General features: G+C 41.6%; 7 protein-coding genes and 1 long non-coding RNA gene across 14 annotated transcripts; 2 read left to right on the forward strand and 6 right to left on the reverse strand.

The window, feature by feature from the left end:
- Positions 1–470: 470 nt before the first annotated feature.
- Positions 471–10,416, reverse strand: LOC147210271 (solute carrier family 35 member E2A). Its single transcript, XM_086107737.1, has 9 exons — positions 10,072–10,416; positions 8,050–8,504; positions 7,354–7,489; positions 6,837–6,964; positions 6,217–6,337; positions 6,077–6,130; positions 5,928–6,000; positions 5,300–5,445; positions 471–3,616 (listed from the first exon to the last, which is right to left on the reverse strand). The coding sequence occupies exons 2-9, from the start codon at positions 8,330–8,332 to the stop codon at positions 3,382–3,384; spliced, it is 1,176 nt and encodes a 391-aa protein (XP_085963863.1). The 5' UTR covers positions 8,333–8,504; positions 10,072–10,416; the 3' UTR covers positions 471–3,381.
- Positions 10,417–15,305: 4,889 nt separating this feature from the next.
- On the reverse strand, positions 15,306–36,027 carry nadka (NAD kinase a). 3 transcript variants are annotated; one of them, XM_086107749.1, is made up of 12 exons: positions 35,891–36,027; positions 34,843–35,002; positions 30,897–30,980; positions 23,956–24,085; positions 23,755–23,863; positions 22,253–22,338; positions 22,068–22,170; positions 21,868–21,986; positions 20,866–20,965; positions 17,923–18,080; positions 16,630–16,712; positions 15,306–16,376 (listed from the first exon to the last, which is right to left on the reverse strand). In XM_086107749.1, exons 2-12 carry the CDS (start codon positions 34,992–34,994, stop codon positions 16,229–16,231), a joined length of 1,272 nt encoding a protein of 423 aa, XP_085963875.1. In that variant the 5' UTR covers positions 34,995–35,002; positions 35,891–36,027; the 3' UTR covers positions 15,306–16,228. The 3 variants fall into 3 exon arrangements, with proteins under 3 accessions (XP_085963875.1, XP_085963893.1, XP_085963884.1); XM_086107767.1 differs by lacking the exons at positions 30,897–30,980; positions 34,843–35,002; positions 35,891–36,027 and adding exons at positions 27,475–27,644; positions 28,300–28,612; XM_086107758.1 differs by lacking the exons at positions 30,897–30,980; positions 34,843–35,002; positions 35,891–36,027 and adding an exon at positions 28,300–28,612.
- A 967-nt stretch (positions 36,028–36,994) lies between these two features.
- LOC147210273 (guanine nucleotide-binding protein G(I)/G(S)/G(T) subunit beta-1) lies at positions 36,995–65,061 on the reverse strand. 4 transcript variants are annotated; one of them, XM_086107788.1, is made up of 11 exons: positions 64,704–65,061; positions 49,671–49,777; positions 48,588–48,626; positions 48,293–48,399; positions 45,091–45,154; positions 43,870–44,032; positions 43,104–43,170; positions 42,610–42,811; positions 41,256–41,472; positions 39,993–40,108; positions 36,995–38,902 (listed from the first exon to the last, which is right to left on the reverse strand). In XM_086107788.1, the coding sequence occupies exons 2-10, from the start codon at positions 49,725–49,727 to the stop codon at positions 40,002–40,004; spliced, it is 1,023 nt and encodes a 340-aa protein (XP_085963914.1). In that variant the 5' UTR covers positions 49,728–49,777; positions 64,704–65,061; the 3' UTR covers positions 36,995–38,902; positions 39,993–40,001. The 4 variants fall into 4 exon arrangements, with proteins under 4 accessions (XP_085963914.1, XP_085963924.1, XP_085963932.1 ...); XM_086107798.1 differs by having other exon boundaries at positions 64,893–65,059; XM_086107806.1 differs by lacking the exon at positions 64,704–65,061 and adding an exon at positions 64,441–64,546.
- Positions 65,062–71,290: 6,229 nt separating this feature from the next.
- cfap74 (cilia and flagella associated protein 74) lies at positions 71,291–109,717 on the reverse strand. Of its 2 annotated transcripts, XM_086107820.1 has the most exons (40): positions 109,623–109,717; positions 109,250–109,362; positions 108,775–108,865; positions 108,134–108,286; positions 106,317–106,415; positions 106,026–106,130; positions 104,750–104,923; positions 104,205–104,315; positions 103,855–103,957; positions 103,043–103,200; positions 102,422–102,629; positions 102,205–102,345; positions 100,756–100,911; positions 100,555–100,673; positions 96,572–96,638; positions 96,308–96,397; positions 95,801–95,983; positions 95,544–95,655; positions 95,242–95,348; positions 93,533–93,655; positions 93,322–93,443; positions 88,313–88,441; positions 82,912–82,999; positions 81,548–81,721; positions 80,108–80,241; positions 79,785–80,034; positions 78,982–79,107; positions 78,731–78,852; positions 77,943–78,077; positions 76,957–77,069; positions 76,786–76,841; positions 76,359–76,478; positions 76,064–76,219; positions 75,798–75,936; positions 74,921–75,075; positions 73,833–73,965; positions 73,049–73,167; positions 72,668–72,802; positions 71,444–72,463; positions 71,291–71,349 (listed from the first exon to the last, which is right to left on the reverse strand). In XM_086107820.1, exons 2-39 carry the CDS (start codon positions 109,341–109,343, stop codon positions 72,359–72,361), a joined length of 4,905 nt encoding a protein of 1,634 aa, XP_085963946.1. In that variant the 5' UTR covers positions 109,344–109,362; positions 109,623–109,717; the 3' UTR covers positions 71,291–71,349; positions 71,444–72,358. The 2 variants fall into 2 exon arrangements, with proteins under 2 accessions (XP_085963946.1, XP_085963955.1); XM_086107829.1 differs by lacking the exons at positions 71,291–71,349; positions 71,444–72,463; positions 72,668–72,802 and having other exon boundaries at positions 75,798–75,953.
- Positions 109,718–111,892: 2,175 nt separating this feature from the next.
- On the forward strand, positions 111,893–139,480 carry gabrd (gamma-aminobutyric acid type A receptor subunit delta). Its single transcript, XM_086107837.1, has 9 exons — positions 111,893–112,316; positions 124,159–124,274; positions 127,090–127,157; positions 130,953–131,173; positions 131,670–131,752; positions 132,260–132,397; positions 132,829–132,984; positions 136,329–136,540; positions 138,002–139,480. Exons 1-9 carry the CDS (start codon positions 112,249–112,251, stop codon positions 138,323–138,325), a joined length of 1,386 nt encoding a protein of 461 aa, XP_085963963.1. The 5' UTR covers positions 111,893–112,248; the 3' UTR covers positions 138,326–139,480.
- On the reverse strand, positions 121,407–122,640 carry LOC147210276 (uncharacterized). The gene is made up of 2 exons (XM_086130208.1): positions 122,547–122,640; positions 121,407–122,476 (listed from the first exon to the last, which is right to left on the reverse strand). Exon 2 carries the CDS (start codon positions 122,089–122,091, stop codon positions 121,543–121,545), a length of 549 nt encoding a protein of 182 aa, XP_085986334.1. The 5' UTR covers positions 122,092–122,476; positions 122,547–122,640; the 3' UTR covers positions 121,407–121,542.
- Positions 139,481–139,618: 138 nt separating the features above from the next.
- On the forward strand, positions 139,619–146,405 carry LOC147210277 (transmembrane protein 26). Its single transcript, XM_086107849.1, has 3 exons — positions 139,619–142,226; positions 144,556–144,694; positions 145,310–146,405. Exons 1-3 carry the CDS (start codon positions 142,036–142,038, stop codon positions 146,009–146,011), a joined length of 1,032 nt encoding a protein of 343 aa, XP_085963975.1. The 5' UTR covers positions 139,619–142,035; the 3' UTR covers positions 146,012–146,405.
- A 76,301-nt stretch (positions 146,406–222,706) lies between these two features.
- Positions 222,707–225,074, reverse strand: LOC147210278 (uncharacterized). Its single transcript, XR_015100738.1, has 3 exons — positions 224,805–225,074; positions 224,458–224,605; positions 222,707–222,765 (listed from the first exon to the last, which is right to left on the reverse strand). It is a non-coding gene; the product is annotated as an uncharacterized LOC147210278 (long non-coding RNA).
- Between the last annotated feature and the right edge of the window lie 13,122 nt (positions 225,075–238,196).

Consider the following 238,196-nt stretch of genomic DNA (forward strand, 5'->3'; position numbering starts at 1 on the left):
CTCTGCACTGTGAAGCCGACGTGCGAACCACTGGACTACCGGGCCGCCTGCTCTCGTTGTCGCAGAAGACATTTCTACAAAAAAAGGGGGAACATATTGTCTTCGACATCCAGGTTTGCATTTAAAAGAGCTCAGAGCCCTTGTTTTGTATACGGTTGCTACGATAGAGCCCAGAGCACAACTATGTCTGTCTGGAAGATGTTCTCATGAACTGAAAATATGTGGTATTGGGGCTCGGTTCCAGCAACTGACATTTATTTGGGGTTAAACGCGGGTCTGTCTTGGTGGGCGTGATCAAGCAGAAACTGTTGCCTCTCGGTTTCCACTGCATCCTGCATTGGAACGCACGGGAACAAGGACGTGACACCGAAAGTAACCCGTTTCAGTTTTGTCCAGTTTTAGGTCTAAAACTGCAAAACTCCATAGATTTTTTTTTAGGGGGCGTGGTGTGATGCATTGCCAACCAGAACCTGAATCAGAATAGCTTTATTGTCATGGTACCAAAAGTGCAACAAAATTGAACAGAGACAAACTGTTCAAGTGACATAGAACAACATCGCGGGGGGGGGGGGGGGGTGTACAGAACGGGAATCAGCCGGGTCACCTTTACGGGATCTTGTTTTCACAGATTACATTAAAAAACACACACACACACATATATGGAAGGTGGAGGAGAAAATGGGAGGAAAAAAAACAACCCTGACGTTCTTGTAAAGGGAGCACACTATGGATTTGGAAAAAAATACCCTCAGCAAACAGGCACACGTACAGAACACGCAGACTAGCACATGCGGAAGTGTGCTCAAACGTGTTGTGAGCACACTTGTTATGGTAGTCTGTTGTGTTAAGGATTACCAAGTGACATGTTTACCCAAGCCGCCCTTGAACGCATCATGACCGGTGGCGACGGCGTGGACGATAAATCACAGCCAGACGTCGTCAGAAAAAAATAAAAATGATGGCCAAACCCGCATCCTTCAAGAGGCAAACAAAACTGCACAGATTTTGCCAAACGTGAGTTAACATGTTAATGTTGACAATTTTAGACGTACAGTAAACTTGAAAATAGGGCCGACAGTGTGGAATGAGTCTCATGATGAGCCACATACCCATTCGGATCAAAAGCTACGGCCATTCAAATACACGGTGGGTCATATAGTAAAAAGTGTCATCTGTGAGGCTTCTAGCAAACTTTTTATTAAAAAAAATCTTGTGGCGTATGATAGGCAGCTTCGTTACTATATTTTAATGCTAAAGACAAACAAAGTACTTCGTTTCGGCTTGAAATTTGTGCTCGATGCTTTGCACACAGAACGTTTTTATTTTATTATTATTTTTTAAACAATGATGTGAATTGAAGGAAAAACTGATAATCGGCAGTTCAAAACAGGCCTCTTGGCCAAGAGTCCTTGGCAAGAAGACTACACTTCCTCCCTGTCGAATTTCCACACACACTAAGATTTCATTAAAAAACAGACTCACGCGCGCACGCGCACGCGCGCACGCGCACGCGCGCGCGCACACACACACACACACACACACACACACACACACACACACACACACACACCACTTTGGAACCTTTAACAATTGAAAGGAAAAAGACCACATTGGGAACCATCACCAATGCTCCCATTTAAGACTCAAACTATTACAGGATTATTGGGCGGGGTGGAAACACCTGAGAAGGTTTCATGTCAGGGATGAAACAGACAAACATGTTTTGTTAAAAACAAACAAATCAACCAACCAAAAAAACAATTCTGCTTGTGGAGGCACTGCAATTCTGAAATGTAAAACTAAAACGAGAAACCCGCCACCAGACATTTCCCTTTCAGAGATGCGGTTACCTTTGTTGGCAGCAGCATTTTAAAAAATGAGGAAAGCCGGTTCGCGAGAGTCGAGCTTGGCGTAATCGAAATGCTTTAAATGGAGGCTCACCATGTGAGGCATTTCTGAAAGGGGGGAAAAAAAGAGAGAGAGAAAAAAAGAAGACAGCACATGCACAGGATGTTCTTGGTGGCTTGATGCCCCCCACCCCCCTTGACATCCAACATCACAAGCGTTTTGAATCACCTAACTCGTGTTACATCTAATCTCTACGACAACTCAAGTATTGGCAGAGTAGTTTACCTTTTGTTCACTTGCACCCTTTGAACTTGGTGAGAACAGCTTGAGGAGGGACATTTTTGGTTTCGGTATAACGCAAGCTCCATCGAGGTACGGTTGGATGAATTTGGCGGGGAAATACCGGTAGTGTTCCGTTTTCTATGCATACAATCCATCTCTGATAATTACAGGCGCTATTTCGGGTATCCGTATCGTTTATGATCACTTGCGTTTGCTCTTCAAACGACGTAGGGAGACGACCCAGCATCAATGAAATAAGAAATGTAACATCGGATGAAAGTACATATAAAGCAAATCCTAACAGACACTCCAAAATCCTCCAACATGTTTTCCGAGAAGAGCGGCGGCCGTTTCATCGGCAAATTGAAAACTCGTCGGCAATTTTTAAGAAAGTGGAATTGTTAACTAGTGATACCCAGCAAGTTGACTGACCAGGTGTGCTGCTACTTTTGCCAAAGTAGACGTATTTTGATGCTTGAGACGGCTGTAAAATATGGGACAGGAAGACTTTTTTTTTTTTTTTTACCAAAAGCTTTTGACTAATTTGGGAGGTTATTCAAATACATGGATCCTTTTTTTTTTTTCAAGCATCTTTAAGCCGTTTCGTCTCTTCTCGTCGCTTCAATCTCAGCATGCACTGGGAATGAATTTGATGGCAACTGAGGACGGCGCATTCCCGGAATGCAGTAATCTGACTGTCATATTTTTAAGACGCATCTTAACTCATTCAGTACCAGCCAATTCTGGACCAAGTCTGAAAAGACGTTTAAAAACGTCTTTGGGAGTGAATGAGTTAAAAATGTGTCGAGTGGCCTAAAAATCGACACTTGGGCAGAGGAATCTTTCAGAGCGCCTCTGATCGCATTGTGTATTTGCCACAGCGTAGCAAAGCCGAGGTGCCCCCCCACCCCACCCCCCTCAAAGCCGCGGCGTACCACAGATGAGATTCACGGGCACAGCCGAGAATCCAGACGCAAGACAAAATTGCTTCTAAAAAACTGACTTCCTCCAAAAACGCTGAAGGACACCCTGAGCTTCTCGTTTTTGTCAAATGCTTGCGTGTTGCGAACTGCCAAGAAATGTTCCACAGGAATATTAAAGGCGTTGTTTCACCTTTCAACAACAGTCACTTTCCCAACGCCTGAAATTTGTTATTATTCATATTCTTATTATGGTCCTCCATGACTGGAATGTGTGCAAGGCGACGAACGTGTCCGGCCAGTTTGGAAGAAAAAAAAAATCGTGGAGACTTTAGTGAGGCTGCGGCGGGCCTTGTTGGATGTTCTGCTCCTTTGGCGATAGTTTGTAGTTCTGCTGTGCAGCCATGGCCAGCATGCGCTGCCGCTGGGCCTGCCTGGCTTTGTTGTACAAGAAAACCCCCACAAACACGAGGACTGTGCCGGTGGCACTGAGCATGGTGATCTGATTGCTGAACACGATGACGCTCAGCCACACGGACAAGGCGTGCTTCACGGTGCTCGCGACGCTGAAGGAGAGACGAGGGAGTTAGTGCGCTCGGAGGAACGCTCGCTCCTCGGGTGCTACAGGTAGAAACGTGACGGCTGCTTTTGCACAAAACCAAAGCGGACGTCACCGGAGCTCAACTCAGTCAGCGCCGACGTTTGAGTGAGCGATAGTCAAGAAACGTGGCAGTAAAACACAAGAAGGTTGGCTCGAAGTCTTCAGGGTTCCTACAGCTTCAGCCAAATCAAATTCAAAATGCTTTAAGAGTGATTTTAATTCCATTTGAAATGAATTTTTAGAACAACTTCCCAATGTCGCACGTTGTCCAAAGTTGCTACAAAACATACCGGATGTGGCACCTGCTCGGTTTTGTTTGTTCCACTGTCGCGCTTGTGCGATTTTTCTACTAAAGTCCATCCGTCCATCAATTTTCCGATCCGCTTATCCTCACAAGGGTCGCGGTGGGTGCTGGAGCCTATCCCAGCTGTCTTCGGGCAGTAGGCGGGGGACACCCTGAACCGGTTGCCAGCCAATCGCAGGGCACACAGAGACGCACAACCATGTGCGGTCACACTCACACCGAGCGACAATTTAGAGTGTTCAATCAGCCTGACCTACATGTTTTTGGAATGTGGGATGAAACCGGAGTACCCGGAGAAAACCCACGCAGGCACGGGGAGAACATACAAACTCCACACAGGGAGGGGGAAGCCGGGATCGAACCCACGACCTCTGCACTGTGAGGTCGACGCGCTAACCACTCGACCAAGTCATTCGATCAATTATTTTTTTCAAGAATGGGAATTTACGTTGAGATTTAAGAATATTTACAATCCGAAATATTACTCGGCCCGGTCGTCCAGTGGTTAGCGCGTTGACCTCACAGTGGAGAGGTTCAATCCCAGCTCCGGCCTCCCCGTGTGGAGTTTGCATGTTCTCCCTGGGCCTGCGTGGGTTTTCTCCGGGTGCTCCGGTTTCCTCCCACATTCCAAAAACATGCATGGCAGGCTGATTGAACTCAACTCAACTGTATTTATAGAGCACTTTCACACTCTAAATTGTCTCTAGATGCGAGTGTGAGCGTGGATGGTCGTTTGTCTCTGTGTGCCCTGCAATTGGCTGGCAACCGGTTCAGGGTGTCCCCCACCAACTGCCCAAAGACGGCTAGGATGGGCTCCAGCACCCCCCGCGACCCTTGTGAGGATAAAGCGGAACAGAAAATGGATGGATGGACGAATATTACTTGTGTATTCGAAAGAAAGTTAAGCCTTTTGGAAGATGGATTTAAGTCCCTTTAATTCCAATTACTGCATTGTTTTTAGATTTGTGGATTGAATGCCTTTCAAAAACCTAAAAGGGATGAAAAAAAAATGGTTCAATCTGCTGTGAAACATAAACATGTCAAATGTCTCTAGTTGTCTTCCAAACGCTGACATGACGCAAAGACATCAAAAACGGTGGTTTTAAATGGCAGTCCAGGAGGCATTTTGGGTCACAGAGCTCAAGTTGTTGAAGTGCGTGAAGGGAGTGTGGGGGCGAAGCAGAAAACATTTTGACGTGTGATGACTTCAAAGCAATTTGCTTGTGCATGTCGATTCCCCCCCACAGAAGTGTTCAAGGGTAGTACATTTGAGAAAGGCGGGGAAGGTTCAACAACGCAACCCGAGTGTATCAAGTGTTGAAAAGCCAAAGGAAAGCACTGCACCTGAAAGTAACCGGAGAAATGCGTCCCATCAGCGCGTAGGCAGTGACACTCTGCAGGTGAAACAGGCCGCCGTTGAAGAGCAACAACAAGACGATGTCCCGACTGAAGGTGAACGTCTGTCCGCTCTTCTCGGTTGCGGGAGTTTCCTGGAAAACACAAACAAGCGTCAGACAAATCCATTCCATGAGCACGGCACCGATATTTCTTCTTTTTTGACCATCATTGATTATCGGCAAGCATTTGAAATCATGTTTTTTTTTTTTGCAAACACCATTTTGAAACAATGATGGCATGAATAATTTCAGCAAGTTTCACAGCGTCCAATTTCGGCCCAACTGGTAGCAGCCCAACGCTGCAGTTGTTTGTTTCATGTCTTATAAAATCATTTTTTCTTCCTACTTAATGCACGTCTTTGTAATGGACATGTTTATACTGGATCGCATGTTCATGTTTTTACATCTATAAATGCTCATATGGTATGATACATGGTAGGTGGTGGCCATTTTTATTGGAAACGGTTACAATGAACTACCGTTATAAGGTCGTTATGTCCCTCGATCTACGTTGTCATGAGTTTCGATTGTACCTGTATATCACATTTTATAAAACGATTCACTCGGTGACCTACCAAGAGGAAAATCCAGGCTGGGATGAGCATAATGATCGCTGCTGCACTGGTGTAAAATTGTAGTTCTGGAGGGCTTAAAAAATAAAATTAAATTAAAAAAAGTATCATTTCACTTGTACGACTCCTGTTTTTATTCCTGGTCTTTTTACCTGAATTTATAAGTGTCACCGCTCAACAGTTTCTTGGAGAAGACATTCTGTAAACTGAGACGGGAGGGAACGGGTTAAGCGAAGCGCGCCGCTGCGGCCGTGGTGCGGCTCGGCGGATCGGCAGTCGTGGTTTACCGTACCAGTCCATGATGTTGGTGGAGAGCGCGGCGGAGAAGCCGAGCAAGTTGAAGCTGAGCTCTGTGGCCGTGCAGAGAGCCAAGCCCGCCATGACGGGGAACAGCGACAGGTTCACCCACAAGCCTGCGTGACGAGGAGGGTTGGCCCGTGTTCAATGAAGAAGCGTATGGGGGCAGTCCTTCCAGAGAGTTACATTTTCAAAATTATACCGACCAAATTTGTCAATATAAATTTGGGTTTTTTATCCCTGTCTCAATGATCTTGAAGTTTGTTCTGTTCAGGCATTGCGTTTCAAATTTTTGTAATTTAAAATTTCATGGAAAACTAACGCAAATGACAGGAGAACATCCAATACACCCCCCCTCCCAAAAAAATAAATGTCAAAAGCAACAACATTAAACATGTTACAAATGATGACATTTTGTTTTGGAGTTATAATGGTAAAACATTTTTGCATGAAAAATATTACTTTAAAATTTTTGTTGGATAAACAATGACCATTTCAATGATATTTTCAAAATTAATCGACCGTTAGTAAAATGACTTGCTTTTCCAGAAGAAATTCAGTGGGACACGTCTTCACCGCGATTGATGAAATCACCTGAAACGGAAAATGACCCACCTGTGTACTCTCCAAGAATCAACCTGGACATGATGACAGTAAAAATGGGCGCAGAGCTCTTCACCGTCTCGGCAAAAGACACGGCCACATTCTTCAGGCTCACCAAGCCCAAGACCACCGTGGTGAACCTGGAAATCAAGCAAAGAGATTCTAAGGACACTTAAGAACGAGTGACTTGGGAGGCTTGTTCTGTGATATTACTTCCACCCTATCAGAATGACTTTTACCTATCTTTGCCTTCTGCTAATTCAGGCCTGCCAGTGTGAAGATTGCGCCGAAGACAAAATCTGACACCTCTCCGGGGGGGAGGGATTATTTCAGTATTCCTACTTTTTTTTGTAACATTTTTATTTGGTCGTGTGCCACAACATTTTTCTCATGTAAAATGACGGCTTCACTCAATAAGGCAGTTCGTGTTTTCACTTGACAGAAAAATCATGCTTCATGGTTTGACAAATATTTTCAGCTTTGGAGGAGCTCTGTGCTTTCGATGCACGGCATGCTTTCGGGAAGTCACCTCATCAGTCCAACGAAGAGCATGATCATGATGAAGTTGGGAGGATACTCGTTCCTGGATTTGTGCTGGTAAAGGCAGCAGGGCACGAACATCTTCAGGAAGCCAATTATGGTGGTGGAGAGCATCTGAACCGCACCTGCCCACAAAAAGGAAACAGCCACGAGGAAACAATTAAATACAGATTAGAATTATACTCAATCGGGCTGAACATGGATTTCAAATCGACACTGTTATGTTCTATATATACAGTCAAACCTCGGTTTTCGTCCATAATCCGTTCCAGAAGGCTGTTCGAAAACCGAAACCACGCTCTTTTAAAAATAAAAACGTTTACCGAACACATCTGCTCACAATGGAAAGCAACACGAGGAAGCGTCGCTTCCTTGTGTAAGGAAGGTGAGAGGAGTCAAATGGTGCATTCAAGTAGAGAACCGAAATTTGTTCGTCATCCAAGGCATAAAAAAATTGAAATTTTTGGTCGAAAACTGAGGTTTGACTATATATATATATATATATATTTATACACACTGTATTTTACTGTTGCAATCTGATTTGTGACTTACAAATGTTTATATCACACCTGTTTGGTAGAATTTTCTGAAACTGTTGTAGTGAACGCTTAAAAGACGTTTGGTAAGTTGGTCCACAGTAAAAACAAATGCAAAGTGGAGCAGTTCCCTAGTCGTCCGTCCTTACCCAGCATGCTCGGCTGCCCCTCCAACAGCGACAGGATGTATTTGTTGAGGAACAGGTTACAGAAGCTGAAGAAGAACCAGAGGGCCAGGTAGGTGAGGGAGCGGCGGTTCCAGACCCCAGAGCCGGCCTTGATCACCGTGGTCTCCGTGACGATGATCTTCAGCACCTGGTCACTGGGCAGGCTCTCGCTGCGGGCCAACACCACTCGCTCCTCACGGACGCGAGGCGGGAGCAGAAAGCGCCACAGCGATTGCCTGTTGCTTTTTGGCCTGGTGCCCGCCATGGCCCCCTGTTGCCCAGGCCCCCTCGGGAGTTTGGGGCGGGGCTCGGGGGTAACTGGGAGCTAAGCGGTCTGAAACAGTAGCTTGTACGACTAAGGCATCTTCTGATCAGTCACGTGATGTTTTTTGCTCCATCTTGCCTTGAGGACATTTTGGTATTGATGCTTCGAAGACCTGCAACACACAGCAGAGAAAAGAGTGACCGCCTGCTATATCACAGATTTGATGTTTGTTTATTTTGGGTTTTTAAAGTGTCGAGGAAAGTCTGAATTTAAGAATTGGCACCTTGTGCCATTACACTGCTGACAAGAGCGCAGTGGGCAAGTGGCCAGGCATGTTGCAATTGGGGCTTCCACGACTTCATTGATGTTTCTGATTAGAAGGAGACTGTCAGAGATTCTCACTCGGACAGTTGAACACAGACTCGACCCAGGAACAGGTCGTCTTTGACTGCCAGGCAGGAGGAACGATCCTTTGAAGCCGCACTAACTCGTGCTCGCTTCTCAAACAGAAACCCGAACCCTCGCAGCTCCTGCTGGCCTTTTTTGACAGTACATGCAAATGAGTAGCCTTCCCATGAACTGAGACATCTGTAACTTTGCTCAAGGACACATGCGCTCGAGGTCAATCAAGCATGGAACAAAGTCAAACGTTTAAACATGATAACATTGTTTGTCTATTCTCCATCAGAGACCCAAACAAATTTCAATGAGTCCTTGTACGTGTGAGTTTTTTTTAAAAAAAATTAATTTAGTTGTGGATCGTTCTAGTTATTTGACTTTATCAAGAAACATAAGGGCAAATATTATTTCAAACGCAAAGAGGTTTCTGTCGTTTTCTTATGCCAAGTACATGTCAAAATTAAGCATGAGTAACCAGAGGCGTGGTGGACAAAGTAGGGGAGAGTGTCTCAACAATGGTGGATTTTCCCAACAGCAATAATGAGCGTGCTAACAAGTTTAAGTAGTCCTAAAACAGGCTGGTCAACTGTAATGCATAGCGCAAGATAATATTAGTTCGCTACACATACATTGTATGAACAACATATTAAGGTTATTGTAACTGTCTTAACAATGGTGTAGACCGAGTATCCTCCACACATTTTGCCATTTGTGGCACAGCTTGAGCCAGAAGCATGAATGGAAACTACAGTTGCACATTAGACTGCATTACAAGGTAAACAAAAATGTGTACATTCCTAGAAATTTGTTTTACGACCGGATATTTGGAATGGTATTTTTTTTGTTCTATGCATAGTTGTGTTTTATTGTACTGTTTTTCTTATTTCGATTACGTTAAAAAAAATCTAAATAAATGGATCGCGGTTGGTGTGAACTCAACTGTTTATATTGGGATGCTGATACACTTTGCAGCCTTACCTTTCAATTCTTGGTTTAAGCGTGTTTTAACAAGCGAACGCGTGGGGGCGGCATGCCCCGCGATAAAAGGAGCAGTATAAAGCGCAGCTCTTCATATGACATGACTACATCTATATCAAATCTCTTCATGTACCAAATACATGATAATATAATATAATTTTATGGCCATAAAGGTTCTGCTTCACCACATATTTACTGTTCTTCGACCCTGCTCATTCATTGCAACACGATAGATGCTGCAGTCTGACCATTGCAAAATTTGAGTGCAAGCCAAATGAGTTCGGAGTGCACCGAGGCCAATAACCTCAGGTGGACACAAGGCACCACATGCCCGTTGTGAAATAAGAAGGAAGGAACAGTACCTGACCACGAGCACGAACCACTCCGTGACGATGTTCACCCAACGGACCAGCAACACAATCGGGACGACAACAGAAGCAGGAAGTTGCACGTTGACGTTAGCAAGCGGCTGCTCGCGGCAACGTGGAGAGTAAAGGTGCGAAGGCTAAAGGCCAGCCGAGCTGACAGGTCAGCATTCAAGCCATGAGAGAGAATCGCGTGAGGCAATACTTAATGGAGGCAAATATTTTGTAATCTGCCAGAGAGACTCTTATCAGCGCTCTTGACTTTTGGACGTGGCGGCTAACTCCGTCAACCTCATGTGTTGAAGCCGCAGTGGCTTGCCTTCAAAATAAAACTCGTCCTACAACCTTGCCTGTTTTAATTTCAAAAGAAATTACGAAAATAATTAACTGAGAATTATATTTTATACAGTGAATTGATGTAATACTCCCCTTTTTTGTGGTGGAGATTCTTTTGATAGACATGGCTTCACCAACAATAAGTTTTATTTTCTTAATAAAGTCGTATAGTTCTGGAGTGAGTTAACTTGACCAAGTTTGGGCCATCTTCAGCAATTCCCGCGAGTGGACTTAATTTCATAAAGCACACACAAAGTTGACGCATTTCCATTTTCGAATCTTCTTATCCTCACGAGGATCGCGGGCGTGCTGCAGCTTATGACAGTTGACTTCGAGCAGAAGCGGGACGACAACCTAAACTGGTCGCCAGCCAGTCGCAGGGCAAGTGGAGAGACGAACAACCATTTTCACCCACGTCCACACCGTCACCGAGTGGGAACCGATCCCAGGCTACCCGAACAAAAGTCAGGCGTTTACCACTACACTACCAGCAACGCTAAGCTATTATTAATAAATGATATTCATTTAAGCAGCAGGTGAGCACATCCGCCTTGCAGTTTAGAGATGCAGGGTTAGATTCCGGCTCTGCGTGGTTTTCCCCCGGGTACTCCGGTTCCTCCCACATTCCAAAAACATTCATGTCAGGTTAAATGGAACACTCTAAATTGTCCCAAGGTGCGATTGTGAGTGCGAATTGTTGTTCTCCTATGTGCGCCCTGCGGTCGGCTGGCAACCAGTTGAGGGCATTCATAAAATGGGCCAAATGAAAATGCTCCTGTGGCAAATCGGTTTCCGTATGCAAGAACTTCTTGATGAGTCTGATTTTCCCCAGCAAATTCTATATCCGATATTGTTTGAGTGTGTAAAAATGGGTCTTCCGATTGTTGTTGGAACATTTCAGGTCTTGTTTAAGCTTTACGATTCGCCAGTTATTTGTATATATTTTTTGCAATTCTTGAAATATCTGTTTAGTTAATCAAGGACTTGACTTGGCAATGCTCAATAAAGTAAAATAAAAGTTATGAAAGTGGATAGCAGAAATAATTTTGTCCTTTTTTTATTAGTTTCAAAATCCAGTGTGACATCAGATGAAATGCCAGCGTTGTATATTATAAACCGTAATTACTTCATGTTTTCCTAACTGGTTCTCATTTGAAAACTGGGAAAAACTCAACCTAATTTTGATGTTGTGGAAATTGGCGCAAGTCATATAGTATATGCCTTCCAAGTTTTTTTTTTTTTAACTGAACCCAATGACAAAAACAGCGTCTTTCCCCATGGAAAACTGTGGAAAACATCGCCATCTACAGACGAAAGAAAGCGCATCTGCGGAGCTCACCCATCATAAACTGCACGGAAAATGGACAAAGCGTCCGTGCATTTTGTGTGCGTGTTTGTGTCTGTGCCCCCTCCCTACAGTCGTGCGCATGTACTCTGTAAGACAACAAATTCGAGCCGCTTCGGTTTCTGGTAATGTGCGGAAGGTCATTGTTCCGAGTTCGACTCGTGATCAACGTGAAAACGAGAAGAACCTGCTGGCTCAGTACGACGACCTCATACGTGGCTAGTTTGAGATGCGCCTAGCGTGCAGGGGCGGTTCTGGATCAATTTCACTGAGGGGGCCGGGCTAGGGCCAGGGGTTTTGATGGGGGGGCACATTCAACCTAGGGCTAAAAAGACAGATTCGAAATCTTATTTGACTTTTTATTTCTTCAGACTTTGAAATTGTAGTCATAACATTACAGTGATGAGAAAAAAACAGTATTGGGAGGGCTAAAATGTCTGCAAGCGTAACAATACGCCGTGTCCATCTGTTGAGAACATTCAAGCCAGGGGATGATATGGTACCAGCCTGCCAGGGACAAAAATTGCAAATACACTGAAGCTAGATGTTTTACATGCATATAATTATCCAAATTTTAAAAGGCAATGTCTTATATATTGATCCTGTTAAATAAAAATAAAAATAAAAAGGGAGACTAAAAAAGTTACACACACACACGCGCACACACACACACACACGCGCACGCACACACACACACACGCGCGCGCACACGCACACACAAGCAAATAGCACTCGTGTCGTGGTAATTTCCTTCTCTGCGGACTGCTTCTCATTTTCCCGCTCATTTTTAAGTGGCGCAGCGCACTAAAGGGTCCGACTAGAATGTTAAATCACGCACTTTGGTTCCACCTTTCGCGTCGGCGACTCGGCACGACTGCGTAATCTGCGCTCGGAGGGGGGCCACAGGGGGGGGGGGGGGGGCAGAATCGGTATAAAAACTTGTCCGAGATAAAATAATCAAGTTCAACATTTTATATTTATCAGTTAGTACTAGGTAATAAATAAATACAATAAAAACAACTCTAATAATAATTTAGGGCAAGCCCCGCCTATCCGAGTCAGCTGGTGCACAGAAAAAAAGAATCCTCTGTACAGTATTTACTTAATTCGAACATGTCGGTTGCATGTGATTAAAATGTGGTAAACGGATGTAATTTTCACGTGTTCTCAAAAATAATCAAATGATATATGTTGGCTTAACACATTATGATATGCAAAAGAAAACAAGATCTTTTTTTTTCTTTCAGTGTATCGGGTTCAGCTCACCTGTGACTCTCAAAAGGCCAATTGGTAAAAAAAAATGGATGGATGTTGCTTTAACATGTTCATGTGCTGCCCAGACACCTTGAGAACTTGAGCGACACACATGACAAGGAAGATGGCGTCTTCCATGTTTGTTATTGTCGAAGTGAGAGTTTCAACCGTGCGTGAACCGCAAACTGGACACACAAGTTACTCAGGGTGTCTTTATTCGCTGGCCAAGGGTTTCACTGGCTGATGGTTAGAATTGTTCTTCAAGTTAGGGGGGAGTCACCTGTTCAATGCCACAAAATAAAATAATCAAAGGTACAAAAACTTAAGTGAGAGCCAAGTCAGCAGCGTCACTGTGTGTGTCACTGTTATAACCTTTTCACCCTGCTGTTTCTTTGCAAAGTCAACACGGCGTCCGTTTCGACCTGCAGAACAGGGTATTGCAACAACAAAAATTATGACAATAATAATAATAATAATGAACTATGCAGAAAAAAATGGATTTGGCCTCTGTGAAATTTCAGAAGAAACCTAAAATACATCTTTATTTATATAATGCTTTCACAACAGCTCCATGTGTAAAATCTAGCGCTTTACAAACATTTAATGTAAATTCACAAAAATGCATTCTAGCTCTTGCAGGTTAACTTACTTGAACCTTCCCTAAACTTTTGAAGACACATATTAAACCTTTCAGTATTTCAGTACATTTTACAACTTTCTGTTCTGTATCAAGGAGCTGAATGCCCACCTTACGGGGCCCTGTCCTCCAGCAACTGAGCTCTGTGAGGCTACAAATGTTGCACATGCCAAATACTGCTACTGAATTTATGCATTCTAGTTCCATCCTGAAATTTCACCTGAAAGACCAATATCCTTAATTGTTAGTGTATTAATCCCCTTTCCAGGGACCCAAGTAGGCTTAACAGTACCTCATGGGGGGGGTAATTATAATGTTGGGTTGTTATATTAGCTAATAAGTAGCTAGCGTTGACCACCAACTGATAGCTTTACAACAATCGACAGGCGAGGCCCCTTGTGGGGTTGACGGTGGAGACAGCAGGGACATAGTTTAAGTTGACGCAGAGAAACGTCTGGATCGCTATTGGCAGTGGTGAAAGTTATCATCTCATTAGCTGTTAGGCTAACTGCTCAACATTATGTATAGTGAGCGCCCACATAAAGATAAAGGCTTGGCAATATGTGTTTTAAATATGATAGTGTCTTCAGTAACCCTATTACTTAGTCAAAAGTGTCATACAATGGCTGATAGGAAAGTAGTAATTGAGGCATATCTAGAGACGCATTTTCCATGTAAACTAGTTTTAAAATCAGAAGTCAAGAATAATGACTGTTATTGTGGATTACATATGACAATTTGAAATTTTGGTTCAGACTTTAGCAAGCATCATGGAACTTGACATGCTTGATTTGCTTTCACGGGACACATGAAATGATGTGGCGGGCCAGATCTGGCCCCCGGGCCTTGACTTTGACACCTGTGTTGTAGACCATTGAAATATGTTGGATTAAAAAAACGTTTTTGTTTCCTTTTCATCTTTTGTTTTTAATAGTGACGTTCACACAGACATCTTAATTAGCTATCTTGCCAAATGGCAGCTATGTTGTATACTGCTCAAGGGTGTAGCTGCATGCAGCTGCTCATCGAGGAGTGTTCAACATAAAACAAGAGACACCTAACAAAGGAATGCAATTTGTAAAAGGTGAAACTAAAAAAAAAAAAAAAACACCATTTCTTGGACACATACAGTACATTAGGAGCTACCGCCACACCTATTTGTTTTTAAATGCATTCAATGCTTCCTTGAGGAAAGTTTGAGGGAACTCATTTCACTACACAGCTTCCACCAGTAGTCAATGTTTGTGTTTTCCCTGAGATGTAATCTTAACCCTAATGGTTGACCATTAATGACGGGACCATACGCGGCCCTACAAATGGAATGAACCAATGTCTTATGACATTTTGGCAACAGAATATGTTTAAAATATATTCATTTTCAACATTTGTAACAAGCCCTGGAGGATCTTGTTGAATTATAGTTTTCAGGTGGAGAACCAACCGCTCCCCACCGAGACCACGGGTCACCAACACTGTGCCCTGTGGGAACCAAGTAGCCCCCAAAGGACAACATGACTTGTCCTTGGGCCAGTTCTTAAAATATCAGCAGTGACGAGACATTGTGATTTCCTAGAATTTGGTCTTTTTTTTCTTTGTTCTGGAAAAAAAAAAAGAAACAAAAATGCTGCCAAGTTTGAGATAAAACCACTTCATAAACAATTAATGTAGCACAAAAGTACCAAAAAGATTTATTTCCCCCTTTGATACATTGTAAACAAGTGAATAAAAACATTTGACAAAATACATCTTATTAAAGCGGCACATATATACAGTACGTACTTCTGAGTTTAAGAGCTCCGTTGGTCCTCTTTGCTCATCTTTTCATTCCAATGCAACATTCACATGGAATGTTGCCTCGGTGACAAGATATAGGTTAGGCCACATGGTTGCTTTCACGATGGCTTACAAGTCTAAAAAAGCAAAAAAACAAAAAACAACCTGACTGTATTTATCGTAAAACCCCCCCAAAATAAAACAAAAAACAGGCTGCATGTGATGTGCACAATAAGCAACAAACTACATTAGTGAATGGCTACTGAGACAATAGATTGGTGTGATTGTTTTTAACCCCCCCACCCAAAAAAAAAAAAGTTATGGTATAAACCTGGAAAGATTTTGTTCTCACACATTCAATTGTTAATGGTCAATGTAAGGCACAGTTTGCAATGTTGGCTCATGTTCTAACATCAAATTCATAAAGATGTGACAACATGAGATTTGGCCACTAAAGTGCAAAACTTTCACGGAGAAAGAACGAAAGAAAATATTTTTTAAAAAATCGGAAAACACACATTCTGAGAGGTATTATTATAACCTTTGAAGTTGAGCACATTAGCACAAGAACATCCCTAAATCTGAATTTGGTGCCTTGAGGCAGAAAAAAAAGGGATGACCCGCGCCAACAGGGAGCCATTCGAGTCCACTCTAAAAATCCTCTTTAGAATTGAACAGCTTTGCATTTCTCAAAATTCTGTCGTCCCATTTTAAAGTGGTACAAAACTGGTGCTGGTGGAGAACTACTACAGTTACAAAAAGGGAACGTTACCCAAGATCAAGGTGACTGTTAAAGAAAAAACTGGGTCTCAGAACTCATCGTCCTCTGAGCTGAGGTGATTCTGCTTCTTCCTCACGTTCCAGTGTAAACACTGGGCTAGGCTCTCGAACCAGTCGTTGACCGGGTTGCGAAAGCAGATACAAGGAACGGGGAAGCAGGAAGTTGTGATGGAAATACTGCAACAAAGAGAAAGACAAAGAGATGCCTGAGCTCATGTGAGCCTGCCCCGAGTTCCTTGTGAAGCAACACTGGGAATTTCTACACTGATCGTTCAGTGAAAGCGGCTGGCAGCTAACTGACGTCGTAGGTGTTACATAAAAGAAGAGGTGCCACTCTTTCAAGTCTCAGATTAGATTACACAAAAAAACGCATTGAGTGCAGAGCAAGTTCCTTCTTCCGATTCTGAATTGTGTCTGTGTTTAGACCAACCTGTCTCCGTGACAGATCTCCTGACGGCGTCTCCCGTCGAATGACACCCATGCCGTGTTTCTGGCATCACGTGACAGCATTATCTAGGGGAGGAGACACGTGACCACTGAAAGTTAATGGTGTACAACAGTTGTTCTGCCACATAAGCAGAGATATTACCGTATTTTCTGCACTATAAGGCGATTCGGATTATAATGGGCGCCTTCAATGAATGGCCCATTTTAAAACTGTTTTCATATATAGGGCGCGGCGCATTATAAGGCACATAGAATAGAAGCTACAATAGTGGTGTTAGGCATCCACTAAATGGACCTACACTAAAGGGAATACAATACAATACAGCTTTATTTATATAGAGCCCTGGCTGCGGTTCGGTTATGCATCCACTATATGAAGCTACGCTAAAGGGAATACAATACAGCTTTATTTAGATAAGAGCCTTTACAACCGCTGCAGCTTTCACAAAGCGCTTTACAGAACATTTAAAATACTGCATCCAAGAAATCAGAATATTGATCCGTACATAAGGTGCAACAGATTATAAGGCGCACTGACGGCTTTTGGGAAAATTGAATGCTTTTCGGTGCGCATGATAGTGCCGAAAATACGGTACGTCAATAGAGTCTGTAGGTAGGGGCAAATCTGCTACACTGGAGCCAAAAAGCTTTGAGAATGTGCTATTTCATCACATACATGTCAGGTAAAAAAATGGACAAACACATGAGGAGAAAATTTTCCTTTTGGTGGTGTGCCATGAGAAGAGTTGGGAAACAATCTTTCCGATGTCAAACAGCATAGTAAGCAGCGCGGTGTGAGTGGTGAGCATCTCTGCCTCACTTATGAGGGAATGAATGAAGAGGCACAGAAACTGCTGGCATAGTTCATTTCAGAGTCCAGCTAAATTCATGACACACTGAATTTCTTTTGTTTTTCCGTTTGAATTGATTACACCTTACGTGACACAAAAACCTCATATTAACATCACGAATTTCAATATCACAAAAAAAATAAAAAACATTTTGGGAATTTGGTAAAAAGCAGGATTGAGTGCAAGGAGTCAACATGTCTGCCTCGCGGTTTTGAGGGTCAAATCTCAGCTCTGGCCTTCCTACTTGTTGGGTTCAAAATTGTCCTTACGTATGAACGTGAGTGAGTAGCTGTACTTTTGCTGGTATGTGGCATGTTGTTTTGTCGTCATATTAAAAAACGTTGAACAATCTAGTGTTTTAATGTTCACTTAAAACCGAACGGAAAAAAAAAATAGCAATTGGCTTGAGTCTAGTGTGTATGTACCTTCAACTCCACTCCGGCTGGCACCACGATGGGTCTGAAAGAGAGGGAGTGGGGGCAGATGGGAGTGATCATGATAGCCGGCACGTTGGGGTGGATCATGGAGGCTCCGGCGGCCACTGCATATGCTGTGCTGCCTGTAGGCGTGGAAACAATCACGCCTGCGGGAACAAGGAAGGACTTTCATTCAGTGTTCATTTCAGAAGACATCGAGCCACTTTGATCAAATGTCAGCACTCAGTGGTTCAAAGATGACCATTCGGAGAGTTGGCAATGCAGGTGTTAGCTTTTAAGAACTGGTGTGATATCATTTTAAATTTAACAGCAGTTCCTCTACTTACGAATGTCACTTCATACGAAATCTTCAAGTTACGAAACGCTTCATATTGCCTCTTGTTACGAAAGAAATTTCAAGATACGAAAGGTTGCAGCTCTGAGTTTCCTGAACGCAACATACTTATAGCTGCTCTGCCATTGGCTATTACCAAGCATCATCCAGGCATCCCATTTGTTAAGGGCCATGCGGTGTTCCGATAATTTTTTGTCAATGACCCAGAAAATGTTTTCACCATTCGGGTGATCGCTCACTTTGCTGTTTGCCTTGGACATTTTCGAGGATTGTTAAAAGCTGACAAAAGCAAACATCCTTGGATCAGTTCTTGACAAAACGCCAGGCAAAAACCACTTCTGAGAGAGATAATGAACTAAAGAGGGCAAAAAAAAATCATGAGGACGCTGTTAAAAGTTAAATGACCATTATTTTCATTCTTTATTCTTTGTTTTTTTTTTACATTACGCACAACTCTTATTTATTGTGCAATAATCTAATTGTAACATGTATTTGTGACATATTTTGATGCATTTTTATGCATTCGAAAACATTTCTATCTGAATTTTGGGGGGTCTTGGAACGGATTAGGACATTTACATGGAAAACGTGTTTCTACTTACAACATTTTCTAGTTCAGAAATTTCTTCCAGAACCAGTTCATTTCGTAGGTTGAGGTACCACTGTATTTTCAATTTATTTGTTGACAGGAAGGCACGATTATGGTGGTGGATACATTCCAGGCCCAAAAGCAGGAGATGAAAATCCACATGAAACAAGACACCCCTCACATACCCATGAAACACACTTAAATTTATTAAAACACATATTATAAACATATTTGAACACACACACGCACCCACACCCACACACAAAACACTCCTCTTACCATCCTGTTATTATTTGGTGTCTCTAATTTAAAAGCATGATTTTTCTTTTGCAGTTTTGTAAAATTGTCCTGGCTTTATCTTATCATTTCATTTTGTTTTTCAATCATGATATCGTCACCTTAGTAAAGCACGATGGATTTGCATCGAGAATGAATCAACTTTGCTTTGTCTTCCGCAGGAATTTTTGGGGATTAATTAACAACCACATTTAATCACACGTTCCTATTTTTGATGACGTTTAATTTTCCTGACCTAATTCCAGTGTGACGTGAGCGAGGGCGTGGCACAGTGAGTGCGTGGCAACACTCATTGTGAAAGACGTTTCGCCGATGTGTGCATGTTGCATGTTCACAAAACGGAACTTTGGTTCCAAGAAGAAAAAACACATGTAGAGTCTGCGAACTCAGTGGAGTGAAATCAGCAAATTAGCCTTGAAGTGCGGGCATACCACCCCCACAAAAATCTATGAACCATCCAAACTGACTTGTATTGAAAACATTATTCGTGTTAAATGATTCAGATCCCCCCGCGACCCTTATGAGGATAAGCGCATCAGAAAATGGATGGATGGATGATTCATATATTTCATTTAGTTGACTTAAAAAGCCATTAGATATATATTTTTTTATGAGTCTCACTTCAAAATGGAAATTCATCAAAGTCTTTGCACAGATTTCAAGATAGCAGTGTTGTCGGTGACGTGTGATGAGAGGCTCGTGACCGAGGCACTATTCTAGAGTCAGATATAAAAATATGAATTCAAAAATAGAGTGGCAGTCTACTGTTCAAATTTTGACCTTCACCGAAACATGTTTTCAAAATGTCATTTTTCAATGTTTGATTTCAAAGGTTTTAATTATTTCCCCAATGTTCAATGTGATGGCATGAAAAACGAAAGAATATTCAATATAAGTTCATTTTTATTTGCTTTTATATCGAATATGAATATGAAAGCACCGTTTCTAAAATTACCTGAGTTTTTGATCTCACGTATGTATGATGTTTCGAACAACCTAATCCGCAAAACTGGCCATTCTGTCAGCTCGTGACAGACTGACGGACCTTCCAACTGAAGGAAGGTCCGTCAGTCCGTCACTGATGACAAACGGGGACAGACGACTGACGGAAGTACACGTGTCTTACATGTTTTTTTCGTGAGGGTGTCTCCCCCAGGGTTGCTCCTTTTTTTTTTTTTTTTTTTTTTTAACTATATTTGTCTGTTTTTGCTGCGCCTACATGTGACATAGTACGCAGTGGTGGCAAATGCACCGAAAGAAGGTCCGTCAGTTCGCCACTGATGGACTCCCGTTTGGCTGTCAAATGACGAATGACCGGTGAAATTTACTCACACCACAGCTGTTACCCTCGTAACCTGATTTACCTAAAATAGCGGTGACGAACTGTCAATGAACGATGACTGAAACGCGGTTTTGTCTGTGATGTGATTACGTGTTGTTTTCAAGAAATAAAGAGCCTCAATTTTGGGAAAACAACAAGATTCCACAGACATCCCGTCTCTCATGCAGGCGCCAGGGACAATGTGTCAACACACGGTGTTGCAGCTCTGATGCGTTTTGAAATACCGGTGTCTCAAGATGAAAAGACACACCTTCTAGCAGGTTTTATGACATCACGGAAAAACAGTTCCTTGCCAAGCCTCACCCAAACGCAAAAGGTTTGAACGTAGGCCAATTTTTTTTGCCGGAGACAAATAACGTGCTCGCTCACCGTCTCCCTGCACGGTGGTGATAAGGTGTCCGTCCAAGAAGAGGTCCACATTGGAGAGGTACGAGGAGGGGCCTCTGTCCACCACCACTTCATTCAGCACCTGAAACATGAAAAGGGATAATATACCGTGACATTCTATCTGCACCTCATGTTAGCGTCGGCAAGCTCAAAATGATGGCCGGTGAGGTTGCCACATATGTGGATTCATTCCAAAAGTCACACTTTCACTGGAACTCAGATCTACTCGGCAGCTTTCTACTTGGAAAAAACCCCCCAAAACGGTACCTCGGGAATCTATGACAACCAAGGGTGGAATGAGTGCAACAAGAAAACTGATCTCTGGAGCAAAATGGAGGCTGATTCTCAGTTTCACATTTTATTAGTTATAATTTGTGGGACGAAAATAAATATGTTCAATTTATTTTGTTGCTCTTGGGCAGCAATCTTTGTTTGTCCTAATATGGTCAAGTTCAGATTTTGTTTTTCCCACAAATTGATAGTATTGGTCTGCCAATGCTTTGTCCATTATTTCTTACAGCATATTTACCAATTTAAAGCATTGAAATAGTTTGAGAACAAATCGGGAAGCGTCTATTAAGGTGCGGTCTAATAGTCGCCCATACCGAAAGTTACAATGACAATCCAAGTTTCATCATGCTCTTATGCAGATTATATTTAGCCACCATTTGCACAATCTGGAAAATCCCATAACGTGTTCCGACACAACCGCTTGTCAGATCTCAGACCATGTTGTAATCGGTTTTGCGGACGTAGAATCTAATCGTTTAGCCGACCCTGTGTGCAGATCAACTTCACTTCATTTGAAATTTGTCTCCATTTTCACCGATCACTCTCAAAGGCGCACGTCTGTCATTGCTCTTGATTAGTATCATTTTAAATCAACCCAAAATTTGCTGCCGGTTCATAAGCTTTGAGCTACTCTGCTCAAACCCGCAGGTGTCAGGCACGGGAGCGATGTGCAATGAGCGGTGCTGACATTACCTGATAGTTTGCGGCTTTGCGGCTACCGTCGACTTCGCCGTTGGTCAGAATGATGCCCTTTTCCTTCTCCCGGTGCACGCGAACTTTCAAACGACTTCGCAGCACTATGGCTGCATTACCTACAACAAACGGTGATTGTTTAAAAAAAAAAAAAAATTTTAAGCCTGTCTTAAAACACGTTTGTTGGAGGAATATAATACCTTCAATAATTTGGGTGACCTGAGATTGATAGGTGTCAAACTTGAAAGGTGTCAGAAAGCCAAGAGAGCCCAGATGGAAGGCCATCACTGGTGGAACGCTGTCCTGCATGGCCATGATTATTAACAAGCAATTGAAGAATAGCGCTTTCACAACATTGATTGTGACAACACACGTTAAGACATGCCTGAAAGAGCGAAGACGCATAGAGCAAAGTTCCGTCCCCGCCAAGACAGATGATGAAGTCCACACGGTTGGATATGTCGTCGAGATCTACGAAGCACAGAGGTACGCTGTTATCATCACAAAAGTGGGAAATATTAAGTGAAATTTAGTTTTTCAATGTTTTGTATACATATTCGGGCTGCCTAAATGAGTCGACCAGTCACGACTACATCGAGGACCAAATCCACCGACAGCTAATTTAATAGTCGACGTATCATTAGTAAACCCGCCTTGTGTTGCTGCTGGCCCATCTGCCTGTCTGTGATGCACAATATTGGTCGTCCGCGATGTAAACAAATGGCACTGTGGCAATGTCATGGCGAACCGGCGTGAGCCAAAGTTAGGGCGCATTTCCTCAAAAAATATTTCATTGATGCAAACCTGCCTACCTGGCAGCATCGCGGTGAAAGAACAGGTAGGCATGTTATGTGGCTGATGCCTTGAGTATCTAAGTTTAGCGCACACGGGTTTCATGCGTTTGATGTCATGTTGTGACACGATGCCATGTGTTTGAAGTTGTGACACGATGTTTGGTTACGCTAGCATATCGTTGTGTTTGCTATGAATTACAGAAGCATTAGTCAGCAAACTACCATTTAGTACGAACCAAAACACAGCTATTAGTAGGCCAAATGACGATGAAAAACAAAAATCATACATGCTCTCTTGCTCATTCCCACACGCACGAACAGTGAGAGAACTTGGCAAAATAAGAACTACAAGTAACAGAACTTAACGTGTTTGTTAGCTCAGTGGCAACAAATGATGAAACACACATTAGCCAATTCATTACACTATACAGTCAAACCTCGGTTTTCAAATTGTGATTTACGCAAGTCTGACTGTTTTTATGTTATTTCTGCATCGTGTATTAGCCGATAATCATGTGATAATAAAATAGTTTTGGATTTCGAACAGACTTCTGGAATGGATTATGGTCAAACACCGAGGTATGACTATTACATTACAGAGCCAAAACGTATCTTCCTCCTAATCCTAAACAGTTCGACCACTCGCTTCTCCTTTCACACTTCTCCGAGGTCACAGTTGGATTTGAGTTCATTGTATTTGTCTCTGGCGGACCTCGTTATATTTATATGATATATGAGTGTTGAAATTGAAGCCATCTTTGAATGGGAATTTGTATGACCACCATTTATTTATTTTTGGGTACTAGAGCTGTGGGTCATTTCTATATGCATTTGAAAATTAAAATATATTAATTAAGATGCCCTTCCGTACAGCAGTTAATAAAAAACAACAAATGCTCATATTTTGTCCTTGTTAAAGGGGCAATTTTGTCAAATATCTGGTCAGGATGTGCATAGTCCTATTTGGCCCTCCAGCCATGCCGGCGAAAAATTAAGGGCCACGCCCATTCGTTTCGATTGCGTAGTTATTGACAGCACAAGGCAATGGCTCCTCAACATTTGATTGCACCTCTTTACGACTGCACATTCATACCTTCTCTGAAAGTGCAGAATTTCTTTGCAAGGGTCCCAAAGTTGTCATCACCAGAAATAGCCGGGTCTTCCAAAACCTTCTTTTCCACATACACAATCATATTTTTGACCTAAAACACAAACTGGGAAACATAAGTAAGCCACCAAACACACTTGCATGACATCATCGCCAACTATTCAAGTGTCCCTCTGTCTGCCGTACCTGCGTGAGGAAGATGCAGAGATCCTTGAAAGGCTGAAGCAGGGCGGCATCTCGGATCTTCTTGATGACGAGGACACTCTTGGGGGGCGTGTTCCACGTCAGCCGCTGGGTGGCGGGGTCCTGAATGTGCCTGGAAAAACACGTAAACAACACATGAGCCCGGGGCTCTTAGGCTGAATGTAAGGCCACTTAAGCAGCTAAAGCGTAAGGAAGCAGCAGTGTGTGGCCGTTATCCTATTAAAGCCGTTGGCTTAAAGGTCTGCTGTAGAATCCCCGTGTGCCGTCTGCTTCTAACTCTTAACAACAACTGGTGGATATTTTTTGGGCGAAATACAACCACGGACATGGCAGTCGGAAGTAAGATTTGTGAGAATGCACTGCGTTTCAAAATGATGACGCAAATGATGTTTTTTTTCTCCGATTTTTATACGCAGCCGATGGCACTCAGCATAATTTAAGTCATCAACTGTTCGAGAAAAATGTCAATGTTCTTCAACAACCCTCCCAATGGTAACGGCGTTTTTTTTCCCCCACCCCAAAAGTGAAAACATACTTTTTTTTCTTAAAAATACACTCTTCCAAATTAATTTGCACAGGAGTGTTTGAAGACATTTTCTCTGACGTAAAGAAATGAAACTGGACATTTGTTGAACTTACTGGAATAAAACGCTGTTTCAAAAACCGAAACATCTCAAGTTAGATTTTAAACATTGGACCTCTTTATTTCATTGAAGCGTTGCAGTTCTTGCATCCATTGAAATTGTGGCTTTTTGCTTGTGGCTTCTGCTTGATTTTCTTCGCAGGATGTCTGAATAGCCACCCAGAGCTACTGTTTGGATTAAAACTGCATCCAACATCATTGATCTTTTTGCTACTGCTTCTTCCCCTCATGGACCTTTTGCTTAAGGATCTGTCAAAGGTTCTCAGTAGGTTTGATGGTTGGGGGGGGGGGGGGGGGGGGTTGGAGCCACACACAAGCTTCTCTACTTTGATAATGCCCAGACTGTAACAGGCCATGATGAAGAGTAATTTCTTGCGGCATAAGATAAGTCATAAATAAGGATGATTTTGTTTCGCAAAGCTCTGTTCTTAATTTTGTACCATCGGAGAAAGTATGAGTCAGTCAGAAACACGACAGGCTTTTCGGAGGATATTTTAACAACTTTAGGGAAATGAAAGGGACCGACCATCTTTCTCTGTCTCTCTCGATGACTCCATTACGTCCCTGCTGACATTACAACCTTATTGGGACACGGTAGGCATCCACCAACCAAATACCATTCCATCCATCTTGACCATCCAGGGTTGCGCAAGCACTTATCGGTGAAGAAGCTCGTGCTGCAAGGAAGCCATATTCCTTGCATCATTTGCTGCTTTGGGCATAAAAAGGGAGAAAGTTGTGGTGTGGTCAACATCTTTCCCTGACCTCAACATTGTTGAGAACCTTTGAAGGACTCTGAAGCAAAACGATCCATAAGGGTGAGATGCAGTTTACATCCAAACAGCGGCTTCAGGAGGTTACTCTCATGTCCTCATATCCAAACTCACAAGTTCAGTGCCTTCCAACACATGCATTTGAACAAAAACATTTTGATTTTCTGAAAAAGAAATGGTGTTCTCATTGAGAGGCTTGTATAAAAATGGTGACATTATTCTCTTACAATGGATGGCTTGAAAATTATGCCGAGTGCTCTTTGCATATACTATTTATAAAAATCAGAGGGAAAAACATAATTTGCATAAGAAGGATCGCAGTGTGCCGAGAAGCAGACAATGGCATTTGCAAAGTAAAAGGTATGCTGATTTACCAGTACGCAGAGCTGGAAATTAGTGACTGAAGGAGTTGGCCACGTCATTACACCTAATACGTGGGTTGGCTGTCGCGTCATCATGCAAACACTTAGCATGTGCAGATCATAGGACATGAAGAGAGAATTCTTAGTTTATTTTAAGATTTTGCTATTGGGCGAGTATTATTACCTTGACTGGAAATCAAGCTAAATATTATATATACAGTATATATAAACTCAACTTGGCTTTATGTGATTCATATCCATTTTAAAACATAAGTTACACAGACCTAATCCTTACACCCAACACATGCTTTTTTTTTAACCTCAGGCCATTTGAGATGCTGCACATTAACTTTGGTATCCCACTGTGACATTTGAGCTGGTCACATGTGGAAGCCGGTGGAACCATAATCAAATCTAATTAGAATAATCAATGTCCTGTTCAAAGGAGTTTTTTAAAAAATCTTGTGTCCATCAACAAAAGGTGTGCTGTGATTGGCTCTTGACCAGTCCTGGATGTACCCCTCAGACCCAAAGTCAACTGGGACAGGCTCCAGCTCACCCGTCACCCCAATGGGAACAAGCGCGGTAGAAAATGGATGAATAAACAAGAGGAAACATTTCTCGGACTGCAGGATAACCATATACTGTTTTTTTTTTTTTAAATGTTGAACATCTGTTCACATATTGAGAATTGTATTATAGCAACTGTTGCTGTTTCCTAACTGAGTGGGCCTGGAGTGAAGCACCCAGTTCAATCCTAGCTCCGAAGACTCCTCATTTTGTCATGTCATCTCAGAAGTGTGAAAAGAATGTTCGCTTGGGGCTCAATACAGAAGCATTAAAAAAGGGATCGCAAGAGCTGCGGGAAAGCATGCGTGCAAACCGAGGTGGTCAGGAATCAGGATGGTTTAGTGGAGTCAAGCATTCAGTTTCTCAACTCTGTTTGGCTGAGAGTCAAATCGACCCATTTCAAAGTTTAAAGAGTTGGAAACTTTTTTTCAAATATAAGAAGCAGGATAAACTACTTTTGCCAGCATTCCACCCCGATTTAACTCAACGAAAAAATGTGAAACGGCAAACATTTAGTCAATAACAAATGTTTTTAAAACACATTGATTTTGTTTGTGGCGTTCAAAAAAAAAAAAACACATTTTCATGGAAATGTGTATTCTTTGCATGCAGTCGCGCACCTTTAACCGTGAAAAATTTGGGGGCACTCAAGAAACAAACAAAGAGAATGCATAAGACAACATGAACTCCCAGAACGATTGGACATTTTCAAACACCGTATTTTCAAAAAAGAAGAAATGATTTCTCTCCAGCTCAACATCCTCCAGAGTCATGTGCAGGTAATTCCAAATGCAGAAGTTCAACAACTACAAAACTTGAGCGGGGAACTTAATTTGCATATCGCCGTTGCTGTCCAACACATCTGTCCATTTTTGTCCTTTTGACCTGTATACAGTATCAGTCACTTTAATTGACAATGTGGAAAACAATCAATGTAAAATGGATTTTTGTCTTCTAAAATTTTAATTTCATATGTTTCATGTTAATACATCTCATACTCATTCTGACCCTTTGCCAAATTGCTATATAAAAACCTATATAGAGTGTAACTGAAGCCAACTGAAATTACACACACACACGCACGCACACACACACAGTATATAGGATGGCTGCTATTAGAGATTAGCTCAGTCAATGGAAATTCATGCATTACCGATATCCACGAAGCATTGGCAATCATGGTGGGGAATGGTGCATATGTCAAGGGCGACACCATGAATTTTTTTCCTTCAGGATCTGGATAAAGTGAATATGGCATCCATCCTTCAACATGTTGGTGGAATTGCCCTTCTGTTAGTCATCCTTCACGAAGGAGGAAGTAACCTGCTTACAAACAAACATGTGGCTAAACAAACATGACACTAAGATTTGCTAACATATAACGGAATTGGAAAAAAAAGAAAGTCATCTACTTCTGGAGACTTTAGTACTGTAGTGCGTATTTGGTCGATACAACATTAACAATCATTTCCCCTGCTCCCCACAACAATTGGTTTGTAATTAAACATTAGAGGCGATGCAAATAAACAAATAATCAAATCACACGAGTATAGTTATGTTGTTGCGACTGAATCAACAGCGACTCTGCTGGTTGCCACCAAAGTAGCGCAATCATTCTTCAACCATCAAGCCAGCAACCAAATGATTATTCTACCAATGCTTCAATGCAATTCAGCAACAGTTGCGAGTACACTTGCACATGAATTAAAACAGCCCGTTTACACAGACACTCAATCAAACACTGACATCTATGAACTGCCATGATTTCAAACAACATTTTGATTTCAAACAGAGACAACCTGTGATCCATTCACATAGCGCTTTAACACCTCAATATTCGCCTCCCTTCAGCCGTCTCAAACTAGACAGCAACTTCAGCACTGGGTTGGAAATTCCTCACACACTGCAGCAAGGGTTGAATATTTAACCATAGCCTGCGTATTCTGACACGGCAAAGATGCTTAGTTAGTCCTCTCACCATTTCCAGACTTTGTTCTCCTTATTGCCCGGTGCATCTTGAAGTACCACCTTCATGGCTGTACACATGTGACACGGTTGGATGCGGCTTCAGGCGACAGACAAAGCTGGAGACTGATGATCTGTCAGGAAGCCAACAACATCCTCGAAGTCGAGAGAGGAGCCTCTGTCCACTTGTGAGGAAACTCTTGCGTTATGTGAGGGCCGCGGGGAGCAGCTTACAAACCTTACAAGCTAGACTCACAACTGCTATATTTGTCCCGGTGAGGACTTAACACTAAACCCTCCTCGGTGCGTTCTGCTGCTGAATTGAACTTCTCGCTTGTTTTAAGCTTCCTCTCAGTCACGCCCACTCAGCTCTCTGTTGAGCACACCCATTTCAGGGAAATGCTTGCCTATTGGCTACACTCCTTCATTTTTCAACAGGTGTGTTTATCAGAGCGCAGTTGAAGAAGCTGCTTTGCCCAGAAGCACTTTACCCGCTACCCGCTGTAAAAGTTGTTCAAAAAGGAACAACAGAGGTCAAATGTGTGCAAGGGGATTTCAAAATAAACGGGAAGAGGCAAAAGACACGACTTTATGATGTATTTAAAGACGAAAACAACAACAACAACAAAGCAATACATTTCAAATGCAATTCAAACGGTTAAGACAACCTCCAGACAGGAGGAAGTAAATTACGTACACTAAATTATGTCATAAGGTATTTATATGTCTGAGCTTGCCCACTTTGTATTTTGTCATGATTTGACGTGGTTATGGAACATTTAAATGTCATGGAAAATGTGCCTTCCACATTTTTACATTTGACATTTGTGGAATAAAATGCCAAAAGTTAGTGTTGGAAATGCTTGTCACTAGCCGGCTATCACAACAAATGTTGTGCGCCTCTTGCTGTCGTCAAAGCAGGTCAGGTGAAACTGTGGCAAAGCTTGCTTGTGTGTGTGTGTGTGTGTGTGTGCGTGTGTGTGTGTGTGTTCGACTGAAGGCTTTATGCTTTTAGAAGAGCACTGAATTATGTTCCCAGTTTTCAGAAGAGACAACAGCTGTTACTAAATATTGGGGTGAGGGGGAGAGAGAAAAATTATCACGAATATAAAAGTTTCCCTGGTTGTGGGAAACGATGTAGTTTCATTCCAATATGACATTTGACGTCTAATGTCCATATAATAATGAAATGGGGTTAACATAATGCCTCAGGGAAATCAAGACTGATTAATATGTCCCACACATGCTGGAATGGTTACGGTACTTCCTTGTTGGGAACCACCTATATATTATTTTTTGAGGCAGGTGCCGTTTCCAATATTTGGAAGAAGGAAAAGAAAAAATTAGCATTTCCGGCCAATTTAACTTGTTGAATCGGATCAGGCTGTCATGAAAATTGATCACTGACTGGCTGTGAGCTTGCAAATCAGTACACAAGAAGCGACCGAGAGATAATAGTTACATTTTTGAACATGGATCCCAGCAAATTGGAGGAAAACCTTATACATGAGTAGAGAAAAAAAAAACCAAATGCTATTGAAGGGTGATTTCGGGGTTATTATATTTGAATGTGTATTATACTCAATAAATTACGGTAAGCTGTCAGACCTGAAAATGGTTTGTATGGGAAACAGGTGAGGTCATGTTAACAGCCATTGTGGAGCTTGGCATCATTTGGCTTATAAAGCAGGGGCAAAGGGAACAAAAAAAGTCAAAGGCTTTCACATCATAATGGCCTCATTATTGCGATTCACTTGAGGATGTGGGCAGGAGGTCAAAACAACCAAGCTGAATGCTGGAGCACAAAGTGACGGTAAAAAAGAAAAAGAGGTTACCCCTTTTTTTTTTTTTTACCAGTACACAACCACACCCCTTCCACAGAGAGTCAAGTGGGGGTTAGCGTTTGTAGTTTCACCAAAAGAGAACAAAGCCTCATGAGCCAGACTGGCACAACTTTGTTTGGAGGTGAAACGATTCACAACATTGCACTGAATGATAGTTCAAACACACACATGCACAGACACTTTTTATATATTACCGTAGAATTCTTGTACAATCACAATAAGTGTACCGGTACTCTTTTTTTTTTTTTAAACTGAGAAAATACTCATAATCCCAGACCAGAACAACGAGTGAAACAAGTGACAATAAAAATCGCCACATAAACAGTTTGAAACCTGACAGACTGACATATTTTCCACTGGACAATGTTCATAAATGTATATATTTTTAATTTAGATGTGTAAACCCCAAACATAAATAGGTGATTTTAGCATATTGTAATTCTTTCTCAGCGACAGACACATTGACAAAACCACATGAAAATGTTCCTGCTGTTGAGAGTGCTGATGTGCACAAACATGAGCTGTTCCATTGCTTGATGAGGGTGCGTATTTGCACTATACTGATAACACCCCCGCACCCCCCCCCCAAAAAAACACCTAATTTTTGTCTCGCAGTACTATGCAACATTATCAGATTTTTGCTCTCGTGTGGCCCAAGAAGACTCTTAATAATGAACATCAAACACCTGCTGCCATAGCTTAAGGTTAGGTTTAGAGTTAGGGTTAGCTATATTCAAATGAAACAATTTTGCCCTGCTGCACTTACATTACTGTGTGTGGATTCTGCAGCATGCAGGCCTTCGGACCAAATGTAGTTACGGGGCTTGGTCCGTGTAGAGACTGGGTCCTCCTGAAGATAAACAAAACGGCATCAGACAAGACGGTAAGGTTGAGAGGATCAATTGTTTACACTTTATTGGATTTGCATCATGTCACACGGAAAAACGAGGCAACCTATCCATCTTTTATTGAAAGTCAAAGGAGCATGATTTAAAAAAAAAAAAACAACAACAAACAAACAAAAAAACATGACAGTGATGACCAGAATAATGCATCACAAATAACAGTCCAATTAGTTATGTTACTGTGAGGAAGAAGAAGCATACAACTACAGACACAGTGATATATGGTGGATTTTTTTAGCAAGACATATTTCCGCCAAGTGGAAGAGACGGTTCAATCATTTTGAATTAAGTTAGGCACTACCCTCATTTAATCGATCTAAAATCTACACGACCAAATGGTTGAGAAGGTAGTGAAAAGGATTAAAGGAGTAAGAAGGAAGAATCTGACTGGTGGATTCAGGCATATTTTACAAGATATATTTATTTTACTACATGTTTACAATCGTGGAAAGAATTTGAGTTGAATTGGATATGAGAAAATGTTTACACCGCATTCAATTAAAAAACAAAACAAAAACAATCCATTTCAAGTTCAGTGGATTTAAAAACAGACTATACAACAGCCAGTTGCAAAATATAATAATGACATCCGATACAAGAGCTGTCTGAAATATTCATCTTTTTGAAAGATAATGTTCATTTTTGGTATTATCAGACCTGCGTGTGTTTTCTCCGGGTACTCCGGTTTCCTCCCACATTCCAAAAACATGCATGGCAGGCTGATTGAAACTCTAAATTGTGCCTAGGTGTGAGTGTGAGTGCGGATGGTTGTTCGTCTCTGTGTGCCCTGCGATTGGCTGGCAACCAGTTCAGGGTGTCCCCCGCCTACTGCCCGAAGACAGCTGGGATTGGCTCCAGCACCCCCTGCAACCCTTGTGAGAATAAAGCGGATCGGAAAACGATTGGATGGATGGATGATCAGATATATCCATCCATTTTCTAATCCACGTATTTCCACAAGGGTCGCAGGGCGTGCTGGAGCCGATCGCAGCCGTCTTCGGGCATTAGGCAGCGTCCACCTCGAACTGGTTGCCAGCCAATCACAGGGCACACAAAGACAAACAACCATCTGCACTCACGCTCACCCCGAGGGACAATTTTGTGTGTTCCGTGAACCTGCCAAGCATGTTTTTGGAATGTGGGAGGAAACCGCAGTACCCGGAAAAAAATCCACGCAGGTACAGGGAGAACATGCAAACTCCACACAGGAAGGCTGGAGCCGGCATCGAACCCTGCACCTCTGCACTGTGAAGCCGACGCGCTAAATAGTCGACCAATGTCAGATATATTTCATTATTTTTAAAAAAATATATATAGATACACACACACACGCACGCACGCACACACTTGTGTCTTGAGAGCAGAAAAATCATAACAACCTCCTTCGTTATCAGTTCTACAAACACATTCTCATCATCTGTCACAGATGAGTGTCACTGAGAAGTGGGCGTGTATTGTTAACATTTAACATTACGTTACTGAGAAGTGGGCGTGTATTGTTAACATTTAACATTACGTTCCTGAAGTATCCTCATCAAAAACGGAAAAGTTCAACTGGAGACGGCCAGCATGGGAGGAAAAGTTCTGAATGTTTCACTTCCCGCACAGAGGGAAAAACCCCTAGTGCAGTTGCTACAGCACGCCATTGGAGATTTTGCAACACTGATGCTGAACAAATGTTGGACGCTTGATGACTACATGGGAATTTATGCAACATGTGGGGGTGCCGCAACTGAGCTTGGTCACGATGCACACTGACGTGCTTTTGAAAATACCCCCAAATGCAAGACAACACGAGCTCGCAGTGAAGTTGATGCTGTCATACTGCCATCATCATTAAATGCCCTACCTTCGGACAACAGAAGCAGTTAAAACCAGACGTTTACATATGCCCAAAAAACCCAAACAAAAAACCAATTTATTTTCGCCCCCCTTGTCTGACATGAAAATCAGACTAAACCCGAACATTAAATCTGACCAAAATTCTTGTTCTACGTCCAGTCAGATGACCAAAAATGTCTTTTTGCCATTTGCCAGAACACTGAGAAAATGATCCCCCCCCCATTACTTTCTTCAATGTTAAAAGTTTGAATATATTTCATTAGGGTACCACTGACTTTCAATCGCATTACTTGGGTCATTTTTTTTGGATAGCCTTCCATAAACTTCTCACAATAAATGGCAGTATTTTTTATTTTTATTTTTTTTGTCGGCCACCATGCACATACATACATGCCTTTTGAGATCTGTTCATACATTGAGATTAGGGCTTTATGATGGCCACTCCAAAACAGTGACTTTGTTACTCCTTGCAGCCAGCTTGGCAGGATGCTTTATCTGTCAATTTGGAAGAACCATTTGTGGTCAAGCTTTAACTTCCTGGTTGATGTCTTGAAAAGTTGCTTCAGTATTTCCACATAATGTACTTTCCTCATGATGTCTACAGTGCCGTGAAGTAGTATTTGCCCTCTTCTCAAATTGTTGCTTCCCCCCCCCCCCACAATTTCTCCACTTTAATGTTGAATATAAATTACAAAAATATACACCAGGCAAAGATAATCTAAGTATACACAATACGGAGTTTTTAAACATTTTTATTGATTAAAGAAAAAAAACAACAACAACCATTCAATGCTACCTGATCCTGTGTGAAAAAGTACTTGCCCCTCTTGCTTAATCATGAATTTGACTGTGGCTAATCACATTTTTTGGAAAGTCGAGTTCATTTTTCGGCAACCACACCCAAGTCTGATGATCTCAAGATCTGTTCAATCAAGAAATCACTTACTGCAAACAGAATACGCCTGACAAAACGAAGTCGACCAAAAGATCTCAAAAAGCTGAAACAAAATGCCACGTCCAAAGAAATTCAGGAACAGATGAGAAAGAATGTAGTTGACACTGATCAGTCTGGAAAGGGTTACAAAGACATACCTAAAGCTATAGGACTCCTACAAATGAAAGAGAGCCATTATCCACAAATGGAAAAAACATGAAACAGTGGTGAGCCTCAGAGTGGCCGTCCATAAAAATTCCCCCAAGAGCATGGCGACGATTCAACAAGGAATTCACAAAGGAATCCAGGACAAGAACTCAAGAACTGCAGGCCACCGTCGCTTCAGTTAAGTTCAGTGTTCATGACTCAACAATAAGGAAGAGACTGGACAAAAACAACATCCATCTCAAGAGTTCTGCTCTGAAGACGACTGCTCACCAAAAAGAAGATAAAGATGTGCAATCTTACGTTTGAGATGACCCCCGCAAAAAATTATACATATAAATTAAGTGAATTATTCCCATGCCTGACGAGATAAAAGCTGAACTTTTTGGAGGGTGTGCAGCTCGCTGGATCTGGCGTAAACGTAACAGCATTTTAGAAAAATCACACATCATACCAGAGTCGAAAATGGTGGTTTTGTGAGGGTCTGGGGCTGCTGAACTTATTAAGGACCTGGAAAATTTACTGTGATTGATAAAACCAATAATTCTGCTCTTTAGCAGAAAATCCTGAGACAGAATGTTTGTCAATCAGTTTGAGGCCAAATTGTCATTGATCATTTAGGGGCATGTTCAAGCAGCATTGTGTTGTGGTTGATTGGTATTAAGGTTGGAAAATCACCCCGACCCCAATCCGCATCCAACCCCCACCTGAGCAATTATTCTAAGCGAGCATCTACTGTGCTATGCACGCGACTGGATACAAAATGAGCAAATGAAGTGTTGGTTGTGCGCCGTTCTATTTAAACATGGATGAAAAGTACAGGAAAGATCACGATGTCGGTGTAAAGTCCTTTGAGAGGCAAGTACCTGTACTCAGACGAGCTGCTGGCTGAGGAAGGGCTCAGGCTCCGGGTTTTCTTGCAGCGCTTGGCCAGGCGGGGCCCAGTGACGTTCCCTCCATCATGGGTAGACCAGCAGTAACGGGACGCTTTCACTCGTACCTCTTCTGCACCGTCCATCTCAATATCTAACGGGATACATATCACATATCACTATTCAGAAGATTGTCCACTTTACACCGAAGCATCAATTGTATAGTAATTGTATTGAAATATATATATATATATTTCAAATCCAGCGCCTCAAAACACATCTGTTTAGACAAGCTTATTCACTCTGACCATAAATCCATTATCGCTATTTTGTTTTTATCTAATTTTATTTGATGCTGTTTTTAACATTGTATTTGTGTTTCTAACTGCTTGTTGTAAGGTGTCCTTGAGTGCTTAGAAAGGCACCCACAAATAAAATGTATTATTATTATTATTATTATAGGATAAAGGGCTAAATTGGAATAACTTGCAACACATCACCAGTGCTTTATCTGGGAGTGCAATGTCGACCCATTTTTATTTTAGCGGTGTTTCACAAAAGACTGGCTTTATAAAAACAGCACATAAAAATAATAGCAAGCAGTGTGCAGACAGAGATTTGCGTTTAACACACGAGTGAGCAAAATTCGTTGCCACGCGATTATAAATTAGGTAGCTAGTTTCACATAATAGGATCATGTTGGATTAATACTGAAATTACGGCTGCCTCCGGATCTACTTCATTATGTAAGTGCGGCTTTGGCAGCTGTGTTGTTAGTACGCGAGTTACCTTGGTTAAAATTTGTACATTGCTCAAGCGTCTGCTTGCGAGAAAAAACCCGCAGTTTTGAAAAAAACAAACAAACCCAAAACGAACTGTTAAGCATGAGACCGTCGACTTGAGCGATGAGCAACAAGTGAATGATGACGGATCCAACTGCTATTCATTGTATTGCTAACGAAGCTAACAAAGCTACTTTGCAAGACAACGTGCCATATGCGGCGCGAAACGTAATAGCAGGCATTCAAATTGAAAAACGTACCTTGTCCTCACAATGTTACAGTCGGCGACACAAATGCAGGTTTTGATTCACTCTTCGACTACGACCCTCGCTCACCAAGTCACCATCTTCACTTCAACTACCAACAACCAACATTTCCGGGTAGGCACTGGCCAATCAGACCGCGTACACTCGTGACACAAGGAGGCGTTACAGTTGGGAATATAAATGGACTCCATAATGTGGTCAAAGTACGTTACCCTATTCTCACTCGAACACTGTCAGACGGGTCTAATTCATAATTCAGATAATGAATTTAAGATTAGTAGCAACCCCTTGATACTTGTCACTGTGTTTGTCTTGTCTTCGTCAACCCAACATTACAGAACCGTGCAAGCATTTTCTGGCTCTGATCTCATTTAAATTTGCAAGATCATCACGTGACTGCGGTACAGTACTGTACTGTTAATCCAATTTGTGAAGACTTTCAAAATCTATCATGTATTGGCAGAATCGGTTGCGCGTCAAGTCGTTTCGGAGTCTGTCCAACAGATGGCGACCGAGATCCGAAGTCAGCAGGTTCAACAGGGGCAAGTAGCCGATAAACGAGGCGACTCATACTCTGGAACTTGAACAAAGTATTTGACACCAGGTAGCAATAATCAGCCTAATCAGCCAGGTCTTACATTTCCACATCTGAACACAATCAACAAACAATAGGTTTGTAGTTATCCCCCCGCCACCCCCGAAAAAAAAACTAATTGCAGCCGAGAGAATTCTCTCCACTTGACTTTTAGACATGTTCCAAGATGTGTCAGCTCTGAGTCTGAAGTGACAGCTGAAACCGTCAACAATCGAAGAATTGACTCTCCACTGGAAAAAAGTCAAAAAACTTCAAAACGATTTCAAAAAAGACAAGATGAGGGCCATAGCAGTACAATCAACACAGACCGTATGTGCTCAAATGCTACATACAAATCACCACGTGTAAAAATGACTGGACGCAAGACGGGCGACTGGAACAATGAGTAAGAAATAGTTAATCCTTTAACCTCTTATCTTCAATATAATTACAAGGTAAACCAACCTGCCGCTTAACATTGTAGCTTCAAGTGGGAACCACGAAGTGAATCACACTCAACACAGTTATGTCATCTCAAACTGCTTTTTATTACATCTTAAATAACAGTACATTTTAATATAGTTTCTATCTTGCATCCAGCTTTCGGTTGTACACTGACTCACTTGAAAATTAAATACAAAAGGTGAAAAGGGAATAGAGGGGGTGCAGAGCTCTATGGTTATTTGATGGAGAAAGAGAAAAGGAAAGGGAATTTAATTAATTTTGACTTTTTTTATTCTTTTTTTGCCAACTCCAGGCCTAACACACAGTTACAGCACATCTTTTTGTACAGACTGTTGCAGAGAAAAAACAATGGCACTACTGCTAAAAGGAAGAGCATCTTGTTTACAAGGAGAAGGGAACAAAAAAGTCTGCCATCCAGATGCTGCAAGATATTTTTTAATTAAAAGGACAGAAAAAAAGTGTTATAAAATGTTTTTCTTTGAAAGTGGAATTTTGTTTGCTACAGAAGGAATGAAAATGTGTCCTATCGGTGTGTTTAGGTGATTAACTGTATATGCGAGCGTGTACGATTTACATTTACGTCTAAATTTGTGTAATCCCTCCCCAAGTATGGACCAAGCAACCTTTGTAATGCAGGGTTTGCTTCTCATGTGCATAGGTTTGCTATTTTAGTTGTATTATGGTATGCACGGAGTAGCAAAAAACAAAGGAAGTCAAAACTGGGGGGGGGGGGGGTAAAAATAAATACCATTGTATTGATACTGTATATTCAACAGGTTCTTTTCTTAAAGAAAACATCAAAGGACTTATTTCCATATGCACCTTTAAGCAATTCTACAGCATGCGATTCTAAGAGATAACCCACCCATAGCAGACAACCGATTTTTTTTGTTTTGTTTTTTTGTTTTTAACTTAAAAAGTTTCAATATTATTTTCAAACATTGATTTATACAACGTGTCATTCACAGAGTAGTAACTGCGTTTCCAAGCACGGAATGGGCACCCGTTTGAGAAAGCTCTGGAACACAGTCTGACTAAAATGGAGCGACTCCCAACCCAACCAACCAGTCGCATCCCTCGGTCCCAACCGCAGCAACACAAAAACTACAGGAGGAAAATAAGTCAAATAAAATATAGAAAGGGTTGGGTGGATTATGATCCAATAGATTAATCTTCATGTCATTAGTCTAGACTGGTGCCAGACAAAAAGGTTTAAGAATGGTTAAATGTTTTTTTTTTTTTTTAGGTTTTTGCATTTTAAAAACGAGTATTCATTTATAACAGCATGTGCTTGGTTAGTTAACTGTTTTTCTTTAGACAATATTCTATATATGCAAAGTTTACATTTTTGTGCAAACAAAGATTTGTGGACTACACTGGGGGCGGGGGGAAGAAGTTTCATGGGTCTAAATATACAGCAGGGCCAAAAGTGGCTTGAGGACTCCCCGTTGAAGCAAAATTCTCTCGCTTTGTTCTCCTGTGGGATAAAGCCTAATTCCCAAGGATATTTTCAAATGAAAACATGTAAAGATTAGCAAATAATACAAAGATTTGATCCTCATTTTAACAGACAACCGACATTTGGACTTTGACGGAGGTGATGAAAGAAAAAAAAAAACAAAAAAAAAACAACTGAAATATGCCCAAGAACTATAAAGAGTTAGATCGCTGTCATGCAATAATCTTCACTCAAACTGTGGTCATGAGAGGAACGCACAATTTTTTCCACCCGTCCATTCTGAGACAACCAAATACCTTGACCTGTAACTGTTGGAACTGAATGAGTGACAGACAATTGTGCTCTTTTGAGGAGGAGGAGGAGGAGAGAGAGTGAGAGATTTTTGCCCTTAATAGTTTGTTGGGTGTTTTGAGTCAGTATCATGTTTTGAAAAGATTGGATATGCAATACAATTAAACATTGTGATGTTGGAATGGTCGTCCATGCCACTTTGGCGTCCGGATACCATCTGCAAATGAACAAACCACTGTTAGTTGACAGAGTTACTGAACAACAGGCTTGATGATCAAATACAAATGAATGATACAACTAATGTTGTGCTCTGCGACTGCTGCCCGTTACAATGCAACCACAATCAGTGTCGGACTTTTTGAGAGAGAGGCCACCACAGATGAGATTCTCCAGATCATCAATGACAGCCTTTCCCAAACATTAGAAGCTATGAAACCCCTTCGGCATCAGGCAGTCACCCTTTTTCCACACCGCACAAAACCCGTTTGGCATAATTGTATGAAATTAGCTCCCAAAAGCTCCATGTATTAGGACTAACATTTCAGGGCGTTAAAGTTCATCATACCCGCACCACTGCTTGCAAATTCCTCATCCATGTACTGTACATACTAGGGCTAAGGAATACAGTCTCTCTTTATCATATCGAAATATGAACATTCAAGATATTGACATTGAAATGATATCAGTGATTTTTACAATGCTTGTGTTGCATTGTGAAGCTCAGTTCAACCAACCATATTTCTTACTTTGAGTTTGATGTTGACCGACAGCTAAAACCAGCCCATGGCACTCATCTTGTGGAGGGTGAGGCAGGATGTAGTAAATTAAGCTCAGCAAAAACCTTGCTTTTTCCTTGGACTTGGTCCTGTGTGTGTGTTGGTTCTGGATACGTGTGAATTTTGTTTTATGGAACCATGAGTGAGCGTGGCATTGAGAAAAATGATCTCTTAGTGGGGCGGTTTGGGAATAGAAAAACTGCTTATTGACATAAAATGCATTTTCATTTTTAATGGAATCATCATTAATTAACCTGGTTAATTAAAAGCATTGGTCGTGGTTTGTTTTACCAATATTTTGTTATTTACACTAAATTCCCTTAACCAATCATTTACATGACAAATGAATTTTTTGGGGGGGGGGGTCGACATTTCGATAAAAAAGGTAAACCAATACAACAAATATGATTGGACTCAAATGTAAAGCGTCACTGGGCCAGATTGCAGATTGGAGTGATCATGAGAGTCATCCTTTGCCCACCCTTGCCATACATAAGGCCACAGTGTGAAAATCCTGAGGCCTTTTCATACCTTCAGATTCTAGTTCCAGATCTTGAGGAAGCTATCCCAGGACCCTGTTGCCACTGCCATGCCATCGTCAGTCACACCCAAGCAGCTCACCCGGTTATCATGACCAGCCAGGACGCCTATGAACACAGTGAAGACTCAAGAAAAGCACAGCAGACTCATCTGCATAGATGTCAATAATTGTGGGGGTCCCGATCAGTTTTTTTTTACTTGTATATATAAAATTTTTGTATTTTCATGTAATTGTGTGCCGCATTTTACATTTTATTGGGAACCCAAACGACAGCAATTCAGTGGAATGGCCCATATAAGCTTGAACATAGAATGAGGGATTCCTCTGCTTGAGCACATTTATGTAATTGTATTTACAAAACATTTACCATAAATCATTTATTGGCGCCTGCATGCTTAAATGAGGCCACGTAGATACCTAGTTGGTGAGTACATACGTGTCTTCTCTCATCTATATGCGACTCCACTGATTTTTTTAAACCTCATTAACCGCAATCATTGGGGAACAAGCTTGCTCATCGGCTTGTTAAACTTCTACAGTATTTAAGTTAAACTTCTACAGTGTTTAAAGCTACGCAAGTCGTTAGGACGTGTCACAACGATAACCTGTCTGCCACACTGTCAACTCTACGATGACATCCTTCAGCGAGGTGGTTTTATAATCAGGATTTTCAGACTTATTTAGAAGTACTTTAAGATAAGATATCCTTTATTTGTCCCACACTGGGGAAATTTACAGCCTCCAGCAGCAAGAATGTAGGCAGAAAGAAGAAAAAACAAACACCGTTCAATTAAGTGCAATATAAATACAAAATGGATAAATCGCAGTGCTATTTACAGTTGTTTTCCACATCATTTAATTATCATTAATATTATTGTTGCTATTTTTTATTCAGCAGCCTGACAGCTGTTGGTAGGAACGAGCATCGGTATCTCTCCTTCTTGCAGCGCGGGTGTAACAGTCTCTGGCTGAAGGAGCTACCTAGTGCTGTCAGGGCGGGCTGGAGAGGGTGGGAGGGACTGTCCATCATAGCTTTTAGCTTAGTTAGCATCCTTCTGTTGCCCACCTCCTCCAGAGTGTCAAGGGAGCAGCCCAGGACAGAACTGGCCTTCCTGACCAGTCGCTCCAGGCGTGCATTGAGTGTTTTATGTTATGTTTTCCATGGTTATGAGACACTTCTTGCTCCAAACAAGCATATGGGGACAGCAGTGACATAGTGACAGTGACATCCACCATAATCAAGCAAAGTTTACCTGCACGATCGGCTTTCAAAGTGTCCCAGACATTGCAATTGAAGTCGTCATAGCCAGCCAGCAGTAGACGGCCACTCTTGGAGAATGCCACAGAGGTGATACCACAGATGATGTTGTCATGTGAGTACACCATCAGCTCCTGGTCAGCACGCAGGTCAAACAGCCGGCAGGTGGCATCGTCTGAGCCCGTGGCAAAGGCATTGCCATTGGGGAAGAACTGTAGATTTAAAAAAATTGTAAATTATTATATTTAGTAGTTTTAAAAGAAATAAAATACATTTTCAGCCAAGATAATTTGTATGCAAAGGTGTTGATTTCTATGCAATATGGATGACTGGAGTAACTGAGGTGAATGATGATTCAGCGGGCAAAAAATTTTGATTTCCAACAACAAATTAGGGCCGCCGCACACTACGGAATCAGACTCTGACCCGACCGACCGATCATTCCTGCACATTGGGCCATGTTAATGAATGGACTGCGATGTGAAATGTGCGAAGCGCCTCATACAGTATGTTGTATTCTATCACTTTTATTAATCCATAAAAAGATAAGCGTGTCAGTCTAGGAAGACACAGCCCTGCTAAGGAGAAAAAAAAACGCAGCAGAGACCAGCATGGTTTCATCCATCCATCTTCGGAAATACATATTGTCACTATTGGTATTTAGCTGAGCAATATAGCTCGGGTCAGCTGGGCCGCTTTTATTTACGTTGCCTCCGCCGACTACGACGTCTGCCAGACTTGAGAACTATCCACGGAGGTCCCGTTTTGCTCTTGCTGGTGACACCAGAACTAAAAAACAAAACCAAAAAAACCCCCAACTATGCTGGTCTATGCTGTGGTTTTTTTCAACAGGGAGTTTGCTACAGAAAGAGGGTCTGGGTGACAAATACAAAAAAATGGAGATATAGTGAAAGGTGGGGCTGGTGTTTTTTTTAAGCGATTAATTGATTTATAATTTGCAACGTTGTCACAATGCGCAACTGCGATTCAAATATTGAATCATCGCAAAGCAAGTGGTCAAGAATGCGCGGGTGTTCAGTGGAGTTCTGCTATATCACTCTGTGTGCAGCGGCCCTTGTATTATAACAATTAAATATTAACTAGTAACTAGTTTGTTTTTAATAGTTAAAATAGCAGTTGAAAGGGACCAAAATAAACCTCTCATCATGTTAACATTTCTGGGGTAGCTAACTAATTAACTTATCTCCATCCTTTGCTGGTTGCTGCAAAGTTGCAAATGACTCAACAACTACGCATAACACAATTCAAATACATTTCACAAAAGGCAAAATCAACTTATCATGGCAATCTTTAGTATTTGACTTATATACAAGTGTCAGAAGCCTTACGCAAATGGCATTGATGTCCGACTCATGGCCGGTGAAAGTCTGCCGGCACATTCCTTCTCTGATGTCCCAGAGTTTGGCTGAGGCATCACAGGCCCCAGACACAAACAGCCTCGTGTCAGGTGCCAGAGAGAGACTCATGACATCACCAGTGTGGCCAGCAAACGTAGTTGTCTGCTGCCCAGTCTCAATGTCCCACAGAGCACTGAAATGAAGCGAGTGGGACAAAATTCAAATAAAGTGATGTAGAGGAAAACGAGCGAGTCCATCTCATCAGCTGCAAAAAGGCAAAAGAAAGCTTGCTAATAAGGTTTAGGAATGTATATTCTGAGTGCAACATTAACCTATACATTTAGATCTTTATGCCTTGACAATAATATTGGTTTATTGAAAAAATATATTCTGAAATTAGCAAAGACGGTGAGTCAACACGTCATACCATATTTGAGGCAGAAGATACTAAGGTGAACTGCATTGGGTGCAGTGCAACAACTCACCAGGTGGTGTCTCCAGAGCTGGTGACAATCTGGTTGTCATCCAGGAAGCGACAGCAGGACAGGTAGCCTGTTAGCAACAGCATCAATATCAAATATTTATTTCTGATAGTGTCTTGAAAATATTCTCATTAAAAATGTATTAATAATCCTGTTCCGTGACATCACCATTCCAGGAAGATGGCATTATCATCAAAACCAAAACCCCATAAAAGATGCGGAATTAATCTGACAAATGTCATTATATTCATAACGATTCAACAACAAAAATGTTCACTTTATTAGTTGAATCCTTTATTCGTCTCATGTTAGTCAATGGTGTGCGCCCCTCCCTATGGTGAAGGAACAAGAACTTAAATGCTGACACACTTCCTGTGCCATGTGACACAGATCAGATGAATACTTGCCTTAAAAGAACAAAACTTTCATTTGTTAAAAGAAAGGCTATAATACAACAATATATTATACTTTTGGAAAACACACTCACAGACCTTGTGACGGGAATATCTGACAGGAAAATCATCTAACCGAGCTTAATTACGACTGAAAGCTTGGTCAAAATGCAAATAAAGACAAAAGGTACACAGGATGTGTCAGGCATAGTACTTCTTTCCTCTCTACCCTTGACTTCTTTTAATTAAGTGGGTCTACGGATCCCTCAAAAGTATTTAAGAGGAATTCTGACTATGTAAACAACAGTAAATCTTTTCTCGTTTTTCAAGGTTGTGGGGAGTGGAGATTAAGCAAATGAATGTGCTGTCCAGCCTACCTGTGTGTCCAGCCAGCTCACGGCTAACACGCACATTTCCCTCACGGGTCTTCAGATTGTAGATGGAGCAGATGTTGTCCAAGCCGCCACATGCGACATAGTTACCGGAAGGGGCATAAGCGCACGTCATCACCCAAGAGGAGCGCAGCGGGATGGCATGGACCTGAAGAGGAGGAAAATATTGAATATAATAAAGAGCATTCAGTGACATATCTTTATAGCTTTGAGGGGACAATACAATTTTTTTTCTTCTCGTGGACAAAGAATAAATGCAGACAACCATAGCTTGGGCGTATGCCTTACATTACAGTCATTCTAAATTGGTGGCTGACTGGTAGATATGAGTCCCAAATGTTTAATGGGCATCCAATATCTTATCAATGACTGTCGCCGTCATGTTCCCCATCAGTTTGCGCTTCACACAGAGATGCGTATTCCCTTAAAATTTGAATACCCTCTGTAACGCCTTTTACACAGGTAAATTTATGTTAAAAATGTGACAAACACGCCTTTTCAAAATTTGTTATGGAAAAAGACCTCTTCTCTATAGGGGTGTTCACACGGCAACTTTTACTCTGGTGTAGCACCGGGACCGTAGGGCGTTCACACAGGCGTCGCCCCTGAAAACAGCTTAAACCGGAGCAAATTTAACCGTGCTCAGGAGGTGGTTTAAAAATTTACTCTGGAGTAAATGCTAGTTTGCGGGGCAGCACCGATATAAATTGGGCCGTGAGAACGCTACAGGGGTAGACTCACTACGCGTGAGAAGAGTTGATTACATACGGGTATTGCATAACTTGCATCCTCGGTATCTTTCCTTTCTCTCTCTCATCCTTTTACGGTGTCTGATAGACAACATAGTTGATTGGTCTGGAGAAGTATAAACCATGATTTTTCGATATGTCACAAACAAGGCATGAAAAAGGAAGTACACTTTACGGATGCGCATGTTTTATTTCCGTACTATTACTAACGTATTGCACGGCTGCAGAAACTGCCGTGTGAACCCAAGTGGGGCCGCACCGGGGTTAACGCTTCTCTTTAGTAAGGAGCTTTATACGTGTGAGCGCCCCACAAAATTTACACCGGTGTAAGATATATCGCAACAAAATACATCGGTGCAGCACCGATGCAAATGTGTGCCGTGTGAACACCCCTTATGGCTAATTGATTCCGACAGAACGTAGGCCATGGTCATGGATATACTGTTAATGTAATTACCTTGTTCGTGGTGTAGCTGTCCCAAATAATAAGTTTTCCATCCTGGGAGGCGCTGACCAAAAGCCTAATGATGTAAAAAAAGAAAATCAAGAGTTTAAATGATTTTTTTCATGAATTAAAAATAATAATTTAACTATAAACCAGAATTCTTTATAGTAGGCGATGATAAAGCAGATTTCATTAATTTAATTTTTTTTTTCAACAAAAATAAAAAGCTCATGGTCACTGGAGCTGAGCTTGGCTATGCATGCAATGCAGGTGAATCCAACAAGTAACTACAGCGACAGCTCCAACACACAAAGGAGCAGGGAGAGCAGTGAGCAAAGCACAGTGAGGCCCACTGGGAGCCTGCTAATCTTAACTACTATGACACACACAGAGCAGCACACTCAAACAGGAACATGGCTCAACAATTGGCGGGTTTACATTTTTTACATTCCGGTTGAAATCATTCCAACTGAAGAGCTTTGGTCAATTGTTTAACATCTGACGTGATCTTTTCCAATCTGCCATTTACATACGTCACAATATTAATCAAAACTGCAGTTTTATAGATGTGTGACACACACAAGTCGATGTAAACATCACGATTTATCAAGATGGATTTCGTTCGGCAATTTAGCACAATAGTTGGGATTATTTGAACACGATTACAAATGCAGCCAATTGATTAAAAAAATTAATAAAAAGTTACAAGTAGTTTAAAACAAGTTCTCCTGTCCCAGACAAGCTCTGGTAGGATGCTACCATTCTTCAAGTGCATAAACGACGGCATCACGACGCATTTATGTCAAGACAGTTTACACAGACTGGGCGCAGCCTGACACAATGATGCCACTACGTGTTTACGTCAAGACAGAGCTTGCACAGACCGGATGCAGCCTGGCAATTCCGATTGAACGGTTTACATGAAAAAAAGTTAACCACTCAACCATGATAATGGTTGTGTAGCGAGTGATGCATTACAAGGCGATGTGATTTGTAGACTACCACCAATATTAACTACTAAGCAGCCAGGGTCAAGTTTTGTGGCTCCCCATACATTGTATGACTTTTTATTAATACAGAAAAAGATGGCGGCAGTCAACGAAGACACATGTTGCTTCAAAGGCCAATTGGGGAAGAACATCAGAATTAAAAAATATATGTACTGTATATGTTTAGCATTTTTAAAAGAAATAAATTCAACCAAGATGTTGATTGGTATGCAATGGTTTAGATTTTTATGCAATATGGATGACTGGAGCAACGGAGTGGGCAAAAATTTATATTTTGCATTAATTTGGGCCACCCCACACAATCGAATTTGACATGGACCCTACCGACCAATTATTCCCGCACATTGGGCGACTTTAATGAATGGACTTGCGATGTGAAATGTGTTAGGTTGTATCACGTTGTGAGGTGCCCAATACAGGATTTTGCGCTCCATCACTTTTATTAATCCGCTTTTATTAATCCATAAAAAGACTGTCAGTCTTGGAAGAAACAGCTCTGCAAAAGCAAAACCACAGCAGCCAAGATTCAAGCAGTCAGGCCTTCGGTCACATGTCAACCCACTCTCCCAACTGAGTCAAATCCACCCAGCCTTGTTGTTGCCTGGTAGCTGGTGACAACAGCAGGTCATCAGCTGTCACCAGCTCCTGGCTGGGCCTCAGCAACATACTGGTCCTGCTTGGCGGCTGTGGCTCATTTCAGATAGCAGGTTGCCCAGTAGCTGAAGGTTCAATTTAGTGATGCACGATTTGAGAAATTTCAACCGATAATTTCCTGCGTTGTTTGAATACTGGAAACATATCCGTTGTTGCAGATCCCGCCACTTTAATGTCGTGGAGTCCGAGGATGACATAAAAAAGTGGTCAATGTACACTTTCATGTTTTGCTACTTTCTGAACTCTTGTCACTTCAGACGGTGAGGCAATGAGCAATCTCAAAAGCTCTTATGCGCATAGTACCTATTAATAAAGTTATCACCCCACTCATGTTTTACATACATATTTTGTATGTAAAAACAACAGCATTGAATTAGTACAAAAGGAGCATCGCAGACGTGTGTAAGTGCGCGCTTATGATTGCCGACTCCTGCGAACAAATGAGTTAACAGACGGAGTGGGGAAGCATCACCAGTAAATATTGATGAATGTAACCAAACACGCATGCAAATTAAGTTATTGAGTGCCACAAAAAGAAATAACTAAATAAATTGCGTCGACTTTTTCTATTTGATGATAAATTGAAATACTGAGAGGCCTAGGTGAAGACATTTTCACGGAGCAAAATATTTAAAAATATGACTCACCATAGCTGCACTTCAACAAGCCGTGGCTATGTGTATTACAGCAAGTACAGTAGTACACTGCAGTGTCATAGCATTTGCCAACCATCCACATTGTACTGCAACTGCGCTTTAATGATGAACAACACGTTTATGCCAATTTTGACGTTTGTAGGGTTAACATTAGCGGAAAATTTGTTTGACGTTTGTAGGGTTAACATTAGCGGACAGCCGAGTTCATCATCTTGTGTCAATGGGACTTAAAAGGAGGAGACACAGCCGAGATGCTGGGTCAAAACATGTGACCCCTTTTTCTGCGAGGCTAAATCTCAGCTGGTTGTCTAAATACATACCAAAGCCCAATGGCAAATCAAACAGAAGGTTAAATAAGAAAGCTTGGTAGGAAGTTGCACACTTTTTGTGGGATTTTGACTGCTGCAGTGGTGGGGCAGCAGTCTTGAGTTCATTTGCTGAATTGGGGACGTGAAACAACCGTGCAAGTTTTTTAAAAGTAAGAAATACTGCTCAACCACCTCGCTGCCATATTGAATATTTTCCCAACCCACATGGCTCAACAACAGAAGACACACTTTATAGAAGGGCGTGATTTATGGATGTCCAATAAATGTTCAACAAAAACGCCATTGATTCTACTGTCAAAATATACGACAGTTGACGTATTAGAACACTAGGTTTATGTTAATCTAATCGACAATGGCTTTAGGCAGATGTTAAAAATAGAGGAGCTTCTGCTTGCAAGATAGAACTATTGTGTAATCCCAGGACTCGACAAGGGCCCTGCGGAGAAACACCCAGCACAAAGACACTCGAGCAAGCTTTTATATCCATTTCCTGCATTTACTAAAGGGGGTGGGTCGATGGCATGAAATATTTAGTTAATGGACTGACTGCAGCTGAATGGAGTACCTTGAATCAGTGCCCCAGTGCATGGCATAGATTTTAGCCAGATGCCCCCTCAGTGTCCGGCGAGTGCGCATCTGAATTCGGCCAACGGGGTCAATGTTCGCTGTAATCTAAACGGGATTAAGAGGACAGAATGCAGTAAGAAGCAACATATGACCATAACCGCAAAAAACAAACAAAAAAAATCTGTTTCAGTGGTAAAATCATGTAAATGGAATTTAGTACAATGAATAAATATGGGAATCTGGACTCCAGTTGTACACAGCAATTTGAGAAAGAGAAAGAAAAATTTAATTACCTGGGACAGGGTGGCATCAGCACAGGCTTTCCTGGCATCCTGAAACACAACAGTCCAATTAGATTTGAATTAAGTCGGAAAGTTGTTTCTATAATTGTAACCGATGCTCCAAGTTTTTGTGTACTGTAATTTCCGAACTATTGAGCGCACCTGAATATAAGATGCAGTCAATCAATTGGGGGAAAAATATATATATATTTTTAAAAAATACAGTGTTCAGGCCACACTTTGCAATAAATCCAGGGTGTCCATGTTACACACGAATAAAATAATGTAAAAAAACTTGTTTTTTTCCTTTTAAAAAACATGCATCGTGTATGTTACACTCCTCTCAAAATCGCCCTTCAAAAGCTCAGTATTTACGTGTTATGCACTCCATAGATTTGCTGGTTGTCCAATGCTTAAAAAATGAAGAATTATCCACATAGTAGATAGATGTAGACTTGACGTGTTCTTAAATTGATTTTTTGGGATGTGTAAAGACGGGTATTCTCACTTGGACAACAGTTTCAGCTGTCGTAATTTTCGCTGCTCATCAAAATCGTAACGTCCCAGTGGGTCAGGGCAAAGAACAAGGAAATGACTCCAAATAAAACCCAATGTCATGACATATATAAAAGTGGATTTCCAAGAGGACAAATATTTTCCAAAGCAAGTCTTTCTGTAACAGCGCTATTTCCCAATTGTTTTGCCTCGGGCACCGTCAGTAAACATTGGATATGGTCAACTCATATCTGGGACTTTTTCTTTTCGCTTTTGTGACGTGACATGGAGGGCTTGGGCTCACATCAGGCGGCACCTTGCTCACCCTCGGGCTATATCTCGGAGCTGTCGACACTTCCGGATGTGAGACCAAGCCTTCTGAGGATTGGGACACCTTTGGTCTTGTGAACGCGCATTACCAAGGGCTTGGCGGTTGTTTAAGACGTAGAGTTCCAAGCGCGTGAAAAAGTCAGTCTGGAAATTACGGCAACGTAAATTCAACAGTTTTAAATTCTACTTTGAAGAGTGAAAAACATCAAAAGGCAAAAGCTTTTGAAAAATAAACTGAAAACAAAAACTTGAGGGCAGAAGCTGACTTACTCGGATCTGGTTCTTGAGCTGCTCAGCCTCCTGGCGTAGCTGATCCAGTTCACTCATTTTTCTCTGCTAATAGTGAGCTTCGCTCCGCCGCCTCGACTCTTTCTGATCTGAGGGTGACAAAATAGCATTCGTTGTTATCGAAAAGTTAGGAACTTCTTTAAGTAAGTTGCAGCATGGATGTAGAGTAACACTACTGGAATAATAAATAAAAACGTCCTGCAATTTCATGGGAGGATGAAAGGGGCCAAAGTTGCAGAGACTCACAATAAGCAAACAACTTCAAGACGGCTCAACATTTCTCTTTCCATCTTGAATCTGTTACCTAGCAACAAGCAGTTGGCAAACACTCCCAGCTTAACAATTTTGAGAATTACATTGAATGCGTTTGTCCTTTTAACAGCAAAACACAAAACAGTTAGGAGCCATTAATACTAAGACAATCAGAAGTAATTCAAAAAAAGACAACAAAAAAGGGGACAAAACTTTACCCAAGCCAAAGTCACCAAAACCAGAGTAGGTTCCAGCTATTCAGAAAGCAGATGGCTAGACCACAACACTTTGTGTTGGCAGCACTACAGGTAAAACACAGGTGCCCGATGGGTGAGAGGCAGCTGATGAAAATGTTGCCGCTCTGGCCTCGAGACTCTCAACTCTCCTCCAATGTCATTCCTGTAATCCTGGGACACAGTTGATTCAGCTCCTCGAGCCAAATCCGTTTAAGACAAAACCTGCTGATGATCTGAAAATCATTGGTTATCCAGCTGACCCCAATCCTCGGGTTGAAGCTCTTAGCATCGATACTTTCCCTTTCCATACATACAAGTCATATTAAAAAGTACAATACAAACTCAGTGGCAACTCCGATAAAACTATGGTTTTCAGTCGTGGCAAGGGCAACTGGTGCAGAACAAACTGTGAATTCACTTTGCTCATTGAAGTTGGACCAGGTTGGCAATTAACTCAGGGATAACATGATAAAAAAAAAAGTACATTTTTTAAAGCAGCTTAGTCCACTCAAGACACCCACAAAAACATGAAGCTCTTTGGAGAACACCCCACCCTCACCCCTCCAAAAAAAAATAGTATCTTATCTTAACTCTATTTTTCTCTGTACTGTTTTCCAGGGTAGCGTTTATGCATTCTAAAGGAACACGGTATCCTGGCGGGAACAACCCGGTGCGATGGCAGCACAAAAACATCTGTGGAGTGAACAAGATTGTGTTGGCTGTAACGTCTTATTTTGCAGAGCCAATCAATGACATCATTGATGGTCTGGCAAATTATGACCCATCACCAATTTTGCATAAAATGCAAAATACTGTATCTGCGGATGCAATTCAGGCAATCACATCGGTGTAAAGTCTAATGTGTATTATTCTCGTCTCAAAATGATGAAATGGTTCATTGTGAAATGATTAATATCAGCATCACAGCATGACTGAGGGAGGACGTGTGGTGTTGAGGCCAATACTGTAGCAGCCCAATAGAAAGAGCATTGACTTCAGTGCCTTCTCTCTCTGCCGGCTATTTTTAGAGGTAGAGGGGGAGGGTGGGGGTGGGGGGCAGAAAGAGGCGAGGGAGGGAAGCAGACTTCACATTTTCCAGCCACTCCTATCAGTAACGACATCTCGTGCACTGCGTAGTAACGAACAGGGAGTAAGTGCAAGGAACATAGGCGAATGTTGGTATTTCTCATTACTACAAAACACACCATCTAAATATCATTATGATTAGAGATAAATGTAAACCGTGCAGTTTGAAGGCAAGTTCAGCTTTGTAGTTCGTAGATAAGCTATGGGTGCAAAGACAGGCTGCGTATATTGGATATGGAATCATCATGACTTGGGGTGGGCAATCTGGGCGAAACATATTTTTAAAGAAAACACGACGATATTCTACCAAAAAATGAAATACTGTAAATGTGCACTTGCTTCACAGAACAATTACGGATTGACAGTATTTTTGAATGACAGTTCGTTTAAATCGCTTCATGCTTTTTCTGCAGAACATTGTACGATATTCTGCAGCAACATTTAACAATGCAGAAATTCTAATTAAGCCCAGGCTATAAAGCGTGTTTTCATTCATTTTGTTAATATTTGTCACTTAAATGTCTTCTATTACTCCATAATGACACATCATATTCTGAGCAGCCAATATATCGTAGTTTACCACTGCCAACTACTACAGCTATTGGAATTTAAAAAAAATTGATAAAAAGGTCATTTGTGCCAGATGGCGCCCATATATAATTTTGTGAACAGGACTAAACAAAGACGGTAAGAGACATACAGCTGTTAACGCCGTTATTGCATACATTTGAAGTGACATCAAAAGCCGTCATCTTTTAACAGTTTCAGAAATATTCCCACACATACAATATTGATGCTGATGTAGCTATGATGCAGAGTATGTGCGTCTAGGAACTGAATGTTCTGGGAATATCAAACATACGACAAACGTAAAGTAATCTATGTAATTGTGGGGTGAGTGATGTCTCGCCAATGTTTACATGCTTCGTCAATGGTTTACTGCGTGTTTGTCAACTTTGCGAGGTTTGCGTGAGTGTTACTCAGCCTGACTTATCTTTGCTATCGTGGTGGTCTTGGTTGTGGAATTGCGAAAGTCATGTATTGGGATATTTGAAACAAAAAAAATGGCGCCTCCCTTGGCTGATTTGCAGAATCAAGACTACATGCTGATTCGCCGAATGATTTCATCACTTTTTCCTCACATTTCTCAAGTCATGCCCAATGTCGATGTTTCCGAATGCAGCAACTTTCGCCACAAAAAAACATTCCCGTAATTGTAGAGTCAACTTCATCTGAGCTTCTAGTCGAGTTATCTAAAAAGTGAAGTGTTTTCTTGTCAAACCTGCAGCTTGTGTCCCCTTCTGCCTGCCAATCAGATGAATTGTAATCGAAAGACATTACGTAGATTCACTTTACACTTCCCACAGCGCCTACAAAATAAAAGATTCCACATATTCCAGCTCTGAGGACAGTATTATTCTGACCAAGTACGATAACAGCGTGTGTAACTGCGCGAATATGACATGACAATTTGACAAAAATTAATGGACTTCACAATCAAAGCGTGTGCGGGTGTTTTCGAATGATGGAATTCCGTCATGGCGACGGATGTCTTTAATCCCTGTAGAAGCAAACAAAGGTATCTGAGGTGTAAGGCTCAGAATCCTCACACTCTAGAAGCAGTAGTAACGACAATGTTTTCCAGATGTATTTTCTCAAACGGGTGGTGTGCAGGCATACATTTGAGGTTGCACCAGAGCCTAAACAATGATGACATAAGGCGTATGCAATAACCGGCTCTGATGCAAAAGAGGATCGGGCCAGAACACTCAAGAAGGACAGGGCCAGATTAAATTAATGCAAGGGAACAAGCAGAGTCGGAACCTCAACCTAAGCCTTTGGTCACAAGGAGAAAAAACACTGACCTAAAGTTACTCCAGTTTTTTTTTTTTGGGGGGGGGGGCTATTTTATTCTGCCATTGCTGCACAACTAACAGTAATGCATTGTACATATTGTTAGTGGATTCAAAATGGGGAAGCAAAATAATAGTTGGTCGTAGTTGAGTAAATAGAAGAAAAGAAATTCCAAATGACGGCTGACTCACAAACAATCCCAACACAGCTTTATCAAGATGCTCTTATGTCCTCGCGGAGGTCTAACAGTTAATCGATTACTTGTCAATTTATTAGTAAATATTAAACTGTATAATTGACTCACATTGAAATGCAATTTTGCTCAACCAGGGAAACACATTCGATATTAGAATATTTGAAAAATGGGAGAAACCCCCTCCCCATCCCATAAAAACAATTGTCAAATAAATTCTGCAAATCTGTGGGTGCAGAATCACGAGTATGCAAAGGTGCACTGTTGACGTTGACAGGCTTGGCGCTGCGTCATGAAATCTTTTAGCCAATATGGCTAAGCAGAATAGAAGTCTAATAGCCACATGTGAGTGTAGTTAGCCACGTCATGTCGTAGTGCCGCCTGTCTCGCTGCCATCTTGCTCATGCACATGGCCAAGACATTGTAGCCCAGACACCACAAAACACAACACTCTAGGGAAGAGATTTTGTTTTTTTTTTGGTTATGAGCATAGCTTAATGGCTAACTGCATGTTGTAGTGGTAGTTTGTGTTCCAATCATGCTCGAGATACAGAAACATGGTAAAATTTAGACAAAGCATGGAGCCACATTTTTGGAGCGAGGAAAAAAACCCCCCGACTGCTTTATGAATGTGCTGAATGACATGAATAAAATGTGTTTTATTGACGGTATGAAGTGAGAAGCGGAATCGACGGCTTACTTGCATCACAATGTTTAGATCGAGATATTCCAACTGCCATAAGATAAGATATCCTTTATTTGTCCCACACTAGGGAAATTTACAGCCTCCAGCAGCAAGAATGTAGGCAGAAAGAAGAAAAAACAAACAAACACCGTTCAATATGTGTATGGAAGTAACTATGTCCACTCACACATATAAACGGGCAATCCCAAATGTTTGAGAAACCAGAATTCTGACCTTAAACCGGATATTGACGGCATGGAAACATAGCCATTGTCAACCAGTTTGAGAAAAATGAATGTACACTACACCTTTTATCCCAAATCCTTACACCACTCTGGTTGCTGATTGCAGCTGATCTTTGGCATAAATCTGTCAGCGGCTAATGGCAAATTCTGCCTGTAATGATGTGTTTGTACAAGGTGCCTCAGTCTTGATGAGGATGGAGTATCGCGAAGCAGGCATTTCCTTTTTAGAAAGGCGGTTCCCGTTTCTCTTTTTCGTTTGTCAAAACATTCAGCGGATGTGGCGATAAGAGTACAAAATACACATGAAGTGGCTTCACTTATGACAAACACACTTGCCTGTGCTCATCCGGGCCTCAGACAATATTACCGTATGACATTACCAGGTCACAGGGTACATCCTGACAGGAGAACTGATGCCAACAGCCAAACATTGAACTGAAAACATGACACAGGGATGGGTTACATGCAGGAGGGGCACTGCGAGTTTGACGTGAGCATAGGCGGAGCAGTCACCTAAATTAGGTCAGTCTGATGTAGATTAGGCCAAAAGGCCCGTGTCACCAGAATCCTCTTCATTGGCCAAATATGTTAAGTAGTAGTAGGAGTCAAACGATTACTGCAGTAACACGCAATTATAACTAACACAAGATTTCGGACATGACACACAAGCACAGATATTCTTGACGTAACGTAAGGGTATCCTTTGTGCTACAGTACTGAACAATGGGAGCGGTGCAAATGAAGCGGACAGTCAAACGAAAATAAAAATGACTAGTTGTGTAAAAATTACAATGACATCGGGGCAGGTGATGCAGAGAATCGTGGCACAATTTGAAGTGCTCGATACAATGTCGAGTGTCAAACAACAGCTGATAGCAAGATTCTGGACATAAACCAAAGCACCTCTTCGTCCGCCTGGTTGTTGGGTGAAAGTCTGTGTAAGTGCTTTTAGGAAGTGATGCATGTCAAATGTGGCCGAAATGCAACCCAGTCACGAAGAGTGCTGCTACAAGGGATTGGGTTATAGAGGAAAAATACAGAAGGATACTGCCCCTGGCCATTTTCTAAAAGCCCCATCAAGCTGCAGTCTCACATCCTCCCCGACAACACACAGCTCATTGCAGATGGAACTTTAACAATGGACACAAGAGTTTCAATTCAACTGACATATCGACATGAAAAAACTCAAAACTGTTATCGTGGCCTACTATAATTTATTTCTGCAGTTTGTTGTAATGTAAAGGTTGAAATGTCACAGGAATGGACGGGGGGCTTATACTCTAAACTTTGAATGATAGACAATATCCGATACATGACTAGTCAAATGTTTGGACACACTTTTGTCATGATACCAAGTCAGAAAACGTCTAATCTTTTGACAATTTTTGGTGTATGAGCTATGGGTGGTTAGTGATCGCTGGCACTAAACTAACCCAGAGGTTTGAATTTTTAAAGACTGTGGTATTGATAAGTTCCGAGCTTCAAACCTCTGTTTGTGGAGAAATTACTTACATTAATTTTGGGTTGATTTAGTCTGTGAACGTTATTTTGCACTCTCCACTTCAGATTTCATTTCTAACAAAAAATGAAATTAACACGTCCATCTTAGATGCATGTTCACAATCGGAGACAAGGAATCTCGCCCCGTGTGAGAGGCACCTTAGCAGCTTTTAAATTCGTTCCATCCTAGGCGACATCTTCAACTTCCCTTTCACAGCGAGAGGCATGGCAACTGTCCATAAAATACGGCCAAACTAGAACATTTGGCATCCCTGTGGATGTCATATTATGCAAGTGGCCATCATGTCGTGGGTCACCACTGTACAATAGTGAAATAAAAAAGCAGACCTAAGTATCTCTTGATCCCTGTTTGAGTATAGGTACATTTTAAATGTTAGTAAGAGTCAAGAAGAATAGTGAGGCCAAAAATAAAAGGCCTGAGGGCATGTAACCCATTTTGTTTTACAAAAACTAGAGCAGAATCCTGGCGGTACAAACGAGCATAGATAAAGTGACACAGTTCTGATCAGAACGTTCCAACAGATGCTTCATGATTTCTCTGATAGAAAATGCAATCTCTTTTTTCTCCCACTTTCTAAATGTTCTTGAGCAAATGACAAGCGTTGAATTTTGCACGCTATTGCGTTACTGGAGTACAATCCACCACAAGTCAGCATTCAGCCATCACATTACTTAAGTTGGTACGAATCGGAAGAGGACGTTTCAGCCTTTTTATGCTTTGAATTAAATATAAGAGTGTCATGTTCAGTTGCAGCATTGTGTGATTGAACAGCAAAGGAAAAAAAATAAAACCATGTTAAAGGACTTGTGGTGAGTCAGTCCATCATTGTGGTCAAATAATGCTGAAAATGTCAGATGATTGCAGACAAAGTTAAAAAAAAAAAAAAAAAAAAACTTTCTGCCTACATGCTGTGCTTCAAACTTCCACCATAATCCGGCTGCTAAAAGAAGAGATTAGTTTCACTCCATTACCATCAGTGTTGCATACTACCACTTTATTTTGCCTGTCATCGCTACTACTTGGTTCACTTCAGCGACATCTTTGTCACTTCCTGTGTGAAGGGAGATTTAGATTACGGTCTGGCCATTCATTTTCCAAAGCCCCCATGTAATAAATTGATTTACTGTTCTTGTAATAAAAAAAATAAAAACAAAATTATGACTAGTCATGTATATGCATGTTAACATATTACTCATCTACATTCACAAAAACATCTGCACAGGACATGAATTTTTCTACAGTTTTAAAGAAAGTTGGCAACAATCGCAAACTCATTTTTGCTGTTTCTCACAAATCATTATCACAGCGAATACCCTTCTTCCATCCACCATGCAGGAAATAATTTTGCTAAATGAGGATAGCCTTTGACAAAAAAACAAATTGTTTAGGATAATATATTTGCCCAGAACCTATCACAATAAACCCTAAATAAAAGCTCAAGTTATTAAATAAGGCTTATGTGATGCACATACACTGACGTAGCACTGGGCAATTCATTAAAATGTTGTCATGATTTAGATTTTGGCTTCTCTTGACATTTTGAATTATACAATCAAAGAAAAACGACGAATGTGCAGAACAGCATGTGGTATTTGCAAAATCTCAATGCATTGTAGCGATACAGACTCTGTATGCTGGTCTTCCGGTAAATTTGTGTACCCGAAATGTATCTGGTGCCGGGTACCATTCTCTTCAAGTTCCTGGTAGGCGAAATGAATGTTTGCAGAACTGAAACTGCATAAACAAACAGCCAAATAGGACAAAAAAGAGCACAGAATAGGATAACTGTTAGCCAATAAGGATAGCTGCTAATGCTATAACGCTACTTGGCTACCAATAGCGATACTGTAAAGCTACGCCTCATTAATGACAACAGCAGTCGTGCGTGTCTATGAATCGACAAGACACAAGCGAACCAAACTGAAAAGGTCAAAACAGTTTTCAAAAGTCCTTCCATTCCAAGTGTGCATGTGCGCGCGTCAACTTGGCACAGCGGCGAGCATGGTGACAAACAGGAGAGGGAACAAAGCCGTGCGACTGACTGCTGAGGACGTATGTGAAAAAACATGCATGTCAATGACCAATTATCGAGACCAGAAAAAATACATTGTGTCCCATTTTGTTCACATAAGTCAAATTATATATTATATCGTTATCATAATTATTGTGATGGGCCCACATGAGGTCCATCGGCATTGTCATGAGTCTTTTTTTAAGTCGCTTAATGCAGCAACAAACTGTCTCATTTGTATCACCCTTAAATGTTAAACATAAAACTGCCACTTTCTAAATCAAAGCTGAGCAAAATTTACATTTTTTTTCCTTTATTACAAATTTGCAAGGTCTCACCCCTGCCTGCCTGAAACCTAAGATGGTCAGTAGACAAACTCTGCGGTATCTGCTTTTGCTAATGACAATGCTTCAAAAGCAAACGCTAAGCCGTGTCTGATTTAAGGAGGTACCTTGCAAAGTGCCATAAGATAATGTCAAGCATTAGGGTGGGGGGGGGGGGGGGCCCAAGCAATTTTCCCTTACCATGCTTTCAGGCAGTTAATCATGCGCCTCTGTTCTAATAGTACACACAGCACTGAGTTCAACTTCCTTTACGGACCATTTCAAGCCTTGATGGTTATTTCCATTGTGCAAGGTGGTAGTTTTTAGAACCAAAGTAAGTGGACATACAAGTCCAGGTTTGGCAACCACGTGAGGGCTTTGACTTTGTGGATTACTTTGGACTTCTGTTGTAGTTATTTCTTACTGTACAAAGAAATAGTTACCATTTGTAACTGGCTGGGGGAATTAATAATAAGACCACATATTTTATACACAAATTGCAACTACAAGAGCAAGTCAGTCAAGGCAAGGCGCAGTCCGATTTCCTTGGCTTGGAAATATCAAACACACAGCACCGTCAATGCAAAATAAAAACAAATAAAAAGTCTATAAAGTTGGAGGGACAGAGGAAACAGAACATGTCAAGAATTAAATTCAACCATGAGCCAAAGTCAAACGGCCAAGTACACGTTAATGATGCTGTTTTTGTCCCTTCCTGACCAATGACGACAAACACCCGACCTCTTACCTCTTATAAGATTGTCCTATAAGGTAATCGTTTGGTCTGGTGAGTGTTAAGAGTGGATTTGTCCCGATAATGGGATCCAAAACAGGTCAAATCCAACAATGTGACCAAAATTCTTCATGTTAATGGGGGCAAGCCGCATCTTCTCAGATAATTTGAGGCTGTGAACTGTAGCCAATGAAAGAAGCCTGCTGATGAACAAGGAAGCAGCAGTAAGTAAAAGTAAATATGTCTTAACCGATTACGTAATTTTTTTAATATAGTGGGTGTCTTCCCCCCCCCCCCCCCCCCCCCGACAGCAGGAAGCGTTTTCCAAAGCCTTTTTTGCCAAGTCGCCCTTTTACAATGCTCCTGCCTCCGGTCCTCTTCGTAAACACTCGACAACCATCGATTGGCGCATACTCAGAAGGGTCAGCTTGTCTTCGTGTTTGTGAGATTATGTGTGATCGTCCAAAGACTTTGCCTCACAGGACTAGATTGTAGACCAGTGATTGAACGTAATCTTTAGGGTGTCTAGTGGTATGTGTTGAGATTATCTGAACAGACGACATACTCAAAAATGTGAATGGTTGATTTGTTTTTATCTTTAAGTTATCTGTCACGGATAAAGTTTCTTAATTTCGAAATATCCACGTTTGTTCCAGGCTGAATGCACATGCAGAGGAAGTCACAAAATGAAACCGCCACATAACAATTCGACCACAACAGGATGATGCAATCAAATTAATTTAGTATAAAATCTATTCCCCCCCAAAAATAAATGGATCATTAAAATTAGCTAAAAACATACTGAATCATGGGGGCGGGGCTGTCTGAACGATTAACTGGCTAAAACCATATAATCCCACAGAGTGAAACACAGACTAAGAATATAATCCCATTTCTATGTACCATTTGGAGATTAAAAATACGCATCATCATAATGAAAATCCTACCCTGAAAACAATAGACACCCTCTTAGTTCAAATGGCTTATATTGAGACAAGTTAGCCAAAAAGAAAAAGTAATCTTGTAATGACCCCTAATAATATGTCAGTGGGAGTGAATCAATCCTGCAAGTGACGGGTGATCTTTCCAGGTGGGACAGCAACCAACGCTACTAAGATATACTGTATATAGAAAATGGATGGAAAGTGGCAATATTTCGTACAAACCAAATTCCAATGAGGTTGGGAAATTGTGCTACATACATAAACAACAGAATACAATGATTTTCAATGGAAGACAGGTTTGGGCTGCAGGCAGGTCAGTCTTATAACCACATCCTTTCAACAAAACATGCTTGAAATGTCATCATAATTAAAAATGAAGACAATATGCAATTTTGGCATATTAGCAAGAAATGAAGTTGATGCATATAAATTGATTTTGTGGGCAACCTATAATGATGTGACGGGCCAGATATGGCCCCTTGGCCTTGAGTTTGACTTGTGTAGTAGTTTTAAATTGCATTTAGGAATATAGTGCCAAACAGTATTTACCAACAGAGGTTTTCTGAAGTGTTCCTAAGGCCATGCTGTGATATCCTTTACTTATTCGGGAGATGTCGGTTTATGATGTTGTGCCGCCCGAGGGATCGAAGTCAACGGGCATTCAATGTTGGATTTTGGCCTTGCCTTTTACTTGCAGTGATGTATCCAGATTCTCTGAATCTTTTGATATTATGGGCCGTAGATGATGAAATCCTGAAATGCCTCACAATTCTACATTGTCCTTGAACTGTTCGACTATTTTCTCTGGTAGTTGTTCACAAAGAGGTGAACTTTGCTTGTGAAGCTCCATTTATACCCAATCATGGCACCCACCTGTTCCCAGCTAGCTTGTTCACCTGTGGGATGTTCTAAACAGGTGTTTGATGAGCATTCCTCAACTTTCTCTGTCTTTTTTGCCACCTGTCCCAGCTTTTTGGGAATGTCTTGGAGCCATAAATTGCGGATTTTCTTTAACCTCAAAGATAATCAGTCTCCTTGCATGGAGGACTACAGTAATGGGAGAATATTTAATTATTAAAAGCTGAAGATGGAGATTTTGCCAATTTGACATGAAAAGGGTATCTAAATGATAATCATTTAATTGTATATTCAAATAGTTGTCAGTTAATCATTTAATCTTTTTCACTTATTGCACAGGCGTTCTGGAACGTAACCCCTGCAATAAAATGGGAATGAATGAAAGTTAACACATGGACAAACAAGCACTAGGACCATGCAGAAATGTAAATGGGGTGTCACTTATATCGTGCTTTTCTACCTTGGGTACTCAAAGCGCTGTACACTGTTACTATATTCACCTACTGATGACACAGCATCAGGGGCAACTGGGGGCTCAGTATCTTGCTCAAGGACACTTTGACATGGTCACAATGGTCAGGGATCGAACCACCAACCTCTGGGTTGGGAAATGACCATTCTACCACTGATCCATAGCATCAGTAGTGCCCGCGCACAACAGGTGACCCTCAAGGACCACATGAGTAGCCCACGGTCCTGTTCTAAATACAGCTAATCAGTGGGACATTGGGATTTTCTAGAAACATTGTAGAGACAATCGTTCGAAAATGTTGCAATGTACTGTATATTTCCTATATAGAGTGAGAAATCATTAATAAGGTCAATGTCTTCACATAAACCAAGATTATTAATATCGTAATAAATGTTTACGGTACTTTGAGCGAATATGTTATTTCATAGGTGTGTATAAGAATGGTAGCCCATGGCATTAATCAGTATCCAAGAAACACACAATTGCTTTAGGGGACCCCTGGGCTGTACTGTAAATGGCACTTGGCCCTCCTAATCACATTACTTAGACAATTTAACACATTGAATTTGGATGATCCATTTTCCCCTCACCAAGTTAGCAGTGCACTGTGCAACGAGTCTCAAGGAAGCACAACAGTGTGTGCGTGTGTCAGTGCAATGCACCTCCTATGGAAATCAAATATCACAGTCATTGTCGAGAAAAATCCCCGACATGTTTGTGAGACAGCCGCCAGCCACTACTAAGTCGTAACGTTCCTCGAAATCATGATTGGCTGTGACTGGAAAGCATGTGCAGTGACAGTGAACATGTACAAAGAAAAAAAAATTCCCCACGGTTACGCCACTGTGTTACTGACGATTGGTATTTTTTACAGGCTGAAAAAACAATGCACATACGCACACTACCACTTGGGGATGGGCATCAAAATTTGAGAGAAACTGCAACTATTTCGATGTTTTCGATTTCAATGGCTAGTTTGCCTCTTGGAAGAAGCCGTTGAACACGAACAAAGAACTACCATTAGGAAGTGTGCGAGCAGAGCACTGGACATGAATGAAGAAGAACCAGCAGAAAGTGTATGCTTGATGGTTGCAAGATGCGATAATGAATAGTTCGCAACCAATATCAAGTGAAGCCGAAATTTGTTGAATAAAAAGCCTGTCTTCTTCTTAGTGTAACATACACATCATAGTGGAGGAGGTTGCCCTTCAAATATGATAAAACACCTATACATGGCCCATCCTTGATATTTCTGTGCTGACTCTTGCTTCAGCTTTGACCATCAGCCTGGTACCACGTGCAAATCAGAATCAAGGAAATACAGGCAAGTCAGAATCAGGGAACTATATCTCATGCAGTGCTTCTCAATTATTTTTAGATGAAAATTATTTTGCACCAATCCAAACTCTCCATCTCACCTTTAAATAGTATCATTTTTCTATAAAACTCTTAAGTACACCTCTGCAGAGGTGTTATACTCCTTGCGGACTCTGACAATGAGAAGGCCGCTGCCACCTACTGGAGAGGATGTGCGATTATATTTTATTATAGGATGAAAAAATAAAAATAAAACAGGAATGCATCTTATTTTGTTCACAAACTTAATCACATCTGAGGTTGGATAAAACAAGACTGCTGAGGTTCGAATATAATGACAAAAGGCCACATACTACAAACGGTTATGTTGACATACATACGTTGAATGTGATCAGAAATTGATTTGCAGTTCTTACTGTTCATTCATGCACTAACAGTCAATTCCGTATCTTGTTGCCTTACATCTAACTGCACTCGCCTGACCAGGAAACAAATGGCCTTTAAACATCACTTGGACATTTTTAACAACAGGGAAATGAAGGCTAGCGGCCCAAAGCTCGAAGTCAGCCGGCGCCAGGCAGCTGTCTACGAGTGGGAGAAAAGGCGCTGATGAGGAAGGCTTTGAACGCCATCTTGTTGAGTGCAGCTACTCGGGCCCACAATACAGGAACCCATTCATTGGAGGCGCTGCGGGGTGGGGACACACCGGCCAAACGAAACCCGAGCGAGTAAATTATAACGATTCTTTAGAAGAGAAGTTAAAAAAAGGAAATCCACACGACAGCGAAAACTGACTGCACCCATTCGCGAGTTGTCCAGCTCGACGCGAAGTTGCTAAAAGCGGCATCTTGTTGCCCCTTGGTTGGGGGGAGGCGCACGACGATCAACACGTCCGACGAGCCGCTTGCTCGACATATTAACCTTATCATGCCACGCACAGGAGGTCATATTGCCGTTTTAGCACAACCGACCCGAGAAATACCATTTCAACTCGTTTTATTTTCACGAGGGACGAGCGAGCGTGCGAGGCGACCGGGTATGGGACATGGCCGGTGTAGCTGCTAACAGCTCGCTCGCCCTGCAACACACCCCAGGCTCGAGATAACAGGATTGCATCGAGCCAATTAGACTCATTTTCTCTACATTACATTGAGAAGTTCACCCATGATCCAAAAGTGTGTAAATTATTTTCCATCTTAGAGCGAGGGGCTAAAATACCATTTAACACATTTGTTTGATACAAGTCAACAATGGTGCCATGGGCTAATTAGGATGGTATGAAGTTGTATCCCCGTGCAGCCTGATTGTTGTTACTGTTAAAAAGTTAAAAGTGATTCAACACCGGACTCGGCTCGCTTTTGTAGATCCACTTGTATTGTTTTAAAGCGGCGAATTCGACGAAAACCCTCCAGCTCCGACACTCTCGGCAAATAACGCGTTACGCAAATAATCTGCGCAGAACAAATAGTAACACCCTCCGGGTGAAAACATCATTCGCAAACTTCCACCAACATCTGACCGAATTATATCACGATCGGGCGAAACACACCCATGAGAGCCACGCCAGGCTGCGGCCACTGCTGGGCTAACTTGCTTGGACTCGCGACAGAAAGCAGGGGGTGGTGTCGGCGGCGCTTCGGGTTGGCGAAGAAGCCATTTTTAGACTCGCTTCGTTGTCAGCTGTATGATGCTACGATTTGCACCACGACAGGAAGGATTTTTTAAGAAGTGTTTCGCAGAGGCCAGAAGTTTTTTCGGTAATTTCAGAGTCTGTAAGTTTGAAGGCTAAGACCATTAGCAGATGAGATTTATACCACCTTAGGATGTAGGAAAGACATGGAAAATATGGGCCGACATGTCGACTTACTGGCAACAAACAGGATAGGAATTTGTGGTTAAAACAAACCCTTATTTTGCAAAGGAAAATTGCCAAAAAGGTTAAATTAGTTGGAAACTGGAGGAGCTAGTTAACGTAGAAAACTTTCCTAAATAATCGGTTATAATAGTACAACAGTACTCACGTAAAATGGGAACATTTGATGGAAAATCTAGACAAATGTCCCAGTACCAATCTACTGTGCCTTCGAAACTGACCTCCATTCTACTAGTGAGAGTGGCGTGCTAACGACACAACCAACCAACTAACAAGCCAGCAAGGTAACCAACTAACGGAGGCACTCAAATCAGTTAACCCCTTGGTTCATCTCCGCAGCTTTAGCTATCCACATACAGAATTCATGATGTATGGCAAAAATTGAAGACAAAAAAAAACGTAGATCCTTACCTGCTTTCAAATGAAATCAGCGCTTAAAATCACATCGGCTGGAAACAAGTAAAAGCTCGTCTCTCCTCTCTCCAGCCAGGCGCTCAGTGTAGCTAGCGAAGAGCGGCACTCCCCGAACACAGTTTTGAAACCCGCCAAGGAGGGGGGGACACACCGGCACAGGCGAGCAAATATGAGGCAGTTATTCACCCCAAGATAGGCGTTCACAGTTCCGCGTGAGCACTCTCCGCAGGCGCCACAAATTCCACCTTGACGGCAAAAACACTCTGGTCCTACGACGTCGTCGTCCCTCTTCCCTTCCTCGGCGTCAGGATCTCAGCAGCGTCTTCCGGCGGCCATCAAACAGCAGAGATGGGCGCGGTAACCCTGCACTCAGCTCCGGGAAACCCCACGCTCGGGAGGCGTCACAACGCACGGCCAAGGGTCGGCGACCACTTCAAGAAATCAGGAAATACTGCCATCTTTGGTTACTCCGGTCATATATACTATACATACACAGGGTGGGCGAAAGTAGTTTAATTACAAATACACTTATTTATTAGAGTTACATTAATTCAACATTGTTTAACTGTGTATAATCAAAGCAGGGTTTCGAGCCAAGGTTCAGGTTTCTTGCTTGGGTCAGGGTCTCGAGTGGTTCGGGTTTTAAACAAGGGTTATCATTACAAATTAAGGTTTCAAGGCCAGTGTTATTTTTTGTGTTAGGTTCAATACGTGTGTTGGCATGGGGGAGACCCTAAATTTCTTTGTTCTTTCATTCTTCATTCCTTCCTAAAATGTCCCCTTCCTTTCATACGATCCTTCCTTACTATACTTGTTTCCTTAATTCCTTTAACTCCTTTGTTTCCTTCCTTCAAGAGGTTAAGGCCTACTTTTTGCCCACCCTGTGTAACTGCAATAGTACATTTTAAACACAATTACCCCAGGAATAAGTACAATTAAATCGCAATTTATCAAAATTTCCCCTAATGGTTATTTAACATGTGCTGCTTACTGTGCCATGTTCCGTTGTGTCGTTTCACTAAAATCAAAGGTGTCAAAATTAATCGATTTAACAACAACTAATTGATCATCAAATTAATTGACAACTATTCTCATCTTCGAGTAAGCGTTTAGCTGCATTGTTTCAAGGGGAATGGGTTTGCAATTTTTAAACTGCCACCAAGATTTGAATGTATCCTCACTGACCAAAGCATGTTTACATGCATGTAAACAAGCCATTCTTAGACAAGGCTGTCACATTGCTAACATGACTTAGTCACAATGGAGTGTTGTGTTGCTATCCCCGTTTTGCCTCGAGAGCTGTTTGATTAATTTGTACTTTTATCACTAACCAGAGATAAATTATGGAGCCAAGGAAACCAATAAGGCTGCTGTATGTCCCAACAAGACGGCAAGGATGCACGTGCATCCGCGTGTGCAAGAAAACGGTCCTCGATCACACTTTTTATGTCTATGGATATTGTTGACCAAAGCAGATACTGAATCAAGATGATCACTTTATGGAAAAATAGTTGCATCAGGTGTAGAGCGCATAACCTGCAATTGACATGTCGTCGAACCTGCAACAGCCTCAGAAGTGCATGTCAAACTAGTATGGACTGTATTCAGCTCAATAACAGTGTCTCTCACCATTCACATGTACACTTACCATGCCAGGGGTTTTGCTACATGCTCGAGTAGTTAGCACTGTTGTACTAGGATTACTCGAAACATATTCACAAATCGGTGTCAACTGGCCATTCTTGTGCAATTTACATGTTGTCCTTGTGCTTGTAGGTGTAACTTGTTTCCTCTCAAAATTTGTGTTTGTCAATGTGATATTGAGAAGAAGAAGGATGGCTATCTGATTTACATGACCGCAACAACCGCTACTTCCAGTACTGTGTCATTTGCAAGCCAAAACACAGTGTCGAATATCATTAAACGGTAGGTGGAAGGTTTTGCTGAACAATTTAGACTTTTAATTGCAGTATGACAATTGCGAACAAAGTTTATATATATACATACATACATATATATATATATATATATATATCGATTAATTCCGCTCAAAGGCAGGGCAGCACACTTTCACATGAGGCATGTGCACTCACATACGTTGCATATAGTGAGACTTGAGCGTTGCATTAAAAGATTCCTCTGTGACAATATACGTGACAATATGCTATGATTTGTTGTGATTGAATCCGAAAATTCAGATTTGGCGTTTTTTTTTTTTTTTTTTTTTTTTTACACTTTGTTTTTACTCCCTTGCATGTTTGTGGATAGGAGACACAGAGCCTTAGTCATTATGACCTGTGGTCTAGGTGGAATGCTACCAGGAGAGTTTACACTGGATACTGAGTTAAAGCATTACTTGGGGACATGGAACTTGTCTTTCGGGAGCGTCTTAGTCCAGTGGGGGACGACAACACAAGTATTATCTGCTCTGGTTTGGGTGTTTAATAAGTTGTTCTTCTAAAGCCCAGCGCTTGAAAATGTTTGCGAGAACGGCAGTCTCGATTCTTTTTCCCTATTCTGTTTGGTCAAAAAGTATTTGGAGTTTTTATGAGTTGACTGGGGAAGCATACTGAATAAGTGACGAGCATGTGTGCCCCACAGTTCTGAGATTCAAGGGTCAAAATCTCAATTCGGGCCTTCCTTTGTGGCGTTTCCATGCTCTCCCCATGTTCTGTGGGTTTTGTCCGGGTACTCCGGTTTCCTCCCATGTTCCAAAAACATGTATGTTAGGTTAACTGAAAACTCAAAATCGAGCATTAGTATGATTGGCTGTTTGTTTATATGTGCTCTGCTAATAACTGGCAACCAGTTCAGGGGGTAGATAACACATCTTTTAGACATTCCTTTCAACAATATGTATTTGTATCCATCGATGGAACTCTTGAAGCACAATCAGCAAAACCCTGAAATGTGCAAGGTTAATGGAAAAGCTGAATTAACTTGTCATGATTTGAATGTATGCCCATACAGTTTTTTTTTTGTGCTATCCACTAATTTATGGCACATTGTGTGTACATAACCATCTGATAATCAAGGCCCTAATCAAACCATGAGTTGGAAACACTAACCCAGTGTGTGTTTGCTTGTCATTCAGAGTCTCTGGGTGTGAGTTTCCATCAGGACTCATCTGGGCTAGGTTACAGCTGCTGAGATTTAGTTGCCCCTGGATACGCTCCCGCCTGCCTGCATGCATGTGTTGTGAAGCTTCTTAAGCAGGGCTTCAGGCCACCCCGGGGGAGAAGGTTTTCGTCTGAATTTAAGTTTTTGACGTGACCAGTCCAAAAGAAGGAAAAAAAAAATAGTTGCGACTGTTTGACAGCGTAACAAATTAAAAAAAAAAATACATGACTGAATTACTTCTAAAGCAGGACTTAAACCTATTACAGTGTCCAAAGAAAATGGCGCTAATTTGAAAATCCTTCCCTCACGGATAGATTCCACTTTTCTATACAGCGCTGAGCACAGCCTTGACATTGTACTGATGAGACACAAAAGTAGCTACCTCAATCATCAGGAGAGCCAAAGGAAAAGTGTTTAAAAAAACACAAAACCTCACACTGCGGTTTTATTGTTTGCTTCAATGGGCAATTTGCTTTGTTGATGGCTTAAGAAAGTGGATCTTTTATACATGCATTAAGAAAAGTATGATGAAAAATATTATACTATATTAAGAGCATGTGTTTTGCATGCATGCACATATTTTGTCCATATTTAAAAAGGTATTTTAGTCATACATCTGATTAGGTCATGCCCGGTAGCTCTGATGAAAAATTGTGGCCCCCACCAGCATTAAATTGCCCATCCCTGACATACAGTATAGGTACAAGCACACCACAGTCAGAGTTAGTCAGTAGCATCTTCACTCCGAATTAGCGATAAAGATTAGAAAAAGTGGCAAAATAACGGCAATATTTGTCTAATACGATGTAGCACACGCTTTGTAAAAGCCAGTGACATTACACGAGCCTAAGCTCATAATGACCTTGCTTTTTATAGGCTGGTTGAAGTGCTATAATCTGATTTCGAATAATCTCCTACAATCTGTGATAAATGCTTACTGCATGTATCTGAGGAGAGAGAGAGGTCAGTTGGACTACATTGAGCCATTACTGACATCTGCTGTTCACATGTACAAATCATAGGAGCGCTTGGTTGTTCTGGTTTAGTGGTAAACCAAGGCTTTCATTGGGGCGCCATACTATTTATGTTTTAGATTGGGAACTACCTGCTCGTGATAAATTCTAATAGGTCACAGTAAATATGAACTATGCAATCTTCTTTATTGTATTGGCAGATTGTATTTTTAAAAGGAGAGACAAATATCCACCTATCCATCCATTTTCCGACCCGCTTTATTCTCACAAGGGTTGCAGGGGGTGCTGGAGCCAATCCCAGCTGTCTTCGGGCAGGAGGCGGGGCACACCCTGAACCGGTTGTCAGCCAATCACAGGGCGCACATAGACGAACAACCATCCGCGCTCACACCCACACCTAGGGACAATTTAGAGCAAGGGTGTCCAAACTCGGTCCTCAAGGGCCGCTGTCCTGCCTGTTTTCCAGCTCTGCAGGGAGCAGAACCCTAACCTTAAATTAATGCAACGACCAGTGATGGTGTGTATCGCCTCACACAAATAAGCATTTACAGCACTGCTTGAGGAGCATTCATGTACAGTAAATGACATTGCACAACAAAATGTACACAACAATAGTGTAAATTCCTTGAAAATGAGTTTTGCTACCAGCTATTTTAAATGGTATTTTTCCTCTGGATAGTTGTTTTTTTCTTGTCTGCATTTCATAGTTTTCCTGATTGTTTTGGTGAAAAAAAACATCAGCAGTTATCGATATCGAATGATCTGACATTTGTATATCGTGCTACACCTTTCAGCTCTATTGCCCAGCACAACTTGAGGTAATTGCCATTTTTAAAGTCTCTTTTGCACCCAAGCTTTAACTTCCCGGCTTACGTCTTGAGATGTTGCTTCAGAATTTCGACATAACGTTCTTTCCTCATGATGCCATCTATTTTGTTAAGTGCACCATTCCCTCCTGTAGCAGAACATCATGATGCTGGTACCCCCATTTTACGGTTGGGATGGTGTTCTCAGGCTTGTGGTCTTCCCCTTTTTTTCCCCCTCCAACGCAGTGATGCTCATTATCGGGCCAAACGATTCAATTTTAGTTTCGGCAGTACATTTCGGACCAAAACACATTCATTTTTGAGACACAGAACCTTCCTAAGTGGCCAAGTGGTAAGGATCATAACCTGCCACCATGGAGAAACTGTTTCAAGACCATTAAGTCCCCCCCCCCCCCCCCCCCCACACACACACAAAGCTGTTGTCCAAGACACAGATACCCTAGTAATGGTAATGGTTATGGAAAATGGGCTGTCACTTCTCTGACGCTTTTTTACTTTGAGTACACAGTACCAGGAGCAACCAAGGGGGGTGCTCGGTATCTTGCTCAAGGACACTTCGACATGGTCACAATGGCCGGGGATCGGACCACCAACCTCTGGGTTGAGAAACGACCACTGTACCACTGAGCCCGCTACACTACAGTCTGCGTCACATTTTATGTACATGTGTGCACATGACAAATAACAAGAATTCTTCCACGTATAAATGTTTGAACGGAAGAACGTGGCACCTTCAGGCATCCAGAAATTGCAGCCAAGGATGCCACTTGGAAGGACTATTTTCATAACATATTGGAACAATATAAAAAAGTCATACATGGGGCACATGGAAAGTTCTCAGTACAGTACTGTGATTAAATAGGCAAGGGGAAAATCTGGAAAGATCACCTGTCACTGGCAGGACTGATTCAGTCCAACTGACATATATAAAATAAATCATACACTGATGGACAATCTAGAGCATAGGTGTCAAACTCAGGTCGTGGAGGGCCGCTGTCCTGCATGTTTTCCAAGTCTCCCTGTTGCAACACACCTGATTCAAATGATGAGATCATCAGCAAGCTCTGCGGAAGCCTGACATCGAACCTGTTCATTTGAATCAGGTGTGTTGCAACAGGGAGACTTGGAAAACATGCAGGACAGCGGCCCTCCAGGACCTGAGTTTGACACCTATGATCTAGAGCAGGGGTGGGCAAACTTTTTGGCTCGGGGGCCGCATTGACTTTTAAAATTTGACAGAAGGGCCAGGTCAGCACGAGCAATGGTACATTAAAAAAAATAAACTGCATTTGTTGACAGTCCATATCAAACATCAACAGAACAAAAGCATGAAAGTACTGTATTAATATACTTTTTTAAAATGACGACAGTGTTGTTGATGACCTATTTTAGCTTGTGCATTGCTGCAGATGGGTTGTGATCAGACCAGTAGAAGTAGAGCGATACAGAGGTCCTAGGTGGTCGAAAAGATCCCGCCCCCCCCTCCCTGTGTTCTGCAACTTCAAGTCAATGCACCACCTGGCGGTGAAATGCCTGTCATTACAAGTCCAATTGAAATGAATGCAATCATTCACATCGAACCTTAATTGTGGACTGACCTTCGGCGGGCCGGATTAAAAGGACCAACGGGCTGGATTCGGCCCGCGGGCCGTAGTTTTTTTTTCCGTTGCAAGGCACAGTCTTCAGCACTCAATAACCGTGCTGTTGTCACAATTTCCTTTACTGCTGAAAAGGAAGGCAGTTTAGAGGCAGCTTTACAGATGTCTTGTATGGCTCAGTAAAACAAAATGCAACAAGCGTTGAGTCACCTTATTACCTCAGACAAGTTTTCCGGAATAAAGATGAGTACTACAGAGAGTACTTAACTGATTTCCAAGAAGCCATTGCTCGGTACAAAGGAATTGCGTACACTTATTAATCGATTAATGCAGATGTCGATAAAGGTAGGGAGTTAAGGAATCTCTTGCACAATTGGAAAACATTGTGAGGTTTACCTGCCCGTAAATAATGCATGGTCATTTTGGTCCTATAGTCCTGTAAATAATTATAAATAATAAAAATAATAAGGGCGTCATGGTGGTCGACTGGTTACCGCGTCAGCCTCACAGTGCAGAAGTGCAGGGTTGGATTCCAGCTCCGGCCTTCCTGTGGGCTTTGTATGTTCTCCCCGTGCCTGTGTGGGTTTTCTCCGGGTACTCTGATTTACTCCCAGATTCCAAAAACATGCATGGCAGGTTAATGGAACACTCTAAATTGTCCCGAAGTGTGAGTGTGAGCACGAATGGTTGTTCATCTATGTTTGCCCTGCGACTGGCTGGCAAGCAATCAGTGTACCCCGCCTACTGCCTGATGATGGCTGCGATAGACTCCAGCACGTCCGAGGATTGGAAAATGGATGGATAATAATAATAGTAACGTGTGATGTTTCCTGTTACTAAGTTGTTCGGAAAGTAGTACTCAACAGCCACTTCATGAGGTACACCTACATGACATGATTCCAATCGAAGAGCTGCTTCAACATTTATAAAGATAATAATAGACAGTTTCTGTTCAAATGTTTATTTTGGTTGTAGTCTGCAATTGTGGAGGATACCACCACATTACATTGAGAGTTTGTCTTAATTTTAGTATTATCTACATGAGTAGGGCAAAACATTGTGGTTTCCAATTGTTCAGTCTCGCTCTCAAATACAGCACAATTTTTTCGAAAAAGAATCCACGAAAAAAGGAATCAGTCGACATGAGTGGAGACCAAAGCCATGAGGGTGACGCTGTACACCCTCGTTTCATCACCTTTTAACGTGAGAGGGGCACACGTCTGCACCACTTCATTGGGCTGAAACACAAATCATTTGTATCATTGCTACACAGTTTCACCAAGTGTGCAGAAAATTTTTGGAATTGAATTAAAATGCAACATCACTTGCTGTTGCATGACTGGATATGTTGCTCTTTAAAACGTGTATCCTTTTGTAGCCACCCGCCCAAGCGCCCTTTTATTTTTTGGTAAGGCAATTCCAAAGTAAAAAGTGCTCCTCACCTTATGTCCACTCTGTGGGATCCACGTGAGCTTGATGGTGCGTCTGTTACCTGCTTCTACGTTGCCTTTGCTGGGCTCCACATTGAAGCCCATTTGCTGCAGAGATGCCATGTTGTCCCAGTTAAAGTCATTCCCCTGAATGGGTTGGTCCAAACAAAGCAGTCAGGGTGCAATCAATGCATTGCCTTACATTACGTATACAATTATTTAACCATCGAAAGCATCCGACAGTTGAATGTATCAATGCCTTAATGCTGCTCCATCAAGCTAATAAGACACATTTACAACTACGGTAGGACAACTACAACAGAGATTAAACTGTAAGCACCCTTTAAAAAAAAGAGTCTTCTTTGTTTAAAAGTTTCATATCTGCCTCAGCACCTTCTTACTGGCCCGTATGCAGCCGACTTGCAGCTTTCTGACGGCGGGTCTGATGGTCCCCAAGCTGTAGCTGGCTCGCAGGGTGACCAGCACTTGGATTTCCATCTCATCTGATTGTCCTGGTGGGGAAGAGTATAAAATGTTAACTCAGTCCCCCCCAAATATATAAATGCTGTTTTCACTGAACCTAGAGTAACCCCGTTATCATGTTGTTGTCAAAGATATCTGGAAAAATATTGAGATATGAAATTTTGGCCATATCGCATTGCCCAATTAAATGTGAATGCAGAAACACGCTCTCCTTCAAAGTACCGTAGTCCGTAGATGAACTGTACATCACTGCCGAAGATCAGTATAACTTCCGGATTCACTACGCAAGCTAATTTCACTTTTAAGGGTTGGCATATGATCCAAATTGAGCTCTATGGAGTTCACGTCTCTTAAAGGTACTCCATGATCCAGAAATGCGGGCCATACTTCACCGAACCATGCCTCTTTGATGGTTGTGCACATAATATTTTCAAGTTACGCTTGGCTGGTGAAGCTTGGACGGCAGAATCGCGGCAACCCTTGAGGCACCAGAGTTTTTCAGATTTTATTTCACCATTTTTAAAGGCTGTAGTTTAAACATGGTTGGAGATAAAGGCATAGTGTAAATGTTGCTTGGCGGAATTTTGCTACTTTCCCACATAAAGAGTTAAGCGCAAACAGGCGAATATGCCCTCGAATGTAGAGTACAACTACTGGCTGAGAAAAGCAGAGATGAAGGCAGAAGATGATGTACCTGCGAGCTGAGTCTGGCTGGTTATTAGTGGAGGAAGAAGGGATTCAATCGGAACTGTCAGTGGCTCCCCTCCAAGTAGATACATATTGTGTGAAGATGCTGCACCTCGCAGATCCAGCACACACAATTTACTCTAGCACACAGAAACAGAACCACACTTAGATTGATTTATTTGATGCAAGCAGGATGGTCAAAATGCAAGCGTTCTTAAACTGCCAGAGCATTTTTAAAACAGTGCATAACCATATCTGGGACCGGCATGCCAATAAAACCTACAAAATATTTTTTTCTACCCTATGCTTAGGGCCAATTACAAGCGCGAATATGACTGTGATGTTTCATGTAAATTTATCATCCCAGCACTCATCACTTTACTCACGAATCACTTGGCACACATATTTTCCAGCTACTGAGGACCAGGCCCGACCACGAATAGCAAAAATCTGTGAATAATTGATCGACTTAAAAAAAAGAATTGGAAAAACAACACAAGGAAGTGGGCGGCTCGGTGGGCCAATTGTTCGCACGTTGACTTCACAGTGCAGAAGTACCGGGTTCAATTCCAGCTGCGGCCTTCCAGTGTGGAGTTTGCATATTCTCCCCGGGCCTGCGTGGGTTTTCTCTAGGTACTCCGGTTTCCTCCCACATTAACATCCTGGCTGATTGGACACTCTAAATTGTCCTTCGGTGCGAGTGTGAGCGTGGATGGTTGTTCGTCTCTGTGTGCCCTGCGATTGGCTGACAACCAGTTCAGGGTGTCACCCGCCTTCTGCCCAAAGGCAGCTGAGAAATGCTCCAGATCCCCCCGCGACCCTTGTGAGATAAGCGGATCGGAAAATGGATGGATGGACACAAGTAAGTAGGGTATCGAGTAAAAAAAAAATAATAATAAGCGGGGGATCGGACAAACAAAACAAACAAACAAAAAAAACCCCCATAATTAAGTGTGGATGTTAAGCAGGTGATAGGTGCCAAAAATATACAAATAGGTGAGTTAGCAAATACCGAGTCACTAATCTAGTATGAAATATAAAAAAAATAAATAAAATTCTCCTTTCAAACTGGCGAAGTGTGTTGCTTTTAGAGACCTTATTGACAAGTTCAATGGTGAGTTGATCAGAATAGTTGGCGGAGGGGTGATCAGGATGAAATGTGACGACGACGTCCTGGCTTTGCCTTGCGGCAATGCTTCCCTCCACAGGCAGAACACTGAAAACACTAAGTCCATTGTAGTTCTGCGTCCCTGCACATGACACAACATGTTCAATGCATATTTATATTAACTGCTACATCTGCTTGTTCGACTGCTACATAAGGTTGATTGTAAAACACATTGATCATGATTCTCATGATTTGCAGTTGTGAGAATGACATTTCTTTGCCATCAAAAGTCATTGAAGATCGATGTCGAGTGAGTATTCCAGTTTGCATGCACAAACTTTAGCTTCTTGAACAGTGGATATAAAAAGTCTACTCAGTCCTATCTGAATGCCAGGTTTTCTTCCCATCTTTTGTGTAGCCTATAACCTAAACTAGTTAATTGTTTAAAAAAAAAGATTTTAGAGAGAAGTAAAACTGAACGGATAGAACTGAGATGAAATTTAGTTGCACAAGTGATCACGGCCTCTTATGACTGCGTGTGTGGCTGTGTTCAGAATTAACCAATCATGCAAAACGCATTAAAAGGGAGTCAGCACATAAGTACGTGCCACCATTTAAAACTATGATTAACCCCAAATAAAGTTCAGCTATTCTAGTAGACTATTTGGCTGTTTTTGCTCCTAGCTGAAAACTAAAGATTTTGTGCTGATGCTGACTCCTACAATGGGGTAAAAAAAAAGGATTTCGTCGACCACCAATTGCCCCTGTTGCCCCATTTAAAAAGATGCCAGTGGCCTGTAGTACTTCAACTATGCAAGATAAAATGAGGAAAAAAAATCCAAACCAAACCATCCATCTACTTACCGACCACAGGCTGGATTTTGGAGTTTGTGTAACCACCCAAGAGCAGGGCCACCCTCTCATCAGCTCCCTTAGTCTTGGAGGGAGAGAGACTGTACAACATCGCCTTGAAACCCACTGCAACAGCCGAGCTGTTCTGGAGCTGCAAGCGTCGTAAGGCTTGTCATGACAACAAACACAAAACCAGACAGGTAGAGGTATTTGAAGATCGAGACACTTCAAAGCAATTTGCAAACTTGAAGGGCACCAACAAAATATGATGGTTTTACCTTCAGGACATATGAGGTGCTCTCCTTCTCCAGCACGTAACCAAAGTCCAGGAGACCTCCAGAGTGGGAGGAGGTGATGGCAGGTACCACTCCCTCACCACGCAGAGTCACGGCCAGGGTCATCTTCTGACAACGCACCTCCAAAGTCTCACAGTACTAATGATCAGAGGACCTGGTTAGATTTAGCTCAAAATGCAATTCATTCCATCGAGTGACAACTGTGCTTGATTCATACGTCAATTACTGTGCAAAGGAAATGACCCAGCAATGAGCAGTTGTAATTTAAAGATGGCACCTTTTTTTCCAATGTAGGACAGAAGGCCAACACCAGAGTGTGTTGCTCTCCGGGTCCTACACCTCTGAGAGAGTTCAGAAGTGAAAAGGGTCCATATATATCCAGCAATGATGACCTCATCTTGCAAACAAGCACAAAATAGTGGCGGTATGTTAGTACTTGATTTGAGTCCCAATAGCAGGAGGAATTAAAGACTGAAGATATTACTGAAAATATGCATATTTAACCAATAGACAGTAATTAAAAAAAAAAAAAAGAAGAAAAAAAGTATAATTTTGAGGGACAACGGTTCTTACAGTGGACAGCTGATCATGTTATCAGCTTCCAGGTTATTATTATTGGTGCATGAAAGGGTCATGCACTGTATTATACAGTATACATAAATTACACCCTGTTAAATAATCATTATTTGATGGTGAAATAATACCTCTAATGATTCTTCTGAAATGTTTTTGACGGAAAACCTTTTCGTCACCCGCTCTCCTAAAAATCAGAGAGGTCAAAATGGAGAAAATTCAAAGCACAACTGGATGAAATACGTTTGGAGGAGTGACACGTGGATGGGAATTGTGTCCTCACTGTACAGGACTGTGCTCACCTACTGCCACTTGCTGGAAATCCAAGGCATAATTTCTGATATTGCTGGAGACCACCACTAGAGGAGGCTGTATGGCAGGACATTGAAGCTTCAAGTAGACTGTATTGAGAGGACTGTGGATAGATTCGATGTAAACATTAAACCTGTACACCCCAATGGTATTTTCTGCATTTCATTCACATGTACGTTTTTGGACAATTTAGTCTTCAATTCATCGAATAAAGATGATTTTGGCAAGTGGGAGGAAGCCTGTACCCAGGGAAATTCCACACAAGCAACCAAACCATGAAACTCAGAACTGCGAGAGGCAGACATGCTAACAACCACTAGGCCATAGATTAAAATCAGAATAATAAAAATACTAAAGGGTTCTATGGATCAGGGAGCTCGTTTTGGGGGGGGGGGCTTTAGGAACCTTTTACAGGTAGTGCTTTTTATCCAACACCAATTAAACATAACTACCATTTTAACGTTGTTTCAAACGTTCAAAGTACATATTCATGACTTGTTAAAAAGAAACAGCTGAACATAATTTAACTGAATCAAATTCATTATTTATCCATCGTCCCTAGCTGACATGCACTGCTTTCACTAACAGCAAGGCTGAAAACAGACAGGAGCTACTGTAGTTTACAAAAAGCAAACTTAGTGCTTTGCTACATTCGTAAGGCATTTGGCAGACAGTGACGGTCCCCGAGAGATTTATGTCACAATTGAATCGAGTTTTTAACTTGCCCTTTTTTATAATGCTCGCCAAGAAACATCAATCCAACAATTATTAATTCTAGCAAAAACACCATGTGGTGACTGTACTATATGTGTCTTTTAGGTGCCTTCAAATGTTGGGTAGTTTTACTTTATTTTAGTTTTATTTCATAGTGGTTGACTTTAAATTGGCAGTTAAGAATGTTTCAGCATTACTTGTAAAATGCCTGGGGACAGGATAAAACGAGATTATCCTTTAGAGTTTTTTTTTTTTTTTTTACCTCCATGTTGGCTGGGCTTGCCTGTCTTCCTCAGGAGGGTCACCGTCTGACACGAAACAAGGGATAGTGTACTCACTGTAGCGTGAGGTGAAGGAGTGCAGCAGAGATGCCCTCGCCTCCTCAAACCTCTGACCTCTAGGAACAAAATTCAGCACAATTGATTTGAAATTAAACATCCAAGATGAAACATTCATTCTGAGCTACCATTAATGAGTTACAGCCAGTTGAGACTCTCAAATTGTAGAGCCTCGAAAGTACTTTGACAAAGGGATCAAGTTGTAGATTTCACCATCATTTCAAATATTTGGATGAGATTCCTTTGAGTGCCCGTTAGGTGTTTTGCAAGGCTTTCACTGCAAACTTCCCTTCCTGCTTGTTTGTGAGTCGTGCTACCTCCAGTTTTGTCTTCGGTAAGTGAATTACAACAAGACAAAAGCCACTTGTAATATATAACCAGATGTCTAAAAAACAAAAAATACATTTTTTGTAAGCACTTTAGAGAGAACAAAACAAAGGAATGATAACTGGAGAACGAAGGGAATGGCTGATGTTCCAAAGCATACCACATCAGTCAAACTTGGGAGGTAGTGTGCTAGCGTGGGCTTGAGTATGAGTAGGCCTGACATTACCTTGGAGAATAATTCAATGTTGTTGGATCTTTGACTTTAAATTGGAGTGTTAATTGAGTTAAGCCTACCAATCCAACTTGCAACATACTTTGGAAAGTGTAAGATGCCTCTTCTAAAAACAATTTTTTCAACATATGCAAGGTTAGATCACACTCTTACCCCGCCTCTATGTTGTCAGGTGGTGGTGTCTCGACTGGGGTTGATGTTTTGGAGGAGAAATCTGACAGTTTACTGCCCTTGGACAATTTCTTCCCTTTGCTGGGCTCCGCGTCCCTTTTAGCCTTTTGAAACATCAGTCATGTAAATACCATCATTGACATGAAAGTGAAGACAATATCAGAGAGGTCTGAGTAGCATATACAAGAGTTTGAAAGCTGTTCATATAATGGATGGATGGATGGAAGCTGCACCTCCTCTTCAAGGAGCTTTTTAGAGTCCTCCTTGGTCTGCTTGGCTTTGAGAAGGAGACGCAGGGCCTCTTCCTTGATATCCCGGTCTTCCAATTTGGGATTAAAAGTGACCAGGACCAAACACCTCTGGAGTGCAGCAACAAGCAAGAAGGGAAAAAGTGGTTAATGGTATTGAATTATTACAACTCATAAAAAATAATGGTTGTGTTTTAGGGCAACATTCACAAATCTCTTCTAAATAGGAAATCAATAAGTTCGACTAACCGTAGAATAATACAAAACTGAAATTTATACTTTATGCTGTATGGAAATTTATTTTGAAGATCCATTTGCAACATTATGTGTCTTCATTCGGGAGCTGAGATTCAAAAACTCAGAACGTTGAAGCCTGCCACCACTATTCCAACGTGTTGGGCGTATTTTTGGGGGGGGGGGGGGGGCATTCACTTCTGTCAGATTTCCAGCAGAGGGAGTACTAACACCATAGTAGCGACATGGCCAGTGAGTCAACAGCAGATTCGTGTTAAACTGTACTAAATAGAGCATGAGTTGGAAGATCAGTTAGCTGTTTAGATTATCTATATTAGATTTTATGTGTATTCAAATTATATTACATTATTTCGATGTTATAAAAAAACACAATGCAAAATATTGGGTGCAATGATAACAAATGAAAGTAAAAACTTCAGTTGGCCTTGACTATACACACACAAAAGTATAAGTAGTTTCTTTAAAGACATCAATGACGTGCCCGTTAGAGGTCAGCCTGAACTTGAAAGATGTCCTCCTCCTCGTCGTCTCACCTTCCCAGGCAGCAGGCGTCCTGCCGCGGGAGTGATTCTGATGCTGGAGTCTTGAGGTGGGGTGAAAGAAAATAGTCTGGCCCCAGCAGAGGGTCGTTGTTTGGACTGGTTTCGCACGGTTTGGTTATAGGTGAGGTAAAGGAGAGCAGTGGAGTGGTCGCCGACTGCCGTGGGTCCAAACTGCACCAGGGAATGGGAGAGCGCCAACGTCGGGCAGACACCCATGGCACGGCAAGCCAGGGGAAAAACTCTTGAGACAAATTTGAATGGCTATAATTTAAGTGTCCTTGAAGTGACAGTATAAGAGAGGGCTGGAAATTCACCTATTAATTCCGGATTTACAGCTGAGATGGAAACGGTACTCTTTTGCTTTGTTAGCGCTGAAAATCACATCAATCTCCAGTGTTTCTTGCGGGAGAAGAGTGCCGAAGCCATCGTTAGGTTGGACGTCGACGAACTGTGGTTTGAGCAAAACATAACAGTATACATAATTACCTAAATGTTACAATAAGCAAAGGGTATATCACATTTATTCTCTCTAACTATTAGTGCTTGTAGTGCTGCGAAATAGAATTTGCCCCCTTCCTGATTTCTGCGTTCTTTGCACATTTATCACATACAAAGGTTTCAGTTCATCAAACCAACTTTAAAATCATGCAGAGATTACCCAAGGAAATATCAAATGCGGTTTCTAAATGCCAATTTGACTTATGAAAGCACGAAAAAAATATCACAAATTAACTGTAACTAATAACAGTTTTTGGAAATCTGAGTTCAATTTCACAGGCAAAACCCCAGAACCACAAGTGGTAAATCAAGAAATCACATCAATTAAATTTGCCAAACAAATTCAAGTAAGTGACAAGAGCTCAAGAAACAAACGTATCATGTCACGATCCGAAGAAATTCAATGAGAAATTAGAAAAAAACAATTCTTGAAATCTACCAGTCTGGAAAAGGTTACAAAGCCATTTCCAAGACTCTGGCGCTTCTGCAAACTGCTCTCAGAGCCATTATCCACAAATAGATGAAACCGGGGAAAGTGGCGAACATTTCCAGGAGTGGTCGACCAGCTAAAATGACTCTAAGAGTGCGATAATGTCATCCGGGAGGTTGCAAAAGAACATAAAAAAACACCCCAAGAACTCCTGCCCTTGCCTGCCTCAGTTCAGGTCAGTGTTCACGAGTCTATAATGCTATATCTGCATTTACACATCCCGAACCCAAGGTTTATGAGGTAGTGCAGTATTTTCTTACATATTTTACATTCAAAAAACCTCACAGCACCCTTCCTAACAATAATGTCCAAAAAGTCAATGCACAGGTTGAATCTGCCTTCTGCCATTCAGTGGAAGAGCAGTTCATCATTCTGCCTGTCACTATACATTGCTGGCATTGATAGATAAACCAAGACGCATTCATAATAATTAAACAGAAATCCCGACTATTCCGGAATGGAGCCCCACTGCCAATTGTGAAAACAGGTGAATCATTGAAACCTGACCAAAACCGTTTAAAAATCACACATAAGAGCCAAAAGATGGAGGAAAAGAACATTTCTCTACTAGACAGGGCTTACGTGTACAGTACAATTAAAGCTCCTCCCCTCACATCGACATAAATTAGAAATAGAAAATAGAAGTTAATTTCGGCATGATCACAAATGCTGAATTTTCGAGTAGAACATTTTGTACGAATTGACAATTTTCCACAGCACATAATCACTCTCATGGCACATATGGTTTGCGCATCACTCCGCTCACCTCTGGAAGGCCAACAAAACCAAACTCTTGAGGGAGCAGCGACATGTTGGTCAGGCGTACGCTGCTTTTGACTGACTGGTAAATAGAACAATAGCCAAAGTCCACCTCGCTCTGGCCAAACTTCAAGTCGGACGAAGTCACAATTGCTTGGACTGTGTAAATGACAGGCTGCACCTGAAAACATGAAGATTATTTTTTTTTAATTCAGCTGCAAACGGCAAGATCCAGTATCGAAAGTATTCTATATATATATTCTGTATGTCTTTTTTTTTCAACTGCAGAGGGCTCTATTCGTTTTTATGGGAGTGGAGAGCACCTTGTATAAATAATACATTAAACACTATTCCAATAAACATGTATTATTCTATAAGGTACTACTGTCTCAGTCACTCACGGAAGGTGAGATATCCGCTACATATATTATTTTTCTGCAAACTACGTGGTTGTACGAATGCTCCTCCCCTCCTCTAGCGTTAACAAATTTACCCCTCAGATCATTTACGAAATCTGTAGATGTCTCTTCTTTTGCTTTTGCACTGTGCTGCATACAGGAGCACTTTCTATTTAAACTCCAGCATAAACTTCACGGAGGCTACATATGCTCCACAAGTAGCGTGTGCTCTGGGAAGGATGCTGAGGAGGCGCCCCACTTGAGGTGTGGCATTTAGACATTCAAGTGGACGTCGTCGATTTAAGTGGAGGCAGATCAGTAAGGCAATTCATCCTGGCATGTTGTCACTATCGTGTCTCTCAAGCCTTGGCATATAAATCAGATCTCACCAATCCCAATTTCCATATTATTCTGCAAATATCAGATCTCAAATGCTGGAAGCTATCCTGGATCTTGACCTTAGAACAATGTACATGCGCTTGCTTGTGTGTGCACTTGCTTTAATGCCAGGAGCTCAGGGCTTATCGGCAACACATTTGGTGCTCCACAGGAACATCCTGGCCCTGTCTTTGGCTTCTTGTCAGGGCTTTACCTCCCCTTCCTTGTCCGTGCAGGGACAGGCAATAGGGTCTTGGAGAGGGAGGAACTGGGACGGCGACAATTTGGCAAGAAGATACGACTGGTCTGAGTGCTATAACCATGTTTCAGCAGCTTCTCAGTATTTGAGATTTGAGGCTTCAAATGAGACACACGTTCCTTGACTGAATGCAGAGCAACCTTTATGCTTGGCTTGTTAACACCCATGGAGCAACTGGGCCTTAGGGGTATGAGATAATTTTAGATAATGAGCTAAATAGGTTACAACCTCCAGTGGCTCAGTTTGTGTTCGAGATAAAGATGACAAACAAGTTTCCAGAATCACATGGAGAATGAAAATGGACAGTGTATAACGCAGCTAAAGTATAATACAAACCTGCCCTGCAACTTGCACTGTCATTGGAACCTCCAGGACACCAGTAGCACTGTCAAAATACTTGTTAGCATCTTGGGGTAAGGTGTTCCTGGGAGACAAGAAAGTAAATATATTGTCCAAAAGCCTGTTGTAACTCAAGAGGTTAACGTTTTACACGTGGATGATAAAATGCTTTAGCTGCACTTTCTTGCACAGCACACTTGTTTAGTTTTATGATTTGGTAGATAACTTATTTTTACACTTGCATGACAGTTAAATATGTCAAAATGGATTTTATCATTGCCTTTGAGAATCAGTGAACATTTCAAGATGGCGACAGTTTGACACCGACAGGGATGGTTGACATTATTTCCTATGCGCATTTTTTTAAACTAAAGGCAGGGGAGCCATTTGCGGCAGACAGCTTGATTTTGTTTTGCCGCCAGCATATTGCACAAATAAGATAAAACATGAAGGGCCAGATGATGAGGCACACACTGAAGACGAATAAACTAAAAATAGTAACCTATAACACAATGCCGAGTTGCAGGCCATTTTTCTTTTATGTATTTATTTAGGAAGCATTGTTGACCTACATTGGATTGTTTTTAGAATTTTTTTTTTCATGGAAGGGGAATGTTGCCCCTGCATTCTTACACTTTTCTGTATGTGGCCTATATTGGAAAATGTTCGGGCACCCCCCTGACAGATTTTGGTTCTACTGTATAATGTTACCATATAATAGTGTTTTAGTAATGCTATTTAAAAAAGAGTAGAACAAACACAATCAACAATTTAGATCATGTCGATACCGAAAGTCAAAAGCCACAAGCTACCACTTTCAAAGAAAAGGATTCAGACCCAGAAGACCCATTATTTTACTTTAACCCACAGTTGGCTCGCCAGGGAAGAGAGAGAGAGAGAGAGAGAGAGAGAGAGAGAGAGAGAGAGAGAGAGAGAGAGAGAGAGAGAGAGAGAGAGAGACGCAGAGCACGCCTCCACACTGCTGTAGGTTGTAGCCATGGTGATGGGAGACATAAGTATGATTCAAAGAGGCCCACTAGTTAAGCACATGTAAAACTCAAGTCCCTCAATATCCCTCACGGCCAAGAGCTACCGCTTGATAAATGTATAAGTGGTCAAATGTCAAATCCACTTTCAATTATCGATCTATGTACCACCTCGCACATTTTCTTTCATGAAGCCAGTTGCTCTTTCTACAATCCGCCTTCTCTCGCTTTTCACCCGTTTTCTTAATGTTGGATGAGGGTTTGCGAGCAAATGCTGCAGACTGTGGTTTGAAGGCTTTTAAGATGTCAGCGGGTTTCTTCCCAAAATGCATGTCACAGAGAAATCGGTCATATTCAGGGTTTGAAGACAAGCGTGTATTTCACATACTAATATAAGAATCTATGGCTGGGAGTATGGAAAAAAATAACTTCCTAAATTGTCAAAGTGAAATCTCGACATTAACAAAGGGGTGTGATGAAAATGAGTAGCTGTAGCCTAACCGATGAGTGCAGAGGGTGTATTTAAGGAAGCACTCTGGTGCTGCTTGCTAATAGAATCGCTGCTGGAGAGTCATTCTTGAATTAGTTTGGCAGGCCAGAGTGGAAAAGCCTGGCGGGATGTCGCCAGGCCCATATGCTCTGGAGAATTTTGTGGGTGGATGAAGTTTCAGATTTGTCAACATCCTGCACAGATTGGTTGGTTCTGTTTCCATGCGGCCAGATTATCCACAGCGTCATGCATAAGTACTGTCGTGCTCTACGACGGTCTCGAATGACTTAACGGCTGAAGTCGTGATTTTGTAACGCGGGTTCACTAAATAGTCGGTGCTGTATGTACTCTTGTTGGTCAGCGGTCAGTGAACACGTCATTTGTTGGCAAGTGTCTGGTCCGTTTCATGCAAGTCATCAGGCAATCTGCTTGAAGCTATTTCTAGCAACATCTCCTTTGTAAAATAAATATGTGCATGTCACTGGTAAATTGTCATGCTCATATAGCGCGGATTTGCCAGACGTTAGACGTTTTAGTTTACCTTCTTTGATGCAGGCAACACACACACACGCACACGCACACACACGCACACACACGCACACACACGCACGCACACACACACACACACGCACGCACACACGCACACACATACATACACACACACACACACACACACACACACACACACAAAATATGCCTTAAAAGAAGGAAAACAGACGTAAGACACTTTGTGTGATCCTACCCTGCAGTAAGTGAATTTTGGCCAAGTAGAGGTTGACATTTTTTATTACTTTTTTATTTTTATTTATATTTGATTTTTTTTGGGCGGGGGGGGGGGGTGTTACATCCCTTTTAAACCATTATATTTACTAGAATAAATGCCAAGCTGCTGATCATAGGTGACGAGCTGTCTAATTTTCATGATCTTGGATTTTTGTTAACCCCCCCTCCCCCGAAAAACAAAAAACAACAACAACAAAAAAAATTGACATCTTTTGACTGGTCCGTAGTGTTTTGGGCCACATTCAGAGTCAGTGGGCCACTAGGGGCACACCACCCCCTGCTTTCAAAGTTCCCACCACATACCATCACATACGCTTTCACACCCCTTATTTATGCATATAAGTACCCATGTAGTGGTATGTATTTATTAGTCTGAGTACGGTTGCCCTTTTAGCTGAGCACTGTGCCTCCCCATGTACAACTAAATGTACCGAACAAACCACATATATATTTTCTTGATCAACAATTACATCCCACTGCAGCATGGATCCCTGCTTGGATTTTTGCCTTCACTGTTAAAAAGTGATTATAAAAAGGATTACAACATGGATTAAGAGGTTTAGTGATATTCTACTATGTACGGATGAATAAACCAACCCCCCCCCCCCAAAAAAAATACAATGACCTCTCAAGATATCTACCAAATAACAATAGGCGAGAAAGTTTGTTGACTTTTGTTTCCTCAACATAATTAAAAATGCTCCTAATGGTGCACACAGCGGCGGGCTCTGCGGTGGCAACGTTGGCTGTGCCGTTGCACGTAATCTGTTGCAAGTCTGCAGGAAATCATCCTTGTAATCTCCCTTTTATCAGATGAAACCGCAGCTGTAGGACACTCTTGCGAGATTAAGCCTAAAACCGCTGATTCAAGGGGTTACTTTTCGAATGACTCTGCCATCAGGTTAGCCACAGCATGCACTCATCATGTGTCTTTGTATCACCAACAATTGGTTAAGTAGTGATAGTTCTCTGCTCAAATGGTCAATTTGTTTAACCGTTTTAACAGATCTCTTGGCCGCTTGTTCAATTACGGACTTCCTGCTGAGCGAAACCATTACAAATGTTCTTCATTCTGTGTGCATTTAAATGACTCGCATTCCAATAAAATGACCAGGGTCATGAGCAAATTAACCACTGACCTTGATATTATGGGAAGGGGATTATGAACAATGCTATGGATTTACAGTATGGGGTGGGAGCGGGGGGTCGGGGGTGGGGGACGACGCGGGCCGGATGGTGACAAATACAAGTGGAAGAAGAGAGGGATGCAGTGAAGAAAAGCTGGTGGGCAGGCTGAAGTAAGACTGTGGACAGGAAGCAGAGCAAGAACCTGCAGGAACGCTATGAGTCATTCTAGGCTCTCGATTTAACAGCACACTGGACACGTGAGCGTGCGTGCATGTGTGTGTGTGTGTGAATAAGACGATGACTGAAAGCAATAAGGGGCAATAAGGGTTTAGAAATTCAAACATGCCGATGGGTAGGAAACCATGGCAGTTTAATTTTGAAATGAATGATCACAAAAGCAACCTTCCAAAATATGTACAGAAGCATGCCAGAGACGAGACATGCTGGTATACTGTCAATGCTAGCCTTTTTTTCCTCGCCATAATGTGTGCTGTGTGACCTATCGTGGGGTCTGGGGTGGGACTGATGGTGCACATGCGAGTGCCCATCATGACAGCCATGACTGTACATGTCCTGTAATTGACTGGTGACAAGTCAATGGTGAAGTAGGCCTTCCACTTGAAGTAACCTGGCATAGGCTCCAGCTCCTTGTGACTATACCCTAAACGGGTGCATGAGCTTGGTGTCTGCAGATAGTCATGAAAATACAGATTATTATAATGGCCTGACCAGTGTGAGTGCAGTTATGTGTAGGTCCATTAGTATTTGGACAATGACTTAAGTAACAAGATGAAAGACTGACAACGACTCAAAACATGCTGCCAAAGCAACTGATCCCCCTCCCCCCAAAAGCAAAAACAAGGACTATTTTTCAATGACCAAGTCAGTGGCCAAATCAAAAGGGAACTGAACATTTCTTTCACTTGTGAACAGCAAGACACACAAATAAGCAGCAACTCAATTCTGCTGCAGTGTCGGAAGAGCAAAAACATCTGGTGATGTCCCTGGTTACTGCTTGCAAATTATTTTGTTGGATTAAAAATGATTGGATTTAACCCTTTCTTGCAACCTGTAAACTTATAAACTGCCCACTGTCCCTGAAAAAAAAAACCCACCTCATGTTATTATACAAAAGTTTCTGGAGCAAACTGTATTTTGTTTTTTGTCATAAACAGTGGTCGAAACAATGATACTCTTTGCCAATAAAAAAAGAACAGATTTGACAGAGGGGTGTAAAAGGAAGCGCTGAGTGAGCTGTGAGGAAGAGCTATTGTCAAGAAGAAGAAAAACAAATTAAGGGGGGAGGGAAGGAAAGAATTGTTAGCACAGTGGTGCAAGGCTAAGAAAATACAAGTCTTTGTCAGAGAGTGGGAGCAGCCAGAGCCAGCAGTTTAGAAGCAAATAGCGGATAGCGGCAGCACGTCGGGGGTGGAGGCTAAGGCTTGTGCTCGGCTTCGCGGATGCGGCACCAGCAGCACGACTCACACTGTAATCCTCACATTAAAACCTCGACTGATTCACTCAAGCAGATTACTGCCATTTTCCCCATTTTCCCCTCCCATCTCGCTGCTCTGGGAGAACCCCGAACTTTGCCATTTGAGTATAATTTGGCATATTTTCATCATAATCTGTAACGTTTCAGCTATCAATACATTAAGGAAGCTAAGATATGAAGGAAAAGTGGGCGGAAGAAGAATACCAGCGCCCACGTAGTGCATGCATCTTGTGTTTGCCCTCAAGTTCTCCTGGTTGACCCCCGGCATTCACTACTGCACTAAAATCTTGTGTGTGTGTGTGTGTGTGTGTGTGTGTGATTAGTCGTACTGAGTGCGCTTTTGATGTATGAGCTTCTCTGAAATCACAGCCGATTGAGACTGGGGTACAAAGCCTGTGCAAGTTCTTTCCTTTAAATATTCACAGAAGGTTAATATTAACACGCCAAGAGTATACAAATAATTGTGACTGCTCCAGTGATTCGATTATAGCTGCATCTTTTGCATGAGTTCTATACCTTGGCACAAACTTGAGGTGAGCGGTGAAACTTGACTGAGCCTGGAGAAAGCCCGTCCTCGGTATGATCTCTATGTGTTTCCTCATCTCCGGCCACAGGTCAAAAGTAAGCTTCAAGGCTGTGCTGGTGCTGACAGAGAAAACGTGAAAAATTAATATAAGACAGAAAAGTTATGCGTTACATATGCGTTGTATGTGATATTCAAGAAAAAAAATACATCTCAGCAGTTTACATGGTCACAAAATTATTTTGAGGTAAATTATGATTTATGCACCAGTTATAGAGATGGCAAATAGAGCTCATGATCCAAAGCATACCACATCACATGTCAAACATGATGGGAGTGTTATGAAATGGACATGCATGGCTGTTAATGGATAGATTCACTGATGTTTATTGAAGGTATGTTCCAATATTTCTGCTATTATTATTATTATTACTATTTTTATTATTATTATGATGATTTAGCCACAAGGCTAGAGTGAGACAGCAGTAATACAATGCAGTCAGACATGCAGACAGTGAATGGAAATTGTGATGTCGTATAAAATGCACTGTCACACATGCTTATGAAATTATATTGTTTGAATATTACCAAAAAATAATTAATAATGTCTTACAGAATTGTGTTGCAACAAAGAGGAATACTTACTGTAATTGCATGACTTTTATTCCCAACACTGCGTACAATGCAGTAAGGAAGCTGACATATTTTTTGAGATGCCAGACTTCATTTTGTTTAAAGTTTGTGTGCTGGAAAAGTAACCTTTAAGGCAAACTGAACTTTGGTTTGGTAGACTCCTACACACTTACACTGCAGATATGGTTTACCTGGTGGCATTTCAATGTATTTTTATTTTTTTTTTAACAACAGGAACAAAAACACATTCAGTAGATTTAAGGTGCTTTGGCCAATGGAACTGAATGTCAAATCTCTTTTCATGTACGAGGAGGGGTGAAAACCTTTCGGGTGTACATCTCAGAATGAGGCAAGTTTCCTTTCAGTTTCTTTTTTCTTTTTGATGAATGTGTCTCCAGCAGAAATTACCTGATAATGAGACGTGCCCTGTAGGTCCATATCAATTAGGTTACCTAGTTTTCAGAAGTTCCAACAGATGGTTATGCCTGTGGCTACAAGCCCCAGTGAGAGCTTGTGATATAAATGGCTTTCCATCATGGGAATTTTCAAACCCATGCAGCCCCCTGGTCACATGCAAAAAAATCCCCCCCCAAAAACATCATTCATTGGGTGAACTATGACCCTTTAGAGCAAAGGGGTTCTTGCCATGACAGCTGCCCACACAAAATGGCCCACATCGCGAAAGAGGACTCTCAGTGCAACACTTGAGGATTATTACATTTCTCTCATCTATCATTACTGGAGCAAAATTCTAATGGTCACATTCAAAGGTGCCAACAACGGTATTAATGCGGCTGCATATTCAATTCATGATTCTATGATGACTTTACAGCTGATGTCCGACAACATATTTGTGTCAAGATTTGAAGTAAATATAAAATTGTTCCACATTGGAAACTGTACTCAAAATCCTACACACTGGAAACTGTACTCAAAATCCTTATGTACTAATGTTCTATGCGCATCAGATACAAATTACCGTATTTTCCGCATTCTAAGGCGCTACGGAGTATAAGGTGCATCTTCAGTGAGTGGCGTATTTTAAAACAGTTTTCATATACAGGGCGCACCACATTATAAGGCGCATAGAATAGAAGCGACAATAGTGGCTGCGGTTGCCTCATGCATCCACTAGATGGAGCTATGCTAAAGGGACTACAATATAATGACGCTACGGTCTGCGGCTGGATGGATGTAAGTCTTGAGGAGCCGACGATGAGAAGAAAGGAGCGTTAGCGCGGAGCGCCGATGCGGATTTGGAACTGGGAGTCGCGGCTTGGAGTTTGAAGCGGATTACGTGGGACAGGAGAAGTGAACGAATCTCTTTTCGTCAATGGACGCTACAGCTTCGTGTTTGCTTTCAAAACTTAGCTTGTAGCAGACGTGTGCACATTTTCAGCATGACGTCTCTGATCCACTGGTGAAAGGACACTTTGATCCTCTCCTCTTTCATCTATAACTGCTTCAGACAACAAAATGTATGCAGAAAAGTGGTGAAGATTGCACGACTGTCTGTGTCCTATGTGTTGTGTTGTGTTATTTTTGTTATTTTGACTTCAAAATGGCGCCGCGAGAGTGGCTGCCTTTCCAGCAGCTCCTGTATTTTGTTGTTCTACTTCTTCCTTTCATAACTTTGCTGCTGTGAATTGGGAATTTCTCCATTGCGAGACTAATAAAGGTTTTCTTATCTTATCTTATTTACACAGAGCTTTCACAACCGCTGCAGCTACAACAAAGCACTTTACAGAACACTTAAAATACTACGTACAAGAAATCAGAATAGTGACCCATTTGTAAAATGCTTTGGATTATAAGGTGCACTGTCAGCTTTTGAGAAAATTGAAAGCTTCGAGGTGCATCTTACAGTGCGGTAAGTACGGTAATAGTAAGTGACAATATGACAACCGTTTATCTGAATTTGTTTTTTTCAAAGAAAAAAAAGCTATTTCGCGCCAAATGGGTGATCTTCCGGGCTGTGTCCCTCTTGTAATGTGGCAAGGGTTTAAAAATGTGCAGCTGTGCTTCTATTGGATGCACTTGTTTCATTTTCATGCCCTATTGGAGAAGTGTCAAAACGATGGCCTTCTGCATACTGTATATGTTCAAAACATAACATTGGACACGGCCTGCAACACTATCTGGTGTGGGTCTTGAACAAGGTCAGGGGTTGCGAGAACTGCATCCATGGAAATGATGAGAAAGGAATCAAAGAACATTTTGTCTTTTGTCTACCAGGAATTCACTGGCAAGTAACGCATGGCCATGCTGCAATGATGTCAAAGTGGTATTCAACCTCATATCATCTACACATCCACTGAGGAAAATGCTCACTAAATCAGGCAAATCATACCAGCTGGTGAAATTGTGGCTATACCCATGCTAATTACAGCTACCTAGTGGCACCAAATGTTATACTATATTTTCCCGAGGGGGTGGGGGGGCATATTTGTTTGCGTGGACGATATACTGCAGTAATTGCAGCACAGCGTCTATTAAGCCGCTATTAGAAATGATTCATGAACAGTTCTGCGTGATATGTACTTGTCATCTCCACAGACATGATGGCAAATGTTGAGATACCAGCAGACAGCTCTCTCCACTCCCCCAAAAACTGTCAAGCCATTTTATTTCCGCCAAACTGCTAGAATTTGAGTGACATATTTCATGGCTTGCTTTGAGATCTGCAGTCCATAGTGAGGGTGTTGTCATTGTTGTGTTTGTCACATGTCATACCAGATGGCACTTATCATAAAACAATCCCCAGTGCACACATGTGCTTATTCCCCCCACATGAGGTGTCACAATGACTGTACAGGAGCAGTGGACCACACGCCTACTCATACCATTCCTGCTGTGCTCCTAACCTGTTTCATATATAATCTATGATATTAGTCGAAGTTAAAATATTTCTAATTAATGACATGTTATTTGTCTAGACAATTCTTCAATTTGAGAGTCAACATTATTTTATGTTGGTCTGTTGGAAAAGAAAGCTTGCTTTATCCCTAACACAGTCAATCCATCCATCCTTTTGCTTTATCCTCACAAGGCTCACGGGGGGTGCTGGAGCCTATCCCAGCTGTCCTCGGGCAGTAAGCGGGGGACACCCTGAACTGGTTGCCAGCCAATCGCAGGGCACAAAGAGACGAACAACCATCCGCGCTCACACTCACACCTAGAGACAATTTGGAGTGTTCAATCAGCCTGCCATACATGTTTTTGGAATGTGGGAGGAAACAGGACTACCCGGAGAAAACCCACACAGGCATGGGGAGAACATGCAAACTCCACACTGGTAGGCCGGCGTTGGAATTGAACCCGGTTCCTCTGCACTGTGAGGTCGACACGCTAACCGCTTGATCACCGGGCCGCCCTGTTCATAGTCCACTCCATTAAAAACATCCATCCATCTATCTTCTGAATGGCTCATGCTCACTTGGGTTTTGGGTTTGCTGGAGCCTACCACAGGCGACTTTTGTGTGAGAGGTGGGGTATCCCCTGAACTAGTCGCCAGCCAATTGCACGGCACAAATAGATAAACAACCATTCACACACACATTCACACATAACCAGGGATGTACTCGGGACCAAAATTCGGTCCGGGAATGTTCATCATCATGTTGGTGGGGGTTTATAACTTTGGGGAACCGGCCTGATGCGTGGCAATTTCAACAGGGAATGGACCGTGTGTTCAGGAATTTCACAAAATTCCCAATGACCACCATCTTAATCATAATGTAATAAATAGTTTTAGCTTTCTAATGTGGTCATATATGCACTATTTCTAATAAACACAGCAAAGGGTTGCGATAAGGATTTGATTGACCAGAGTTTATGCAGGACAAAAGCAAGCCACAGATGATTACTTTTCATTTCACCAAAAGAACAAATAATTAGCTAAATTAATGACATTCTGGCAGAGGGTGTCTGTAAATGTCAGCAGAGATGACTAAAAATGACACGGTGCTGCAATAATTACCTTGACATATATGCATGTGCTCCCTTTTCAACCAAGGTAATGTCGGACTAAATTAATATTTACATGTATCTGGACTATAAATCAATAAAAAATCAAGACGATCTGTTATATTCCTGAAGCATACTTTCTGTCTGATGCATTTATGGCTTGAGCTACAGCTCTTGTGTCGGTTGAACATTAATGAGACATTACAAGATAGAAATGTTTGATTCTCTTTCCGAATCGCAATTTGTTCGAAGCTTCTCTTTTGATTATTAATCATGAACATATGACACTATTCTGGGAGCAAAGTTCAGCACTCTACGACTGTATAGCCACTAGTGAGGCATATGCGCTTTGTTATATAAGTAGAATTTGAGACCAAAGTGCCACCAAACTTTGAGGACGTACCTGCTTTGGAGTGTGACAACCTCTTGATAAAGGCGGTCAAACATGCAGATCTTCATGTCAATATTAGGCTCTACTACCCACACTGGGAGGCCCGCTCCCTCACCTTTCACCAGTATGGCTATCTGTTGAAGCCAGCGTGTGTTCGGTTACCATTTTGAACAAAACACGTACCACGCTATACCGGATTCTGATAAGCATTTTTTTCTCTTACAGGGCAGCTGGTCGGATCCGAAAATTTGATGTAGAGGTCCAATTTGACTTCTCCGGGAACAGTCGGAGAGAATATTATCTCTAGTTTGACACTTTCAAAAGGTCCAATATCCCCTTCTCTTACCTGAAAAACAAACAAACATTCATTTGTTAATTGTTCTATGTAACCATGGTAATTTAACTTAAAATAGAACACACAATGATGAATGCAGGACAGTTTCACCATTTTACCTTTGGAAACAGAACTTTATCCACCATTACCATAGCCACCAAAAATCACTCAGCTGAGCAACTAAAAATGACGCCAAGACAACAGCAACAAAGCATAAAGGTGCTGAAAAAAAAAGAGACTAGTGAAACAGAGATGTGAGCCATTCGCGCCACAATCGAGCCAGTCCTGTCGGGCCAGGATAGCATGATGTACTATCTGCCGTTATAGTATACAGCTCAGCCTTCAAACCAGGCCATGTACAAGTATCAGTCAAGATGACAATTACGGACGGGCTGGCATGCAAGCACATTCAGTAATGCCCAGCCATAACAAGCGCAGAGTGACAGGTGATGCACCATGAGAACGTCACAGAGGCTACAAGGTACACAAGTGCTAAAAGCAAGACTTGGACAGGATCAGGAGGATCATCGAGTAGTCCAACAGGGATGATCCCTCAGTGACTAACAGACCATTCATCAATCGAATATTAAAGTGAAGGTCAATTAACAAGGCAGCGCAACTCTCTGATTTAAATTCCATACAGAACATTATTCAATTGTGAAATATAGTGTTGACAAGCTCATTGGCATTTTATACGATTTTCAAGTCAAAACGGAAGGATTTTCAACTCGGGGTCATTTATACTTGTCTTGACTCCCGCAGAGGGATCGTGGGTTCAGTTCCATTTCTGTGTCGATTTAAGAAGGAACGTATTGAATGGCATTTAATGACACGTGTACATGGCAACATACATAGTTAAAACCTGCTCAAATCCAAAGAGCACTTGACTTTTGTTGTAAAGACGTTGTCAGTTATACCACTTTTTTTAAAAATGAAAATGCTTTTGTACGTGAATCAGAGTAGGTAGTTTGAATTTCAATTATGAGAGCATCTACCCCACAGACAAAATGATCCTGGGTTGAATCTCGGCTCTGGCCTTTCTGTTTGGAGTTTGTGTGTTCTTCCCAAGACTCAAAATTCTCCGCAGCGCATGTGTATAGTTTTCTATCTCTATTTGATGGACCCATAATTAGTCAATCTTTTGGTTAAAATCGCCTAGGATATGCATTCAGCTCCCCAAAACTCAGAAAAGAAGATGCGCTTCAGAAAATGTATGGATCATTGAATATAATTCTTCTCACGTGTCCCATTTACTCCATTTACTACCTCTAATTTTAATCATCCCAATCGAAATTCTCTTTAGACCATGTGGTCATTTGCATAAGGACATACAAACAAATGTTAATGACAATACTAATATATAATTACTGTTTCGAGCTTCCCATTAACAACCATCCATTTTCCACAGTGCTTGTTCTCATTTGGGTCGCGGGAAAGTTGGAGCCAATCACAGCTGATTTTGGGTGAGAGGCCGAGTACACCAACGACTGGTGGCCAGCCAATCGCAAGGCTATTTACAAACCTAACATGAGCTGCCTAAGAAAATAATTTAACCCATACGCTGCCAATGACATACATAACACACTTATAATACTTACATTCCCAATACGTATGTCACAGGTATCAGACAGGGCCTCAGGGATCTGGGAATGCATGCTGGAAGACACAGAAGCAGCTCTTGGATCTGGAGTTGAAACCCGTGATTCTGCCGACACATACAGTAAGGTTACCAATTTTCTTTTCTTGGGAGTACTAAACCTATAGAAGTATCAATATGTTAGAGTGTTTTTCCAACAAAAATGCATGCATGTGATTTATGTCTCACATTTCCCTGTAGGAAAATGATCATCTTCAGAAAATGATCATGATAATCACTTGTTGGTTTGTGCATCTAATTTACCTCGTTGACTCTTCCGGGATACGGTCGACCTGTCCAAAATATGATCCATACTGTGTACTTCTCTGGTGGATGCCGTGCTCTGGGTTTGATCAGTGTTGAGCGTGGATGTGTCCTGTCGGCCATCAGCACCAGCAAATTCATTAGTTTTACATTGACTGTTTTGTAAATTGATTTATTTGCACTTTGAAACTGACTTCAGAACAATTTGCTTCTTTTCCAACATTAATGAAATTAAAAACCAGATTTCACTGTCCGACCTGCTGTGTGTTGGCCGAGCGATGGGATGGCATCTGGACCTGGTGAATTTCTGGAACGGGCTTTGTAGTATCCAGGCTAAAGCGAGTTGCGAGGGCGCCCTTGTTGGTCAAGGTGATAGTCCGTGAAATAGTTTGGCCCACTACATGCGAACCAAAGTCAATAAACTGGTTGTCGACCTCCAACTAGAAACAAAAGTGAAAAGCACCGATCTGTCAGAATACAACTGGAGCACAGGATAGCACAGCATAGCTAAGATAAGCCTACATCTGCAGTATCATTGCTACTGCTGTGCCAAAGTTGTTTAAAATTTGATTTTAAACCATAGTTATGTTAAACATCATCTTTTATGTGTGAGACAAATGAGAAAGTGGGTAGCATAAATCTGTATTGTATTTTTAAATGATTTCTTTCTGTTGTACAGGAATGACTGAAGAACAGACAATTCAAAGTTAGCACTCAGAAGCAACAGCCAGCCTCTGGGGGTCTTGACCCGGCACACTACTTACATCACATCTCTTGATGGTGCACCTGACAGGCACAGAGAAGCGACCTGCTGCTGAGGCAAAGTCAACCTCTCCTTCCAGGTCTTCATTGATCTATAGGGGGTCAGATAGCGAGACGGTGTTGCTTTTGGACATGACATCCTAGCTCTGAATTGGGTTATTGTGAATAAGTTGTACATCATGCATGGCGTTATACTGTTATACAATTTTAAAGAAGTAAATAAATAAATAAATAAACCAACAAAAAGTATAATGACTGTTACTGACCGAAGGATGGAAAGTAATGTGCATTTCACAGGACATCCCAGTCGATAACGGACCAGGAGGTTGAAAGCTGTATAACAATATTAAAGTTCGTGAACGATGAAGAGTTTCCTCATTTATAAATGAAAAAAAAAAACAACATTTAAAGTGTGATGTGTTTTCAGTGGATTACATTGGCGTGTATTGTTTAAAGCAATGGTGTCAAACTCAAGGCCCGGAGGCCAGATCTGGTCCGCCACCTCATTTTATGTGGCCCGCGAAAGCAAATCGAAGATGGCAACTTTCATGATGCTTGCTACAATTTCTACCAGTATTTCAAATTCTCCTTTGTAATAAATAAGAATGATACTGTAAGCTTTTTCGTGTTACCAAACCTCTCATGACAGTAACTTAAACAATACATGAATAAGCCGTTTTTCTTGACTTCTTTATGTGGTTTCAGTCACAGCAGCCCTCCAAGGAAAACGGTAACTAAAATGTGGCCCATGACAAAGATAAGATTGCCTCGCCTAGTTTAGGGGATAGTTGACACACTGATAGTTGTCACTGTTCCGCAGTGCAAATTAAGAAAAAAAAAATCTGAACAAAAAATGCCTTTGTTTTCAAATCAAAAGAACAGAAGCCAAAATATCTCATATGCAATGGATCTTCTCAGAATATGTAGTGTCTGTGAGCTTAACTCAGAGCGGAGGTTATAAGTCAACCCGCTTCTCAGTTTGTGCTGCACAGAGAAAAAAAATAGTCAAGTATTGTTGTTATTTTTATACATTGTAGATCAAACAACATTTGAGATAAGGAAGGAAAAGGTCCAGTAGGCAACATATACATTTCTTAGCACATTTACAGCAAACTGACAGCTGCCCGAAGGACACCGAAACCTTTTACACCCTCACACATAGCAAGGATCAATATGAAAATAAAAGATTTGCCTGCCGAGAGAGATGGCAAGATTCTAACTCCAATTATTTAGAATTGCAAGTATAATAAGCAAAGGGTACACATTATAATGGATGCTAAGCCATTACACTTATCTGGTTGTTTTTATTCTGTGAAAAATAACTGATTGCATTCTTTTTGCAGCTGATTTTCATTTTTTGCAGACTATGAGAAACGAAACAAAAAGGCTTGATTTAAGCCTTTTTGATGTTGCTGGCCCAATTGTAGGGTGAGGAACTTGGAGCTGCCATCCAGTTTACCACTGTGACCTGAAAGTGTATGAAAGTATTCCACCTGGCGGGAGCACTATGATGCTAACTTGAAATGACACAGTTTCATCAGAATTTTTCTCTCTCATTGTCTATTTGGACAATTCTCATCTTTCGAGTGTCATTCTTCGGTTCTAGTTCCAAGACGCGGAGGCATACAAAGTAAAATAGAACAGTTCACTAGGGATTAAACGCTGAATGATACAAAGTTGGAGAAAGCCTATGACAGCGCTATATAAAGCGCTGCAAATGAGGCCATACAGCAGAGCGTCCACATTGCAAAAGTAAGATGCTAGCAGTTTCACGTGTCTCTCAGCAGTGCAGGAGCCGGTAGGAGATAACAGGTGACAGCCAGCGGTTTTTAAATATATTATTATCGCCGTATTTATGTTCCACTCAATAAAGATTTTCATGTTAGCACTTTAATCATGATCTGGGACATGTGACTCAATTTTCCTTTTCATTTTTGAGCAGTGTATTATCTACACATCAAACAGTATTTTAAAATTAAAATTCAATTATTTTAAAATATGACTGAGCTTGTCTTCACACTAACTTTTTTATGATTCTTTTAAACTAAAATGACCGAACTAGAGGGCCTTTTATGTTTTTTGGCTGGAAAAGAGGAATATGACTGTTTGATAACCTAAAATTCTCCAAGATATGAACTGATTGAGTATTAAAATAGTCAAGTACAATACTGTGTTTGTGGCATATGAATTAAAACAAACAAACAACATACAAAAAGAACCCATTTTTATCCATCTGAGGGGCGGCCATTTTAACACTTGCTGTCGATTGAAAATGACATCACAGTAGCTCAGGGGACAACCAATCATGGCTCAGCTTCTGACAAGTTAATCTGGATGTATATAAAATGAAAACAAAACAGACTCATTGCATCCTACACCCTCTTGAACTGAGCCGCACCATATCAAATCGAACTGTCATCGAATCATGCCATTTTAAAATCAAACCATCCTTGACTCATATCGTACCTAATGCATCAAGATACGTATCGGATCATCGAATTGTCTTTTATTAGTCTAGGTTTGGAACATTTCCAGTAGTAAAAACTAAAAGACGAGCCGATCCTGGCATGGTGGCACAAACGCACCCACGCTGGCCAATGAGTGGGGTGCAGTTGGTTAATTTTTAGAAACTCTGGGGGTGTACAGGGAGCATGGGCGGGTTGGTCTCTCTCTCTCTCTCTCTCTCTCTCTGTCTGTTTCTGTGTGTCGTCCCCCCCAGGCTCTCTCATTGTGGAAAGGCTTCTATATTGTTTGTCAAGTTTAATGAAAATGTCAACAAGCAGCATGGTTCCTATGCAACACCTGTTCTCAACTTTGGCAGGATGGCTGCCAACTTAGTTGGCTCGAGCAAATGGGAGAAATAGCCGTGACAGACATAAGGGTACAGTGTTGGGAGTAATACGCAAAAAAGAAAAGAAAAAACAAGAAAAAAAGAGTATTGTTTTTTTGATGTAATGTAATGTAACATAGGCCAACTATTATTATTTTTATTATTGTTACTGTTATTATTAGCATTTATTGTTATTGCACCTACAGGTATGTTGTCATTGTATTAGGTAGGTAATGGGCATACTATAAATTATCACAGGTGTTTTGGTTAAAGTAGCTCTAAACTTGAAGTAGTGTAATGCATTACAGACAGCAATGCGGTAATAATAACTACCGGTAATTATGTTCAAATGACAGTCACAACTTAATATGTATGATATCCAGTTTGTTAGTAACTTGACCAACACTGGAGCTAATACAACATCTATTTAAAAAAAAATCTATTTCCTGCTATTTATTTATTATTATTATTATTATTTTTATCTGAGGGATTGAGTGCTTGTATGCGCAGGATACTTGGTGATGCCCTTCAGCCAATGAGAAACATAACTCCGTGAAGGAGCCACATGTGAGTTAAGAGAACAGTGCAAGGGCTTATATGTCCAGACGTTGTTTACAGAAGATCATTTGTAGCTTGGCAGATCCTGTGCAATGAGGCAAAAAGAAATGAAATCAACATTTGGGGGGGTGTACGCTGATTGGAAAGTCACATGCAGTGAGAATCCTGGTGAAGAATGCATTCCTGGTGCACCCTAACAGGCTGTGAGAGTGAAGTGGACTTGACTCACAGCAGTTGAGGGGCTTTAAGCGTCGTGACGCGCGCTGCTGTCCGTACGTGGGAGGACAGGCTTGCCTCGCACGTCCGCCGTGTTGTTAAAATGACAAGTGCTTGTGGAAATAGTGGTACATAAGCAGATGTTTCCAGGTAATAATCAACACTCTTGGGGCCAAAAAGATGTTTGGAAGATGCTTTGACTACATTGCATTGACTTATGGGAAGGAGTTTGTAGCAAGTCTGCAGCTAAGCATTAAAATATATGTAAGCCAGAATGTTTAATTGATCTTCAATTGTGCCTGTGTACCTAAAGTTATTCCTTGTGGGGTTGTATAATTTGTAAATTGAACACAATCCTGAGGACCAAATACAAAATGAAGCATGCAATGTGAGCGATGCATCAAATGTCTTCAACACGCCAAAAACTTTCAAAACAAAAAAACCCAAACCAAAAACGTTTACAAATATACGACAGTGAATAATGTAAAATGTTATTTATATGAAATTTTAAAAAAATGAAGTCAAGCAGCTGCCCAGAACCGATTGTGATTTGTAATGTGTGCATTCTTTTAAATGAATAAAATAAAACCAGCACCGAGTCATGGACTGTCAATGGACTCATTGAATTCTGCCCCAATCACTTACTTGATCATAATAAAATCCTGCAGTTGAGCAGAGATCCCAAGAAACTTGCAGTGATTAGTGATGTAGCTGATGTTTGTCAGGACTACTTTCTTTTTATAGGTTTCTCCCACTTCAAAGTCCTACAACAGACATTAAATGATAAAAACATAAATATCAGACTGGCAAAGATTTCAAAAATACCCATCGTGATTTGTGTCACACCTTAAATAGAATGACTTCTGGTTTACTAGTGAATGAAGGCCCTTTTATCTGTTTTCCGCCAACTTTCTTGGGGGTTGTGCTGAGCTTTGGGCAGACCACTGCATGTTCTCGTTTCACATCTGTTGGTGTCAACGTTGTCTTCTCATTCATGGGCGGCTGCAAGCACACAAGGATGGAATTGGTGATGAAATGATGCGTACTGTATAATCCCTGTCATATTCTAATATCGTAACAGAATGAAATTGGCATTTTAAAAAAACTACTTAATATAGAGCTAAGCACTCTGTGGATGAAAAGCAGGTTATTACTCAAATACAGACATATGGTCGTGGAGGCACGGCAGTCTCCAACTGCCCACATCACATGCGTGCTGACTAAATCATCCACAAGGGGAGATCTTGCAGCTCATCAATAGAAATGCACACTGCGCGCCCCAATGTCATGCACAGACCTCACCGACTCTATTTCTGCTTTCACCCTCTTCAAACATTTCACTTATTTTCATTTGAGTTGTACAGGTTATAGGTCACATTATTGGTGGAAAACGTTTTGGAATTCATACTGGTTTCATATGTTTTATATGACAAACACCTGACATTTGAAGAGGGGTGTGTAGACTTTTTAGTATCCATTGTAAGTGGATCCTCTATTTTCTAACCTTCTAACTAAAAAGTGTCATTCGATCATTTGCCTGGCAGCAATGCATCAATTCACAAGCATGCTCCCATTGTTGCGCTCATCTATTACCGGTCATTAACTATACCGAGACGGAGCTTTGATGAGGGCACGAGTCGGGTCCGTTAGATCACTTACACTCCACTTGTCACATGCTCAGGCCTCGGAGCTGCACTGTGGCTCGCTCCGAGGCATCAAAGGGCACCAGCACAATGAGAAGTGATGCCTGTCGCCCTACATTTCATGTGTGGGTTGCTGGATGAGCTCGAGAGCCAACGCACCTCCGTGGCAGTGAGCTAGAAGACACACCGCAGTTAGTGCCACGGAGCTGTCTTTGAGCGAAGAAGCATTTTACACTGCAGCACTCTCTCGTTCAATTTCATTATACGCTAACCAGCCACAAGATTAGAACCACTCTAAGAACAGGAATAGACGAAGATCCTCTGATGTAAATACACGCTGCGTTATTGCATACTTAACAATACTTACGCTATCATGTATTTCCACCCAAATGTCCGAATGTGAGTGTTGAACATTGTGAACTGTCGAATCCTATGAGTCTGAGACTTGTGTAATTAAGGACAACAGAAATGAACTTGTAATGCACTTACTGTACTGTACACCATCCTAATTAAATGAGTGGAATGTGCATTAGGTACGTTTTGTGTGATTTGCGTAATAAACACGACGCAGCTATTCAGGAAATGATTTATGGGGTTTTCCTGTTTGAATCTTGCAGGGATTGGCTCGAGCCAGCACTGGCTTTCGTTTCACCTTGAAGTTTTGGTCCCACAGCCCACAGAACTCGGGCTCTTCCAGGCTGTCGGGAAGGCTCAGGTGCTGCATTTCCTTTTGAATGATGTCTTCCTGGTACTCCGAGTCTGACGATGAGCCGCTAGCGCTTAAGTTTCTTAACTGCTGAGAAACACGTGATCAGTCACCTTCAGTTCATTTCATACAAATAGTAGCGCGCACGATGACATCCACCCACTGTTGTCTCTCTCTCTGTGCCTGACGGGTGCACAGAATCCAGGTAACGCAGGAGCTTCTCTCGTATCCTGCCTGGTGAAAGGATCTTGTGACCGGTTTTGGTTTTTGGTAACGGTGCCTCTTGTGCTTTCCTACTCTTCACCAACTGCTCCTCGAGGAGCTTGTCCACAATCTCTACTCTCCTCGCCTGCTGTCTCTCCTTGAATTCCCTGAGAGCACATCAACAGCACACGATTATCTAGAAATGGGGTCATGTATACTTCGGCACACAGCGAGAGAAAACACCTACACACTGCTCCATGGAGTGGGAGTGGAGGACATGCATGCGGGAAAGCGGCGTAGAGCAGAGGGGAGGAGAGGAGATGGAGCCTGTTCTTTTTGCTAATTTCGTTGGATTTTTAGCAACACATTTGCTGTTACGAGTGTGAAATCAACATTTCATGAAAACAATCCTCGCCACTTGGCATTTTTAGCCGAGTGTCATGTCGAGGGTTCACACATCCAAAGCGAGACTGCTCAGGCGGAACTTGGCTGGAAAAAAAAAAGTCCAGCTCGAATGCAACACTGCAACTTTTCATGAAATTTCCATCGCAATTCTCGAGGGGATAAAGGGAGGACGTACTCTTGCTTTTGTTTCATCTCCTCGTCTCGTTTCTGTTGGTATATGTGCCTGGTGCTGTTGATGCCTTGGGCCTGCAGGGTTTCTTTCAGACGCTTCTCATGTCGTTCTTTCTTCAGGGCGTTTGCTTTGGCTCGGCTCTGTCTGACCCGTAAGTTTTCCTTAAGAAAAAAGAAAACACGAGCTTAATGAGGCACCACCACAACAACCCGGTACACCCATGCAAGACTTAATCATATAGGTGACACAAATACTGACAATATATCCCAGAAAAGAAATGTAAGGAGAAATAATCATGATGCTATTTCATCAGGGCGGCCCGGTGGTCGACTCGTTAGCGCGTCGACCTCACAGTGCAGAGGTCATGGGTTCGATCCTGGCTCCGGCCTTCCTGCGTGGAGTTTGCATGTTCTCCCCGTGCCTGTGTGGGTTTTCTCCAGGTACTCCGGTTTCTTCCCACATTTCCAAAACCATGCGTGGCAGGTTAAATGAACACTCTAAATTGTCCCTAGTTGTGAGTGTGAGCGTGGATGGTTGTTCGTCTCTGTGTGCCCCACGATTGGACACGCCTGAAAATGGACACGCTTCAATCGGCATGGTTACCATGGTTGCGGTAATTCAAATTCCAATTGATGGACGCTGATGCATATTACAGAGAGAGTTCAGAATGATCAACAGCATCTTGACTGCGCAGCAAGTCCTGTTTATTTACTCAGAGTATGTTCAACCCTTGAAGATTGTCAGAGGATATTGACGTAAGATCAATTCCGCAAAAGAATATGCTGTAGGGTGTGGAGGGCTTTCTTGCTGCTTACTTGGGTCGCTTCAATGTTGGATTTGAGTAACTTGACAGCCTCTATTCTCTTTTGCATTGACTCTCTCTTCCTCTGCTCTCTCTCAGCCTCCTGCTGTTGCATTCTACAAGAAAAGAAGATAGTTACAAGCGTAATACAATTACAAAACTACCCATATCCTTGGTTAACGGAAGGCAGCAAGCAAGTGGGACTAAAACTTTCAATCATGTTCATTCTGATCTTGGTAAGAATTAAGAATCGGGGATGAAATCACTTATCAAGTCAACATGGAATTATCTGATTTGTCAATATATCCATTATCACGTGAGTCAATCGAACTTTTGTCATTGAGTAGCATCACTTGTTCTTACCTTCTGACCGTTTCCCTCAAGTATTTAGCTCCGACTTTGCGGTTTGCCTGGCCATCTTCATTTTTCTTCTGGCTCAGAGTCCCCGTTTTCTCCAACACGTCTAAATTTTTCCTTTCGGCACATGGGATCACATGCATACAACACAGCAGTTGTAAGTGAAATTTGAGTGTTCATAATGATTATCATTTTTGCCTAGCACTGCACACCAAAATTTGAAATATTTTTAAGGTTCAGGTACATCGCCACTTGAGTGGAGTGGAAAAAAAAATGCACATTCTCTCAATACAGTCTCAAAAATGTGTGCTTTGGGGGACTGGAACGAATAACTGCTATTTCAATTGATTCCAATACAAAAAACATATTTGCTATAAGAGTAATTTGAGTTACAAGTTTGATCACAGAACAAATGAAACTTGCAAGTCAAGGTAGCGCTGGATGGTAAAGAGTCACACAGTTCTAGACCGAGATCACAATTTCTAACGTCTGTATGCATACAAATAAACTCCACTCAAATTTATCAAGCCAAAATGAAAAAAGATTCCAACTTTTTGAGATGTTGAATCTTTCGCTGCAGGGTACGACTGTTGTTCTTCTCCTGCTGCAGCCTTTTCACTGCATTCTGGGCTTTGAAGACCTTGAAGACCCGCTCTTCTTCTTGCACCTCCTGCCGCAACACGGAGAACTTGCCAACCTCCAGCTCAACCTCACTCAGCTCTAATCTAAATTTGAAAAAATAAAAAGTCTCACTGAACCACACAATATCCAGAAAGAGCCCAGTGACCAGATCATGAAATGAGGTTTACAAGAAATGGATCCATGCCTATTTGTGGATCATAATTGCTAACTAGAATGGTTGGAAAAATCATGAAATACCGTAGGGCTGCATCTTTTGTCTGAATAATCAGTTCATCAGTCAATTATTTTGTCGATTCATCTATGTTTTAATTCCCATCCCTTTCAAAAAAATAGGGCATTATTTCAAAGTTACAATGCAGAATCTTCACAGACAGAAATGCATTGTGATTCAGTGACTAGTGTGGTCCGAAACATGTCAAAAAAATATGCAGGACGGAGGACTAGAAAAATTTGAGAATACTTTCTGGTGAGAGGATCAAATTCCAAAGATTTGAACTATTAGAAATGAAAGGTCTCGAAGCAACTAATACATTCTCAGTTCCAAGTATGTATTAATTTAATCATCTTAGTCGTCAATTACCCGATTAATCATTGCCCCGCTAAAATACAATGGCAATATCTCAAAGTTGGCAACTCCAAAAAAAGTCACTGCTTTTGTTCGCTGGCACTGCACATTCAAACATAAGCAGCGCATATATTTTATATTTTGTGTTGTCTTCATAACAGCTGTGAACACTGCGGACGGCTCAGATGTGACACCCGGACCCTATATTGCCCGGGCGTGCTGTAAAAGCATTTTGGAGCTTTTGCTAGTGAGTCATGTTGAGCAGAACGGTTCGACTGTTTAGCCAAATGATCTGTTAGTTTTAAGAATGTCCTTTCTGTTTCAAGAAATCAGCCAAACTAATGAAGAAAAACTGGAAAAAAACATGAAATAAACAACCACCTCTGGTGTTCGTTTGGGTTTATCTCACACAGCTCTACTGCAAAGTAGAAGGTGGTCTACGAGAAGACGTACATGTACATGAGGGTAACTTCCACAGTGTGGTCCGACGATATCAAACTGCATTTCGCCAGGTTCCTCTATTTTTATTGCTCCATCTGTGGTCGCGCCCGCCTACTGTGCGGAACAGTGGTTCAGCCGAGTTACCCCCTGCCAAAACACTTCTCCCCAAGGATACTCACTCTTGTTGCCTCAGCTCATTGTTGGTATGGGTCTCAATCTCTTCTTCCCTCTGCAGCTCATAACACAGATTTCTATGCTGAGCCCGCAAACGAATAACTGCCACGCTGTGGAGTGACATAAACAGAGTGGGCAAGTAGATACCGGAGTGAAAATGACTCCAAAATTCTGTGAAATTATGACCAGAGTGGCAAGTAGATACTGGAGTGAAAATGACTCAAAAATTCTGTGATATTATTACCAACTCTATGATCATTAAAGCACACAGATCTTATCATTCACGATGAACAGACCTGTTCTCTGCTGCTTCTTGATGTTCTATTTCTTGCTCCAAGACATCCCGCTGCTCCAGTAAACTCTCAATACTCTGACGTAAGAGGTTAAGGTCTTCTCTTGAAATGGAAACAAAACACGAGACGAGATCGACAGCTTGTAAGTGTTGACAGAGAGAAAACAATCCCAAACCAAATGCAATCAGAGGCATCAGTTTCAAGTGTGGCCATCACCATTAAAAGGGCAGCAAAAAAACAAAACAAAAAAACATTGTGACGGGGGATTGTCATGAAATGAAAACGATGACACATGGCATGTGTCACAAGCTGCAGATGGGTTAAAAGCTGGGCGCGCTCGACTCCCTTAAATCATGTTTGATCAGAGTACAGCGCTGCGCCGTGACGACTGAAAGGTTTTGGCGCAAAAGAAAATGACTAGATGCATTGGCTGGCAACCGCATCACGCAACATTGGGCGCTTCATCACTCGGCACAGCAGACTTGTGGACAAAAAGGAAGAAAATTGACATCAAATGACCGACATTCTGGAAAGTGCTTACTTGCAAACTGAAAAATCCAATGCTTGGGAAATTAACTGATTGGGGGCGAGAGCAACATTTCATATACACACAGATTGTACCGGGAGATACACCAATAGTCACATTTCAGGCCGTTGTGGACAAAACGTGGATGGATGTGACACAATGCAGGTAAACGTGATGGGAAAATACGACAGGCAAGTGATTGTCATGCATTGTCACATTTGACCATCCGTGGACATATTTTTAAATTTGGAGAAAAAAAATTGCCACTGCACTCCTGGTGCGGATGAGAAAACTAGTTGGCTGTAGTAAAACGTAGTGAATGCAACCTAATGTGACAAAACGTAATAGGTTGAAAGAAACCTGGCAGGTGGTCAGTGGGATGGCAACCATGTTTTTGCCCAGCATCTCTCGGACCTCTCAAATCACATGGAGTGATTGGCACACGTCATGTCCCGTTTTGCCACATTTTGCCACAATTCTCGCACAAAGCTAGATCGATGATAATCGTTCTGTTGCGTTCAATCACAGCGCATCCTACCATGTGACTAATTACCGGTGTGGCGCCATGTCCCACGTGCACAACTCTCTTAATGATATCGTAGGTAGTATTATAGCGTTAGTAATTGTGCTCTACTGCAGTCTGATACAGTGCATGTGGTTTGAAAGCGGGTATGTAGCTGGATCCAGCAGCTTAGCTTTATTCAAATCTGCCATGGCCACAAACGTGCTGCCTGGGATCTCAGTTTCATCCGTAGAAAGTAAGGAATGCAACGAGATCAAAATCTCATGGTACGATATCTTCATCGTATTCAGCTCATGGCGCTCATGGCCCCTGTTGCCAATTCTGGTCATTTTCACGTGTAAAAAAAGCAAACACATTTCAACCACTTAACACATCCTGAATATTTCCAAACTCATGACATGACCTTCCCTCTCCTATCAACAATTTCTTCTTGTGCTTTTGGTTTCGGTGCACGGCGTTGTCTTTAAAAAGTTCTGTGACACGAAAATGAAACATTAAAGCGCTACTGTGCATGTTACTCGGCAGGTGATCATTGTGCACCTTTGAGTCTCCAAGACTCTGGAGGCTGTCCCCCATCCACCCCACCCCCCAGGGTCGATCACAAATTCCGGAATAGACTGTGAAAAAACTTCGCAAGACCTGAATACAAGGGGGAAAAAAAATTTGGGGAAAAAAAATCCCACAGCACACTGTGTTTAGGGCAAATGAGGGTACCATGGCTGCAGGGAACATAGTGTAGAATAGCATTAGGCATTGTTGTGTGCACCGAACCTGGCTTTCAGTAGAGCGCACTCCTTCTGCCTGTGGAAGTTGTCCAGCTGGTCTAGGTTCCGTCTCAGCTTGAACATCCGTGCTGTCGCTGAAAAAGTCCTCTGCTTCTCATCACCACTCTCACAGGCAAGGTCATCATCACTCTCGCTCTCACTTTTGGGGGCAGGGATGGTGGGTGTCAGCAGAATGAAATTGCAACTGTTGCAGTGTGATGTGAATTGAAATATGATTTACAAATAATTTTTGTTCGTCCAAAATACTCCACAGAATAACCGCAACTTCAAATATTGAGCTACTGTGATTTTTGAGAAATTAAGACAACACAGCTTGGCTTTGGAATGCGGTTCGAGCCTTGCAAATGTGAAATGTCAACTAGCTGTGGAGAGATGCTGGTCTGCTGCTGGACTACTGTCCAGGTGCCCCATGGCCAGCTCGAAAGAAGCAGCACTGTTTGTTTATGTACAGCTTTTACTCTTACGTCTCTCTTTAAATGCCCACGTGTGCACTCGAGTTCCCTGTGTGGTGTGCAACACCAACATATGGCAGAGCAATAATTGAATTTCCACTCAAGGCATTACAATGAATGATTATGAATAAACAAGATAAAGTTTCATGATTATCGTGAATCAAAAATCACCCACTTGTACAATTCTTCTAACCACTCCAGATCAGGAAGCTCCTCTGCTTCTTCATCCTTCAAGTCATCCATCTTCAACTCATCCTCTTCCTTGCCTACAAAAACAAACACATCAAAATTGAATGAAAATATACTATCAAAGCTACAACAGGCCGTAAAAATGGCTGGGAAGTAACATAGGGTACACATCCATAGATCCATTTTCTAATCTGCTTCTCCTCACGAGGGTCATGGGCGTGCTGGAGCCTATCCTAGCAGTCTCGGGCAGTGAGCGGGACACACCCTGAACTGGTTACCAGGAATAGAATCCGATGCTCACTTTTGAATGTTCGAGATGTGTTCATCATTCATCAGTGTTTATTACAGTGGTTCACTAAAGTTTGCAGTGTAAATTTACAGCTGTTTCCCGTGAGTTCTTTTTTTTTCTACGAGATGATTGCATCTCCAGTCCATGATATATGTATCTAAGTAACACTCACCATCCGTGTCCTCATCAGAGCTAAGCTGGTCGGTTGTCTGTTCACATGTGTCAGACGCCACGTCCCATTCACATCCATTGTCCGCCTCTTCCATATTATTTTGAAGGAAGAACCTGCGAACATTTAACGTGGCTGACCTTTCGTAAAACTTTTTACAGTGTGTTACAGTATATTCAATTGTTCGCGCATATTGAAATACATTCCCATACTTGCCTAGCGAGAGTTAGCCGAGGAGGCGAATTCGTTGCTGTGTTGTCACAAAGCTAACCCCGACATGACGTTCGAGGGAACGTTAACGTTTACGTTCTTCGTTACAACGTTACTAATGTACCTGAAGTGACATAAAAACACGATATACCCAACTCTCACTTACCTCACTCAACCTCTCCGTTCTTTCGTCTTAACGTCGCTCTCTCGACTTTACTTTTTTTGTTTGTTTTTCCTTTGAATAGTCAGCCATGTTTGGCGGTTTCCTAGGAAACAGGGGAAGCCGGAAGTAAACACTTCTCCCGTCCTTGACACAAAGCTGACAATGACAGGAACTTAATGATGCTAATGACATCTATTTTAGAACGTATGTCACTTTCATTTGATGGTGGCCAACATTGTCTTCATTTTCATGCTAGTCTGTCTTGTTATTAAGCAAATTCTCATACATTCAATGTTTTGTAAAACCAATGGAGATAGATAAAGATTTCGTTTTGTAGTTTTGTATTTCCTCGTGAGTTCAACCACAGTACATAACTATTTCTTCTGAATTGTGTATTTTGAAATGAAGAAGGCAGCAAGGTGAATTAGTGGTTATTCAGGGTGTGCTTGTATGCCGCCTTTCGCCCAAAAGTTGTGGGATATGCTTCTGAACAGGTATGGCTCTCGGATTTTTTTTTCTCCCGGGCCTAAAGGAGATACAAAGGAGGTCCGACAAAATAATTTATAAATATATATTAGAAAATGAAATAAAATGCGGGACTTAACGGTGACTACAGAGATTTCTGATGGAGCTACAGCCGCCCTTGTAGCCTTGGTGCAGAGCAAGCTCTGCTCCAGAACACCAACCACCCCAATGAGGACATGTGGTATCAAAGGTGGATGGATGAGTGTATTATTCAAGTATTTAACAAAGCAATGCTGGACAACACGGATATAGCAGAAGATTCAGACATTTTTCAACACCTGTCTGAGGCGCATCGACAAAATCAGATGGCAGGACATGATCTGGAATGAAAGAATTGAGGGACCGAGTAACCAGTGGCCAAGCAGGAAGTGCGGATGAATTGGGGGTGGATCGGACACACCCTAAGGAGGCCAGCGTCCGGCATCACACGCCAAGCCCTGACCTGGAACCTGCAGGAGAGGAAGAAGAGAGGCCGGCCTTGCAACAGCTAGAAGTGTGACACAGAGACAGAGCTAAAACAACAAGGAACTGGAATGAGGTGGCCCAAAAAGCTCTGAACACAGTGCGATGGCCTATGCTCACTGGGGCTAAGAGAGTAAGACAATATCAAAATCATTCAAGCCATTCAAAATCAGGATAGAAATAAGGACCATCATTTGGTTCAGTCACTTCTCATTGCATAACATAAATGGTCCTATCTAAAATACATTCTAATTTTTAATAGAGCAATGAGACTCTTTACTAACACTCAATGTCATACCGCAGTGTTATTGCTGATATTTCTAAAGCCACATTCAGCAGAAAATGTCTGGACTGCTTGAGAAAGAAGGATAATTCTGTGAGCTATGCAAAATCTTTTGTTCCACATGCCAGATACTGTCCCTATCTGATGAAGCTCCACTGGAAAAAAGACATTGACAGTGCATTCTAGCCGATCGGTATCGAAGCCGTTCAGTTTTCTGCATTTGACAGCGCCCCTGTCATCCATCCGTCCATTTTCTATACTGTACTCATTAGGGTCGCGGGTGAGTTGAGCGCACCCCAGCTGACATTGGGTGATACAATGCCATTGAAAAAGTACTTGCCGCCTTTCTGATTTCTGCGTCCTTTGTATATTCATCACACAGTTCATCAAACCAATTTGTATATCACACAGAGACAACCCAAAGAAAAACAAATGCAATTTCTGAATTCCAACTTAATTTATTTAGACACACACACACACACATACACACACACACACAAAAACACACACACACAAATCCAAACCTACCTGTCCCTACGTGAAAAAGTAATTGCCCCCTGAACCTGACAATGGGTTGTGCCCCCTTTGGAAGTAATAACTGAAATCAAGCATTTGCGATAATTGGTGATGAGTCTTTATCATCACAATTTTTAGCCCACTATATATAGAGGCTTTATGCGATCAGAATGCTGTCCGGATAAAATTCAAATCGTCCCGTCGGCTTGGCTATATCTTGTCTAGTCATATATGAACATCCAGCCAACTACAGCATTAAATTGTAATGGTGCAAAACCAGACACCATATGACAAAATGGGAATGTTTTGTGTATTTACCCGGATATTACATCATGCTTTATGATAATACTGTATCCTAAAGTCCCATATTCGTGTCCATGAGACCAGATTGAATGTGGTGTTAAGATGCCAAGTCAGGCAGGGGAGAACAACAGATTAGTGAGTCTCTCTCTCTCTCTCTCTCTCTCTCTGCCTTGTGTCTCTCAGTCGGGTGCTACAGAACAGGAGGAGGAGGCTGCACTGCACTGCTGTCTGATCGGTTCGTTGTGGTTTGGAGCGGGACTTTTGTGCTTTTCCTCCAGTGCGCCTTTCCCTTGTGCGCCCTCGGACAACATGGTGTCATCGTCATCATCATCATCATCATCATCATCATCATCACCATCAAAATCAAGACTATTGCTATCCTTTTCATCGGCATCAGACACGCACTTTTACTTTGTTGTCCCTCGCGTCACCGGATCAGAAGAAGATCTCCTTTAAATAACATTTAAAAAAGCTCCGGCGTCTTTTTCCACAGAGGAGAAACTTAGATTTCATTGGTTGTTATTTCGAACACGTGTGAAGATGGATCTGTCAAATTTCCTGCTAAGCACTCTGGCTCTGCTCCTTGTCGGAAGGGATCTTTTCACCAGGTGAGATCAGCAGTGATTTGACTTCTTACAGGTGTCCAGTTATATTTGAGCTGATGTGCGAATTGTTTGCTGCTAGTATGGATGGCATCAATGATACAAAAGGGGTGAAAAGTTGGACACAGCCCTGTAGAAAAAATAGGAACAGCAGCAATATTAGTCAGCACCACTGTATGGGGGGGGGGGGGGGATGCAGATGAATAAACTATAATCACGCATGCACACACATGAAGATAAGATAAGATATCCTTTATTTGTCCCACACTGGGGAAATTTACAGTCAGATTTCAGAAAGGAAACCACAAGGGAGGGAGAGGGGAAAAAACCCACGCTCGAACTATACTATGCACATAATGTGAATATGCACATAATGTTGAATGTGAGCAAAGAATAAACATAGGCAGCAGCATTGTAATAGCTTTTATAAAATATCTACATAAAAACATCGCATTGAAAATCAACATTGGACAGAATATTAACTGAGATTACATGGCTGTCTCTGATAACTGGCTATGTGACTGTTCATCACTAACCAGCTACATTCACACAAATCTCAACGAGACAACTCACACCTGCCACAGTTCAAAGTGCCTCTGATTAAACCCAAATACACTTCAGATGCTCTAGTAGGCTTTTCATGACAGAAGAAGTGCAGAAGTCTGTGGTTAAATGGTTGGCACAGTGCAGAGGGATCTAGAGTTCGATGCCGGCTCTGGCCTTCCTCTGTGGAGTTTGCATGTTCACCCCATGCCTGAGAAGGTTTTCTGTATCCCTCCACATTCCCAAAAGATGCATGGTCGGTTCGTTGAACACTCTAAATTGTCCCTAGGTGTGATTGTGAGTGTGAATGTTTTTTGTCCATGAAGTCTATGTCTATAAAGTCTAAATGTGAACAAAACGCAAGACTAGGCAGCGATACTGTACACACACAAATGCAGGCATGCACACACATATGTAATTTTAGTTCCATTTGACATACTTTGTATCGTATTTTATAATAACTGCAATTTGTATATTTAATTTAAGTCACTTGCCCAAAAGCACCAGCAGACTGCTTTACTTCTGTGCTCATGGACTCAATGACACTATTTGCATAATACATATGCATAGGAGGAGGTGACTTGTTTGTTATGGAGATGAATGCCGAATGAGGTGGGCAGGTGCACACGTATGTTGTGGCTCACAATGTCACTTACGCTCACATATCCGGGCCTGGTCAATAGGGGTCAAACATTATGTGATGGAAGAGGAAAAAGCCTCTCTTCTGTAAATAGCCCAGTGGAGGTTTCACAACTTTACCGGACTCAACAGTGTGCTCAATTTTGAAATAACCTGAAGCTACCTTGGCCACCAAAATAAAAATCCCACCAAAGTGTACTGTTTATAATGTATGTCTAGCTATGTAACATATTTGCAGCTGTTAGCCTGAAAGCTCTGAATGTGACCTAAGTGATATATGGTTGCTGCAAATGCGTTATAGTGATCGAAATAGTACACCTTGTTATAAGGTGTCTCATAGTTTTTTTTTAAAAGTGGTTTTAAAATATACCTTATCTCGTCTCATTGGATGAGAAAGCGTGTCACAGTGTTTTATCAAAAGTGTGCTATTGGTCTCCAGCTATATAATTCAATTCAGTTTCTCCATTGGAATAGGTAGGTGCCATTAATCTGTTCAAACCCCCCTTCCCAAAAAATAAGAAAACAGCATCTCTTTGGAGGGAGTTGCTTAGGCTGCAATTTCTCCAAATGGTCGAATCGTGTATTGTGTTAAGGCATGATGATGTCAAATTCAAGGCCCGGGGGCCAAATCCGGCCCGCCACATCATTTTATGTGGCCCGTGAAAGCAAATTATGTGTGTCAATTTGCACGATCCTTGCTAAAATCTATCGAAATGTCAAATTGTCATGTGTCATAAATAACGTTGAGATTTTGCAATACTATATTTTCCCAGTTTACACTCATTTGAACAATAATCGAACAAACTATTACAGTTGACTTGACTGATTTCAAAACTAGTAATCCATTATTGGGCGGCCCGGTAGTCCAGTGGTTAGCACGTCGGCTTCACAGTGCAGAGGTACCGGGTTCGATTCCAGCTCCGGCCTCCCTGTGTGGAGTTTGCATGTTCTCCCCGGGCCTGCGTGGGTTTTCTCCGGGTACTCCGGTTTCCTCCCACATTCCAAAAAAAACATGCATGGCAGGCTGATTGGACGCTCTAAATTGTCCCTAGGTGTGAGTGTGGGCGTGGATGGTTGTTCGTCTCTGTGTGCCCTGCGATTGGCTGGCAACTGATTCAGGGTGTCCCCCGCCTACTGCCCGAAGACGGCTGGGATAGGCTCCAGCACCCCCCGCGACCCTAGTGAGGATCAAGCGGTTCGGAAAATGGATGGATGGATAATCCATTATTTATTTATTTTCTTTTGTGTATGTGTGTGTGTGTGTGTGTGTGTGTGTGTGTTCAAGTAATAATGTGAAGACGATGAAATGTTTTTGTGGTTTCACTGTCATAATGGCCCTCCAAGGGAAGATGTAACTCCAAAGTGGCCTGCGACAAAAATTGGATTGGATTGGATTAACTTTATTGTCAAATGTACTGTATGTGTAACATACAGCAAAAATGAGTTTGACACCTCTGTGTTAAGGTGACCTCAAACCTGAAGCTGAAAGCTAGCTCAGGTTTTTTTTTTTTTTTTTTTTTGGATCAAAACGCTGTTTTTGGCTCCTTGGCTGTTAACCGTCAGTTAGTTTTTTTTCCCCTCTCACTCTCTCTGTATCTCGTCACTGTATTATTTTCTTATCAGTACAATGCAAAGTGTAGGCTGTGCTTTTTCCACCCCGCTGTGTGTCAGCTCTCTTGCTCTCGGACACTCACGCTTAAAGTTGCAGCCTGCCCGCATCACTAAAACCGCCCACCCATCTGAGAAAATAATGACTCTTACTCCATTTCACCAAAGTTGCTTGCGGGTAAAGTCAGGACTTTGGCACCTATTGCTATGCCTGTTGTTTTTTAACGTCTGAGCTGCCAGTCACCTTTCAATTCACCACCCCAAGTCTGCATCTAATAATATTTTTTTCCCCGGATATTAAAGGAAGAGTGCAGTTGAGGACATCATATGGAGAGATTATTCAGAGCACTTCATCCACATTAAATCAGTAAATTTCATCATCATGAGTAATAGCGGTAGACAGGCAAGGACGTGTGATTTCTTTGATCGATGTCAGTTCGAGATGAGCATATGATGGCACTTTTTCTCATCGTAATGGCAGCGTTGACAACTTGACAACTTGCAGAGCCAAGAGATGCCTTGGTACACCGGAATTGCCAAATTACGAGACAGCAAAGAGCATAACATCGGATTAAACATCAATTTAACAGTGACGATAACAATCACTGGCAGGGGGTGACCTCACAGAGAGAACCATGAAATGATCACTTGGAGTAAACTGCTGTCAGCTATTCCACTGATCATAAAGTTGATACGCAATATTTTTTGGCAAAGAGCTTTTTGATTCATGTTTGTTGGAGTCAATTTGTGTCGTCTGTGTTCTTCATGAAATAATTTATCTATCGTACAGGTATGTGGCAAAGTTATGGCAATAGGTGATCGTTTAAGTTTGGGTATCAGGGAAGAACCCAATTGCTAATCATAGTCTAGAGCGGAAAAAAGTGAAACCCTGATATGAAGGAACTCAGGTCCTAAGCCCTTTATATCCCTAAAATGCATAAATTTAAAAAAAAAGCTGGTGTCACCAATAAACTGGCAGAATTTCAATGCAGCAATACTGTTTCATCGAGTTCCACGTTGTCCATAATGTGACAATACGTTGGCAGAAAAAAAAATATGTTATGCGTGCTACCTTCTGTGTCCACGATTTACTTCAACACGATTCACGACTGTAATGCACTGTACACCTCTATCAGAACGACTTTAGTAAGTTGAACCGGAAGTTCAATGGTTCACTACAAAATACCACGCGTAACACTTTTTGGGAAAACTCTTTCTGTTTATTCTATGACAACCGAGTAAGATACGTGTCAAGCATATTGTCCACTTTTATTAGTAACATGCGGACAATGATCATTGTAGCTCCAGCTCTCTACATACTTGAACAATTTCCGTTGATCAATATTCCGCAGCAGCAGATTTAATTAAAGCGCTCAATGACTTCCTGTATGTTTGCAAACCTAAAGTTGGACTACAATTACTGCTACTGGTCATTTCAAAAATGGTGCGATGATTATCTGCACAACCGTCATAGTATTGGATTGCACCACTGATCACTTTATCTCTGTTTGAAGACTCTGCACATTGTCGCACAGCTGTCATTGGGTGGTACTACTGCACAATGGTACCCTTACATTACGGAAAGTCTTTCAATACTTCAATGTCACGTCTTTGTTTATCGTAGTTGCTTGTTATTGCAATACGAGCGTAGCCTGTATTATCGGAGACAAGTTCCTTGTGTGTTCTACATACTTGGCCAATAAAGCTGATTCTGATTCTGATAAAATAGATCAATCTATTTATTCATACTAGTTTCATGCAATGTTTGTTGCTGCACGTCAGTCAGCCAGATTTGAAAGGCGCACAATTCAGCTGCAGACACTTCATATTTTGTGAAACGAACAGCTAATAAGTTGCAGCATCCTTGTGAGCCTCAAATGTAACATGACAGCACAGTTCGCTATTCGGAGGTCATTTTCCACTTAAAATCGATCATTCGTACCAGTTTTTCAACTTTTTTTTCTCATTTTCAATCAAGAGTCCAATTTTCCACTTAGACATTCTTAATTAGCCCAAGATTCATTGTATTGGCTGTCGACCATTCCAGGGTGAACTCTGCTTCACGCCCTAATGAGGACAAGCTATATCAAAAATGCATGGCTGGATGGAGTTTCCCTGCAACCAGACTGAAACTTTTTTTTTTGTCATTGTAGATGTAGTAACTTAGATTTAAACCTAAAAACACTCCAGGGGAAAGTTTGAAGACTCTAATTTTATGCTTTTCATGTGAGCTTTTCATACATTTCCCTCTTGCAGAAGCAAACAAATATCCTACCGTCAACAAATCCAGTACTTGTAAAAGATAAATTTGAGTGCAAAAATGTTATTTGTATGTGCTGATTTTATTGAGCTAGTTGTAAAATGTAATGCCAACATCTGAAATGTTATAAGAGCACTTATTTAGTGTACAGATTGAAATTCAAGCCATTGTTCTTTTGTCAATAAATTCATAGAAGAACATTCTAATCCACATGAACACCTTATTAAGGCTTTATCTGGATTTATAGAATTGGATCATTTATTCATTTGCATATTACTGAACTTAAAAACCAATTAAATTTAAAGGCTGTTTCCGAATGAGGATCAGGGGCCTGCTTCTGTGTTACTAGACGTGCCACCGTCTAAATCTAATTAGGTCTCAAAGCTTTTGCTGCGCATCAAATTCATCCAAAGATGTTGGCTGACACACAGACATGGGTGAAGATCCAGGCCTTGAGAGAGAGGAAGAGAGGAAGAGAGGAAATCAACTCTCTGAATTGTTTGTCATGGATGGAGGGGTTCAAATGTTTAATGCACCTCCCCTGGGGAGCAATCAAATGTGCAGCCCTGCACGTGTCTTTGAAGAGCATCCACATATATTCCATTTTAGACAGCTGCACAGTACTAATCAAAAACTTTGAATGCACTTTCTCATGCTATTAAATGGTAAGTTGTCTCCAATGTTTGGATGGATACACTGTAGCTGGTGTACTGTATACAACTGTATCACAGTACCTTTCAGTGTAAATTTGGGGCCGTTGGGTAACACTTTTTTCCCATTGCATTAGGCACTCAGGGGTAGGGGTGGCTTAGATCCTGAAAATTGTGCTGTTCTCCTTTTTGTTTTCACATTTTTATACACTATTTTGTTTATTTGTGACAAATTAATCTATTGGAGAGTTTAATGTGTTTTGTTCATGTTTAATTCTGAAATTCTATCTATCTATCTATCTATCTATCTATCTATCTATCTATCTATCTATCTATCTATCTATCTATCTATCTATCTATCTATCTATCTATCTATCTATCTATCTATCTATCTATCTATCTATCTATCGTCTGCCTAGCTAGCTAGCTAGCTAGCTAGTTTATGCGATGAAAACACCTTGTGCTGTACTGATGTTCATGTTTGTGTGATGTATTTCAAAGTTAGCAGTTTTAACAAACTGCAAAAAACATGCCCAGCCATGACTTCATTTTTGCCAGAGGTTGAACTGCACTATATTTGTTTACAAAGTTGTGTGAGTTTGGCCAGACTGCCAGGCAGTTCAACTTCCTTTTCCCTGATTGCAGATGAGTTGTGCAGAAAATTTTGTATTTACTGAAAAAAAAGAAGTAGAGTTAGAAAAGCCCATTGTCAAACCTGATTCCTATTCTTTACTCAACTCAACTGTATGTATAGAGCACTTTCAACCAACCACTTTCAAACAGCCATCGCTGCATACAAAGTGCTGTACATGGAGCAATTAACATATACAACAAACAGTAAAGCAAATCGGTAACAAAGACGGTAGAAAGCACCGAACAGCAAAATCAAGAACAAATCTAAGTCATGCTGAGTCAAATGCCAAAGAATACAAGTGAGTTTTGAGACGGGTTTTAAAGATGGGCAGCGATTATCACATTAATTAATAATTATTGTTGCAACTGTTTAATGTCCAAACATCCAAATGCTCATAATTTCACCTTCTCAATAGTAAATATTATGTTATTTCTGCAGTCCTCCATGAAAGTGGACTGTTTATCTTTGTGTTGAATCTAAATAAAACTTCTTTATTTTTAACTTTGGTAAAAAATGATCAACATGTTTGCCATTTTTCTGGCATGTTCCCTACCAAATCAGGAAATGAATCATAATTAATTCACGTTCCTGCATTTTCTACACTGCCAATATGATATTCGCTTTTAAACGAAGAAATGGAAATGTTACAGAGTTTTTTAAAATCCAATTCATCGATTAATCGAGATTAATCAATGATTAAAATCATCGCTATTTGTAGTCCATGTATCAATAATGATGAGCTAAAGTAATGATACAAATGAAATAGCTGCCGAAGGTAAACTACGTGGCTTATCGAGGCAATAAATACATTGCTAACCTAATATCATAATTGCCTTGGTTATTTCTGACTTACTGTAACAATATTAAGGAAAATTACCAATCAGTTTGTTACAAAGTGTATTTTCTTTACGTCTCTGTAGACTCTCAGTCACCCAAGTCATTGTAATCATCCATCCATGCATCCATTCATCATCTGAGCGATTTAAAGGTTACATCAAGACAACTGGACTCTTTTTGTTTGTTGAAGTTGTTGTGGTTTTTTTTTCTTGCTTTAAAAACGACATTTGAATATTGCCAAGGCAACTATGCTCTTCGGCTAAAGAGTTGCAGTTTGAAAGACTGGGATGTTTTTGCTCATTGCAAGCTCATCTTGGCACGCGAGGGCTGACTGAAGCCTGTTTGACCTTGTTGTTTTAAAAAATTCCTGTCAAGGAAAAAGAACACGCTTCACTTCCACATTTAGAACTGACCGTTTTGCGAACACAATCCAGGAGTGACGCAGCCATTTAATTAATTTTCACAATGATCCCATTTAATTCAGACATGGCAGTGATTGCCTAGCTAAAAATACCGCAACTGCTCAATGTGGGAATGATGGGATGAGTACCGTGGAGCTGGTTCATGTGGATGAATGGTATCAAATATGCTCTAATAACAGTTGAACGTCACGCTTCTGCGTAGCTGCAGGTGCAATGTTGGGAAGGTGACTTTCATCAAATGTTATGAACAGAGGTCACTGTAATGTTTTGTCTTCAATCAATGTCTCATGCGTCCATTTCCCTGCCAATGCTGCCACGGGATGCTGTGCCCATGATCAATGTCAGCCTCATGTTCGATTCCATTTATTTTCTGCAAGTTGTCCTGGATCAAAGTCAGGCTTGTTGTGAAAGGTCGTCGTATTGAGTGAAAACTCATTATTGAATATGTGCCTGTCATGACAGGGTGGAGGAGACTTGACATACTGTCAAGTGCAAGAAGATGCAGAGTGTGCTGTTTATTTGCAGCAGACATGGCGCCCCTCATCGCAGGTTTACCGTTTTAAAATGCAAAACTGCCACCTAGTGGTTTTAGGGCTGTAATGCTGCAACAATCCCTGCACTCAGTGATGCTGTGTTCGGGCTCCAATTGCACACCGATGGTGCGCCAGGGCCTCAGGGCAGCCCCTTTGAGAATCCCCCCCAAACTCCTGTCACAATTCTCTGAGTGCCAGACAGGATTTTTTTTAATTTTTTTAAAATGGGCAGAGGGGACTCTTCCGCACTCTGAGATGGCTGTGTAAAAATTTGCAAAGAAAAACAGTAAAATGGGACTGAGAATTATCACGAGAAATGATTTGAGCAAACAAATAAAAAAAGACAACGCAGAAAGCACAACAGCTGAAACAAAAATCGACCCCCTGGTGGACATTTTAATGCTTTGTTTATAAAATAAGAAGAAAATTAACTGGATTTAAAATTTTCTTGGATTTTTTTTTTTTGAAGATGAAGAACGAGACTCTACAATACTGTACTGATAATCTAATCTTTGAGCGCATATCTCATTCAGCAAATGCTTAGCTTCCAGAATAAATAATTCATCATCATACAATAAAAGAACAACAAATGCTTGGAAAGAATGTGTTTTAAAAAGCAGAGAAAGAAACTATTATTATTATTATTATTATTAATAATAATAATTAATAATAATAATAATTATTATTATTATTAATAATAATAATGATAAAATAATATGCATATTATTTCACTCCAAGATTTATGGATTCAAAACATGTTCAACGGACACAACATCTTTAATGACAGGTACATACAGCAATTACAGTAAATTTAATGAAACAAAATGATGCATTGTGGTCTTAGAGTATGATAATAAGGACAGACAATCCAAGAAAAAAAATATGAATGTAAAAGGAAAAATTGTAGATTCATACAAAGAATCAGAATCAGAATCAGAATCAGAATCATCAGAATCAGAATCATCTTTATTGGCCAAGTATGTAGAACACACAAGGAATTTGTCTCCGGTATAACACGCTGCATTAGTATCATCGTAAACAACAAATCATTGAACCATTTTAGAGTAACCAGTAGCAGTATTTGTAGTACAAGAAGAGTGACTACGTCAGTGACTGTTTAAGGAGTTAATGGCTAGAGGGAAGAAGCTGTTTAAGTGTCTACTGGATTTGGTGCGCATGGATCTGTAGCGTCTGCCTGAGGGGAGTAGCTGGAAAAGGTGGTGGGCAGGGTGCGGGGGATCCAGGAGGATTTTCCGTGCCCTTGTCTTGATTCTTGCAGTGTGCAAGTCCTCAAGAGTGGGTAGGGCGGTGCCAACGATTTTTTCCGCCGTCCTAACTGTCCGTTGAAGTCGGATTTTGTCCTTTTTTGTGGCGGCCCCAAACCAAACCGTGATGGAAGAACACAGGATTGATTCGATGACTGCCGTGTAGAACTGTCGTAGCACCTCCTGTGGCAGGCCATGCTTCCTCAGCAGCCTCAGGAAGTACATCCTCTGCCGGGCCCTTTTCAGGATGGAGATGGTGTTGACTTCCCACTTCATGTCCTGGGAGACTGTGATTCCCAGGAACTTGAAGGTCTCGACGGTTGACACGGGGCAGTTGGATAGTGTGAGGGGCAACTGTGGAGAAGAATGTTTCCTGAAGTCCACGATCATCTCTACAGTCTTGAGCGTGTTCAGCCCGAGGTTGTGTCGGCTGCACCAGAGCTCCAGCTGCTCCACTTGTTGGCGGTACGCAGACTCGTCGCCGTCTTTGATGAGACCGATGACCGTGGTGTCGTCTGCGAACTTGATGAGTTTGACAGCTGGATCTGTTGAGGTGCAATCGTTTGTGTAGAGAGAGAAGAGCAGTGGAGAGAGGACACATCCCTGTGGGGCTCCAGTGCTGGTGGTGCGTATTGATGATGTTGTTGCTCCCAGTCTCACCTGTTGTGTCCGTCCCGTCAGGAAGCTGAGGATCCACTGGCAGATCGTAGGGGACACACCGAGGTGGAGAAGTTTGGGGGTGAGGAGTTCCGGGATGATGGTGTTGAACGCAGAGCTGGAATCCACAAACAGAATCCTTGCATAGGTCCCTGTGCTGTCGAGGTGCTCGAGGATGTAGTGCAGACCTATGTTGACCGCGTCTTCCACAGACCTGTTTGCCCGGTAGGCAAACTGGAGAGGGTCCAGCAGGGGTCCGGTGACGTTCTTTAGGTGGTTCAGCACAAGGCGTTCAAAGGACTTCATGACCACAGACGTCAGGGCGACAGGCCTATAGTCGTTCAGTTCCGATGTTGCCGATTTCTTGGGAACTGGGATGATGGTAGACTGTTTGAAGCAGGATGGGACCTCACACAGCTCCAGAGATCTGTTGAAGATTTGTGTGAAGACCGGAGCCAGCTGGTCAGCGCAGACTTTCAGGCAGGAGGGGGACACTTTGTCGGGCCCCGCAGCTTTCTTGATCTTCTGCTGCTTGAAGAGCCGTCTCACGTCCTGTTCGTGGATCTGTAGTGGAGAAAAAGAGGGTGGAGGGGTAGATAGAGTAGTTTCTGGTAGAGGTGGGTGTGTGTGGGAAATGGGGGTGTCCTTTTCAAATCGGCAGAAAAACATGTTTAGTTCATTAGCAAGACCCTTATTGTTCACTGTTTGGGGGGATGGCATTCTATAGTTAGTGATTGCTTTCAGGCCATTCCATACAGATGCAGAGTCGTTAGCAGAGAACTGGTTTTTCAGCCTCTCTGCATAGCTTCTCTTAGCGATGTTAATTTCCTTTGTCAATTGGTTTCGGGCGTGTTTGTACAGTGCCCGATCTCCACTTCTAAATGCGGCCTCTTTCTCTTTCCTGAGTTGCCTGAGTTTGGGAGTAAACCATGGCTTGTTATTGTTGAAGGAGCGGAAGGACTTCGTTGGTACACACATGTCCTCACAGAAACTGATGTATGATGTTACAGTGTCTGTGTATTCATCCAGTGTGCCCGTTGAAGTTTCAAAGACGCCCCAATCAGTGCAATCTTAGCATTCTTGTAGAGCTAGCTTTGCTTCATCTGTCCATTTTTTCACAGTCTTAACAACCGGTTTAGCACATTTGAGTTTCTGTCTGTATGTAGGTATTAACTGGATTAAATTGTGGTCAGAAAGACCCAATGCTGCACGGGCGACCGATCGGTATGAATTTTTGATTGTTGTATAGCAGTGGTCTAGAATGTTGCCTTCTCTGGTGAAACAGTCGATGTGCTGCTTATATCTGGGAAGTTCACGGTTAAGATGTGCTCTATTAAAATCGCCCAAAATTATCAGGGGTGACTCTGGGTATTTTAGTTCGAATTTTATATGGAACAAATTATAAATGTTCAATAAAAGCTCTATAACATGTAAAGTTAAATATTTAAATATTTAAATTCAAAGGCATTTTTGAAAAATTCAATGAGGAAAACAACTGCTATTTGAAATATATACAAATGTACAGTATATGCATATATGTATCTATTAACTACGGAAGCATTAGAAAAGCATTAGAAAAACATACTGTGTCGTATGCATAGTTCTGACACAGATCCTGAAAGGAGCAAAGTCCAAAAAAAGTGTAATGCTAAAAATAACTAACAAAACCTCAGCTTTATTTTATTTTACTCTTGCAAGCAACGTTTAAATTTGTGGCTGTATTTGACTCCTATTTCACAGACGACTGAACAACTATTAAACTGCTGTGTTTGCTCTTTTTTTTTTTTTTGTCACCTTCAGGGCCATGCTGAGTGACATTGGGGACTATGTAGGTACAGACATTGAAATATCCTGGTTACCTAACCTGGATGAGCTCATGAAGGGCTATGCCAGAAACTTTCGCCCTGGGATAGGAGGTGAGTATGAGATCTACTGCTTGTGGCATTGGCTCACATTTCATCCCCTGACATTTACAGCCATCCTTAGCATAATTTAACCTTAGCTACACGAAAATGCATTTCAAAAAATGCTATGTCTTTGGGTCATTATTTAGTGAGAATTTGTAAACCTACAGTATTTACTGGACGTAAAAAACAAAAAGAATAAGCTCGACACGGTGTTGTTGATTTTGGAAAAACGCACTTTGCTAAGAACGGCTGCAAGATGTGACCCATCCAATGACCACATGGATAGATTTCTCAATCTCACAGCTTAACTCAGTTGTGCAAAGGTGAACATGCAGAGCGTGTAATGCACAATGACCATCATCATGCAGCATCCGGTTCTCAATGCAGATTGGTGGATGGAACATCAAATACTGTATATGTCAAAAATCAAACAAAAAAAACCCCCACATAAAATCACCATGCTTTGTATCATGATACTGAAATAATATTCATGCTACCAAGAATGGAATGTAAACAAGCGAAACAAGGATGCGTTATTAGGATGGTCTATGTCATCTCGTGTCATTCATATTGTAGTATTTCTACATTTGTGAGTGTCATATTTATCCTGCGAGTGACTTCAAGATTGATGCAGTTTATTGAAGGCTCACCGCTTCGTCGGACTAGAAAACATTTTCAAACCGCGGAACCTCTGCCGTTCCCATAGGAACTGCTTCACCTTCTTCTTCCTCGCTTTTCCCAAGTGGGGGTTGCCTTCTCTAATTGAGCCACTGCCAAAGTGAACAGGGGTAGCTCCATTTTTCTCATTTTTCAGGAGAGAGAGATTTAAAGTTTTATGACTGCAGCAAAATCTGGGGGATTTATAGCTCGTCTATTTATATGGCAATGATCATTTCTTCTTGATTCTTGTTTTGTTTTTGTTTTTTAATTTTTTTTAATGAAATTTGAGTTTTCCTTTGATTTGGGCATTCTGCAACAAAAAAAATCTTTAAAAAAATCATGATTTTAGACATGGATCATAATGGACCTTCAAAAACGGTTTTGTGCCACAGTAGGTTCATCTGAACATCTGTGAAATCTGTCAAAAATTCATAAAAGATGAATAACATAAACTTATGCTAACATACGAATATACTCTACTAGTACCCTTGCTAAGGCATTACTGTACTTGTTTTCTTCCATCAATCTCTTTGCCTCACTTACTTTCTGGAATGTTTTTGTAGCGGTGAAGTTCATGCACTGGCAAAAAAACAAAAAACAACAAAAGAGTGCTTCGTTTTTCAATTGCACCTGATTAAAATGTGTCCAACTAACACCTCATTCTTTATTTTTGAGGGAAACCACATTTCATTCACGTGCAACCGATGCACATGGTCGAATTGAGTAAATCCAAAAGATCTTTGTTTCTTCAGTGTGGGCGGAGCTATAACGGAAAGGGGAGTTAGCACATTGTTGCACTCAAGAAAGTACTAGCCCCTATACGTCAACACTGGAACAATAATAATAATAATGATAATTATTATTATTATTATCATTATTATTATTGTGATAATTATTATTATTATTATCATGATTATTATTGTTATAATAATAATAATAATAATTATTGGGCGGCCCGGTAGTCCAGTGGTTAGCACGTCGGCTTCACAGTGCAGAGGTACCGGGTTCGATTCCAGCTCCGGCCTCCCTGTGTTGTGTTTGCATGTTCTCCCCGGGCCTGCGTGGGTTTTCTCCGGGTACTCCGGTTTCCTCCCACATTCCAAAAAACATGCATGGCAGGCTGATTGGACGCTCTAAATTGTCCCTAGGTGTGAGTGTGGGCGTGGATGGTTGTTCGTCTCTGTGTGCCCTGCGATTGGCTGGCAACTGATTCAGGGTGTCCCCCGCCTACTGCCCGAAGACGGCTGGGATAGGCTCCAGCACCCCCCGCGACCCTAGTGAGGATCAAGCGGTTCAGAAAATGGATGGATGGATGGATTATTATTGTTATAAGGATGCATTATATATATTTGCTTCTGCACTTGACAAAAGTTACATTCGCCCAATCTAATTGTTGGTGGCTCAATTTGAAGGCTCATTTCCATAGAAGTATTGGCTTCTATACTATATGCACTTTGTACTCGAACTACTGTATATCCCTGCACATGTTCAGCAATTATCTTCAAACATATATAATGTATTTCACTTTACAAGGTCTTTGAAATCCGGCATAAGCATGAATCCACATTGCGACCGTAAAGCTTGCATGCATCACAACACCATAAGCTCCTCTGATGACCTTGACAAGCACAGTTTAGTAAACACGGCATTATAAATAACCGCAAAGCGAACATCCAATATCTGGCCAATTGAGTTTGACTTGCCATAAACAATTTCCAGAAGGAAGGTGTTGAATGGTGGGGAAAGGGCCATGTATGATTCCATATAATGTTCAGTCTAAATGGCCTCGATGTTTATGCATCACTGAACTCCCCCGCTAGTTTGTGCCCTCGAGGCTTGCAGGCGCACACCATGCTAATCATATGGCAAACTGCAGAGTGAGAACCATGTATGTTTGTGCGCGTGTGTTTGTGTGTGTCGCTATACTGTATGTGTGGGTGTACATGAATGCCAGCAGAAGCTTGCCCCGTGTGAGCCCATGAAAGCTCAGTGGTGTTTATGATGGCTCGTGGTGTGATGCGCCACTTAGCATGGTTCAACTGGATAATGCCTAATCTCTCTGCACCGTAGGAGTGTGGGAGATGTGGGAGGAAAATAGACGATGTGATGTAGCCATGCGTGTCGATGTGTGTGTGCCTTTCTCTTCTCACGTCTCCCACTGCAGGTCCGCCCGTGAACGTGGCCATGGCGATCGAAGTGACAAGTATTGATCACATCTCCGAAGCCAACATGGTAAATTTGAGCCTTTCCCTCATACGCACAGCAAAAAATAAAAAATAAAAATCAACCGTCCCAAAAGATCACAGATTTGCTATTCTCATAATCCTGATTTATCCCTCTGAGGGGTTGGAAGCAGTTTGCGTGAACACGTTGGACACATTGCCACACTGATTTGTTTCATCACTTACAGTGTTGTGTGGCCAAAAAAAAGAAAAAAGAAATCACATCTGTTTCAAGGACTGCACCCACACTGGGTTTTTATTTTATGGTAAATGTGTTTACATGTGCAAATTCCTCTTTGAACAATGATTTAAACCCTTTCAATGCACCCTGTAACCCAGGGGTGTCAAACTCATTTTTTGTCGCGGGCCACATTGTATTAACAGTTTTCCTTGGAGAGCTGTTATGAATTTTGGGAACCCATATAAATGTTTAATCACCTCCACATATTACATATACAGCACACAACAAATTGATGGATAATTAGTTTTAAAACCAGAAGTCAAGAATAATGACTGTTATTGTGAATTACATTTGACAATTTGAAATTTTGGTTCAGACTTTAGCAAGCATCATGGAACTTGACATGCCTGATTTGCTTTTGCGGGCCACATAAAATGATGTGGTGGGCCAGATCTGGTCCCCGGGCCTTGACTTTGACACCGATGCTGTAACCTGAGAAGCTGTCCACTGGAGTAACCGCTGAACCTGAAAGGGTCAAACACTGTGGAAAGATATGATGAAACTGGTTGCAAAAATCTGTGCAATATACAGCGTCGCTTTATTTGTCTTTGAAACCTATTTTGTGAACGTAACCCTCCTGAAAACTTGATAAACTACCAGAAATTTTAAGGAGCACTTGTTACAGACTTAGAGTATCGTCAAATAGCGGCTTACATAGAAAGTCCATGTTTTTGCTTGGCTGTTTGAAGCCTTTATTCTTATTCTTACAGAAAGTTCATCTAATCATAAATGTGCTTTGTAAATTGTGTTTTTGCTGCTGTCAGTTTGTCTTCAAAGTGTTTCTTAATCGCTATGGGACCAGTTTAATAAATGTTAAATAACATGTTAGACATTGTCATGAGGAAATATAGAGCAAGGATCACCAACTCCGGTCCTCCACCTTTCCACAACGTTTTAGATCAGTGGTCCTCAACTAGAAAGGCTGTAGGTCCAACAGCAGTTGTCTTTCTTTCCCTTAATTTAACAAAAGCAAAACAAAATACTCATTTTACCAAAATAAATACTCAACATGAAAACAAAAATATTATTTTCATTTGTACAATTCCCCTTTTCACATCACCTCTGAAATCACTGAAAAATATATCAGAAGAGGAGTTAAGAACCATTTTAAATACTGACACAAGGGAGCACAGGAATGTGCAGTGCTGTTCTTCCACTAAAGGTGAATGCAATGTCTGAGGCATGCAAATATTATTTGAGGACGCCATTGGGATGTTCATTTACCATGTTGCGGTGTTCTGCTGTTAAACAGCTGCAAAGATCCCCGGGTAGACGGGAGCAAAACTGCACACAATCGAAACCTTCCGCGATTCGTCTTGTCTAATTGTCCGTGTGCGGCTCTCCTGTGCTGAAGCTGTGAGCACACTGTGGTGTCGCGCATGCGTCTGTTTCCTGACACAATCATCCATTTTGAATGCGTGGCGCTTATGTATGGGCACACCTTAAGTTCAGAGGAGCCAATCAGCGCATCGTTATCGCCGACATGCCCTGCTCAGCCAGGGTCTCCAGTTCATCAAACATTATACACACACAGTCGCGCTGCTGTGTCCTCTGCAATACATCTGTTCGTGCACGCAAATAATAAAACGGATAATTTTAACAAGCGATCGCGGTAATGCGCACATTATAGTCCAAAAATGTATAACGTAAAAATCACTTTATAATTTATTATTTTATACAATTTGCCGAGGGTCCGGACAGAGGAGGTCGGCGGTCCGGACAGAGGAGGTCGGCGGTCCGGTCGTAGATCGCGGTCCGCCAATTGAGGAAGACGGTTTTAGATGTTTCCCTCCTCCATCACACCTGATTCAAATGATCAGGATCATTTTCATGCTTCTGCAGAGCTTGCTGATGATCCGATGGTTGAGCCACTGCTTTAGAATAATCAGACTCCTGTAAAAGTCAGAAGTAGTCCTCCCAATAGTAACCTAACCAAGAGTAGGTTTTCGATGAAAAAACAAAAACAAAACTCAATTCCTGAATGAGTAACTCGCGAGTATCTTCAATTTTTTTTGTTGTTTTTTAATCAAAGCATGACCGTCAACTCGGCAAAAATATAAAAAGGGGAATTGTCCAAATTCAGATTTCGCCCAACAATATCACTTCATAATACATTTTTATATAACATAGATGAAGACACATTCTGCCAGAAGAAATTGTCGTAAACAAACTTTATTTGCTCACAATCGCATGTGCCGCACACTCAGCTCATTCGGCAAAAATTACGTCGTCCTAACCAGTTTTCTTGAAAGTGTGCTTCTGTGTGTGCCGACATGTGACTGCCTGCGTCTATTTGATTGTTCAACTTGAGTGAAACCTTCCTGATAGCTCCGTTGGATTGGTAAAACAGTCATGCGACATCAGCCAAGGTGGAATTCTCACTGATGCGCAAGCAATCATAGATGAATAAAAATCTCAGTAATGAGTGGAATGTGGATCCATGTGGCCCAACAGAATGTTTCTTTTTAAACAAAAGTAAACGAGTAAAACGTGTATTGCCTTAAAACTACTCAGATGAATAGCATTTACTATACAGTGATCCCTCGCTACTTTGCGGTTCACTTTTCGAAAATGCCGCAAAAGGTCCGCGAGAGGCAGTGAAAGTCAGCAAAACAACGAGATGAAGTGATGTCTCTTGCAAATGATTCTTTTATGGATGTTCGCTTTCCTCTTTAGACTGTGGGCTGCTTGAGAGGAGCGGGCCAGTGGCTGTCTGCCTCGTCGCAATGCCTCACCCGTCACAATCGTATAAAAAACAGACCCCGAAAGCAAAACAAACCAAAAAAAACATATTTGATCCTGACTGAACTGATTCGTGAGGTGACAAAGTGCAGTGGCTAAATCACAGGTGTCAAACACAAGGCCCGAGGGCCAGATCTGGCCCACCACATGATTTTATACCCGTGAAAGCAGCTCAAACATGTCAACTTCCATGATCCTTTCTAAAATGTCTACCAAAATTTTAAATTCTCATATGTAATAAATAAGAGATATATTCTAATTTTCTTGTTACCAAAACCGTCATTACAGTAACTTAAACAATAGGTGGATAAACCGTTATTCTTGACTTCTTTATATGTAGTAACAGCCCTCCAAGGGAAACTGGAACTAAAATCAGGCAAGAGACAAAAATGAGTTTGACACCCCTTAAATGATCCATCCATCCATTTTCTGATGGATTCTCTCCACAAGGGTCGCAGGGCGTGCTGGAGCTTATCCCAGCTGTCTTCAGGCAGCAGGCAGGGGGACGCCCTGATCTGGTTGCCAGCCAATCGGAGTTGCCTAAATGAAGCTTTTCAATTCACATGCTATCAGATGGCACCGAAGCAACACTTTTATTGCCTTGGCTTGAGCACAAAAATGACAAACAGATGAATTTTGAAGCAAATTCCTGTCCTTATTGTACTCCAATAACTGTATAGCAAAGACATTGGTCATTTACATACATTTCAACGAGTGCCCTTCAATAAATGGTTAAATCGCATCTCTTAAATTAATCTTCCTTATGGTCTGTTTGTGCGTCTGTGGCTGAGCTTCCATGTTTGTGTGTGTGGTTCTTGGCAGGAATACACCATGACCGTGTTCCTGCGGCAGAGCTGGCACGATGACCGCCTGTCCTACAACCACACCAACAAGACGCTGGGATTGGACAGTCGCTTCGTCGACAAGCTTTGGCTGCCCGACACCTTCATCGTGAATGCCAAATCGGCTTGGTTCCACGACGTTACTGTGGAGAACAAACTGATACGCCTGCAGCCCAACGGTGTCATTCTATACAGCAGCCGGTACGAGCAGAATGTTGATCATGAAACTAACCAAATAAAGGAGGCTTTTTTTTTTGCAGCCTTCAAATGTTTACACTTGAGGAAATGTGAGCGCACCGATGCCTCCTACTTACTGCGCCTCATTATTCATGCCACGAGAGGCGAATAAACACAGTTTCTATGGTAACCTCTGAAGTTTGAACTTGTTTGTCTTGAACCGCCAGCAGCTTCTGCAGCAGCACCACACAACCTCACTATTGTCATCAGAGATGCATACAGTTTCATAATATTTTTACTACAACCTGCAGAAGAAGTTGGGAAAAGCAAATTTTATATTATATAAAATTATACATAATATTTTGACGTTGGACTAACTTCTTTTTTTTTAAACTAGAAATGTAAGGCTGTGTGGCAGTATTCGGTATTTTTGGTGCAAAATAGTGAATAATTTCAAGAAAATGATAAGGAATATGAAAATACTACAAGGTTGACTAATGAATTTGTTCCACCCCGCCAGAATCACCTCGACGGTGGCATGTGACATGGACCTGACAAAGTATCCCATGGATGAACAGGAGTGCATGCTTGACCTGGAAAGCTGTAAGCTGCGCATTCATTGCTTTTCGTGATTCTTAATCATTTCAAACGTGGTGTACTGTACTGGAAAAAAAAATGTCATTGATTAATTGACTTTGCACTGACATTTATCACATTATAGTAAAATAAATTAAAATATTTCGGGTTTTTTTTTAAACCCAAGAAGGTGCCTGATCTAGATTATTGTTCGATAAAAACAACAGCGTGCTTTCTTAAAAATCAAATATTTACATCCTATTGGTATGTTAAAATATGATGGCCTTTATTTTCTTCTCATGGGTGGTGTGGGGAGGAATGGGGTATACCATACACCAACTCTGACAGGTTGTTGAAGGATGTGTGAGACTTAGTTGTGACACTCATTTAAAGACAATTCCGAAAAAAAAGACTGGATTCGTAGACCCAGGGACACATACGCACGTCTGGGGGCCCAAGTACAGTATTTGTAATAGATGCTGGGCCATTGGTCGAACATACAGTTTACAATATTTATCTTTTGTTCTGTTTTAGACGGTTACTCCTCAGAGGATATTGTGTACCATTGGTCGGAAAGTCAGAGTCACATTCACGGGCTGGACAAACTGGAACTGTCACAGTTCACCATCACAGACTATCGGTTTGTCACGGAGATTATGAATTTCAAATCTGGTGAGTCTTCATTTTAGTCGAAGCTTGATTAAAAAAAAAAGTGTTTTACGCAATATTGTTCTGCTTTGACTCCCCGCCTTTTGAAGTGAGGTGTTCTTTTAATTGAGCTTGCTTTGTGGTTATAGTTTTTACGCCGAAGGAATGCATGACGGCTCTCCTGGTGTAGAGCCACATCGGATGGAATAGGAGACAATAGCAGCTACATTGTATAGCACGGGTGGAATAGTCTACAACACCTCTGAATATCTTACAGTTTAAAGCTGTGACTCTGCTAGCACACACAAACCACAAGCCTGAAAATTCCCCTCCATCAGCATGTCTGACGAACAGCTGAATTTTAACTCACAAGACATTTTCATAATTGATAATTACATTGTTAAAAAAAAAAGCAATTAGCCACTGGTTGTCCTTTTTTTTTTTTTTTTTCTCAGCGGGAAGATTTCCAAGGCTCAGCCTTCGCTTCCAGCTGAGACGGAACCGAGGAGTGTACATCATCCAGTCATACATGCCTTCCATATTGCTGGTTGCCATGTCCTGGGTGTCCTTTTGGATCAGCCAATCAGCAGTCCCTGCTCGTGTGTCCTTAGGTTGGTATTGTACAAGGCAAGAAAAAACAAAAACAAAGCGATTGATTCAATAATTTATTGACAGGTTAAAGGACAAGCTGCACAGTAAAGATGATTATTATTATTTGTTTTTTTAATTTAATAACTGTAAGTAACGAGAGGTAAGTGTTATGTCCAAAGAACTTAATAGGGTAGGCGACACTCGTAAGGATAAGCGGCTCGGATAACGGATGGATGGACAGTTTAGTGTTTATAGTGCCCTTCGTTTTCATCTTTGTTAATTAATTTCCTACATGACCTTTTAGGGTTTATTTCAAATTGATTTATTTTGGTATTACTGTTTGGTACAGAAGAAAGAATGTTCAATGGCTTTCAGGATATTGTAGCGTAGTTTACTTTATTACCCAATATTTGTTTGACAATTTTTTAAAATCTTGCATTGGACAAACACAGTACTTCATATATTTAAAAAAAATTAAAACTAACAAAAAAATAAAGTAAAAATCTTTGTCAAATAAAATGAAAAAAAGCAAAAAAAAAAAAAAAAAGGAAAAAAAAAATTGAATTTAAAAAACAAAAGTTAAAACGAAATCTGTCACGTTGCAAGGTGGTGGTGGACCCCAAAAAGTAGGCAGGAGGGAGGAGCAGGGTGTACTTGAAGAAGTTGATAAAACACAGAAAACTTAATCCAAAACAAAGTCCTAAAAACAAAACAAATCCAAAGTAGCAAACAAAAACCATGACTGAAGCAAAAAACTATCAATAACAGAAACATGACCAAAAACATCACCTAAACATGACAAACATACATGACAGCAAGAAAGAAACAAACAATGACCCGACACCGAGTGGTCGTGCTGGGAGTTCTTTTAAAGCGATAATTAGATAACAACCAACAGGTGTGCAGCTGCAGGGAGAGCCCTACAGTGCCACCTGTTGGTCACAAACCAAAACATGACAAGATCAAAGCAAACTATAGTGAGAAAGTTCAAAACTATTACAACCTCGCTCAGGAGCAATCCCTTTCCAACTGATCCCACTTTAATAATAATAATAATAATAATACATTTTATTTATAAGCGCCTTTCAAGACACCCAAGGACACTTTACAATAACAAAAAACACAAAACAATACGGGTTGAGCAGCGGCAGCCAAAACGCGCCAGCGTTCACTCAACCCGAAGGTCAGAAAGAAACCACAGGGGAGGGAGAGAGGGAGAAAAAAAACACACGCTCGATGTTGATATTGATATGTCAATAGTAAAACAGATCATAGAATTTGTAGTGCGACCCTTTACATACATATGCAACCTGTCATTTAAAGACGGTATTTTTCCATCAAAAATGAAAACAGCCAAAGTCATTCCAATTTTTAAAAGTGGGGAAAGACAATTCTTTACAAAATATAGACCAATATCACTGTTACCACAATTTTCAAAAATATTAGAAAAATTATTTTCTCGCAGACTTGACAACTTCATATGTAAATACATGCTACTAAGTGAAAATCAATATGGCTTCAGAGAAAAACGGACCACCTTAATGGCAGCAATGGAGCTTGTGGAAGCAATAGCTACTAATATAGATAATAAAGAATATACAGTCGGGATTTTTCTTGATCTAAAAAAAGCTTTTGATACTATAGACCATACTATATTATTGAATAAATTAGAGAGATATGGCATCAGAGGCACAGCATATAAATGGATTGAAAGTTATTTAGAAAACAGATATCAGTATGTGCAGTTCAAAAACAAAAAATCCAATCTACTGAAGATTAGCCATGGAGTGCCTCAGGGGTCAGTGATTGGACCAAAACTATTCATTTTATATATAAACGATATTTGTAGGGTATCAAATCAACTCAAATCCGTCCTATTCGCCGATGACACAACCTTTTACTGCTCTGGAAAAAATATGAAACAACTCCTGAAAATTGTGGAAAATGAATTGACAAAATTAAAAAACTGGTTCGACAGAAATAAACTATCTTTAAATTTAACAAAAACAAAGTTAGTGGTCTTTGGCACAAGACCAATCAAAGACCAAGTTAAAATAAAGATAAATTCAATTGAAATAGAACAAGTCTATGAAAATAAGTTTCTTGGACTAGTAATAGATACAAAACTATCCTGGAAGCCACACATAGATAACATTATAAAAAAAAATATCCAAAACTATCGGGATACTCTACAAAACGAAGGATGTGTTGAGTAAGAGCTCCTTGTATACACTATATTACTCATTATTACTCCCATATATGACCTACTGTGTAGAAATATGGGGAAAAGCTTGTAAAACAAACACACTCCCAGTTTTAAAACTACAAAAAAAAAAGCAATCAGAATAATCAATAGGTCTAAATATATAGAACTCACAAATCCAATATTCATCAAATTAAACACAATGAAATTCTACGACTTGGTTGACTTCAAGATTACCCAATTAATGTACAAAGTACATAACAATCTCCTCTGCCAAAATATCCAACAGCTTTTTGAAATTAGAGAGAGCTGTTATCATCTAAGGGGTACAAAACAATACAAAAAATCCAGAACAAGAACAAACATCAAACAAAGGTGTGTATCAGTAATAGGTGTCAACTTGTGGAACAAGCTTGAAACGGACCTGAAAATGAGCAAATCGTTGGAGGAGTTCAAAAACAAATTCAAAAGATTAGTACAAAAAAACTACATGAATCAGAACTAAAAAGATAAATTTGATATACATGTAAAATATAGTAAGACAACCGTTTGTTCTTGTTTTGAATTTGATCAACTTATCAATTGTATTCAAGAAATGAAAACTATAATGAATATCAGAAAATTGGAATACAAAAGGAGAAAGAACTATATAAACACTATTTATACATTTATACTATTTTTATTATTTTATACTATTTATACTATTTATCTATTTATACACCAAAAGGTGTATAAATAGAATAGTATAGTATACATAAGGGTAAAAGCATTTGATGATACGTAGATTTTCTTTTCTTCTTTGTTTTGAAAAATGATCAAATCAAATTGTTACAAAATAAGGGGTAGGACTAGATAAGTTACTTACTTCTTCCTACTCCCTTGAGCATACAACCGTGATGATGATGATGTGTGTAGCTTCGCGTTTTCCCACATTAACACCCATTCGCAGTTGTATGTTTCAATGTGTTTGGCTGAGGCACCAAATGTGACAAATGACACGTGCTATGCATATTCATATACTTTTTTTCCCCAGCACATCACAGTTTAGATGTTAGCAGCAGAAATTAACAACTTAGCAGATGCACATGTGACACAAGTCTGATATCTAGAGCCTTACCGCCACAGCTGTAATCATTGACATATCATGTTTTATCCCGACAGGCATCACTACCGTTCTGACCATGACCACCCTGATGGTGAGCGCCCGCTCGTCCCTGCCTCGCGCATCAGCCATCAAGGCCCTGGACGTCTACTTCTGGATCTGCTACGTCTTTGTGTTCGCTGCACTCATCGAGTACGCCTTCGCTCATTACAATGCCGACTACAGACTGAAAGAGAAAGCCAAGGTGAAGGCGAGCAAGCTCGGCTCTGAGGTGAGGACTCCATTCCTGTTCCGTTTTGGCCTCTCGGCTGATAACTGCTATGGGCGACCTTGGGTGTAATGACCAACACAGAACCTGCACTGGCTTTTAAACCACAGAGCTGACAAGCATCGATGCCACTGACCTTGAGCGATGCTATGGAATTCCAAAGCATATGAAGGGAATTTAAAATTATTTCCATGTAGGGCGCAATAGAAATGGTGTCATTCTTTGCTAGAAATAAAGTCCTATGCAAATGTAGCCCACTCGGATTAAAACAAACAACAGGAAAGCTAAATATAAATCTCAGTGTGAATAATTCATGTTATTTATCTTTTTGTATGACTGCTTTTTAAATATTGGTCACAATGCAATTGTGAGTGAGTATTCTTTAGGTGATACGTGGTGTAAAACGTTTGAGAAGCACTGATGTACATGATTAAGTGTACCTGTTGTGGTCAGAAGAAAAAAAAAAGATTTATCAAGAAAAAAACTGCATCCAAATGCGTTTTTGGTCCCACTGGTTGTATTAAAGCAGGCTTATATTAATTTATGGTCACAATTTGAGGAAACGTACCGTACTGCCGTACTCACCTGCAAGAAGCGGAGCCGTGATGTAGTGGCTTTGAAAACCGTCTCGGCCCGACCGTCTCCCCACTTCAAAGCAGCATTTTCTTGATTAGTTTCTGCAGAATCTTAGTACAGTAAATCTGGAAATTTTCCAGAGTCAATATGTTACTGACAATGTGCGTCTTACTGACTCTGTGTCAGACGAGGCCGCTGCTGCAGCGCATAATGAATAATCATCCACCGAAAGCCAAGGTGAAAGCCCGTCTAGGATGCCGGTCAGATGACTTTCGGTTGAAATAAATATATACAGTACATTAATTAATTACTTTATTAATTAGTGTAGACAGATAGATAGATAGATAGATAGATAGATAGATAGATAGATAGATAGATAGATAGATAGATAGATAGATAGATAGATAGATAGATAGATAGATCTGAGGAAGCGAGCATCTCTTCTTTTTTTGTTATGTTCACCAAGCGAGGAAAAAAATAATAAGGAAAGACACATACATCTCTAGGTAAAGTGATCTGCCGAAAGAAACTGGTGGCTGCGAGGGACGGCCGAGTCAACGACTTGATGTCACATTTGTTCCTAACATTATGTTGTGCATTTAAAGTAACCACGATGATTATTTTAGAAAATACAAGATATTCAACTAATTTTCCGACATTGTGCTGTTTCTACATCAATTCTTCAAAATGGGAGGTGCCCTTTACTGTAGCGGCAATTAAAACAGCAACAGCAAAAGCAAAGACAGTTTGAGAAAAAAAACAATCTAATTGGTATCAGTTCCAGCCAGGGTTGCCTTGATCACCTGCAATGTTTTCACTTACAAGCATTATCAATAATTCAGATTCAGACTATTTTGTGCTTTCAAATGTCTCCTTGTGTCCTTGCAGTCCATTGTGAAGAACGGCAAACAGGCCATGGTTCTGTTCTCCCTGTCTGTCACCGGTATGAACCAAGGGGTGGTCATTTCCAACCGCCATAACCGTGCACAGCGTTCCAGCAGCGAGATCCCCGGGGAGGCTGTCTCAGAGGAATCCGAGTCCAGTAGGCGGTCCAGACAGATGAGAGAGAGCGAGGAGGAGAAGAAGAAGTGTTGCTCCAAGTGCGTTTGTAAGCCCATCGACGCCGACACCATTGACATCTACGCCAGGGCCGTGTTTCCTTTCACCTTCGCCGTGGTGAATGTCATCTACTGGGTGGCGTATACCATGTAAAAGGGAAGAAAAAGAACACGGATGCCCGATGGCTTTCATCCAGGAAGGACTGTGTATATACGATACTGCTGGAACTGCGCCACATCACTGTTGGCAAGTCATATGCAGCTGAAACACTCTGCGGGAAACACAAAAATAACTTTTGAGGGAATGACGTGTTTCAGCCTGTGAAAATGGAAAATGTGGCTTAAGGAACAGATGGGACCTTCAAATCTTAACGCGGAATGCAAGTGTGCATCTTCACCCTGCTCGTCCACCTGCAGTAGTGACCCCAGACACACATAGATGATATCCAAGGAACTGTCGCTCGCTTCGACCTGCAAGTGGGCCGTGTGTCATCGTAGCACCACTCGATCAAGGACAACAAGACGAGGTGTTCTCACTACTCTGCATGGCTCTCACTCTCTTCCTGCGCCATAGCCGTCCTGCCCTTTTGCGCCTTATCCCCGTCGTGGTCCACCACCTGTTTCCTTCCAAATTTATTTTATTATTTTATTTTTTTGGGCGGGGGAGGGGACTTTTTGGAACATCTTGTCTCCTTCTAGTTCTGCCAATTTCCTCGCCATTAAAGGACTTCTTTCACCACTGGCCTCAGTCTGCATGCATGTGCAAAATAGTCACCCAAAAAAAAAAAAAACGGTTTCAAACTAAATCCACGGGTGTTCCGAAAATGTGTTTTAGATACTGTATATTGCAGTGTTATATAACCCATAGATGTAATCAATAGAATTAATTTCACAATTACATAGAGTTCAGTGAAGCAAATACATATTATTATAATAATAAAATGATCCAGAAAAAAATCTGACTTTAGATGCCCCGTGACTGACTGACGATCATTTTGTACCTCGCATTTCATCCAAAGTCGGCTTGGGATTGGCTCCAAGTTGGGCTGTAGAAAGGAAATGAACGGATTGATCGACTCGGTGCAATTAAGTTTATATATCCCAGAACCTTCGTTTATTTTATAGTGACGGGTATTTATTGGAAATGCAGTTGGACAGAACAAGGTTTGACAAGGGACAGAAGGAGAACAGATGTGATCACCGTTACATTCCATACAAAATGTCCTTTTTATTCAAAGCAACAAAAATACAAAGTAAAACAAAATGTCATTTCCATATTGACATATATTAAAGCAATTATTTGAAATAACGTTAAGAGTGGGATTTGTTTAATTTTAGCTGTCAATTTTTTTTTCTTTTCTATTTGCCTTCAAACATTGAGTCCACCACTTCCGTCACGCACTGTTTTATTTCTGCATCTGAGGCTGGCTTCTTGTGCTTATCCGAAAGCCACGCTCCAACCCCCATGTGAGCATTTTGGTGCTTTTTGTTATCATGTCATGTGACAAGACTCCTGCTTTCATTTTAATATGACAATGACAGTGCATTTATTCTTGCTCTTATTTCTGACTTGAGGAAAGCTTTCCTGTACTTCAGCCCATAATGCCATTTCCAAATTGCACAGCTATGGTCTCCCGGCATGGGTCTTGAATGTAAATTTTACAGTTCACCCTTTTGTGAATTGCAGATTTTCACAGTCCACTTCATTTTTTTTTGGGAACCAGCAAACTTTAAACATCATTTTCGTGCAATCTCGGCTCCTGCGGCTGGCAAAGTCTCAATATGTCAACTGCTGTAAAATCAAAAGTCAAAGTGCAGTGAACTGCGCAAGACCCAAAAACAGGCTGACTGTGTAACGTTGGCATGGAGACAAGCCCTGTGATTGACTCATGACCAATCCAAGGTAGTCATCCTTCCCCCCCTGAGCTCTCTTGTTTACAGTAGTCTGCAGCTCCCTGTTAAACCTCAAACAGGATGTGCGGTACAGAAAAGAGATGGATGGAAGTTTGGGTCTTGACCGGTCTTCCGAATAAACACGGAAGCCCCCTGTGTCCCAGGCTTCGCAGAGTTTCGAGGCCAATGAGTAGCCGAGACCTGGCAATGTAAACACTGGTAGGAACAGCGGCGTTCTGACTGCGAGCTGCTGAGCAACACTCCCCCAACTGCTCCAGCTCATGACATCATGACAGATCAGAATGAAGAGGTGAGACAATTTTTTTTTTTTTTAAAACGAGGCTGGAGACACGCAGATTCTTGACATACAGTAAGTAGCCTTTTCAATACTTTCAGCACATGGATAGTGTGCATAGGATATTTTTTATTTTTGTCATTCCAGTGCCACATCAGATTTGAAACAATCAAAATGTTTAAATTAAAATTTTAAGAAGGTTGTCGTGACAAGCTAACGTTTGACCTCATCTTCCTGAAAAAATTATTTCAGAACCCTCGAGGAGTCCCCCCCCGTCCCCCTTCCCGCATTTTGCTTCCGTGTTCTTGAATGTTACCAGTGGTTTGTATCTTATTGTAACCCCCACTACATTTACATTCAATGTACGAATGACCTTTTACTTCTCAGAGAAGCAAAATAATCCATTTTGAAGACAAAGATCTGCAATATATGTTCATGGTTGGCCCCAAAAAGTATTTTGAATCAGTGACCTGATAGCAAGCAGGAAATACTTTTCATGGACTCAGAGACGCACGTGAAAGCAGAACGACCCTCAAACAAGCAGCAACTGGACCAACCCATCTTATGGATTTCTTCCAAGATTCTTGTCCATGGCAAGTACCCCCCAAAAATGTTAGTCGACATGATTCATTCATTCATCGAAGTTCAGAAAGAAACCTGGACGTTTTCAATTCTGCACATTATGCATATCTGATATATGAATTGCTCTGACTTCATAATGATAACTCAACTCAACTGTATTTACAGAGCACTTTCAAACAGCCATCGCTGCAACAAAGTGTTGTACATGGAGAAACTAACATATATACAACAATAAAGCAATAAATCAGTAACAAAGATGGTAGAAAGCACCAAACAGCAAAACTAAGATCAGGTCTGAGTCATGCTGAGCCAAATGCCAAAAAATACAGGTGAGTTTTGAGGCGGGTTTTAAAGATGGGCAGCGAGGGGGCTTGCCAAATGTTCAGTAGGAGGTCATTCCAAGGAGAGGGACCAGCAACGCAAAAGGCTTGATCCCCTCTGAGCCGCTGTTTAGTTCTCGGTACTTCTAATAATGCCTGGTCCGCAGACCTGACACCGACAATATAAGCATTGGGTCTTCATTTTTGTTGGGAAACTGACTGGGATAACTAAAACGCCCAAATTGGATTGTTGGATTGGTTAGTATTACGATCAGATGTGGGGGATTTTCAAAAGCCTGAATTAAAGTAAATGAAAGTATTGATTAATAGACCTCAGGACAAGGGCCATTCCTGATCATTTTGAGTGATACAAAGGGTGACATATCCGATGTCATCATGAAGTCACCATCATGAATCCCGCTCACCGCATTCTTTCCGCGCCCTCGGAGCTCCGACCCGATAATCCTTTTGGTTAATTAATAGTGGATATGTTTCTGCACCGCTACAGTGCAGTATGAATGGTTAAGGACAGCCTCTTGAGCACAAGGCTTCATGAGCATGCGTTTTTTTTTTTTTTTTGGTTGCCATTTTTTGTTTCCTCTCACACGTGCAAGTCTGACACTGACCGCTCTGCGTAAGTCTTAACGAATCCCATCAAACTGCAAGAAACCTTTTGCTGCAGTTTCAATCTTACCCGTACAGGAATTATGTTATCTATTGTGTAACATATGACATGTTCTGTGCAGGTTCTTTTTTTTTTTTTTTTTTTAAACCATGTGCCATCTATTTAACATCCTTCTGGCTGTCCTGAGCCGCGTCCTATTTTTTGTCCATGGCAGCGTGACAGTGTGGCGGGTGGTGGCAATAAAAGGACCAGCGTATTGGGTCCTCCTAGTAGGAGTGTCTCTACTGGCAGTTGAGATTGCCATCACCCTGAAGTTCACCAAAAACGCAGAATGGAAATGGTAACACACATCAATATTGACCGGGATATTTATGACACATTTGACAAGATGGGGAAAAATAATTGATATTAGATGGAGCGGGGGGGGGGGGGGGGGGCGCAATTTTTTTTGGAGCAAGTGGTAAATGCCAAATTTTTAATTGAATGAAAGGTTTGAACAATATTCCGGTTGTGATAATGACAATGTCAGCAAACAAATTACAAACAAAAAGATACCCATCAGTTGTGGCCTTTGATATTTGACATTTTTACCAAAGCGTGACTTCCACCTCCACACAACTCCAATCTTCTACATCAGTGATTCTCAACATGATTGTGCCATGAGCGCTCTCAAGTTGTGCCGCCCTAAATAATCAAATTTCACTTTATTATTCCAATTTTAAAAAATATATATAACAAGCACTGCATCTTTCTATTTGTGCCAGCGATTTATAGAGCGAACTGTTGCGCTCGTATATGCATCCTGCTCCCGATAGCACCCAAAGAATTCATTACCGGGGTTGAAACAAGACAGCCAGCCAGAGCGTTAGTTGACCTAGCCTTATAAAGTCCAATTTTTCTTGAAAAGTGCACCTAAAGAATTATACTGTATTTTTTTTAATTGTGTCAACCTACCCTGTAAATCGATTTTCTGCTTTTTATTAAGCTCAATCATTAACATCTCCACCAATCATTGGACGGAAAAATACCAGCAGGCCTCATTTGTTGAATCTGAAATAAGATGGGTGAGAAAGAAAAAAAAAATCTCAATGTTGTCTTAATCTAAGTTTGCAATTTTAAGCACTTCCTGTATTTCAAAAGCATTTGATAAGATATCCTACCCAGATTTGTTTAATTTTCATCAGTTGTTGTCCAAATTGTATTTATTCATACCTCATTTAATACCCCTCCCCTTGATAAAAAGTCCAAGGGAGTGATACTGTCATGATTCTGCTTGTGACCAGCAGGTGGCACTGTAGGGCTCCCTCTGCAGCTGCACACCTGTTGGTCGTTATGTAATTAGGACTGTCATGATTCTGTCTGACCACGACCAACAGGTGTTCAGCTGCAGGGGGAGCCCTTCACTGCCACCTGCTGGCCACAAGCAAAATCACGACAGATACGTCGTGAAGTGAATTGTAAATTGGCCTAGCCCTTCCAGTCACCGGTCTGGAAATGTTTGAGGCACCGATGACTATGTAGTCCCCAATGTGATGGTGCCTGATCCCAAACTGAGCGGACTCATTACAACAACCCATATTTAAATTAGACCAGATGGGGAAATGCAGCCTGTTGAGGTTCCGGCAAAAAAATAAAATAAAAAAGACATCACTTGAAAAGTTTTTCTCCTCATGATAGCGCATCAGTATTTGGACAGTGTACAGTTGTGGTACTTTTAAGAGGCAGCTTGCGATAGACCCATAAAACTCCCTGCCACTAACTGTTGTGTTATCCCTTGCAGCTTGCGTTGCGTTGCACTGTCTGGGGGGGAAAAAAAAATCCCCTGTGCGGTTTTTGCTCGATCCTTCACAGCAACGTGAAGGACCCAGCATTTTTTTCTTTCTGTATTTGTTTGTGTGTGTGTGTGTGATGGGAACATATAACGAGGATTTCTCTTGTGTTCAAATAAACTGCGGCCGACCTCCATTTTGCTAGCTTCGAAAGGACATGAGTGTTTAGCGTCACACCTGCTCACATAGGAAAGCTGACGGAACGTTCCCCAACAGCCCTCTCACTTTTTCTCCGAGTATTCCTTTGAGGTTCTCTTGTCATGCACGAGGCTATGCGCTGTCAAGTGGGATTTGCATTTATGATGAGAATAATTGCCCCTCTGAAAGAAGATACTTTCAGAGGGAAGAAATGGACCTCTTTATTCTGTAGTGCCTGGCTCTAAAAATAATCTACCACTCTTTTAGTCCCCCCCCCATCCCACACACACACACACGCTCCACTCAATAGTTTTAAGTCTACAGTGCTGCGGCCAATCAGTTTTGTTGGATTTGTGAGTAGAGCACACAGTTACTTCTGCCTTAGCATACGTGAACGTGTCGATTGACACATGATGCGGTATGCTTTGGATCATGAGATGTTTCTCTCCATATGTTTATCTTCTAATTTTGATACAAGTTGATCATGATCTTAGATTCATCCGTCCAAAGAATGTGATGACAGACACGTTTTCTTTTGTCTTTTTTAACTGTTAAATGTAACCGGGGGTTTGTACTTTCTATTTAACATGCAAAAAAAATCTCTTGGGTTTACAATTTTTAGAATGACACATTTGCTTTTCCAAAGTATTCTTGTCCAGTGTTGAAAGCATACAATAAATACAAATCAACCTCTTGTTTTAGGTTCTCCCCGATGGTTTTTCTCTACCTTTGCACTGTCGTTCCGTCCATTTGGGTCTTGGAGCTGAGCCTGTTGAAAGGGCACATACACGCCAATACATCACATGCCGAAAAACTTTTGGGAAAGATGCAGTTATCAGCGGTAGGTGTCCTATCTTAAACCTCCGCTTTCACTCAGCCACACTGGGCCTAACTTTAGCAAGCCGATTCATTGCAGGAAAAGTTATCATTACCCTTTGGGGCACAGGTGTCAAAGTTAAGGGCCAGGGGCCGGATCCAGCCCACCATGTAATTTTATGTGGCTCGCAGGAGCAAATCATGTGTGTCAACTATCATGATTCTTGCTGAAATCTGTACTGAAATGTTAAATTGTAATGGCTAATAAATAACATTGAGATTGTGCACTGGCCTTCCAAGGGAAGCCGTAACTGCGACGTGGCCTGCGACAAAAAATTAGTTTCTTGGGAGGTAAAAAAAAATCTTCATTCTTCTGCGATGGTTTTATTAGGGTTTTTTTCTTGCAGAATTTGTGCAGGATTAAAAAAAAAAAATCATGTATCTAGCTAAAGTACCTATGCAAACTCTTTCGAGTATTCAGATTAAGCGCAGCAATCTAGATTTGCATGGGTCAATTTTCGATCATAGTTACACTTAAACTTAGACTTGAACAAGTGAACAATGTCTATCATTCCTGTTCATCTATGATATTTGACTTCGATGCATTATGGACAATGCTGTGCTTTTGTTCTGGACCTAGAAAATGATTTATCTCGAACCAGACGAATGGGTGACTGGTCTGGAGCAGACCATGCTCATTGTGTTGGTGATCGGCCGCTGGCTCATGCCCATGGGGCACATGTCTCGAGAGCAGCTCTCCCAGCTCCTCATGGTCTACGTGGGACTGGGCGCCGACATCCTGGACATCTTTGATACCTTCAGGTTAGAGGAGATCATGATCAAGAAAAAGTTGGTCATCATTGGTTTATTTCTCTTCACGTGGGCGCTGATGCAGTTCCCTCTGGTGCTCACTCATAAGAGTGGGCAGGAACGGAGGACCGCGGGGCGCTTTGTCGGTGGCCGTATTAACAACATTACCAATAACATGAAGACGTGCTGCCCGAGTGAAGTGTGGATCTTGCTTCTAACGGTGGGACTCCAAGATGGCCCCTTCATGTGCTACCGCGTCTATCTCATGCTGCACGAAAAGGTGCTCAACCAGCTGATGATCTTCTTCACCTGCAAGAACATACTCGTCGTTCTCATCGAGTTCTATCGGATATTTGTGGTGAAATGGGAGCATCAGAAGAACAGGAAGTTTGGAGATTTAGCCACCAGGGTGACATTATGTGACATCTGCTGTCGGAAGCAGCAGGCGGACTTGCAGGTCGCCGACATTGAATTGACAACTTCAGGACAGGATTGCGAGACGCAACGCATGGTCACACAGAGGGAGGAGTGAGATCAGATCGGGGACCCACTACGCTTACTTTTAAACACTTCATTGAGATACTTTTATTGCACTTTTGAAATGAGAAAAAGACTTACCAAAAATACCCATCTTTTGAAAAACAAGAACTTTGACTTTATTATTAGAAAAAATAACTCTGCACAAACGTTTTTTGAGCCTGAATGAATATTAGTGTGTTTGTATTTTGTACTTTGTAAAAGAAGAAAATGAAAAAAAGACAACAAAAGCTCATTATTACATGTATATACAGTTTGAATAAATGTACGTTTTTGTGTTATGAAGTTGAAAATGAATACTAGTGATTGAGATTTTATCTTTGTACTATTCTTATTTACGCTTGTATGCTAGTTCAGTCAAAACATGCAAACAAGAGTTTATTTACAGATTTTTGCCCACATGTACATAAAGAATGAGAATGTTAAAAGATTTAAGAAATAAAAGTAATAAATGCAACATGCTTTTTTTTGGGTGTTATTTGGTCAGAAGTCACTGATGGTGTCATGGTACACTGGCCTGACTTGTGTGCGGGCGGCGTGGGGACCATTTCCCACTCATGATGTGGGTGTCAGTGAGTGTCTATACGTGCACTGTGACTGGCGACCAGGTTTGTGTGTTGTCGGCCTTCCTCCCGAAATCAGCTGGGATAGCCTCCAGCACACATCCCTTCCCAACTCTGTATCGGATAAGCCATGTTGAAAATGGACGGATGAATTATTGGTCAGGTAAATATGGTTTGCAAGCAGGATTGGAATGGTTCATTGTACAAAGAGGGCTTTGTTTCCCACCCAAAAATAAATAAAGTAAATACACGCACTTTATGGGGGGGGGTCTATCAAATGTCACATCTAATACATTATTATTAAAAACCATGCAAAGAACAAATGACATCGTAATACAAAAAATGGCCATATATGTCATGTTCTGCGTGATGGTAGTTGTAGGACCCCAAAAATCAGGGAGGCAGGGAGGAGCAGGGTGGATTGACCAAAATGTATTTAACAAAAAAATACACACAGCAGTACAATGGATATTGTTTTTATTGTAGTTTTGAACTTTTTTTAAAATTATTATTATTATTTTTAACATGCAAGTGATTCACACCTTTTTATGTCAGTTCCAAAAATGATTCCAGAAATGAACACCTCTTAACAGAAACACAGCTTTGCTTAACTCATTCACTCCCAAAGACGTTTTTAAACGTCTTTTCAGACTTGGTCCAGAATTGGCTGGTACTGAGTGAGTTAATGTTCTTGTTTTGGACTTTTTGGAGAGACTCGCACCCCTTACGTCATGACGACTCTCTAATTTTGAATAGATCCTGAGTATTGTGGCACAGCAGGTTATTGTGTACTTGTTACATTTTTTGTGCTATTTTATACTCAACCCGGGTAAAAATATCAGTGATTAATTCTTTAAGGAGTGGATTTGTCGGTTCAGCATATTTTTATCGATAATTCTAATTGCTCCTTTTGTAGTTTGAAAACAGGGACAGTATTTGTTTTATTTCCCCCTATTTCATCTCACAGTCGACTGGGCAAGAGGCGGGTTACAGTACTACTGCTGCTAAACATTTTCCTGCATTTTTCAGTGAATAATGCACAGGTTGTGTACAGTACAATACAACGTGGCACTTATCTATCGGGTTATTTTCCCCGGTTGGCACTCTACTCTGCAGAGTGGTATTCCCCAGGATTCTCATTGAGCATACGAGAAGGATGGTGGAGGAGAGCGCAGGTTGTTTTTCCCATCACCACCAGATGGCAATACTGCCAAGAAAAAAAAACAAACATGACAGGCGCACGAAGTTGGAAAGAAGAGAGCCAAACTGTTTAAAACCTGCAGTGCCTCTTACATGACGCTACACAGAGCGGAAGATGCTGGTGATGTGACAACTTTAGCTGAAAGATTTAACCACCTTGAGGCAATGAGTTTTTGTAATCAACAGCCTGGAGACACTTTCTAGAGCAACTAGTGGGAGAATGAAGAAGTTTGCTTCATTTTGAAAAGATGATCTTTCCTCTTGAGCTGAAGCCCCATTTGAATGCTCATTTTTATGATGTCTGAAAAGGCCCACTTCTGTGTGTGGGGGAGTCGTTCAAATTTGCAGTGATTTTCTCTCGTTTTTGGTGGGATGGAATGTGCTTTGGAAGAATTCCTCTGTGGCTCGTAAAAGAGCTGGATGTGATCTCTGAGAGCCTACAAGGACACAGATAAGTGTTGGAGGTCTCAAGGTTTTGAGCCACTCCAGCACGGGGATAAACGGTTGCAGCGCAAACTCCTGCCTCCTCTTAGCAGACAATACCTCTCCTCTCAAATGAGGGGCCTGGATGCAGCCCTCCTACGTTTATGGATGACACTCTCGCCTGTCTTCTCTCGCACTGCGGGGTGGGAATGAAATGAAGAACAGCACCAGCCGTGAGTGGCAATTCAGTTCTCACGTGGCCTTTCTGTTGCTGCCGCCCCGCATTCCCTTGATCAAATTGCTGCATTTCACACAAGCGCGCAAAATGATGAAGCAAAGTGATGTTCTCAGTGAAGGGGAGGACGCAACTTTCGGGACGCCGTGGATGAAATCAAGAGGCAGATAGAAAGGATGCAATTTTCTGGTTCAAAAATGAAATAGCCAGTGAGCAACATTCTCGAAATCTGCTACATGGCTTCTTCAAGAAGAGTACAAATATGCTTCCCAATCTACTGGCGGCAAATTCAACAACTTTAGTTACCTCATCAGGCTAGTACAGAATAGCTATTGTTAATTTGTTGCACCAACGCAATGCCCAGACCGAATCATGTTTTAACTAGCATACCACAGAGACCCCTGCGTGCATTCTTGTGATGAAAACTCACATTCAATTCAACAATCACACAATCAATTTAACTTTAGGTCAGTTAAAATTATTTTGCAAACTTATTATGGAGATAAACATGAGTTATCTTGCTGATTTTCTTGCTCTACTCAAATTGTGATCTTGGATAAAATTGAATTTGAATATATATAAAATAATATGGCGGCCCAGTGCTCCAGTGGTTATTGCGTCGACCTCACAGTGCAGAGGTCGTGGGTTCGATCCCGGCTCTGGCCTTCATGTGTGGAGTTTGCATGTTATACCCAGGCCTGTGCGGGTTTTCTCCGGGTACTCCGGTTTCCTCCCACATTCCAAAAACATGCATGGCAGGCTGATTGAACACTCTAAAATTGTCCTTCATTGTGAGTGTGCCCGCGGATGGTTGTTCGTCGTTGTGTGCCATGCGATTGGCTAGCAGGCGGTTCAGGGTGTCCCCCGCCTACTGCCCGAAGACAGCTGGGATAGACACCAGGAACCCCTTCGACCCTCATGAGGATAAAGCGGATCAGAAAATGAATGAATGAATGAATAAAATAATACTTAATCAATATCGTTCTAAATTATACCATTTACTATTATGAAACATCAATCCATCCATTTTCTATTCCATTATATCATATATCATTAGGCTCACAGGTGACACTCAACTGGCATGTAGCTGTGGGTGAAAATCCTCTCAAGCGCAGAGAGAACATGCAAACTCCACACGGGAAGGACGGATCCAAACATGAAACTTGAGAACTGTAATGATGACGGACGAACAATTACTCCACTGGGCTGTCCAGAACAACAATCCACCCCAACCTGTTTTTATTTCAATCATTAGGATTGTCTGGCAATAGGTCCAGGATGTAGTACGCGTGTTCCTAGCCAGGATCCAGACAAGAGCATCCAGAGAAATCCATATCAGACATGGCAAGACTACACAAACCTCTCACCAAAAGCCCCCAAAGTTGTGTGCCTCCCAAGCTGTAATTGAACCACCAATAGAGTTCTTGCAAGCTTATTTTGTGTAAAGTTTTGAATGGCAACTTATACTGGTACATTTCGATGTAAAAATGTGCACCTGCTGCGCAATATCCTGATCCCAAGTGACACTCCCAGTGGGGGGAAAAAGTGGCATCATAGGGAACCATGATGAAGGGAAAAGTCATCCCCAGCACCTGGGTTTAGGACAAATATGAAATCTTTTGTGACACTATGATGAAGGAAACACAATGGCATGATGAAAGAAGGACTTGCTAGCAAAGAGAGCCCCTTTCCTCCTTCAGATTAACTGCATGCTTTAACAAGATTGTGTGGGCATGTGGGAGGATGGGGATGTCAGCGGATCCGCGGGCTGCCCTACATAGATAGAGTGGGAGGAGGAGAGCGTGGAAACCGAAACCCCGCGACTCCAGTACACATGGGTTCAAAAAAAAAAAAAAGTTAAAAACAAATGAATAAATAAATCAAGGATCACAAGCCCTCTTTCTGATCACATGAAGAGAGTGATGCTGCCTTCAAGTACTTCCTCGGTGTTCCTCTGTGCCCATCTCTCATTACATACATGAATAAAGCCCTCCAGAAAGCTTTTTTTCTCCATATGATCAGGAATAATTCTATGAAACAAACTGTACATTTAAGACTGCTGTGAGCATGTCAGCTACACTGACAATAATATTCTGGTCTGAGGAATTGAAAATGATGTGACAGTTGGCACTTGTGCGTCACAGTTGAGAGGTTCTGAGCTTGAATATCAGCTGCGTGAGGTTTTCCACAGTTACCCCAGCATCCTCCTACAGTCCCACAACATTGCACGTTCGGTTCATGGAAGACGTGATGTGCATTGTGAGCGACGTGAGAGATCTTGGCTAGGCGAAAGGTTCTCCTTAATTGCTGCGTGCTTTGATGGATAGATGACGTTGATGTCATCAATAAAGGCGAATCAAAGCAGGGGATAACAAGATGAGATTCCAGTCCTATATCCCCACCCACGACCATTGAATTCAAACCTCCCGAATGCCAACAAACGCCCCCACGAGGCGTTTTATCACAGACTACCATCACAAATTGGGAGTCGAAGAAGGACCAACGTTACCATGTTGTCTGAGGATGGTAATGCCATCTCACAGCAGTGTGTTACTGGGTTGTCATACCGCAGGCTACTGATGCTCCTGACCGTTTGTTAAGAGAATACAATGTGCAGTCAAATACAGTAACATTGCCAATACAAAGTGCATGTCATGCTTCTTCTGCGTCACTTATCATCCAATCCGCCACAGACCACCAAACAGCAGTGACAATGTGGCACATTTTCAGTGCTGGCAATAGATTTAGAAATTGTAGCGAGCTAAGCTACAAGCTACTCGATGTTGCCTATAAGGTATAGGCAACATCTGATACATGACAAACATGACACTGAAACTAAACCCTGGAGAAAATGACTACAGTTGCTAACCGATATGAACGCTACTTTTTGAATTCTATCCATGTTTTTAATGAATATGTGTATGTCTGCAAGGTTAATATTAATTGCTTGCAGTGCATTATTGGTGTGTTGCTTCCAAATGTTATATGGGAAATCAGTTTGGGTGGTATGATGACTTTCTGGCTGGTTAACAACAGCGACCGTGTCAATCCCGGGAAGAGACAACAATGAAGTAAAAATGAAAATAAACAACAACAACGACAACAAATGCAGTAAATGTTACTTACGCGTTTAGTTGGCCTGAACTGAATGATTGAATGAAATCAGGATAACCAAGTCAACTCACTGTCAGCAGTTATTTTTATTACCGTATTGGCCCGAATATAAGATGGCCCTGATTATAAGACGACCCCCTCTTTTTCAAGACTGCAGTTTGAAAAAATACGTTTTGAAACCACATTAATTTTTATACAGAAAATAATTACATCTGAAACAAATGATTATAACAATATATTTGAGAGAGAAAAGCATGTTATTTTGCCTCATTCAAATATTAATATCTGAACATTTAAATATGTAAACGAAAGTGTAAATTACATCATAACTTCTGATTAAGCTGACGGTTGACCTGGTCGATCTTCGACCCACTTTTCTCCAGATTGTCGCTACGTTTCTCCATTTTCTGTTATCTCCTTCTATTATTTTTTCTCTTTTCTTTCTTGCCGCTATTTTTTTATTTTTCTTCTTCGTGCTACCGCTATTTTTGTTTTTATTCTTCGTGACAGGGGTTCACTTTGGCCTGGGGAGTCGAGTTCAGCTTTCGTTTCAATGATATCTGGCGCCATCTAGCGTCGTGAATGGGTATAATGGCTAGACCACGAATATAAGACGACCCCCACTTTTTCAGTCTTATTTCAATGAAAAAAAACACCGTCTTATATTCGGGCCAATACGGTATTTAATAGTTGATACACATAGGAGTGACCAAATTTTGAAAATAACTGATGGCCGATGTTTTTCAATCACAGATTTTCAGTTTTGTAGGGGACACACGTGTGATCAAGTCACTAATCTGGTATCAGGTTAGCATTAATGGATAAATCATCCATCTATCCCTTTTCGAACCTGCTTATCCTCACGAGGGGTAATTACGGGGCGTGCTCATGCCTATCCCAGGTGTTTTGGGCAGCACGCACCCTGAACTGGTTGCCAGCCAATCGCAGGCACACATAGACGAACAACCATCCACGGTTACAATCACACTTAGGGACAATTCAGAGTGTTCCATTAACCTGCCATGCATGTTTTAGGAATGTGTGAGGAAACCTGAGTACCCAGAGAAAACCCACACAGTAGAACATGCAAACACCAAAAAGGAAGTCCAGAGCCGGAATCGAACCTTGCACCTCTGTACTGTGACAAACGTGCTAACCAGTCGACAGACTGCCGCCCTGATGGATAAAAAAACAAAACAAAACAACAACAAAACCACACACACACACAAAAAAAGATTGTATGCATTGTTTTATTTTTCCTGTCCGTGCCCATGAGACACCAGAATTGTCACTCGAGAGCAAAAAAATTGGAATTGCATCAATTGAAGTTTGTAGTGTAACTCCAGCCTTAACGCGTGTCTGTACACAATTCTAAATTGGAATCCTGACATGAACATTTTTGGAAACCACCTTCGTTCCCTCATGGCAGTTGTTGCGTGAGTACTGACACATTTTCTGTTAATGGGGATATACAATGAAAAGGCACACGACACCAGCAGTCGAGGCAGTCAATCGCAGACCACAGAGGATTTATGGTTGAAATATTAATTGGTTGCCTCTTTGCCATCCCCTAGTTTTCTCTGAGCTGGGAACGCTGCCCTGTCATTCATTTCCAATTTACAACAGGGCCTGTGGTTATGGAGCCCAGGCCATGTCGGGACACCAGTCCTAAAGAGGAAACACAATCAGACTTGAATGGGTTCACGATTTAATAAGGACAACGGAGAGACTGCTCTGAACAAACACATATGTGAAATTAGCTCAAGTATTGTTTGAACCATATGCCTGCTGGTGGCCTCGCAGTGAGATGCCCATGTCCCAATTCTGTCCTGTTCAAATAAGGCTGGCAGTTCTGAACTGCTTTTCTTTTTAACCAGTGGAAACCATCCATCCATCCATTCTCTGAACCGCTTTACCCTCACAAGGGTCTCGGGGCGTGCTGGAGCCTATCCCAGCCGTCTTCGGGCAGTAGGCGGGGGACACCCTGAACCGGTTGCCAGCCAATTGCAGGGCGCACACAGACAAACAACCATCCACGCTCACACTCACACCTAGGGACAATTTAGAGTGTTCCATTAATCTGCCACGCATGTTTTTGGAATATGCGAGGAAACCGGAGTACCCGGAGAAAACTCACGCAGGCATATATATATATATATATATATATATATATATATATATGCCTTGACTTAATAGATATGATTCAGGCATATATATATATATCTATATATATATATATATATATGCCTGCGTGAGTTTTATATATATATATATATATATATATATATATATATGCCTGCGTGAGTTTTATATATATATATATATATATATATATATATATATATATATATATAGATGCAGCATGGTGGTCGACTGGTTAGCACGTCACATACTCAGTGCAGAGGTCCTGGGGTTCTTTCCTGTGTGGTTTGCATGTTCTCCCTGTGCCAGCGTGGCATATCTATCTATTAAAAAAGAAAAAACTACATGTAGTTAAGGCAGTATTCTAGTATCCTTTTTACCGGCCCCCAGATAAGTGGGCTGTCTTCACATCTGAGTGTGACGCCAAACACCACTTGAGGTGATCACAATAAATGCACTTGGAAAAATGTGTGGGTTTTCTTCCTCGACTTCCATTTTTTTTTTCTCTTCACGACAATTTTCTCTTTGTACATATGTTTATGCTGCTATGTGGGTGTGTAGTTTTCCAAACAAGATAAGGACAAAAAAAAAAAAAAAGGACCAAGAGGCAAGTCGACACAACATAGGAAGACTTTACAAAGCAAAGTTATTAAAATGCTGTTAAACCAGCAACATTGAAGCTGCCAACAGAGCATTTCTAGTTGTCACGCTAATTTTGAAATGTAGATTCACCCGTCTTCCAGGGTACTACTTAGCGGACTGATGCTGACTTACTGTGATCACAACAACAGGTTAACTCATGAACTTCATATGAAACACTAACAAACATTCACAATGATACTACTGTACTTCGGGTCACTGAGGCACACTCAACTCAACTTAACTGTACTGCCGAACAAACTCTCAAAACTGTGTGCCCGATAATTTCAGGACTCTCTAATTGCGTCAAATTAGCCACCCAAGCCTCTCTGTGTGCCACTGCGCATGCGCGAATCACGTGAAATAAACATACATGTTCATCAAGTGTGCACAAAACAATTAATGTTTACAGCACTTCAATTATAAAGAATAACATACTCTGTAGCTCCTTAAAAAAATAAATGACTTTGTGGCTTTTTTTAGATTCTAAAATTCAATTTAAACATACAGTTGAACCAAACAAAGTGGCCAGTGGGAGGAACTGTGTTGCCCAGCGCCGACCCATTAAATGCACTCGCATTTAATGGGTCGGCGGGTGTCAATGTCGAGCCGTGCATGCTGGTAAAATCTCAAGATGTTCAGAAAATGGTCATGGAAGTACTTATGAAGTTGGACGGCAACAGTATGCACCATCACTATGTGAGGATGCAAAAGCCTTGGGTTTGTTTCTTGTTTTATTCAGTATGTCCGTTGTGTATTTTAATGGCACATATCCCCCTTGTTGCGTTTCCTCATTTTTATTGATTTTGGATTATTTTTTCCCCCCACTCTATTCCCAAAGATGTAGCCTCTTACCGACATCAGTCTCATCAGAAACTGCCAGCCTGACAGGACTTTCTGCTTCACAGCTTTTGCTCATAAAAGAGGAACAGCAAGTGCAACACATCTGGAAGCACCTGTGAGAACATTCTGTTGCAGGACGACAGCTTGTGTCTACTCGCATTAGTTTTTGGAGAGAGATTTGTAGAGGAATGTCACTCCACTTACCTTCTGGCTGTCCATTTTTGACTTAATAGATATGATTCTGTTACAAAATTGATTATTTTGCAGAATCGGATGCATCAGATACTTTACTTTGATTACAATATACAGGTACGTACATCCATTTTCAACGGTGCTTGTACTCATTAGGGTCAAGGTTGAGCTACAGGCCTAACTCATCCGACTTTGGGTGAGAGAAGCAGTAGACCCCGGACTGGTGTCAATATCCATCCATTTTCCATGCCCCTTGTAATCATTCGAGTGGCAGATAAGCTGAAGTGTCCAAATTACTTCGCATGCATGTTTTTGGAAAGTGGGAGGAAGTACATGGAGAATATGCAAAGTCCAAATGGGAAGGCTGGAGGACAGAAATGTGTGTATTATGGTCTGGCGGGGTTGGGACCGAATTGCAGGGAAATGGGACAGGAGTGCTCTCAAAAAAAATGTTTTATTTCAGAAATATAACGAGAGCAAAACAAGGCACCTTGGAATTAACAAAAAAATAAAAAATAAAAAAAAATCACGAAAGTCCAAAAACAACAGATTTAAAAGTCCAGAATAATTTGTGATGGGTCCAGAGCATCAGAAACGTAAGTTAACAGCAAATCCTCGTGCCGGTGCGCATATTGCTGGGAGAAAAAGTAACAGGACCGACGCAGCTGCTGTATCGCTTCATCGTCACCTGTTACCAAGGCGCCGAACTTTATAAGGAAGCACATCTGTCAACGGGTTACGTCTCTGCCTAATGAATCACACAGCTTTTGAAGCCCAATTCTTCCCTTCAAGTCAATATGACAACAATTCCAAAAGAAGAAGAAAGGATTCCACCTCCTGGGACCATTTTGATCTCATATTGGCAAATAAGATATTTGTTTTCAGGTGAGTTTCACTTTGTAGTTACTTTGACAAAGTCAGGGAGATTTTTCCACACAGAAAGTTTTGCATAGAATATTTTTACAAAAATATTTGATATATTTAACCCTTCTTTTAACTATCTCCACTGTTTTAGGCACAGCGCCCATATGTGAAACCTTGTGAAAGTGTATTACAAAGCTAGAAAAACTGTTCAAGAAAAGGAGCCATGTGACTGCCAAAACACTGGAGAAAGGTTTTTATGTGTTTAAATAGAAATGTACATGGAAGGTGGCCCTGTGGCCGAGTGGTTAGCGCGTTGACCTCACAATACAGGTCGTGGGTTCGATCCCAGCTACGGCCTTCCCGTGTGGAGTTTGCATGTTCTCCCAGTGCCTGCGTGGGTTTTCTCTGGGTACTCTAATGTCCTCCCACATTCCAAAAACATGCATGGCAGGTTAATGGAACACTCTAAATTGTCCCTAGTTGTGCGTGTGAGCACGGATGATTCTATTTCTATGTGTGCCCTGCGATTGGCTGGCAACTGGTTCAGGGTGTGCCCCGCCTACTGCCCGGAGACAGCTGGGTTAAACTCCAGAACCCCCCGCGACTCTTGTGTGGATAAGCGGATCGGAAAATGGATGGATGGATGGATGTCTCTCAGTTGCCTGCAAAGCAATGATGTGAGATCCAGCAGGTGTCCTATTCACCAGCAGAATGACTCTGTTGGCACACAGTATCAATACAGTTTGCCCAATGGGCCGAAACGCTTCATAAAGCCTACTCTACCCATCAGGACAACCAATCAGACTTAACTAACTCACCTTGCTATGGAGACGTGGCAACTGACAATCAACGAGCTGACAGGGACTGAAAGAAACTGAAATGCAAGCAAACTGATGAGACCAGCAACATCTGGACAAGACACAAGCAGCTGAGCTCGTATCTGAAGTCACCAGCGTACTTTGAATGACTTGTAATGACTTGCCTAGTAACCCCCTCCAAGTGTGCCCGAGCGAGCCGGCCGATATAATCAATGGATGCAACAGAGATGGAAAGTGGGGAGCGTGTTCCCGCTAATGGCCGAGCCAATGAGCTGTGCAAGCGACATGCTGCAATATACGTAAGAAAAGACACGCAAAGCTGTTCTTCCACCCCAAGGCATTATTGGTCCCTCTCTCTCACCGGCTTCATTCCCTTTCCTGCATTTTGAATTCCATCCTGATGTCGATTCTAAATGGAGGAGCATATGCTGTGAAGCATGTGCACAAACTACTGTTGTGCAAAAGCCACAACAAAGGCGGGAGGCACGCAAAGGCTCCTGTATCAGTGCAAATTTTGTAGCCGAGCTGCAGTCCACAGAATGATGAGCGATGATGGCTTTCATAAGCTAGCATCAAAGAGCTGTTGTGGTTCAGATTCAATAAAGCCGTCTACGTGCAGGTCACAATGCCCATGACGGTGATACAAAGTTATTATTGAATGGAGAATTTGGCAAGGTCAAATTGACAAAGCAACCATGAATGTAACAATGAAAAGTCAGTGTGAGACTTTGCCATCACAAAAAAGTGTCACTTGTTAAATCAGGGTGTATTTCTTTTACCTTCAGTTATATTTAAAAAAAAGTCTTTTACAGCTTTGAAGATGGCAGACCATGTGCCAGTGTGTGTGGCAATGCTCCTGCTGCTTCGGCTTTATTTCTAAATTTCTTGAATTTCAAGAAAAAGAAGACACAAGTGATGATTTTTAGTCCCAGTGGCCCTTGCACATCCCATCCTGTGGACTTGGGGCAACTCTGGCTCCTTATCTTAAGCCAACATTCTTGAACTTGGGTCCTAAACTGGAGAGTGTTTATAAATTTAACCGGCAAGTCCGGCTTCTTTCATCTTAGGGAGCTGGCTAAAGTACAGCCTCTCTTTTCTCATGAGCACTTTGAAACAGTAATTTACACATCCCGGCTGGATTATTGTAATGTACTTTACTTTGGAGTCAGCCAATCCTCCATTAAGCATCTCCAGTTGGTCCAGAATGCTGCTGCTCGCTGCGAGACTGGTACTCATAAGAGGGAGCACATAATTCCTACTGGCATCCTTTCACTGGTTCCCGGTATATTTTAAAATTCTTTTTTAGATCCTATTATTTGTTTTCAAATCTTTAAACAGCCTAAATAGCATTACTCAATAATTGTCTTTGTCCGTCAACTGCTATTAGCTTAAAACAAAGTGACAAGTTGATAACAAATGACATTGGTCATCATTTTTCCCCCCCTGCTGGTCGTGAAGGTCTCATCCTAATCACCTTTCGAATCTTTGTTATGTTTGGTCCTGACTTCATCTGTTTTACTGAGAAAGTTACAAGTGTCAAAATTGACACAGCCCCTTCGAGTTCGAAGGAAGCAACAGCATCCAAAAAAAAGTGCACCCAGACTGAAATTGACTCGCTTCGTTGTCTTGTGGTATTTCCTGGGAGAATATTTGGCCCATAATGTGTTGAATGAGCATCCTCGCGGCAACATCTGCTCTCCAAATTTTCACAGCCAGATTGGTGTATTAAAGAGGAGTTAGGGATATAATCATCTTGTAACGGGGAAGTTATTTGGTTGTACCTGTGTGTCTGACTGTAAAACAAACATGGAATTGAAATAAACTTTATTTACACTTGGATTTATCCCAATAGTGTTATGGTTTGTTTTGTTTGTTTGTTTGTTTTTTTATCCTAAGGACCAGTTGTCATGATTCGGTTTAGGGACCAACAGGTGGCACTGTAGGGCTCCCCCGGCAGCTGCACACCTGTTGGTCATAACTAATTAGGGCTTGAAAAGGACTCCCAGCCCGAACACTCAGTGTCGGGTCATTGTTGCTTCTTGCTACTGTCATGTGTGTTGCTGTTTGATCTTAGTTTCTGTCATGTTTAGTTCATTATGTTTTAGCTTTAATCATGGTTTTTGTTTGATACTTTGGACTTTGTGTGTTTGGGATTTAGTTTTCTTTGTTTTAAATACAATTCTTCAAATTCACCCTGCTCCTCCCTCCTGCCTGCTTTTTGGGGTCCACCACCACCTCGCATACGTGACACCAGTGAATCAAAAGTGTAACGCATACCATTAAAAGCTACTGTAAGGTTGCAAAAAGAAAATCTGTTTTGTAAACATGAGTTATCTTGCTGATTTTCTTGTTCTATTCACTCAAATTGTGATATTGGATAAAATTGAATTTGAATAAATATAAAATAATACGGCGGCCCGATGGTCCAGTGGTTATTGCGTCGACCTCACAGTGCAGAGGTCGTGGGTGCGATTCTGGCTCCAGCCTCCCTGTGTGGAGTTTGCATGTTCTCCTCGTGCTTGGGTGGGTTTTCTCCGGGTACTCCCGTTTCCTCCCACATTCCAAAAATATGACAGGCTGATTGTACACTCTAAATTTTCCCTATGTGTGAGTGTGAACGCCGATGGTTGTTCGTCTGTGCGTGTTCTGTGATTGGCTGGCAACCAATTCAGGGTGTACCTCGCCTATTGCTGGCATAGGCTCCAGCACGCCCGCGACTCGCGTGAGGATAAGCGGATTAAAAAATGAATGGACGGATGGGTGTAGAATGATTATTATTGCAAGCCACTGTAACATTATGTAGGTTGAACATCCCCTCATTCCTTTAAAATACAATGCGCACATTCAAAATTCATTTCAACAAAACAAACAGCACTTAGTACACAGCTGTAATTTAATTTTGGCTATTTTGGTGGTACTTGAACTGTCGAGTATTTGATGCGGTGGTATTTGGTTTAAAAAAAATTGAGAACTGCTCTGTGACGAAAGAGAAATTTATGTTCACCAGCAGAGTTGAAGTTGATGTGCCACACTGAGCAGAGCACACAGACAAAACACAAAAGGGCATCATTAGTACAGTTTGGGTTAATGTGCCTACTGAGACTGCTTCTGTGCTCTAGATGGTGGTGAGAACAGGACATTATACTCTTTGGATAAGACCACAAGTATCACTGTGTTCCACCATTTCTATGACACGCTTCTTTGCATTTGTCTTCTCTCTTCGGATTTATCATTCGGCTATTTACTGCCTGGGTGATGATGGCAAAGGAGATTGTGATGATGATGATCATGATAATATTGTGGCATTTGGCATCTTTCTCTTGTTTTGGTTTAAATGATCACATTATGTAGGATATGGGCAGCCAGAAGTTTTTTTTTTTCCTTTGGAACACTTCAGAGAGTGAATGCAGCCGATCTATTTCAGGAAGTGGGTTAGTCGCGAGGCGAACAGGCTCCATTCAGGGAATAAACATATTTCACAAATTAGGATATTTGTTATTGAACCGTTGCGCTTGGTGTCACCATGGTTTATTAACAAGTTCTCAGCAGAATTTAGTCAGAAGAAATACTTACAAGCATTACAATTGCAGTACACATTGAAAATAATGGTTTCCTCCATGTTTCATTGCTGTTTGATTCATCCACCTTCAACAATTGGTCTTGCCCCGGGTGTGCCTGAGCCCATCCAGGGAGAGGGGAACACCCCGTCCTGGTTGACAGCCAATCACAGGGCAGATGTAGATCGTTCACACCTATGGGAAATCTTAAGTAATATCCATTTAACCTGATGTGCTTACTTTGGAAATGTGGGTGTAAATTGGAGTACGCTGAGAAAATACCTTGAGCATGGGGAGTCCAAAGAAACAAAGACAAGGCAAAATTGAGATTCAATCCCAGAACCCTTGATTGTGAGGCAGACGCGCACCATGTCATCATTTTGTAAAACACCACCACCACCAACATTACAGTTGAGCCATCCATCCATTTTCGACACCGTTTATCCCGAAGAGGGTCACGGAGGTTTCCGGAGCCTGACCCAGCTGACTCGGTTGTCAGTCAGTCGCAGGGCACATATAGAGACATAACCATTCCCACCCAAAATCCCACCGTCACCGAGTGGGAACTGATCCCACACTACCCGCACGAAAGTCAGACGAGTATATCACTTAAACTTGAACAACTTGATTGGATTGGATTGGATAGTATTGGATAAACTTTATTGTCAAATGTACTGTATGTGTAACATAGAGCACAGATTAAATTTCTTCAGATGAAATGTGGAAATGGAAACGGGTATTTGAGATCAATTTCCCGATCTGCTTTATACTCGCAAGGGTCGCGGGGGTTGCTGGATCGAGCCTATTCCAGCCGTCTTCGGGCAGTAGGCGGGGGACACCCTGAACCGGTTGCCAGCCACTCACAGAGGCAAACAACCATCCGTGCTCATATTCACACTCAGGGACAATTTGGAGTGTTCAATCAGCCTGCCATGCATGTTTTTGGAATGTGGGAGGAAACCGGAGTACCCGGAGAAAAACCACACAGGCCCGGGGAGAACATGCAAACTCCACACAGGGAGGCCGGAGCTGGAATTGAACCCAATATCTCTGCACTGTGAGGACGACACGCTAACCACTGGACCACCGGGCCGCCGCCTCAAAGCTAATCGTAAACAAAAATGATGCCCAATGGATCGGAGGGCCCTTGTGATCTAATGCTTGTATTCCTTTCAACGTGACACCGCATGCAGAAAGTGCACCATGTTGCGGTGGTGTGTTCAGCGCTGAAAATGTGTTATGCAAATGCAAATTGACAGTCACACTTTGATGCAGGTATGCAATAGAAAACAATGCTTTGAAGGCAGACTCCCCTGGAGATATTTGCCAGCAGCAACATGCAGAAACGCAAAGGAAGAGTGCTCGTAGCGGGCTGCACCCATCTCTCACTGTTTCAGAGCTCTACTCATATGTCACTGTCACCTCTGGCCTAATGTAGAATATATACAGCTCTGAGAAACTATGTTCCGACAAATTATTGTCATTGGATAACAAGCAAAGAGGCTTAGCGCGCACCAGTGTCATTGCTCTCCTATACCTAGACTATATAGTGTATATACAGCTTACAAAGTGAATCTTTCCCTGACGTGATTTGCTGTCATATGTGCCTCACAGCTACAAGATTGCTTAATCCAGACAGAATCCTTTCTACTGATCCCTTGTTTCTGAACAAATGATTGTATTCGCCTACCTAACACTTGAAGGATTGAAAGGAAAAAGACGGCGCGACACATCAATATAATCGAGGCCGTCACAGGATGGTGCAAACTCACCGACACTGCCCGCAGTCAGACTTTCAATCTGTATCTCAGACGAGGATAGCGATCGTCAAAAGAGACGAAGGGGGGATCAGCGGTTGAACAATTTTGTTTCACAACTATTTCTGTAATTTTTGTCAGAGCAATACAGGAGAAACATTAACCGTGGCGTTAAACTGAATATTTTTGGGAAAGCCACAGGAAACTTGGAGCAAGAGAAAGTCTTATTGAGAGGTAAATTTAAGGTGACAAACATGAGAGTGTGTCGCGGAGTTGAGGAAACAGAAAGCCGCCAACAATGCAGACTTGGAAAACAACAAAACCTTTTTTTTTTTTTTTTTAATGAGAGTGACAGTAACCCCGGGGAGCTTCTATAATAATTAAAAGTTTGCATCCGTGATTGTTAGTAATGAAGGTTTATGAATAGTAAATATTGGAGGACAATGTTGCCTAAATTCACAAAATATTAATAATGATTATAATAAAAATAATAATTTGGATAGGGCGGCCCGGTAGTCCAGTGGTTAGCAGGTCGACTTCACAGTGCAGAGGTAGCGGGTTCGATTCCAGCTCCGGCCTCAGTTTCAAAAACATGCATGGCAGGCTGATTGAACACACTAAATTGTCCCTAGGTGTGAGTGTGAGCGCGCATGGTTGTTCGTCTATGTGTACCCTGCGATTGGCTGGCAACCGGTTCAGGGTGTCCCCCGCCTACTGCCCGAACACGGCTGGAATAGGCTCGCTCCGGCACCCCCCGCGACCCTAGTGAGGATTAAGCGGTTCGGTAAATGGATGGATGGATAATTTGGATATTGTCAAGCACTGCTACCGTATAACAATCAACAGCAATAGCTAAGAGCAACTCTACTTACTTCTTGGCATGAGGCTATTTGGCCACATCATAACAAGGTCACATTTTAATCATGAAGAGATTGGGGCGATAAAACAGCAATGGAGAACAGTAAACTCTTATGCAGACATCAGACTACACGAGTGTAGCGCAATTTTGAGCTGTCAAACGCATCGCAGAAAACAGTGGCTCGTAGCCAATTTTGGGTTGTCCTGATGCGTCGTAGCCCGCTGTAGTGTGACATACTCGACGATTGGTCGTGAGGCGTCTGTGACGACTCATGACCACGACGAAAGTCTGGCATGTCAGAATTTTTGTTTTTCTTGCCACATGTGACATGACCTTCGTCGTCCTTCGAATGGTTTTTCGGCATTGACCAAGAGGAAGACAGTGCCCTTCTGTTTATGACAGAACGTGGCGCACACAATCACAGTGTGGTGCACAGGATTTAAAAAGTGACTTGAACAAAAGGGGGAATATTGGAAGCATTTCAATTCATGCTACATTTGCTAACTGCAAAGCTAATAGCAAATTAGCAAACATGGTGTCATTAAAGAAGAGACATGACAGACGGACTTGTAGTGTGACATCTTGTGACAATTTCTTTTTAGTTTCCCGTCAACAAAACAGGGGTCCAGCAGTGACGGGCTGATGGATCTTCTGTCAGTACTGATGGATTACTGACCTCTAGTTGCACCGCTAACTGGGAAGCACTACAAGCCTGTTCCTTGCGAGTCGGTCTCACAAGTCGAGTGTGTGACCGAAGAAACAACAATAAATGTTGGCATGGCTCCAAAAGGGTGAAGAGACAACGCAGACTGGTGATGTCGTGGGTGATGACGATACTTTAATCTTGCAAGTGGAGCCAGCGAAGAGTAATCTTAGCGCTTCTGATTCAGTCATATAAGGGGACAACGGCACTTATTTTTTTCCCCCCCACTTCGTGTCAATAGCAATATATGTCTCAAAGACTGCCGTTAGTCTCCATTGAGTCTTTTGGACATTTAGTATTCCGGAGCTCTCGCGCTTCGTGTTGCGTCTGCTAATTGGATGCCGCACACCTGCTGTCCTCTGAATTGAATGTTATTTTGTTTTCTCTTAAAGAATGACTCAAGCCCATATGTGCTTTGTAATATTTACTGATTCAATTCATGTACTGCAGCGTGCGCACGTACGGGTCTCAATCTTTGACTACCAACTGCTTTGCGAACCCCCGTAATGGGCTATTTACAAAGTAGGATGTGGGTGAAGATTGTACAAAGCTGTGGAAATACAATGTATTTGTGAATGTGTGCTGCAAGCGGAGGGTGGGTAGGGTGGGGACATATTGTTTGTTTTCGCCGTCCACTTTTGGGGACCTATCAAAAGTGTCCAACCAGACGTTTTCAGTGAGTTAACTTTTTCCATCCCTTCTCTGCATCACTTATCCTGTCAGGGCTGCAGGGAGATGGAGCTTATCTCTGCTGTCTCCTAGCAAAGTGGACTCTGGATTGGTTGCCAGTCGACGACAGGTCATTGATTCTTCAGTCATATAAATTGACAACAGATTTAATTCTTATGTAACTTGTTGCTTTGCTGAGAGTACCAATTTAAGTGGTTGGACTGTACCATTGGCAGCGCGAAGATGTTCGTGTTTGGCATGTGTGCTACATGATTGAGAGGTTCTGGGTTTGAATCTCTGGGCTTCCCATGTGGAGTTTGCATGCTTTTCTCATTGGCCTACTCCCATCCTCAAAAGATAAACATGTTCGGTTGAATTATTGAATGCGAGTGTGAATTATTTTTGTCTGACTCTATAGTGTGTGTGCCCTGATTTGACCAGTACAAGACCAGCAACAAAATGATACAATAACAGCGTCACCGTTTTTTTATTAAAATGCACCATGAATTTACTCTTTGTGAGTGATTCATGGGCTGTATTATGGGGTTAATCCGATTATCATTTTACCACAATACATCCCTCCATCCTTCTATTTTTCCTCATGAGGGTCAAGGATGAGTTCGAACCTGAACCTGTTCCATCTAACTTTGGATTTCTATCCTCGACTTGTCGCGGTGTACATGTTGACAAAGAAGCATTCACAGCTATGGATGATGTAGAGTCTTCACTAAACATAAAATGCATGATTTTGGAACATGGGAAGACGAAAATCCAGTTTCGTAAAGGGAGAAGATGCAAATATGTCAAGATTCAACCCCCCACTTCAAAACCTCTTCACTGTGCTGCCAACAACATTCATATCATGTCTCTCTCTCATATATATATCACAAAGCCTGACAAAAGTAGGAGAAAAAAAAATTCCTCCGAGCCCCGACACAAATTATAAGATAAGATATCCTTTATTTGTCCCACACTGGGGAAATTTACAGCCTCCAGCAGCAAGAATGTAGGCAGAAAGAAGAAGAAAAAACAAAAACACCGTTCAATTAAGTGCAATATAAATACAAAATGGATAAATCGCAGTGCTATTTACAGTTGTTTTCCACATCATTTAATTATCATTAATATTATTGTTGCTATTTTTTATTCAGCAGCCTGACAGCAGTTGGTAGGAACGAGCGTCGGTATCTCTCCTTCTTGCAGCGCGGGTGTAACAGTCTCTGGCTGAAGGAGCTACCTAGTGCTGTCAGGGCGGGCTGGAGAGGGTGGGAGGGACTGTCCATCATAGCTTTTATCTTAGTTAGCATCCTTCTGTTGCAAACCTCCTCCAGAGTGTCAAGGGAGCAGCCCAGGACAGAACTGGCCTTCCTGACCAGTCGCTCCAGTCTCTTTCATATGGTGCAACAATGTACTTGTATATGAAAACAACCATTTTTTTACAGCTCCAAAAATGTCAGTCGTTTTTCTTTTTATATGCTAAAACATATACCGAGAATTAATAATCTGGAGTTAGTCTGTGGGAAAGTATACCAGAGGTCGTACTCAATTAATACATCCATCCATCCATTTTCCGAACCGCTTGATCCTCACTTGGGTCGCGGGGGGTGCTGGAGCCTATCCCAGCCGTCTTCGGGCAGTAGGCGGGGGACACCCTGAATCGGTTGCCAGCCAATCGCAGGGCACACAGAGACGAACAACCATCCACACCCACACTCACATTTAAATTAAAAGTAAAACTATTAAAATGGCTCAGAAATGGCTTGGCTTTGAAAAAAAGTCTAATTCTAAAGGCAACACACATAATTAAATTTCCGTTTTTCCCATTCTACATCCTGTTATTGTGAGTGAAAATAAATTTGGCACAGTAAAATTACAAGTTTGAATGACTATATCGCTACAAACACAGTGCATTTTGAAATAAAAGCAATTGAAGTCATTTAACACCTCTGAGGCACACACACACACACATGGACCCTGCAAAACTTCGACACTGTGTCACAGGGCTACCATCTGTATCCTAATTAGATGTAAAAAAAATTTTTTACGATAACCAAAGCACCACCATGTCAGGAAGGAAGTCAGGGGAGAAGGATGAGGAGACTGCCCGAGGCTTATACATCGCAATCAGGGAGTCAGTCCGGGTAAATGCAATTTACCTGACGGCCTGACATCACCCTCCAGGTTGCTGCTGGGGGGGGGGGGGGGGGGGGCGGGCGGACGAAGAGTCGTGCCATCACGTGCCTCGGAATGTGTCGGAAAAATGAGCTCCGGTCTCTTATTATTTCCCCATGTTGGGATTTGAACAAAGGGCAGCATGGAGAGCTTGTGGTTAGCTTCTCCTTCTGCTTGTTTAGGTTTCCAGCAGCTCCATCACACATTCCGAACACACGTTAAAGGCAAACATACAAATTCTCAAGTGTGCATAGCCTTTTTTTTTTTTACCCCCCTTACATTCTTTTCTTCAACACATGTTACATGAAGTGAAAGAAGAATCCAAGAAAGCATGACAATCTTTTCATTCTTGAGCTCTTGCCCTTTTCTTGCTTTTATACCGGCTGCAAGTGAGATTCAATTTAATCCTTTAGCCATTTGAAAATGAGCCTTCCACCTTACCAGTCATCTATAAATTGCCAGTTTTGCTTTATGGGGCAGTAAGTGTCAAATATAAAACCAGGAGAAGCACATTCTCAATGTTGTCGACATGCTACAGTTGACTAGCAAAGCTTTCCGGAGACAAATAAAGTCTTCCAGATGACAGAGAAGGTGGGCGCAGACCCGAGTTAGGTGTTTGATTTGTTTGCTGTGCTCTTCTCTGAGCTCCCATCTCTTGCCTTGCTCCGGCGCACATGACCGAGCTCTCGCCAGATGATCTAGTGAAACCCTTAAAAGTCGGCCAACTGGTTTTAGAACCACATTAATCATCAGGTGCTCGGATAACACGTTTGGCCACTTGAAGAACCCAGTCGAGCCTTCCTGTGAATTCACACCCAAGCAGAGAAGGAACACATCCCGCCGCTTTGCGACGCCTCACTGTAAACTTTGGCGTCAAGCCTGATGTGTGTTTGCCTTTGCATTTCTCATGTGAAACATACAAAATCTGCTCAATTTGTGTTCACGACCTAATGTGTACTGAGAGAATGGCAAAACAGCATTTTAATCATTTTCTGTCTGAGTTGAACACAAATACAAGCTTATCTGTGCAAATTAATTTTTTCCAAAACAAAGATTTACTGTTTTAGAACACACACTTATAGGGGAATTTACCCCTAAAATGATCTTTATGAGAATATGTTCTATTCAGCTCCATGGCATTCTGATTAATGAATTATTATTAATGTCCAAATCAGGAGGCGGCCATTTTGTCACTTGTTGTCGACTGAAAATGACATCACTGTTGCTCAGGGCTCAAATCATTGAGAAAACAGGTGAGCCGCTAAAAAAAAAAGGCGATTTTGCTGCCTAGTGCATATTCCACAAACAAAATATGAATCAAAATGCAACATTTTGTCACATTTGCGAGGTGGTGGTGGACCCCAAAAAGCAGGCAAGAGGGAGGAGCAGGGTTTACTTGACAAATTGTATTAAAACACAGAGAAAACTAAATCCAAAACAAACAAAGTCCTGAAAACAAAAAGAATCCAAAGTAGCAAACAAAACCATTACTGAAGCAAAAACTAACCATGACCGAAACATGACTGAAAACAAATATGACAGCAGCAAACACAAACAATGACCCGACAATGAGTGGTCGGACGGGAGTCCTTTTAAACCACTAATTACATAATGACCAACAGGTGTGCAGCTGCAGGGGGAGCCCTACAGTGCCACCTGTTGGTCCCAAACTCAATCATGACACATTTACACTAGTGAAGGCACATAGAACATATTGTAAAGACATTTTTGGGATTGACTCCAACTTTAAATTGAAAGTACACATCTTACATGGTACGTGGTTAACTGACAATGAGTTTTTCTTTTTTTTGACAGGTGGTTGGCTGGGCATGCTGGTGAATATTGGACTCTGCCATTGAGAATCCAAAAGTCATGCTTACCCAATAATTTGGATTATGAATACCACGTCCTAAAATAGTTTCGGTCATACACACTTGCCACTGAAGCATTACCAATTTTTAGATGAGCAAAAACATTGGAGCTTGGTATAGAGGATAAAGTGAGTAAGATTAGTATTTAGTTAGAAATCCTTTGCTTGCAATAGCCATCATCGTCATTCATGCTCCCCGACGGCCCTGGTTTGACAAGGTAAGGAGTCAATAGTACACAACTGTCAAGCCCATGGTCCAATACTTTTGCTCACTTTAAAAATGGGTGGTTTCCCAAAAAAAGTGCAATCATCTAAAGGATGACCCCTAAAATGATGTATGTTGGCCATATGATTCATTTAAAGAAGTCTTTTTTTTCTTTTTTTTTTTAGGGCCGCAACAAACTATAACTTGGCTTGTTGTTTCGGCTCGGGGGTCAGGCATACGATGATCATATGATGCAAATCAAAAACAGCCATGAGTGGATCAAGACGTTGACACATCTCAAGTGTTTACAAAAGTGCACCCAAAGGGGCCTTGCATCCTATGAGTGGGACACTGGGTATTGCAGCTTTGGGTATCGCGAGCCCTGATCTGCCATTCTCTCCTCCAATTTGCTTGCTATTTAACTGCTTCTCTCTTTTGTAAGCTTAGAAATGAACAGGCACCAAAATCCCAGTTTGCCTCAGCCGTGATTGCTTCTGTTTGAAACTCCCACAGTGCGAATTGCCCGCCTCCAAAAAGATTATGCCAACAATCAGACAATGCCTCTTGCACTCCGCGTGGAGTCGACAACTGAGGAGCTGGATTGTCACCTCATTTACACAACTAAATGGAAGAAAGTGGAGAGAACTGCATGGATGGACACATATTGAGCGAATGTCTGGCACATTATTAAACAAAGCAGGGCACTTTCTTTGGCCTTGTTCGTGACCAAGGGGTTGTTTATCCGAAGGTGAAATACAGTCTATAAAAGGATTGTCTCTGAATGTACACTGAAAAAAAAAAAAGAATGTGTTGAATTTACTCAATTTCATTTCATTGAATGGTTGCAAATCTCACCTGGAACCAGACTACTGCTGGAATTAAAAAAAAAAAAAAAGGTTCCAGATGCGTTTATTTCATCCAACCACTTAATGAAATAAAATTTAGTAAAATCAACACTTTTTTTTCGGTGCAGGTACATGCTGCATTGTCCATTTGAGAAATAAGACAATATGCTTACAACAGAATACATTACAAAAATATAATAGTGTTAAATAATAAAATGAACCGTGAAATACGAAGTGTGTGGCACATTAACGTGGTTGTATATTTATTCATAAATACAGTGGTGCTCAAGTCTGGCGCTCAAGAGCCCTGATCCACCCTGTTTCGGATGTCTACCGCTTCCATCACACCTGATTCAAAAGATCAGGATCATTATCAGACTTCTCAGAAATTGCTTACGAGCTGATCATCACTTCCTAAACTTCTTCCTGTCACTCTTAGTCGATTTTTCGGTTGAGGAGTTTTATGTAAAAAAAGCAAGGGCATAAAAATAAAGTTACTTGAGATGGGCGGGCCGATAGACATTTTATGTGGCTTCATATGTGTTTTATAAGCTTGAGCATTTTAAGTTGAATTTGAGAGGACAACAAGCCCGGTGATCCCGTGGTTAGGGCGTCGACCTAACAGTGCAGAGGTACCGGGTTCAATTCCAGCTCTGGCCTCCCTGTGTGGCGTTTGCATGTTCTCCCCCGGCCTGCGGGGGTTTTCTCCGGGTAGTCCGGTTTCCTCCCACATTCCAAAAACATGCATGGCAGACTGATTGAACACTCCAAATTGTCCCTAGGTGTGAGTGTGAGCGCGGATGGTTGTTCGTCTCTGTGGGCCGTGTGATTGGCTGGCAACCGGTTCAGGGTGTCCCCCGCCTACTGCTTGAAGACAGCTGGGATAGGCTCCAGAACCCCCTGCAACCCTAGTGAGGATAAAGCGGTTCAAAAAATGGGTGTATGGATGGAACAACAAGCAAATGGCACAAATACTGCCTGGTGGAACGGAGAGCAGATACACTCATACTCATATGCACCCCATGTAGAAGGTTCATTTCCATCCATCCATCCATTTTCCGAACCGCTTGATCCTCACTAGGGTCGCGGGGGGTGCTGGAGCCTATCCCAGCTGTCTTCGGGCAGTAGGCAGGGGACACCCTGAATCGGTTGCCAGCCAATCGCAGGGCACACACAGAAGAACAACCATCCACGCTCACATTCACACCTAGGGACAATTTAGAGCGTTCAATCAGCCTGCCACGCATGTTTCTGGAATGTGGGAGGAAACCGGACTACCCGGAGAAAACCCACGCAGGCCCGGGGAGAACATGCAAACTCCACACAGGGAGGCCGGAGCTGGAATCGAACCCGGTACCTCTGCACTGTGAAGTCGACGTGCTAACCACTGGACTACCGGGCCGCCTAGAAGGTTCATTTGTGTCTGTCAAATCTCATTGGATCAATGAGGATTTTTTTTGGTTATGAAGTTTAACAGCTACAAATACTGTATATGCTCATCTGAATTTTGAATTTCTTCTGTAACATAGTGATGAAAATGTAATTAAAGCTGTAAGAACTAGCAAGTGACCAATATTTAAACTGGGGCTGAGGTCTGTGCTTTTTCACTGCTCTTCACCCATTTATTTATTTTTCAATCACAAAATATAACCCAAAATTCATTATGGTGCCTAACCTTTACGTGAGAGTATAAATTGAAAAGAAAGGTTTTGACAATGCAGGAAAGCGAGCAGATGGGAGCAGCCCTGTCGAACAAAAGGTGAACTGTGACTAATTAAGTGGGGAAAGTTGTCAAGAGGCAAACGCAGAGTTGCTGTCGAGCTACGCTAAATAACGGCAACAAAGCACGTCAACACCCACATTCTTGACATGTACACACATTCTGCTTTTTAGCTTTGAAGGTGTGCAACTGAAGCTTTGCTTGCTTGTTTTTTTTTTAAATTTACGTTATTCGGATGTTTGTTTTCAACACCAACATAAACATTGTGGTTACTTTTCATATATTGTAATTTTAAAAAAATCTTTGGTGACCACAAAATACTGCAGGACCAAAATTACATGGAGATTTTTTATTATCTTTTTTAAAAGCTGGGATTACACCATTTTGTGTAATATGAGCCTCTGTTCCGACAAATTTTTGCTTTGACTTGTGAGCAAAAAACTTGAGAAACAAGCACCGTATGGTTCAGTGAACTGAACTCAACTCAATTCACAACAAGCAGCTGTTTGATAGACAGCAAACAGCACTTCAAAAAATGTATTGTCAATGTCCCTTCTGAAATTTACGGTTTAACCAAATAAGTCCACTAGCTTGATGCTAATGGTCATCGCTGAGCTAACGAATAGCATTGCTGTTGCGGTGTTCTAAATTGTTTAGTCAGAGATAGTTGAGCACGACTGGTTGGGCCGCATATGTAGATTGGTATAATAATACTTAGAACACCACTTCAAAAAATGTATTGGCATGTACCTTCTGAAATTTACGGTTTAACCAAATAGGTCCACTAGCTTGATGCTAGTCGATAATGGCCATAACTGAGCTAACGAATAGCATTGCTGTTGCAGTGTTCTAAATCATTTAGTAACAGATAGTTGAACACAATTGGTTGGGCAGCATATGTAGGTAGATAAAATAATACTCAGAGGCATATATTTTGTGTTGAATGCACAGATGAAAATCCAAATGATAATTTTTATGGGTTCTTTACATTGGCTCATTTTTCTCTTCAGACTCTGGCCTGCTCAAGGACAAGTAGCTGCTCGCTAAGTCGTAACTCTCTTGCTCAGCACCAAACAAAATATTATGGAAAGTATGCTGTGATTCTTCATCCTTGTGGTGTTTTGACAAAAGCAGTCCATGCGCATGTTATAAAGACACTTGGCAAGTATTTTAAACTTGGGAAAAATACCCCGACCTTAGTCTACGGAGAGTGGCTGCTGCTCATAACGATCATAGAAATTTTCTTTTGTGGTGGTGACAAAAAGCACTATGCCCAGTCAGCGGAGGGGAAACGGTTGCAAACATTACCATTGGGAGAGATTCTACTTCTGCTCCTTAACTGAGAACATATTCCATTTGCTCCCCGAGAAAGCAGATGTGATGAAATGGTGAAACAGCAGAGTCTGCTGCAATAACAGACGGGCTGATAGGTTTTTTTTGGGGGGGGGGGGGGTTGCGGGAGCATGGAGCATATGGAGGGCCTCGTGTACATTTGCCTTGGGCCACCAAAACATTGTGTTTGCCACTGGCTGCGCTGCATCTTGTATTCAGCAGCTTGAGGCACCTTGCATGGAGCCTTTTTTTGGGGGGTGGGGAGGGGGGAGAGCTTTGAGCATCCCAACTGTGAACTACTTTGATTCTTCAGTTCGTTTGTTGGTCTTTTCTTTTGGTTCTAAAAATACCGCGACGGCGGCACAAAGTTTTGTAATCGGTGTTGCATTTGAAAGAATGAAAACACCAAAAGTGACAACGTAGCAATGTGTGCTTCTATAAACAGTATAGAAGGAGGCCTTTTATCTATTGTATAGCAATTGAAATTTCGCTAAGCAACACAGAAACTTTCCTGATAAACTTAATGACACATTTTCAGATTTTCAAAACTTCTCAATATATTTTTGGGTAGTGGGTAGTCACCAGAGGTGGGAATAGTCACCTGCCCGTCAGTCCGTCACTGACAGACTTTCGTTTTTGCCATCTGACTGATGACTGACAGTAACTTTGAAACGCTGACAAAACTAGAGATAAGATAAGATAAGAAAAAACGTGTCTTTTATTTATTACAAAAGTGCTGCACACCATTACTTGAATTGTTTGTGTCATAATATTAATATCTTCCTCATTAGGCAGTCTTATACACTCTTGGAGGTATATTATAATTGGTGTCATTATTTAAACCAAGACATGTTTATACAATGAAAACCCCAGTGAGATTCTCGATATTATTACAGTAAATAAAACTGAGATTTTATAAATTGCAATGCATCCAAAAAAGGTAAGTCAAAATGATTAAAAAGAAAAAGTCAAATTGACAAGAAAACAATCACTGAAAAGAGAGTTTGGGGGATTGTTTTGAACAGCTGATAAATATTTTAAATTACCGGGCAGAGCATTCTTAAATAGATTATTTACGCTCTCATTGTTCCATCAGGGTCGGACTCTTGGCGCACGTGCATTTGGATGATTCCAAACAATGCCAGTGAAGGAAGTGAGATATAGCTGCAAAATTAAATAATGAATCAAAACAATCTGCCCTGGAGCGTAGCGCCAAACTCAAGATGGTCCGACGACAGAAGGCAAGACTGTGACATCATGTGACTTGGGCAAATGTGGGATTCTGGGCGACATGCTCTCACGAGAATTTAGCAGCGCATTTGACAAGAAGTAAAGCATTGTATTATGTTTGATCTGATTGTTTTTGTTACGGCATCTGCACAGACCAGCCCGAAAGCCCGAAAGCAACATGTCCCAACAAACCTCAACAATAATGCTGCACTGTGTATAAGTTCACCCACAACATACTATACAACTATTACGACTATTACTATTATTGATAATAATAATAATAATATGGTGGTCCAGTGGTTAGCGCGTCGACCTCACAGTACCAGGTTAAATTCCAGCTGTGGCCTTCCTGTGTGGAGTTTGCATGTTCTCCCCATGCTTGCGTGGGTTTTCTCCGGGTACTCCGGTTTCCTCCCACATTCCAAAAACATGCATGGCAGGCTGATTGAACATTCTAAAATTGCCCCTAGGTGTAAGTATGGGCGTGCATGGTTGTTTGTCTCTGTGTGCCCTGCGATTGGCTGGCAACCATTTCGGGGTGTCCCCCGCCTACTGCCCGAAGACAGCTGGGATGGGCTCCAGCACCCCCCACGACCCTAGTGAGGATGAAGCGGTTCCGAAAATGGATGGATGGACGAATGGACGGATGATAATAATAATAATAATAATTATAGCAACACATTGGTTCTATGTAGAACATTTCTGGATTTGAAAAAATAAACAACTGGTTACAGCTGAAACAGTTACGTCATTTTTTCTTTGCGCCTTGATGAATAAAGTTAATTCAGTTTGAAAATACCGTGAATCCTGATTTTTTTTCTCTGCACTATTTTTCTCCATTTTAAGTCCCTTTTAGCACGGATTTCTCTTGTTTTGGTTATGAACTTGTTGATGTGATCAAAGAGTGCATAGAACAGAGGCTAAATTTGTTCGTACAGCAGAACTGTAGTGTGAACTACTTAGGTGAATAATGAAGAACGTAAGCATCGGCCAGAGCCCCTCCCCCGCCAAAAAAACGGAGAAAACATCAATCAAGGAACAAGCCAAAAACGTAACAAGAGTAATAAGAGAGCATCTAGACGAAACACACACGAACAATGACTTGAGCAAAACGAAATTATCTGACACCTGGACGTGGGTCCATCAGGTCCTTAAATAGTCTCACTAATTGTAATGCCAGACAGGTGCGCAGCACGAAAACCGGGAACGCCTCTACCACCTGCTGGACACTAACAGCACGTGATCATTAAAGCTTGTCTTGGATGTGGAAACAAATATTTACTGTTTGGAACTATTCATGCAAGTATTACCAAAAAAAGGGGGGGAGAAATGTTTGACAGGAACTCATTTTAACTACTTTGGAACACAGAGTGCTAAATGTTCTCATAATAACATATCTTGTTTTATTATTTAGTTATTTTTTTTAATTAATCATGACAGGCTTACAAAAAGCTTCGCTTACAGTGGAACAAAAGAGTTGTTTAATATCTGTAAACAAGTTGTGTCCGAAACTTGAGCATCTCGCTGTACAGCAAAAGGAACAGATGTGGAGAAATTATGAAATGATTGCGATTGCTCAGAGAATGAACACAACAAAATGGTTCAGGGAGAAGTCAGCATTTCTTCCAAATATTGTGCCCCGGAGCCAAAGAATGGAGAAATGGAGCGCCTCATAGGACAATGCAGCGGATCCATTATTTTTTGTTACGGCTCAAACACATTTAGAAGTTTGCACTGAGTCATTCAGTTCGGAGAAGATAATATTTTCCCCTCGCCATTGCCATCTGCTCCGAGCCTCACAGCAATCACTACAGGATGTACGACGTCTTGGACTTTTATGAGGCTGTCATACATTACAGCAAATGGAACCCCAAGGTTGACTTTTGCGATCAGAAACCTCACAACCTTGTCCCAGGATCAGAGTCAATCATGTGTGTTTTTTCCAATCACCCCAAAAATAATATTGTTGTTGTTATGTTCCCATTATCTGTCTGTCTGTGTGTGTTTTTGTTTTTACGGTCGGCTGCGCAAGTGTGGATGGGATGGGCGGAAACTCGACTGGATTACAATGATAAATGATTGCAAACAGCAGAAAGATGCTGGACGATTGTTTGCTCATTGCTTGTCACATCTTGTTGTCCAATTTCTGCTTCTTAGCGTTAGCATCCGGTTTTGGACATAAAGTTATCCTGGCTGTGTGCTCCTCAGCATTCTGTATTCTTTTTGTTCTGAATTTATGTACCGTATTTTCCGCACGATAAGGCGCTTGGGAGTATAAGGCACACCGTCAATGAATGGCCTATTTGAAAACTGTTTTCATATAAAGGGCATTATAAGGCACAAAAAATAGAAGCTACAATAGTAGCTGTGGTTGTGTTATGCATCCACTAGATGGAGCTACGCTACAGGAATACACTACAATAAGGCTTTATTTAAATGGAGCGCTCACAACCGCTGCAGCTATAATAAATCACTTTACAGAATATTTAAAATACTACGAATCAGAATATTGATCCGTATATAAGGTGCGTCGAATTATAAGGCGCACTGTCGGCTTTTCAGAAAAATGAATGCTTTAAGGTGCGCCTTATCGTGCGGAAAATACGGTAGCTAATATTCTGTTTATGCCATGTACACGTTTCTCAGTTACTTTTGAAAAAAAGGCCCGGTACACATATTAGGATTTTTCAAATCTTAAAAGATTGTTTTAACTGTGACTGATACCACACACACACACACACACACACACACACACACACACACACACACACACACACACACACAACAACAAAAAAAGTGGCGTTTCAAAACAAAAACTGTGTGAAATCTTGTGTGATCACACTTGATCTCACAAAAAATGAAGAACAACAAACACTTGATTATATGATGCCCCGTAGCGTTGTGAAATTTTGTTGTCGTCAAAAAAAAAAACTTATTTTGGAAAATTCATGTTGCACACTGGGGAAGCCCCTTTTCCAGCCCCCCAAAAATTACACCGATAGGACATGTTTGTTTTTATTTATTGCCACTTCCTTGTTCCACAATCAGGGCACTTCTTTTTTGTTTGTTGCATTCCGTTCCACATGACAGTCCACAGAGTCATGACTTGGAAAGTTTTCGGCTTTCCCCACACACATGAAAATCTTGGGTTGTAAATATTGAACAGGTTTAATATTTCATATTGTTGGCCCGGCGAGTTTCAGACCCTATTATTGGGACAAATGCATTCTTAACACACCTCAGACCAAAGGATAATCCATCCATCTGTTTCCTGAACCACTTATCCTCATGAGGGTCGTGTGAGCGCAGGAGCCGATCCCAGCTTTCTTTGCTAGAAACGCGGGCTGCACCCTGAACTGGTTGTGGGCCAAATGCAGGCAAAGGATAATCTTACCGGATAATTTTATGAAATATAAGATATGGCTGTGTGCAGAATTAAAAAATCACATCCAAACGTGGGTCGAATGGGAGTCATTCCATAAATGCCACCTTTTAAAGATTAAAACCGGCCGGATAAAGTTCAGATGTTCGGGTAGGCTTTGCTTTCTTGCAGAAGTCTGAAGGTTTTGTGCAAACACTGACAGGTATTTGGAACTCATTATTATTCCTCCATATTCGACAAAGACCCCAGTTTCAGCTGAAGAAATACCGCAAACCCGGGATGGACAACTGAAATGCCATAAGGGGCCTCAAGTTTTCATCGCTGCTACCCATATAAGATAAGATATCCTTTATTTGGGGGATATAATGGGGAATATACGACCACATACAGATTTAGGAGAAAAATGCCATTTTAAATATGGGCAAAGTATGGTGTTAATTTTGTGCCATTTTTTTTTTCAACACAAAAAACAGCTCACTCAAAGTTCTCATATTGTTGAGGTGCTTTGTCGGTTCTGCATATAATTCCATGATGAGGAGTGTTTTTGGAATTGTATTTAGGAGATTTCAAGTGTGGATTTTTTTTTCGTTTGCAAGATAAAATGGCAGCTTGTTGTCACATTTACTGAAGAGTTTTGGAGGAATATCAAGTTCTTAATCATGTCATTGGTGTGCCATATTGTCTCCACTGTTTTCGATGGTAGATTGAATGCCTTTGAAATTCTGTTTTACCCTTCTCTTGATGGATACTTTTCAAAAATGAGATCTCTCTCTCTCATGCTATGAAAGCTCTCTGCAAACCAATAAAACATCTAATCTATACTTGGGGCTAATCAGAGACACCTGGCAGGTGTGTGCTGACTCTCAGTTAACATGAGCTTGAATATGATGGATCCCTATTTCTGAGAGGATGCGCAAGCACATTGTCTCAGTTGCTTTTTTTTTTTTTTTTAATCTCCCGTCTCTTATTATGTTATCCTTCATTCAACCAAAACTTTTGCACTTTCATACTCAGCAGAAATGCTTGTACATTTTCAGTTCCTCGACAGCAACAGGTTGAAGCAATGTGCATGAGAAACCGTTAGATTTAACTTCTTGTCTTTTTTTTGTGTGTTTGTTTTGTTTTCCTGGCCACTTGTTGCTAGGCAGAATTGAGTTAAAAATAGCATCTCCAAGTCACGCCGTTAGTGAAGAAAAGACACAGACAAAGGTTTCCGGAAACCGCACTTCATATTAATTTCTCAGACAAGTTTCTCTTTGGACAGATTAGTAATTGTTGTGCTCTTTAACAAGGCAGCTGTTTAATGAAGCGACTTGCTTTGACAAGACGGTGTCTTCGGTCTGATCAATCTTGATCAATTGATGACTGCATTGGACAAATTTATCTCGAATAATGAAGACATTCAAGTGCCCCCCAGTAGCACTCGAAAAAATACTGCTTGTCTGGTAACTTATCTAATTGCCATGGGGCACCACCTCTGCGTTACATTTCCCTTATTAGTTTTCCAAGCCCAAACGAGGCTCATTAGCTGGCCCTCTCTAATTAGAGGACATACATCAGAACACTCTTGGGTTTCCCGACATCGCAAGCGGGGGAAAAAAATGAAACGCCGTTAATCAATCTGGCCTCCCGTTTAATGTCCTGCGCTCTTGAAACTAAGCAAATGCTGATGGAGTTACTTGTGCTGTATGTAGATCTGTTCGATGCACACAAAGTATCGCTGCCAGTGAGGCGCAGCAAATGTGCATTAGTGGAAAATCTCTCTGTGGTCTTGTGAAGTGTAAGCGTGGTTTGGTTTGTTGCATCAACACCGGCAGAAATGAGAATTTCTCCCCCCCCCCCGCCCCCCCATCCACAAAGCCTCGTTAATTGGCCATTGCAATATATTACCCTCAAACTAAGATGTCTGAGGTATTTAACGGGGTGTTACTTTTTGATGGCAAAGACATCAAGCAGGTCTCATCTAGTACAAATACGCTGTCAGCAGGCCAAGTGTGCTAAGACATTTACTCATTTATGTAATCTAGAATTTCATACCAATACAGTGGTACCTCTACTTATGAACGTCTCTTCACACAAATTTTTCAAGTTACGAAACGCCTTAATAGGAAAATATTATCTCTAGTTACGAAGAAAATGTCAAGATTCGAAAGGTAAAAATACAGTATGGGCATACTTATAGCTGCCATTGGCTGTTACCGAGCATCTTCCTGGCATCCCATTGGCTAAGAAGAACCTCTCCCGAATGTGTCTATGTGTGTAGATAGATAAATCGATATGTGTCGATGCAGCGTCCTTGTCATTCGCCCCTCGGGTTATGAGGCGTTCTGATAGTCTTACGTAAATGTGAATCACCCGGAAAAAGTGTTCACCAGTCGGGCGATCGCTCACTGTGCTGATGTTTGCCTTGGACATTTTTGAAGGATTGTTAAAAGCTGACAAAAGCAAATGTCCTTGGATCAGTTCTTTACAAAACGCCAAGCAAAAACCACTTCTGAGAGAGAACATGAACTAAAGAGGGCAACCCCCCCCCCCCCCCCCGATGATGCTGTTAAAAGTTAAATGACCATTATTTTAATTCTTTATTCTTTGTTTTTTACATTATGCACAACTCTCATTTATTGTGCAATAATCTAATTGTAACATGTATTTGTTACATATTTTGATGCATTTTTGTCCTTTAGAAATCATTTATGTCTGAATTTTGGGGGGTCTTGGAACGGATAAGGGCATTTACATGGAAAACGCGTCTCCATTTACAAAATGTTCGAGTTAAGAAATTTCTTCCAGAACCAATTAATTTCGTAAGTAGAGGTACCACTGCATTTTGAAAATGACCCAAATGACTGAACTGGAGAGAGTAGCAGTTTATTAGTAAATTCCTTCCATTTTACTTTTAGTAAAACAATTTGCCCCACAAATCAATGAAGACAGTAACATCTAAATAATACTTGATATGATTCGGATTTTGTTGGTTTAGTTTTTTTTTCCAATTGCTTATTCTTTTTGGGTTAGTGTCTAAGTGTTCAGCAGGCAATTTCTCTTGAGCTTTCCAGACACATACACACCATGTGTCTAATTTCGGGTCTTGTAAGCAACACTACTTTTTAAACTTTTTTTTTTTCCTGAGAGAGAAAAAAAGGAAGGGAATTTTGGCAGTAATTATTCAATTGGGGTAGGGCTATTAGCATGGAGGCCACCATTTGCATATTGCTGTCGCTGATAAAAGCTTTGTTTGTTTTAATAGTTTGTGTGTTGTGAAACAGGCGATTTTTTTTCAAAAAGGTTGTCAAAAATGTGTTTTAACATTTGTAAATAATGAATGCATTTTTCTTCAAATGGTTCATTGATATATATTTTTTTGGGGGGGCGTGTTGTCTTTTGAGATTAACTTGAGTAGAAAAACATTTCCTCAGTCTCTTTTAAGTATCAGAAGTTCCTCACTCTTCAAAAAAAAAGTGTCACTCAACATAAAAAGTTGATGCAGTTTCAAAACAAAAACTGTGTGAAATCGCTTGCACATTCCACAGGTTTGAAACATCAAATGTTATACATGTGAAAAAAACCCCACAAATTGGTTTAATATCGCTCTGGAGATCCTTATTATGGAGCACTCTCTTTTTCAGAAATGTAATTAATGACTCGTTCCAAAAGCAAATATTCTCATTGTTGATACAAATACAATGCTCGTAAATCATTAGACTATGGAAGGACACCTTTAAGAATAGTTCGGATTTGTCACCAGGTCTCCGGGTGAAAAGATGAGGAGACGTGTGGCACCAGCTGAGGGTTTGCCATCTCCCAGGGTTCATTTACTTCAGCATTGCAGCAGAAAAGCTGCAATTTTCCAGCCCAGTTGAACCCTAGTTATTAATGCATCACCCCAGGAAGGAACTCCCACACTAACATTTCCCTAGGAAAAAAATTATGCCCATTTACCTTTCTATCATGGATGGTACTGCCCAAATTCCTAAAGATTACAACATTATCAGGTCATACATACAGATGGACTAAGGGAACACAAAAATTAGCAGCTTGACAGTTGTCAGTAGCATCTCCGAGGCACAAATGTGAAAACTTGAACTCGAACAGTGCTTGACTGGTTAGCACGCCCGCCTCACAGTGCAGAGGTGCATGGTTCGATTCCGGCTCCGGGCTTCCTGTGTGGAGTTTGCATGTTCTCCCTGTGTCTGTGTGGGTTTTCTTTGGGTACTCCGGTTTCCTCCCACATTCCAAAAACGTGTGGCACGTTAATAGAACACTCTAATTTGTCCCGATGTATGACTGTGAGCAAAAATGGTTGTTCATCTATGTGTGCTCTGAGATTGGCTGGCACCTGATTTAGGGTGTACCAGCTCCAGCACACCCACATCCAAAATGGATGGATGAATGTTTGAACTTTGTGCGGGTCTCTCAAATTCTATTCATTCATTATCCGATCCGCTTATCCGCTTAGGGTTGCGGAGGGGGGGGGGTGGCTGGAGCCTTTCCCAGTTGTCTTCGGGCAGTAGGCGGGGGACACCCTGAAGCGGCTGCCAGCCAATCGCAGGACACACAGAGACAACCAACCATCCGCGCTTACGCTCACACCTACGGACAATTTAGAGTGTTCAACCAGCCTGCCATGCATGTTTTTGGAATGTGGGAGGAAACCAGAGTACCCGGAGAAAACCCACGCAGGCCCGGGGAGAACATGTAAACTCCACACAGGGAGGCTGAACTAAAAAATGATTGATTACCCTAAAAAAAACTATGGCACAACAACCCACACCCAAGTAAGAATTCATTTCCACATGTTTTTTCTTCTAAAATTAACATTTTCTTATTATATTGTTAGTCTAATTTATATTAACAAAGCTCCCGCAAAAATACATTTTTGGACTGAAAAGCCAATTGATTGTGATTGCTCCTATCACAAAAACATGTGTCTGAGCCAAATTTAATTTTACTGGATTGTGATGTTACAATCACTTTCATCTACTGTTGGTCGAGGAAGGCAAGGAATGATTTTGCACGTGCCTTTGCCCCGCTGTGGTCGCATGAGACAGCATCTGCAGCCCACAGAATTCGCTCAGGTAGTGCAGCTCATCCAGACAGCAGCACAGAAGGTTCGCTATATCTTCCAACATTGCATCAAGAAGGTGGAGGAGATACAAAGGGACAAGGCAGTTACACTGAGAAAAGTGGAACAAGCCAGCAGCAGGATCACAATCTGTGCCGATGGAGGAACACCCTCTCGGGTCTCTGACTAAAGAATTAGAGCACACTCAAATGGGAAGTCTGCAATAATAATACTTTAAAAAAAATCAATTTTGTTGTATTTGGTAAAACTGTCAATATGAGTTGACCGTAGTACATTAATATTAAAAAATTAATACATGAATAAAAAGCGCTTGCAAAGGCAGGTAATAATAAATCCGACAAAATAAATGGAAGGACAAGAGTCCAATTTCACGAAACAAAAACAAGAGCAAGATCAAAAGACTAAATAATAGAAATACTCGCAAGGGAGAGACTCGAGAGCAAAAATGACAATGTTGAAATCGAGAGGTCGAGAAAAAAAAAAGACTTGATCATGAGTAGCAAACATCGTCGATAATGCGACAGAGATTTAAATACTTAAAATAAGTCCTCACTCGATGAACACATTGGCAGCCGGTGTGTACGCTGGAGGGAAAGCCCTCTGCGACCTGCCGTAGACACACAAGAACAGGATCTTGCCAAATGAGTGGCGTAAAAGCACACATATTTTCACACAATTATTGAGTACATTGTCTCTATTCCCTTTAACCCTTTCATGCTCCCTGTCACCTGATAACATGATAAGCTGTGCACTATAGTAACCGCTGTCCCTGAAAGGGTTAAAATCTCTCATCTGTTTTTGTGCAATGGTGCCATTTATCAATGCCGATGGGCCTCAGTGTATGATAAGCAGCAGCTCTCTCGCTCACGTTCTCACCGAATGCGGCTCGATGTTGGGTTGCACTGCGTAATGCCCAATCATAGGTATAGGTGGCGACCATCTACCCATCACATCATCTGTTGTCACACGATGGCATCTTTTTGTCAGTGTCAGCGGTCATTGACTAAGGTTGGGGGAGAAGGAAGCCCCTCAAAGGCGCCTCGCAACCTCTAACGCGGCGCAGCTATTGAACGGGCAAGTAGAGTTGTATTGACTTTGATCTGAATTGAGTGACTTTCATGGTCAATTTTACACGGGCCGCTAGTTCTGCGCATCAATTCACCCCGAGCCTTTTGGTGAGGAGAGGAAATGAGATTCTTTCTGCGCTTGAGGAGCTAGTGCAGTGTGAAGATCTGATACACACTCGCTTACATGACACGATAAATATCCGCGAAAGATGCAAAGACATACACACATAAACTTACATAATGTACAGCTGACCTTCAGTAGATAAGCGGTTATTAGATTGCTTGTTGCCATTTTGCTGCATTTTCCACTCAGTTGCCAACATCCACGGTTTCATACAATCAGCTCCAGTATTTCCGGTATTCTTTTATGTGCTTGTATTTTAATTGATCTTTTTATTTTCTTTTGTGTTTTTTCACTTGGGAAGAAAGTTTGTGATCCACATTTCCTCGTTGCTCTCTTTTCAAAAAATCGAAGCAAAAAAAGGCAACACTTTGCCTGCGTGCAAACGTTCTTGATTGTGCTTTTTTTGGTTCGATGTTCTGGGGCGGAAGCAAGAAAGTAAATACATGCTCTGCTGCATCCCAGAATGCAAAGCACATCTGGCTACACGGGCTGTTTAGCTCAAACTTGGAGTGTGCACCAAATGTTGGCTTACAGAGTTTGGCTCAAAACAAGAACTAAAAAGGAAATCAGGGGTTGTTCAGGTCCTTCATGTCATTACTCCTTGCACATCTGTGACAGAAATGTTTAATTTTCTTCATCTTGATTACAGAAGACCATAAAGAGAAAGTTTTGAGAGGAATGTGTGCGTGTTTTATATATATATATATAGTTCCACGTTAAAATTAGTTTGGTCTCGTCGAGAAGTCTGCGGCATCCAACTAGAACATACCCAACCAATATTGATTAAAATCGGAATATCTTACCATTATTTTAAATGAAATGCTCTCACACTCACTAAACGAATTAAATGTTAATTTGGGGAAATGTCAGGATACGAATTTTATTTGTGGTCACTGTATTTTACTTAAAGTTTTCTATTCAAACACTCCAAAATTCTGATGGGTTGACACTATTGAGTGCTGTTTCAGTTTGAGGTATTTTGTCCTGATTGCTTTTGTTTTTTGGTAGGACAAGAGGGTAAAAATAAAAACAAAGATTTGGGAGGTTATAAAGTAGTAGATAGAGCTTGTCTAACTTCTTAATGTTTCCTTTTTCCTGTAATGAGCTCCAAAAGGTCTTCGCTCTTATCAGGTTTCATGGCCCGGCGGCTGCTTTGAGCCTGTAGACAGGAGCTGGGGAAAATATCCTCCTCCTAAGGGGGAAAAAAATAAATCTGCATAAACTGTGAAGTTATACCTCTGAAGATGAGGTAGCAGCAGCTGAAAAAAAAAATGAATTAATCAATCAATAAAAACAAGCCAGGAATGTTTCCTTCAATTTGTCGTGAGCGACGCTGAGTGAATGACCATTTTACAGTTACAAACTCGCTTTACGCTGACCCTTCAAACTGGACAACTGTGGAGGAAAGAACATGGAGGGTAAAAAAAAAAAGCAATCTAAAAAAAGCAGGAAACCAAGAAAATGATTTCCCTTCAAAACAATCTTTCAATGGGAGTGAGGAAAACTGGGAGAGGATGTTTAACTTGTGTTTGTTTTCAGAGGCCGGCATTAAAATATGACGGACGGACGATGACGGACTGCTGATGATGCTGTACCCTTTTTTGCTGATGGTCCTAAAATGTTGGTGACAGCCTATCATGTAGCCATGACAGAAGCGCAGTTAAAACAACGAGGATGGAGAGACAGACTGATGATGACAGTTTTGGTTCGAGTTGAATGACCGAGTGATGATGACAGAGGGGTGGCCCGGCCGCTAGCGAAAGACGAATGACGAATGACGGCAACATTTACTGATGCGGCCGTCTCTTGTTTCATTTCAATTTTACCGTTCGGGAGAATTCTGAATGGAAAAATACATTCACCTGCAACTGTTAAAAATGCAAAAAGCAATCTCTCTATTATAAGGGGCTTCATTAAACCTCATTAGCTTAGCTAGCTACGTTTGCTAAGGGTCTAGAGGCCTCAAATTAGTAGCATAACTTGAGCATTGTGGTTATTAAGCTAACAACAGCATGATAATATGCTGTTATTATCTTATTCTTTTATATTTATATATATTATTGCTTTTATAGATAATACAAATACATCGTGTACCAGTGATGTGTCTCTTTGTTTTTATTATGCATACGGCCACATAGTTTCATCCTGATTCTGCATTGCCCCTGTTTACACCTAATTACCTATTAAAACAGGACCAATATATCCAAAACCTAATTAAAACACTGCAATAAGTGCCGTCAAATTCATTTGTGTGCTGTTAGGAAAGTGCGAAACGCTGCTATGTGCTGTGCTATGATTGGACAATCTGCATTGAAAGTCAATTAGCCATTTGGTCATGAATCTGAGCTCCCTTGTGTGATAGCTGAAATGATTCGCAGTTTCACTTCGCCGTACAATTTGCAGCATCACCACAATGTTTGTGCTTGAATCCTCGTGCCGATGAACGTGGTAGAATGTGTACTTGTCAGTGAGATGGGGGGGAAAAAAAGCATTGTCTGCTCTCCCTGTGATAAAACACTCACATTACTATTTTATGTAAAGCTTTGATTGTCTGTGTTCAGATAAGGTCTCCATCTATTTAGTCAGGCGGTTAATGGAATTCCATGGCCTGTGCGGTTAAAAAAAAAAAAAGAAGAAAAAAAAAAGGAAAATGCAGTTCCAACACAGTTGCGTTTCAGAACCACCCAAGCATCCTCTTGTCTTTTAACGCTCTGATTTTCACTGAGGAAGAGCTGTAGATGATCTCTCTCTCTCTCTCTCTCTCTCTCTCTCTCTCACACACACACACACATAGTTGCTTTAGCGGGAAGGGGCTGTGTCATCTTCAAACTTTTTCATGAGCCATGCAATGCAGTGTGTCTCTCCCAGAGCTTCTCTTGTTAAAGAGCTGGGGAGATGCAACCGGGGGTGAAGTGTAAGGAGAAATTAATGAAAAATGCAGCAGAACATCGGCAGACTCTTTCCACCGAGCGGGCCTTCTCACGCTCTCTGCTGGTGTATGTGTCATACGAAGTGCAATTTCAAATATGCACATCATCGTTCCAAGGCGATCACACTGAACCATCGTTCATTCTGTGTGATGCAGGAAAGCGAGTGGAGGGACACTATTGCCAAATAAAGGTCCCTTTTGTCTCTGCTGATCCCTCTTAATTACTTCTCAACGGTCACCCAGTTTAAAAAGACATAAGTGAACATGTTTGCACTTCACCAGGAGCTTTTAATGTCATTTTACAAAGCTTTGAAGAAATAACCTCTCTTGACTAATGAGCTTGACTGTTTATTTTTCTTCTCCCCCTCCAACACTGTCAACTTTTCTTTCAGTTGTAGGAATATCAAAAATGATCTAAAAATAATCTTATTGAATCATGTATAACATATTCCCTTTCAATGCCCGGGTCTCTCTTGAAAAAAACTAGCAGAAATGTATCTTGAACTTGTAACCTTGTCAGTAGGGACGGGAATAATGAACAACTCATTCTATCTTGGAATGCTTGTGTGACAGCGATCAGTGGGAGCGCTCCCGCCTCAGGCTCAAACTCACATTACATGTACTTCCGTCCCCGGTGTTGAGAGTTGAGTGCGCTAACTAGCAGGCTAAAGATCAGGGGCTGCTAGCTCACTGTGAGCCGCTACTTGGGCGTGTTTTGACGAAAACCCGCACAGCGCTAGCTGTCATCTGTTTTAAATGCACACAGCACTGACTCCAATGATGAATTTCAGCTCGCAAGTGAACACCAACCAACATTATAGTTGAACGATAACAGTTGCCTCTTTATCGTGTCATATCTGTGCTCCACTCTCCAGGCATGATTAATTGATCCACACTCAATCCAACTAATGTAACATTTTGGATTCAGCGTGGGTTGATGAACGAGGCACACGGATGACTGGGAACTGTTCTTGTGATACTGCCTCGAACACTACATTACTGTAGCAACAAAGCTAATAAGATACACATCAATAATTATATATATATATATATATATATATAATATACAGTATATCCATCCATCCATTTTCCGAACCGCTTGATCCTCACTAGGGTCATGGGGGGTGCTGGAGCCTATCCCAGCCGTCTCCGGGCAGTAGGCGGGGGACACCCTGAATCAGTTGCCAGCCAATCGCAGGGCACACAGAGGCGATATACAGTATATATTTATATAAATATATATATACAATACAATACAATACATGCTGATTTATATAGCGCTTTCACATATATATATATATATATATATAATATACAGTATATATTTATATAAATAGAATATATATTTTTAATTATATATATTCAATACAAGCTGATTTATATAGCGCTTTCACATATATATATATATATATATATATATATACAGTATATATTTATATAAATATATATTTTTAATTATATATATATATATATATATATATACTGTATATACTGTATATATATGCAAACTCCCCAGTGTGGGACAAACAAAGGTTATCTTATCTTATATATACACACACGTGTGTGTGTTTCTGTGTGGCATACCGGCGTTATGCAATCATAAAAAAAACATTACAACCAATCTGTTAATTAGGATTAAATGCCTAAAGATAAAATTGGCTCATAGGAAATGCAGTTTTCATTTCAACAAACACTTTCTCTATCCCCAAAGGCGACAAAAAATTATGGCTACCTTATATAGGTTGTTAATTATTAAAGAACGAGTGTAGTTTGCATGAAGTATAGAACATTTACCATCATGAATATAAAAATTGAGGGAGGCAAGCAGACGTTAAGTATACATACATAACCAGTGGGTATCCAAAGAAATGCAAAAAAAAACAATACGGCAGTTTTTCAACTCTATGCATTCTTTTCCAAACATTTAAATTGTTTGAGTACAACAAATAGATCCAAGCATCATACCGTTAACAAGTGCACCATTAAAATTTTAACATCCTCCGAGATGCTGAGGGGGAAAATGAAATCCTGAAGGGGAAATAACAAGACAGAGCAGAGGCTTCATTTCATCTCACTGAAGCTCTCAATTCAATCAATCCAGAGGCGATTAAACAACCAACCCCGTGTTGCCCTTGGAGATATAAAGTTTTGTTTAATATTTCATCAACTCCGTTATGAGACAACGAGGCTACAGAGCCGGATCGGTGAGGGATGGACAGTGACTGAACGTGCCGCTTTTTCTGTCGACGAGTGTCACTGTTGGCTCTGCGGGTACAATTCAATCACCTGCTATCCAGCGTCCGGTTGCACATGCATACCAGTTGGGTCAGACGGTACAAAAACCTTAAATCAAATCCTGGTGGATTTCTTTGTTTTCTTGGGCATGTGAGCCTCACGGCCCATAAAATCAGAGACTTCATTGCTAGGCAACTAGTCTCCGTGCAGAGATGGGGCGGGTGTTCGCGGTTTACTGTCAGAGATATGCTGCTAGTGGGAGTGCAGCCTCTCCGAAATAGAATGGAAATGATGATTTTTCAGAAAAGATAAAACGGAGACAAGTCATTTATGCTGATCTCAAAGAATTCCGAGCCAACTGCTGAATCCCGCGAGGATCGCACACGCATGCAAGGACCCCTGTTCACATTAGACGTTTGCTTCGGTTTGGCTATTGAAGTCCCATGTCGCGTTTATTGAGCGGAGCTAAGAGAGAGCTGGAGCTCTCTGGAGAATGGAGCTGATGAGGTAATCATTCACACTGATCTGAATTAATAAGGCCTCATTATTCAGTCAGAGACACACTGCAGGGCTGAGAGGAATCGCAACGCGGGCTCATCCCGACAAGTTGCCTTCTGCAGGCCGCCGGCGCAAATCTTTGGAAGAGAACGTCACATCTCGGTCCTCGCTGTGCATTAGCTCGATGCGCTTTGCAGGGGAACCGTACAGTAAGTACGGTTGTAGAAGTTTTAGAAGCCTGATCATAAGCCCTCAAGAGTGCACTCATGGAAATAATTGATTTATTATTTTTATTATTATTATTTTAATGATAATAATAATAATAATAAAGAAACAATATATTAGAAAATATATTATTTTAGGTGGCCCGGTGAGCCAGTGGTTAGCGCGTCGACCCCACAGTGCAGAGGTACCAGGTTCGATTATAGCTCAGGCCTTCCTGTGTGGAGTTTGCATGTTCTCCTCAGGCCTGGGTGGGTTTTCTCCAGGTACTCCGGTTTCCTCCCACATTCCAAATGCATGGCAGGCTGATTGAACACTCCAAATTGTCCCTGAGTGTGAATATGAGCGCGGATGGTTGTTTGCCTCTGTGTGCCCTGTGAGTGGCTGGCAACCGGTTCAGGGTGTCCCCCCCTGCCGACTGCCCGAAGACAGCTGGGATAGGCTCCGGCACGTACCCGCGCCCCCTGTGGGGATAAAGCAGATCGGGAAAGGGATGGATGGATGAATTTTTTATTAGTGTAAACCTTTATGACATTCTCATATTATTTCATTACTGTGATTATACTTCATGATGATTATCGGAGTATTACTTGGAGCCATGTATGTTTTCGGCTGTAAATTCAATTAAAATATTTGTTCATTGTTGTTTATTTATTTGGATTAATCTGGTTTACATTTCATGAAAGCCCCCAAATTCAAGCATCCCAAGTAAAAACTGGCTCCCGGTTGGGCGTGTACCCCGCCTACTCGCCTACTGGCCGAAATGAACTGGGTCCAGCACGCCCGCAACCCACGTGAGGAGAAAGCGGTTCAGATATCATCAATGAAAGGACTTCTGTCTTCAACAATTTTTTTTCATAACATGCACGTGACTTCTCCATTTCTTTTCACTCATCATTCAATCTTTGTTGGCAAGAAACCTAAATATCCCAACCAAAATATGTGGGCAACCACCATACAGGAAAAAAAAAAAATCATCCTACCCATCGATTGAATGGCCTTGAGGCAGAAACACACACACACACACGCACACACACACACACACACACAAACACGCACACACACAAAATGACTCAGTGCGTAAGCCTCTGTCTTGCTGCCAGTCACATTCAGGTTTGAAATTCACTATATATTGTTGTAGCATATCTCTAAGGATTGGCAGAAAGAATTGTTTCATGGAGTGGAAGCCTGTGGTTTTATTCCCGGGGAGAACCTTGGCGAGCAATCTGAAGGGCACTTTGGTTGAAAAAGCAGCCCACCTTGACTTAGCCAAAATGAATGTGACAGGAAGGCAGGGACGTCCACCCAACCCCCAGTCCATCACCGCCCCCCCAGCCCCCCCTAACCCCACTCCAGAAAAAAAAACATACAACAGTAAAACAACTGACATGAAAACCTTTTGCTTCCAGTTTTCCAGTCGTTTGCTTCTAGTCTTCAGTGTAACTGCATGTACTGCATGTCAAGCACAGGAGCAAAAAAAAAAAAAACAGACAAAACTTGGGCTTTATCCTTTAAATAAAAAAAAAAGTTGTAAAAGAACAAATTCTACAAGTGAAACAATGTAAAGCCTTCCAATTAAATATTTGGTTTGAAGGTGTCAGACCTGGCTTCTATTGCAAAGAGGTGGGGCAAACTTTTGGATTGAACTCTTGACAAAGCTGTCATGAACCTATTTTTAGTGTTTGGGCCATATTTGCCTCCACTAAGAATAAGGTAAGAAATTAAGCTTAGACAGTGCTTGGCGACATGAACAACAACAAATACCTTTATGCTTATAACTTGAATTGCTGCTCACAAATGTGCCTGCACTTCTCCGGCTCTTTCCCAATTAAAAAAAAAGATGCACAGCACAAAAAAAAGCTGGTTCACCCCAAAGACAAAATCCCTTGAGGCAAACTTGGTAAAATTGTTATGCAATGCAGCAAAGAGAGGGGTGCTGTGACCTCTACATCAGAGAGACTGGGCAAACTCATACAAACCTAAGAGGGCAGCCACTTTGGGTCCAGAGGCAGCAGTCCATTTGCATCTCAAAAAAAAAAAAAAAAAAAGGACATTCCTTTGAGGAAAATATTCTGGACAGAGTGGGCCGCTTGTTCGAGAAGGAAATTGTTGCTTTTTTTGAAGCTTCTCAATGCCAAACTACAAAGTAGAAAGTCCCTCTCTTAACACATGGAGACGTTTCACACCCTCTCTTGAAGTCATTTTTCCACAATCTTTTCTCTCTCCCAAAAATGATCTCAGACGGTGGGTAAATTGGCCACTCATGGGGCGGTTTACCACAAAGCAGACGAACGAGTGTTTTTTTTTAAAATGCAAAATTCACAGGCCACGTTACAACAACAACAGCCGTCATATGACAACACCCTGGGCACCCACGACGACATATTCTACGCCAAAGAAGGCTTTTGGATTCAAAGTAAAACCGTTTTCAACAACCAAGAACAGTTCCGCTTCCCCGATTGATGATCACGACCTGGATGCCTTCGAATACATTCAGTGCATGTGTATATTCGCAACATGTCAGCGTTATACCCGGACAAGTTTCAACAGAAGAACTCGACTCAGGGAAGGTTGTTGGCGCAGCCCGATGGGAGCGGATGTCTCAGAACCAACGGCGGGCAGTTCACACTCAAAGTCCCTCGTGTTCCTCGTCGGTCTTTTATTGTTTACATATGCAAAATACAAGAAAGACACTGCCCCAATATTTGCATACCACACCCCCAGTCCGGCCCCTCGGTCGAAGATGTGATCAACTTTTGTCCAGCTTTGAACCACAGATACTTTAACACCGTCTCCCACGAATAAACAAGTCGCAGACTTCGCAGATGACAAATGCTCGCCTGGGCCGCGACCAGTTCCCAGACAGTCTTTTGATGTTCTAAAACACTTTGTTCCTAAACTGTTTACTCCCAAACTGTAAGGCAACTGATTCCCTGCGGACTTCAAAGAACGCTCGGGCCCCGACACCCTTGCGCACAGACATTTAGGGGGGGGGGGGCGCTAAATACACAACACGGCCCAAATTAACTCATTCAGTACCAGCCGATTCTGGACCAAGTCTGAAAAGACGTTTAAAAACGTCTTTGGGAGTGAATGAGTTAAATGGAACTTTAAACATGATATCATTCTGTTCGTAGATTCCTCAAACACAACAGAAGCATCAACTGCAAGACTTAGGCAGGAGAGCTGGAAGCGAGGTCTTGAAAACCCCTAACGCATCGGAAGAGCATCCAATGTAAATAACCGCGCTTAGGCATCCCTTGATGCACGGGCATCCACTGCAAACTGCATTAACACCGAAAGGTCACAGGGACACAAGACGTGTGGATGTGCATCAATATAAAGCCATTAGTCGGGGGACCCTCTTGAGATTTCTCACTTAACTATAAAGCTGCCTATGTGAGAAGTGACCTCAAAGCCCGCCCCTACCGCCCTCCTCTCCCCCGTTAAAGCTGATGCGTCGCTGGTGATACACGACACCCACAGTTTGCGCAGCACAATGCGAGGGGAGCAGCGAGCCATTTTGGCTCTTGCAATTTGCCCTAATGGTTTTACATACCTCATTCAGTGGAACAGTCACTTTGATTTACCTGAGTGGTCCTGGCAACTGGGTTTCCAGCGAATGGGTGCCATGTACAACAGCGATAAATTATCCAGAGGATGTGTTGAACAGATAAATGGCTTTTTGCTTGAGTGCCGTCTCTCCTGAGGAGAGCGTGGGCCTGGAGGGAACGCCTCAGTGCCACCCGGCTCGGTTCACACACTCATCTACAGTTCGCCAATAATGCTTCAGTAACATAGTTGTCCTTGTAATTCACTTTGACTGTCAATTTGTGCTCTGTTCTTTCGGATTCATCTGTTAACAAATACCTTCAGGAAATTCTGAAGATGTGGGGAAATGCAAGGAAACAATTTTCAATACAAGCCTCAGTTTTGAAATGATTATTGTTGTCCTTGTTCGATAAATTCTCTTTCACCCAAAATGAAATGTTTTGAACCTTTGATATGTTTTTTGGGTCAAAGTGACTTTATTACCTTTGTAAGCTGTATAGGGGACGCCACACGTCATGCCCAACGTGGATTGTTGGAAAATAGCAATTGGTGACGAGTTGAAGTTATGTGTGATTATGAATTTCCGGGCATGCTCCGGGCAGGGCACACCCTGCTGCAATATGATTGGCCGGTGACATTTTGCACATTTAGTGACAGTATTTATTCTCACTTGAGCAATAATTGAACAAATATCTGACTGATTTCAAAACGAGTGAGCCATCGTTTTTTTTTTTAATATATGTAATATGATGTGATGATTTACTGTCTAAACGGCCCTCTGAGGGAAGACGTAACTCGAAAGTGGCCCGTGACAAAAATGAGTTTGCAAATTCACAAATATAATGACTTATTTGCTTACATGGTAAGAACATGCCTATTGTATAATTTTATTTTTATTTTTTAATCATAGCGAAAGAACAAACCTGTGTTTTCAAATCCCTCCCCTCCAGCGGGCCGTTTGACGACGGTTTTTTTGTGAATTTTTATTTATTTATTTATTTTACAGTGGCCTCTGCCAATTATTTTGAGCCGGTGTTGTTACCACATTCTCTGTTTCGACTCGTTCAAATTGCGGCAGATGTATAGAGGAACAAACATAGCTACGTTTCCCTCCCAAATCATGCATTCAATTCATCATCCACCATCAAAGACCATATGGAGACCATACAGACTCTCTGAATCAAATACTGCATCGACGTTGTGGGAGAAGCGTTGCAGTCGCATAAGACTCAAAGGGAGGCGGTGAATAATGAATCAAATTGACATCTGACATCTCGTGGAAGGAAGAGGTTCAATGGACAGAGTCAGAGGAAGCAGCCGGCGTTACTTTTGCTTCAGGCCATATCTGCACCATATTCAGCAATAACAAGATGAGGTTTAATTACCGAAGGTTAAAGATGACGAAATAGCATCACAGCATAAGGAGGGGGAATGGTTTGCTCTAACCGGAACGATTGTTGAGAGCCATGGTCATTCATAATCAATCATGTTGCAAATTTATTGAATGTATTTATGTTATGCATTAAGTTGTATTATTTAGCTATGACTTGTTACATGTTGTTGTAATTAGAAATAAACATACTGAACAAAGTATTCAGCAGTCATTAACATTATACTAACAATATATCGCCATGTAATCAACATACAGTATACGCACATTTAAAATATATATATATATATTTTAAACTGTGCTGTCATAATGAGCACCAACGACTCATATTCGATTTTTCTAAAGTGGAACTCATAAATCCTTATCTGGGTAAATCCTCTCCTTTACTTTCCAAGCTTTTTTCTTCTCTTTGAATAGTTGCTAGAGTGGTTGGAAAAGTTGCTGAATGGAGTGACAGTAAGTTGACAACACTGTAGAAAAACACAGGTTGTCGCTTTTTCACTTATACAGCACCTCAACATAAAATGAGCTGCTTCAAAATAAAGGTAGATTGGACAGTATTTTACAAAGGTCTGCTGTAGCCTAATTAGTCAAGTTTGAACTGAGAGGTCAAATTTGAAGTGTTGTGTTCATAAAGCACATTATTAAAAAAAATGTCAGGATGGAATAAAAAGAAAGTATGGCACCCATCAGCTTCATTTAATCATCAACGTGTCAGCACAAAGGAAAAAATCCTATCAACTCCATCCATGGAAGTTTGAACAGATGTAGAGAAACATACCGCTGCGAACTGCAACCCTAAAATAGTCTACTAGTTTAGTTGAGGTATTTTGGGTCACTTGGAAACATCAAAAATGCAGAGTGCCAAAACATTTTGGGACAAGGCTGTACAATTCACTCCGATAGATTTGTGGAATGGGCTGTACGATAGACGGTACCATCTGCTTTTTTGTAGGTCGATCAGTCCAAGGCGTATCTCTTTCCTCAAGTCAGAGCGAATACAATACAGCTTTTCCAAGACCTTGAAGCAGATAAACGGCATAGAAAAGAGATGGACGGATGAACGGTTGGTGAGGGACATGACTGTGGTCGTAAACGCGACAAGCGAGGAAATCACAGTTCAAAGTTACAGTGATAAATCTTTGGCCACGATTCACTGGGGAAAATTGAACCTCAGTGTAACCTCCCACTAACTAGGGAGCATTGATTCCCTTTTAAATAGATCACAATCTCCTTGATTTCTGCTGTTCAGTGACCAGACTGTAAATGGGAAAGATTTATTCGTGGAAGCATTCACCATTTGGTTTTTTACGAATCCTGAAGGTGCTTTATATTGGTGTCTCTTTTGGTTTGGCCACAAACGACTTCCCTTCCCAGCAATGGTGTTTACTCATAAACCGAATGCTGTGAAGGTCGTCATAGGAGATTGATTCATGGTATATTAATCCCATTTTGGTCATTCAGTGACCCCTCCCCCCACTCTCCCTCCCCCCTACTCCCACATATGCATAAAACATCCATGCAAAATAATGAAGACCTGTCGACGAAACTGCAAATCATTTCTAATGACTCCCCAGATGCTGGAACTCCCCCATTAGGGCCACAAAGCATATTGGTCTACAATATTAAAGTGTTGATGGGGGGGGGGGGGCAATGTTATTTGTTTTAATGGTGCTCAAAATGTCCAACTATTGGTTTATCGGTATGATAGAACGCGGAACTCTAGGTGACACCATCAACATCAATGGACAAACTCTTTTATTCAGTGGAAACCTTTGAGGCAGCGGCGTTGACTCATAGGCTTCACTCTCAGTGAAGTCAGCAAACTGACACTCAGACCATTAAAGCTCCAGAACTCACACAATATTGTACTTTTGTCCATATAACACGTTTGGTGAGAAAAATTTATTAAACTTTGCTCCCCACAACATAGAAGATGTGTCTCTCGATTGAGGGGTATCTCTTCCTTGACACCAATTCCTATTTAGACGTGGTTTTGGCAGGATCTTCTGGAATCGCAGGGCATTTTCATTTTGTGTTTTGTTTTGTCACATGGTGTTGTTGTTACATCGTGTGGGCCTGATGTGTGGACCTGATGTGAATTGTTCAGCATTTTTTGGCCACGACATTTGTCAAAGGAGAAGAAGCTATGCTTGGTGGGTTGCACCTTCTCGGCACCACGCATGTACCAGCACTGATTTTGATTGGGAGGAATGTCGGCGCCATTTGACTGTCGGTGCTGGACAGGCCCGGCCGGGGGCTCTGGTGTTTGTCCGCCTGTAATGGGCAAACATTTTTCACAGCCCGTTTTGTTTAGCGGAACTGTCGGTGCTGTTGGACAGTCTGCAGCTGGATGGATGATGGCTTGTGGACGATGAGGAGCTGTTGCTTATTATTGCGCGCCTGTGTAAATGTGTGCGTATGCGGTAAGGGACGATCGCGGTAGGTTGGTTGATTGAAAAGTAGATCGAAAAGGTTGGACACCTCTGCACTACGGTCTCCATCATAGCTCGGAGATTGTGAGAAAGGAATTAGTAACATCAGTAACTTGGCAACTGGGGATAAAACTCCACGTGATGTGTCATTTTACATCAGAGTTGAGCTGCCCATCCAGACCCACACCACTTTTCTTTCAATAGGCGGTCTGGCCATAGGAGCACTTTTTGCTCGAGTGAGTCATCATCACACTGAGAAGTAAGACTTATCTGTGCTGTAACTTCATGGAAAGACGTATGGAATAGGTGACTCGGAGGAAATCATCAGGTGACAAAACCGAAAATGTGGAAGAACATCGGGACGCGGTGGGAGCGGGGGCATGAATATTTAAATGCGTTGTAGATGTTTTCATTCCATATGCCGGTAGAAAAATGATGGTCATAAAAATGTTGGAATGGACCGCGGATATTCGCACTCGAAAATGGCTCAGAAAGGTTTTAAGTCCTATTCCGCAATGGATTTAACTATTAATGTTGTTAAACCGCAGCAAGTGAACATATCTGTCCTCTGTGGATTAAATTGTATGTTCAATTCTTCATGTTTAATAGGAGGGGTAAACATTGACTTCTGGGACACCACAGAGGAGGTAAATAATCAGTAAAATCAGCTAAAAGCATTTCCCGTTCTGAACATTAAGTGGGAGATTCAATTTCACTGACCCGGTGAGACTGTTTTCAATGAAAAAGGCGTCGCCGTTAATAGAGGAGGTTACATTTTCTGCGGCAATTATAAGGACACACCATTTCAGCGGTCACGGCGGGTCATAACACGATAAGGACATGTGGAATATGCTGATATGATAGAACATTTGCGCTCAAGGTTATGAGGCCAAATCCACTTGGAATAAGCGACGCATGTACCAAGGTGAATCCATGCTTGTCCCTAAACGATTCATTCAAGTCAAGAAATAAAGACAAGACGGTGGGCAAATGCACTCCTGTTTAATGGCTTCTACGCAACCGATGTGTGTTATGTTCAACGAATTAATTCCCGCCCACGGCCGACAAGGCCACATTTGAAAAACAAAGCAAGCAAATAAAGGGGCTTTTTGTTGAGAGGAGGGTGTTTATGGGGCTTTAAAAGAGTTGCAAAGCGAACAGTGCTTGCCCCTATCAAGAGTTTCTCGCCAAAACAAATTCCTCGGGGGGCGGGGGCTCAAGGTTGTTTTCCTTAAAGCAGGCGTGTACATTGATCAGGGGTAAAGTCATGATTGCATAAGGTACTCTTGTGGACACTTTTGAAGAAATTAAAAATCAATTCATTCGTCTAGTGCAGCGGCTATGAACCTTCTTAGAGGTACTGAACCTATACCAGTTAATATGCACATTCACCAAACACTTAATGAAGAATAAATATATATAGTGTATATCTTTTTACAAATTCAAGATATTAAAAAAATGCATTTATTAAAAACAGAAAAAAGTAAATTTCAAGAGATAAGTATACTGTACTTTTTTAAACTTTACGACGTACTCTCACGACAGTCACATGTTGACGACTAAGCGAACTAAATTTCCCACAGCACTGATGGACAAGCAATGTCATGTGATCATCTGCAGCCAGCGATGGCCAAGCGGGCGTGTCATAACTAATTGACATGTTGAGTCGCGTGTGTCTTAACCTCCAAGGCAGAGGCTCCGTCGAACCCCTGAGACCGATTCACCGAACCCCTTGGTGTCAATCGAATCCAGGTTAAAAACTACTGGTCTAGTGAATACAAACCGTGTTGTCCGCACCAAGTTGCCATTGCCATCTGACTTGGTAGAAATGCAATGGCTTCATACCGGCCACCTATGCAATTGGCAGCCATGTGGAGTCACTGCATCAAGTTCACGTAAATATGGGACACGTATAAACATTTGTATCATAAGGGCTGACATTAATAGTCTATTCCAATCGCAATAAAAATATTCTCTCTGGGTTCTTCCTCCCACAGTTCAAAAGCAGGTACACTTGTACATGAGTACAATTTGCACTCTAATGTAATTATTTAAAAACTGATTTTTGATTTGCCAAGTTTGTCAAATGCAACATGAGACTTCAACATCAGTTTTACTCTTCATCCATCGAATATCGACACTCTGGGAATTCAAAGCAATGTTAAAAAAAACCACAACACCCCCCCCCCCCCCAAAAAAAACTGTGAAAATGGAAAGCAAATCAGTAAAGCCAAAGAACAAAGTGAGTTGGTTTTTGTAGTCACAAGCTTCACTACTTTTATTCGTTAGTCTTCCATCTTTCCATTAACAGCCGTAGTTGGTCTACTTAAGGACTCTAACTTGGAAAAGCAACTATCTCAAAATAATGAAACGAGTTATATGTTGGCTGATTGATTTGCTTGATTTACAGCAGTTAGGCAAACATCAGTGCATCACCAAGAACTGAATTTAGGTGACTTTAAAAAGAAACCTTTGAATTATGATGATTTTATAGATATCGCAGTGGCGCAGGTTCCTCGTATGCCTGCCCCACTGACAGGAATTTTGTCTTTCAATCTCGGCCTGATGCCTTTTTGTGTTTGGACTTGGCATGTTTCCTCCGGAGCACAAAAACTCGCATGTTAAATTAATTAGTAACCCTCAGGGTGTACTTTTTGAGCTCACTTGGATCTTGTACCTGAGATTAGTCCACCTCCCTTCCTCTATGTCTACTTAGAAGAGGTGGGCTTTGGCCCAGCACAATTGGTCATGCACATACTGTACATCATACATATGTCATGCAATTACTGTAATGTGATTGATCAGGAGCATTTATTCATCATAGCTGTCACCTTGCATCAACTAAATCCGACAACTCAATTTAAGACCACGGCACGCTAGGTCACACTCACGGGCAGATGTGCAACTCATGCAGTGGTTCCTCTTGTCAGTTTTTTCATGATCTCAATCGCACAACGGAAATAAACAACAAGAAGGAATGACCCAAAGTTCTGAAATGTGAAGTGATGGCATAACTCAATGGGCCAAGCTCAAATGATTAAAGAGCAGTGTGAGAGCGAGCCAGCGGGGGGGGGGGGGGGGGGGGGGAGATGGAGTGAGTCTGGCATGGTCAGAGTGGCCAAGCCTTACTATGAGGAGGCCCGAAATTGTCCATGGGTGTGAACGTAACAGTAGGATAGACTTCAGCTCCCAGGCTAATCCTGACCTGACTTTGATGAACACGTTCGCCTCACAGTACAGAGATCCAAGGTTCGAATCTGGGCTTCGGCCTCCCTGTGTGGAGTTTGCATGTTCTCCTTTGTGGCTGTGTGGGTTTTCTCTGGGTACTGTGGTTTCCTCCACATGCAAAAAAAAAATATATATATATATATATGCACGGGTTTTCTATGGGTACTCCGGTTATCCTCCCTCCTACATGTGAAAAAAAATGCACGGGTTTTCTCTGGGTACTCCGGTATCCTCCCACATGCAAACAAAAAAAACCCATGCACGGGTTTTCCCTGGGTACTCCGGTTTCCTCCCACATGTGAAAAAAACACGCACGGGTTTTCTTTGGGAAAAAAAGTTTTTTTTTTTTCTGAGGATAAAGCGGTTCGGCAAATGAATGGATGGATTTCAGTTCCAGAGTCCAAGACTACAGTCTTACAGAATAGCAGCAGTGCAAACATGAAAAATTGCTTCACTCATTGTAACACAAACAAAACAACACAAAAAAATCGACTAATCACAAAATATTTCGACATACTGTATATAGACACATGCAAAGTATAAAAAAACTAAGTCAGCAAGAAAATACAACATGCGTGAAACTTACGTCAGCAATACTCACCATCATACAATGTCGGTTTGAAAAAGGGGAGTCGAATTCATTTGAAACAGTGGTGTCTTTTCCTGTGTTTGAAAGGAAGTGCCTTTTTCATCTTTGCCTGACCTCATGACATATCCCACAAAGACTAAGGAAAGGTCGTGTGAAGATTGGGAGATTTGACTTCCTGAACAGGCCACTACCTTCATTCAGTGCTCGTTCTTGTCAAACAGATGTACTCAGTTCATCACAATAATCATATTCATACTTACACTTCCCGTAGATGTCATGTCAAACATGTCATGCTTCATTATATAGCGAACATCATATTTTAGAAGTTGATTTATTTGCGTCATGCACTGAGCTGGTATTTTTATTTTTAATTCATGTGCAAATCACCGCTAAAACCATCTCACCCAAAAGCGGTTTCATTTTGCTTCCGCCAAACATGAAGCTGAAACCGCGCGCAATGTATAGAACATGTGAGCCCTGCCAATGAATCAAGCGGAAAGAATGAGGCAGCTGAAAAACAAGGACACCGCTGCACACGGGGGGCGCGTTCCTCCACAGTTGGCGCTTCCATGGCTCACGGCTCCAGCATACATCTGTTGAATGAATTAAGATCTAAAATGGAGCCAATTACTGAAGAGGAACACAGCCTCTGGTCAGCCTGCTCTCTGGCCATTTGTGGTCAGCTGCTGATAACTGCGGCTGGACTCCATCTCCCTCGGTTTCGCCGCCGCGACTGGCTGAGTGTGGCCCAAGGACGGCCATGTGCGGAGCGAGGGCTGCAATGAAAAAGCCGACCTGACTGACTCATGCTGTTTATAAACGAATCCCTGCTCGAGTGGGTGTGAAGAGGTGGACCTCTTTGTTTATGTGTCTTGATATTCTGGCACCTATTTAGCATCCTGATATTCATAATCAAATATGTGCTTCCAACCGCTGGGGTGCTTTAAGGATTTTTCCTCTTTTATAGGTAGCTTGATCTTGAAGGAGGAGGCAATTATTTTTGATTGGCCACAGATAAAGAGCTTTGCTGCGCGGCAACATGCCAGCTCTCCTCTGCACTGAAGTTGCTGTTTCCGTGGCATTCACACTTGAATGAATGACAGCAAAACCTTCGACGAGTGACAGTTATGTAGTTCTGAGTTCACCCCCTTTCAAAAGTTTTGGAACGGCGAGGCCAATTCTTTTATTTTTTATTTTTTTGCTGCAGAAAATGACATTTGACCTTAAAAGGATGCATGAGAACATTAAACATGTTTAAGGTGATTGCACCTTCTGTTTGCATCCGCCAAAGCTTTTAATGTTAGCAAAAGAACCGTGACTGACAGGTGTGTCCTCCGGCATTTTTATTCAGTCAACAGAAAGCAGCAAATGTGGAATCAGTCACAGAATTTGCTTTCATTTGCAGGTGAAGTAAAAGGCAGCATGTCATAATCCACCTTGATATCTTAATTGGAGACAAAAAAAAAATCCTGAAAACCTCAGAACAGTGAGAGGGATGTGGATTACAATAGACCGCCAAAGTCCAATTTTAGATTTTTTTTTCTCGTACAGCTCGTGGTTCTTTCACAACGGAAGACGATTGCGATTATAACTTGGAGCTGTTATTGTATCGTGAATGCTACGCCATGATCACCAGTGGCACTTTATCCACACCCCCACCGACACACAACCTTGTCATTCAAGAATCTTAAACGCAGTTATAGGCAACTACTACACCAGAAAGTCATTTCACACCAATTAAAAACCGCAACAATCTGTTATTGCAGACCCCGTTAATCCTGCCGGCAGCTTCTGACAAGATGATGCATTGAGGTCACTAGCATGCCGAGTGTCATGATCAGAATGTCTGTGCTCGTCCACCGCCCAGACCCCCCCGCCCCCCCACTCACCCTACATGATAAAAATTAACCTAACATGGTCAAAAAACATTAAGGAAAATCTACATGACAAAAGTGGGGAGATGGGAGGGGAGGAAAATGGAGCAGACCACAAACTTCCGTAAAATGGCATAGATTTCCTTCAAGTGTGAAGAGAAATAAATAGAGAGCATCTGTTGAAAGCTGTTGGTGAGATAATTAAAACTGGCACGGTACCGGTCTGTGCCCAATTGGATTTTATTGCCAGTGTTCAAGTGATAGATTATTTTGAATGGGAATTGGGTCATCACTGGTGAGCTGATGGCAAAGTTAGCACAGGTAAGCAAACCGGCACATTTACCCAGTCTTGCTTTGTTGTGAAAACCCTAGTTCAAACTAAACAAAACAAAACAAAAACCCCCCAAACAAACGACAAAAAGTAACATTGGCGAAGGGATGTCTTCTTCTCAATGAGTTGACTACCCCATGGGCTATATTCATCTTTTCCTGGTGTTCAACCAGTGGGACATGGTCTTTTATCAAAACGCTCATCCCATTGGACCTATTACGGGGGATTTTCTCTGAAGGAATCATATTATTAATGGTTTTCTCATTTGAATAATTTTTCAATAACAAGAAAATGAATTTCTGCGTCCCCAGACTGCTTACATTTATGAGGCCTGCCATTTTCTAATAGCTTGCCCTGTGGTTGTTGTTGCATTACTCTGAGCACAGGCTGGAATACTCGGTGAATTGTGTCGACTTGAAGATGATCGTCACCTAATTTGTTATGTTCAAGTGATCGTTTTTGTGGGGGTGGGGGGGTTCCCTTAATGAATTAACCTGAACATCGGTATCATGTTCTCAAAGCTAAAAAAAAAAATCCAACTGCATTTTTTAAACCGCATGCTTGCACTGGCATAATACTCAGTCAATAATACTGTCAGTCCATCACTGATGAATGTCCAGTTTGCTGGGGAGTGATGAATTAAAACTGACGAACTAAGCACAAAACGGAAGTGGTTTCCCTCCATTGGACCTTATCAGTCCATCACTGACGGACTTGTGTTTTACTGATGAATGAAACGCGCCGTGTGTGCTTGTTCGCAGCAGCGAATGCACCGGGGTTGCTTCTGGCGGAGCAAAGGAGGGTTGGTCTCTTTGTCTTCTGACAGAAAAAAAAAAAAGATTGAACATATCTGGTGACCTGTGGTGCACATTCCCATTCACCAAGCCTGCTCATTTTATAGTTCATCCCAGCCGGTAAAGGAAGCTGGTTGTGTCGTACAAACTTTCATTGGTCCCAAAGGACATTGTCCTAGATCTACTTTTCGATCAACCAACCTCCCGCGATCGAAACGCACGTACACACGCCTGCCATCATGAGCAATAGCTTGACGCTGAGGCATGCGACGCACTTAGGCAGCCTGACTAACGATCGTAGCTCACGCGTACCGTTTTAAAATGCTTCTCTCGGCCCTCCAGATTCCAATTAATTGCCCGTCCCCTCTGTGAATTGTACAAAACAAACTCTGAATGAGAATAATGATAACGATAAAAAATATGGCGCAGCAACTCTGAACACAATCTGCAACTGCTGAGCGCGAACAACTTCCAGTGACGCAGATGACCTGCTTTATTTTGTTTTCTTTTTTTTAAATACTTTTTGTGAAAGTGAGACTGATAGAATGATTAGGGTGCAGTGTGCACTGACACAAAAAATATATGACCAACATGCACAGAGAAACAAATGTTTGGCTTTTTTCTGCCTCTACACTCCTCGGATCGACTTGGGGCCAATCCTTGATCTACTGGTCGATCGCGATCGACGTAATGGGCACCCCTGTCCTAGATTGTTTTTATTTCAACAGTCACCACGCTACTGTTGGGCTTAGCCTGATATGAGCACAGGACCCGCAGGCAGACACAAATAAACTCAGAACTGGTTTACAGTCAGGAAGCGGGACAGGTCAAGGAGGCAGGAACTAAAGGCAGTCATAAGGGGTGTTCACACGGCAAGATTTGGTCCGGTGCTACGCCGGGGCTGCCCCAGTAGAGCGTTCACACGTGCAAATTAGCTCCGGCGTAGCCCCGGAAAACAGCTTACACCGGACCAAATTTGATCCACCTCAGGGAGGTGGTTTAAAAATTTGCTCCAGAGCAAATGCTCGTTAGCGAAGCAGCACCGGTGTAAATTTGCACGTGTGAACGCAACTGGGTTAAATTTGCTCCAGAGCAAATGCTTGTGAAGAGTTTACGTACGGCGAGAATGCGTTGCTTTCGAGCTCTGTCGGACTTCCGTCATGTGTTTGTTTAATAACGACACAAGACTTGGCTGGTAACATCTTTCCTTTTGTAGGAGACTGGACTGTCTCGGAGTTGTTTGTGTAGTTTGTTCATTTGTTGTGTGTTCACAACCCCCCGCTCCCCATATAATTTATTTTGTGATTTCCTCTCTTGATTTTCTGTTTGGCGCATTACGTGTTTGCTTTTCTGAGTGTCATTGAAGTCATCGTTGATTTACGTTTTCGGGGGCGGTCACTCTCGAGCAGAAGGCACGGAGACCGAGAAGGAGAAGGACGTACCTGTCCAGTAGTCGCTTGAGTTGTGTATACGTTTTAAAAAGAACCAACACGACAGCTCATTTGTTTTCTGTCGTTTTGCCCCGCTGCAGAAACTGCCGTGTGAACGCAAGTGGGGCTGCGCCGACGCTGTGCCGGTGCAGACACGCTCAGCGGCTTTGTACGTGTGAACGCTCCACACAATTTGCTGCGGTGCAAAATATATCGCAACAAAATACATCGGTGCAGCGCCGGAGCAAATGTGTGCCGTGTGAACACCCCTAGAGAAACAAAATCATCATGTATGGGAAGGCTTGAACGTAACAGCTAGGCAGCACCGAGTATGGCAGGGAAAATAGCTGACCTACTGGCAACGAGTGGCTCTCCAGACTGGCCTTCATGCTGCAAGCGCTGACGAGGTGAAGACTGGCAGGTGTGTCGGTGAGACAGGTGCAGTGATTGGGGCGACGCCCAGTCCACAGTGAATTAAGGCAAAGGTCACAAAACACAACAGCGGGAGGGGCCACACGGTGGACAGACAATGTGTTCGAACAGTTATGTGTGAGTGTCTGTGCTGTGAATACATCTGACGCAGTAAATATATTCTCAACTCCGATCGGCTGTTGCCGACATCATGCCGCAAGACGAAGAAGAAAAAGAAACTATTGATCTGATGGTCTTAAAATAGCAGTTGAAGAACTGTAATTTATCGCTAAGGGAAGCATTGTTAAAATAATGGCGACAGACTGACGGTCCAAAAAGCTGGTGATGAACTGTAATTTAGCAATGACGAAAGTGCAGTTAAAATAATGATCAGGGTAGGATTGGGTTCTGTTGACAAGAATAGTTGGGTGTTAGCAACGTACATATGTAAATTAGTTAAGCGCAATTTACGAAAGATATGGCCAATAGGGTTAAAAGAAGTGGCCCCAATACACAGCTCTGGTGAACAACAGAACTGACTGGCACAGGCGGGAATGGAAGGAGTGAAATTTTCTCAAGTGTGCCTGGAGAGGAATGACTTTAAACGCTCAAGTGATTTTGGAGTTTGACAATACATGTGAGCCTATCAGTGAGGATTTCGTGACCTACGAATGGGAAAAAAGGGAAATAAGTCTAGAATTCGCTACCATACTGCAACCGATTTGCAAGAGGAACCAGACTTAGCTGTTTGGACAGCATTGCTGGGGAGATGGTTGAGATGCAATAATATTTTGGTGGTCATTTTTTCTTTCTTTTTTTTGAGTGGCATGAGACTCCCAGTGAAGCTCATGCTGCTTGGTAACAGTTTGGTATGAGTGAATGATGATATTCTAGTACATTTTTTCAAATAAACCTTCAAAATGTCTCAACACTCTTTCGAAAACTAACATTTGGTTCAACTTTTGATAGCTGTAAAATGCACTCGGCAAAAACTCTGTCAATGCCTGATCCTCTGTATTACTGTTACAAAGGCTTTTTGGAAGTTGAGCGGAATTTGAACAGAAAACACATCTCCTTAATTAACCAGACAAGGAAGGTGGGCTTCACGGTTTGTCTGACTTTGTTTGATCACTCCTATTAGGTTGGAAGCACGTCGTTTTACAGCAAGGCACCCACTATGTATTTGTATTGGCTAATTAGATTTTGTCTCTTCTGTCATCACTCGGAAGCCGTTTGCGCTTGTACAAGGTGTCCTCTCGCTCTTTGTCAAAGTTCTACCCGACTCCTCATTGTTGTGTCTCTCTTTTTTTTTTTCCATGCACAATAACAAAAGAAAATTCATCGAAACTAGTAAAACATTTGACAAAACTAATTTCAGGGTCTGTCAACACGCTGACTTGCGCGTGAAACAACACTGTGGATCAAGTCAGCACAAAATGACAGATAAGACTATTATCATGACCTTCTGTCCGGCCTATTGTGCTGCGCTGCGAGCAGGGGAGCTAAAAGAGTGTACACGAAGATTTGTGGTCAGGGTGTTTACATGGGCTATTGACAAAGCCGCGCGGATGAAGAAGCTGTCCATTAAAACACTACAGGCACTGCTTTTGTCATTGTTGAGAGTCAAATCATTTATCCTTCAGATGTGGCAAGAGGACAGAATCAATGCAGGCAGAGTGGCCGACGTCACTGATGCAGTACAGTAATGGGCAAGCTTTATGATGTGGATCATGGGGAGACTACAAATATGTTTTGAAACGAGGGAAGAAACGCTTAGGCCAAGAACAAGTGTGATTGAAGGATTGACCCAAAAATAATACATCCTCCATAAAATTTGACCTTAAGAGTCTATGACAGAAGTAGTTTCTAGGCTGAAGGTGAAGCCAAAGTGCCATAAACTTGAATTCTCTCCAATATGAAGCAATTGTGCCTTGATGTAGTTCAAAATTTCATGCCAACAACCGACTTTTTTGTCATCTTCAATTGAACTTCATGTTTTCAGAGACTGAATGATTAAATCCATGTCATTCCCAATGCTTAAAATGGAGTTTGGAGTCAGGGCAAAGTTGAACAAATGTTATTTTCAGGTCTTTCTTGAGTCCATAATCTGGGTGGGTGTGGTTTCACTTTCACACAGCATCGTGTAAATTTGGAAAATGATGTCTTTGGTTTGAGTTATACTGACAAAACAAACAAAAATCCAAGTATCCACAAATCAGTGTTTACCAAACATAGTGTTTAAGAAACCCAGTGAAGAGATGCCAGAGTAGGAGTTATGTGCTCCCTCTAACGAATACCAGTCAAGCGGCGAGCAGCAGCATTCTGGACCAACTGGAGACACTTAATGGAGGATTGGCTGACCCCAAAGTAAAGTGCATTAGGGTAATCCAGCCGGGTTGTAACGAAGGCATCAATTACTTTTTCAAAGTGCTCACGAGAAAGGAGAGGCTTTATTTTAGCCTGCTGCCAAAAATGAAAGAAGCTGGATTTAACAACAGTACAAAATTGCCAATTCATCATCGGTGTCCAGTTTAAGACCCAATTTTGAGACTGTTGGTTTAAGATAAGGCGCCGGGGAAGGTGTGTGCGGGGGGGGGCAAGTCATGGTTGGTTAAAAAAACAAACATTTTTCATCCTAATTATTGACATTGGATAATTTCATGTGGCACAACTGGATGTTCTCTCACGGCATGCTGTTGTGCCTCGGCACACTGGTTGGGGATCAAACCCCTCAATGATTACGATCGCATCTGTCTTTGTATGCAGTTTCCACTCAATCACACATAATAATTTCAAAACCATATATCCCCAAACCACTGGGTGATGCAAATGTAGGATTATTCACTGCTTAAGCTGCTGTGATCGCTTTACAAAAGACACACTGTGATAAAATCCTTTCAGTAATGTAAACATTCAAGAGGGACTGACAAACACCATAATTAATTTTCCTCCATTAGATTAATACTTTTAAGTGTATTTAAAAATGATATTTGGGGCAACAGTTTTAATCGGCATGGTTTTGTCAAGCTTTTAACACTATGTTATCCCATGAAAAAAAAATTGTAATATTAAATGTTTTGACTCCAAAATGAAATACCCCGATGCTCATGATTATTCCAACAGGGTTAGGTGGAGGTTTTGGAGGAGTGTTCCACGACTTCAGACTATTTTCACTACAAAGATGATATACAATCGTGTCTGAGGAGCAAAGGAATAAAAAAAATAGACATATCTTCAATTGGATTCCGTGCAATAGCTGAAGTTTCTGTGTGTGCTCTGCTTTACGCTTGGATGTCTTCTCAATGTAGCAACTCAAGACAAGTAACAAAGAAAACTTGGTACTTTATATTTCGGATGAAAAGAACAGAGCAATCGCTTGGAAATTTAATGCCGTTTGTTTTGTGTACACAGGCTGTCAGAAATATTCCAGGACTGGTGTCAAAAAAGACACAATTGAAATCCTGAATATAGCTTCACTGTCCACGTCTTCAGAACGGGACCTCTCAATGACCCCTTTGAGCTTTGAAGAGAAGGGCGGGGGGGCTCACATTGAGCTACAGTAGGTTGGCTGACTAGTGAAGCTGGGATTGGTACTGTTCAGATTTCAACCGTTATTTCTCTTCTTTGCTTCCGCGGCAGTTTTTTCAAAAACACTAAGGCTCGGCCGTGCAATGAATTCGAACCCAGAGAATAATAGAAAGAATGACAGTTGGAAGAGAACTTGAACGAGAATAGAGACAGTGCGATCAAATTAATCAAGTGAATGTCACCGACACGCTATTTTACCCATATGACATTACAACTATGGTTAATTATCATTTTAAAACACAATCCAGTGTATATACTCAAGGTGTCCTCGAACGGTGGTGTCCTACTGTTCAGCCATCACCAGCCACTGCCTGGCGCCAGCACCGGGTTGTCCATCTCACATTCGATCGACTTCCGCTGACTTCCAACCCGGAAATATATTTTTTAGTGTGTCTGTGTGAGTAGGTAATGTCATCGCACTGCTGCATTTGAAGACGCCATGGAATCTCACTCTTCAAACTCTTCACACTCACAACTTAGAAAGGCGCACATTTGATTTGAGATGAATCACCAATTTGGTCCATACAAAAATAAGTGCCGACTTCGTAACCATTCAAATCCAGCATGCCGATGATCTTCTCAGCCATGAACTGTTGGTTGCTCAGGACATTGTGAGCAGGCGCTTTGTCATGATGGACCAGGATCTAAACCTGATGGTTGAGCACCTGGCCCGGTGGCAAGTACTCACAGTGGATGGTGCCCCTCATATCTAAGAATGTGATCATCAACATGATCGATTTTTGGGCTTGTCTTTCTTTCTTCCGTCTTGGTGACGAAGGATGTCTCATACTTGAAGGTCTGTGAATCATCATGTGACTCATTGTAGCAAGTCTGATCCCAATGGTCACATGATCATTCACTCTGCTCATTGCTTGATGACCTGATACAGCTGTATGTGTGCGACTGCAGACAATCAGAGTCGAGCTTTTCCTTCGAACTTTAGCTGGCAAGTGGAAGTAAACAGAATCTGCCAATGAATGAAAGATTTCCAAAGATGAAGCAACCTAGGCATGGCAGTGTATCAATCTTTCTGCCTTCCATTCAATATTTCATTTGAGATTATATAGTCTTCCGGTAGCTACTGTTATTGTAGCGAGCACTGAAGATAAAGAACCAGTGAAAGTTCCCCGGAACTTTTCAGCCTCTTTTTTTAATATGATCCCTTTTGGTATTTCTTCATGCTTTCAATTAAATGTGTATTGTTGGCGGCAGTAAGCTCTACTAATTACAATACTAATTAAAGCTGCAAGCGGCGATGAATGGGTCCCTGCACCACTACGTCCGTCAGGGGCATTGAAAAGTTATGAGATTTGCCAGACGGGGAACTCAATGAGCGTAGACGGCACCAATGAATCTCTTCAGGGGAGCACCTTCATTCCACGTTTGCCAGAGATCTGACCTTGTGGAACTGATGTGGCCAGTCATCAAATTTCACAGCTTTGCTCCGCCCACATATAAGGATGAATACTCCATTCTATATTGTACATCAGCGGTCCCCAACCACGGATCGGTTTAATGTCAGACAGTATTTTCAGAGACCGGCCTTTAAGGTGTGATGGACAAATACAACAAAATAATATGATATGACCTGCATGAAAACGGTGGTATTTTCGAAACATAATAATAAACATGAGTCATGACACGAGGAATGTCCTATCTGGCTGCAACACTCTATGGTAATTTTTCAAAATAAAACATATTTCAGAGTCCGAAATAACTGAAACGGATGTAAGTTATTTATTCTTTCTGTGCGGCCCGGTACCAAAAGACCCACGGACCGGTGCTGGTCCATGGCCCGGGGGTTGGGGACTGCTGCTGTACATGGTTCACAATGGTCTAAAAAAACCCTGAAAAAATGGACATATTTGTTTTTGAAGACTTCTGGTAAGAGGGTGGGGGGGGGGGGGGTGACTTTAAATTGCAGAATTGTTGTGGGTTTTTTCAATCAAGTGTTTTCAGACTTTTTTATGAGTCAATTCATGACATATCAAAATTCAGGTTGCTGGCTTCTGGCGTCTGCAAAAGATTTCGGCAAGCCCCGCAAAAACAATTCTACTGCTTATTAATTTGACCGGGAAGAACACGCCTGCCAAATGTGGTTACCAGTATTTTTTATTTTATTTTATTTCATTTTTTTGTAAGCATCAGCACTCAGAATTTATTTGACCTCAGAAAAATAAGGTCAGGTGAACAAGGCCAGAGACTGGCTGGTGAATAGTCCAGCATGTATCCCACCTGTGACCCAAAGTCAGCTGGGATAAGATCCAACTCACCCGAGATCTTAATGAAAGCACAATCTATAGGATGGATGAACGGAAAATAAAACAGAGTTGTTCTCGAACCCTTATTAATGGCCTTATTAACGCTGCATTGATTAAGTCAAAGAGTCAAATCGCAGGTTTAAAGTCTTCGGTTATGCAACAATGTTTCATAGATTTAGTGTATCTTTGTACCCTGAACAGAAAAGTGCTTTTTCAGAGAGGCCGGTTCTTGCCATCGAGACATGCATGACAAAAAGTATGCATGTAGCAACACATACCCGCCAAATGCCCTCACTCTGATCACATTGTTGATTGATTATTGCACCAATCACGTGTCAGTTGTGTTTACAGGTTGCTCAGGGCTGATTGGGAAGCGAGGAAACAAAGTCAAAGGGAGATATAGATTTAAAGTGGAGGGATTCCAAGTGTAAATGATTGGAATCCATTCCACTCACAGCAAAAGCCAAGTTTTCCCTCAAGACGTAAGACAAGTTCTGAGTCAAAACACAAAAGATAAATCTTCTGAACTCTTGTCATAATGAAATATCTACTGTCATCTCCACAACCTCTGCACTGATGATTTGCTGCACAACAAGGTCACCGTGGCGATATATCCCATAGGTAGTCGAAACGTTTGCTGCTGCCGGGTTGCTGTCCATGCCATCATTCAAAGGTTAAACTTTGACACCACCGTGAGATAAATCGAGTGAAACCTGATTTTTCTTTGTGGTAAAAATGAACAAGATCTGAATTTTGATGAAGGAATTGCCCGGAAATAATGACAATACTGCAATGCTGAAAAATGTTGGAGGGCGTTTCCCTCCGGCAGGCGCACCTGTTCCGCATTAACAATCAAGCCTGCCATGTAGTGAAGGACTGCAAAGCTGCCTCGTCCAGGGGTCACCAACATGGGCACGAGGTCGCCCTCGAGGACTAAATGAGTAGCCCGCGGGCCTATTCCGAAAATAGCACACCAGTGTTTAGACACTGTGATTCTACTGGAATATTGCAGATCATTTCAAAATGTGAACACTGGCAGATATTTAAAACAAAGTGTGGCCAATTGATATTTTTCTTTCTCATAATTTTTGTGAGAAATCGCTAATCCGATCAGCATCTTCACAGAAATGCATATCATTAATCATTAATTAGAACAAATGAAAGTAGTTGGAGCACATTTATGTCGAAAGTGCATACGATCGAACTGGTAGACGTCCGCATAAATCAGTAGCCAAGAAGGAGGTCTTAGTTTCCTTTTGCAAGCACTTTTTTTTTTGAGGCATCGTTTTTCTTGGCTCCTTGTGACCATCAATTTATTGTTTGTACATTGTCACGGGTTTCTTATTGCACTTTGTCTGAGCCTGCATTTCTGGAATCCAAAAACATGATTCCGTTTGGACCGAGAACCTGACAATAGAGCTATGTAGAGTCCTCTGATCTTCTGTATCTTTAGGAAAGTTTTTCGACTATTCAAAAGTGGGCATGACGTCCGCCCCATTCACACGACAGATATTCTTTTATGGATATTGCTCTCGGCCTTCCTGACCTGTGCAAAAATAACATGGTGGTACTCAGTCACACAGGGACAGTAATGAACACATTTAATCACAGCTTCCGGTTATCCTTAAAACAGCAGATGGGAATGTTATTAAAAACTGCTGGGTGGAGGGACTTTTGGGGGAAATTCGTCTCACAAGATCATTGTCAATTCATGTGTAATGACACCAACAACTTTCGAGAAAAAAGGTGAAAATTCCTTTGTTACAATTATATTCTCCCTTTCTGCATGCTGCAACAGTTCACAGATTTTTTGTTGTTGTTTTCAACTAAAGTTTTGCTGATCTGTGACGAACAAAACCGCGACGTGGTGGCCATTGGGAATTTCAGGAGATGACCAAAACAGCCGGTCCGTTGCAGGTTCGGACAGAGTCTTGTCAAGCTATCCAAGCGCAAATAGGAAAAAGAACAGTCAAACATGAAATTATTGACAAACAAATATATATTGTGAAATTGTTATCTAAGCTAAATAAGACGGTGATAAGGCTTTTAGTCACCAAAATTTAACAGACCATAGTAATGGGATTTAGCAAATCTGTATTTACAAACTACATACTGTAAATCAATAAATAATCCAATAATTAAAAATTTGGATACGGGGTCGAAATGTGATAATTTAAAAATTAATTAATACTTCAGTTTGAATCAAATGAAATGCCCAAGATTTAAATAACGTTGCAACTTTCAGCTGTGACTGCCGACTAAAATTGTCAAACTTGGACCTACAAATCAGAATGTGATTTTGGATATGAAACTTGGAAATGGTAGCAGGGTTTTACCAAGCTATCATCAACACAATAGTTACTGAGAGAAAACTTGACTTTTTGTTTCTTTGACTTTTTCGAATGTTTCAGAAACGGATGGCAGTGACATCACGATGGTTGTTTTTCATGATTGAAAATACGGCCCTTTGCTTGCCTTCAGCAGACGTAAACCTTTATTAATCCCGAGGGAAATTCCAGTCGTCAGTAGTTTACACACAATACAATTAAGGTGACAAAACAGGTTAGAAAATGAAAATGTCGGAGATTAAAAATAGGTGATAAAAAGCGCAGAGGTGCAAATACACATTCAGACTCTCTGAGTCCGACTAATGAAGTGGTGATCATCAGCTGACCGCGTCCCTCTCAAGGCCAGCCAGTGATGGGCAATGCTGCAAGGCCAGAGTGATCAATTTTTGGAGCAGGTTAGAGACTCTCACATTCACACTAACTTCTGATCTTCAGATTTTCAATACAACTATTCGGCATACAATTGGGTTGAGGATTTCTTTTTTTTTCCCCTAGTTGATTTTGTTTCCCCACACATTGAAAAAAACCCCCAGCATGTGCTTACTGCTTTCATCATGAGTGGTGGATTAGAAATGACCAACTCAGCACAAATTATGCATAGCAAAACTGAGTTGACATGAGCTAAGAGAGTCAAAAAAGGGGATATTAAGTAGTTACTGAATCAGAATCGAGCAGTCGAGGTTTATTTTCAAACATTTGACTTTTCAGTCTCCAATCAAGCTTCATCGTCGCAACGTGGCCCAAACAACTCTTTTCATCGATGTTTTGTTAAGCGGCCCCCCCCTCGCGAGTTCACCCGTCGGGTGTGTAAGCTTACGAGAAGCTTTACATCACTTTTATGTTTGAGCCTCGCTTTTAATAGCATTTCAATTTATTTCAAGTTAAAATACGCTGGAAAATAGTCAATACCATCGGGACTGGTTACTATCGCTCATCAACGGGAAAGGCTTTGGCGAAATCAATGATCTTGTTTTATAACATCCATCCATCCGTCTTCTATCTGAGCCGCTTACCCGCACAAGGGTCGCAGGCGTGCTGGAGCCTATCCCGGCTGTCTTCATACACTTATCTTTCATGGTTTATGTACTCTGTATGTATATATAGATATACACACACAGTATATACGAGGTATGTCAAATATGTTTCCGGATAGGTGTAAATGTTGTATTTAAAACCCACTAAACTATCAATTTTCCGCCACAATGTGGGCCAGAAGGTCAACAAGCATTTCTACAAAGAGATTCTGTGTCGTATGCTTCGTTTAACCGCGTAAGATGAAGTGCGCGTTGTGGCAGGAGAGCTCATGGCTGCCTCACCGTGACTACGTGCCTGCTCTTAACGCACTGAGCATCTGACAGTTCCTGGCGGAGAAGAATATCGCCGTGCTCGAGCAACTACCCGTCTCATCGTATCTGGCTCTGTGTGTGAGATCAAACTGAATTAATCAAAATGGTCAATGTGACGGTTTGTGGGAGTGCTAATTATAAGATAAGATCGCTGACTTGTTCTTTGTCCAATTTCCTGATTTCAACATTAATATCTGTCCTGATATGGACCATCGTCTAGATCGGTATGACATCAACTTCACCACTTGCACAGATATCCATATCCATTTTTATAAACGGGGGCCGTGAAACAAAAAACACAGAGGGGATGTGCATATTTGGGTAGCAACTCAAATGAGTCAACATTCAGGAATTATTAAACACAAATGTCATAAAATGACAGAACGCTCAGGGCCGATTTCGAATGACAGGAGAAACATGAGAACAAGGAGCGAGCTGTGACAGCTCACACTTATTTTGCATGAGAGTGTTGTATTTCAAGATTATTACGACGTATCCGTTTGGAAACGTTTGGCAGCGACTAACAGGCCTCTAATTGTGTTGTAAAAGAGATCTCATATATCATATCTGGTTAACATACTCCATATTAAAAGCAAGCGCTCTGAATGGCACGCTACTCGAGCCATTGTAGTATTGTAATGAATTCGAAGCTGCCATTTTGGAATCCAATTATTGCAAGTTGTTGTTTAAACTAGATAGAATGAACTTCAGACAACAGCGGGGAACAGGATAGGCAAACATGACATGGCCGTGATTGCGGTAGATGCCAAGCAATACTTTTAAACCACTAAATAATTTCCCCAGGCAGTCATGGTGCTAAATGATTAATCGACTTTAGTAAAATGAGTTGAATGGCACAAAACAATAAGTAATCAACCCTAAAAAAAGAACATCTATAGTATTTAGTATTTCCCTATGATCTCACGGTGCTGGAGGCGGTCCAGTGGTCCCAGGTCATTGGAATCAAGTGTGTTGGAGCAAAGAGACAGCCAGTATACCGGCTCTCGAGGACTGAAGTTGTCCACCTCTGGTGTATGGTAACCATTTTTGCTCCACTCAATCACGTTACATGTGGCAGTTTACCAGCCCAGCGTTATATAACTTGTGCCCTACTACATACAGGAACAGTGTGGGCAGTATCAAGTTTGACCTGACCACAAACATGCTTTCGAGCCTCCTGGAATCCACATTTCCGTCATAGAAATCTGTCATTCCTTGATCAGAGCGGGAAAAACGTGAGGGACTCCATCCAGGAGGGAAAATACATTCGCGGCCGGGTTTTCATGGATTCATGTATTTCGATTGAGTCCGAATCACCGAACAGAATCAAACTGCTCCATTAACACACCTCAATCGAAATAACAAAGCCTAATCCAAAGACAGAACAAAAAAAAAAGAAAAGAAAGAAAAACAGGAATACAAGCAAACAGACGAGACAACATGGTACACCTGAACAAGACTGACAGGTAGCTGACCCAAAGGAAGAGTGGAAACAAAAACCGAACGAGACAGACATGATTTGAAAAGAGGGGCACGGGGAATACATGAAACAACGCTAAATCTAATCAAAACAAAGTCAATGCAACACAAAGAACACTCAATAACCCACAACTATGACTATGTGAGCCCCTTGTCTGTTCCAAAATTGTTATTTCCCTGTTAACGACCCATGTGCTCTTTGTTTCACCCTCCCAAGAACTGCCAAAAAGATTTAATTGTACTCTGATCATCTTTTTACCTTTGGGTACTTGACTTAAGGGAGACCTTCACTCTAACGTTCCATTGGAATGTTGTTAAGCATGTTGAAATATACACTATATATCAATGATGTCCTCGGCGTGGCCATAGGCTGTATTGATAAATTATCGAAATATCTTTAGCTCATAAGAGGTGAACAAAAAAAATAGCCATTTGATGATTTTATAAGTCGCTTGGACTTCACTGGAGGCATGCGCTCCACTTGTATGGTTCATTCACTCTCTCTTCTTTTTTCATTGCACTTCGTGTCTTCACATCAATCCCCGGAATGGCGACGGGGCAAACCCCTGGACTACACCCACGCTCCAGACAATATGTCGTCACTATTAAGAATACAGAATAGAGGCTATTTTGTCCGTCACATCTCCTTCTTTGTTCAACAGACTGTCAAAATTTGTCGTACGACCAACTGCTGTATTCTGTCCTATAAACACAGCACAGCCTCATCAGTTTTTGCAATTTGTTGGTACAAACAATCCCTCGGTTACGCTCATATTTCACTTGTGCGCGCAAGTAAATCATGTAAAACTGAAGGCCAAGGCGGTTTGTATGTAGAGGCTGAACATCACGCACTTTGTGATTTATCTCGTTTACCTCCTTTCCGGCACACTTCAATGTCTTTCTCTCTCTCCCTTCACAATTATCTCTTATGGCCTGTGAGGTGATTAATGGCTTTCATTTGATGTCCTTTCCTACCCTTCGCAGAGCACCAGCAAATAAAACCGTGGCCCAACAAACAAATTGTCCCTCAGAAGAGCCGTAAAAACTGCAGCGGTGTTGTTGGGGGTAAGACGGGGGACTGCAAAGACAATGAAGCGGGGCATTCTGGCCATTGGAAAGAAAAGCGTTTGGCGAGGAATGGCCTGGAACGATTTCCTCTGTAGTCCCTCTCCCTGGAGAAATCCCCCCACTGCTAATCTACAGTTATTGCTACCGCCAACGGCAGACTCCAAATTAAAGAAGTGGGGATTCGGGGCGGGAATGCTTGGAGCTCACACTAGTTGTTGCTGGTAACACTGTCTAGTGTTTTGGTGAGCATTTCAAGTAAAAAAAAAATAGTCATTGAAAAGCTCACTCTTATTCCTTGTTCTTAAAGTATAAATAGAACAGACGAGAATGTGATTGTGAACGCGAATGGTTGTTCGTCTCTGTGTGTGCCCTGCGATTGGCTGGCAACCAGTTCAGGGTGTAACCTGCATACTGCCCGAAGTCAGCTGCTATAGGCTTCAGCACGCCCCGTGACATTTGTGAGCATAAGTGGATTAGATCATGGATGGGTGGATAGAATATTACTTATCCAAAGATCTCAAAGCTATTGTCCTGTTTTTTTGTTGTTGTTTTTTTTGGTGTGGCTGATACCTAAGGAAATGGAATCATTAAGTAGTTATAGTTCTTATTAAGTAGTAGTTTCATGGACGTTTATAAACATTTTAGAAGAACATCAACATTTTCTTGCATTGTCATATACAATCCAAATGGCTTGAGGTCATAAACAATTCCAGAAAAAAAAGTCCCTCAAAAATTGCACAAAACTTCAACATGTACCCTTTTCACCCAGCATCTGAGGATTAACTTTGTGTGATTTTGCTTTTTCATTTCCTTTTCTTCCCAAATACGAAATAAAGATGGACTGCTGTCATGCACAATGCCAGGGGAATGTCAACAGTACCACAAAAACCTCAAAGCACAGCTTTTTCTTTGACTATTTACAACAGTTATTCCAAAAGAAGGACATGCCAGTACTGGCTAGCTTCCGTTTTGAGTTATTTTTCCCTTGAATAATTAAAATAGTACTGCCGGGAATGGCAAAAAAACTCATTGAACACGATCAGTCTGGATGAAACATGCTAAACAGCAGCAGTATTGGTGGAAAAAAAAAGGAGGAGCCGCCTTTAATTTTGGCAAGTGACTGCACAGGAAGGAGACAGTTTGAAAGGAGACTGAGGAGAGCAGAAAATGGACCCCTGCAGGAAAGGGGAGACTGTGGAGTACTGTTGTAGTCAGAGCTCAAGAACAGAAACGGGTTAAGAAAACAATCACATGTATTTTATTTTTCGTGGGTCCTGCCATATAACAAATGTTATTTGATCAATCTAATGCACAGGTGTCAAACTCAAGGCCTGGGGGCCAGATCTGGCCCGCCACATCATTTTATGTGGCCCCCCCGAAAGAAAATCAGGTGTGTCAACTTACATGATCATTGCTAAAAAATGTACTAAGATGTCAAATTGTCATGTGCAATAAATGACATTGAGGTCTTGCAATAATTTTGTTACCCTTACAAGTAATAATGCCATAATACGATTAAACACTTTTCTGGTTTCACTGTCATGTGTTACGGCCTTCCGAGGGAAGACGTAACACAAACGTCACCCGTGACAAAAATGAGTTTGACACCCCTGATTTTCTAATGTGTGAATCCAGACTCATATCAACCACGTCATTAAAGTCAGTCTTTGTCCGGTTTACTTGTGAAAAGCATGATTTTATTTCTGTAAATCAGCCTGTAAGCATTTTTTGGATTTTATTTTATTTATTTTTTTGCTTTGGTTTGCTGAAGCCTCTCTGCTGGTCGCCCTCGCTAATAGTGTGCCACAGACAGCAGGAACTCCGATGCTGACTCTTCATATCTGTACGTTTTCCTTTTGTGAGGGGAGGGAAGAAACAAAATTGTGCATTTACTGTAAATGTTTACCAGTTCTGTTTGTTTCCCGCACCAAGAAAGTCTCATAACGCTCTATGCCCACACCATTTTTTTTGTATATAATTTCTTCTCTCTGTAAAGCCGATCTTAAACTCCTTCACAATGAAGTGAACATCTTTGCACTAAGATGGGCCTTTCCACTCCGCTTAAGGCCATTTCTGTGCAGTCTTACCCGCAAGGCATGGTAGAAAATGCCAACCAATGACATTCAGCTCAGAAAAGGGTACATCAGTCCATCTGCTCTGTACCTCGCAGCTGTCTGACCACTTACCAAACCCTGTCTAGGCATCATTACCGTATGTTTGCTGCCATTCGGACAAGTGGACCCCATGTGAGAGAAATACAAAAGGAGCCTCGAGGTCATCTTCAATTGGATTTAGCAGAGAGGAAAAGGACAAAACAAATGTGACGACACGCCAGGCTGGCTGCTACTTGGCTGATCGTGGCGATACAAGTGTCCTTGCGTGCCTCTAGCATGACATCTAACCATTTGTCTTACTTGCACTGAGAAATGATCAAATACCGACCGGGAAGCAAACGCGATACAGACGCTGTTAAGTTTTTCTGCCGATGAGCAGTCCAGTACGTGCAAGCGTCTTGAGCGCAAGTTGCTCTGAAATCAGCAAAGTGGCACACTCCGCCGCCGTGTTGCATGTCAACAGGCAAACTAAGCGTATGTAAAGGACATTCTAAATCATTCAAGTCACTTGTCACGAAACGTGACGAATATATCACTGAGAGTGGAATTGGAAGGTGGTGGCAAGATGGCAAAGGTTCAGGGTAAGCCCTATAAGCCTCTCACACATCTCAATAAAATGGAGTCATAAAATACATTCATTCAATACATTCATGATTAATTAGATGCCATCGAGGGCGCCAGCAGTGAGCAATAAAATGAGAAACAGGATTGAAACGACATATAAAAAGTGGATTAAAAAAAGGTCTGCGTTAAAGGTTGATGCGCAAGAGGACGGTGCTTGTCAAAGAATTGGAAGGAAGACATTCGCTCAGAATTGTTTCCTAAATTGCACTTGAGGATTGTGGAATTCTGTACAGCTGGCAACAGTGGAGTAGCACTAGTCAAGTCAGCTTTATTGTCAAACATGCTCTGTGTGCAACATACAGCACAGATTGTAATTAGCAGACAGGACAGAGAACTGTACACCAGATAAGTATCGTCAAAATCATTTCTAAAATCAGGTGAATGTCAACGTGTTTTCACAAGAATTCATTCATTCATTCATTTTCCGATCCGCTTCATCCTCACCAGGGGATCGCGGGGGGTGCTGAAGCCTATCCCGGCTGTCTTCGGAGGGCACCCTGAACCGGTTGCCAGCCAATTGCGGGGCACACAGAGACGAACAATCATCCACGCTCACACTCACACCTCGGGACAATTTTGAGTGTACCATTAACCTGCCACGCATGTTTTTGGAATGTGGGAGGAAACCGGCGTACCCGGAGAAAACCCACGCAGGCCCAGTGAGAACATGCAAACCTTTCACAAGTATTTAATGGAAATTTGTCCAAAATATATATCAGGATTTGCGTCAAAAAAAGTCACAAAACGTGGACGACCATCATTCACAATTTTACTTACTTGAGACTCAAGAGACGATTGTCGAAATCTAGAAGCTATTTAGATAGCATAACACGAGCATATCCAAATGATGTGGTCATAGTATGTTACAAGCCTTTAAGTCTTCTCCTTTTCGCAGGACACAAAATTCAAAAAGGGATGGTCCTATCCATAATATTGAATTGGTAGAGGTTAGGGCTTTTATTTTCCCAAGGAAGTGGGTCTAGCAGCCTGCCCAAGACTGGATTAAACTAATCTGATTTGAGCCTGTGATGAATTTTATTGGATTTGCGACCTTCCTGTCACTGGCAGTGCCACAGCCCACAAACGCAGGGGAGTACTAAAGAAGAAAAAAAAAGGTGTAGAGATGAGTGGCAAGACAAGCTCAAATAAATAACACAACCCCAAGCACCCCCTCAAAATCCAGACTGCTGAATGTGAAGTGAAGAAAGAAGGCTGAAGACAGAAAAGGCAAATTATTCTGGTGAGGAAAATCCTTTCAATTGCAGATGAAAGCAAGGGACACCTAATAAGATCCTCTGAATACGCTGGCGGGTCGTCAGCGTTTACCGCACCACACAATTGTTCAGCTTCTGTCAAACAATTGTTGTGCTGTGGTATTCCTGGATAGCTTAGAAAAGAAGGGAACGAGGCCGCCTTCAGAGGTGGAGCGAGGGCACTCGACAAACACGCCTGAAACCAATTGACAAAGGAAATTAACACGGCAAAGAAAAGCTACGCAGAGAGGCTGAAAAAACAGTTTTCTGCTAACGACTCTGCGTCTGTGTGTAATGGCCTTGAAAGCAGTTACAAACTAAAGGGCACCATTCCCTCAAGCGGTGAACTATAAGGGATGGCTGACGATCTGACCATATTTTCTCTGCAGATTCGAAAACCTCCACTTCCCACACCTGCCCACCCTCACGCCCTTATTCACACCCCAGATCCCATTCCTTGCCCTTGTGATCCACAAACAGGACGTGAGGCGGCTCTTCAAGTAGCAGAAGATCAAGACGGCTGCTGGGCCGGATAAGGTGTCTTCCCTCCAGCCTGAAAGTCTGACCAGCTGGCTCCGGTCTTCACACAATCCCTGTGAGCTGTATGAGGTCCCATCCTGCTTCAAACAGTCCACCATCATCTCAGTCCCGAAGAAACCTGCTACATCCGAATTGAACGACGATGGACTTATCACTCTGATGTCTTTGGTCAGAAGTCCTTCGAAAGCCTTGTGCTGGACCACATAAAGAAAATCACCAGACCCCTGCTGGACCCCCTGTAATTTGCTTACCGGGCAAACAGGTCAGTAGACATCACGGTCAACATGGGGAAGCACTACATCCTGGAGCACCTTGACGGCACAGGGACCTACGCAAGGATGGTGTTGAACTCAGAGCTGAAGTCCACAAACTGAGACTTCAGCTCTGAGTTGAACACCATCATCCCGGAACGCCTCACTTCCAAGCTTTTCCAGCTCAGTGGGCCCCCTATGATCTGCCAGTGGATCCTTACCTTCCTGACGGGCGAGGCACAACAGGTGAGGCTGGGAAAGACATAATCATCAACACGCACCATCAGCACTGGGGCACCACAAGGATGCGTCCTCTCTCCACTGCTCTTCCCACGAAATCTCAGTGACGATCTGGATAAATTTTGTTTCCCGTTCAAAGAGTTTTCATCATTGGTTTGTTCACTTACTTCATTGTAAAACAAAGTCACCTTCCTTGTCAACATTCATCTACTCCTTTTCAAAGTCCATATTTTGTTCATTACTTCATGTCAAGTTCATGGTTAGATGGCCAAATGTTTCCGTTGTTTGGATTATAGGAGTTAAATACCTTCGAGGACTATTACTTTGCAACTATTATGTGGATGGGAGAATCCTTTTCTGAATGTCCAAAAACTCCTATTTCCACGTGGGGAGATGTGAAATATCAGGACTTTTGTGTAATTACAGTAATAATAATAATAATAATAATAGATTTTATTTATAAGCGCCTTTCAAGACACCCAAGGACACTTTACAATAACAAAAAACACAAAACAATACGGGTTGAGCAGCGGCAGCCAAAACGCGCCAGCAGTAAGTCTACTTCCCAGAATTGATGTTACGTTGTTCTTTAGCTTGCAAAAGATATGACTAAATCAACGGCTCCTCGACTGGTTGCTGCATAAATATACATGATAATTGACTGATGGTACTTTCATGTACTCGAAAAGCACGTGTGCGGTACATCGTTCATGTGGGCTGTATTCAGAACGAGCCAGTGCCATGTGTTATACATTTAATCCATTTATCTGCCGCCTTTGCTGCCTCCTTCTCTCTTCATGGATATCTCACTCTCGTTAATGCCAAAGTCAACCATGTGTGATATTGGTTTTGCTGGATTTCCAATAGTCACGATTCAACCTCTGCACTGCACTTGTGTGTGGTGACATCAACTGCAAGAAAACTGTTGGTAATCTACCTCAAATGGCTTCAAAAAGGGACAGGATTTGATCCAAAGGGTGTGTGTGCTTGTGAGATGTGGAAGGAGGGTGGTTCCTTCTTTTATTCCATTGATGGAAGTGCAGACTCAGATTTTATAGAAAGGCAAATGGGGCAGTGTCCCACCAAATACAGCAGATGGCGCTATTGTGTAAAACGCATGTGTTTTGAGGCCAGTGGGTTTATATTGCATGTGCTTGTCGATTTTATTTATTTATTTAATATACACCCTGGCTGTGTTCCTGCCACATCTCCATATTTTCTCTGCTGTGTGTTGCAGTGGATCCCTCTTGATGAAAGGACAGGCTTATGAATTTTTTTTATGAAGTGGTTTCAAGGAGGGGCGGCACGGTGCGGAAATGGTTAGTGGGTCGGCCTCATAGTGGAGAGGTGCAGGGTTCGATTCCAGCTCTGGCTTTCCTGTGTGGAGTTTGTATGTTCTCCCCATGCCCACTCGGGGTTTCTCCGGGTACTCCGGTTTCCTCCCACATTCCAAAAACACGCATGGCAGGTTGATTGGGCACTGTAAAATTGTTCCTAGTTGGGATTGTGAGTCCATGTATGCCCTCACTTAAACTCAACGCAACTGTATTTATAGAGCACTTTAAAACAACCACTGCTAAATACCAAGTGCTGTACATGGAGCAAAAATGATTCATACAACAACAAACAATAACTTAATGCCAAAGACAGAAAGCACAAAAACAGTCAAACTAAAAATCAAGTCTCATGCTGAGTCTAAAGTATATTTGATTATTACTCTACTTCTTGATGCACGTTATGTCTCCAAATTGATCACAGCATTTTCACGACAGGCTGACAATCACACACGTGAAAATGGAATACCTCCGAAAAGTTCCTCCGCTTATCCATTGCTCACTCAGCGCCAGAGCTGCAGCTTTAAGTTATGAATGCCTCAGTCTGTCGGTGTTCTGCTTGTTTCCATAGCGATGACTCCTGTGCTCCTACGCGCTGTACTTCCAGGTTAGAATGCCTGAATGACAACACTTTATTTGTAGGATTTCTTGTCTTTACAGCCCCTCTGCAAGTCTGACAACAACATTTGTTTTTTTTTAAAGTCAATTGTCCTTCAGCATGCTCTGATAATGTCAATCAGCGCAAAATAATGCATTTGTGACTCTTATCGTGTGCTAAATGAGATAATAGAGGAAATCACAATAGGTTACTCTTACCTTGGGATGCAGTTCGAGGAAAATTACACGGTCTGATCAAGCACCAGTTTCTACAGTATAAATAAATATAATGTTCTTCTTTTGTCATTGTGTCATATCAAATAATTTCCCTTCAGCACGTATCTATATTTGGCATCATTCTCTCCATCCTGCATGTTGAGACACGGAACCATTTTGTTAGAATCCAGCCAAACACCATCACTAACACAAATTGAACATCCTTCAAGGACAGCTCCCCACATCAGCGCTCTCCTTCTTCCACGGGCACCGCTGAGCTGACGCAGCTCAAATTCTGACTGATTCATCCGTCTGTCTTTGTATGATTCAAGCAAATGACAAAACACAAGCGGCGGCAGCAGCCCAGATCTGGGGTGAAGTACTGTAACATGCAACATCATTTCAAGTCGTGCATTAGTGCTAAGCTCTTGATGCTGATGCCATAATTTGCTTTTGGAAAAAAAAAAAAATCTCATTCGTTTGAGCTGAGGAAAATGAGACAGTTGAAACTAGGCAAACATAATGTTCCTTCTCTTATCTAATCATGGAGTCAACTAGCGTGGTCACTCTCTCCCACCTGTAGTGTAGTGGATGAATATGATTGGTCACCCTTTAGCTGCTTCAGTCAAATGTACTCATGCATGACAAAACAACCCTAATGCGACCAATTTAGAAAACACCCATATTTATTTGAAGCATTTATATCTAACATACCACTAATTTACACTCATTTATAATTTCAAGTCACATAACTGCTTTAGTTTTTGATTTAACAAATACAGTAGATGGCAACATAGCATTCTGTAGTTAGCTAGCTTCACTTCCTCTTGTCAAACATCACAAAAAGATTGACTTAAATTACAGTCCACAGTTCATAAGAACGGTCAATATTGGCCATCGGCAAACAAAAATAGCAAGTAGAGTGCCAACTACTGAATAAAATAAACACATCTCCTCAGTCATCATCTCCGACGATCTTGGCACTGAAAAACTTGCTAACACTGGACCAAAGTACTTGAACACGACCCATAATCTTCGACACCAGCTTACTTCACGGTGACTTCCAGTAGACAACTCTTTTTCATTTACCATTTTCTACTTCCAGAATCCAGAACAAAGAATTGCTAAAGGCCAAAGGAACAAAAACATGTTCACACAGACACACACAAACACAAATACGCGCACACATCTTTTGTGTCGATTCTGTCATCTTGTGATATGACAAATTGCTCCATAGTTGTTTGACGGTAGAAAAAACACATTTTACATGGATTTTTATAAAACTTCAAATGGGACAACTTCAAAGTACCAATGCATTTACTGTATACTGTGCCCCACATCATCCATTCATAGTGCATAGAAAGGTATTCATATGCAGTACTTGCATAAAAAAGAAAAAAAAAGATTGTTATTCTCAAGATTCAGTATGTTTGCAAACACTGACGACTGTTACAATACTGTGAGTTTTATTTGTGTAAGGGAAGCCCAGAAGCCAAAAGTAAATACACAAATCAACGAATCAATACTGTTTCTTTGCTCTTGTGTCAGGCGTTCTGAATAAAGTACCACGTGGCGGAATAAAAACACTTGTTTGGTTCTCCATCCAAAAGTACATGTGCGTCGAACCACATTTTGAGGATTTATTAAAACAATCTTTACGTATGAACAAAAAAAAAAAAGGTTTCACTTAGTGGGCCTTGGCACTCACCCACAAATAGAGCCTTAGTGTCTTTGTATGAGGGTCGGTATTGAATACAATCAAGCAGTGGGCAGAAGCATATTCATGCATTATGTAGCGTGCTTCGAGAAGGACTCCTACAGAAGAATTCCGAATTTAAAAGAGCCGGATGACAGTTAATCAGTGTTGTGGGTCCAAGCTTGGCCTCTAACAGCCGCCTTCCTCGCACTTACTCACAACTCATTTGCCAACAGACAAATCATGTCGCACAAACAATGTCAAATGACTTGCTCTAAATGGCTTTAAATAGCTTTCCAAATGTTGCGTATGATAAATGGAATATGGACTATAAATTTAGGGATTGAGAATTCTCTAAATGGATGTATCCGAGAGCTCGACAAAAGTAATGCTGAGTTTTTAATTTCCCAAAACACCCGCATAAGTATTGTTCAATCAAGAGGGCTTCAAGCATTTTCATGCCTACTCAAAACTGCAGGAAAAAAGGGATTGGCTCACTCTGATAAATGAACAATTTCTGCATTTAAGACATTTCAATCTGTTTTTTTTTCTTAATCCTTCATCCTGTCAAAGCAATTGAAAAAAGCCCACAATTAAGACTGTTGTGTGATCACAAGCTGTCCATTCACATATACAGGTACATGAATATTTCAGAAAAAAAAAGCAAAAGGAAGATAATTATTTGAAAGTTTACTCACTGAGAGAACACGCTTCACTTGTCACCAGACATATAGAAATCCTTTAAGAAAAATAAACAACTCTAATGCCACGGGATTGATTCGTGGGAAGACCTCTGCCAAGGCAGAACAATCCAAAACTTGAACTGCATTTGACAGCGATAAAACCGTTGGCATTTTGGATCATATTGGAGTGAACATTGGTTTGACGGATTTTGGATTTTGGCACTGCTCATTTGGTTGCAATTGAGTAAAACTCGATACGGTTTTGACATTGTGCCCATGGCTATTGTAATTTGTTTTTTTTTGTGGCCTTGTCATTGTGAAGTACTCTCACACACGTTTAATAGCAGCTTCCTTGGAAGAACACCAACCTGCCATAAAAAAAAAAAAGGTTCCTTTATCAAAAATATTACAAACAAATAAACCCAGGGCAAAGAAAACCTACTTGGCAGAGGTAATAATTCATGTGCCCGGGGAAACGTGAGCGTATCAACTGGCTTGGAAACAAAATATATAAAAGAATGAATCAAAATAAAAGATGGCCTCAGAATAAAAATGATGCAGTAAAATATTGCATCCCAGCACTGGCAGCATGTGAAAATGCTCACGCTTTCCAAATGTTCTTCAGAGCCGCAGGAGGCGTACCCTACAGTAGAACGTTGTTTAAGGCTTCACATCCATCTTCATAACTTTTCAAGGTGAGGGTTTTATGGTCACCCTCTTTACAGAATGACGAAATGTGGACAATAATACCTGTACCAATTAAAGTTGACAATGCTGAATATTAAATTTAATAATGCTGCCTAAGTCATGATGATGAGCAACAGTCAGGTTGTTCTTAACTGTTCATGGTTTAATACTTTGGAAGAGAATGAAAGCAAACGTAATGATGTTGTGGTTACCTGACAGTAGAAAATAGCCCCCCCCCCCCCCCCCTCATTCTAGACAGTACTTTGGCAGCAGCATTTTGTATCCATCTGGAGGGTCTTTAGAGACTTGCTGGAGCAGCCAGTTAATGAAGAGTTACAATCATCCAGCCTTAAGGTCACCAAAGCTAAAAAGCAAAAAGTGAATTATGATTTCCAGGATCAACAAGCGACAGGGATTTCATTTTTTTGAATTTTACAGAAGTAGGGAAAAAACACCCACTGTCCTTGGCTTTTGCTGTTTGTGGGGGGTGAATGATAGATCCTGATCAAAGGTAACGCCAAGGTTCCTTCCAGGGCTGCTGGAGGCAAGACACCTGGTTCTCATCCAGAAATGGAGCAGCTGAGTAAAAGCTCCCGGTAACTACAGGTATATACTATATATATAGGTTGTGTGTGTGTAGTGTATAAGGTGACCAATTACACAGAAAAAAAATGATGTGTTGAATTGACTCAAATTTATCTCATCAAGTGGTTGCACAAAACAAAATGATCTGGATCGAGATAAATTTTTGAAGTAGACAAAAATAAAAGGCGGTATGGTGGACGACTGGTTAGCATATCCGCCTCCCAGTACAGAGGTCCAGGGTTCGAATCCGTGCTCTGACCATCCTGTGTGGAGTTTGCATGTTCTCCCCGTGTCTGTGTGGGTTTTATCTGGGTTTTCCTCACAGATTCCAAAATCATGGATCGTAGATGAATTGGACACACAATATTTCCCTATGTGTGCTTGTGAGTCTGAGTTGTGGTTTGTTTATGAGCGCCCTGCGATTGGCTGGCAACCAGTTCAGGGTGTACCCCGCCTATCAAGTCAAGTATCAAGTACAACTTTATTGTCAAATGTGCTATATGTGAGATTAAATGCACAGATGAAATTAGGCAGGCCCGAAGTCGGTCAGGGTAGGCTTCAGCATGCCCATATATATATATATATATATATATACATACATGCATACACACACATCGGTATATTATGTAACTTGCTGTTATCTGCATCAATAAATGAGAGAAAATGACAAAGACTAACAGCAGTGGTTTTTGTAAAGAGAAGACAGGATCCGTCATTTTATTTGTATTTATTCGATTCTTATACCAGGAGGCAGCTGCACCTCAGATGGTCTACATCAGGGGTGTCAAACTCAGGTCCTGGAGGGCCACTGCCCTGTTTTCCAAGTCTCCCTGTTGCAACACACCTGATTCAAATGATGAGATCATCAGCAAGCTCTGCGGAAGCCTGACATTGAACCTGTTCATTTGAATCAGGTGTGTTGCAACAGGGAGACTTGGAAAACATGCAGGACAGCGGCCCTCCAGGACCTGAGTTTGACACCTATGGTCTACATGATGAGAAGAAAAATAAGCATTTTCACTTTGAAAGCAGGAGAGAAAGCTTCGAGGCATTAAAAAAAAACACCTTTATTATGAAGGAGTTGACAGCATTCAACTGTCACTGGAATCTACAAAACTGGGTCTCTTAAAGTCGAGTGAGTGGGCAGTAGATGATGCAGGTAATACCGCCTGCTCTAATATAAAGCTAGAAGGAAGGAGCTACTTTGTCATTTTAAAGCAGTTCAAATGGAAAATATCCCTTTTAAAAGGAATCTTGCTTTAGGCATAGACAGGCAGCCCACTGGATAAAAATGAGAACAGACACTGAGCAAACAGTCTGGCTCGAATGCTTCAGTCACCACTAAGAATTAAAATGATTTTTTTCATGATTTAACATATTTGTTATTTGCATGTCTTTTTTTTTTCCTGTATTTTTTTTAGCTATAATTAAGAATTGTCACTAATAAACACAATGAAACGTCTTACAAAGAAAAAACAAAACAAATTGCCCTTAATGTCTGTCCACTTCAGCCAAATGACAGTGGTGAAACATGACTTCCTTGAAAGAGCTTAATAATGCTCCGAAATCCATAATGTTGTGCATGATGAGTGCAAGAAAAATACATCTGTGGCGGTTCCTCTAATGCCTTTTTATTGGGAACCCCCCCCCCCCCCCCCAATGATCCTCAAAGTTACTGTAGAATATTCGGCCCGGTTGCCTCTATAACAGTCAGCCAAAAATGATGCTGTTGCTATGGTAACACAGCCGCTTTTCATGAAATGAGTCGTGTCAGACATAATGATATACAGCAACCTTGTTGCAGTGGAATGGTATCTAGTGTAGCGATGTAGTCAACAATACAATACAGATACAATACATTTTTTGATCTAAAATGATTGTTTCTTTGTGTGTAAATTTCCGGTAAACGGTGACTTAAAACAAGTCTGTCACCCAATGCAAAATGAATAAATACTCATCATTCACCCCCTATCAAATTACAAAGAATCTATTCAAGTTGCTTCACCCTTTCATACAGCATGTGTAACCTGATAGCACGAAAAACTGTCCACTGCAGTGACCGCTGTTCCCGAAAGGGTTAAAAAGTACCCTCATGCAGACTGCTGTGAATTCTTCTTCATGGTTCAACAGTATTATGGATAAAATTAATGTGGGATTTAAAACTGTCTGTTCACCATGATACAAAAAAAAAAAGAAAGAAACATTTAATTAGCTAGTCAGCATGCAATAGATTTGAGAGTTCAGAGATAACAAATACAGTTCCTTCTGTTCTAAGAGAGATTCCCAAATTGTTGTGTGCGCCCAAGAGCATGTGCAACTTTTAGGTTTTTTTTTTCTTTTTTGCAATTCCAACAATTATCTACCCCCACAAAATTAATGATATTTTGGAGTATTTCCTTTTTTTCCAGGTACATTTTGGCAAAGATGGCTTTTTAGGCTGGTTGGAAATTAAATTGTCTGTGTTGGAGTAACAGAATTTGTTGGCAGTATATTGAAATGTTTTTCCTGTATTTTCCTCCATTTTAGTTGCGAGCGTAATGATGCTCCAGCATATAAACTGGTGTAGGGTGATTTTCATGCCAATGAGAGCCTTGATGCCCTTGCTGGTGAATTTGATTCATCTCTCTTGTGCCATGCTGGGTGTTTTGGCATCCTGAGGACACTTCCTTTGACATATCCCTGGAACACCTGACAATTTGACACATGAAAATTTTAAACTTTACGCTTGCCGGAACGACGTCAAAGTATTGGCGCAGGTCGTGTTATGCAGTTTGTGTGAATTTGATCAAGGTGCAGGCAGATGTATTTTGAGCTCCACGAACGTGTGGTGTACATAATTTCAAAAATGACAACAGCGTACATTGAACCCTCTGAATCGTTGTAAAAATAAGTCTTTGAACTCTGTATTGTCGTTATAATCTTTGTGAAATATCTTTCAAATAAATTCCCTTGGAGGCGGGACATCTATGGAGGCCGAGTGAGGGCCGGTAATGATGGACCCATATAATCGGGGTGGGAAGCAAATCTCCAAGTTCCCACTTCTCAGGTCTCTGATCTCCCTGGTTAACTTGACATCAACTATCCATGTAGGCCCGTTTGCAGTTCGTTGTGAACACACTTTCCACACGTGGACTCCAGCAAATCAGTTTCTCCTTCTGCCATGATAAGGACTGAGCGCCTCTCACACGCCGATTTCAAAGGAGGATGCGAGGAGCCGCTCTATTGGCAGTGAATCAAGTGGGCTGTGTTCACGCCCACAACAGTGCTGAACTCCCATTTTGAACTGCGCCAAACTACGTGAGTCTGTGAAAATAACAAAACAAAATCTGGCCTGCCTCTGCGCAGATTTTGACCGAAAATGGAGCCACTTAGGGATGAATCCAAACCTAATAAAACAATTTATTAGCTGGACTTTATTATTCCGGGACTACAACATGAACAACACGACTATATTTCATCGCTGTCAACAAACATACTGTCTGTCACCTCGATATGCATACACGAATAAAAGACCTTGCATCATCTGGACATCTGATTAGTTATTAATTCACTCAAGGCGTAAAAGACTCCGAACAAAAACATCACTCACGCTCGTCAGTGACATTAAATTGAATTAAATGAAGTATGGCTTGATTTACTCCACCCAAGAGACTGTCATCTGCAGTAGTACGATGATTGCTAACTACCAGAACCCTTTCAAAGAATTATGGGAAAAAATGTTAAAGAGGATATGTCACTCAGAACAAGATCAAATGTGTTTGATCAATTCGATTCTAAAGACCGCATGTGACATTCTCCTAAATTGTCAGTCATCTTGGAGTTCATAGCAATATCCTGACGTTACAGCAGGGGTGTCCAAACTGTGATTCGGGGGGCATCTGTGGGCCACAATCCATTTTTTAGTGGCCAGCAGCATACCCCAATATTTACATTTAACATGGCCCGTAATGCTTTTGGGTGAGGGTTCTGAAAAAATGTGGGGCGAGGTTGTGACACCCACAACCCACATGTTTTTGACACAGCTGAAAACAACTTACAAGTTGTAGTTAGTTGTAAAAAAAATAAAATAAAAATTGGTTTTATATAAAGTGTTTCTAGAAATGCAAAGAGACTGACTGTTCTTTCTATAATACCAGAATCCACTTAACACTACAAACTACACCCAAAAAGAGTGACTCACTGGAGTTTAGCAGATACAGAACCATCCTCAAATCCCTCATCCTTTTAATTCGCACTGCCATGGCGGGGTGCTAATGACTTACACAACAGATGTTTGCCACCGCGTGCCGTGTTTGGGTCCATGTGAGCTGAAGTGTGTTGCCGTCACACACGTTGACATCCATGACAACCTGTGACCGTGTCTCTGAGGCTAAAATAAGCGTGTTCACATTGCGCAGTGCTGGCATTTTTTGCCAGTCATGCAATGCATCAAGGCATCATGCAAAAAATTAGGGAGGACGAGAGAGGGTGAATAAGATGGGAGGTGTGTGGGGGTGGGGGGGCGACGAACGAACTGATAAAGAGAAAAAGAATGACAGCTTTCATCTCCCGTGGAGCTGGAGACTATTTCTTTGCAGAGACCCACACAGTGCTAAGAAGACCACTGACAATCGTCCATGAATCTGCCAAATTGTTTTTAGTAACAGTGTTGTCTTTATATTTAACTTTACTTGAAACATGAAGCATCAAGTTGACATATGTGGTGGTAATACTAATTCAGCCACACAGGCGGTTCCTTTATTACACACGGCAATGGCGTGGGTAATAAAGGAAGAGGTAGAAAAATTTGGGGGAAATAAGAGCATCAATTTATTTCCCCAAAATATTTCTACCTCTTCCCACCTTGCTACCCTGGTAATATGAAATGATAAAAAGATCAACCCTACATGTGGGACCATATTCCGTGAACACTGCATCAACAAAAAAGGGATCCTGAGAATGGCCAATTAACTTAATTAATTATGGTGGAAGCCTGAGTACTCGTAGGAATCTCACAGCTCACGAATTATGAGCACGTCTACCTCACAGTTGTGAGAGTTAGGGGTTACAATCTCAGCTGCGGCCTTCCTATGTGTATCTCCCCGTGCTTGTATAGGTTTTCTCCGGGTATTCCGGCTTTCACTCACATTCCGGAAAAACACTTTTTAAGTTAATTCAAGTCTCTAAATTATCCATAAAACAGGAGTAAACATGAGTTCAAATGGTTGTTTTGAATTAGCTGGAAACCAGTCCATGGCGTACTGTGCCTCGACCCTCGTGATTATAAGCGGTATAGAAATGGAAGGATGAAGAGTTTCCCTGTGATATGGCGTGTGGGTGATTACCCACAAAGACACCGACAAGTAAAGCTGGCTGAAGTACTTTTCTACCAAAGCGGGGTAGACTGATACCATTTTTTAAAGGTGGGAAATCCCACACATGATGATATGATGATGATGATGAATATTGGCACATATGTGCTGTCTCTTGTTTTAGTGTGTTTATGTACGGTACTGACCAACACAGCAAAACTCATAAATACTCTCTCCACTGAAAATTGTGAGTCTCCTCCCCATTTCTGTTGTGGTACCAAGACTGACCTGCGCCAGACTGCCGGAAAACAGAAAGAAGAAAAAGTAGTCGTTCATCCAATCTTTGTTGACTTTGATGGTAAAGGCTTAAAAATGCTCAAATTTGGTCCGATTATTAGTATGTGTGCATCCGGAAGATATGATTTAATCATTTAATTTTCTGTTTTTTTTTTGTTTTTTTAACAAATAACACGACATGAAATTTGCAGAAATTGTACAATTGAAACTTCAACAAACCACCACAATGTATAATTGATTCGGTTTTGTGTAAAAACAAGCACCAGCAAAAGCATAAAAGAACCAGGGTCCCAAAAAATAGCTTTGCTGAAGAAAAGGCTAGAGCAGTCGCAACGGCTAAAGCAGGTGTGATGCGTTCACTGGTTTGACACTTTGACCTGGAGCTTTACAAGAAAGGCGCCACATTCTCTCTTGTTCTCACGCAAGAGTTGATCTTGTCATGGGTGATTTTGGTGTGCGTGTGTGTGAGGTAATGGATTTTGCCTACTGCTGACATCTTGTAGTACAGATATGTAAACAAGCCTCTGGGGTGACAGTTTAATGCTGCATTCATGTCGCACGGGAATTATGGTAGAATAAGTAACCCTCCCAACTTCAGCCCCCTTCACTTTACCATTCCGTTGGTTACGATTATGAGTGGGAAACAACTTAAAAACTCAGCTCAGACATTGTGATGCTCAGCGTGATATGATTGATCCTGATGTATAAGTGTTTTTGAAGTCTGACATCACCACATATCCCGGGTACGCGCCATGTTACCCTTTTTCTTGAGGCATTTTGTGTTCACTGTTCTTGGCTGGCCTTTATTTTTAGCTATGCCCCCCCCCCAAAAAAAAAAACCTGCACAAAGTGGTGACCTTTGAAGCAGCGGAGGCTTCAACCTGCGTACAAATTATTTCTTGCACTTTTGAATCCCACACTGACATTAACGGCAGCCACCTTCTCTCGCTGACTCAGCTTTACTGTGAGCAAACAGCCAGCAAACAAACTGTGAATAATGCTCATTATAAATTTATTTTAACTATCAAAAGCCCAAAAAGGGTACATCTGTGTTTGACATGAGGTCTGGGATCAGACTGTACATCTACTTTCATCTAACCCAGCAGGAAGATCTTACAGTCTGAACTGCTGCGATATATATATATATATATATATATATATATATATGTATGTGTATATATATTTTGTTCACCCATAATACTGTACAAAATAAGTACCCCAACATCTAATATGATCAAATACAAAACATATATATAAAAGTGTGTGTGTGTGTGAGAGAGACAGGCCTAACATACCGGCAATCTACAACCTCATAAATTAGAGGCAAATGTGCAAACTACTCAATGACTACATATAAATATACAGTATTTCCGAATTGGAAAAAAAAAAACAAGGTAAATGTCAATGTTTAGTGCGGTGTTTCCCAACTTTTGAGTCAAGGCAGATATCCTACTTTCAAAACATTGCAGATTTTTTTTCTTTTCTTTTTTTTTTGCTGCAAACAAAGGCAATTTGTTTGAGGATTACTGGGTTACTGATGATTTGAGGGTTTGGATATTTAGAAATTATAATAGAATATGGTTCAAAACATGTTCCATTTTGTGTGCAATAAGCTTGCTGGTAAAATGAAGTTTGGCTGATTTTTTTTTTTTTTTTTTGTGTTCGTCCAGTGTTGCCACCGGGCATTCAATTATCGGGCTACTTATGCTTTACTGTCATTGTGTTTTAACTCAGCCAGAATTTGACAGTGTGGTTTAGTCCTCTGGCCACTACAGAGAGTGGTCGTACATATGTGATAGGATGTGAAAAAGAAAAAAAAATGGTTTGCGTCACGCTCCGGACAAAAATGTAAAATGGCAAGTAGTTGTTGGAGAGATGGTAGTCTGTTTCCTGACTACTGTCGAGGTTCCCTTAAGCAAGGCACTGGCCTTTCGCCCAAACTCAAGCTGCACGGCACGATTTGCATGCCCCTCTTGCTCTGACACCTCTACTTGCATGCTTGCACATGTTTCGTCCGGTTCTATGTGCGGTGTGCCACACAAATAAACAGCAGCGCGTGAGTTGAATTTCCCCTTGCGGGATTAGAATTATGCTTTTTGCGGAGTAGTTCTGCTAAATTACTTCACTTGAAGAGCAATTTTGTAATTCAGAGGAGCAATCTTTTTCTGGTTAATCCCAGGTACCTGATGCAAGGGTTTTATTAAGCAATAAAAACATGACAATTTAACAATAAAACAGTTGGTTTCCTTTTTTATTAGAATCGTTTTTTTATTTTATTTTTGTAAACACATATTGCGCATCACATCAAACTGTATTTTCTTGTCTCAAATATGTACATAGGGACACTTTCAATTTGTGACGGGTGCCTGAGAGACAGCTAATATTGGCCTTTGGAGAACTGGACGTCATGTGACTTATTTGTTTACGCCACCATGCTGGTAAAATAATAGCAAATGATTTACAATGGAGAGAAAGGGGGAAAATTAGCATGATCAGTGATTATGCGGCATTGAGGGATTAAATCAGTCAATCTGACCATTACAAGGCTTTTGTTTACGGTATCACTACAGTATACGCCTTAATCCTTCCGGTGCTTGCTGGAAAAGCGTGGCTAACTGGAGGACACTCAGGCGACAACAGCCGACCTCGAATCAGCTTGCCTGTGCTCATCTGCCTCGGTATGCCTTTGGTAAAATGTCTCCCTGAGCATACCAGCCTTGTCCAGGCTAACTTGTCAATGTCCGCCAATTAAAAAATATATATACACAAAATGTCTTCACTTGAACACTTACTCACAATATGTAAACCATTTCCCACTGGCGAGGATCGAACAATGCATGCGGCCTTCCATCCGCTTACTAACCGTCCACCTGAATACCAGAAGCCTGGCTGATGGATTCACCGAAGTGGACGACTCTTACCACTCACACGGTCACTGGAGGTGGGGGTGATGGGGGGGCGGGGGTTTGAAAGGAAATGTCCCATGTCTAACTACTTTACAAACTCTGTTGCTTGAAAAGCTCTGAGGCATATCAGTACCTAAACGGTCACAAAGTTGGTCGCGCTTTATAAAAAGAGGTTGGACACAGTCTTATTGATCTTAAAGCAGATATAGGACCCAGCGAAACCTACAACTTCCCACTGCATGGCAACCACATGGCCAGGATGCTGAATGTAAACAAGATTCATCACCCAATCTCATAAAACTGTCATCGATCTTCAAAGTTTATGTGAACATCTCTCTCTACTTGTGTCAACTCCAAGCGCTGTAAATACGAGAACGATCGGCCCAATATTTTAAATCTTATGAGCATAACGTCTTCCTTTCCATAGGCCTTCACTCCAGTTTACAGAGAAAAATGCTTACCGTCCTTCAAATCCAAACTATTGTGACGATCCTTTCAATAATTTCAAAGGTTGATTAACACAAATGTGCCATTTCTACCACACACAAAAACCATACCTGATGTTCTTGTAACACTTGGCACTCAACGAATCTTCTCCGGTGGTTTGTCACCATGCCACCACATTGTCACGTTGCGTGGTGGTGGTGGACCCCAAAAAGCAGGCAGGAGGGAGGAGCAGGGTGAACTTGACGAATTATATGTAATAAAACAGAGAAAACTAAATCCAAAACAAACAAAGTGCTAACAACCAAAACTAATCCAAAGTAGCAAAACAAAACCATGACTGTGGCAAAAAACTAACAGGAACAGAACCATGACAGAAACAAACATGACAGTTGCAAGCAAACAGCAACAAACGAACATGATAGTCGCAAAGAGCAAACAATGACCCAACAATGAGTGGCAGGGGTGGGAGTCCTTTTAACGCACTGATTACCTAATGACCAACAGGTGTGCAGCTGCAGTTGGAGCCCTACAGTGCCACCTGTTGGTCCCAAACCGAATCATGACACACATTTGTTGTGCGGTGCTCTTTGTCCACAAAGTGAAAAGGAGCGCATTTACAACGTTGAGGTGATCTTTTCCACCGAAGACTCTCAGACTAATTCTTCTGTGATCAAAAGTCACACTACTCTCTCTTCATCCGGCGTGCCCCTTCAAAACATTACTCTTGTCGTCCAAGATTCAACTTATTCTGATCGTGACCAAGTGTTGGGAATCCCCTGGCATAAAGACCCTACTAGCTGTTG

This window comes from Hippocampus guttulatus, chromosome 1 (assembly GCF_054856545.1).
Source record: "Hippocampus guttulatus isolate MCC_2025c chromosome 1, RoL_Hgut_1.0, whole genome shotgun sequence".
NCBI lineage: Eukaryota > Metazoa > Chordata > Actinopteri > Syngnathiformes > Syngnathidae > Hippocampus > Hippocampus guttulatus.

What these genes read in the sequence shown, in the direction of transcription:
- gabrd (XM_086107837.1), top strand. Translation starts at nt 112,249, where the DNA reads ATGGATCTGTCAAATTTCCTGCTAAGCACTCTGGCTCTGCTCCTTGTC. An exon ending in CTTTCGCCCTGGGATAGGAG is followed by an intron (nt 124,275 to 127,089) that starts GTGAGTATGAGA and finishes CTCCCACTGCAG; the next exon opens with GTCCGCCCGTGAACGTGGCC. An exon ending in GTCATTCTATACAGCAGCCG is followed by an intron (nt 131,174 to 131,669) that starts GTACGAGCAGAA and finishes CCACCCCGCCAG; the next exon opens with AATCACCTCGACGGTGGCAT.
- LOC147210276 (XM_086130208.1), bottom strand. Translation starts at nt 122,091, where the DNA reads ATGATCGTGGACTTCAGGAAACATTCTTCTCCACAGTTGCCCCTCACA.
- nadka (XM_086107749.1), bottom strand. Translation starts at nt 34,994, where the DNA reads ATGGACGGTGCAGAAGAGGTACGAGTGAAAGCGTCCCGTTACTGCTGG. An exon ending in TCTGCATCTTCCTCACGCAG is followed by an intron (nt 23,864 to 23,955) that starts GTACGGCAGACA and finishes TTTGTGTTTTAG; the next exon opens with GTCAAAAATATGATTGTGTA. An exon ending in GGTCACCCAAATTATTGAAG is followed by an intron (nt 21,987 to 22,067) that starts GTATTATATTCC and finishes CGTTTGTTGTAG; the next exon opens with GTAATGCAGCCATAGTGCTG.
- LOC147210277 (XM_086107849.1), top strand. Translation starts at nt 142,036, where the DNA reads ATGTGCCATCTATTTAACATCCTTCTGGCTGTCCTGAGCCGCGTCCTA. An exon ending in AAAAACGCAGAATGGAAATG is followed by an intron (nt 142,227 to 144,555) that starts GTAACACACATC and finishes CTCTTGTTTTAG; the next exon opens with GTTCTCCCCGATGGTTTTTC. An exon ending in GAAAGATGCAGTTATCAGCG is followed by an intron (nt 144,695 to 145,309) that starts GTAGGTGTCCTA and finishes TTCTGGACCTAG; the next exon opens with AAAATGATTTATCTCGAACC.
- LOC147210273 (XM_086107788.1), bottom strand. Translation starts at nt 49,727, where the DNA reads ATGAGTGAACTGGATCAGCTACGCCAGGAGGCTGAGCAGCTCAAGAAC. An exon ending in AGCTCAAGAACCAGATCCGA is followed by an intron (nt 48,627 to 49,670) that starts GTAAGTCAGCTT and finishes GTTGTGTTTCAG; the next exon opens with GATGCCAGGAAAGCCTGTGC. An exon ending in ACAGCTACACCACGAACAAG is followed by an intron (nt 44,033 to 45,090) that starts GTAATTACATTA and finishes CCTCCTCTTCAG; the next exon opens with GTCCATGCCATCCCGCTGCG.
- cfap74 (XM_086107820.1), bottom strand. Translation starts at nt 109,343, where the DNA reads ATGGAAGAGGCGGACAATGGATGTGAATGGGACGTGGCGTCTGACACA. An exon ending in GCACCATCAAGAGATGTGAT is followed by an intron (nt 95,984 to 96,307) that starts GTAAGTAGTGTG and finishes TTTTGTTTCTAG; the next exon opens with TTGGAGGTCGACAACCAGTT. An exon ending in GCATACGGGCCAGTAAGAAG is followed by an intron (nt 72,803 to 73,048) that starts GTGCTGAGGCAG and finishes CAACCCATTCAG; the next exon opens with GGGAATGACTTTAACTGGGA.
- LOC147210271 (XM_086107737.1), bottom strand. Translation starts at nt 8,332, where the DNA reads ATGGCGGGCACCAGGCCAAAAAGCAACAGGCAATCGCTGTGGCGCTTT. An exon ending in CTCTTCGTTGGACTGATGAG is followed by an intron (nt 6,965 to 7,353) that starts GTGACTTCCCGA and finishes CTTGATTTCCAG; the next exon opens with GTTCACCACGGTGGTCTTGG. An exon ending in CAGCCTGGATTTTCCTCTTG is followed by an intron (nt 5,446 to 5,927) that starts GTAGGTCACCGA and finishes TGTGTTTTCCAG; the next exon opens with GAAACTCCCGCAACCGAGAA.